Source organism: Chiloscyllium plagiosum, unplaced genomic scaffold (genome assembly GCF_037043375.1).
Source record: "Chiloscyllium plagiosum isolate Xiang-an unplaced genomic scaffold, Cpla_swu_hap1 HiC_scaffold_9, whole genome shotgun sequence".
Taxonomy (NCBI): Eukaryota; Metazoa; Chordata; class Chondrichthyes; order Orectolobiformes; family Hemiscylliidae; genus Chiloscyllium; species Chiloscyllium plagiosum.
Genome location: NW_028270147.1, coordinates 13093773 through 13382130, shown reverse-complemented (window position 1 = coordinate 13382130; position 288358 = coordinate 13093773). Strand labels below are relative to the sequence as shown.

At 43.4% G+C, this 288358-nt stretch overlaps 3 protein-coding genes across 5 annotated transcripts in view; 1 reads left to right on the top strand and 2 right to left on the bottom strand.

Annotated features, from left to right (window-relative positions):
• zzz3 (zinc finger, ZZ-type containing 3) overlaps positions 1–40839 on the bottom strand; it is a 129705-nt gene extending 88866 nt beyond the window's left edge. The window contains exons 1-2 of the mRNA XM_087990414.1: positions 40626–40839; positions 6267–7815 (exon numbers count right to left, since the gene is read on the bottom strand). Of these exons, the coding sequence (XP_087846540.1) occupies positions 6267–7753 (1487 nt within the window). The 5' untranslated portion in view covers positions 7754–7815; positions 40626–40839. The remainder of the gene's footprint in view (positions 1–6266; positions 7816–40625) is intronic.
• A 15717-nt stretch (positions 40840–56556) lies between these two features.
• usp33 (ubiquitin specific peptidase 33) lies at positions 56557–154012 on the bottom strand. Of its 3 annotated transcripts, none has more exons than XM_087990412.1 (24): positions 153962–154012; positions 134225–134368; positions 132241–132294; positions 132086–132148; positions 125260–125403; positions 123047–123137; positions 122748–122817; positions 117562–117675; positions 116513–116591; positions 114274–114694; positions 110055–110195; positions 106565–106677; positions 103073–103245; positions 102863–102933; positions 100752–100785; positions 94399–94444; positions 92847–93027; positions 90593–90719; positions 83694–83863; positions 82631–82712; positions 80002–80110; positions 69164–69266; positions 65499–65567; positions 56557–62309 (listed from the first exon to the last, which is right to left on the bottom strand). In XM_087990412.1, the coding sequence occupies exons 2-24, from the start codon at positions 134303–134305 to the stop codon at positions 62155–62157; spliced, it is 2691 nt and encodes an 896-aa protein (XP_087846538.1). In that variant the 5' UTR covers positions 134306–134368; positions 153962–154012; the 3' UTR covers positions 56557–62154. The 3 variants fall into 3 exon arrangements, 2 of the variants coding, with proteins under 2 accessions (XP_087846538.1, XP_087846539.1); XM_087990413.1 differs by having other exon boundaries at positions 134225–134344; positions 153962–153983; XR_015758103.1 differs by lacking the exons at positions 56557–62309; positions 80002–80110 and having other exon boundaries at positions 65538–65567.
• Positions 154013–168042: 14030 nt separating this feature from the next.
• On the top strand, positions 168043–286322 carry miga1 (mitoguardin 1). The gene is made up of 16 exons (XM_087990411.1): positions 168043–168196; positions 168524–168673; positions 175626–175821; positions 192763–192893; positions 200066–200195; positions 202740–202876; positions 207752–207875; positions 228345–228442; positions 248979–249100; positions 254570–254642; positions 256154–256240; positions 259271–259369; positions 266636–266770; positions 273708–273761; positions 279135–279251; positions 282522–286322. The coding sequence occupies exons 2-16, from the start codon at positions 168566–168568 to the stop codon at positions 282729–282731; spliced, it is 1821 nt and encodes a 606-aa protein (XP_087846537.1). The 5' UTR covers positions 168043–168196; positions 168524–168565; the 3' UTR covers positions 282732–286322.
• Positions 286323–288358: the final 2036 nt, after the last annotated feature.

Here is a 288358-nt window from a genome sequence, read left to right as displayed (position 1 = left end):
AAGTGATCTCATTGAGACATAGAGGATTTTTAGGGGCTTGACAGAGTAAATGCTGAGAGGGTGGTGAAGCAGGTGCAAGGGGCTGAAAGGCCAACTCCTATTCTTGTTTCTTATGGTCTTAATAAGTGCTCAACTGGTTGTTCAAGATCTTGGAATCCATTGTGAAGGATCAGATTTCTGAATACTTTCAAGTGTATGCTAAAAATAGGGCAAAGTCAACATGGCCTCATCAAGGGGAGGTCATGCCTGACAAAGGTGAGACAATTCTTTGAGGTGGAAACGAGCAAGTTAGACCAAGGAGAGACAATGGATGTTATCTACCTGGACTTCAAGAAATCCTTTGACATGGTGCCGCACAGGAGGCTACTGAGTAAGGTAACGGCACATGGTCTTAGAGACAAGGTGCTAGCATGAATAGAAGCTTGGTTGCCTGGCAGGAAGCAGAGAGTGGGGATAAAAGGGTCTTTTTGAGGATGGTAGCCAGTGACAAGTGATGTTCCGCAAAGCTCAGTGTTAGGACCATAACTTTTCACTTTTGTGATGCTGCTGCTCCTTTAACTAGATTCTGTTCTCCTTGCTTTTTTCCCCCAGAAGGGTCGTAAACGCACAGTCTGGGAGGTCCAGGTTTCAAGTGTTTGAATGGCATCATTAAATTGGGATAATCTGTTAGGTTAAGTTATTCTACATTCTGTTCTCTTTGTTTGGTAATCATTCAGTATCTTGCAAATAAATTCTGTTTTGTTTAAGATCAAGTTGTGCCAGCTGCATCACTCCTGGAATATCCACCTTACACCTGCCTAAAATAACTTGTAAGTTAAGGTCCAGGTTACATTCTTGAAATGTTTTGAGGAGGTTTGGTCCATAATACTTTATACATTAATGATCTAGATAAAGGAACAGAGGGCATTCTGAGTAAGTTTGCAGACAATACAAAGATACATAGAAGAACAGGTAGCATTGAGGAGGCAGGGAGGCTGCAGAAGGATTTGAGCAGGTTAGAGAGTGGGCAAAGAAGTGGCAGATAGAATATAACATGGGAAAGTGTGAGGTCATGCACTTTGGTAGGAAGAAGAGGGGCATGGAATATTTCCTAAATTGGGAGAAAAATTCAGAAGTTTGAAGTGCAAAGAGACTTGGGAATTCTAGCCCAGGATTCTCTCAAGATAAACTTGCAGGATAAGTCAGTTAGGAAGGGAAATGCAACAATGGCATTTATTTTGAGAGGACTTGAATATAAAAGCAGGGGTGTACTTCTGAGACTCAATAAGGCTCTGATCAGACCACACACAGAATAGTGCAGAGAGTTTTGGGCCCCATATCTCAGGAATGATGTACTAACCTTGAAGCGCGTTCAAAGGTGGTTCATGAGAATGGTCCTAGGAATGAAAAGCTTAATATTTGAGGAACATTTGAGGACTCTGCGTCTATACCCAATGGAGTTTTGAAGGATATGGGGGGGGGGGGGGAAATACAGAATACTGAATGACCTGGACAGAATTGATCTTTCCTTTGGTAGAAAAGACTTGGACCTGAGAGCACAGCCATAGAGATAAGGAGAAACTTCTTCAGCCAGAGAGTGGTGAATCTATGGAACTCATTGCCACAGAAGGCTGGGGAAGCCAAGTCATTGAGGTATATTTAAAATGGGTTTTTGAGTGTCAAGTGGATCAGGGATACGGGGAGAGAGTGGGGTCGAGAAACCGATCAGTCATGTTTGAATGGCAGAGCAGACTCAATGGGCTGAATGGCCTAATTTCTGCTCCTTTGTCTTAGTATCTTACAGTCATCCAAGGTTACAGAGCAAACATTGGAAAATGAAATTAGAGTAGCGAGATCTTGATGATACAATGGACCCAATATGCTTTCTGTGCTGTGAAACTCTCACTATTACAGAGTTACTACTAAGTCTGTATCCACAGCTTTTCAGGCAACGAACTGCAAATCATTCCAACAGATCAACATGTAAACAAACATTCTCATCTGCACCCCAGTACATCAGCCACAAACTTGTCCCCAAACCAAGTCTAAGTTGTTTAAGAAAATTTGTAAAACCCAAAGTAATGACCCTTGGGAACACCTTGCAAACCACCTCCCAGTCAGAAGACCATCCGTTCACTTCTTGTTACTAATTTAATTCCATTGCCCTCCAGCCACGTTCTCCTTAACCTCATTATCTTCCCATCTTCTTTATACGTCTCCTGTGCTAACTTCCAGAGTTTGAGTTTAATAAATCCACGCTGGCTCTCCTTTATTATCCCCTACCTTTCCAAAAAAAAGTTAATTTTACACCTGATAAAGTTCTCCAAACATTTTCAACTGGATATATACTATGAGAATTTCACACTCCCTTACGATGTTTTATCAAAAATGCCAGTGACAGTGCTGCACTGTCCAGCCAATCTTCAGTGTCCAAGCTTGGAAATATTTGCAGCCAACCCGACGTGCGTGCCAATTACTGCAGCCAATTCACATGCTTTTGCTAACATTTGGGGCTGTTCCTCTAGCAGTGAACTAATATTTGCAACCATTCGCACATTCTTATGTTTGGAACACACTGTATCCAGGGAAGTGATTGCAGTTACATGACTAACATGATAGAGTAATTTATTAAGAATTAGCATAAGAGGCAAGCCTTAGTGCAAATGACATTAATGACATAATGTTAAAGAATATTGTCTGCGTGGGTTTCCTCCGGGTGCTCCGGTTTCCTCCCACAGTCCAAAGATGTGCAGGGTCAGGTGAATTGGCCATACTAAATTGCCCGTAGTGTTAGGTAAGGGGCAAATGTAGGGGTATGGGTGGGTTTCGCTTTGGCGGGTCGGTGGGGACTTGTTGGGCCGAAGGGCCTGTTTCCACACTGTAATATAATCTAATCTAAGTGAAATGCTTTTTTCTTTAGTGCGTACACAGTACAAGCAAGTAAACAGAGTCAGAGTTTTACAACCAACACCTTAGGGAGGTTACTTGGTCGCTTACTCCATCTGTTGGAGTTTGCCTGCGTACAGGTTGACTGCCATGTTTCTTACAACAATGGGAACGACAGGTACAGTTCAAAATTACTTCAAAGCACCAAGCATTTTGTGATTTTCCCAAGGTACAAAAGGCAACATACAAATCTCCCATTTCACTTAACATTAATTTTCAACAACTTTCTGGCAGTCCTTCTCATGTCTCCTTGTCGAACTTGTAAAGCCACTTTATTATCTCACTTTTAGTTTCTTACCAACTAATTTGGTGACAAATGTTTAGTCTACACTCATCGGACTTTATAAATGCACTTACGCTGCATGCTCAGTATTTTACTTTAAAGCCTTCTAAGCAATCACCCTTTAAGTGTCAAGCAGAAAAACATTTTCTTTTGACCTGGAGTCAATTTCTTTTACAAGAATCTAGTCATATATGTACATTTCTGCTAGCAAATGGCAAGCGTACTCAAGGTGGCCTGAGAATGTACGAGGGGCACTTTAACTGAGGGTTAGGTAAATTTCACAGCTAGATATCAGAACCATGCGCTTCAGATTTTCTGAAATAAATGCTGTGTGGGAACCAACGGTGCTAGAGTTTGAGGTGCTGCAGCATTCTCTATTGGTGCCAATAAAGCTTGTAGTGGGAAGAACAGACAAAAACAATTTCAGTTAATACTTGTGTTGGAATTTCAAAGCTTTTTTTTAAAACTGAAACAGTAGCACACCACTTATATAAAAATGCAGCTGCAATAGGGGAGAGAATGGCAATGCATTGCCAGCGGTGCTGAGCTCATACAAAATGTCTGTAATATATTTGTAATGCCAACTTTCAAAACACTACATCTTACAGGGAATAAACCATCCTTTTGATTGCGTTCTCGGGTGTGATTTTATCAGTACCTAGACATTCATATCAAAATGACAAATTTGTAAACCTCAAAGCCATAGATTCATTGCACCACAGCAGGTGGTCATATGGTCCTCTGACACTCTGCAGTACAATACAATTATCTGATTCTCCTATTTTTTACCTGCAATCCTGCAAATTTAGGCTCCCTTAAGTATCCATTCAATTTATTTTGAAATCATTTGTCATCTCTGTTCCAAATGCATTCAATTCCATCTCTTTATCTGCCCCTTTTGTTAACCCATATCCTGTTACAACAAACTAATATCATGCACACTGTATGCCACATCTCCAAGTTCCACAAAGGAAAATTTTCAGATTTTATACTGTATTCCAAAAAGCAATAATCTTAGCTGAACCTTGAGTGAACACCACTGACTATTCTCCCCCAGTCTGAAACACACAATTGCCATGACTCACTATTTTCTGACCTTAAGCAATATTTTTATCATAACTGACAGACTGTCTGTGCTATGAGCCTGCATTTTGTTAACAGGCCTTTAATATAGTACTTTGTCAAATGTTTTTTTAACATCTGTACAGACTGCATCCTCCGCATTCCCCTCAATATTCCTGATGTCAGGGGTTAAGATTAGATTAGATTCCCTACAGATTCCATACAGTTTGGGAACAGGCCCTTCGGCCCAACAGGTCCTCCAAAGAGTAACCCACCCAGACTCTTGTTAATGCACTTAACACTGTGGGCAATTTAGCATGGCCAATTCACCTGACCTGCACATCTTTGGATTGTGGGAGGAAACAGAAGCACCCGGAGGAAAACCACACAGACACTGGGAGAATGTGCAAACTCCACACAGACAATCACATGAGGCTGGAATCGAACCTGAGTCCCTGGTTCTGTGAGGCAGCAGTGTTAACCACTGAGCCACCACGCTGCCCTTAACCTTATACTTAACCCTTAACTAACATCACTGATAGAGATGATCTAATCATTATCTCATTGTTGCTCATGGGAGCACTAATTAACTGCCATAACTGCTACACAACAATACTGACAATACTTCCAAAAGCCCTTTATAACTTACACAATGTTTTGGGATATGATTGGGATTATAAACATTCAAGTCCTTCCATTCTGAACAGCATCTATGTCACCATGGGTAGACCATAAGATATAGGAGCAGAAGGGGGCCAATTAGTCCACTGAGGCTGCACTGCCATTCGATGAGATCATGGCTGATCTGATAAATCCTCAAGCCCAATTTCCTGCCTTTACCCATGACCCTTGATTCTCTTCCCCATTAAAAATTTGTCTCTCTCAGCTTGGAACACACTTCTGTGATAAAGAATTCCATAGATTCATTACCCTCAGAAAGAAATTCTTCCTCAACTCTGCCTTCAACTGGTAACCCCTTATTGTGAGATTATGCCCTCTGGTCGTAGACTCTCCCATGAGAGGAAACAAAATTTCCACATCTATGGAGGTACTATGTGCATTGCTGGCTCATTCCAAAAAAGTGAAAACCTCTACCTTGGTCCATTGCCTACCAACTGGCTACCAAGGCAAGATCACTCAATATAAGAAAAACTCGCTTCAAGTTACATACCACTGAGGTGTTGGATTTTGTTTTAAAATATGATCAAAAATGCATTTTCATTATATTTACTCATTGCATCACTTTTCCACCAACACACATACAAATCTTGTAAACGAATTCTTTATTATGTAGCAGAACTTGGAGAACATAACTTGCCTCAAATATAAATAAAAGGAATAATTCTGGAACACCACTATGCACTTTGATTTCATACTAACTAGTTTGGGGCCTTCATTATTCCAGCCAAGAATGCACTGGTATAAAACAGTATTTGTCACATTAAAACCAAGAAAAACAGAGCTCATATTGTCTTTCAGTAATCTTCACATCCATAAACACATCCTGATCTTTTCAATAATAACCAATACAATCTCTCCTTTTAGTCACATTCCACAAGATGGACTCAGGGACAAGATACTTGCAGTAAATCATTATCAAAGCACATTCATTGCTTTTCAATGGTTCTGCAGCTTTTGGATTAATATGATGTTGCACTTTATTCTGCCGTCAACAGAGCAATTGCATGCCCCGCTATCTCTAGGAACTCAGCCTGCAGGTTATCCTGCATGCAGTGAGCAAATTGCTTTGGCACTGATATCCTGCCTGCAAACAGTAAGAACAATAAAATCTGTGACAAATGATTGCGAACACTTGTCAAGAATGCTTCAACCAAATTCCGTTCCTCCAAAACTTACTTGGAACCAGCACGGTTTAGAGGGACTGCGAAATGACAGGGAGAGGAGGCATGCATTGAGAGAACAGATAAAATGTGACATTTCTTTTTGTTCCTTTTGTGAAACAAACAGATGTTACGGTTACCATGGTTACACATACTCTTTGTTGTGTTTCAGTGCCACATGATCCGATTCAAAGTAGTACACATCAGGCTCTTCCTCCTCCTCCTCTCGAGATTGCTGGCTGCTGCTCTCCCTGCTCACGGACAAGCGTCCTCTGTCTGAGCCACGCTCTTGAGAAGGTGAGTCTGGCACACTGCCACTGAAACCTTCTCCAGGCCCGTCCTGGGGCAGCTCTCCTTTAGCCTGAGAGTTGCCCTCTTCCAATTTCACACAGTGCTCAATGTCTGCAGCCACTCCTGCCCCTCCAGTCTTTTCACATTCATGAAGACTGAGAGATTTGTCTTCTGCCTGCCCACTGTCCCTGGGGGGCGAACTTATCTTTTGAGAACTGCACTTGTTACCTGCAGCCCTTCTGGGTGAAGTTCTCAGTGCATATCTGTGTTCTTGAGGTTCAAGCAAGGGACCAGGTCCAGAGTCCAGCACTGCAGAAGGGTCAGGCACCCCTGAGATCTGTTCAACGTCCTGAGCAGCATCAATACTGCAACTGGCATTTTCAAAACACTGTTCCTTTGACTGGAACAAACTATATCCCACAACGTCAACCTCTTCCTCAGATTCCCTGATTTGCAATGGGTTTTCAGTTGCTAGGATTGTGGTAGATTGTTGCGACACAGAGTGGCAGTCACTTATCGTCCTGTCGTCTTCCCACTCCGAATCTGTAGAAGGCACATCAGGCTCTGAGCAGGTGGCCGCCTTACTGCCATTAAGCAGCAGCGAGTGGCCACCCAAATTGCGGTTTTCAGTTTCTGTTGGTAAAATCGACGCACACGTATCAACAACATCAACACATTTTGGTTTACTGTTCAAATCATGAGGTTCACACTCATTGCACTCCACAGCAACAGCAGCATCTTTCTCACTGATCCCATTGGCAGCCTGGTGAGCCGACACCTCCTTCAGCAGCGATGGGTCGTCACATCCGTCATCCAACTCGTTCGCCTTTTTGATCTCCCTTTTGTCACAATCATCCAGTAAAAGAAAGCGTCGAGCTCGTTTGAGCTGTGACAAGTCCCCATCATTGTTTGCAGCAGAGCCTTTTCGCTCAACTGAAGCCTTTTCATTTTTAACAAACGATGACGTATCATCTAGACCATCCGCGGATTCTGAGCGGGAGCATCGTTTTACCCGCTTGTAGACAGGCAGTATTGGGTCACAAATGTCCAAAGCTTTCTTCTCGTGGTTATCCTTCTCAGAGCACGACAGTCCCCTTTTTCTAGGACTCACCCAGGACTCACGAGTGTGGTGCTGTTTGCATTCAGTAACCTTACCACCATTTACACCCTTCTGTTGCGGTACAGCATCCTGTTTCTTTTTTGGAGATCGCGACCTCAACTGAGGGAAAGGGGAGGAGTCGTCAGGGTGAACTATACTCCGATTCCTCAAAGTTCGCCCACAGAAATTTTCATCCAAGCCATTTGAACCAACAGACGATCTTGTAACACGCTGGGATCGAAAAGCAGCCATACTATGGCAGATCCCTACAATATCACCATCATGCTTCCCTCATGAGCATCAGTGAAGACAACCTTGAGAATACAAGAGAGAAAAAATTAGGCCAGGTAGAAAAAAAAATCAAACAAATTAAGTGCAAATACCATCCAACTGCAAAATGACTTTCATCAAATAAGGTATAGTTTAAACTGGAATGTGGTGCTGGAAAAGCACAGCAGGTCAGACAGCACCCGAGGAGAAGAATCGACGTTTCGAGCATAAGAATTCCTGATGATGGGCTTAAGCCTGAAACATCGATTCTCCTGCTCCATGGATGCTGCCTGATTGGCTGTGCTTTTCCAGCAGCACACTCTAGACTCTGATCTCCAGCATCTGCAGTCCTCACTCTCTCAGTTTAAACTGGTTTTGGTTTCAGCTACTCATTATTTTCTCAGTTGAATCATAGCTATTGGGAAGGAGCTGCTGTTGCATAACCTGCTTTGTCTTCGTTACAGGAAGTAATCGTGACAGTAACTATTAAATTTTTCAAATAAAAGAGAAACATTTAAAGCCGAGAAGGAGCACAAGGCACAGGCAGGGGAATACAGCACAAAAATGTGATCTGGAGAAGAGCTGGCATAGTCACAACATGACAGGGTAAAAACCTATGGCACCGGCACAAAGTGATTTCTGAACGGTCAAATCAAGTTACAGCCAAAAACAATAAATGATTTGGCATTATAAATGACCAATAGTACAGATGGACAAATTGTCTAAATGTGAACAATGGGCCTTGAACAATGGTGAAAGAACAAGGAGCTCTAATTTTAGCAAGGCTTTCTTCCTGTCCAACTACCAGGTGCCTTTTAAAACGGCACAAACTGCAAAATAAAAAGACTACTTCTGATTCATGGACACATGATTGGGGCCTTTATTTTGGCGCAAGGAACATTTCTAAGATGGATACTGATAACAGAAGAAATAATTGGATGGTGGGGAATGACTGTTGACATTTGAAAGATTGACAGGATCACAGAAAGACTGGAAACCATAGAGAATGACAACTAACACCTTCTAGTTGGCCAGTTAAAGGAAGTGGAATAACGTGATTCCCACTTTCCCTTCCCAAACCTTCCCATTAACCCACAAAGTTAAAAACCACACAACACCAGGTTATAGTCCAACAGGTTTAGCTGGAAGCACTAGCTTTCGGAGTGCTGCTCCTTCACCTGATGAAGGAGCGTCGCTCCAAAAGCTAATGTGCTTCCAATTAAACCTGTTGGACTAAAATCTGGGGTTGTGTGATTTTTAACTTTGTACCACTCCAGTCCAACACCGGCATCTCCAAATCATTAACCAACAACACTTTCAGACCAGGCTGCATCCAGGGGAATGATTTCCTCGTCAGTGCCAAATGGAGCATTAGGCACGAAGCAATAAAGGAACTGTTGTAGACAATTCAGGCCATTGAGTTTGCTCTGATATTCATTCACATCATGCTCATCTATATCTCCTTACCTGCCTTCAATGCAAATCCATTTATATCTCAACCTAATGGCCGTATCTATTTCAATCTTACAAATTCAAATTGTCCCAGAAACCACAGGCTGCTGTGAGAGAGGTTAGCCAGCAGTTCCTCTCCCATTGGTCTCCTTCCAAAGGAGGTGACTTTACAGAAAAGCACAACCATCGTCAGCACCGCACTGCACAGGGACCACCTCATATGATTCTTTTCACCTCTCCCTGCAATTCTCATGACCACTGTAGGCACTGACATCTTTCTGCACAAGGATTGCCGACCTCATGAGGGTAGCCTTTATTCAAGTGAGGAGCTTGAAAATTTTCAGATGCATTGACCATGAGTTGTTCCATCTGAACCCACTTATAATCAATGTTCTAATCCAGGGAAATTCTATACAGTAGGCTTCAATAGACTGCACTTGGCTTTCTTTTTAAAGATGCACTTTCATATCAGAAGATTGTGCATTCAAATCCTAATCCATTGACACAAGCACAGAGGAATCGCAGCGCAGTCAGAGATGCTTTAATAATCAGAATCAGATGCAGAGACTCCATCTGCTCTCTCAGTTAAAACTTCTGGCCCTATTTTTAGGAAGATTTTGTGGTGTAATACTTCTAAACCAGGAGGCCTGGGGTGTGTCCAGAGGTGTGTCGTGACATCTTTGAAGAGGTTGATTAGAAAACATCTTGCCTTATTTTTAAAAATGTAGGAATGTCCTTTAGGAGGTATAGTCAAAATATATTCCCCAATTACTGCTTAAACACATTTGATTTATTTAATTTTTGTTTGTGGGAGATTATTCCATGAACATGACTGCTGTGTTTCATTTAAAAAACAGTAATGGTACTTCAAAAGGACATTAGCTGTGAAGTAAATAGTACAGGCCAAACAAGAAAACTTTAGGGCCCAAGAGTTCTCAATCTAATACGAGGTTTTCTGACAAAAGCACAACAAGGGTATGTTGCTATGTTCTTATGTAGCCCTGTGTGGCATTGTTATTTACTGGTTGCCAGTCAATACGGACAAGAACAGATCATAACAAACGGCCACAGTATTGAAATAAAATCTGTAAAAGGAATGAAAATAACACCAGTGCAGGAGCCACAAAGACCAAGCTCCTCAGTATTTTATCAATGATGTAAAAACACAGACAATCTGATGAACACCAAACTCCATGCATCAAACAGTAACCAATCAAAATCTTTGATCAAAGGCATGTTATTTGCACATCCAATACAAATATAGCAGCAATGAAAACATCCTTCTGATTACACAAAGGGAAACAGAATTCTTTCTGCTTTATTTATTGATTTAATTGCTGTAACTAAACATTCTTTACACAGCAAGTAATTCAATTTGCTTCAGTTTACGGATACAAATAGTAGTTATGGTTATCTAGCACTTTATTGACATGAGGCTTAAACAGCTCATTACTCAGCAGATGTAGTGCAACAGTAAACTTACTAATGTCCAGAAATAAACAATCCTGGGTTTATGAATGTTTCATGTACTAATTACATATTGCTGATACAATTTGCACATAAACATAGCACAGTGTAGAATGCACATCGATATAAACAGGAGCTCAGAGCCAAGGTTGCATCTCGAGCCGGAGTACCCTCAAGGTGAAGACCACATCAAGTAAATGGTTTGATTTGCACATCAGATGGAGTATAACTCCAGTTCATTGACAAGCAGGGATTGAACATTCACAGCCAGATGTTTCTCACACTTGGGGAAACTTGAAAAAGCAAAAGAAAATACTGGAAAATCAATCATTAACAGGTCTATCAATTGATAAAGAACGTTTGAGCTTTTTGATCTCTGACCAGTTTATGGTACTTTTACCATAACAAAATGTCCCAAGTTGTTGAGTAATCAAATAAAATCTTATCTTCAAATCATGTAAAGAGACATTATAGCAGGTGACCATAAGCTTAACTAAAGATATGCAAATGTAAATGGGCACAGAGTTGGAAGTCATGATCAATCAGCCATAATAATCTCATCAAATTGTAAAGCAGGCTCAGGGGCCGAATGGCCCACTCAGAGGGTTTGAGCAGGTTCTTAAATTAAGAGACAGGCAGAGAATGTTATGGAATTAATTCCAAAATTTAAAGTTCCACACACCGAAAAACTGCCAATAATAGGCCGAACAAAATTGGAAATGTGTAGTTGGCCAGAACTGGGGAACACAAAGATCTTAGAAAGTTGTTGGATGGAAGGAGGTAGCAGAGATAATAAGAAACATGGCCATGAAAGTGACCTGGAACACAAGACGGAGAAATTTTAAAAACTTTAATGGCAGAACAGTTGCCAACATTTCCTGTCTTTATTTCATAGATGTCTTATCAAAATAAGTATATAAAGCACTGCGTGATTGGTGAATGGTGTGTTGCATCTTTGTTAACACAATACACAGCCAGCAGTAGCGTTCTGATATATCAATCGTGCCTCATTTACGTGAACATAACAACACACTATAAGTAGTAATGTGGCACATGCTATAAAATCCTAAGAGTCATTTACAGATGCTTACACTATTATATGACATGCTGATTTTTTTAAATCAGCAATCATTCATTTCAATAAGCATAGTTTAAGGCAACTGCTTACTCTTTTCCTTGCAAAGTCACAACTGAATGTAGCAATAAAAATTAATAATGTAATAAAATCTATAAATTACAGCTCTGTAAATGCAGTGCATAACTATTTAAAAATAATCTGACAAATTACGTATTATTGCAAAAACTGGAACCATGACTGATATTGTCTTAAATGTGCTTAGTGCAGCAATAATATAAAGGCTACAATGTGCCAGTGGGACCATCCAGGGAGTTTTTGATGGGAATTATCCAAGAAGGATACATTTTCTCATGGGCCTTTACCTCAAGAGTATCCAAGTCATTCATGCCAAGTAAAAGCAAATTACTGCAGATGCCGGAATCTGAAACCAAAAGAGAAAATGCTGGAAAATCTCAGCAAGTCTGGCAGCATCTGTAAGGAGAGAAAAGAGCTGACGCTTCGAGTCTAACTGACCCTTTGTCAAAGCAGATTTGATGTTTGAGCTTATTCACCCTTCCTTCTACTCCATTTCCAGCGCAGTCTGGCAGCATCTGTAAGGAGAGAAAAGAGCTGACGCTTCGAGTCTAACTGACCCTTTGTCAAAGCAGATTTGATGTTTGAGCTTATTCACCCTTCCTTCTACTCCATTTCCAGCACATTCTTCAAGAACCAACATGAAGCTCGCTGCACATATGTTTGCAGTTAAAGATTGGTACAGTGTATTGTGGTGCTGCGCCTTGATTCACACTTGCCATGTTGCTTTGTTCTCTCCTTACAGATGTTGCCAGACCTGGTGAGATTTTCCAGCATTTTCTCTTTTGGTTTCATTCATGCCAAGAATGTTCCAAGTTTAGTCAATGGCATACAATAAATTAGCTGATTCCTGCTGGGGTCAAGCAGGGATCAAGTCATTTCGGACAGTTCAGGATGTCTGAGAATATGAAAAATAGTAGGTGAACAGGAGTCAAGTATAAATCAGCTATTTACATTCAATTAGTAAAAGAAAATCCCCAAAGCCAAGCAACAGCCCTCTCATCTGCTAAATACAAGATGATCAGTTTGTTTAGTCTGGAGAGGAGTAATTCCTCAGTAATGTGCAATATTGTTTATGTCGAGTGTTTTCCCCAGCTTCACTTCGAAAAACTGCCTAATACAGTCAGCCATGCTCACCGAAGAGTCAGATGATGATGGGTTAAACACACCACTCCAGAAATGTCAGTATATAATACAGGGCAAAAGTGAGGACTGCAGATGCTGGAAACCTGAAGGGTTTTTGCCCGAAACGTTGATTTTCCTGCTCTTCCAATGCTGCCTGACCTATTGTGCTTTTCCAGCACCACTCTGATCTAAACCCCAGTAAATAATACAGGTTGACACTTTATTGCACTGTGGGGTTTGCCATCTTCTGAATTAGATAAATACGAAGACATACCAATACATCCTAAAACATCCCTCAACCTATGTCAAAAAACACGTATGGAAACATAAAAGATTCTTAGGTGACATGGTAGGGCAGGTACGGAAAGGTCATAGTCCCTCGTGCAAGTGTCGGGGACCAGAAGGCATAATCACAAAATAAGGGTTTGCACATTCACTCCTGATCTCATTAAATGGCAGTGCAGCTGTTTTTATTACATGACTATGGGATCCTGCTTATCTCTTCTCTTGTTGCAATGGATTACACTTTAAAAAGTATTTGGCTGGTTGTGAAGTGCTTTGGAAGTTCAAAAACCTGAAAAGCATTATAGAACGCTCTTTCAAAACACATGATTAAATTAGATTCCCTACAATATAGAGACAGGCCATTCAGCCCAACAAGTCCACACCAACCCTCTGAAGAGTAACCCACCCAGCTCCACTCCCCTGACTAATGCACCTAACACAATGGGCAATTTAGCATGGCCAACTCACCTGACCAGCAAACTGTGGGAGGAAACCTGAGCACCTGAAGGAAACCCACACAGACACGGGGAGAATGTACAAACACCACACGGACAGTCACCCGAGGCTGGAATTGAACCTGGGTCCCTGGCACTGTGAGGCAGCAGTGCTCACCAATGAGCCACTGTGCCGCCCCATGGTCAATGAAAACTTCTCGCAACAACTGTTTGAAAAAAAATGCCAAGTGAACTGAACAACTAGCACAAATCTTTATCGAACAGTGAATTGCAGAAGATGTAAAATTTTCTTGCAATGATTCATCGTCAATAGAAGTGTTATTTTGGTTCTCTACTCTGCCATTCTATAGAATGCAGTCTCCTGTTCTCTATCAGATGAGCCCTCCTTGACTGGCTCTGCCTGTGTTCTCAAAGTCATGATTTGGAGATGCCGGTGTTGGACTGGGATGCACAAAGTTAAAAATCACACAACACCAGGTTATAGTCCAACAGGCTTAACTGGAAGCACTAGCTTTCGGAGCGCCGCTGTTGGACTATAACCTGGTGTTGTGTGATTTTTAACTGTGTTATAGTAGCCATTCCCTGATGCAACGTTTCCAAGGGAAAACACTGAAAAACCAATGATTTACTACTCCTCATTTACATATGGAAAACAAACTTCAAAACAACAGGGCAAAGTAGTTTGCGCACCTGGAACAATGCTGCCATTGTGCAAAAGTGCATTTTATAATTACATTCACTGGGAAATTTAAAAAAATATTTATGGCTTGTCGCTGTTACATCGCAAGTGACTGTGAACATGATTTGGAGGGGATCATTTAGCTCGTTCTAAAGGAATTAACACCACTTTGTTTAACATTTGACTGCAATTGATTATGAACAAAGCAACATGGCAAGTGTGAATCAAGGCGCAGCACCACAATACACTGTACCAATCTTTAACTGCAAACATATGTGCAGCGAGCTTCATGTTGGTTCTTGAAGAATGCGCTGGAAATGGAGTAGAAGGAAGGGTGAATAAGCTCAAACATCAAAGGGATTTCACCAGGAATTTTAAAAGCAGGTCACAGCGCTGAAAAGGAATTCCAGAATGAAGGCAAAAATCACAGCGAGACTGATGGAAAAAAATGCCAGTGTCGGAGAATACAGGCAGATGTATGGTTTGAGGTGAATAGAAATACAAACGGATCTAACAGAGAAAAAAAGTCTTTCATCTCAGCGGGTGTTCATTAAAAAAATTAGCAGTTACCTCATTTATACCGAAGACATCCAGTTCTACCTCAACAATATCACTCTCTTTGGAACATTTTGCAATATTCAAGGCCTACAATAAAGTTAATTTAACGGTAGTTTACTGTCAAACGATGTTTGAGTTTGTGCTTTAACACTGTGCAATATTCGGAAACTGCTCACCAGTGACAAGTCTAAAGCATCAGGTAGTTTCATTCAGAGTGTTTTAGATTAGATTACCTACAGTGTGGAAACAGGCCCTTCGACCCAACAAGTCCACACCGACGCGCCGAAGCGTATACCACCCAGACCCATACTCCTACATTTACCCCTTCACCGAACACTACGGGCAATTTAGCATGGCCAATTCACCTAACCTGCACATTTTTGGATTGTGGGAGGAAACCGGAGCACCCGGAGGAAACCCACGCAGACACGGGGAGAATGTGCAAACTCTACACAGAGAGTCGCCTGAGGCGGGAATTGAACCCGGGTCTCTGGCGCTGTGAGGCCGCAGTGCTAACCACTGTGCCACTATTTGAACATTTGGTGAGACAAACAAAGTCTGGACAGAAAATCTATAATTGTGCAAGTTAGAGGTTTTCAATTCAGGTGGACAAGTACAAAAACATTAGCTTATTACACTTCACTGAAATACAAATTACCTTGACAGCTCCCTGCAACAGCAGCTTAGATTCAAGAGTAGTCTCAATAGCATGTTTTCCAATTTTTGTCTGCCAAGTTTCTACTGACAATCCGCAGAACTCTCCATCAGTAATAGGTACACTCTAGAACACGTCAAATGCCGATTAGGAGATTCTCCTTAATTTTTGACAAACCACTAATGTCATTGCTTCTGAAAGGGTATTATTGGCTGCCAAATTAAACAGCTCTTCCACAGATTTTATTATACATAAACAGAAATAATTAATCTGTTCATAGATTTTATTAGACACCTCTGGAGCAGGTGTGACTTGAACCCAAGCCTCCTGGTGCAGGGGTCAGGACACTACCACTGCACCAAAAGAGGGCCCGACAATATGCAGCTTCTAAGAAGAAAGCAAATTACTGACGGCTGACCAAGAGGAGGGTCTGAAGAGATACAAGCGAATCATGCATCTCCTCAGCCCATTGTCTTTCTCTGCAGCAAAGATTGCCAATGCAGAGTGAGGCTCCAGAACTACACCACGCAAACTTTAACACACTTAACAACTATAAACGCAAAGTATCATTTCTACAAGATGGAAGGCTCCCATAAAAACAGGACAGGGTCAGTCAGTCTAGTTTTGGACGAACAATTTTGTTAGACTTTAATCTCCACTCCCAAATGTACATTTCTCATTTTCATTGAGTGTCTTCTCCTTCCGGTCTTCAAATAATTGATTACATTCGCTTGAATTTTTTTTTAAATCCACAAGTACAAAGCACATCACATGAAAACAGGCCCATAAATACCACCCACAGAACTTCAGTAATCCAGCTCAAGTTATCATCAATTCACATTCTGTAATGCCTGAGGTGAAATGAAACGTAAATGCTTTCTCTGAACACAAGTTCTGGCAGAGCCAAATCTATAATTATACAGCTGGATAGTTTCATTTCATGTGAACGAACAAAAACAACCTTAATTCATTCATTATACTTCACCCCAGGATCTCAATGTCTCCGTACCACCTCCACAAGTTGAAATGTCTGATCTTTAGGAAGTAAAACAAATTGTCAATGAAGTGTTTTAAAAATCTCAAACATTTCACCTAACCCTCTAGTCGAGGCTTTCAAACCACTGCTAACAAAGCCAAAAGAATTTCAAGTCTCAAATGGTGGACTGACACAAAACTGTTCACACTTTGGACACATGACCTTCTGAAGCTGATTTGCAAATTGACCTTCCTAACAGAGTTATAGCTGCACATAATCTGTATATAATATACTGCTATTCGCAGCCAGACTGAAGATGACTGGGTAATTCCATTGGTCATGACTAGAGACCAGACATGGATTGATTTTACTTACATTTCAACTAGAACCATTCATTGTATTTAAGATACACAATTAATTTGTGTATGCAACCATCCTGCACATGCTGCATTCCATCTGAGAAACAAATCTTACTTTTATCAGGAGAACTTGCTGAACTCTGTTTGCTGTAATTTGTAAAGGCTTTATAGACTTTGAAAACTGACTGCTGGCTTTGCTGCTTATGTAAAATAGACTGTTTGGAAGTCTTGCCAGAAGTCCCACTGTACCTTCCACTCACCAACTAATACTGCCAATATTCTGAACAACTTCCAAATCAGATTTAAGGTAATGGTTCAGGAGTCTTTAAGAAAAACTCTCACTGATGTACAACAGCAAGTAGAGCTCTATCCATAAATTCCCAAAACTGGAAATGTGACTTGGGGCCAGGCATAATTAGGGCTGAGTCCAATCTGAGCATAAGCAGCTCTGGTACAAATGTAGATGAGAAAAGAGGACAACCTATATCCTGCAAGCCCTGATAATCCAGGTCACTTCACTGGATACAGGCCTGTAGGTGAATTCAAGACCAAAACGCTGAGCTTTTTTATGACAGAGTTGTTGACTTGTTCACAATTCTCTTCATACTCCTCAATCCCAGCTCGCCCTGTTTTACGTTATTCTTGGACATCACTAAAATAAATTAAGTAATTAATACTCATCAACTGTTTGCCCTTTAACTTCAAGAACTTGACTTTAATACCTATCACCTGTTTTCTAAATGATTTTGAGGTTCACAGTCCTCACAGCTCAAAGCGTATTTAAATTCCTTATTTGTTCCTTTGTTCTGTCTGGATTGTCAGGGTCAGATGGTTTGTAAGATTCTGCTCTCTCATTGGTGAATATATCCTAAATGAGTAAGCCGAGACTGGTCAGTATCAGCTTGTTAAAATATATGCAAATATTAATTCATAAAGACAGGAGTAGGTCATTCAGCCCCACATCCCTAGCCATTCAACTGGGCTGTGACTAATTTGTATTGCAACTGCAGTTCTGTACTCTTTACCTAATGAACATCTATTAATCTCAGTTCTGAACTTCCTGCTGTCTGCTTCTCTTTTTTTATACCTATAATAGCATTAAAGGGTGAAAATGGCTTGCCCGAGACTCCTGTTAACATCATTCCATAACCTGAGGAAATGCGGTTCAATCTTTGCCTAAGTGTTACACATTTTAGTTTCCCTTAGGCAAGTGAAACTTGGTTTTTAAGACCTCATGCTTATATGACAAAGATCAATTTTGGAAAGTTTAGCATCAGAATCTTGAAGTCGAAGTAGTTGGCATCAGGTTTTAACATTTGAATTTTAGCTGCTGTCATTAAGACATAAACTTACCTCCCAGCTTTAACCCAAACCAGAGAATGAGTAGTTATTTTACGTGAGTCATCCTGCCTGATCAGACCTCTCTATATCAGTCTTGTGTGCAAACTTGCCATCACTTTTCCTTACATTACAACAATAATCAACTTAAAAATTGAAAACGGACTGCTGACTTTGCTGCTTATGTAAAATAGACTGTTTGGAAGTCTTGCCAGAAGTCCCACTGTACCTTCCACCTATCTACCTGCGACTCCACTTTCAAGGAGCTGGAAGGTGCAGAAGATGTTGCAAAAAAGGTGTGTGCTGCAGAGGAGGCGGTTAATACAGCAACAATGCAAAATGGGTGGTGCAGGCTCGAAGGGCAGAATGGCCTACTCCTGCACCTATTGTCTATTGTCTAAAAAGCACCCATCCTCAGGTCATGAGAGATAGCAAATAAATGTAAATTCTCTCTTTTCTACACAAGAGTTGTACAGTAGTTCACTCGTTATGCAAATATTTAGAGGGATAGGGTGCAACAAAGAAACTTCAAAAATGAGTGACGGTAATGACTTACTGCTTTGAGACACAGCAGTAGCAGGTACCTCACTCACTGTTGTGCTGATTAGTCAACATTGTTTCTTTTAAATTAAGAGATTTCAAAGTACATCCTCGTGATTAAATCAAAGTTTTTGTATATTAGACAATGTTGAACTCCAGAGTAGAAAAAGTGTGCCAGGGAGGTGTGGGGGCAGAGAGGTAGAGACAAACATGCTCTATAAAGAGGAAAGAAGACTTGCATTCACATGCATTTTCAGCCAGCTGCAAGCAGAGAAACACTACAATCTCGTAACAAAAGGCTCTAAGAATCTCTCCAAAGCTATCGAAGCTTACAATCAAATATACTTAGTGAAAGATTCAACAGAGAAACAGGCTCAGTGCCAGACAAATCAAAGTGGCCTAATTGGCCATGAGTCTAGTCCAATACACAACAGAGAGATCTGGGATAAACTGCATAATTTCTCTTCTTTGCCATCTTCCAGTGAAATCTCAGTTAGCCTTTAGCAGAATATTAGAAAAGGAGGTCACAAATAACGTTTTGCTGAGGAAGGAATTATCAGCAAAAGTAAAACCGGTTTGGAAACCGAAAATTGATTCCTGTATGAAAAACAATTATGCAAAAACAAAATGGATCTTTAAATGATTCATGAATCCAGGCACATGAAAGGGTATCAGTGCCATCAAAGAATGTTTCACTATGCATTCCGGGGCAGAAATGGACACCGGAATTTCAGTCATCTCCTATATAGGGCAGCATAAACACATCTCTCAGCCAAGTGAAACAGTATAACCCCAAGTAGCTATGTTGTGAATGGTGGGAATTATCCATTAAATCCATTCATAATACCCTCGAGACTGAAATGCAGAAGAGCCAGTCACAAGTTGAAAGACACTGTCCGCCAACTGAAGCAAAGGCGCAGCAGACAAGACACTGTTTGTCCATTGATATCTCAAAGTGCAAGCTGCAGCCTCTACAAAATGGAAGCACTTCTATTAAATTTTTAAAAACCCAGATGTGTCATCCACCAGCTGACTAGATTTGGTTGGAATATCTGGTCGGCATGGATGGGTTGGACTGAAGGGTCTGTTTCCATGCTGTACATCTCTATGACTGCACTTTTCAGGCTTTGGAATAAACAATCCCTCAAGCTCCCGAAAGGTTATACCAAACATTCTACACAAACAATTGCCTGGCCATTATAGTTGTCCCTTTTTTCACTCAATCGGTCCTAATTTATTTCAAACACCATTTCCTGTATTTTAGAGCGGCACGGTGGCAGTGGTTAGCACTGCTGCCTCACACACCAGGGTCCCAGGTTCGATTCCAGCCTCGGGCAACTGTCTGTGTAAAGCTTGCACATTCTCCCTGTGTCTGCGTGGGTTCCCTCCCACAGTCCAAAGATGTGCAGGTTAGGTGAATTGGCCATGGGAAATTGCCCATAGTGTTAGATGCATTAGTCACAGGGAAACAGGTCTGGGTGGGTTACTCTTCGGAGGGTCGGTGTGGACTGGTTGGGCCGAAGGACCTGTTTCCACACTGTAGGGAATCTAATCTAATCTTACATTTTCATTCTCTCTTTTGCCCTTCAGATTCAGTAAAGTTTAACTCTGCCTTAAGTACCATTCTTCTTGCTCAGATGATGTTGGTTTTAATATGTTGCCATTGTGATCTTGCATTTAACTCATCTCCTTCGCTCTTTCCTGGACCCTGCAAGTCACCCAGATCTTGTGCTGTCGTTTCCTCAAGACAAAAGTGAGACTGCTCCCATTTTACACTATTTTACATCGTTCGCCTGTAGCTAAATGAGTAGTGTAGTTATCTCCAAGTCAAAAGATATGGGTTCAAGGTCCAGTCCAGAGATGAGCAAAAGAATCTAGTCTGCCATTTCTGTCAAGAACATGAACAAACAGAACACCACACTGTTATCATCACAGATTGTAGCATCCTATTGGCACAGAAAGACACCATTTGACCCATGGTACCTCTCGGTACAATAATCCAGCCACTCATTCCCCTTTCTTCACATGTTTATTTCCCTTAAGCTGCTATCCAATTTCCTTTCGCAATCATCCACTGTCTCCCTTTCCAAAACCCTCAGATTATGGAGTGCCGGGTCATTGCCACTTTCTGCTTAACAATCATTCTTCTTCTTGTTCCCCTTCATATCTTGCCCAACACCTGAAATCAGTGCCCCTGATCCTTGAACCATCACCTAGTAAGAACAGCCTTTTTTCTGTCTAATTTAGCAAATGTTGCTGTGTTCTTATGTGTCTTTATCAAATCTGCCTTTAACTTTCTTTACTGAATGGGGAACAAGCCTAGTTTCTATTTAGAAGTTACAGGTTGCCATGGAGGTTGCATAAAATTAATAAAAGTAAAATACCTTAGATGCTGAGAATCTGAAATATAAACAGAGAGCTGGACATATAGTAACCATCCAGGAAGGTAGCATATGTGCAGAAAAAGACTCAGTTGGTGTTTCACACCTGAGAATTTCTGCTATATAGAAGACGTTCTGTTGTTTCTCTCATGCTGCTCAAAGTACAGAGTTGCCATTTTTAGTTTTTTCTGTTGCAATGCTGTTACATTCATAGGGATTCAATGCTGGAGCAAACCTGAATGCATCCATCTCCCAGAAACTGCACCAGGGACGTGGGATCAATTCCAGCCTCTGGCAACTCTGTGTGTGGAGTTTGCACATTCCCCATGTGTCTGTGTGGGTTTCTTCTGGGTACTCCGGTTCCCTCTCACAGCTCAAAGATATTCGGGTTAGGTGGATTGACCATGCTAAACTGCCCACAGTGCAGGCTAGGTGGGTTAGCCATGGGAAATGACGGGTGTTAGGGATGACTTGGGGGGGGGGGGGGGTGGAGGGAAGTCCTCTTCAGAGGTTCAGTGTAGAGTCAATGGGCCAAATGGCCTCTCCCCACACTTTAGGGATCCTATGATTCTATCAAGAATCCTGCTCTGCCCAACTCCTCTTCCTTCTCTCTTGTTGAACCATTCATTTACTCTTGTTGTGCATTGGGAGTGCTGACTTTACTGCAACCATTTTTAAAATGGAATTACCTCTTTAAAAAAGTCCCAAAGCAATTCATGTTCTGAATCTATTGTGGCCAAAGAGTGCTTGGAAGACAACCACATTGATGTATGTGACCTCCTGGCAAAGATGATCTTACATGGAGTGCAACATGGATCAAGAGGTTGAGACAGCTTGGCACTTGGGGATGTTGGACCTAGGGACAGGAGAAAACTAGGGAGAAGGCCGTCTACACACAGATTATTAATACATCGCCCTGCTTTGGGGATGGGCACATTGCACTGAATGAATTGATTTCCTATCTGCCCACTTTCTCTCCAATTCTCAGCATCACACATTCAAATTGATGATTTGCTCAGAAATCTTTAGCCACACGATTTTTGTGGACAAGTCTGCACTTCAACAAAGCTAGCAGAATACGGAGTGATCCAATTCTGTGCTCCAAATTATGTGAAATAGCAAAAGTTTGCCATCCACTCCCCTCACTACCTGCATCAGGTCTGATGCACAAGATTAGCAATGTTATATTTGCTACATGAAATCAATGCAGTCAGGTAGCACACAAAATTACAATGATCCAAAAAAGACAAGAAGAGTCAGTCTCACTTTTCATTTCCTTGTTTGCATTCAATCTCTTGCAGCACAACTCTCTGCAAAAGTTTTAGAAATCACAGGTATCGACATCAAAAACAATGTTCAGTTGAGTAAACAATCTGTAATGTTGTTGTCATACTTCAAAGCTGCTTCTTAGTCATAGCCCTAAACTTGCATTTTCTAAGCCCTGGGAAACAGCCAATATTTACATCTTCAGGAGACAATAATGCTGTACAACAGGCCATGTGACACAGAAGCAAGACATGACATCAACAGCAAGTACAAGTAAATAAAGGTAGCAGGACAGTATGTTGCAGACAGTTGTGATGCTCTGGCAGCCTGAAGACACATTGCCTCAATTCAAACCATTAAGGCACTGGAGGGCGCCAGTGGAAATCAATCCCAGCAAAGAACAAAAACATTTGGAAGGAGACAGGAGAGAGGAAAACAAAAGGAAAGGCAAAGGAAAGCCTTTTCTAAAAAAAAAATCCCTGTAGCTTCACAAGCAGTTTAATTTGTTATTAAAGAAAGTGACCCACCTAACAACTCCAAGGTATACCAGCAGAAACATAGGTGTGCCTGGATCCAAGATCCCAGGTTAATGGAAACACTTGTAAAATTCTACTTTCCTATCACACACAGCAAATAGGTCAGTCAACCTTTAAAGGCAGTTTTTGCCAACAAATATCAGCCCCTGTTCCTCCCTTCACCAACCCTTTGTACCTAACTTCACAGATACTTAGTCATATAGGATACTCAGGTTCGGAAGTACTGCTGTGGATTGCGGTTATTCTTGAAATGTAAAGATATTCAATTCCATTGATTCACTTTTCAAGAAAAAAGGTGTTGAATTATGTCAGCAACTTCAAGTCTCAGCCACTGCTCCCATTTCCTCTTGGACACCAGCTGCTGTTACTGAGACAAGGCTATACCAGAGAAATGGGAGTGCAGGACAGGTGGATTCTCGACAGTCAACGAGGTATGGAAGAGGAGCGTGGCGTAGTGGTAATGTTACTGGATCGATAATCCACAGGCCCAGGCTAAAGCTCTGGAAAGATCTGTTCAAATCCCACTGCAGAAGCTAGTGGAATTTAAACTCAATTAATAGATCTGGAATATAAAAGCTAGGGTAGCAATGATGACCCATGATAACAACTAGCACCAATTGTTGCAAAAAACCTACCTGGCTGACTAATGGCCCTTTAGGGAAGGAAATGTAAAGACATCCATTACCGGGTCTGGCTTACATGCGACTCCAGACTCACAGAGAAGTGGTTACTTCTAACTGCCACCTGCAATAACCTAGAAAGCTCTCAGCTCAAGGGCAATTAGGAACTGAGCAATACTTACTGGCCTTGCCAGCAATGCCTGCTTCCCATGAAATCAAAAATGCAAAAAAAAGTGAACACTCCTTGCGATTATCTACTTTTCACCCACAGAAGAACTCCCTACTGGTTCTCTCCCTCAGTGTAAACATTTACACCTTCGCTGGACCATTCCTTTCCGCCATACTTATCCCTGAACCACATGCTCTTAACTTGCATCCTTATTTTTATAATTCATCAGTCTGACTATCCACTTCACCACAAACCTTCCCCATTGTCCTTTCTCCCACCAACTTTCTGAGGGAGGCTCATCATATTCCAACATTAATCCACAGATATGGTGCTTTGTCTGATTTCACTCCAGATTCTGTCCAATTCAGTCATGATACACGAGCTGCTAAGCAAATAGACTCCACCATGCAGCAGATCTTTGAGGTTTACTGACTCCAGTGACATTTCTGAAATGCCAAACAACAGGACGAAGGTTGTGGACAAAAAAGTTGAGGGGCAAGAATGCTTTAACTTGCTGAAAATGATCGTGTTCATAGACAGTAAAAAGTTTCACTGAAAACAAGTTAATCTGTGGCTTAGTCCTCATTGTGTGCTAGTTACAGCCTCAGTTTTTAAATACTGTAACATGTATTTGGAAACAACGTTGCTATGAATTCAAAACCCTGTTCGTTGAAGTGTAACAATGTACTCAAGTGTTTTGCTCCAAGCTTTATTGATTTAAGTTTCCATGATGGTTTAGGTGGCAGAGGGATAGGATGTGATCATAGGATGTGGGAGGAGAATGAGGCGATTCAGCCCATTGAGTCAGTTCCGCCATTCCATCATGGCTGATGTGTTTCTCAACCCAATTCTCCTGCCTTCTCCCTTAACCTTTGATCCCTTTACTAATCAAGGGAGCTGGCGGGGAGAGATCTGACATAGGTGTGGGGCATAGTTCATTTAAAATTGAATCCAAGCTGCACACATTAAACCGGTGACAAGCTGCAGAGTTTTCTTTTAGTTATTTGTTCATGTCCAGTTGTCATGCTATAAAAACGTTAGAAATGCTGTTGCAAACGTAGAGCAGGCGCTTTAGTTCTCAAAACAGTAGCAATAGCAGAAAGATGAAATCCAAAACCTAATGCCAGCGATGAAAAAATATTCAAAGTTTGTGCGAAGATTTGTAGCTCGGGTGCTCGTTGTTGTGGTTCTGTTTGCCACAACAATGAAAAAATATTGTTCTGAACCAGATACAAATCCATGATGTTAACTCTTCTATGGTAGCATTTAACTGCATTGGGAGCCATCCGCCGTCTTTGGCTCTATTGTCTTGCGATTGTTCTGAGTTTTCGTCATTCATGAGGAAAGATTTCCACTGATACCTATTCTAAATTTAAGTTCACAATATACTATAGCTTCACTTTCCTGGCCTACTTTGAACTTCCACTTTATCTACAGCATGATTATCCATGAGTGGAGTGGGATGATCCAGTTCAAACCATTGCCTTCTTTCAGATAAGACATCAAAATGAGATCACAATTTCAAAGAAAAGGAAACTCATCCCAGCATCATAATACTCACTCCTTAACTAACTTCACAAAAAGCAGATTACAGAAGAATCAGGAACAGTGCTAGGTCAAGCCCCTGCTCCTCAGGGACACTCCTACATTCAACACGATCATGGCTGACCTTCTGTATTGATTTACGTTCCCATCCAATTTGTATATCCCTCAAATCCCCTAGTTTCCACCAACATCTGTCTTGGATACATTTAAAAAAATGAGCAGCCACAGCCCTCACTGGTAGAGAATTCTAAAAAATTTACAACCTCCTGAATGATGCCTCCTCATTTCAGGTCTAAATATCTCAACCTTTTCTTGAGACTCTGAGCCCAAAGTGTAAACTCACCAGGCAAGAAAAACAGGGTGAAAGCGAGGCCTGCAGATGCTGGAGATCAGAGTCAAGATTAGAGTGGGGCTGGAGAGGCACAGCAGGTCAGGCAGCATCCAAGGAGCAGGAAAATCAAAGTTTTGGGCAAAGCCCTTCCTCAGGAATGAGGCTGGGAGCAGAGAGATAAATGGAAGGGGGGTGGGGCTGGGGGAAAGTAGCTGAGAGTGCAATAGGTAGATGGAGGTGGGGGTAAAGGTGATAGGTTGGAGAGGAGGGTGGAGCGGATAGATGGGAAGGAAGATTGACAGGTGGGACAGGTCGTGAGGATGGTGCTGAGCTGGAAGGTTGGAACTGGGGTAAGGTGGCGGGAGGGGAAATGAGGAAGCTGATGAAGTCCACATTGATGCCACGGAGTTGGAGAGTTCCAAGGCGGAAGATGAGGCGTTCTTCCTCCAGGCATTGGGTGGTAAGGGAGTGGCGACGCAGGAGGCCCAGGACCTGCACGTCCTTGGCGGAGTGGGAGGGGGAATTGAAATGTTCAGCCACGGGGCGGTGGGGTTGATTGGTGCGGATGTCCCGGAGATGTTCTCTGAAGTGCTCTACAAGTAGGCGTCCATTCTCCCCAGTGTACAGGAGCAACGGATCCAGTAAATGACACGTGTGAAAGTGCAGGTGAAACTTTGATGGATGTAGAAGGTTCCAGTCTAGTTATTATCTAATTGTTGCTTGTGGGGTTTCATTGTGCAGAGATTGGCTGCAAGATTCCTGATGTTACAATAATCACTATGTATCAATAATATTCTATTCGTTGGTGACAGGGTTTGGAGCATCTGAGGTTGAGATTGGCAAAGCAAAATAAGTGCAAGCTATTTCTTCATGCCCAGAAAGTACACTCTAACTTAAAAGGAATGATTGGAGAAATGGGTATCTGTTCAGTTATCTCACGCTGTGGAGATGTGGAGTAATGATGTGGAGGTGTCAGTATTGGGAGAAAGTGAGGACTGCTCATTCCTGAAGAAGGGCTTATGCCCGAAACGTCTATTCTCCTGCTCCTCGGATGCTGCCTGGCCTGCTGCGCTTTTCCAGCTCCACACTTTTCAACTCAGGTGTCAGTATTGAACTGGGATGGACAGGGTCAGAGGTTACACAACACCAGGTTATATAGTCCAACAGGTTTATGTGGAATCACCTGAAGGAGCAGCATTCTCAATGCTTGTGATTTGAAATAAACCTGTTGAACCATAAGGTGATGTTGTGTGACTTCTGATCTTGCCCAAGAAAGAGATTTGGTTTGTTTGTTGGACAGTGTCAAACTCCAATGTTTGTTTACTTGATATGCTACTGTACAGAACCAAACTGCCTTAGTGACAATGTGTGTGTGTGTATAATCACACACACATACAGACATATATTTTATGAATAAAGTATATTTCTGAAATTAAAAATTTATTCCAAGGATCCCAATATCAGATGAGAGGCTTCCCAAATAAAGTGTCACTCTTTATAGAATTCCATGATAACCATTCAACTTCAATTCTGACAAAGAGAACAGTAAACTCCCCCTGACACCTAGGTTTCCGATTGATCCTAACACATGACGAAACAGTTTGTAAATTACAATGTCAGAATACAAATTAATGGCCAGATCAGAGTGGTAATACAATGGGACAAAGTTACTGAATTTAGAAACTGGACATATAAGCCACTTTTGGATGCTCAGTCTCTTCAGATTACAACCTTGCTAAAAGCAGGTTGTCTTTTGAGGTTAGAATGTACATTGAAGAGTTTTTGTTAACCACAAGGTCTCGATATTCTCACTTGACACTGACCAGAATGTCTCATGTGCCTTATTTAAGAACAGAATCTTTGATGAACTAATGCCATTTTCATTAACCATCCACAGAATTTTTTTTTAAATATAAAGAAACACAGCTAGCCATCTCACAACATAGAATCTCTAGAGTGTGGAAGTAGGACATTTGGCCCATCAAGTCCACACCAAAGAGCATCCCACCGCCTTAGACTATCCCTGTAAACCTGCATTTCCCATGGCCAATCAACCAAACGTGCAGAGCTTTGGACTGTGGGAGGAAACCCACGCAGAAACAGGGTAAAGTGTGCAAACTCCAGACAGACAGTTGCCCAAGGCTGGAATTGAACCCGGGTCCCTGGCACTGTGAGGCAGTGGTGCTAATCACTGAGTCTATAGTTGGTTTTCTTCCAAAGTTTTAAATTACTTCCTATTAATGAAAGCAATGTGGTCAACCCACCCAAGCATAAAAGTCATTCTTAAAATGTGAATTCACTCAGATTTGAAATGCCCCTTTTCCATGTTCAATAAGTTTCAACAATAAACAGAAGCAGTTACTAACAATCGTAAACCATATTGTGATATAAAACCACTGTTAGAGCTGAAGTTTAGCAATATTTCCACATTACATCAACCTAGTTATTACATTACAAACAAAAGCAAGTTGGAATATCGCCGCTTGCACACTCCAGGATACTGAAATGTACCACTCAATTTGGGACTGTGGCTTTCTATCTTCAAACGAGTTATAATCGAGAATCTTTTTCTGAAAGCCCAAAAGCTCCTTTAATCGTAACTAACATCAGCTAAACCAGCAATTTGGATATAGGACTCAAATCCCCACCACACCCAAACTGCTCCCAGAGACTGGTGAAAGAAAACAGATTAGGCAGAGTTCCCAATTATGATTGCAATGTGGTAACACTTGCTGGGAATCTCTGGATGGAAGTAGGGTGAAACCCTTCACTGATGCCTTACATTGCCAAGAGAGTGTTTTTTTTCCATCATAAACCAGCTTAAAGGCCTCTTATGGTGCAGTGGCAGTGTCCCCATCTCTGAGCCAGGAACTCCAGGTTCAAGTCCCACCTGCTCCAGAGGTCTGTAACAACATCTTTAAATAGATTGATGAGGAAATATCTTCAGGCATGAAGAACGCCCCCTTTAGCAAGGTGCTGGAAATGTGAAACAAACACACAGAATGCTGGAAAAACTCAGCCTGACTGGATTTGCCAAAACAAAAATCAGAGATAATGTTTTGAATCCAGTATGACTCTTCTTGAGATCTACAGAAATTGGTGAGGCCAATCAGAGTACTGTGTACAATTCTGATTGCCCTTCTGTAGGAAGGATGTGGCTTTCTCCCCCTGGAGAATCATAGGCTGAGGAGTGACCTTACAGAGGTTTACAAAATTACGAGGGGCATGGATAAGATGAATAGCTAAGGTATTTTCCCCAGGGTAGGGGAGTCCAAAACTGGAAGGCATAGATATTAGGTGAGGCGCAAAAAATTTAAAAGGGACCTACGGGGCAACTTTATCACACAGAGGGTGCTGCCTGCATGGAATGAGCTGCCAGAGGAAGTGGTGGAGGCTGGTACAATGCAACATTTAAAAAGCATCGGGATAGGCAAATGAATAGGAAGGCTTTAGAAGAAGATGGGCCAAATGTTGGCAAGTGGGACTAAGTCAAATTGGGATGGGTCAATGTGGACGATTTGGATCGAAGGATCTGTTTCCCTGCTGTATGACTCTATGACTCTAAATGTAACCAACATCACAGCCTTCAAGTGGTGGAAATCAGCACAAAGATGATTTTGAGTAGGATTGCTGACCCAACTCATATTTTCACCACTTGCACGAGTACAGTACCTTCAACCTAATAAAGTATCAAGGCATTTCAGACAGACACTGATCTAAGATCTAATCAAAGAGATTTTAGAGTAGTTGACCAAAGGACTACTCGAAGCATTAGATTTTAAGGAGCATCATAAAAGAAAGATAAAAAAAAAAGGGGTTAAGAAAGGGAAATCTAGAGCTATGAGTCAAGGCAGCCAAAAACATGGTGAGGGATGGGAAGTGTAGATTTCTCAAAAATCTGTAGGAAGGTAGAGATAGAGAGTGAGGAACACTGACATGTAAACATCCGATCAACAGGATCCAAATTTTACATTTGAGATGTTGTTAGCTCAGGAACTAGGGTACATCAGCAAGTGCGGGGATGAGAGTGATCAAGGCTTATTGCAAGTTGGGATGTGAGCAGTGGAGTTGTGGATGAATATTTCTGAAACTTAGAAGGTGAAAGTTAGTCATTCGAGTAGTTAAGCCTGGAGGTTACAGTAGTGCATTGCGCTGGCTGCACAGGCTTCCCCAAAGCAGAATTGCAGCATTGTCACCACAGGTCCCCAGGTTTCTGAACCTCATTCAGCTGCATAGCATTCAAGGCAAAAAACATTCTGAACAACAGCTGACTGCTCTAAAATTCTTCATTACAGATTTGAAATCAAGTGACCTGCCTTTCTTTTAAAGCATTACCATCTGCAAGAATTCCAGGCTCAATTTGAGATCTACACCAAATTACCTCAGTGTTGGCTGAAAATTGAAAAGCACAATAAACTGGACACACGGGTGGGCCAGCATGTTCTCAGAAGGAGAAATAAAACAGAGAGCTCCTATCCCTGCGAGAAAGAGTACGCATATAGTAAAGATATATCAATTGTTCAGGTGGAAATCCTTCAATTACTTAACAGCTACCCAAGTTACAGTCTATGTTCATATCATACTGTAGGAAATCTAATCTAATCTAATCAAGAATGACCATTTCTGGAAAGAACCAGATGGCACATGCAGGAATGTACCCCAACATAATGCAGATTCTTGGAACGTGGAGATGCCTACAGCTGAACAGCCTTCAAATCTTGTGGTATTACCTTGTGGTATTATCACTAAGCTATTAACCTACAGACCCAGGGTTTGAATCCCAGAATTGCAGAATATCTTGAATAAAATAAAAATCGGGAATTGAGTCCAATAATGACCGTGAAACTATTCGATTGTCAGAAAAACCCATCTGGTACACTGACACACTTCAGAGAAGCAAACTGCTGTCCTTACGTGGTCTGGCCTACATGTAACTCCAGACCACATAAAAACATGGTTGAATTTCAACTGCCCTCTGAGTAACAAATGCTGGTCTAGCCAGCAACGCCCACATTTTATGAATGAATTAAAAATAAATTCATCCTCAACGTGCTTTCCCCAATGCAGATGTCTTCAGAAGCATCAGCAGACAGAAACAAGCAAATCCAGACAGGTGGATCAAATCCAGACAGGTGGATCAAATCCAGACAGGTGGATCAAATCCAGACAGGTGGATCAAATCCAGACAGTAGCTACACATCAACTACGATCTGCGATTCTAATAAAGGGGTTGAATGGCCCACTCGCACATTCATAACACCATGTGGACATCACTATAAATTTCAGTGCCAACATCATTACATCCAAATGTTGCAAGCAAAGGTATATTATTAAGCAAATTTTCTTCAATTGCTCCTTCCTGTGCCCACGATCAGGCAAGAGTACAACAAAACTGCAGAACTACCATTTAATCAAAACACCCAGCAAATAAATCCTTTGCAGAGAATTGAAATCCCAAACTGTATACAGGTGCATGCATTTTCTCAAAATAGAACAATAAATATTTTCAGCACAGGATGTATGTGCAACAATCAAACATTAATTTCTCTTCCTGCTTTCTTCCCACAGTCTTGTTTCAAATACTGATATATTATTCTCTTGAAACATCCATTCATCACTAGGAAGAGTTAGGATAGGTGCACTTTTATGATTGAGAGAAAATTGCACTCAAAGCAAAAACTGGAATTCAATATGCATGGTGCTTGAAATTAAATTCATGTGTTCAATTCTCCCACCACACACACAAGTACCTCCAGAGCTCAGATATTAGGAGAGAGTTGACAGATATCAACCAGGGAACAGTCACTCGAGTCAGGAGGCTCTGGGTTCATGGCCCAAGATGGACATGCGCACAAAGCTCAAGGCAGCGCAGTGCTGCACTGTCAGAGGTGTTGTCTTACAGAGGAGACATTAAACTGAGGTCTTGTGCGCCTCTCAGGTAGGCAAGACCCCATGGCACCAAATTAAAGAGGAACGAGGGATTTTCTTCCTGGCATCCTAATTAATACTTAACCTTCAAACATCACAAAACAGATCATCTGGTTATTATCACACTGACATCTGAATTAGAATTAGGTTTCATTGTCACATGTATTCAAGTACATGGATGCAGTGAAAAATTTACAATGTCGCCATTCATAGTGCCATCTTCACAGGTAAAATAGTTACAAAATCTTAAGTAAACAAATAAGTTCAACATTTCAGTTCTTGTCAGTATAAAGTAGTAAATAAATAAAGTTTAAAAACTCCAACTTGTGGGAACTTGCTGTGTGAAAATTGGCTGCCAACATTTCCTACATCACAAAAGTGTCTCCGTTTCAAGTATTGCTTTGGTTGTAAAATGCTTTGGAACATCCAGTGGACATGACAGATGTAGTATAACTAATATCGTGTTTTATCAATAACTGAGTCACTGTAACCAGAACATTCTTGCCCTACAATTTAACAACAACTTCATGTCAACAAAATCACATCAGTTGCAAAATCCTTCAGGATGTTCCAAGATCAATAAAATTCGACACAAATTCTTCTTAAAGCTTTGCCTACCCTCTTACAAAAATGTACTATATTACCTAATCTCAGTCAGGTCCAGTGGCAGACTTGTTATAATCAGCCACAGTGCTTCTGGATTTGGTTGGGATAAAGGATTTTTAAAAATGCAGAAACTGCACAAATGATCACTAATCAACTGTCCTTGCTGGAAATGAATATAAACAGATAGTGCGGGAGAGGGTGTTTGGAATCAGTGGCTTTGCCTCTTCCCAAACACACACCCTCACTTAAGGTATTGACATTGTAAGGGGATGTTTCAGATTACACTAGCAACATAGAATCATAATCAGCCCAAGCCCACTACAAATCAGAAAAACACACAACTCAGTACATACGAGCACCTGCAGAAGCCCCAGGTGCACCCAAAGATTTATGCCATGTGACAGGTGAAGTATAATGCGGATAAATGTGTGGCTATCCATTTTGGTAGCAAAAACAGGAAGGCTTACTACCTGAATGACAGTAGATTGTGAATGCAGGAGTGGCAATGAAACCTGGGCATCCAAGTACACCAGTTGTTAAAAGCATGCAGATGCAACAAGCTGAGAAGGTGGCAAATTGTATGCTGCCCTTCACAGTGATAGAATTCGAGTACAGGAACAGGGATATCCTACTGCAATTGAACAGAGTCTTTGAGAGACCACACCTGGAGTACTGTGCATAGTTTTGATCTCACCTGAGGGAAAATGTTCTGGGTATGGAGGGAATGTAAAAAAAAAAGGTTTATCAACCTCAATCTGGGGTTGAGCACTGACTGATGAGGAAATACTGGATTGGTTAGGACTAAATTCACTGGAATTCAGAAGGATGAGGGATGATCTCTCAACCTATAAAAATTCTAGGATTAGACAATGTAAATGCAGGAAGGATGTTCCCGATGATTGGAGAAATCAGAACCGGGGTCACAGTCAAAGAGTAGGAAGTAGGCAATTTAGGACTGACACGAGAAGAGAGATGAGCCTGTGACATTTTCTGCCATAGAAAACAGCGGTTGAGGCCAAAACATTGAATGTTTTCAAGAACGAGACAAATATAGTTCATAAAACCATAGTATCCCCAGTGTAGAAATAGGCTATTCAGCCCAACACATCCACACTGACCCTCCAAAGAACATCCCACCCAGACCGATCCTACTTACCCTACATCCCTGTAACCCTGCATTTTCCTGTGGCTAATGCACCCAACCGATACATCCCTGAACACTATGGGGCAATTTACCATGGCCGATCCACCTAATCTATGGGCGGCACAGTGGCTCAGTGGTTAGCACTGCTGCCTCACAGTACCAGGGTCCAAGGTTCAATTCCAGCCTCGGGTGACTGTCTGTGTGGAGTATGCACATTCTCCCCGTGTCTGCGTGGGTTTCCTCCGGGTGCTCCGGTTTCCTCCCACAGTCCAAAGATGTGCAGACCAGGTGTATTCGCTATGCTAAATTGGCCATAGTGTTAGGTGCATTAGTCAGAGGGAAATGGGTCTGGGTGGGTTACTCTTCGGAGGATCGGTGTTGACTGGTTGGGCTGAAGGACCTGTTTCCACATTATAGGAAATCTCTAATCTCTAAAAACCTGCATGTTTGAACTGTGGGAGGAAACCTGGAGCACCCAGAAGAAACCCACGCAGACACTGGGAGAACGTGCAAACTCCATACAGACAGTTGCCTGAGGTTGGAATCAAACCCAGGTCCCTCGTGCTGTGAAGTAGCAGTGCTGACCACTGAGCCACCATGCCACCCCAGCTCTTAGGGCTGAAGGGATCAAAGGATATGAGGAGAAAGCAAGAACAGATTACTGAGTTGGATGGTCAGCCATGATGGTACTGAGTGGCACAATAGGCTTGAAGGGTCAAATAGCCTGCTCCTATTCCTACGTTCTATATTTCTAGAGATGCCCCCTTGGGAAAAGTGCCAGGGAGCAACTAGTGAAGCTCTAACCCAACAAGGGATTCAGGAGAGAATGGGAGAGAAGACTGGCAGGAAAAGGCAAACAGCTTGTGTGGAAACAATGAAGCTTCTGATGGTCCATTTTCATCTGGATTCCTGATAATCATTATAAAAATGTGAATACTTGCTCCAGATGGCACAATAATAGCCTACCCTCAAGTCCTAGCATTCCAAATAATAAAATGTAGGTAGCAAAAGTAAGTTTCACTAGCTTGGAAAGTTTAAGTCATAGAGTCACAGAGATGTACAGCATGGAAACAGACCCTTCGGTCCAACCCGTCCATGCTGACCAGATATCCTAACGCAATCTAGTCCCACCTGCCAGCACCCGGCCCATATCCCTGCAAACCCTTCCTATTCATATAGCCATCCAAATGCCTCTTAAATGTTGCAATTGTACCAGTCTCCACCACTTCCAAACTCGTACCACCCTGTGTGCGAAAAAGTTGCCCCTTAGGTCTCTTTTATATTTTTCCCCTCTCACCCGAAACCTATGCCCTCTAGTTCTGGACTCCCCCACCCTTGGGAAAAGACTTCGCCTATTTACCCTATCCATGCCCCTCATAATTTTGTAAACCTCTGTAAGGTCTCCCCTCAGCCTCCGATGCTCCAGGAAAAACAGCCCCAGCCTGTTCAGGCTCTCCCTGTAGCTCAAATCTTCCAACCCTAGCAACATCCTTGTAAATCCTTTCTGAACCCTTTCAAGTTTCACAACAACATCTTTCCGATAGAAAGGAGACCAGATCTGCATACAATATTCCAACAGTGGCCTAACCAATGTCCTGTATAGCTGCAACATGACCTCGCAACTCCAGTACTCAATGCACTGACCAATAAGAGGAAAGCATACTAAACACCTTCTTCACTATCCTATCTACCTGCAACTCCACTTTCAAGGAGCTTTGTTCAGCAACACTCCCTAGAACCTTACCATTAAATGAATAAGTCCTGTTAAGATTTGCTTTCCCAAAATGCAGCAACTCGCATTTATCTGAATTAAACTCCATCTGCCATTTCTCAGCCCATTGGCCCATCTGGTCAAGATCCTGTTGTTATCTGAGGTAACCTTCTTCGCTGTTCACTACACCTCCAATTTTGGTGTCATCTGCAAACTTACTAACTGTACCTCTTATGCGCGCATCCAAACCATTTATGTAAATGACGAAAAGTAGAGGACCCAGCACCGATCCCTGTGGCACTCCACTGGTCACAGGTCTCCAGTCTGAAAAACAACCGTCCACCACCACCCTGTCTTCTACCTTTGAGCCAGTTTTGTATCTTGCAGAATCTAAGAATCAAACCAAACAACAATCTCACTCAATCGTTTCAGAGATCTTGTTCAGCCCAACCTGATTTCAGTATTTCATGATAAAATTACTGATAGCCCAGTAGATAGAGGGGAGAAATTAGAATTACACAAAATAATCAGTTGCATTATATAAAATGTAAATAATTGGTTAATAATAAAGGAAACCAAAAAAAAATGTTACTTTTCCAAGCATCAGCTTGATCTTGTCATCGATATCCTATTCTAGTAAAGACGGATGAGTTTTTTTTGTGCAATAAAACCTTCATTGTGTCATGAACTATTTTGGGAAAGTACAAGATGGGTGGGGAAAAGCTAATACTGAGTTGTAGAAAAGCATACAGCAGGACAATTATACATTTGCTCTTCCAAGACTGGGCTGAAAAGAGAACATTGACCTTTTTTTCATTCTTCTGCGGGGTATGGCACTCACTGGCTAGATCTGCATCGATCCCAAATCAACCTCAAGGGCTTCTGAACCACTCTTTTTGAACTGTCACAAACTATCTGTTGTTATCTTGATTTGGAGATGCCAGTGTTGGACTGGGGTGCACAAGGTTAAAAATTACACAACACCAGGTTATAGTCCAACAGGTTTTAGTCCAACAGGTTTATTTGGAAGCACTAGCTTTTGGAGCTCTGCTCCTTGATCAGGTCCTTCATCAACCACCTATGAAGGAGCAGTGCTCCGAAAGCTAGTGCTTCCAAATACACCTGTTGGATTATAACCTGGTGTTGTGAGATTTTTAACTTTATCTGTTGTAGGTACAGCTACAGAGCTGTTTGGAAGGCAGCTCCAGTATTTTGACTCAATGATTGTGAATGAACAGCAATATGATTCCAAGTGAGGGCTGAATGACTTGGTTCCGAGCCTAGGTCAATGCCGGGTAGTCTCGTGAGGTTTAATTCCTTTTTGACTTTTATATAGTGGTTTGGTACAATTGAGAAGCTTGCTCAGCCATTTCAGGGGGCAGTTCAAGATGCGATCACATTGCTGAAAGTCTAGACTTACATGTCAGCTAAACCTGTAAAGGATGGAAGATTCCCTTTCCCAAAGGACATTCACACACCAGATTGGTTTTGATGACAATCAACGTTAGTTTCATGGTCACAACTACAGTGGCAGCTTTTAATTCCCAATGTATTCACTGAAGTTAATTGCACCAGCTACGAATTCCACAGTATGTCCCCACAGGGTTAGGCTAGGTCTCTGGAATTACTGATCCAATGACATTACTACCTCGTCACTGCTATCCCCCTCCTTATGCAAAATAAAGCTCTGGTGGTTTGCAGCTCTGTCAGTGGCACTGGGGATCAACTTGAGATCAGCAACAATGAGTGCTACATTTCAATAAAAGAAGGGTCACTGGACTTAAAATGTCAACTCTGTTTTCTCTCCACTGATGCTGCCAGAGCTGCTGAAATTCTCCAACAATTTCTGTTTCTATATCAAATAGCCTGGTTTAGTCTCACGTTCTCTCCCCATCCTCCTCTCCACAATTCAAGAAAGGCATCATCTTCTTACTGCTCGTGTCACCTTCTCCAATTCCATAATGAGATCTGTGCACTCCTCCAATGCTGGATTTTATTTCACTCCACCATTAGAATTCATGTCTTCCGCCGCCTAGATGCAAAGCTGTGGACTTTCCTCTTTAAACCAGTCTAACTCTCACCTTCTTTAAGAAGCTGTTTAAAAACCATCCTTTCAACCAAACGTTTGGTCGCCTGTCTGAAGTTGGATTGGTGTTAAATTTTGTTCAAGAACTGCACAAGATTACAAATTGTTGCTAATTACAGAACTAATAGTTTCAAAGTGCACTGTAAATATGTTAAGGTTTAAATACCGCCAACGTAAATAAAAGCACACTGCTCTCGAAGTTCACAGCATTGGAAATGAGAAGGTGAAAACTGAAAAGGAATTCATGTGTGAAATATGAATTTGCCTTTTTCAATTTTAGAAAATTACAAAGCAGCCTTTTTTTTTGCTTTTGCTATATGTTCCTCTTATAAGTTTAACTACGTTTGAACTTTAAAATAAAAGACATTCAAATTTAGTTACCACAACAACGACTTCACCACAAAGTTCTTTATGAGTTTTCTTGAAAATAAGAACAAACCCCAAAATCCTTGGTTGGAAATACACAATTAATACCTAGCCCAAAGATGTGCCTCTTAGACTGCACAGAAAAAAGTACTGAGAAACCCAGGAGTCATGTACACACCTTGAATCCACAATCCTATAAATTACTGTCTATGGATTACAAGATCTTGCTTCTAACAGATCCAGAACTTCTCGTTTAAAAAAATATTGGCTGACAAGGAAATAGTGTTAATAGTACTTTGCTCAAACTTCCAGTCACACAGAACGCCAAAACAACAGCCTTAATCAACTGACTGAGAGTTAGGCCAAGGCTTTAGTTTGGGTACTGAGACATTTATAATAGGAACAGAAGAACATTAAGCGAAGCAGCGGGAACAAAAAAAAAGATCAGTTACTCAGCTGGTTATCTGCGGCATTAATGTGGATACATAGTGTATCAGCACAAAAAAGATAAGTGAACAAGAGACAGTGTAGCTGAAGTACTGAAGGTGAAATTACAGTCAGAATTAAATCTATCCCAACCTTCACTCTCATAATACAAACAACAATAAAAAAAATCGTGATTTAATTGTCCTACTCGGCATTTTTTAAGACGTTAGTGAACACATGGCCCAGCCGAATGCCTCGTCCACACACGTGGAAACTTCCACCTGCCGCAGGAGACAAAAAAACGACTGTTTCAGAGACGTTTCCGATTCCAAACTGACCTCAAAATGACCAACCTCCCAAACATGTGCGAAAGAGGAGTGAGCCGAAGCCGTGTTCAGGGACAATCCAACCCCGCTCCACACACAGAAAGAGAAACAACAACAACAAAAAAAAACCATACAAAGTGACAGAGTTTTCTTTTTGAAAAAAAATAAATTCAAACACAGACGTAACCTTCGAGGGGAGTAGGAGCTGTATCTGCTGAACCTGCACTAAAGCACGCGTGTTCCGCATATTTATGACCAAATAAAAAACGGGTTACTTCACCATAAAGTGCACACAAAGCAGAGCAGCGAGACACACTGGTCACTCCATCTACTGCAAGGAAAATTAATGCAGCAGCTGGGTACTCCGAGTAAAAGGGAAGTTCCACACACATTTTACACACACTTCATTTACGCACACAGATCAGACACGAATGCAAGTGTATTTATCTATAATCTGACAGTATATCGTGTTATAATATACATCTCACAGATTACAGTATGAATACATTTGTATTTATAATCTGTCAGTATACTGTCTCGTGTCTCATTACAACATGAATGCATATATTTATAATCTAACTGCATCATGTTATCATATAGACATCACAGATTACAGCATAAGTGTATTAATTATCTGTCAGTATACTGTCTTATGTCTCATTACAGCATGAATGCATATATTTATAATCTAATTGCATTGTGTTATCGTATACGCATCACAGATTGCAGCATGAATAAGTGTATTTATAATCTGTCAGTATGCTGTCTCATTATAACATGTATGCGTATATATTTATAATCAAAGTATGGGTTGGGACATCTGGTCGGTATGGATGAGTTGGACAGAAGGGTCTGTTTCCGTGCTGTACATCTCTATGACTCTATTTTATAATACATATCGCAGATTACAGCATGACTATGTGTGTTTATAATCTCAGTACACTGTCTGGTTTAAGCCCGAAACGTCGATTCTCCTGCTCCTCGGATGCTGCCTGGCCTGCTGTGTTTTTCCAGCACCACACTTTTCAACCCACAGTACACTGTCTGTGTCTCATAACATGAATGCATGCATACATTTATAATTTAAGTATATTATGTTATAATACACATCACATTACAGCATGAGTACGTGTATTTATAATGTCAGTATACTGTCTGTTGTATATCTCATTACAATGAGTGCATGCATATTTACCTATAAATTGTCAGTATATTGTGTTATAATATGCACAGATTCAACATGAATGCCAGCATATTCATCTGACAATCAGTATATTGTCAGTTGTAATATAAATCATACACAGATTATAAACACATCAATTCAGACACATGCACATCTGTGCATGGAAACACATACATGTGAAATCAGTTGAAAGAGGGCTGGTACCTGAGACAAATGAGAACTGACATGCCACTGAGAGGGGAGATTTTAAATGTGCAAAAGCAAGTCTCAGCAAATAACAAAGGAACACGTTTCAGTATCTGGGGAACCTTTGTTTTAAACCCTAAAGGATGGGGGGGTGGGGAGAGAGAGAGAGAGAGAGAAAAGGGAAACCTGTTGGGGAAATGATGTTAAAAATGATCCCAGGACAAAGAAACTAAAAAGCCCACTTGGTCAGGGAGGAGAAAAAAAAGTTTAGTGAAAGGATTCAGTCTTGAGGAGGGGGAGATGGGAAATTGAAGATTGTTGGTCCCTTGTTCCAGTCAACACCATCTACACCTTGGAAAAAAAGGGAGGCGGGGTAGGCCTCACGGAGCCTTGAGGTGATCCCCGAGCTCGCCTACGAACGATAGCCGACCTCAGGCTTCACTCAGCCGGCCTCAGGAGGGGGTTTGGTGGGGGTGGGCAGGAATGAAAATCGCACACAACTGAGGGGAAAAACAGTCGATATCAGAAAAAAATATAAAAAAAACGAAGGGCGGGGGGGATTGTAGATTAATTAGCAACAATTTCAATTAATAACCATAAACATCAATCACTTTCGGCTCAGCTCGGAGCCAGCACCATGTTTCGACAGGGATGGGAGAGACAAACGCGAATATAAATTACTGTTTTGAAACGGGTGATCGAGTATTTATAATTTGTTTCATATTTCCATCCCCGTCCCAAAGCGGGCGGCGGCGGTTAAACAGATTTGACGGGGCTGTTTGTTTTTCGTTTCTTGACCGACCGTGCGGCTTTCCCACGCGGGCGGCGGCGAAACAAAATTCACGTGTTTTTTTTTCATCCCTGCTTTGTTATGTTTCCTGACCGATCGAGCGGCTTTTCCCGGCGCGGGCGGGCGGAGAATTAAAATAAAGGAGGAGGGGCCCTCCCGCGCACAACGCGGGCCGCTCTTGCTTCTCCCCCCCCTCCCCGAAAAGTGAGACTCACTCTCTTCCCCGCTACCGCCGCCTCGGGCTCTGTGGTTGCCGCCGCGGATTCCGCCACCATTTCCTCGGCTGGTTCGTCCACTCTCTCCTGCTTTGGATCCCATTTTTCGGTCTCACATGATCCCGCAGCCACTTCTTCGTCCCTTTCTCTCGGCTCTCTGCTGGTGGTGGTGGCGGCGGCCATGGAACGGGGGGGGAGGGTGAGGGGGAGGCCTTCCCAACCCCCATCTTCCACCCCCCCCTCCCCGATGTCCCTCCCCCACACTCTCACTTACCTCACTTCCGCAAGGACGCGCAGCGCCCTCGGACGCCATCTTTGTCCTGGCCACCGCCGGCCCTCCCAGAATCCACTGGGAGAACGTGGATGATGCGGCCAAGGGCCCAGCCCAAACAACACCGCACCCCCCCTGCGTTGCAATACACGCACTTGACACTTGTGGCGCTTTGACAGCGTCCCTGCTTCTGATCTAAAAGGTCTTAGGTTCGAATCTAGTCTAAGCGGAATGATTAAAGTTAAAAATCACACTACACCAGGTTATATCGCAGGGTGAAAACAATGACTGCAGATGCTGGGAGCCAGGTTCTGGATTAGTTCAGGCAGCATCTCCAACAGGTTTATTTGGAAGTACAAATTTTTGGAGCGTTGCTCCTTCCAGGTAGCTAGTGGGGCAGCATCATAGGACATATAATTGATAGTACAACTGCTATGATGTATTGAACATACCTAGATTGCTGTTGTCTTTAATCATTTAGAATGTGTTGCAGGTAACATCTCCATTGGGACAACGCATTAAAGGTGTGAGGTTACAGACCACCTGTTCTATTCCAGATGAAGGGCTCATGCCCAAAACGTCGATTATGGGCGGCACGGTGGCACAGTGGTTAGCACTGTTGCCTCACAGCGCCAGAGACCCGGGTTCAATTCCCGCCTCAGGCGACTGACTGTGTGGAGTTTGCACATTCTCCCCGTGTCTGCGTGGGTTTCCTCCGGGTGCTCCGGTTTCCTCCCACAGTCCAAAGATGTGCAGGTCAGGTGAATTGGCCATGCTAAATTGCCCGTAGTGTTAGGTAAGGGGTAAATGTAGGGGTATGAGTGGGTTGCGCTTCGTTGGGGCGGTGTGGACTTGTTGGGCCGAAGGGCCTGTTTCCACACTGTAATCTAATGTAATCTAATCTAATCCTGCTCCTTGGATGCTGCCTGACCTGCTGCGCTTTTCCAGCAACACATTTTCAGCTCTGATCTCCAGCGTCTGCAGTCCTCAGTTTCTCCTTGAGTCAGACAGGTTCCAAAGTTGGGATTTATAAAATGTTACATGGATTGACTAGTGGTGTGCCACAAGAACATAGAGCAAAGATGTGGAGTTGCTGGTGTTGGACTGGGGTGGTCAAAGTTAAAAATCAAGATTAGAGTGGTGCTGGAGAAGCACAGCAGGTCAGGCAGCATCCGAAGAGCAGGAAAATCGATGTTTCGGGCAAAAGCCCTTCATCAGGAAGTTTAAAAATCACACAATACCAGGTTACACTGCAGCTGAGCTTTTGGAGCTGCAAGCTCTGATTCTGATTTTATCGCTGACAGAGGAATAAAAAACCCTCAGAACTCTAGATGCATGAAATCAGACTTTCAAAAATTGAAATTGCTGGAAAAAGCCAATTCTGATGAAAGGTTGCTAGACTCAAATGATTAACTCTGCTTTCTCGCCATAGATGCTGTGAGACCTGCTGAGTTTTTTCCAGAAATCTCTTTTTTTTCTGGTAAACTTTAAATTTTAAGTTTCACAGTATCAATGGAGAGAAAGCAGAATTAATAATTTGAGTCTAGCAACCTTTCATCAGAATTGGCTTTTTCCAGCAATCTCCTTTGTTCCTAGTGAACTTCAAATTGAGAAATTGCTGGAAAAACTCAGCAGGTCTGGCAGCATTTGTGGAGACAAGGCAGAGTTAACATTTCAGGTCCAGACATGGGAGAAGAGTCCTTACCCCAAGCCCCTCACCCTAGGTCTTATCACTATATGGGCTGTTACCACAAACAACTCATTGATTTAATTTGATTTATTGTTATCACATGTACAATGGAAAGTTTTGTTTAGTGAGCAGTATAGGCAGATCATAGCATACAAGCACTGCTGCCTCACAGTACCAGGGACCCAGGTTTAATTCCATCCTTGGGTGACTGTATGGAGTTTGCACATTCTTCCTGTGTCTGCATGGTTTCCTCCGGGTGCTCTGGTTTCCTCCCACAGATGTACAGATTAGGTAGATTGGCCATTCTAAATTGCTCATAGTATTCAGGGATAAGTAGTTAGGTGCATTAATCAGGGGAAATGTAAAGTCATAGGGTAGGGGGATGGATCTGGTGGGATACTGTTTGGAGGATTGGTGCAGACTTGGGCCAAATGGCCTGTTTCCACATTGTAGGGATTCTATGATTCTTGACAAAGTGAGGCATACAAGTTTATGGCTGCACAGGAGGTGCACAAAGCAAGATCAACATTAGTTTTGAAATTACAGATGTCCATTCAGCAGTCTAATAACAGCAGAGAAGAAGCTGTTGCTGCACCTGTTGGTACATGTGTTTAAGCGTCTGCATCTTGTGCCTGATGGAAGAGGCTGGAAGAGATTAAAACCAGGGTGGGAGAGGTCTTTGATGATGTTGGCTGCCTTTCCACAGCAACAAGAAGTATAGATGGAGTCAATGGATAGAAGCTTGGCTTTCATAACGGTCTGGGCTGTGGATACAACTTTCTTTGGTTTCTTACGGTCCTGGGCAGAGCAGTGGCCATACCAGATCATTATGCACCCAGATCGAATGCTTTCTATGGTGCATCACATTTACATGGGAAGCCCAAGGCAGATTGTTGGTGATTGTCACACCCAGCAACTTGATGCTCTCGACCCTCTACGTCAGCTCTGTTGATGTAGATGGAGGCGTGTCCTCCTCCTTTCTTCCTGAAAGTATCAGGGTTTTTTTTGTTTCGCTGACATTGACAGAGAGATTGTTATCATTGCACCATCCCTACCGTATTTTGACTCATCATTGTTTGATATCCGGCCTACCACGGCGGTGCCATCAGCAAATGTGTAGATGGTGTTGGTATGAAATTTGGCCACACTGTCGTGAGTGTACAGGGAATACAGTAGGGGACAGAGTACACATCCTTCCAGCACACCGGTGCTGAGGATTTTTGTGGTGGAGGTTTGTTGCCTATCTTCACTGTGCGTCAGGAAGCTAAGGATCCAGGTGCAGAGGGCGGAGCCCAGGCTGAGATTAGTTTGGTTGGGATTAGAATGTTGAAGGGGGAGTTGTAATCCCAATTGATCACTATTGATTCTCTCAGGCTGACCTTTGTCTATTCCTTTGTCTCTCTATCCGGGCTCCATAACCACCTGTCATTTACCTTTTCTCCCCTCACCCAATCTTCCGCATGTACAAAACCTTCTTCCTACCTCCTATCAGGGCCACTGGACTTGAAACATCCCTCAGGTAAGGGAACCAAAATTGTATGCAGTAGTGTCGGTGTGGTTTCAATAATGCCTTGTTCAGTTGCAGCATTATTTCCCTCCTTTTATCCTCTATACCTTGAGCAAAAATGCCAAAATTCCATTCACTTCCTTATTATCTGCTGTATCCACATACTAGTTTTCTGCAATTCATGTAGGATGATACCCAGATTTCTTACATCCAAGTTATTAATGTAGGTTGTAAATAGTCGTGGCCCAAGGACTGAACCCCCTGTGACCACCCCATCAGTGACATCTTTTGTATGTTTCAATGGGGCTGTACTCACTGGGGTTTACATTGAAAATTGGAGCACGAATAGGCCATTTGGTGCTTTGAGACTGCTGTGCCATTCAACATGATCATAGCTGATCCTCTATCACAATGCCATTTTCCCCTTTTTATCCCAAAACTTAGATTACTTACAGCGTGGAAACAGGCCCTTCAGCCCAACAAGTCCACACTGACCCACCAAAGCATAGCCCACCCAGACCCATTCCCCTAACTCTACAGGCAACTTAGCATAGCCAATTCACCTAACCTTCTTACAAACCTGCACATCTTTGGACTGTGGGAGGAAGCCAGAGCACCCGGAAGAAACCCAAGCAGACACAGGGAGAATGTACAAACTCCACACAGACAGTTTCCTGAGGTGGAAATTGAACCCAGGTCTCTGGTGCTGTGAGCCAATAGTGCTGACCACTGTGCTACCCCTCCAGATGCTTTTAAAATCTCAAAAATCTATCTATCTTGAATATGTTCAGTGACTTGACCTCCAGGACATTCTGTCATACAGAATTTCACTGTTTCCCCAGTCTTTGAAAGAAGAAATCTTTATGTCCATCAGTAGGTCAGTGATTAGCACTGCTGCCTCACAGTGCCAGGGACCCAGGTTCGATTCCAGCCTTGATGACTATCTGTGTGGAGTCTGCACATTCTCCTCGTGTCTGCATGGGTTTCCTCCACATGCTCTGGCTTCCTCCCACACTCCAAAGCTGTGCAGGTTAGGGAGAATTGGCCATGCTAAATTACCCATAGTGTTAGGTGTATTAGTCAGAGGGAAAGGGGTCTGGGTGGTTTACACTTCGGGGGGTCGGTGTGGACTTGTTGGGCTGAGTAGCTGTTTCCACACTGTAGGGAATCGAATCTAATCTAATCATAAAAGATCTGCACCATTTCCTGAGACAGTGGAGGCTGGTTCTCAACTCCCCCAGCCCTCGCATTCTTCCAAACTCCAGTGAATACAGGTGTACTTCAGACCAGACGACATCATCTCAGAGTTAGGAGGCAATGGCCTAGTGGAATTATTTGCTGGACTGTTAAGCCAGAGAGGAGAAAGTGAGGACTGGAGATCAGAGTCATTGATTCTCCTGCTCCTCAGATGCTGCCTGACCTGACTGGCTGTGCTTTTCCAGCACCACACTCTTTGACTGTAAATCCAGAGACTCAGGTGATATTCTGGGGACCCACGTTCAAATCCTGCCATGGCAGATGGTGGAAAGTGAATCTAATAATTTTTTAAGTCTGGAATTAAGAGTCTAAAGACTCTGATTCACAACCTGCCATCCTTACCTGGTCTGGCCTATATGTGACTCCAGACCCACAGCAATGTGGTTGACTCTTAACTGCCCTCTGAGCAATTAGGGATGGGCACTAAATGCTGCCCTAGTGACACTCTCATCCCGTGTCTGAATTTAAAAAGTCAAACCAGAATAGTCTTTTTATCCCAAGTATCAGCCTAGTGAACCAAGAATAATAATAATTAGAAGAATGGGAGGCAACCTTGTTGAATCTTGTCAGATTCTGAGGGGGTTTGACAGGACAGAGGTCGTTTCCCCTCATGACGGAGTCTCAAACCTGGGGACACCATCTCAGATTAAGAACACAGAGCTGAAAACTTTCCTCTCTCAGTGGCTACTAAATCTGTAGGATTCTTTCCACAGAGGGTCACAGAGGCTGGGTTGTTAAGTATCTTCAAGACAAAGTTTAATCAGCAAGAGAATCAAGAGTTAAGGCATTGTAGTAGATTTGAGGATTACCAGATCAGCTGTGAATTCATTGAACGTTGCATTGAATCCGAGTTATGTGATAGTCTCTTGCCAGCCCTGAGGATAAACTTAATAGTCAGTATTCATGGCTGTTTAGCTACATAGAGCTGTTGACTGGTACTTAAAAACTGAATAGCTTCTCCCAGGCTATGCCCGTTATACCCTAATGGGTGGAGCTTATTAGACGATTACAGTTAACCCTTTCTAGTATTGACTGCTTGATACAAGTTATATTTTTCATGATCGTTTAACCAGAAATGTCTGATGTGCCACCATTGTACACCATCCCAGACAGTTGCTTAACAGCATTATCTCAGGAAGATAAAATTAGCCAGGTCGGGATGGCAGTGGAGTACTGAGGGAGTACTGTCATGTCAGAGGTGCAGTCTGTCATGTGGACCATCACCTGGTGTCTCCAGCAGAGATCAGAGACTTCACGGAAGCTATTCATAGAACAGCAGGGAAATTTGCCCACTGTCCTGGACAATGTTAATCAACGTTCTGACCGTTATTTAATTGATGTCTGTGGGATCTTGCTGTGCAGGGGTTTGCTGGCACCTTTTCTAGATCATGGATAATGCACGCATCGGGCCAGCCTGTTGTTATTGAGAGAATGCTGGCACAGAACAACCACTGCTTTCATACTCAATATGCTCACTTCACCTCATACCTAATCCACAGTGTGAAATATCAGCTATTCTGACACAATGAGGTGTTATATAAATGTAAGAATTGTTGCACTGTAATAGTTGATCATTGCGCGGCTCAGGATCTGCTACTTGATAATATAAATTATGCCAAATGAGAGGATGTAAATCTAATGAATAAGTACACACCAAATGCCAAATGTTTTAAGAATGGACGTGCTGGATCGAAGGGTCTGTTTCCATGCTGTGCATCTCTATGACTCTAATTGTTATCATATCTTGGAAGAATGAGACAACCAAACTGGGTATTTTAGCACATTCTGTGCCCGTCTCAGAAGGTGCCCCATTGTGTGCCACTCAGTGATTGGCTGAGGACAGTAAATGGGCAGAGAGAAGCTTGAGAATGTGTCACCTCTTTATCATATTGACCGGGTTAAAGCATGAGCTCTGGCATTGAAATGCGAGTGATCTGCATTTATATAGCACCGCTCAGCTAGTAACCACAGAATGGCTCGAAATATTTTCACAACAAGCAAAGTATTTCTGCAACATAGTCATTCTCATTGGGATTTGCGCACATACATGTTTTACAGATTGCAATGAAGGGTGTGAAAAAAGGAGGTATGGTTAGTAAGTTTGCAGATGACACCAAATTAATGCTGTCGTGTACAGTGAAGAAGGTTACCTCAAATTACAATTGGATCTTGATCAGATGGGCCAATGAGAAAAGGAGGGGCAGATAGAGTTTAATTTAGATAAATGTGAGGTGCTGCATTTTGGAAAGGTAAACCAGGCAGGACTTATACAGTTAATGGTGAGGTCCTGAAATGTGTTGCTGAACAAACAGACCTTGGAGTGCAGGTTCATAGTTCCATGAAAGTGGAGTTGCAGGTAGATAGGATAGTGAAGAAGGCATTTGGTATGCTATCCTTTATTGGTTAGTGGATTGAGGATAGGATTTGGGAGGTCATGTTGTGGCTGTACAGGACATTGATTAGGCCACTATTGAAATACTGCATTCAATTCTAGTCTCCCTGCTATAGGAAGGATGATGTGAAACTTGAAAGGGTTCAGAAAAGATTTACAAGGATGTTGCCAGGGTTGGAGGACTGAGCTATAGGGAAAGCCTGAATAGGCTGGGGCTGTTTTCCATGGAGCATCGGAGGCTGAGGGGTGACCTTATAAAGAGGTTTATAAAATCATGAGGGGCACGGACAGGGTGAATAGACAAAGTATTTTCCCCAGGGTAGTGGGAGTCTAAAACTAGAGGGCATAGGTTTAGGATGAGAGGGGAAAGATATAAAAAGGACATAAGGGGCATCTTTTTCATGCAGAGGGTGGTGTGTGTATGGAATGAGCTGCCAGAGGAAGTGGCGGAGGCTGGTACAATTACAACATTTAAAAGGCAGATGGATGGGTATATGAATAGGAAGGGTTTAGAGGGATATGGGCCAAATGCTGATAAATGGGACTACAGCAGTTTAGGATAGCTGGTCGGCATGGACAAATTGGACGGAAAAGTATTGTTTCCATGCTGTACGACTTTGAAAAATCCAATGGGTTTCATATTGAACGCACAGTGTGTTTCCATTCCTTGAATATAACCAAGGGATCATGACCGCCATCGGAATGTATGGAGCGGTCTTCCTCCTTCTGTCCATTCCTGGGGTAAAATATTGCAGCTGGTTAATTGATATTGTGTGACTCCCCTGAGTTCTAGTCACCAAGGCACAGGCAGGGAACCAGGCTTTGGTAACAGTTCCGTAAAAGAGCCATGGAACTTGTCCCTTGCTTCAGAGAATTGAATTCTGAGCAAGACTTGCAAAACCTCAGTTGCTTTCAGCTTCAAAATGAGGTGGGAACATTACAGAGTTCGATTCAAAACTTTGCTTCAACCTAAATTATGCCAGTATGTCAAGGTCAGAGGTCACGCAACACCAGGTTTTAGTTCAACAGGTTTATTTGAAATCACAAGCTTTTGGAGCGTGCACCGTGATTTCACATAAACCTGTTGGACTATAACCTGGTCGTGTGACTTCTGACTTTGTCCACCACAGTCCAACACCAGCATCTCCACAATATGTCAAGGATCATGGGATCAAATCATAGATTTGTTTTTGAACTGATGCCAGGATGTTCCAGACTCAAAGTTTGACAAAAAATATATTTGAACGCACCTTTAACTAGGTGCTTCATAGGGATGTCAGCAGATAAAATTTTACACTAAATCACGAGTTAATACTCAGTCAATTAATTAAAGGTTTGGTCAAAGACACCGATTTTAAAGAACATATTTAACAAAGTTAAAAATCACACAACACCAGGTTATAGTCCAACAGGTTTAATTGGAAGCACACTAGCTTTCGGAGCGACGCTCCTTCATCAGGTGATAGTGGAGGGCTACACAACACCGGCATCTCCAAATCATATTTAACAAAGGGAGTAGCAGCGAGGTTGAAGAAATGCTTAGAATCCAGAAAGAGAGAGATAAACAGGGATTATCCAGGAATATAACATTTCTGGGCTGTTACAGGGCTTGAGCAAGACTCAGAGATAGGGCAGGGTGAGGCCACTTAAGGGATTGTAACACCATGAAAGTTTTCAAATTGAAGTACTGTTATACTGGGACACAGTAGCACGGCTGACTGAACCTTGGGGTGAGTTACAACATCAGCAGGAAAAGTTCAGATGAAGCCAAATCTTTAGCCGATGCAAAACAATATTCCTTCTAGTTCTTTTTATGTGTGAATGTGTGTATTTCAACACATGGCACCTTTACCTTATTGTGTAGTTAGATTCAAAAAGTTTTTAACTGCTCTGAAAATGACTTTCAGCCCTTTGTTCTCACTGATTACCGAGCATCTGTCTATTTTAATTCCATTTCTCAACACTTCGCCCGTTAGCCTTTTATGTTGTGGCATTTCAAGTTCTCATCTAAACACTTAACTCTCTTGAGGGTTCTCACCTCCCCCACCAGTTTCTGACACTCTCCACCTTCTGGGTGAAAGAAAATTTCCTTAAAGCTCCTCCAAACCTCCTACTCCTGACCTTAAACTGTGTCCCTGGTTCTTCACCCCCTCTACAAAGGCAATCATTTCTCCCTATCTATACCCCTCAATTTTATACACTTTCATCAGGACCTGCCTGAGCCCTCTCAGCACAGAGGATGAGGGTCTCTTGCCTCTCCCTGGTCTTGGCAGAGAAGGTTTTTAGATTAGATTACATTACAGCGTGGAAACAGGCCCTTCGGCCCAACAAGTCCACACCGACCCGCCGAAGCGCAACCCACCCATACCCCTACATTTACCCCTTACCTAACACTACGGGCAATTTAGCATGGCCAATTCACCTGACCCTGCACATCTTTGTGACTGTGGGAGGAAACCGGAGCACCCGGAGGAAACCCACGCAGACACGGGGAGAACGTGCAAACTCCACACAGTCAGTCGCCTGAGGCGGGAATTGAACCCGGGTCTCTGGCGCTGTGAGGCAGCAGTGCTAACCACTATGCCACCGTGCTGCCCACACGAAGGTAAGACCATACGATGTCGGGGCAGAGGTAGGCCATTCAGCCCTTTGAGTCTGCTCCACCAATCAATGAAGGCGAATCCCAGAGTTGCGGGGAAGTGGTCCCTAAGTGGACACTAGCAATGGGAAGCAGTCCTGGAGAAAACTTACCTTGGAGCAACTGAGAGTTGGTGCAGAATGGACTGGAAGCTTGGAGCAGAGCTGTTGGACTGGGGGCTGGCACAGGCTGTCAGACCACGTAGGGAAGCCCCTGTTGCCCAGCTACTGCAATATAACGTGTATGTGTAATTTGTTTACCTGACTGTAATGTCAACCCTTTCAACAATGTCTTACTTCTGTCAGGTAATGCAATTACTTTTCTTTTTATTCCTCTTTTTGTATCTAAGATGTGTACCTCGGGACTTGTACCTCGGATGCCGCCATAAGACACAACATTGTAAATTTTTTCATGGTGCCTCTGTACTCCAGGACGTGACAATAAAGGATACAGTCAGTTTATAACACAATGACTGCATTCGTGTGCAACTCCGCATTATAGAAAAATCACACTTCAGAAACAGTGCTTAGTGTTGGAGATGTAATCGCATTACAGCTAACATGTTTTAAAAGTTCGGGCTTTAGAAACAGCATCCTCAATTCATCAATTGTGTTACAGCAAATTTGCATTAATGAAACGCCATTATGGCAGAACAATCTGTATTCTCATAACCTTAGATTTTTAATCAGTAAAGGAATCGATCTAACTCAGCTTGGAATATACTTAATAACCCAGCCTCGCCAGCCCTCTGTGATAAAGAATTCCACAGATTCCCTACCCTCAGAAAGAGGAAATTCCTCCCCATCTCAGTTATAAACGTGAGATCCATTATTCTGAGGGATTAAGCCTTTTGGTCCTCAACTGTCCCACAAGGGGAAACAACCTTTCCACATCTTACCGGGCTGTCAAGCCTCAAAAGAATCTTGTTAATTTCAGTATTGTCTCCTCCCATTCTAAATGCCAGGACCAACCTACTCACCCTCTCCACATAAGACAGCCCCTCCTCACCTGGGATCAGCCTAATGAACCATCTCTGAAAGACATTCTGGTGTTGGGGGCAGTCCAGAGCATCTGTCTACTGCACTGCAAGTGTTGGGGTGAGGATGGGTTTTTGGTTTGAGCTGGGCTGGCTCTGGCCACTGACCTCAGTGAAATCCCTGAGGCCTCTTAAATGGGACAGCTTGCAAGGATGATGGTGATGGTACCTTCTGGATTTGCTCTGCTTACGCACCTGACTCCATCCTATAGGGAACACTGCTGTATGTTAGGAGACAGGATTCAAATGACTGAGCTGGCAGAAAATAAAGCTATCGGTGAGCAATTTCAGCAGCAGATGAGCCGAGGCTGAGGTGGCAATGTTACGGAAATGGACTTGGGCACTTCTGCCAATGAGTTGATTATGGGGTCAGAAGTTCACACTGGGTCAAATAGGGTGCCAGTTGCAAGCCATGTGATTCAGCGTAAGGCAACAATGATAAGAGTTAGTGGCTACATAATGTAGTTTGTGATGGGGATAGATGGCATTGGCTTTAGTTATCTCAATGTTAAGTTGTTGGAAATTTCTGCTCATTCCAAATCTGAATGTCAGATTGTCAGTGGTGTGACAAATCAGAGGGAGTGGTGAGATGGAGGGAGATGTTAATGGTGCTGTAGAGGAGGCTATTGCCAGCACACATGGAAGCAGATATTGAGCTTTTTGTTGTCACAGAAGAGATAGAAAAGGTTGAAGACAGGGGCAAGAGTAGGTCATGTACATGTGGAATGGACTAAGGGTTGTGACTGTAGAACATAGAAAAGTACAGCACAGAACAGGCCCTTTGGCCCACGATGTTGTGCCGAGATTTAATCCTAATGTAAAATATAGTAACAACCTACGCACCCCTCAACTCACTGCTATCCATGTGCATGTCCAGAAGTCGCTTAAATGTCCCCAATGACTCTGCTTCCACCACCACAGTTGGCAACACATTCCATGCATTCACAACTCTCTGCGTAAAGTACCTACCTCTGATGTCTCCTTTATACCTTCCTCCTAATATCTTCAAACTATGACTTCACTTACCAGTCAATCCTGCCCTGGGGAAAAGTCTCTAGCTGTTGACTCTATCTATTCCTCTCATTATTTTGTACACCTCGATCAGGTCTCCTCTCTTCCTCCTTCTCTCCGGAGAGAAAAGTCCCAGCTTATTCAACCTTTCTTCATAAGGCAAGCCCTCTAGTCCAGGCAGCATCCTGGTAAACACCTTCTTTGCACCCTCTTCAAAGCCTCCGTATCTTTCCTATAGTAGGGCGACCAGAACTGGACACAATATTCCAAGTGTGGTCTCACCAGCGACTTGTAGAGCTGCAGCAAAACCTCACGGCTCTTAAACGCTATCCCCCTGTTGATGAAAGCCTAAACACCATATGCTTTCTTAACAACTCTATCCAACTGAGCCAACATTTGGTAAAATACCATCTAAAGATCATTACATGATTTTAGGTTTAATGGGATCTGGAATAATATATTAGCAAGAGTTAGGCATTGGCTAATTGACAGAAAATAAAGGATCAAATGAGCAGGTAATTTTTCCAATGCCGGAAATAAGTGAAGTGCTGGAAGGATCAGTGCAGGGAGGATTCAGTTCTTTACAGTCTCTCTCTCAATGACTTAGATGAGGGGATCAAGTACAGTGTACACATCTGGTGACCGTCTGGGCTGGCACTGCTACCTCACAGCACCAGGGATGGGGGTTCAATGGGGGTGACTATCTGTATGGGCTTTACATGTTGTCCCAGTGTCTGTGAGGGTCCCCTCTGAGTGCTTCGGTGTCCTCCCACAATCCAAAGATGTGCAGGTGAGATGGATTGGCCATGCTAAATTGCCTATAGTGTGCAGGCTCAGTGGGTTAGCTATGGGAAATGCAATGTTTCAAGGATAGGGTGGGTCTGGGTGGGATGCTCTTCAGAGGCTTGGTGTGAACTTGATGGCATGAATGACCTGCTTCCACATTGCAGGGAATCTGTGATTAAAGCTAGATGAGCAAAGTAAGCTGTGAGGGGGATGCAAGGAGTTTGGAAATTGATATAGCCTGGTTAAGTGATGAGGCAGGAAGTTGGCAGATGAACTATAATATGGCGAAACGTGAACTCTTCCACTTTGATGGAAAAGCAGAGATTTTAAAACTTAATGCTAGCTTACATTGGTTCCTTCAGTTAAGCAATACCCTTGTTCACCCTGGTTTTCGAATCCTTCCACGGTCTCACCCTTAGTTGTGCGAATCTCCTCAGCCTGCTGATCTGATGGGATATCTACATTCCAGGGATTCTAGCCTTGAGCATCCCCAATTTTTGTAACTCCACCATCAGTGGCCATGGCCTTTTGCTTCTTCTCTAAATGTTCCTGCTACCTTGCACACTTCACACTTAAACCCCATTTAACCAAGCTTTTGGTCATCTGTCTGAGTATCACCTTACATGGTTCAATGCTAGTTTGCTTTATAACATTCCTGAGAAGGGCCCTAGGATATTTTGCTTGCTAAAATCTGTAATGTAAATGCAAGTAGTCACTGCAATCAACTTCAATGATAATTCAATGGTCTCAGTGAAGCATATCCTGAGGGATGGTGTGGAGGAACCAGAGACTATATGGTATCATGAGGAACTTTGGTCTCTCAAAACTGACTCTAGATAAAACCTCCATTGGACTTCCGCCACCTCCAAACGGACCTCACCACCAGGGATATATTTCCCTCCCCACCCCTTTCCGCCTTCCGCAAAGACCGTTCCCTCCGTGACTACCTGGTCAGGTCCACGCTCCCCAACAACCCACCCTTCCATCCTGGCACCTTCCCCTACCACTGCAGGAATTGCAAAACCTGCGCCCACACCTCCTCCCTCACCTCCATCCAAGGCCCAAAGGAGCCTTCCACATCCATCAAAGTTTCACCTGCACATCCACTAATATCATTTATTGTATCCGTTGCTCCCGATTTGGTCTCCTCTACATTGGGGAGACTGGACGCCTCCTAGCAAAGTGCTTTAGGGAACATTCTGGGACACCCACACCAATCAACCACACCGCCCTGCGGCCCAACATTTCAACTCCCCCTCCCACACTGCTGAGGACATGGAGGTCCTGGGCCTCCTTCACCACCAGACACCTGGAGGAACAACGCCTCATCCTCCGCCTCGGAACACTTCAACCCCAGGGCATCAACGTGGACTTCATCAGTTTCCTAATTTCCCCTTCCCCCACCTCACCCCAATTCCAAACTTCCAGCTCAGCACTGTCTCCATGACTTGTCCGACCTGTCTATCTTCCTTTCCACTCTCCTCTCTGACCTATCACCTTCATCCCCACCCCCATTCACCTAGTGTATTCTTTGCTACCTTCCCCCACCCTACTCTCTGACCTATCACCTTCATCCCCACCCCCATTCACCTATTGTACTCTTTGCTACCTTCCCCCACCCTACTCTCTGACCTATCACCTCTATCCCCACCTCCATTCACCTATTGTATTCTATGCTACTTTCTCCCCACCCTCCTCTCATTTATCTCTCTACCCTGCAGGCACTCTGCCTTTATTCCTGATGAAGGGCTTTTACCCGAAATGTCGATTTTCCTGCTCCTCAGATGCTGCTTGAACTGCTGTGCTTTTCCAGCACCACTCTAATCTAGAATCTGGTTTCCAGCATCTGCAGTCCTTGTTTTTACCTTTACTGAAATCAGTTGGGCTTTCCCTAACTTCGGTCAGGACTTCATCTTATCAGTGGTTAAAGGAGGCAGTACTTAGTGGGCTGCAGCGTACAGTGGGCATTAAGAGCTGTTTTCGTAACACCACAGAAATGTATGGCTAAGGCAACAGATGAAATGTTCCCACATTAGGTAACTAAACAGAACAATCAGAATTGGTGGCTCAGTGATGGAAGACCAGGAAACATGAATGAGAAAACAAATGCACATTCTTAATTTCAATCGACAGTCACATTATTATTGTTGTAAAGTGAGTGCATATGAGAATGTTGGTGAGAATACAACTAATTAAAGCTGTATTGTCTGCTACTTGTGTGTCAACCAGGGCTCAGTTTGTAGCACATTTGCCTCTGCATCACAAAGTTTCAGGTTCAATTCCTACTCCAGCACTCAAGCAGAAATCGCATGGCTGAATCTTTAATGTAGTACTGAGGGTGTGTAATGCTATTGGGAATACCAGTTTTCAGGCAAGATGTTAAACCATGCCCAATCTATTTGGTCAGATATAAAAGATCCCAAGGCACCACATCTAAGAAGAGAAGGAGAGTTATCTCTGGTGCCGTCACCAATATTTATTCTGCGATCAATGTCCCAAAACGATTATCTGTCGTTACCTCCATTGCAGCACAGCTGAACATTCCTGTATAGAGCATTCCTCCGTCTGTGTGTCTTTTTCCCCAAATGACTGTGACCTAAGAATAGTTCTTCAGTAACCTTTGAACTGTTTGGAGTGTCCTGTTTAAAAACCTTTCATAAGCCCCGTCTCTATTGCGAGGTAGAGTTGAATTCAGCAACCCAAATACAAAACCATCTCTTTCCTTAAATGTTACAAAGTTCAACAAATGCTGGCTCATACAGCACTCACTGGATACACCAAAACTGAATTATCACACACAAATCTTTTTTTCCCTTAAAAGAAATTGCATCGAATGCACTCTGCTGAGGCTTCTACAGGTTGAGTGACAATTTGAATGAAATACTGGCAAGAATTACTTCAGGGAAAGGGACAAAAAGCACTGGTTACACAAAAGACACCTTTCTCATCAGCCTGTGCAGTATCACTGGAAGAGTTCATATCCATGACTGAGAGATTCAGGCCAGGATATGCAGCCACTGAGCCAAAGTTAACACCCTCTTTCTCCCTGCCTCCATTTGCTTTAAAGCTTTATATCTATCATCTTCCCACTCTGAATGAAGGTTATCAATTTGAAACGCTGGCTGTTCTGTTAACACCACAGATTTGCTTGATCTGCTGAGCATTTCCTGATGCTTTCTGTTTTTATTGCAAAATTTCTGCCGAAATGTAGGCTGAGTGTGGATAAACACAACCCCTGGGGGAAAAATAAAAGAGTATTGATTAAATGCCCTTAAACCTCAGGAAAGTAAGCTGGTCCTTGACATTATTAAAAATGAATGAAGGGGAAATAACTGCTGCTGAGTTCATGTTATTTCTTTTATTGAAGAAGAGAGGCAGTCTCTATTATTATACAGCATTAAAATGACTAACAGAACATCTTCCACTTATTATGCATTCCAACTTTACTTCCACAATTCTGTACTTCTGCGACAGTCCAGCACATTTTCACATCGATGATTCTAATGTTACAAACATAACATGCACAGGTGTATGAGAATGAGTACTTCATTCTAAGAGTTGAGGGAGCCCGATTCTGTTAACTGCAATCATTGTACATTTGTTAAGGTATTCTTGTACATTCCTTACACAAGTTTTTATTTTGTGGTTTTAAAAAGATGCAGTCAGTTAGAGTCATAATTCCTTCAAAGTGCAAGTTCAACTTAGATCAGCCACAGTTGCAGTTGAGATTTACATGCACATTTAAAAAATAAATTAACACAAAAAGAAAGCTCAAGGGAAAATCCTGTTAGGAACAGAAAAGTCACATTCTGGCTAATGCATGGTTTCAATTTTACGGAACATTCCTTCGAGGCACATGCTAAGGAGAATGGCTTCAAATGATCAATTCAATCAGACTGTGGTGCAAGAGCAATTAGTCAGTCCAACAAGCTGTGGACCAATTTTGCATTGTTTACATAACTTTTACCCTAGAGAATAATCAGCTGCACTTTTAGTGGAATACTTCCAAGAAGTTTGACAAGATTCACATTTATCAGTCCAAACCTAATAGGTAGAGGCTCCTTTTGTTGTGGATTGAAGTTTACACCGTTACTGTGATGAGAAATTTCTCTTTCGTATTGGTCCGTGCAATGGGAAGCCCATGGATTAATGACAATATCACATAAGTTTATTTCAAACCAATTGGCAATTGGGTTTTGAGTCATGATGCTCCGGCCATCATAGAGGACAGGGAAGGCTTATGGGACCAATCGGCCTTTTCACTATCTGTCACCTCTGTACGTTCAACCCCAGGGATGGTACTGAAAGATGGAGATAGGAGACTCTCTCACTTGTGGCATTTAGAAACAATGTTCAGAGAATCGGTGTGACAAGATTCCAGTTGCAACACAGGACTCAATATGTTGGAGAATATATCAAGAGAGATGTGTCAAACACACCAAAATGCTTTGCTTACAGTGAATTACTTTTGATGGGGAGTGGCTCAATGTGACTGAAGACAATTTTCACACAGCAAGAACCCAGAAAGATCAAATTGAATATTGATGAAAGTTTTAAAAACTGCAGATGCTGTAAATCAAAAACAAAAACAGAAATTGCTGGAAAAGCTCAGCAGGTCTGGCAGCACCTGTGCAGAGAAATCAGAGTTAACGTTTCGAGTCAAGCGACCTTTCTTCAGAACAGACTTCTCTCTACAGATGCTGCCAGACCTGCTGAGCTTTTCCAAAATTTCTACTTTTGTTTTAAATATTGATTAAACTGGTTAGGTCTGGATCCACTGAAAACTGACTTGATGAAATAATACTTTGAACTCTTGCCTACCTAGACTAAAAATATCCCAATTGAACATTCCATTTGTATCATATATTGACTGGATATAAAGTTGGCTGAGAGACAAGGGACCAATAGTAGTGATGGACAATAGTAATACTGCCTGAAGGAAGCTTTATAGTGGGTTTCCTAAAGATTTGTACTGCAATAACTGCTCATCTTGATCCCAATGAATGACTTGGGCTCAGTTGTATGGGGCACACTATCAAAAACTATAGATGAGACAAGGAAGGATTGTGAACAGTGAGGAGCACAGTGATAGTTTTGGAAGAGGACATAGGTTGTTGGAATAGAGACAGGGCACATCTGATGCAAAATAAAGTGACAAATTTTTGGTGATGATTCCTTTCTGGGGAGATAGTGAGGTAGTGGTAATCCAGAACCCCAGGCTGTTCTGGCGACATGTGTTCACATTCAACTTTGACAAAATTTAAATTCCATAAAAATCTGGAATGAAAAGACAGCCTTATCAAAGCCACATAGCTACTGCTGAGTGACATGCAAACACATCTAATTCACCAATGTCTTTTAGGGAAGGAAATCTGTCATCCTTATCTGGTCTGGACTGCATGTGAATCCAGGGATTGGTTGGATAGCTGGTGTGTGATGCAGCATGAGGCCAACAGCACGAGGGCAATTCTTGCACCAGCTGAGGTTATCACGAAGGAATCTCCTTCTCAAATTCACCTCTCACCAGCGACATGGTCACCCTCAGATTAAACCACACCAATTTTCTCTCTCTCTCTCCCAAGCAGCCCTATGGTCTGGTAAGACAATGGCAACCATATTTCAGGAACGATGCACTTAGAGCGTGTTCAGAGGTGGTTCACAAGAATAGTCCCAGGAATGAAAAACTTAACATATGAGGAATGTATGAGGACTCTGGGTCTGTACTCGATAGTGTTTAGAAGGATGGGGGGGATTCTAATTGAAACATACAGAATACTGAATGGCCTGGACAAAGATGTCGGAAAAATGTTTCCATTGGTAGGAGAGACTAGGACCCAAGGGCACAGCCTGACAGTACAGGGAAGATCTTTTAGAATGAAGATAAGGAGAAACTTCTTCAGCCAGAGTGGTGAATCTATGAAATTCATTGCCACAGATGACTGTGGAAGCCAGATCATTGAGTATATTTAAGACTGAGGTAGATAGGTTCTTGACCATCAAGGGTTACGAGGAGAAAGCAGGAGAATGAGGTTGAGACACTTAGCAACCATGACTGAATGACAGAGTAGACTCGATAGGCTGAATGGACTAATTTCTTCTAACTCTAACTTCATCTTTTACATGTGAATCCTGATCCACAGCAATGTGGTCAATTCTCAACTGCCCTCTGGGTATTTAGAGATGGGCAATAAATGCTGGCCTAGCCAATAATGCCCAAAATTCCACGAATGGATTAATGTAAAGAGGTTATATAAACTGAAGGATATGATTCAAAAAGCAATGTAGAAAGAGGCGCATCGGGTACACGTGCATGAATCACTGAAGAAGAACAGGTTTAAAAAATGGATTAAAAATGCTGGGCTTTAAAATCATGGCACAGAGTACAAAATCAACTAGGAGAAAGTGAGGACTGCAGATGCTGGAGATCAGAGCTTAAAGATGTGTTGCTGGAAAAGCGCAGCAAGTCAGGCAGCATCAAAGAAGCAGGAGAATAGACGTTTCGGGAAGGGCTTATGCCTGACCTGCTGCGCTTTTCCAGCAACACATTTTTAAGCACAGAGTACAAAAGCAAAGAACATCAATACAGTTACAGGTCAGGATGCTGTGCTACTTTGGAGGGAGCATTTCAGTTGTTAGTGTTCCTATGCATCTGCTATCTTTATTGTGAGGTGGCAGAGGTCACAGGTTTGGAAGGTGCTGAACGAGCCTTCTAGAGTTAGTGCCGTTAATCTTGGAGATGATACTCACTGCTGCTTATGGTGCACCATTCGCGTGTGTTTTAGTAGATCGAGTGGTGGCTTCTTTTTGAATGACATCTTTGTTCCGAGAGGTGACAAGCCTAAATGTTGTTGGAGTTGTACTTATCAAGATAACTGGAGAATATTTCAGTTCTGAAGGGTTACTGGACCCAATTTCTCCACAGATACTGCCAGACCTGCTGAGTTTTTCCAGCAATTTCTATTTATGTTGGAGAGTATTTCATCACTGTTCTGACTTGTACCTTTCAGATGGTAGACAGATGGGAGTCAGGAGTCAAATTGTTCACCATAGAATTCCCAACTGCTGACCTACTCCTGTAGCTACAGTATTTACATGGCTGGTCGAGTTCAGTTTCTGGTCAAGATATTGTACTGCCATTGAACGTCAAGGGGTGATAGTTAGATTCTCTTCTGTTGGAGATGAGCATTGCATTTTACAAATGTTACTTGCCACTTAACAGCCCAAAACTGAATGTTGTCCAGGCCTTGTGGCATGCATGCAGGCACTTACTGCGGTCAGTATTGGATGTCATAACCTTAGTGCACAGAAAGAGGCCTTTCGGCCCATTATATCTGCATTGGTCATTAAGCACCTGTCTACTCATTTTCCAGCATAGGGCCCATAGCCTGTGTGTTATGGCACTTCAAGTGACAGATGTTACAATATATACTGAACATCCAATCTTCTGAACTTATAATGGAGGAAAGGAAATTGATTAAGAAACTGAACATGGTTGGGCCGAGGACATGCATCCTGAGAAAACTCGCACTCGTGATCTGGGTCTGAGAGGGTCACTGCTCAATAACCACAACCATCATTCTTTGATGTCATACTTGGTCAAATAGTACCTTACTGTCAATGACATTTACTGTCGCCTATCATGTTCCCATTGGCAGAAGGGTCAAGAAACAGAGGACATGGTTTTATGGTGAATTGTAGATGAATGAAAGGCAGCACGCTGCGGGAGAAAATACTTCCAATGCTTTAAACAATGTTATGAAATTCATAAAGTAAGGTGAAGGTGGCAGATTTAATTGTGGTTTTCAATACAGAACTGGATGAGCATCTGTAAGGAGAAAAATAATTATATGTCAACAGGATAAGGAGGGGAAGTGGAACTGGAACTGGCTAAATTACTCAGTGTGCAAAAGGGGCTCAGCTGGGCAAACGGGCTCCTGTGCTGTAACCATTCTATTCAGTTGACAATACCTTAAAGTGCTCAGTTATACACTGGATAGCCAGCAGAGAACAGTGACAAAGAAGGAGCCTGATGGCACCTCCAACAATGCAGCAATTCAGTCAATCCCGGCCCTGATTAGGTGTTCACATCTGTAGATAGGGTTTGAACCCACAACCTACTGACTCAAGAGGTTGGAGTATTCCCAACTGAGGCGAATCAGCATATTTTCAGATAATTGCTAGAACAGAAGCTTTTCAATATTGTGAAAGCATAGTAAACGATGAAAGGTGATTTCTATTCGTTTTCAAATTTGTAAAGTGAGCACAGAATTCAGATTAGAGAAGAAATTTTCTCCAGAAAACAGGGAGTGTTTATTACAAGTGGCTACTGATGTAGCAATATTGAAAACAGAAAACAAACATTTTAAAAACGTAGTAAAATAAGAAGAGGATTAGAAATTAACTGATGTCAAACAGTTAGCGCTGGCACCCATGCAATGGCTTTCTCTATTGCTTCTAATATAGCTGAACACAATACTGCTGGTTAGCCTGTCCTCCTCATTGCATTTAGCTTCAATTTTTGCAAGCTCTCCTGAGAATATTCCTTTAACAGCTTACAGTAGCATGGTCAACAGTTGTGAAATCTTTGAATTTTCATCTACAGTACAGTGCAAACAAAAAGATATCAGTGCTTTCCTGAGTCAACTTAATATTAGCAACCCATTTCACACTAGTACACTTTTAGTGTGTGGGCCTATCACAGATCAAAGCTACATCACATACCACGAGAAAACACCTCCAACCTTTCAGGACAGTTTGTCAGACAAACCAAAAACCTATGTCAAACAATTTTACATAACAGGGTTTGATTGTCCCTAAAACACAAATCATTAATGCCACTGCAGAAATTGTTTTTCAAAAAAAAAATATATCACACCCTGGAATGCTTAGAATCCAGCATAATTCATCACAGTTGTAGTACTTTAAAATATTTCCTTTGACATTATTGCACCGGACGGATTTCGACCTCTACTTTCTCTTCAACACACGATGTATCAGGATGGCTTACATTCTGCCGCAGGGTGATCTCTGGGCCCCCTCCATAAATTGTGCAAAAGTAGTACCAGGTCTCTTCTGAGATCTGGCCGGAATCAGCTCCTGGATAAGAAATTAATGAAACATGACTTAGTATCAGAACACAAGATTCCCTTTAACACCACACAGGACTGCTAATCTAGTAAAAGGCACCCACCCAAATAAAATAACCCAAAATGTTTTCAAGATTCCTAGTGTTCACTAGGACAGGATGAGACTGGACAATCAAATCCTTCACATGGCCTAGTTGGTCGGTCCACTGTTCTGGACTCACTGCAGATAATTTGCCTGGGTACTGCACTAGAATAGTGAGGTGGTTGTTTTTGATTGGCACAGACTTGATGAGCCAAAGGGCCTTTTTTTCCTGGACTGCAGACCTCTGACTCTCTGAGGCTCATATCACAGATATTCAGATAAATAAAGACTCCTTGAGAGGCTTACTTCTTAAATAACTTCCATATTTGCAATGCATGTGCAAACCTCATACCATATAATGACGATGCTTTAAGCATGGCATTGGTTGCAAAATGTTTCAACGGAGATTACAAAAAAGAAACACTATGTAAATACAAGCTTGTTTTTCTTGACTGCCTTGGACTTTAGACAAATATGAAGTACCACCACAAGCTTGCTGACTGTCATATTGTGTATTCAAAGTCACTTAATATTAACTCTCAGAACAGTATCAGCACTATTTTGTGTCCCCTCCCTATAACACTAAATGGATTTATTTAACAGTTGGCTCAGAGTTAAAAGAGCAAGGTTTGGATATTTTATAATATGCTGAATACATACATATAACTCACGGCCATGACTTCAGGTCTTTTTTTTTTAAATTCACTTTATAGGATGTGGGCATCTCTGGCTGCCGGCCTTTTATTGCCTGGTTTGCCCTTGAGAAGGTGGTGGCGAGCTGCCTTCTTGAACCGCTGCAGTGCATGTATGTGCTGTATATAAATCCACAATGCCATTAGGGAGTGAATTCCAGGGTTGTGACCCAGAGACACAGCAGGAATGGCAATATATTTCCCTGCTAGAAAGGTGAGGGGAACTTATCAATCATGGTACCTGTTGCACTATCTAGATGGAAGTGGTCATGGTATGGAAAGTGCTAAGGAATTTTGATAAATTTGTACAGTACAGGGCAACCGCCATATCTGCGGGTCTGGTTACCGCGGCCTGAATATATTACATGGAACATTCCAGAACCAGGGGGCTGCTGAACGGGTCCGCTACCATCATCTACGGTAGGTCTTGGAACGTATCCCCGCGGATACAGGGGACTTCTTGGAGATAGTACAGTGCTGCTAACTGAACATCAGTGCAGGGAGGGAGCAGATGTTTAAAGATGTGGCACTAGTCGAGCAGGCTGCTTTGTTCTGGATGCTGTAAAGCTGCTTGGAGCTGCACTCCTGACGGACAGGCTTTGGAGTCCGAGCGGTGAGAATATTAACTGCAGGATTCCTAAACTGATCCTGTAACCACTGTATTTATATGGCTAGGAGAAAATGAGGACTGCAGATGCTGGAGACCAGAGTGGAGAGTGTGGCGCTGGAAAAGCGCAGGTCAGGCAGCATCAGAGTAGCAGGAGAATCAACGTTTCGGAAAAAAGCCCTTCATCAGGAATGAGGCTTGTGGGCCAAGCGAGCTGAGAGATAAATGGGGGGGAGGGGGGGAAGGTAGCTGGAAATGTGATAGGTAGATGAAGGTGGGGGAGGGAAGGTAATAGGTCGGAGAGGAAAGTAAAGCAGATAGTTGGGAAGGAAAATGGGCAGGTCAAGAGGGCGGTGCAGAGTTGGGACTGAGATAAAGTTTGGGGGGGGGGGGGGGGGGGGGGGGGAAGGGGGAGAGAAGGGGGGGTGGGATGAGGAATTGGTGAAATCTACATTGATTCCATGTGGTTGGATGGTCCCAAGGCAGAAGAGGAGGTGTTCTTCATCCAAGCGTCGAGTGGTTTGGTGATTGAGGGTCCCAGGACCTGCATGTCCTTGGTGAAGGCTAGTCCAGTTCAGTTTCTGGCCAATGGTAACTCCCAGGATTTGATGGTAGGAGATTCAGTGATAGTAACACAATTGAATGGCAAAGGACAATGGCTAGATTCTTTGTTAGAAATGGTCATTGCCTGCCATTTGATGGGGGACAAATGTTACTTGCCACTTTTCAGCCCAAGCCTGGATATTATAGAGATTTGGACATCAACAGCTTCAGTACAAGAAGTTGCGAATGGTGTGGAAAATTATACAATCACTGACCTTACGATGGAAGTAAGGTTGATGAAGCAGCTGAAGGTAGTTGGGCCTAGGACACTACCCTGAGGGACTCCCAGAGATGTCCTAGAACTCATGACAAATTTCCAACAACGCACCATCTTCTTTTGTACCATGTAAGGCTATAAACAGTATTCCCCAATTACGTCAACTCCAGTTTTGCTGAGGCTCCTTAATCCCACACAGAGTAAAATAAGGCATAGATGTCAATGGCAGTCACTGTCACCTGACCAACTCTTTTCCCAAGACTTTTTTCCAAGTTTGAACCAAGATTTTATTGAGGTCAAGAGCTGACTGCCCCGGTTAAACCCACACTGGGCATCACTGAGCAAATGCTGCTTGACAGCACTGTTGATGACACCTTCCGTCATTGTACTAATGATTAAGAGTAGATATTGCATTTGATCCCAATAATGCCTCCAAGATTCTTCAAATATGAAACTGCAGTTGAAGATATGTGTGGAGATCGTCAGACGAAACTTCAGGTCTGGAATAATTTTCCTTGATAATCAATTCAGGAAAGCTACCCATATAGAATTTACAATACTGAAATAGGTCTCTTAGCCCATCTCCTTTGAGTGCTCAATTTAATCATTTTCAGGGTCAACCTTCACTTATCCGCGAGTCTAAAACCCTCCTTCCTTCTACCTCTTTCTCCATTATGTATTTATAGCTTCCAGTTTTGGACTACCACAACCTGGACACATTTTCTTCATATCTAATCCAGTAAACACCATTATGTTTAAGGCCTTTATTATTAGGTCACCACTCAACTTTCCCTTTTCTCGGGATAACAACCTCAAATCTTTCAACATTTCCAAAGCTTTGTACTTTCTCTAATCCCTTTTTATTCATTTCTTAACAGAGACCAAACCTACACACACTACCTCACATATGTCAAAGGTCAACACAAAGTAGAAATAACATCGATCACTTTTAGTTTTATTAAGAACAATCTGTGCAAAATAAAAAAAACGAGTCCTACCTTGTTTTAAAGACATGTGGTTGCTTTTGCCAATAGCTATCTTGGCATTATCAATTGGACCAGGAGGCTCTAAAGACATGAAAATAATAAAAGTGTATTAAATCAGAGAAGACCCTTTGAAGTTATGCATAATCACTTATTAACTGGCCATTTATAGAAATGGTGCAAGACAGGTTTATCTACCACTATAAATGTATTTTGTAAACAACACGTTGCTTTTTCTCATATGAAGTGAGATAATAATTTTTGTCTTGAAATAGAAAACCACAAAAGGACTAGCCTCCACTAGATCTATGATGCCCAACTATGATTCAAAACAAGTCTGGTTAGAATTAAATGAAACCTGAAACTGCAAATACCTAAATTTTTGAAAAAAAATCATACTTGTAGTAACTCACAAAATTGGTAAATTTACACTTCATGACATATCACAAATCAATCTGGTTTAATTTATAAAGCAGTTATGTTACTTTTAGCTTACATGATTTCACAATTCCAAATAATACTTCAAAACATTTGCTCCACATGAACTTATAAAACACATCTTCTGTTAGAAGAACTGCAAGGCACTAAACTCAGGATAACAAACAACTTCCTTGTGTTTAGTACGTTAGTTTGAGAGATAGTATTTCTGCCAGGAAATACTTCGGTAGTAAATTGAGAAACTGCAGTCCAAAGTCTGAGGAGCAGGTTGAAAGTAAACAGAGATGAGATAAAACAGCAAAGGGGACATTAAGTATTTTTTCAAAAATCAAAAGTTGTACTGTGCAGAGAAGCCAGATGCAATAAGTGGCAAAGTTGAGCCCTTGAGAATAAACATATTGAGTGTGTGAATGCTGCGGCAAGTCTGGCTTTCAACACAGGTCAGGAAATAAACACCGACAACATGAAAATATTTAAAAGGAAATTTCTGGAGCATATAGACATTTAGAACACAGGCTTACCAATTAACATGATTATTTCAACTTGCAACTATCGTTGCTCTGCATTATAGCCCTTGAATGAAATCTCTCATTAATCCAATTTGGTACAGATTGGATACAATATAGCCTAGCCTATGTTTTATAGAAAGAATGTAGAGAGGGAGTGCAGAAGATGCAAGAGAGATTTCCGAAACATGATAACAGAACTAAGGGGAAATACCATTCTGTAAAGGTTAAACAGGGTCTAGGAAACGGAGGACTGAGGAGTGGCCTAATAAGAGGATTTGAAGATTTATGAAAGAGGTTGGTAGAATATACGCAGGGCAGATGGTTACACTTGCAGGGGATTCTCCAGAACTAGGGGGTTATAAATGTAAGGCAGTCATTAATAAATCCAGCAGGGAATTCAGGAAAACCCTGAAGTGATGAGAATGCAGAATTCATTATCACAAGGAGTAGCTCAGGTCAATATCACAGATGCATTATGGAGAAGTTAGATAACAGCGAGGAAGAAAGGAACACACAGATACATTAATAAAGTTAAAACAAGAGAGATGGGAGTGGTTACTGTACAGTATAAACACTGGCATTGACCATTTCTGCACTGAAAACTTTGCAAAATGCTTGGATTGCAACTTCAACACATGATAGCCCTGTCAGACCAGATACATAAATCCATCAAGGGTAAAATCCTGGCCAGTCTCCTGTCTGGATGCTGAATTTTACCCAGAAACCCAGCATACCTTCCGGCCATCCTGGAGAACTGTAGACATGGGTCTTCACGGCGACGCAAATCCAAGAAAAACATTGCGAGCAAAATCTAGAATTGTTCCTCACCTTGACTGCCCTGACTGAAGCACTTTATGTTTTCTATATCATGAAGGCCTAGAATTTGCCTCCTGCCTTAGGATGGTGATGAACTTCAACAGCCAACTAGAGATGTTTGCATGACAACATGACTGCTGCTATCCTGAATGGAGGATCAGAAACTGACACCTTTTACATCCAGACCAGGTTCAAAAGAAGGTTACATAAATAGCTCCCATCTTATTTTATTGAGTGTTTTAATTCACCTCATCCGAGGTGACCACTCAGCCTCAGCGTCAGCATCCAAAGTTTCCAAATGGGAAGCTCTTCAACTTCTGGTCACTTCCAGGCAGAAACAGGACGCCTGTCCACCATGGACATGTGCAACCTTCAGTTTACAGATATTGGAGCATGATGACTCACTTCACACAGGACCTGCCAAGTTTGCTCAAACTTTTCAACACCTTGCACATGATACCTGGCCTGCCCTTCAACATAGCTAAAAAGGTCCTCCATTAAGCTCTCCAAGGCCAGGAGAGAATCACTTACACCACCTTAGCTGGGCCCTGGAGTAGGTGAAACATTTCCCGATCTCAACAGCTACTTCTCCGAAAGGGACCGCTACCATTGAAGAAATCCAAGACCAGGTCAACTGTGCCAGCACTACCTTGAGTTTGTGGCAAGCATTTGACAACAGGGATCTTTGGAGGTCAAAGGCCCTGGGCCATAAGACCATGCTCTAGATAGAAGTTTGCTCACTGAGCTGGAAGGTTCGTTTTCGGACGTTTCATCACCATACTAGGTAACATCATCAGTGAGCCTCCGGTGAAGCACTGGTGGTATGTCCCACTTCTTATTTATGTGTTTAGGTTTCCTTGGGTTGGTGATGTTATTTCCTGTTCTTTTTCTCAGGGGGTGGTAAATGGGATCCAAGTCAATGTGTTTGTTGATAGAGACCTGGTTGGAGTGCCATGCTTTTAGGAATTCTCGTGTGTGTCTCTCTTTGGCTTGTCCGAGGACAATGTGTTGTCCCAGTCGAAGTAGTGTCCTTCCTAATGAGAGGGGGGTCATGTCGTTTTGTGGCTAGTTGATGTTCGTGTATCCTGGTGCCTAGTCTTTTGCCTGTTTGTCACAGTTCTTGCAAGGCAGTTTGTAATCCTCCCTGAAGGTATGGTCTAGCAGATTTAAACCCTGCTCTTAAAAAAAACAGTTCCGATGGATGGACCATTGCTAACAGATGCGTGAAAACTGCCTTCCTTGGCAGGTTCTCTTCTTCCAGCTCTTCACAGGTCAACACTCAACACTCATTATCCAAAGGAAAAGATACAAGGATAGGCTTCAAGTTGCCCTAAAGAGATAGGACTGATTGAGAGGAAAAAGCCGCTGACTGCTCAGCGCAACTTGTCTTCATCCATCGAGGCTTTAAGCCATGAAAACGCTCAGTGACTTGACTGTGGAATGGCAGCAAAGAGACAGAGATTGGCGAAGGAAGCCAACCTGGGACTGCAAATTTCATTTCCCTACTTTCAAAAAACAAATTGTGGATCCAAAACTGGGCTCCTCTCTAATCTGAGGTCACATCTTGCCTGAGAGATGTCATCCTCAATTCTGAGGAACCACTGATGGAGATGGTCTGAACATTAAACCTGAACCAAACTAAAGTCTCTGAAGAATGGATAGATCAAATATTTAACTGCATCAATATATCTAAAATGGATGCTAAAAACGAGCTGCGTTAGAGCCCAGGCCAGAGGAGATATTTTTGTTTCCGCTCCTGTATTTATATATTCTAATGCCAAGTTATTCTCAAAGCATCATCTACTTGGAAAGCAAACAGGAGTTTAAAAAAACATTTCTGGATTACAAATTAAGACAACTGCCAAAATAACCAATGTTAGTCAATATTACATGCTTACTATATTATAGTTTACATACCATTTTCCTTGCCTTTGACAAATCCTTCCCATTCTCTAAACCAATGCATGCTAATACAGTAGATAACAGAAGGTGATTCTTCTTCCTGGAAGGCTTTGTTTAGCTTTATTAAAAGAAACAAAGTTTCAATTACTTTATCTGTCGCACTTCACAAACTTGCCAAATGCAAATAATGCAATAACAATGTGAATGAAATAAGCGTTAATTTATTAAAAAGATAGAACAGTTTCATTTATGACTTGAGGATGTCCTAATCGATAGCCAATTAAATATTTTTATAAATACCTGTTGTCATTTAACTAATGTAGGAAAATCTGTAGTCAATTTGCACACAGCAAGGCCCCACAAAGAGTAATATAATCTGATCAGTTAAATGGCTTTGAATTATGTTGAATGAGGGGTAATTGTTGGCCAGAATGGAGAATACCTCTCTTGTGAAATAATTCCATGTGATCCTAGTTTACCCGACAGCAGAAAACATGACATCTCATGTGCACATGCTCTGCTGTGTTCACTTCGAATACGCACTCAGTTCCCTGGAACAAGAAGTGAATCAACTGCCTTCTGACTAAGATATAGACAGCTCTGCCTCCAGCTGTCTATGTACATGTGTGCAAGTAGCATGTAAAATGCCACATCGTATTTCTTATGCTTGCCTGCCTGAATTACTTCCTAGAAATGGAGAACAGAGAAACAAGAGGATAATAAGTCGAAATGACGCAACTCACTGTGGCACAGTGTATTATGGAGCAAAGTGAAAAACAAGAATGGAGGGGAGAAAAGACAAATTAAACAGATATTTTGGGGGAGAATTCAGATTCGGAGGATGCAGCAATAAACAAAAAGTCAAGTGTGCATTGGAATCAAGTGACAGATCAGAGTGCAGGATGCAAAGCTGGGGAGAGTTGTTTAGACACAATAGTGGAGAGGCTACAGAAGAAATTCAAAATGATAATGTTAAAATTGGATTGTTGGATAGAGTGAGGTAATATAACCCAAGGTGGATAGAAGTTACTGTTAAAATGGGGAAAATCAAAAATAAACAAACAGTGGCTAGCTCGTGTAAAAAATGAAGATTGTCGAGAAGAGAAACAAGTTGCTGAAGGTTTTGTTCTGAACCCATCGAGACGAATGGAAAAATGCCAAACTCCCAGAATTTATATCACAACAGAAAAAAGGCTCTGAAGGGTTGCCAAATTGACTCTGATTGGCATAGGCGTTGCTTTGGAGAAACCAAGCGGCTCACCTTGCAAACTGAAAAAAAATGTTCAAGATTGGAATACATTATTTTTGTTGCAGAGAGCAGGCCCTGCATATGAATGCATGTTGCTTCCAGAGTGTGTAAACGAGTGGCATTACTGATTATCTTAAACAGCTATTAGTGTGCTCAGGATTGCTGAAATTTGGCAATCTTGAGTTGGTCCTACTGAGTGCAAGACAAAAAAGCTTTGACATCAAGACAAAAAGTTTCAGCAAAATCAAAAATATCAAATCTACACTTCAGTTTAACAGACAAGTATGCTACAGTTTTATGGCAACATATCTTATTCTAATGCTTCAGCAATTTCAAGACTTTAAAAATATCATGCTCTGTGGACACCTCCGGCAAAGTCAGGATTCATTACCCATTACTAATTGTTCTGTGAAAAATGTTGAATAACCTTTTTGAACCACTCTATTTACTGATCAGTTCACCCACAATGCGTTCAGCAGCATTTTCCCTCACGCAAAAGATTCCCAACCGTCACAAATTTTGATTTGCCCAAAACCCAGCAGACCAATTTCCCACAAATAAATGCAAAATACTGTGGATGCTGAAAACCCGAAATGAAAAGTAGTGCCGGAACAAGTCAGTAACTCAACAAGTCCAAAAGCCCATTAGACACAGCAGGAGAAGTAGGCCATTCAGCCGAATGAGTCTGCTCCATCATTCAATGAGATGACAACTGATGATAGTCTTCAACTCCACTTTCCTATTTCCCATAACCCTTGATTTCCTTACTGATCAAAAATCTTGAATATACTCAACACGCTGACTTTAACAGATGCCCATAGGAAAAAAATAATGCATAGATTCACTACTCGCAGAAAAGAAATTCTTCATCTGTTTGAAAATGTATGACCCTTTATTCTGAGATTACGCCCACTTGGCCTTCCCCTCTTCCAAAAGGGGAAACAATCGCTCTGCATTTACCCTGTCAACTCCCTTAAGAAGCCTGAATGTCTTAATAAGGTCATCTCTCATTCCCTAAATTTCAATGAGTATAGGCCCAAACTACTCAACATTCCCTCTAAAAACCACTGTTTCTTTTATCAGCCCAATGAACCTTCTCTAGATTCCTCCAACGCTAATGTTTCCTTAGATTAAAGGGGCCCATGACTGATCACAGTATTCCAGTTGTCACTGACAACTGTAAAATTTCTCTGCTTTTATATTCTATTCCCTTTGAAATAAAAGCCACATTTTATTTGCCCCCACCCCCCCCATTACCCATTAAATTTAAATGCTCGCTGTGATTCATTCACAAGGACAAATCTCTCTGTTTAGTAGCTTTCTGCAGTCTTCTCCATTTAAATAATATTTAGCTCCTCTGATCTTCCTCCCAAAATGCACAATCTCACATTTTCACACATTATAATTCCATCTGCTAAATTTCTTCCCTACTTGCTTAACCTGTTTCAATCCCTTTGCAGACTCTGTCACACTCACCATTTGCCTTCCTACGTATTTGTGTAACCAGGAGCATGGGTGGAGAGAGAAACAGTCAATCTTTCAAGTCCTGCATAATTCCTCTTCAGAACTGTAGATTCCAAAAAAGTGTCACAACGGACTCGAAACAAGTTAATGTTTCTCTCTCTCCACAGATGCTGTCAGATCTGAAGTTTTACAATATTGTTTTTATTTTAGCCAGATTCCTCATTGAATTGAATTTATTGTCACGTGTACTGAGGCACAGTGAAAAGCTTTGTCTTGTGAGCAACACAGACAGGTCACAGAGTTAAGTAGCAAAGATAAGTAAATAATAGGTAAACAGCGGCAAAAACAAAAACACAGGTACAGGCGAATGTTAAGAGTTTGACAGTCCATTCAGTATTCTAACAACAGTAGGGTAGAAACTGTTGTGAAACCGGCTGGTGTGTGTGTTCAGGCTTCTGTACCTTCTCCCCGATGGTAGAGGTTGTGGAAAAATATGGCCAGGGTGGGATGGATCTTTCAGAATGCTGGCGGCCTTTCCTTGACAGTGGGTCTGTAGGTAGATTCTATAGATGGGAGGTTGGCCTTTGTGATTGCCCGGGCCAAGTTCACCACTCTCTGTAACCGTGTCCGACCTTGAATGGTACAGTTGCCATACCAGGTAGTGATACATCCAGACAGAATGCTCCTGATGGCTCACCTATAAAAATTGGCAAGGGTATTCGCCATCATGCCAAATTTCCTCAGCTGCCTGAGGAAGAAGAGATGTTGTTTGGCCTTTGTAACAAGTGCGTCCACATGAAGAGTCCAAGAAAGATGGTTGTGATTGACCACACACAGGAGCTTGACACTCTCCACTCGTCCCACCTCTGTGTTGTTAATGCGTAGGGGGGAATATGTAACATCCCGCCGAAAGTCAATAATGAATTTCTTGGTTTTGCCGGCATTGAGAGCTAGGTTGTTCTCCATGCATCATTTTTCCAGGTCTTCCCCACCTGCCATCTGTAGTCTGTTTTGTCGCCATCAGAGATTTGAACGACTAGGATGGCGTCATCAGCGAACTTGTAAATGGCATTAGTCTAGTATTTGATGTCACAGTCATGGGTAAACAGTGAGTACAGTAAAGGGCTGTGTACGCACCCCTGGGGGACTCCAGTGTTAAGTGTTAGTATTGAGGGCAATAAAATATTGCCCTCAATCTTCAATGATTGTGGCCTGTGGGTCAGCGAACTGAGGATCCAGTTGCAGAGAGTGTGGCTTAGTCTGAGATCACTAAGTTTAGTAATCAGTCTTGAGGGGATAATAGTGTTGAAGGCTGAACTGTAGTCCACGTATGGAGTCAGCTATTACAAGGGGGCATAGCTTTAAATTAAGGGGGGTAGGTATAGGACAGATGTTAGGGGTAGGTTCTTTACTCAGCGAGTCGTGAGTTCTTGGAATGCCCTGCCAGTAGCAGTGGTGGACTCCCCCTCATTATGGGCATTTAAGCGGGCATTGGATAGGCATATGGAGGATAGTGGGCTAGTGTAGGTTAGGTGGGCTTGGATCGGCGCAACATCGAGGGCCGAAGGGCCTGTACTGCGCTGTATTCTTCTATGTTCTATGATAGGATTCTTATGTAGCTGTTCTTGGTGTCAAGATGTTCTAGGGAGGAGTGAAGGGCAAGTGATATGGCATTTGACGTGGATCTGTTGGTCTGATAGATAAATTGGAGTGGGTCAAGAGTAGTGGGGAGGCTGCAGTTGATTAATGCCATGACTAGCCTTTCAAAGCACTTCATGACCACCTAAGTTAGGGCCACTGGACGGTAGTCATTGAGACATGTTGCATGAGCCTTCTTAGGCACAGGGATGATGTTGGCCTCTTGAAACAGGCAGGGACAGTGGCCTGCTGCAGGGAGAGGTTGAAGATGTCCAAGAAGACGTTTGCCAGTTGATCTGCGCATGCTCTGAGTGTATGGCCTGGTACTCTGTTCTTGTGGCATAGTTTTCCTTGGATTCACACAAAGGAGAACTGATCTGACCTCTGATGCAGTGACTGTTGGGATAGGTTCGGCAGGACTTGTTGGAACAGGTGTTACCTGTCCACCACAATTCTGCTCAAAATGAGCGTAGAAGGCATTGAGACAATAAAGGAGGGATGTGTCATCATCTGCTATCTTGCACTGTCTCTTTTTAGACCCTGTGATGTCATTCAGTCCTTGCCATAGTCGCCGGGTATCTGTTTGGGTCTCTAGTTTGGCTCAGTATTGGTCCTTGGCTGTCTTGATCGCTCTGCGAAGGTCATGCTTGGATTCCTTATATTTGAATGGGCTTCCTGAGCTGAAGGCCTCATGCCTTTAGCAGATTCTGTTTGGCCTGATTCATCCAAGGTTTCCTGTTGGGGAACATGGTGGGGGTGTTGGGGCGGCACGGTGGCTCAATGGTTAGCAGTGCTGCCTAACAGCGCTAGGGACCCAGGTTCGACTCTAGCCGTGGGCAACTGTCTGTGTGGAGGTTGCACATTCTCACTGTGTCTGTATGGGTTTCCTCTGGGTGCTCCAGTTTCCACCCACAGTCCAAAGATATGCATGTCAGGTGTATTCGTCATGCTAAATTGCCCATAGTGTCATGTGCATCAGTCAGAGGGTGGGTTACTCTTCGGAGGGATGGTGTGGATTTGAAGGGCCTGTTTCCGCACTGTAGGGGAATCTAATCTAAAAAAACACCCGGATTGACTTCCTTGGTATGCAGTCCTCCACACACTTGCTGATAAAGTCTGTGACGGTGGTGGTGTACTCATCCAAGGTACCTGCAGACTGTTTGAACACAGCTTAATCAGCTGATTCCAGACAGCACCGGAGTTGATCCTCTGCCTCCTCCGACCAGCACTGGACCTGTATTCACGAGGAGTGGGGGGGGGGGGGTCTCCTGCTTACGTTTTTGCCTGTAAGCCAGGAGAAGAAACACGGCATTGTGGTCGGAGTTCCTGAAATGACGGCGGGGGATGGAGCAGTCTGCATCTTTCACAGTGGTGTAGCAGTGGTCTAAAATGTTAGAGCCCTTGGTGGGGCAGGTAATGTTCTGGTGATACTTGGGCAACACCTTCCTTAGATTGGCTTGATTGAATTCGCCAGTTACAATAAACAGAGCCTCAGGGTGTTCCGTCTCCTTGGGTGTTAGTGGTGGAGTACAACACATCCAGAGCTTCCTCAACCTTTTCTTGTAGTGGTTTGTACACAGCAGTTAGTATAGCAGCGGTAAATTCCTGTGGCAGATAGAAGGGGTGGCATTTTATGGTGAGGAGTTCAAGGTTTGGGGAGCAATGGCTACCCAGGGTTGCAATGTCCGTGCACCACAATTTACTGATTAAAAAGCAAACCCCTCTACCCTCTGTCTTACCCGAGGACGCTGTATGGTCCATACAATGGATAGAAAAACCATCAGCCTGAAATGCACAGTCAGGAATGGATGGATTGAGCCAGGTTTCTGTGAAGCAGAGTGCGCAGTAGTCCCACAGTTCACGCTGGAAGCTGAACTGTGATCCAAATTCGTCCAGCTTGTGCTCCAGAGATTGTACATTTGCTTGGAGTAAGCTAGGAATGGGGGTCTTGAAACTGCTTCCAGTTAAGTGATACTTCCCAGGATCCTGTGGAGCAGGTAGGTTGCAGTTTAGTGTATTTTTGCAGAGGGTCTGCTTCGGATCCAGTGTAGCAGGTAATCTACAGAAGAGCAGGTGCTCTTCTACATTCAACACCTCCATTGTCACACAACTCTATTAGCTCCCTAAAACACTGCCATAACAATTTCATCATATACAAATCCCTTAGTCTTGGACTGCTGTTTGAAATGTCAAAATCTCAGATACTGCTTTTTCTTGATTGAAGTTATTGGTAGATCCACAGATTTTCTTACATGAGGAGAATTATGCATTACTGTTAGATACAATTCAATGAGAATAAGTTATCCAGTTAAATGGAAACCAAATTGCACTAGAAACCAAGAGGCAGAATCATCTGTTCTGTAGAGTTTAACCATACCAGATTGTTGAGGAAGCAATATGACTAAAACAAAATAGAAACAAACACGAGTTTTTCAATTTCAATGAAAGACAGAAGTAACTTTTTATACCCAACCCTGAAAATGATTTAAGCCTATTTCATGACAGAGCTGCAAATGGTATTTTTAACGAACTAAGCAAGTTCATGCATGTCACTGCTAAAAGATTATTTTTGCGAATGAGCACATTTATTTTCGGATTCCTGTAATTAATTATTTTTTAAAACGTATAAAATACTACGGTACAATTGAGAACAGACATGCTATTAATAGCTAGTTCAGGAGGGGGAGTGAAAACCTTTCTTCAGAAAAAAAACATATCTGAAATATTAATACAAATCATTATCTTGCTTTTTACTGTTCCCAATACAAACAAATGACATGACAGGAGAGGGCAATTTTATTAAAATTACTGGTAAGATCCTTAATCTATTTTTGCCCAGGTTAACTGTGAACCATTAGTCATGTGTACTTAAGTACACAAATGATGCACAAACATGAAATCTAATAAAACAGAAACCAATCAACTTCATACATTGTGCACAAAAAGTAACATGGGTGGGAATTTCCAAGTGAGGTGGGAAACAAAAACGGCCATAACCAAAAATTGGAAATAAAAGCTGAGGGTCTGAGAAACACAAATTGTATTCATAGCACAGCACTCATAGCATCCCTCCAGTGCAAATAGAGAGGCCATTCAGCCCATCAAGTCTGCACCGACCGTCCAAAAGAGCATCCCTACCAGACCCAACCCTCCACCTTATCCCTATAACCCCTCATTTCCCCAGGCTAATCCAATTAGACTGCACAACCCTGGTCACTATGGGGCAATTAAGCTTGGCCAATCCACCTAATCTTTGGACTGTTGGAGAAAACTGGAGAACTCGGCAGAAACCCACACAGACACAGGGAGAACATGCAAACTCCACAGCCAGACAGTCAGCCAAGGCTGGAATCATACCCAGGCCCCTGGGGTTGAGAGGCAGCAGTGCTGACAACCAAGGCACCGTGCTGCCCTATAGTCAGTTAGCACTGACTACACATTTGATTCAATTCAATTTATTATTGTCACATGTACCTAGGTACAGTGAAAAGTTTTGCTTTGGAGCAGTACAGGCTGATCATACCATTCAAAGTGCATTAAGGTAATAAAACAGAATGAGAAATGACTGTAGAGAAGGTGCGCACAGAGAGATCAATATTAAATTTAAAAATTGAGAGGGCAATTAAGAAGTCGAATAATTGCGGGGAAGAAGCTGTTTGACCAATTTAGACTGGATTTCTGACTTCAAGGCTGTTCATGCAAATTGGAAGCCATCAGGGTTCCATGGCTGAGGCACTTGATACTTGTTCCACCACAACATTCAGTTATTTTATTACCCTTTTACAAAGCTTTGCTATTGGGTTCTTTGTTTATAAGTTCAAATAGACATCTGGACAACATCTCAATGTGGAACCATACAGCTGGTCCTTTATTGCTGAGGCAAAATCCTCGAACTCCATTCCAAAACAGCTCTGTAGGTGTACACATATCAGATTGCTCTGCAGCATTTCAAGAAAGGGGTTCATCATCGTATGCTCATGAGGCAATGAACAACAAGTGCTGGACTTGCCAATAATACTTGTAGCTGAAAATGTGTTGCTGGAGAAGCGCAGCAGGGTCAGGCAGCATCCAGGGAACAGGAGAATCGATGTTTCGGGCATAAGCCCTTCTTCAGGAATGAGGAAAGTTTGTCCAGCAGGCTAAGATAAAAGGTAGGGAGGAGGGACTTGGGGGAGGGGCGTCGGAAATGTGATAGGTGGAAAGAGGTCAAGGTGAGGGTGATAGGTCAGACTGGGGTGGGGGCGGAGAGGTCAGGAAGAAGATTGCAGGTTAGGAAGGCGGTGCTGAATTCGATGGATTTGACTGAGACAAGGTGGGGGGAGGGGAAATGAGGAAACTGGTGAAATCCGAGTTCATCCCTTGTGGTTGGAGGGTTCCTAGGCGGGAGATGAGGCGCTCTTCCTCCAACTGTCGTGTTGTTGTGGTCTGGCGATGGAGGAGTCCAAAGACCTGCATATCCTTGGTGGAGTGGGAGGGGGAGTTGAAATGTTGAGCCACAGGGTGGTTGGGTTGGTTGGTCCGGGTGTCCCAGAGGTGTTCTCTGAAACGCTCCGCAAGTAGGCGGCCTGTCTCCCCAATATAGAGGAGGCCACATCGGGTGCAGAGGATGCAATAGTTGATGTGTGTGGAGGTGCAGGTGAATCTGTGGCGGATATGGAAGTTTCCTTTGGGGCCTTGGAGGGAGGTGAGGGGGGAGGTGTGGGTGCAAGTCTTGCACCTCCTGCGGTTGCAGGGGAAGGTGCCAGGAGTGGAGGTTGGGTTGGTGGGGGGTGTGGATCTGACGAGGGAGTCACGGAGGGAGTGGTCTTTACGGAATGCTGATAGGGGAGGGGAGGGAAATATATCCTTGGTGGTGGGGTCCGTTTAGAGGTGGTGGAAATGACGGCGGATGATGTGCTGTACATGGAGATTGGTGGGGTGGTAGGTGAGGACCAGTGGGGTTCTGTCCTGGTGGTGGTTGGAGGGGCGGGGCTCAAGGGCGGAGGAGCGGGAAGTGTAATAATACTTGTATCCCATGGAAGAACTAGAAAAGTTTTTTTAAAAAGTTTACAATGCAAGAGTTCCCATTTATCTACAGTGGCTGACCTCTCGGATCATCACTTCCAAAATGTCTCAATTTGAATACTGCATTTTTAGTTCCAGGGAAGTTGATCTCTTGTTTTTTTTTTACTTGTGTAACTTGACCTTTTCTTTGAAAAAATTATGATATGGTTTGATGTGATATGGTTTATTTACTCACTTAGAGGTTAGGACAGGATGCAATCCAAATGCTTTCCAGTATAAAGTAATTCCATAAAAAGGAGAGTTGGATAAGCACCTAAAGAGTAACAAAATTGCAGACTGGGGGGAAAGAGCAGGGGAGTGGGGCGAGTTCATCTGGTCTTATGGAGAACCAACACAGATACAGGCTTCCTGAGTTCTTGTGACCATTATGATGCCATGAAAATGATTCATTACTAATTCTGCAACAAATTAACCCATTTAATTTTTCATAGTTTGAGTAAGGCATGTAGTTTGGGATGGAAACTCCATCATTTTCAATGACAAAGGAAAGTCTACAGCTTAATCAAACCTCACCACCTCAACTTTTGACATGTGGATTGCAGGCAGCTTTAAGCAAGATAGGCAGATACATGCAGAGAGTAAACAAGCTGAGATTGTGAATTTCACAGTATAGAAGGCTAAGGGGAGAGGCGCTCAAAAGTGTGCATAGATTCGACAGATTAAGTAAGGAGAAATGTTTTCCACTCTCAAGGAGGTTGGTAATCAGAAGACACAATTTTACAATGACTGGCAAAAGAGTTAATGCAAAATCTTGCAGAGATATGGGAACAGCGTAGGAGTGAGGCAAACTGGATAGCTTTGACAAAGCCTCCATAATGGATTGAATGGGCTCCTTCTGTGTTGAAATGATTCTGCGTTAGGTATTCGGGTTAGTTAATGATACCTGATAGCTGACTTTGAAAAGTTTAATATCATTGTTCCTATATAACAACATCACTGAAACGACATGACATCTCAATGCTATTTCTGTTTTTTCCTTCCGGAGACTACACTTCCCAAACAGCCAAAGTATCGCCACTACCTCACACTAACAACTCTTAACTATCAATTCTGCAGAAGCCCAAATGACCTCACTTATCTTCAGAAACCATGCTAAGGACTTAACTTGATTTTGTTCTAATACTGTTTGAATAAAATGGAAGCCAAGATGTTTTAGTGCAACCAAATAATCAGCCACAACAAAAATTTCCAAAACATTGAATGTTTTCAAGAACAAATTAGATATCGTTCTTAGGGCTAAAAGGGATCAAAGGCTATTGGGAAAAAGGCAGAAATAGGATACTGAGTTGGATTATCAGCCACGATGGTGCTGACTGGTCCACTCCTCCTCCTATTTTTGATTTTTCTATGTTACAGGTTTCAATATTTGGGTGAACTCATTTCAGAAAAAATGTAGCACAAAACCTTAAGATGCTGAACAAGACATTTGTTTCCTTACTCGTAAGAACATTTCCAGTTCCACCTTCCTTCTCTTTTCTAATTTTTCAATCTCGATCTGACAGGTTTGGCAGGTGTAGAGATGATTGACTGCTGGCCCCCCTCCATACCTGTCGGGACAGCAAAGCAGAAATTCTAATTTCCATAAAACCTGTATGCTACAAGTCAAGTCAAGAAAGAAGAACCAACTTCAATATAAATGGAACTTCAGAACAAGCCTAAAGTATTTTATAGCCAATGAAATACTTTTGAAGTGTTGCAATCCAGGGAAATAAGAAAACACAAGAAGCTCCTATAAACATCAAGTTAGTTGTCAAGTTAACTTTTAAAAAATGAACGTAGGTTTATAAAATACTCGGAGGTGCTACACAGAAGGATTAAAATCTAACACTGAGCCAAAGTGATACTAGTGAAGATGCCAAGAGTTTGGTCAAGGAGGTAAGTTTTAGGGAAAAAGACAGGTTGTGGTGCAAAAGGGTTAGGGAGAGCTAGAGGGGTAGCTAGCTGAAGGCACAATCAGCAAGGTGGAGCAATTAAAAAAATCAACAATGCTCAAGAGATCAGAATTCGATGATCCTCAGTGGGCACAGGCTAGAACAGAGCAAGACAACATGCACAGGCTAAAGGGTGGGTGAGTGGAAATGGGTAAATAAGACTTGGCACAAGTGACAATGAGATTTGCTTTGGATGACCATATTTAAGGAGAGTAGAATGTGAGACCCCAGCTCGAAGTCGGTTGAAATTGTAAAGTTTTGAGCTAACATAGGTGGGGATGAGGGGAATCAGCAGATCCGAGGCAAGGGTGGGGGGGGGGGGGGGGGGGGGCGGAAATTAGGCAATCATGGGTGGCTTCAAGGAAATGTTACAAATGCACAATAATACATGTTTGCCCATTTGACTTTGAAGTAATTTATTTTAAATTGCAGTTGCAGGTTATCGTCCAACATTTTAACTGACTGCAGCCAATTTACTTAGCAGCTGGATTAACTTCAATTATTCAAATGCCTACAGTTACCATTACTTAACAGGAAAAAAATCCATCTGCTTCAGAAATCAAACCAAGGTCTTTAACATTCCAAACAATAGTGATCCAAAATGAATTACAATTTTGCCTTCCATTAATTTATCATGTTCTTTTTTGAACAGTTATTTGAAATAGATTCCAAACTTCGTTTGTGATAGAGAAAAGCTGTCTTATAACCAACTTTATTTTTGTTGAAACAGACCAATTTAGTGAGTCATGATGCAGCATATTTAAATAGAAAAGATGGTCCCAGGTGTTTCACGGTAGCATAACTGTACGAAAATTAACACCAAGACAAAAAAGTAAAATAACTGGGGATACAGAAAATCTGAAATCTAAAATGAAAATGCTGGAAATACTCAGGCAGGTCTGGCAGCATTTGTGGAGAAAGAATTGGAGTTAACATTTCAACTTGGATATGACTTTTACTTTAGAATGAAAAGTGGAATTTTAAGGATTTTATGCAATGAAAGGGCATGGGGGAAAAGAAAGATCTTAGATAGGGTAAAGGGTGGAGAGAGATTAAAAGATAAAGCTGTCATGGAACAAAAGGCAAAGGGAGAGGTAGTAGTTTTTGTAATGAAACAGAGTACTGTATTGCTTTACAGTTGCTTACCATACAAAGTGCCAGGAAATCAAATATAATTGGAGATGTCCTCTCCAGAACTTAGTGACCCACTTGGAACTAAAGAAATAACATTGACCAAGGCCAGGAGAATCAAAGTAGGAGTGTGTTCGTTATTTATATTTTATAGTCTCTTTCTTTTGAGAATGACCAAACTGTCAATAGCATCAAATCTGCAGTTCTGAAGAAAAATCATATTCAACTTGAAATGTTTATGCAGTATCTCTGAAAAAAAAAAGGAAATTTTGGGAGGCGAGTCCAAGAAGTTGATTTAAGGAGTGTTTGAATAGGAAGAAATACAAAGTGCAAATGGTGAATGAGGAGTTAGCAAACATTTGGATTGGATTCAAAGTGCAACTAGCTTGACTGGCTCTCAGTGCATTTTGCTCCATTGGTGGAGACCCACTCTTAATAAAAACATTGATGCATACAACTTGGGTGGGGCCAGTCAATAATCTGAACAAAAGAACCAAGATCATTGATGCACCAGATAAATGTTGCCTCAGCTCAAAAGACACATTTATACATATCAGCTACCAGACAGGTCTCACCACAGAGTGCAGGAATTTGAAAGAAGGAACAAGTTCAAACGTGAGACTATAAAATTGTGCCCTGGTTATGGAGGACTTCAGATAATGAGCTTTGTACTCTGTGTCAACCTTTTACAAGTTCTTTTAAGATAGAATGTTAGGCATTTGCAAAAATGGAAAAATCAATTCCTTACATACACCGCATAATTAGATTTGTGTATCAAATTCCACTTCAGCAGTTCTGATACTGAATGTTTACAAGATGGTCTTGCGTAACTCTTTCCAGGATCAAGTGTCATGATTCCATTTGCTTTCCTTTTGCAAGTATGTGTTTATCATGAAAAGCAGGGGCCTTGTGAAGTACAAGTCTGAGCTGACAACCTGAACACATATTATTTGGGGAAAGATTGCCTCCCACAGAAGGAAAAGGACAAGGTGCCACATTACTCACCTGCTGTACAGATAGTCCCAGACATTCTGAGGCAACATCACAACAAGGTCTTCAATGTAACTGGCCTTCTGAGGTGGAACACCTGTAACAGATACATTTCAGTCATTAGGATGTGTGTTGAATTTCCAGGACGGCCTATTTCTATGTTTCTTTAATGAGAAATATGAAACAGGAAAACTGCAAAGCTGCTTATAGCAGCAATTTATGTTTTAGGGATTTCCTTCCCTCCTCTTGAAGACATTGACTCTGCTGGAGTGAAGTACGACAAACAGGCAGCACCATTTAGTTTAAAAAAAGAAAGCTGAAGAGCTGCGGATGCTGGAAATCAGAAAAAATTGTTGGAAAAACTCAGCAGGTCCGGCAGCATCTATGGAGAGAAAGCAGAGTTAATGTTTTGGGTCCAGTGACCCTTCTTCAGAATGCACCATTTGGTACTTTGCAGAGCCCAACCTAGTGTCATTTGACATCTGAATTTCCTTCAAAAAATCACAAATAGATAACTATTGGGAACATAGAATAGAACCCCTATTGGGTGGCAGCAGGCCATTTGGCCCATCGAGTCCACACCAAACCTCAAGCAGCAGCCCACCCAGACACAGCCCCCTATGCTATAACCCTGCATTTCCCATGACTAATCCACCAAGACAGCACATCTTTGGACTGCGGGAGGAAACCGGAGGACCCGGAGCAAACCCAGGCAGACACAGGGGAAAACATGCAAACACCACATCGACAGTCACCTGACGCTGGAATCAAACTCTGGTCCCTGGTGCTGTGAAGCAGCAGCGCTAACCACTGAGCCATCGTGCTGCTCTGCAATTTGCCCTGTGTTACACCTGGCAATGCAGAGATTTATTTTAAGAGAAGCTCTAACTGCCACCCAAGAGATCGGTTATCGCTACATAAAGCGGGTAATAAGCCTGGGATCTGTTACACCAAGCTTGACTCCTCTCCCCCCCACCCCACCACCATCCCCAACCCATATCCTTTCAAAAACACTCAAATCATCCATCCATCCATCCATCAGTTGCTTACAGTTGGCAGGGCTAAAGCATCACTTTACCTCCATGAGCACAAAGAAACTCATTGTTGATAATAGGACCTGGCTCAGCAAAAGTCTTGAATTTGTTCAACCATTGGCGCGATATGTAGAACTGAAGTAGACTAGGTTCCATCATATTCAGTAGGTGAGCTACTCTCTGCCTTTCCTTCTGCATCTCCTCACTGCTTTTCCTGTGAAATAGAAATGACAACACAATTCGGCATTGAAAATTTGGAGTAGCTGAGATTCCTGCTGCACATCCATTTCATTGTCTCCCTGGACTATTAGCACTAATATTGATGGCTTCTGCAACGAAACACTTTGAAAGAATAATTCAGTTCAAATTACTCTATGCTGAGCAATCCACTATCAGAGGTCATCATCATAACAGAAATCTCTCCCGAAAGAGGATTTGTAACTATAGCAAAGTTCAAATGGACCATACAGAATGGATTAAGGCCAGTTGACTTATCATGCTTGTGCCAGCTTTGGGAAAGAACTATTCAATTCTTTCCACCCCTCTGTCTTTCACTACTACACCACAGAAACATTTCCTCTTCGACTTTCCCACTTGAAAATTATTATTGAATTTGCTTCCATCCACCTTTCAGGAAGTCAATTTTAAATCATAAATAACTACAGTAAGAAATACGCTTCTTTGCATCCTTTCTGGTCTCCTCTATACCCTTCCTTGCAATGCCCTTTTCCCTGTGACATCCCAAATGTCAAATCCCAGTGACATCCCAAATGGTCATAATGGAAAAATAAAAGGAAGGTTATAAATCTCCTATTAATAGATTTCCATTAGCACTACACCTAAAGACATTCTTCCTCGTGAGCGAAATATTCAGACTACTTTTCTGTCAGACAGGAATAAATTATATTCAGAAGCAAAGAGTAGTTGTTAGTTTGTTACGATCCCTATGAAGATTCACTGAATGATCCTGCCGTGAAGAAATTACCAGCAAAGTTTACTAAGTACGAGATTTTGCAATTTTTTTTTGATAGGAATCAAAATGACCACAGTAATTGCAGTCTTAACTGATTAAAATGATCCCTTGAAAACATTTGAAGACGAGCAGGTACATTTTCCGAGGTTCCTGATCAACATGGATTGCTCAGCCAGAAATTATTTAATCAATTATCTTATTGCTGCTTGTGGGAGCATGTTGTGCACAGACTGGCTGCTACAATACCTAAATTTAAGCAGCAACGACATTTCAAATTATTGCACACTGGTTCTTACGTACATTGGGAGGTCCTGGTGAAAGACACTGCACAAGTGCAAGTTCTTTCTATCAAAGTTATGTTAAAGTCCAAGTTACAATTTCAAGGCACTCTAACGCTGTCTAATTTTCTTAACCATTACACCAGCAATAAAGAATGGGAGCACATGCATAATATACATTACTTCATACACAATCAGTTACTTTTGAAGTGCAGTGTCTTCCATATAGGCAGACCATTTTGCATAACAGATGATCAATCTTACAGCTTTTGTGGTCTCTGATCAAAGGAGCAGTGTTTTCTAGTAGATGAGGATTCAACCCAGCCATCTTCAAACTTAAAATTTAACCAGTGGCTTGTTCATATTTTTAAAGCTTATTGCCAGAAAACCACTCCAAACTGGAGTAGTGGTATTTCATATGAACTGTGTCACAGCTAAACTGCTTGACCTAGAGGCTCTATTTTCCAGTTACAAAAAGATCACCTTGATCCTGCTGTGGTATGATATATTGGCCAAGTGTTCACTTTGCTTTTCCATGATATTGGAGTATCATTAAAAAAAAATGACCTTAACAGAAATGATTCATTTTTGTCAAGATCTCCTAAATTAAGTCTTGAATTTTGTCAGACCACTTTGCCAGTCAATAGACTTAACAGCCCCTTTGTTATACTATTCTATATAGGAGAAAATGTTCTCTCTTCTCCTGTAGTGCAATTCAGTCAGTGGCTGTTATTAAGGTGGTGCCCCAAGGGAAAAATTCTATTCAAACACAAACATCATGTGTCATTTGTTCGAATGTATTTTTGATTAGAATCTTTTTTTGTTGATTTAACTTTTCCAATTAACTTATTTTGCAGTTTATTCTAAACCTCCTTCCCAACTGAAGTCCAAATCAAGTGTAATTATTTTAGCAGCATTATTCTACAGTCTTCATGACTAATACGTGCAGGCGCATGATAAAATCATTAGTTGGAGGAAATGGGAAGTGTTTTGTTCCCTGCATATGTTGCAAATTTAAAAAGATATCCTGCCAAGTGAAAACATTGACACTGGGATCACCTGAAAAGTGGTTTCAAGCAAACAGAAATATTGAGAGAGTGTGTATAAATATCCAGCACAAAACTGCATCTTTGGAAAGAGTAATTACTTATCGTCAGCTCAAATTAGCTTTGTACTTTAAACAATAGATGTTAAAATTAGATGATTTTTCAGGGATTTGACAGAGAAATACTGAAAGGCAACCTTATCAGCTTTACACTTTAAAAATCCAAATGGCATTAAAATACAGCATTTATCAGTTTCATACCATCCCTACAGTGTGGAAGCAGGCCATTCAGCCCATCAGGTCTGCACTAACCTTCCGAAGAGCATCCCATCTTCTTACCCTATCCCTACAACCTGGCATTTCCCATGGCTAATCCATCTAGCCTGCACATTCCTGAACACTATGGGCAATTTAGCACAGTTAATCCACCTAACCTTCACATCTCTGGACTGTGTGAGGAAACCTACACAGACACAGGGAGAATGTCGAAAAGCGTGGTGCTGGAAAAGCACAGCAGGTCACGCAGCATCCGAGGAGCAGGAGAGTCGATGTTTTAAGCATAAGCTCTTCATCAAGAATGAGGGAGGGGGCCCAAGGGGGCTGAGAAATTGGAGGAGGCGGGGGCTGAGGGGAAGATAGCTGGCAATGTGATTGGTAGATGAAAGTGGGGAGTGATGGTGATAGGTCAGAGAGGAGGGTGGAGCAGATAGGTGGGAAGGGAGATGGACAGGTAGGACAGTTCAAGAGGGCAGTGTCGAGTCAGAGGGTTGGATCTGGGATGAGGTGGCGGGAGGGGAAATGAGGAAACTGGTGAAATCAACATTGATCCCGTGTGGTTGGAGGATCCCAAGGCAGAAGATAAGGCGTTCTTCCTCCAGATGTCGGGTGGCTAGAGTTTGGCTCTGCATGTCCTTGGCAGAGTAGAAAGGGAGTTGAAGTATTCAGCCTCAGGGCTATGAGGTTGATTGGTGCGTGTGTCCCAGCAATGGTTCTCTGAAACATTCCACAAGTTGGCGTCCTGTCTCCCCAATGTGGGGGAGACCACAGAGAGCAGCGGACACAGTAGATGACATGGGTGGAACTACAGGTAAATCTCTGTCAGATGTGGAGGTTCCTTTGTAGCCTTGGACGGAGGTGAGGGGGGAGGCGTGGGTGTAGGTTTTGCGCTTCTTGCAGTGGCGAGGAAAGGTGCTGGGCGGGGAGGGTAGGTTGGTCAGGGGCGGCGTGAACCTAACAAGGGAATCATGGACGGACTGGTCTCTGCAGAATGCAGATAGGGGTGGGGAAGGAAAGATATACCTGGTGGTGGGGTCTGTTTGTATGTGGTGGAAATGGGGGAGGATAATGCATTGTATCTGGAGATTGGTGGGTGGGTGGGTGCGGGGGGGGGGGAGGGGGGGGGGGGGGGGGGTGAGGACCAAAGGGGATCCGTCCTTGTTGCGATTGGAGGGGTGGGTTTCAAGGGCAGGGGTGTGGAGATGTTATGGAGGGTATCGTTGATCACGTGGGAGAGGAAATTATGTCCCTGAAGGAGGAGGCCATCTACAATGCTTTATGGTGGAATTAGTTCTCCTGGGAGCAGATGCGGCAGAGGTGGAGGAATTCGGAAAAAGGAGGCAGGGGAGGAGGAGGTGTAGTCCAGGTAGTTGTGGGAGTCTGTTTGTTTGAAATTTATGTCCATGTTGAGTCCGTCGCCAGAAATAGAGTTAGAAAGGTCCAGGCAGGGCCTCTGCTGCATGTTCTCCCAGGAGGACCAATTCCTCCACAGAACATCCCAGACAGCCTTCTCCTTCTCCCTACTGGGAGAATGTGCAGATTCCACACAATCTATCCAAGGCTGGAATCAAACCAGTGTCCCTGGTGCTGGGAGGTAGCTGTGCTAACCACTGAGCTACTGTGCCACCCATCATTGTTACAGATAGCAGCAAAAGGAAGATGTTGACTATTATTTTTATAATTACCTATAATGTATAGCGTTGATTTTACTCCAAACTAAAATTTGGAAATAAATTACTTTGGAAGTAATGTTAATTATTCACATCCCCACAAGGCATTCAGATTCACTGCAGCTGCAAATGAATTGGATCAGTTTTTACTGCAGAACTACGTGGCAGATTCAAATGAATTTGCATTGTAACATTTGAATTGCTGCCAGGTGAGCTGACTTCACAATTACCTTCTTTCTGCAGCACCAATTCATAGTTGTAAATTTAATTAGTTGGACTTTATGCAGAAAATTCATAGCTTTTTGACTTTCAAATGTTTATTCAAGACCATTTTGTAAGATGCAATAAACTGATTTTAACACAATGTCTGGGAGCCCTGCATGATATGCATAACAAAGTCAGGTTGCTGCCAAAGCTTTATCACGATGAGAGAATTATTATAGTGCTTTAACATACGCTGAAGAGCACAGTGACTTTATAGAGGCATACAAAAATGAGAAAGGTGCAAATTCAGAACCCTATTTTAAAGGTAAGCAATGACATCAAGACAAGTTCCAACTAACAAAAAGCCAAGTTAAATCCAATAGGAGATATATTGAATGACAGAGCTAAAAATGAATGTAATTGACCAGAGTAGTGTAGTTAAAACAAAATTCTAGAATCATTTCGGTAGCAGCTTTTTTTCCCAGAGGTAGCCTGAACTCGAATAGCTCGACAACACACGGACAGCATGTAGAATTTATCACTTTGTAGAATCAACCCATTTATGGCAGCTTGTCTGGATCAATAGTCAACATCTTTACAATCAATGTTGCACCAGTAATTTATGCATCATCTTACAATATAATGTCACCATCTAGTGATTAACATTCCCAAATGCTCCAATTGATACATCTAAGTATTCTTCAAAATCTATCAATATCCTTTAACTAAAACAACCATGCGAGACTCCACAATAACTGCTGATGCTCAAAACAAGTTAAAGCTCAAAATAACCACACCAGTCTAAAATACATACTTGAAGTTACCAACTAAATTTTCTTTGCTTCTTATTGTTACTTATCAATTTACTTATAACTTCTGTCAATAATACAGGCACCATGGTACTGCAACTGATAACACTTTTTATTGTATTTTTCTTGTACAAGTATAACAATAAATTCTAAGTTCTACGCCACTTTAAAACCGAGCTATGTCTGACTAAAACTTTTTACCACACAGTATTTTCACATTTATTATCCCAAGTTTACATACCTTGAGTCATAAAACAACTATAAAACCACAAACCCATGAACTGACATTTTTGCTGGAAGCATGGCTATTTTTCCTGACAATTAATCCCAATTAAACCTGACTAAGCAATGGAGAAATTAAATATCAAAATTATTAAATATTAAAAATAAATCAAACTATATTGAAAGGGGAGAGTGACAGCTGGATTGTCCTAATTGGAACAGTTCTGAAGAACCAATCATCGTTCCTTACTCGTACCCACTACCTATGCAAATCACTGGTTAGATATTACCTGTATTTCAGTCTCCAACCACTGGGGATTTGCATAAATAGTACATGTACTCTATAAACACAATCTTTTTAGATTTAAGAACTTTAGGGTCAGAAAAATTCAATGTAAGAATAGAAACTGTGGAATGAATACATATATATTTTGTTCAGACAATGCAGACCAATTTAACTTGTATGTTGAACAAGATGGGCTGCAAAGAAGGGAGAATGAAGACAACTTCAGAGAGGTTTTGATCGTGATGTAACTTGACCACATCATAAAGACCAAAAATAATTAATGCCAAAGCACTGCACTAAAGAGGGCCCCAAATAATAAATTAAACAAGAAATAAGGCAAAGAATTAGGAACTGTCCAGTCAATGAATTATTTCAGGTGAGCGGACAAATATTATTAGTCGGTTAAGTATGGGATCAGGCACAGCAAGCTCCCACAAGCACCGCCATAATGACTTGATAATTTGTTTTAGGGACGTTGATTAAGATGGTGATTGCATCAGAACTAGAACTTTCTTCCCACAGTTGCAGCCAGACCCACTGAAATTCTCCAGTGATTTCTGTCTTTTCACCAGGAGAACTCCTTTGATCTTTCAAAACTGATGAGGTATATATGGTCCCTGTTTAAAATCCATTGTAAAGATGGGAGATTTGGCCTGGACTTTGTGCTCAAGTGATACTGTATCTCTCAAACGTCTGACCAAAGTGCAGATATTACTATAATTACAACCAGGCCCGTTAGGTTTCCTCATCCAAACAGATCTTTTCATGACTTACATGCCTCAAATGCAGATATAACATTTAAAGTCATGAACTGGCAGCATTACTGGTTTGCCAGGTTTGGGATAAATCAAAATCTGTTTGAATACAGGACTACTATTCTACATGCCTTTCTACAGAAAACAAAGGAGAAAGTGAGGACTGCAGATGCTGGAGATCAGAGCTGAAAATGTGTTGCTGGAAAAGCGCAGCAGGTCAGGCAGCATTCAAGGAGCAGGAGAATCGACGTTTCGGGCATGAGCCCGAAGAAGGCCCGAGTAAGGCCCGAAGAAGCCATTCCTGAAGAAGGGCTCATGCCCGAAACGTTTGATTCTCCTGCTCCTTGGATGCCGCCTGACCTGCTGCGCTTTTCCAGCGACACATTTCCAGTACAGAAAACAAAGCACCAGCCATCAAGAGTTACCTGTAGAAGAGCACATAAGCTTCTGCATTCTGCACAGTTGATTCAGACACTTCCATCACATTCTGGTCATCAAATTCAAACCATCGATTATTCAGATCATTTAGGCAATAAGCTGTATAATGACCACCTAGAGTTAGAATAATACAAACATCTGTAAATTGTATGTGGAGGAACTGAAAAATCACAGATTATAAATTATGACCATTGGCTTAGTGACAGAAAAGCTTGACAGTGTTGTTGAACTGAGGATCTTAAATAACATTTTTGAAGTCCTGAAACCAACAGTCTTCAACAATACTACTTCACCACAAATGCAGTGAAGCAGGCATAGGCATATCTTCCCTCTTTCTCTCCTCTGGGCAAACTATAAAGAAGTGAGCAGTTTCCAAAGTCATAACCTATGAGATCAAGAACTTGATTAACTTCACCTTCAAGACTTGGCAACATATCCCATACGAGGTCCAGTATCTTCAGGCCCCTTATCAAAGGAACATATACTGGCCTTTGCAGCAGTCCAGTAAAGGTTCACTAAGTTGATATTAAGTATGGAGGGACTATCTTAGTAGGAGAGGTTGAGTAGCTTGGGCCTGTAGTCAATGAAATTTAGAAGAATCAGAGGCGATCTTATCGAAACATTCAAGATTCTTAAGACACTCGACAGGATAAATGAGGAAAGATAGTCTCTCTTGTGGGAGAGTCTGGGACCACAGGGTATAATCTCAGATCAAGGGGTCGCACATTTAAGATGGAGATGAGAAGGAGTTTCTACTTCAGATGGCTGTAAATCTGTAGAACTCTTTACTCTCGAGGGCTGTCGAAGCTGAGTTGTTAAGTACGTTCAGGGCTGAGATAGACAGATTTTTAATCAGTGCGGAGATGAAGGGTTATAGGGATATGGCAGGAAAATGGAGTTGAGATCATCCAGGATATAATTTCGTGGTGAAGCAGATTTGATGGGCTGAATGACATATTTTTGCTCCTATATCTTATGATCACCCAATTCATCCTCTTCCAGCAATTGATTTCAATTGTTTCCAGTGGGCTGATACAATACCAACTTCAACCAACCTCTCCGGCAATTCACTCTATAAGCAGATGAAAGCAGGGTCACCCAAGATTTAATGCTCTCCTAATCCTTCTTTTACCCCAACACCCATCTTTTCTTTTATCTGTTGGACAGCACTGCAGTGAATGATTACAGTTCTTAAATAATAACTTGGGTAAAGTTGAAAAGCACCACGAAATAAAGGAATTTGGGACTTCTGGCTTTACATAAAAGAGATACTGAATATAATACGCAGGTGGTTAAAGTGAATTTATATAAAGCATTGATTAGGTTCATTAAACTACAGCACGCTTTATACAAGGGCAGAGTTCAGGAAAACAGCAAAGTTTAAATAGCTATGTAGAGAGATATAAAATATTCAGGGCTTTTTTCACTAGAAACAAGAGGAGATTAAATCAATGAAAAGCTTAGAGTGGTTAAGAAGCAACAGAACATTTCCACTGATCAGCAAACTCTAAAGTCGAATGGTCATTAGAAGATGTTCAAGGGAGAAGTTGGAAGAGGCATCAAATGAATGTATAATTATTTACCAATATTGGGACCAGTGCTACAACATTGAAAATTGAGGGTATCACAGACAAAATGAGCAAAACCACTTCTGGAATTTCTACAGATCTATGAAACATATTTTACTATATAGCAACAAAAATGACTTGCAGACGTAAACCACATGACCATATGACATTCAAAAGCTCTCAGAAGCATAGTTACTGTCGAAATGTAGGAAACATGAGAGCCAATTTGCCGAGACCTTGCTGAATAGTGAAATAATCACTAATAATCATCATTCGGGAGGTAAATAATGGAAACAAAAGATTGTTTGTTAGTCTAAGCAAATTGTAATCAGGTGAAGAAAACCTGCAGAACAGCAAAATGTAACAGATTAAACCAAAAAAAAGCATTTTAATGCAGCATGAAAGGTAGCGATAATCAATCTTTAAGTGATTGGGTCAAATTATTAGCCATACAACACGAGAACTCTTTACTCTTCCAATACTGAAATGGGACTCAAGATCCCAACTCAATTACTAGAATACGCAGATGGGTCCTCAGATTTGGACTCCACCTGAAGCAAATTACACTGCCTTTAATTAAAAAAAACTTGCAATACCTTTCACAACAAAGCAACAGTTTGAGCACTATTAAAAGCACTACAATATTACAAGGCGACATATTGGTGATACTCACAACTGGCAGTGCCATGATGACAGATTACTGATAAGAGATTATAAGTTGTGATTTGAGGCGAGCTGTCTTTAGCAAGGAAAGGTTGAAGATCAAGACTTTCTAAAGGGAATGACACATGGCTGTTGATTTTGGTGGAAAACATGAGCTCATGTCTGAATCGCTTCAAGTGAATGCACAAAATCTACAATAAAATAAATCAATTACAACAACACTATTAGATCTCTGATGCGCTTGACATATAAACAATTAGTTTAAAATGAAGTGATTTATATCAGCAAACATGGCAGACATTCTGTGCAAAACAAGATTCCACAGATAGCAATAAGATAAATGGCCTCAGCTTATATGTTCAAGTACTGGAATGGGGTTTGAATACACAACGTCTGACTCAGGAAGAATGCTACCACAAAATAAAATGGACATATGGCACGCAGGTTCACCAGTGGGAAACCCACCAGCTCAACCATTATGATAGGAATCTTCCACAAACAAAATGTTGTGGAAACGGATTGATTGGTAGTTGTGCTCCCTCATGTGTCAGAGTTGAAAAGTGTGGTGCCGGAAAAGCATAGCAGGTCAGGTAGCATCCGAGGAGCAGAACAGTCGACGTTTCGGGCATGAGCCCTTTGTCAGGAATGTGGAGGGAGAAGGGGGATGACAGATTAATATAGGGATGGGTGGGGCTGGAGGGAAGGTAAGTGAGATGGTGACAGGTGAATGCAGGTGGTGGGGGGGGGGGGCGTAATTGTGATAGGTCGGTAGGGAGGGTACAATGGATAGGTGGGAAGGAAGATGCACAGATAGGACAGGCCAAGAGGGTGATGCCAAGATAGAGGGTTGGATCTGGGATGATATGGGGGGAGGGAAGAGGAGATTTGGAAACTAGTGAAGTCAATGTTGATGCCGTTGGAGGGTCCCAAGGTAGAAGATGAGGCGTTCTTCCTCCAGTTGGTGGGCAGCTTTGATTTGGCAGAGGATGAGGCCCAGGATGTGCATGCACTTGGGGGATGCGTGAGGGGAAATGGGAGTAGTTAGCCACAGGATGGTGGAGTCGTTTGGTGTGTGCAGATCAGAGATGTTCCTGAACCGCTCCACAAGACGGCATCCCGTCTCCTCGATGTAGTCTCCTCTACATTGGGAGCAACGGATGCGGTAGATGAGGTAGGTGAATGTGCAGGAAACTCTCTGCCAGATTTGAAATTACCCTTTAGGGCCTTGAGAGGGGGGAGGGGTGACAAAAATCAATTTTACTGCCTGACTTGAAAATTATCTGGGATTCATGATAGAACCTTGAATTTTCTGATCATTAGAACAATACTGAGTGCTACCTCCATCCTGTACATCAACAGGACAATGCTTACTGTGTTCCCTTTAACTCTGATACATCCCTGCAATTATATAATTGGCAAAGAAATCACAGATTAGTCTATTGTTTAGGGATGAAAGAGAAACAACAGCTCGGGATTCTCCATTTTGTACTGAAATCCCAAAGATTGCTGAGCTAAATTTTAAAAATGGAAACATAGGATTTAAAGTGATTAAAAATATTTACCTCCGGTAACTTCTGCACTTTGCAGAATTTAACACCATTTCGCAATCTGGAAGAGGAAAAATAGTGAAATAAGAAAGCTCAGAAAATACAATGGGTCACCTTGCACAGACCATGCACAATTTAGGGATAGATTCAATTGACTGTCAGCTTTCCACCAAAAGATTCGAACAAAACACAACATTAATTCATCCAAACAACTCAAATGTTCAACAATGGTGCGAATCTTTCTTCACAAATATATCCTTTACACTACTGCTCCATGGACAGCTTGGTCACACAACTCTATGCCTGCCCCATCACTTCCAATACACCTTTGCACCATTCCCAGTGCTGTGAAGAATAACTGCTTTTGGTGAAAGCCTGCTGACAAGATAGCAATGGATAAGAAAGGCGATTTGGCATGTCCTCTCTCATCCATTAATTAAGTGACCACCTCACTTGCAGCAGAGTATTAAACGTCTTAGCTGCACGTGTTTTTGAGTAGTGTATGAAATTCTTCCTGACATTTCTCACCCCTCATGGCAGGCGAATCCACTATTCTCTTGTTTTGGTACAACTAACTAGAGGTAGTATTTAATATATACAGACCATTTAAAAGATATTTGTGCAAATGTAATCATTTTGGACATATACATAATATAGAAGCAAGGTGTAAGCCAGGGAATCTAGGACCAGGGGGTCACAGCCCAAGGATATGGGATAGGTTATTTAGGGCCGAGTTGAGAGATTTCATTACCCAGACAGTGCTGAACCTGCACAATCCTCTGTCACAGAAAGCAGCTAAGACCAAAACATTTTTTTTTCCCCAAGGAGTTAGATATAGTTCCAGAGCTAAGAGTACAGGGTGAAAGCAAGAACAGGTACTGAACTGGATGATCAGCTTTGATTATAAGGGCTTCGATGGAGGAATCTATTAAGTCTGTACAAGAAAACGTTCTTATTCAGTATGTGGATGCACCTACTTGAGGAGGAGCAATACTTGACCTTCTGCCGTGCAATAAGTCAGGGCTAGTCATTGAGGTGTCAGTCAGGGAATACTTTGGGGCAAGTGATTATAATTCGATCAGATTTAAATTATGATGTGGAGGAGCCGGTATTGGACTGGGGTGGACAAAGTTAAAAATCACACAGCACCAGGTTATGGTCCAACAGGTTTATTCGGAAGTACAAGCTTTCGGAAGCACTGCTCTTTCGTCAGGTAGATAGTGGGGCAGGATCATAGGAATTAGAATTTATCGTATAAGATCAAAGTGTCATACAACTGATGCAATGTATTCAGCAAACCTAGATTGCTGTTAAGTCTTTAATAACTTGGAATGTGTAGCAGGTGATTTCTCAGCTCAGACAATGCATTAAAGGTGTGAGGTTCGAGCCTGTCTGTATTCCAATCTTGAGTCAGACTGGTTCTATTTCCAAAGTAGGAATTTATAAGATATCAGACAGACTGACTGCCTACAGATTGTGCACTGTTTGAACAAGACAGAGAGACAGAGAGACAGACAGACAGAGAGACAGACAGACAGAGAGACAGACAGACAGAGAGACAGACAGACAGAGAGACAGACAGAGAGAGAGACAGACAGAGAGAGAGACAGACAGAGAGAGAGACAGACAGAGAGAGAGAGAGACAGAGAGAGAGACAGACAGAGAGAGAGAGAGACAGACAGACAGAGAGACAGACAGACAGAGAGAGAGACAGACAGAGAGAGAGACAGACAGAGAGAGAGACAGACAGAGAGAGAGACAGACAGAGAGAGAGACAGACAGAGACAGACAGAGAGAGAGACAGAGAGAGAGAGACAGAGAGAGAGAGACAGAGAGAGAGACAGAGAGAGAGCACGCATCAGAGTGTGTGCGAGTGTGACGCCGCATATGCCTGTTAGAGGGTGTGCGTGAGTATGAACGTGGGGGTGTCTGTGTGTCTGAGATAGAGTGTGTGCATGAGACAGAGTCTGTGTGACTGTGTTCGTGCGTGTGAGAGAGAGAGAGATCAGGTTGATGAGAAGTTAGCTTGCTGAGCTTCAAGGTTTGTTTTCAGATGTTTCGTCACCATACTGGTGAACATCATCAGTGAGAGTCTCCAGTGAAGTGCTGGTGGTATGTCCCACCTCTCTATTTATAGGTCTTGGTTTGTTAAGGTGGGTGATGTCATTTCCAGTTTTTTTTAAGGGAAGGTAGATAGGGTCTAAATCGATGTGTTTATTGATGGAGTTCTGGTTAGAATGCCATGCCTTTAAGTATTCTCGTGGATGTCTTTGTTTCGCCTGTCCTAGGATGAGTGTGTTGTCCCAGTCAAAGTGGCGTCCCTCTTTGTCTGTATGTACAAAAACTAGTGATAGTGGGTTGTGTCTTTTGGTGGTCACTTGGTGTTCATGTATCCCGATGGCAAGTTTCCTGCTAGTTTGTCCGATGTCGTGTTTTCTTTTTACAGTTCTTGCACGATATCTTGTTAGTTTTGCTGGTGTTATCTATTGGATCCTTGCGGAGTGTGTGTGTACGTGCGTGTGTAGTGGGGTCATCTGTAGTGTGACACAAATCCAAGATTCCAATTGAGGCCATCCTCATGAGTACCAAACCTGGCTATCAGCTTCTGCTCAGTGACTCTGCCTTGGTGTTTGAGCTGAGAGGTCAATTTTTCTTTTGTAAAACCTTAAATTATCTCAGGATTGTGACTTGAAAGAAGTTCTGGGATTTACATATTAATGAATCAAAACCTGCAACCCATTCTAAGTGATTAAAGACTTTTATTGCATCAGTTGTATGACACTTTGGTCTTTTACTACAAACTCTGTGTCCTATGATGCTACCCCAGTAACTATCTGATGAAGGAGCAGCGCTCCAAAAGCTTGTACTTCCAAGTAAACTTTTTGGACTATAACCTGGTGTTGTGATTTTTAACTAGCTTTAAAAGAGTTATTGGAACAGATAGAATTGATCAAAAGTTAAAGTTCTAAATTAGCGTAAGGCCAATTATGACAGTATTAGACAGGAACTTTCTAAAAAGAACGGGGGAGGCGATCCACAGGTAAAGGGATGTGGGAAGCCTTTAAGAATGAGGTAACGAGAGCTCACTAACAGTTATGCTCCTGTTAGTGTAAGCAGCAAGGCCGATTAGATGTAGGGAATGCTGGATGACATTCCCTACACCTATCACTTACAGCATAAGGACTTTAGGAGTATACTTAAGAGGGAAGCCAGGAGGGCAAAAAGGGGACATGCGATAGCATTGGCAAATAGAGTTGAGAATTCAACATGATTTTGTAAGTACATTAAAGTACATTAGGAGACAATAGGGCACTTAACAATCAGTGGGGTGGTCTATGTGAAGCCGGAGATGAGTGAGCTAATAAACGAATATTTCACGTTAGTATTTACTGTAGAGAAGAACATGGAAGCTAGGGAAATAAATAGTCTTGTCTTGAAAAGAGTTCCTATTACAGAAGAGGAGGTGCTGAATGCCTTCAAACACAAAGGAGAGAACCTCCCAGGACCCGATTAGGTCTTTCCCAGAGCTTTGTGGGAAGGTAGGGAAGAGACTGCTGGGCCACTTGCTGAGGTATTTATATCGACAGGCATGGGTGATGTGCTGGGAGACTGGAGGTTGGCTGACGTGGTACCATTTTTAAAGAAAATTCCCTGTCGTTTCCTTCAGCCTATAAACTGGTCAACCTTACAATCACTGATGGGCAAGTTGTTGGAGGGGATTCTAAGGGACAGGTTTTACATGCACTTGGAAAGACAAGGACTGATTAGGGAGAGTCAACATGTGTGAGGGAAGTCATGTCTCATCAATTTGACTGAATATTTTGAAAATGTGACAAAGATGATTGACAAAGGCAGAGCGGTAGACTTTGTCTATATGGACTGAATTAAAGCATTCAACAAAGGTAGACTAGTTAGTATGGTGAGATTGCACGGTAGACTAGTTAGTATGGTGAGATTGCATGGGATCCATTAGACACAAAATTGGCTTCAAGGCAGGAGACTGAAGTGATGGTAGAGGGTTGCTTTTGGAGGTCTGTGACCAGGGGTATGCCACAAGGATCAGAGCTAAGTCCACTGCTTTTCATCATTTATATAAATGATTTAAGATGTGAATATAGTAGGTGTGGTTAGTAAGTTTGTAGATGACACCAAAATATTTAATGCAGTGGACACTGAAGATGATTACCGAAGAGTTCAAAGGGACCTTGATCAGTTTAAAAGAACAATCCCTTCAAAGGTTTAATCATGCATATCACTTAAAATTATGCAGCATGCACAGGGAGTTAGAGTTCTGTGAGGCCTAGCAACTTATATGGCTAATTACTTCAGAATTTTATTATTCATTACTAATGCTGAATTTAATAACACTGCAACATTACATCAGTTCTACAACTTGGCCAACACCCAGCAAATTAAATTGGAGGTTGGTAAGCATTTTAAAAATAGAAATAAATATCATTAAACCAAATTGAGGACTACCATCCATGCAATGAGGAAATGACTTGAAGTCAGCAGATAAAATGCATAATAACTTGGAAGCACAGAATTCCAACTGGGCTAAATAGCCTCCATCTGTACATCGAGTCTGCACCAATCCTCTGAAGAGCATCCCACCCCCTCCAGCCTCTCACCACAGCTTCACATTTTCCACTGCTACCCCTGGATACCAAGGGGCAATTTTTCATGGATGTTGCCATGTACTGAGGTTTTGAAAAAAATAGGCCGATAGGCTGGGACCTTTTTTCACTGGAGCATGGGAGGTTGAGGGTTGACCTTACAGATGTTTACAAAAACATGAAGTACATAGACAAGGTGAATATCATGGGTCTTTTCCCTAGGGTGGGGGAGTTCAAACCTAGGGGGCATATTTTTTAGGTGAGAGGAGAAAGTTTTAAGAAGTACGAGGGGCAACATGTACTCCTACTCGCTCTTTTTTGTTATGTTTGTACACAAGTGGGAAGACTTAACAGTTTTAAAATGTTAATATTGTAATGCAATATTAATGATGCTGAAATGGATTAAAGATGACAGAAGGCAGCACAATCAACTGTTGAAAAACTGATTGAACAACATACCACAAGTGGCTATTATGCTGAATACCTAGAATTTGAATTGCTTTCATGTGTCAGGTACACTTTGCTTTTACCATGTATATATCCAAAATTATTCAAGTTTAAAAATTAGACAAGTATATGAACACTCTAATTATCAAACTGTTTACTGTATGCACATAAATATAGTTTCTACACTCAGTTGTTTCTCTTGACATTCGAAGTTGGCCTAGTCCCGAGTTTCACTGCAAACTCCCAATGCTGAATAACAATATTTTCTCAGAGTCTCATATCATGGCAGTTCATTCTTAACTGCTCTCTTCTCATTTGTGTCAAGCCTGCTAACAGTGAGACAGTGGCACACAACCACCTTCTCCAGATATGGAATTTAGTATCAAGACTTTGACAGCTGAAGGCACTGGATGTTACTTGCTGACAAGGTTAAGTTTTGAAATTCCCTCAAGCTCCCTGCCTCTTTCCTTCTCTTCTCTCCTCTAAGATGACCTTTAGAACATTCCCCCTTTGACTCGATGTTTGGCTAATTACCCCACTAGCAACTTATGTAGTTCAGCATTGAATTTTGCTCCTGTACAGTGCCTTGAGATGTAAATGGAAACTGTAATTATGTGGAATAAATACATTTTACAAGAGATGACCCTGGTGTACTCCCAGTGTGCCCTGCTGTATTTCAGACCCTCTATTTTTGCCACTTTTCCTTATCATTTTACTTCTGCATTTCCTTTGGGGATGTCAGCCTTCAAGTTGCTGTTCTTTGTTCTGATTTGTTTCCTCTTCCTGATCATTGTTTATATCTTCATTTCGAATGAAGATTTACACTACCAATATTTTTATTCTCAGCTCCGAATTGACAAACTGTGGTTACTAGATCATTCTGTTTTATTTTCAAATTTGTTTAGATTTTTCCTCTTAGCACTGTCCTGATGCTACTCGACATACTTCTGGCCAACATACCCCCAGTGGTGTGGGAAACGCATGAGTAACCCAAGTGAAAATTGTGGAACTCCCTACCGAATAGCACCATGGTTGCACCTTAGTGAGCAAGTACAAGAAGACAGCCCATTACCAACACTTCAATGGCAACTAGGGATGGTCAATAGTTTGACTATTCTAGTAATGTTCATATCCCCAGAATCAATTCTAAAAGCTTCAGATATTCAACGCAAGGTGGTTTGATAGTTATTCGTGAGCAAAGTTCAGAATGACAAACATTGCTGAATGGAAGCACAAAAATCTGTTTAACAGAAATCAAATAATTCAAGCCAGATCATTGACCTTAGAAACATGCATTGTACTTACTTTTTACATTTTTCACAGCTGTACATGTTATCACCTGCAATATTATAAAATTGTTTTATAAAGTATATAAAACAAAGCAGATTTTAAAAGCTTTAGATACTCAATGAAAGATGGTTTGATATTTATTCATGAGCAAAGCTCAGAATGACAAACATTGATGAATAGATGCACAAAAAAACTGTTTAATAGAGATCAAATGCTTCAAGTTGGATAGTTGGAATTTAGAAGAATGAGGGGATATCAAATTGAGGTATTCATGACGATAAAAGGTGTGGATAAAATAGATGTGGAGCGGATGTTTCCTCTTGTGGGGCATTCTAGGACAAGAGGTCGTAGTCTGAGGATAAGGGATAGCACATTTAAAACAGAATGGAGGGAAACTACTCCGCCCAAAGGGCTGTGAATCTGTGGAATTCACTACCCCAAAGTGTGGTGGATGCTGCGATAGTGAGTAAATTCAAGGAGGAGTTAGACAAATGTTTAATTGATAATGGGTTGAAGGGATACAGAGAGAAGGCAGGAAAATGGGGGTGAGGGGCATATCAGCCATGATTGAATGACAGTGCAGACACGATGGGCTGAATGGCCTAATTCTGCTCCTATATCTGATGAACTTATAAAACTTCCATCTGTTTGCCATTTGTGAACAACCACATCCTCGTTTTGCAAACGGTCAAATTTTACCATCCAACTGCTGGATTTAAAACAGTGATTGACACTAGATTTTGTGGAAAATTCAGAATACAGCAGGCTATTATTCAACTACAGTATATCAATCTATAACATTTCCTCCCGTGGACACATTTGTTGTAATCTATTGGAATGGTAAAAACCAAAAGAACGGAGGAAGGGTCGCTTGATCCAAATCATTAACTCTGATCTCTCTCTGCAGATGTTGCCATACCTGCTGGGCTTTTCCAGCAATTTCTGTTTTTGTTTCTGTTTGAATGGTGTCTGAAACTACATCAAATTCTGCCTTCGCTACAAGGATGTAAGTTGAGAGCTTGAATTCAGCTTGATATGATGCACTGCACAGATGCTGGTACTGACACAAATGGTCTCCAGCTGTACTGTAAAATTAAATGATTCCATTAGATTATATAATTCAGATTACCATGAAACTACTGGATTGTTTGAAAAATCTATTCAATTGGTTAATACCTTTTAGGGAAGGAAATCTACCACTCTCACTTGTTCTGACTTATATGTGAATCTGGACCAACAGCAATAAGATGAGGGCATAGATAGGGTAAATAGACAAAGTCTTTTCCCTGGGGTAAGGGAGTCCAGAACTAGAGGGATTAAGTTTAGGATTAGAGGGGAAAGATATATAAGGGACCTAAGGGACAACATTTTCACACAGATGATGGACCATGTATGGATGAGCTGCCAGAGGAAGTGGTGGAGACTGGTACAATTACAATATTTAAAAGGCATCTGGAGGAGTTTAGAGGGATATGGGCTGAGTGCTGGCAAATGGGACTAGATTAAGTTAGCATATCTGGTCTGCATGGACAAGTTGGACCGAAGGGTCTGTTTCCGTGCTGTACATTTCTATGATTCTATGACTGATTAGCAAATGCCCTCTGAAATGGCTCAACAAGCCATTTGGTCATATTCAAAATGACAGCTCACTAATGTCTCTACAAGGAGGATTGAAGATGTACAATAAAGATGCTGACCTCACTAGCAAAGCTCACATCCAGTGAATGAAAGTGTCTCTGGACAACAAGTAGGAAATAAAAAAGATAGACTTTTTTAATCTCCCTCCTTCAGCCCAGTGATACACAAGCCATTTGTATCTTTCAGGGTTCCTCTTCAATCCTTCAACACTCGAGCTTGAAGTGTACAAATTCTACCCTAGACTGTGCCTTAATACTCGACTTTGGCCAATGTAGACACATTATGCTAGCAAATTACAACATATGCTTTCAAATAGTCTTTGACATAGAACACATCTGTCAACATAATTGATTCAGAAAGACAGCTCAAGAGTGAGCAATGTTATTGAAATTCACTTTTATGGCAGCGTACAGATGTCATTATATCCACCACATCATTCTTCCAACAACTATAAAAATATTTTAAGTGTATACAAAATCCTTACTCACCTTTGAGCTCGTCTCTGGCGAAGAAGGCAGCCAGACAATCCTGCAAGGATACCACAGGACCCCAGAACCAACTAAGAACACAAAAAATAATAAACACAAAGGTATTAAATTCAAAAAGCTTGCAACTGCTTCACTCCCATAGACAGAGCAGTTTTAAAATAATTTTAGTTACATTTTTATTCCCTTCCTCTTCCAAAGTACAACACACACCTTTTAATGTATTCCATGACATATGCTATCCAACCTTGTGGCGTATATGCTTCACCACATGACCCTGCCTTCACTAAGGACATCTGGTGACTTGACGAATGCAACTTGGCCAGGTCTTCTTTCCCTGGGATAGGCAGAGAGAGATCCTGAAAGGTCTCCAAGGTGGTGGATACCTGCAGGCAAAAAGCAGAGATTGAAAAGATGAGAAATTTAAAAAAAAGCAAAACCAATTAGGATTTTTAGTCTCCAAGAGAAATGCAAGGGTCACATTCCAATTATAGACCATACGTCAGTACTGACAACTCAAGGGAAGCAATCAACACGAAAAAAGAGTGGCAGAGGAGTGGGCATGGTGGTGAAGAATAGTGACAGGCTATCAGAGAAATATGCTCAATACTAGTGCAAACAGGAAATGCTACTTGATAGCATTCGTGGTTCTACTAAGCCTTATAATTTAATTAGATTCTAATCACACCCCCACATATTGCATACACCATTTTGCAACCCTAATATCTGCACACATATACCTGGATTTTTTTAACAATACAAAAAGGTGCATCATAAACTAGGCATGATCTAACTGACAAAAATAATTCACTGATTTTTGTGATAAATGAAAGAATGACTCTGCTTAGCAATCAAATGCAAGTGGTGTCAGCAGTGATTAGCAATGCCAAGGGTGAATGACTTCTACCAGTTTAGAAACAAGCGATTTCACGAGCTGTGATTACATTGTATTTGCAAAACTTCAGCAGCAGATAGCTGTACATGGTAACTGTATACAACATGAATCAAGTCTCTTGCTCCCAATTTATAATATAGGCAGTCCACAGCTGTCCCTGGATCACCATTCAGATCTCAAGCCCAATTTCATGGCCATTGCCATACCAATACAATATCTCAAGTTCCACTTCAACCACCTGCCTATATTATGGGTGACCGCCATTGTTTAAATGTAAAGAATGGTTTAAACTAAGGGGCCTCCTGCGTCATGTTAGTTTCTCTACCTCTAGATGACGAGGCCTGGGTTTAAGTCCCATCTGTTTCACATGGGTGTCATAACAACTCTGAACAGATTGATTTAAAGAAAAAAGGTTTAGCCCAGCAGAATCCAGATTATTTACCAATACAAGAATGGCTCAATTGATAGAAAATATCTAAATCTGTCTGTCAGCTAAGTATTTAGATTTTAACTCCTCCTTGTCTGGTCAGGGTCAAGAATTGATTTGATAAAATAAATTCAGTTTATTTTGTTGAAATGCCATTTTATATTGCGAGTCAGTGGGTTTTCTACTCTAACATCAATAGGATCGTGGTTTAGGCTGGTGTTCACTTTTTAGTACTCAGAAATTACTGATTCCTAATTATTCTTTAATGGAGTGGACCCAATCAGATGGCAAGCCGGAGGGCAGAGTGTCTCTGTGGTTAAGTGCAGAATTACTCTGGGAATGACCAATTTTGATTAGATAGTTCTGTTTTGAGATAGGTGGGCAGCAATTCTGACAATTAGAAGCGAGTTTACAAAGCTGAATAAAAATAAAATACATTGTGTTCCTATTGATATAACCTAGGGTCACCATGAACAAAACTGAAGAAGCAATGCCAAACCAATGAAAATCACTGGTTGGATTAAGTAAAAGTTCCATACTGCAAGATCCCTGCATTAAGGTTGGGTACTCTAACAGCATAGGCCATTCAGCACCTCATTCCTGGTTCACAGCTCATCAATATATCAACTCCACTTACACACCTTAGATTTCCGTGGGGCAAAGTTTCTCAGGGATATTGATCAACCAATCCATCTCAAGTGACTGTAGCAGGGCGTGTTTGGAACAGGAAGAAAATTCCAGATCTGCATTACTTAGCGTGTTTTGAGAAGGTTTGTAACTCAGGTTGAGGTTCTGGATGTAGGTTTGCTCGCTGAGCTGGAAGGTTCATTTCCAGAGGTTTTGTCACCCTACTAGATAACATCTTCAGTGGGCCTCAGGCGAAGCACTGCTGATAAATCATGCTTTCTATTTATATGTTTGGGTTCCTTTGCTTTGATGTTGTCAATTCTTGTGGTGATGTCACTTCACCACATGAAATGACATCACCAACCCAAAGAAACTCAAACATATAAATAGAAAGCAGGACTTATCAGCAGTGCTTTGCCTGAGACCCACTGAAGATGTTACCTAGTAGGGTGACAAAACATCTGGAAATGGACCTTCCAGTTCAGCGAGCAAAAATCCATTCAGAATCTGCATTACTCTTTGCAAAAATGTCTTCTTGGTTCATTCAAACAGATGAACTAGAGTTTGAAGATCGTATTCTGATTCCATTTTTGCAGGAATTACACTTTCTGTATCTACTCCATCAAAACCTTTAGTCTTTTTAAAGCAGCACAACAGGACTATCTTTCAACCATTTAAACTCAATGATATACAAGTCAGGTTTATATAATGTTATTCAAATTGGCCTTTTAAAGCGTTGGTAACATTCAGTTGCACTGAAGCACCTCCAAGGTCAACTGTCTGAGAGGCAGTGTGCAAATGTAGAATGTGATACTCAAGATGGTATGTGAGTATAGTTTGCTACAACTGAAAGGAAAGATGGTAAGGCCATGAGAGGTATACAGAAGTGAATCATTACAAAGCCACATAAAAAGGTATGGTTAGGAGACACTGGATGAACTCAGATCTTTGCATTAAAACAGAAAAAGGCCAAATGAGATGAAAGCACTTTTTAGAAGTCAAAAGACATATGATGCAATAAGTTGAAAAGGACGTTATATCCACTGATCAGTATAAGATTTTCAGCAAATCAAGTTATTTTGCATTAAGACACAAGATGACCCACCAGACCTAGTGGTGAAAACACAGTTCATTATAGAACTTAAAGTAGATAACATTTAAAGAAAAAACTGAGAGTACATGAAGGAAAATCAGATTGGAAGGTGGTAAGTACTATACATTAGCTCTATGGACTTCATAAAATAGTAGCAGGTCAGGCAGCATCCAGGGAACAGGAGAATCGACGTTTCGGGCATAAGCCCTTCTTCAGGAATCCATTCCTGAAGAAGGGCTTATGCCCGAAACGTCGATTCTCCTGTTCCCTGGATGCTGCCTGACCTGCTGCGCTTTTCCAGCAACACATTTCCAGCTCTGATCTCCAGCATCTGCAGACCTCACTTTCTCCTTCATAAAATAGTATTTTAAATATAGAAAGATAAACCTTCAACTGTAGCAAACAATGGACACACATACAACATGTCCATTTTACAGTCATTGACATGCAGGAGCATAACACTGCTCTCTTTTTAAAGGCAGACTGATGTGGGATAGGTTAAAAGCTGGCAACCTTATACTTATAACTGTCAGTACAAAAGCAATAAAAGAAAAAGGATGAAAAGCACATGAGCCATTTGTGGTTTGAGGTCTCTACAAGCTTTAAATATTGTTAAGTATAGGCCATATATCATATTGGAATTGCCATGAGTTGCACACTTACCCGATCACAGGTCAAACATTGCACCGAGCTTACAATCGTGCCATCAAAGACATCAGAAACAACACTTCTGTACTTCACCTGCTTTCTCTTTTTAAAAGGTGTGAAAGAGGCAACTAGAAATAGGAAAAAAAAAGGAATTCCATATTAAAACAATTTTATAAATTGTGCATTTTAATAAAAGCATCACGATCTTTACTCCAATTGCTTTGGTTGGATAACAGAAGAAAACAGTGGCAGAGAGGTTTCTCAGTTCACTGGAACTGCTTGGGATTAAATCAAGCAGACAGGTAGGAAGCAAGTCAGTCATGTGAAGAGAGATTGACCAGTCACACTCCAGATCCACAGAATGAGCTCCCAGTGAAAAAAAACTGCCCTAATTTAGTAATTTTGCCCAGGATGCCAATGGGAATTAAAAATTGCAGCAAGTGATGGTGGTGGGGTGCACTTCTGTTAACTACAAGCTAAAGCTGAGCAGAGTACAGTCCTCTCATCTGCAGCAAAAGCATGGAGCACTTGAGTGCTCAAGCAGGAAAGTGGTCCATTTGTAATGAGCATAAGGTTTCATAAACAAAACACCAATAGTTACATTCTCCCCCAAAAGTAAACAGAACTTGTTTGTTGGTCACTATCTAAACATTCCTGGCAACAGCATTTACTTGTGGAATTTCATTCTCTTCCCCTTTCATCAAAATTGTTTGACACCACAGAATAATAATCAATGCTGCAGTTTTTATCTCTTTCATATTACTTATTCTGAAATGTAGGTATTAAATCCAAACACATTCTGATTTTAGTATCAAAACGACAGATTACCTCTCTTCCTCTCCTAAAGATAAAAATGTCAAACTTAACAGTTCAAAAATGCTGACATTTCTCTTGTACATCCTCAAAATAGCCATTCTTCATTCATGAAAGAAGTGTCAACATCCAAACTGGCCATTTACTACACCAATCTACATCACTTGACCAATGATCAAAAGTTAAAGTGTCAACTGTGCTATCCAGAACCACTTCACCAATGATCAACTTATCAATGCTAACTTTGCATTTTGCAATAGCTAATCAGCTCCTGGCCTTATTTCAGCTTTGGTCCAAACATGGTCAAAGCATGTACTTTGCAGAGGTCTGACTACTACCCTTGACTTGAAGGAAGCATTTAACAAAGTTGGCATCAAGGAGCACAAGCAAAACTGGTAACAACAAGAATCGATGAAAAACTGATTGAAGTCATTCCCATCACAAAGGAAAATGGTCACGTTTGTTGGAACCCAACCAGTTCCATCCCAAGACCATCACGGCAAGAGATTCTCATGGGAATCAGGAATGGATAATAAATCTTGGTCTAGCCAAAGATGCCCACATCGAGGGGAGAAGAGAAAAGAGAAGAGAAAAGAGAAAAGAGAAAAGAGAAAAGAGAAAAGAGAAAAGAGAAAAGAGAAAAGAGAAAAGAGAGAGAAGAGAAGAGAGAGAAGAGAAGAGAGAGAAGAGAAGAGAAGAAAGAGAAGAGAAGAAAGAGAAGAGAAGAAAGAGAAGAGAAGAAAAGAAAGAGAAGAGAAGAAAAGAAAGAGAAGAGAAGAAAAGAAAGAGAAGAGAAGAAAAGAAAGAGAAGAGAAGAAAAGAAAGAGAAGAGAAGAAAAGAAAGAGAAGAGAAGAGAAGAGAAGAGAAGAGAAGAGAAGAGAAGAGAAGAAAGAGAAGAGAAGAAAGAGAAGAGAAGAAAGAGAAGAGAAGAAAGAGAAGAGAAGAAAGAGAAGAGAAGAAAGAGAAGAGAAGAAAGAGAAGAGAAGAAAGAGAAGAGAAGAAAGAGAAGAGAAGAGAAGAGAAGAGAAGAGAAGAGAAGAGAAGAGAAGAGAAGAGAAGAGAAGAGAAGAGAAGAGAAGAGAAGAGAAGAGAAGAGAAGAAAGAGAAGGAAGAAAGAGAAGGAAGAAAGAGAAGGAAGAAAGAGAAGGAAGAAAGAGAAGGAAGAAAGAGAAGGAAGAAAGAGAAGGAAGAAAGAGAAGGAAGAGAGGGAAGGAAGAGAGGGAAGGAAGAGAGGGAAGGAAGAGAGGGAAGGAAGAGAGGGAAGGAAGAGAGGGAAGGAAGAGAGGGAAGGAAGAGAGGGAAGGAAGAGAGGGAAGGAAGAGAGGGAAGGAAGAGAGGGAAGGAAGAGAGGGAAGGAAGAGAGGGAAGGAAGAGAGGGAAGGAAGAGAGGGAAGGAAGAGAGGGAAGGAAGAGAGGGAAGGAAGAGAGGGAAGGAAGAGAGGGAAGGAAGAGAGGGAAGGAAGAGAGGGAAGGAAGAGAAGAGAGGGAAGAAAGAGATAAGAAAGAAAGGGAAGAGAGGGAAGAAAGAGATAAGAAAGAAAGGGAAGAGAGGGAAGAGAGGGAAGAGAGGGAAGAGAGGGAAGAGAGGGAAGAGAGGGAAGAGAGGGAAGAGAGGGAAGAGAGGGAAGAGAGGGAAGAGAGGGAAGAGAGGGAAGAGAGGGAAGAGAGGGAGATAAGAAAGAAAGGGAAGAAAGGGAAGAAAGAGAATAAAGGGAAGAAAGAGAATAAAGGGAATAGAGGGAATAGAGGGAATAGAGGGAATAGAGGGAATAGAGGGAATAGAGGGAATAGAGGGAATAGAGGGAATAGAGGGAATAGAGGGAATAGAGGGAAGAAAGGGAAGAAAGGGAAGAAAGGGAAGAAAGGGAAGAAAGGGAAGAAAGGGAAGAAAGGGAAGAAAGAAAGAGAAGGAAGAAAGAGAAGGAAGGAAGGAATAAATAAATAAATAAATGTCTTAGGCTCAACATTCTTCAGGTGAAAGTGAGGACTGCAGATGCTGGAGATCAGAATCTAGATTAGAGTGGTGCTGGAAAAGCACAGCAGGTCAGGTAGCATCTGAGGAGCAGGAAAATCGACTGCCCCGATGAAGAGCTTTTGCCTGAAACGTTGATTTTCCTGCTCCTCGGATGCTGCCTGACCTGCTGTGCTTTTCCAGCACCGCTCTGATCTAGATTTTGATCTCCAGCATCTGCAGTCCTCAATTTCACCTGGATGATTTTATCCTTACTGCAAATCCTCTTGCAAGGATGCCTACCTTGAAGTTCTCCTCTCTCTACAAGAATCTCAGTGAGTCGCTCTCTCACTGCAACCCCCCAGTCATCTCCTCTGCCCTGAAGCTCTTCAACCATGTCCTGAAACAGACTCGCTACCATACCTGAACATTTTTCAGCTGCTTTGTTGATCACATTCCATCTATCCATTCATCACAAGTAGAAGGGTTTATCAGAGATTGCACAGTACTCAGAAAAGCGCAGCTTAGAGGGAAATTGATGATAAATGGCAATAATACGTGCAACACAGATGCCAGGCAAAAACCATCTTGAACAACAAAGAATGGAACCACCTCCCCTTGACAGTCAAGTGAGTTCCATATGAGTATAGGGTTCTGCAAGTCTGTACAGTTCAGTAAGCTGTTGATTCCACACACTGGGAATAATATCTTTCCATGCAAACGTTCAAATGAGTGTGCACCTTTTCTGTGTGAGGAAACAAGCCCCCCCCACAATGAAGTGGATCGGGGTGGACTGCTGGACAGCCTTGCATTTGTTGCATCGTTAGACGTAGAACTGTGTGGCCTTGAAGGACTGCGCATAGACACATCACAAGCAACGTCTAAAAAGGAACGAAAGCAAAAATTAGCTGTCTTGTAAAAAAAAAAGTAATTTTATTATATCTTGTAGTACCCACAAACATGATTTATTCTTGATGAATGACGTGGGCATGAGAGTAGAAGTATTTTGACCCAAAGAAATGGCAATACATACCCAAACTTGGTTAGTACTGGCAGCAGTGCCTTCAAATACTAAGGCCCTCAGCCTCTGGAATTCCTTCCATAAATTTCTCCAGTCTCTATTCCCCTTTAAGACACTTCCCAAAACCTTCTTCTGACAAAGCCTTCGGTCATTTATCTCAACATTTCTTTACAGAGCTTGGTCAGATAACCAGTGAAGCACCTTCAGATATTTAACTACAAATCGTACTTGATTAGAGACTTGAAGCTGTACCCATACACCTGCTTCCTTATTGTCCAAGGTAGCTCAAGTGTCTGTTCAGCTCAAGTGCTTAAAAGTGATGCACATGTGGATATTTCAGGGTGACAGGTCTAATGGGATTTTGACTCTATACCAGAAGATTGGCAGAACAAGGTACACTCCATAAACTTCTACAAGGGAAGCTGCAAAATTAGAATAGACAACACAAAGTATTTCACCCAGACAGAGATTCAGACATGACCAGGAGTTTAGTTCTCAATTTTAAGAAACTGGCTATGAATTCCAAATAACAAACACCCTGTGTGGTATTGCGATCTTTTGCATCAAGCAGGAAATTCTAGCTAATGGTGTGCTCAAAGTTGGGGCTGAACTGGGGCAAGAGTGCAAAATATATCAAAAAAAACAAATTCTTGCCTACTAACCATTCAAAACTTCAGTTCAGCCCCAACTTTGAACACACCATTAGCTAGAATTAGCTAGAATTTCCTGCTTGATGGAAAAGACAGCAATACCACACAGGGTAATGTACACCCACGAATGAATGCTGGGATCCTTTCCGCATTTATTTCCTCAAGTTACTGTTTTCATAGGCCCAATAGTCCTGCTTCGTCCAGCAGCAAGAATGTACAACAGAATCCTATGCCTAGAAGCTATGTGATCTTCCTTCATTTAACTCCAACAATACACCAATGCATTATTTGTGATCCCAAAACAAAATTAGTTCAAGTGCTTTGTCTCCCTCTTGAGAAAACAAGTATCTAGCATATCAAGAAAATAGGTACATTTGTGAATTTCCTAGAAGGAAGCTTTGGAAATCCTCATGAATACATTTCCCAACTTCTACATTCCCATTTGATACCCACCTCCCTCACAAAAAATGCACAAACCTACAAAGTTTATTTTGTGGAAGAACTCAAATTCCACAACAACTTTCTACCACATTAAATTCTGTACCATGGGGAACATTCATCAACAAGTATAATTAATTAAATCTTCAGTGAGGTGATTCATATTGGTAGAAAGAATATGGAGACAACGTAAAATAAGGGTACTACGCTAAAGAAAATGCATGAGCAGAGAGACCTTGGTGTTTATGTGCACAACTTATGCAAAAGGTGACAGGACAGTGGAGAGTATGATTTAAAAAAAAAAAAACCATATAGTATCCTATGCGTTATTAAAATTGGCCTAGAGTATAGCAACAGGGAACTTAGGCTGAATCTGCACAAGTGGGCGGCACGGTGGCACAGTGGTTAGCACTGCTGCCTCACAGCACCAGAGACCCGTGTTCAATTCCCGCCTCAGGCGACTGACTGTGTGGAGTTTGCATGTTCTCCCTGTGTCTGCGTGGGATTCCTCCGGGTGCTCCGGTTTCCTCCCACAGTCCAAAGAGGTGCAGTTCAGGTGAACTGGCCATGCTAAATTGCCCGTAGTGTTAGGTAAGGAGATAAATGTAGGGGTATGGGTGGGTTGCGCTTCGGCAGGGCGGTGTGGACTTGTTGGGCCGAAGGGCCTGTTTCCACACAGGAAGTAATCAAATCTAATCTAAGACGTTAGGGAGATCTCACAAGTACTCTGTACAGTCCTAGGCACCACACTTTAGAAAGATTGTGAATGCTTTGGAGGGGATGCAAAGAGGTTTATAACATTGAAGTGTCTTATCCTTGGAACCAATTAAGAGGATCGATTGGAGAAGCTGGGTCTGTTCTCCTTGGAGAAAGGAAATGCTGAGAGGAGATTTGAATGAAGTTTTCAAAATCATGAAAAGACAGGACAGAGCTGCTCTTGCTTGTAAATGGATCAAAACAAGAGGGCAGAGGGGCATGGATAAGGTAAATAGCCAAGGTCTTTTCCTTGGGGTGTGGGAGTCCAAACTAGAGGGCATAGGTTTAAGGTGAGAGGGCAAAGATTTAAAAAGTACCTAAGGGGCAACTTTTTCACACAGAGGGTGATCCACGTATGGAATGAACTGCCAGAGGAAGTGGTGAAGACTGGTATAATTACAATATTTAAAGGCATTTGGATGGGTATACAACTAAGAAAGGTTTATACTGGCAAATGGGACTAGATTTATTTAGGATACCTGGTCAGTGTGAATGTCTTGGACCAAAGAGTCTGCTTCCGTAATGTATGGCTATAAAAAAAAAGAGAATGGAGTCACAGACTTAGTGAGGTCATTCCATCATGTATGAAGGCCACCAATAATGGACTGATTAAGTTCAGAAGTGCTGAAGAGGAGCTCAGCAATTGGGGGGTTTTAAGGCTGGAGAAAATTAGAGATGTGGATAGGATGACACACTAATTTGCGAAGAAAAGAATTTTAAAATTCAATTGTGGCAAGACTGGGACTCAGTGCAGATCAACAAACACAGGTGGGTTCACAGGCAGATTTTGAATGACTTCAGCATTTGAGGGTAGAACATGGGAGGCCAGCAAGGGATGCGTCAGAACAGTCAAGTCGCAAAGGTCTGGCTCGGGGTTTTGGCAGCAGACAAGCCAAGGCTGTTGACGCTATCAAGATGGAGAAAGATAGCGTACACTTTTGCACAAATGCATGATATGTTGCTCATCACAGTGTCAAAGTCATTTTTCATTGCAGGTTCAATCTTATTAAAAACACTCACCATTTGTTCACTATTGAGGAATGAACATTTATAGCGTGGTAGTGGTTATTTAAGTTGTACAGATTCTGCTGCCTTGTTCTCATCTCAGACTTGTCTGTTCACCTTTCAAATTTTAACCATATATTGCTTACAGATTGCACTACTCTTGCCCCAAATACTTCCCTGACAAAAAAAAATCCTCTAGACGGCCTGACTGAAAGAAAGTGCTACACACTTTCAACAATTTAAGTTGATGATCCTCCTCATCACCAACTCTTCAAGAGGAAGAAATCTTTCCTCGTTCTTTATTAAAACTTCTGAAAATTTTATTAATTCGCATTTCAATCTTCTCCAATAGAAAAACAAAGTCTCAGTTTCCCAACAGTCCCAGTATCTCAAGCTTCTCATGATTGGTTTCCCATTTCATACATAATTTTGGTAATTCTGTATGGTCTGTAAACACATTGTGGTTAGAACTGACATTTTTACAAAGAACAAGTAATACTTTGTGGCCTAAACCAAAGGTTTCATATGCATTTAATGTTATTTGTTTTTAAATATTTTTTATATTTCTGTTTATAAGAGCAATTGTAATTAGCTTTTGTTATGACTTTACCTGTCCATATACTCTCTTCTAGAATATTAGATGTTTAAATCCCCAACCCCATTTGCACATTTTCACTACTTACCTTTGGAAAGCATGCCCCTTTGTCTGGTTTTCACCTCAAAGTACCAGTACACTCAGTTGTCATAAACTGCATCCACCACCTGCCTGGTTATTCAAATTACCAGTGTGTGTCTTTCTCAAGCTTGCTATTCTTCCTTGCTATTTGTGACATCTCTTCTGTTAGTACATTAAGCACAATATATTTTAACAAGTAAAAAGTTGCGTTATAAGTAAAAGGCTCAAATTGGGTAAGTAGAATACACATCAAGTTAGAAATCGGAAACTCTAGTCATCTGTCTCACTTTTAATCAATTATTTGAGTTATTCATACCAGAAATATCCAATTTGAAAAGAAATACTTGGATTGTTTTATGGAAGCAGCAGAACAGGATTAAATCCACACAATGTAAATAAGAATGCCTATTTACCTGGCAACCTGCTTTGGATCTGCACTTTGACTGTCCCATCACGGTCTACTATTTGATCAGCACCTGTTGAAGTATCCATGTCTTTATCCAATTCATCTCTAGAGTTGGGCCTATAAAGCTTATGCAGCAGATTTCGCTCCCGTTGCCATCCTTTAGCTGATGCACAATTCTTCATTTCTTCATGTACTAGCATCTCTGCTTCCATGCAGTCTTCTGCCGAGATCTTAGAGTTTGTCTCAGGGTCAGCCTTGTCACTGCCAGAGCATGAATCACAAGACTGAAATTCATTGTCAGACAAGTTTTCTTCTTCCATTTGATCTTCCATAGTTGCAGATACAGCGTCCTCAATCTGCTCGACAATTTGTTCCTTCAATTCTTCGTGAAGTTGATCCATTAAGCAACGCAGAAATTCTTGGGCATCCTGAAAAAGAGTGAAATAAGAGTAGCTTAACATAGCTAGCATTTGGGGAATCAGAACCACTGCTTAAGTTTACAAGATAGCAACTTGCAATGGCTTTTGACGTCCATTAAAAATTATGATTGAAGATCTGTAATATGAAAAGTTACACTCTCCCCTGAACTAGAGTATTTTTCGCATTTTGTCCATATTTTGAAGTTCCTACATTCACAAGAATTTACATCTGGACAGAAGTGACTGGTTCTATATTTTCCAAATACATAATTTAAAATGTTAACCTGTAATTGAATAAATCATTAAATTAGTCACTTTATGGTTCAATTACTTGTTTAAAGAAAAAACAAATTGCCCCTAAACCACCTTATGATGACGACAGGGGAAAATTAAGCTCAGTGCCAGAGACTGTTTCATGTAGGAAGAGTAACAGGGTGAGAATATTTATCTACTTGAACCTGATCCATCAATTAGATCAGTAGTGATCATAGAGATTATTACAGATCTTTCAGGCAGTGGATTCAAGATCAGTGAGTACTATGTTAAGATATTCTTGTTTCCGCTCTCTTGCTGTCTCAAGTGGTCTCTCTGACATTCCAGCCCACCCTTCAGGTACTCAACCTCCAATTAACACCAGCATAAAATTCTTACAGAATGCGGTACAGTGACACAGTGGTTAGCACTGCTGCCTCACAGTGCCAGGGACCCGGCATCAATTCCCACCTCGGGCGACTGTCTGTGTGGAATTTAAACATTCTCACATCTGCTGGGTTTCCTCCGGATGCTCGGGTTTCCTTCCACAATCCAAAGATGCGCAGGTTAGATAGATTGGCCATGCTAAATTGCTCATAGTGTTAAGTGCATTAGTTAGGGGTAAATGTTGGGAATAGGTCTGGATGGGTTACTCTGCAGAGGGTTGGTGTGGACTTGTTGGACTGAATAGCATGTTTCCATACTGCAGGGAATCTAATCTAGTCAAAAGAAATCTAATCAAAGTCAATAATGAAATCCAAGCCTCATTACAGACAGCTTCTTTTCGAGAATATTCTTTCCACAGCACCCCCATAATAAAAATGACTTTATATCTACACAAGTCAGGTACTGCTATACATTGTTTGTTTGTCTTGGAATGGAATAGTGTAGAAGAAAAAAAGGCTTCAGATTGGTTCCACAGGTTGGCGCAACATCAAGAGCAGAAGGCTGCTCTTACTGCGCTGTAATCTTCTATGTCCTTCAGCACGTCAACTCCATTTTCCCCACTTTTGATCCAGACCTTGAAAACCATAACCTAATAAAAAGCTCCTGATCTCAGTTGCAAGAGCTCCAAATGTCTCAGCATCCACAGCCTTTTGTGATAAATGTTCAAGATTGCCACTGCTTTTTGTAGGAAGCTGTCCTTTCTTATTTCCCCACTTAATGTGGGAGAATGCAGGAGAATGGCACAAGGTAACGATTCTCGTTTGAACAGCTAGTGCAGGCATGATGGGCTGAATAGCCCCATACTGCGCCAGAACAATTGTGAAAAAAATAATTAAATTCTCGAGAACATCTTTGAACAAATGTAGAAATTGGGATCATTTCAGGTGACAAAGCAATGAACTGAAACTGGATCGAGCTGATCATTTGATCATCTGATTGAGACCAGCTAACATTATTCAGAATCAGAAATTTCTATCCTGATCTCTATGGCTCAGCTGCATGGAGATTTATTTTTGCATTCAAATACATTACAAACACCATGGGTTCATAAATGAACGTTGTTGGGTAGAAAATTTATAATCACAAAAAAAATTCAATGAAAATATTCCTCAGTGATAAAGTTCTCACCTGTTGGGAATACCCCCGAAACATTGGATTCACTGTTTTAATCCCCTGGAACAGGCTTGTAGGCACAACGTAGCTGGGACTGGAGAAACACAGTCATGTGAATGAAAAGGAATAACATTGCTTGATTTAAACCATATCTTATACGCATATGCCTCAACACTAATGACTCCTGAGCTCACATAAATGCAGTTTTCCCATTATATACATTGACTGACAGGAATAATGTTATTCCACATTAGTACTGATAGTTCCACGAATGACCTACTTGCTGAAGGACTCTTCACTGAAAGGCCTCAAGTTTCAGTGTACCAGTCTCATCCTGGTAATCAGAAGTAAACGAAGTTTCCATCATTCTGAACCAAGCCATGAGCAAGACCCAGGGAGAAGGAACACACACAACTCTTTTTCCACAAATGAAGGTATTAAAATATAGTTGCTGGGATTATTGGGCGTGAACTGTTACGTTAAACATAAATTTCAACAAATTTACATTAGTTTTTCACTTCACCTCAACAAAAATACAAGAATGATTATAGAAACCAGCTGATTCTGTGCCAATTTTGAACTCGTCATTAATGAAGCTAGAGAGCAAACACCACCATTCCCAAATAAATGGAGTGTTAAGAAACAATACTAGGCCATAACCACTTTGAAACTGAATTTAATGCAATGTTGATTTTTGGAGAATAGAAGCAGTTGCACATTTTGGATTTGGATGGATAAATGGTGGAAACAATATTTACAGGTGCAGCCAAAAACTTACTAGTGCTTATGTAGTTCTTCCAGGACTTACTGTCCTGATTTGCTCCAACCAGATAGCCCATCCCACATTACAGTTCATTCCCACTCATTTGGTTCCATTAGGGGTAATATTCAAACTACTTTGAAACCATTTCTGCTTTATATTTCTCTTGCTTCCTTCAAGACACTTTAAAAGAAAAATCTCTCTCTCTAAATGTGCCTTTTCCAGTATGCCCAGTGTCTTCCTCTTCCTATTATCCGGCGCATCATTAACTGTGGAACGTGGTATAAAATGTTGTGTGGCTTACCGATTCTTGTGCCATATTTCTGCCATCAACTTTTGGTAACTTTTCGAAAGAGCTGGTTTTTTAACTGTCTGCACCAAGCCTCCACATTCAAGGAAAAATAAAGTCAAGGGAGGGCTGGGGAAGAAAGAGATAAAATGATCTTCACCAGGAAAGTTCCAGTTTGCATCAACTCAGCAATGCTGCCCAATCCCATGATCTCCACCACAATGAAAGAGAACACTAGCTATAACACAAGGAACAGCACCTCTAATTTCTCCTCCAAGTCACATATCATCTAAACCTTGACATGTATTGCAATCTCTTTCCTGTCACTGGGTTAACATTGCTGTCTCTCCATACTAAGTCTATTGTGGGAACACCGTCATCACAAGGACTCCTGCCGTGCAAGGAGATGGCTGAACATCTCAGAGCAACAAATAATAATCAACCAACCCGCTGGTCTGCGTGAACAAGGAGTACCCGATAAGCGCAGTCCACCGATTCCTACACAACAGACCTAAACAAGACGACACAACATGCCCAGAAACTCCAACCACCTGTCATACGTTAAAGACATCTTGAAGATGACAATCAGACTACTCTGACCCCTAGGCATCATGGTAGCCCACAAACTGACAACCACAATGAAACAGCTCCTGATTAAATTAAAGGACCCTGTATGAACAACCAGCAGAACAAACGTCATATACAAAATACCCTGCAAGGACTGCAATAAATATTACATTGGACAGATGGGCAGGAAACGAGCCATCAGGATACATGACCACCTTTGAGACACCAAAAGACATGACCAACGATCACTAGTATCCTTACACAGACGAAGAGGGACACCATTTTGACTGGGACAGTACATCTATCTTGGGACAGGCTAAACAAAGACACGCATGGGACTTCCGAGAGGCCTGGCATTCAAACTGGAACTCCATTAACAAACATATCGAATTGGACCCCATTTACTAACCTCTCAGAAAAAGAACTGGAAGTGATATCACCCACCACAACAGACCAAGATGCATAACTAGCAAGCAGGACAGAATACCAGCGCTTCATTGGAGGCTCACTGATGATGCTATCTAGCATGGTGATGACATGAAACGCCCGAGAACAAACCTACCAGCTCAGCAAGCAAATTTACAACCTGCTTCTAACATAATTATACAATTTTTAGATAAGGAGATTAAAGTTATACATAGTACTTAGATGCTGTCTCACCAATGCTCAATACAGCTTGTTAAAACTTTCGTACTTTTATATTTCATCCTTAAGAACTAGAAAAGACAGATTTAAAATCTTTTTCAAAGTAAAAAAATACAAGGTGAGAAAAAGCTGTGGCACGCAACGTGTGGTCCAGGCTTGGAATGCACTGCCTGAAGTCTCGTGGAGGCAAGTTCAATTGAAGCATTCGAGAGTATTGGATGATTACTCAATTAGAAACAGTATGCCGGGCTATTGGAAAAAGGCAGAAGTTTGGCACAAAGTCAAAATGCCAGAAAAACAGTGGGCTGCATGATATCCTTCTACACAGGAACAAATCTATGATCCAGATTCTCTGTAGGAAACTATTTCTCTCTGTACTGCAGAGTTTTGCAAACACTCTCCATTTAAATAACATACTTCACTCAAACTGAAGATATCGCACATTACATCATTTGCCAATTTTGTCCACTTACAACCTATGTCTGTTTGCAGACTCTCTACTACCTCTTGACAGCTGATGATTTTGCTGCTCCTTGGATGCTGCCTGAACTGCTGTGCTCTTCCAGCACCACTGATCCAAAAGCTGATGATCCAGTCAGTTTTGGTGACATGAGCAAATTTAAGTACCATTCAGCATCTTCGTCCAAGTTATTGATATAGATGAAAAAATCCCTGTGGCACTCTGCAAGTTGGCTTGCCAACATGAGAAAGACCTATGTTATGTCTCCTCCTTGCAGCCTATGAGCTAACCAATCCTTTATCCATGCTAATGTCTCTTCCACAACACACACACAGAAGAAATTCCCCCTCATCTCAAATTAGTGCTCCTTAATTCTGAGACTATGCCCTCTGGTTCGAGACTCTCTCACAAGAGGAAATTTCCTCTCAGCATTTACCCTGTAAGCTCATTAACAACTGTACATGTTTCAACGAGATCACCTCTCATTCTTCTAACCTTAACTCATGAGATGATCCCTTCATATCAGGGATCATCCCAGTGAACCTTCTCTGAACTGCCTCCAATTAAACAATATATTTACTTAAATAAGGGGACCAAAGCTGTTTACACTACTTTAGATATAGTCTCACAACTTAAACTCATTGTAGCAAGACTTCCCTATTGTTATACTTTGAAATAAGGACTAACATTCATTAGCCTTCCTGATAATCGACTGTACAGGTGTGCTCGCTTTCTGTTTTGAACGCAAATACTCCCAAATCCCTTTGCTACAATTTTTCTCCACTTAAATAAATAGTTTTTTGTTCTCCTTTCCAAATAAACAATATTACATTTCTCACATTATATTCTATTTGCCAATTTTTTGCCTATATACTCAACCTATCAATATCTCTCTGTAAACTGTTTGTATCCCTCTCTCAACCTGCCTTTCCACCTACTCCTGTGTCATCAAAAATTTGGCTGAAGTACATTTGCTTCCTTCCAACAAGTTGTCGATATAAAGTAAATCCTCTTTATCCACAAAAACACAAAATCTCCTATTCTTGCCAAAAAATAACAAAAATTAATATATGCCAGCAAAAATTGCGTTTTCGGGATTTTTAAACAAGCTTCTCACTCACGAATTTCATCATTCGCAGGGGTTCTTAGGAACTGAACCCTCCCGGCTATCAAGGAATTGCTTTTATCTTTGCATTCACTTTAATGTGGTACCTTATGAAATGCCGATATTTATCAAACACAATTATTTTTCAGCTCAAAATGGAACTCGATTAATAGTTTGGATCACATTTTAAAGGGACAATGGAATTGAATCTTCCATCTCTCAAGGGTGAAATTCTTGTGCAGTTCCATTATGGTTATCCTCACGCAACACATCAAAGTTGTTCTTTTGGAGATGACCACAGACAACAGGTTTGACCGATTGGAAAATTACACACTGAACCCGACCACACTCCTATCAGATGTCCACACACTGTCTCAGCCATATTGATCAAGGACTGCGATCCCAATTGACTTTCTTTTACACAGGTCAGTAACATTGCTTGTAGTGCCTCTAATTGACAAAAACAGTTGTATACCACAGGCTACAATTGAAGCTATGATCAGCCAGTTCTTAATGACTCAGCTAGTCATTGATCTTTAGCAACGCAGAGAAGAAGTGAAGACTGAAGATGCTGGAGATCAGAGTTGCTGATCTCCAGTCACCGGAGATCAGTGTGGCGCTGGAAAAGCACAGCACATTAGACAGCATCCGAGCAGTAGGACAGTCAACGTCTCGGGCATAAGTCCTTCCTCCCACTTGTAGCGTGTCTTGTCTGAACAGGATTTTATATGTTTCTATGAGAACCCCGCTTATTCTTCTAAATTCCAGTGAATACAAGCCCAGTCAATCCAGTCTTACCTCATATCTCAGTCCTGCCATCCCAGAAATCAGTCTGGGGAACCCTTTGCTGGACTCCCTCAATAGCAAGAATGCCCTTCCTCAGACTAGGAGACCAAAACTTCACAGAATCCTCAAGGTGTGGTCTCACCAAGGCCCTGTATAACTGCACCAAGACATCCTTACTCCGATACTCCTATTCTCTTGCTATGAAGGCCAACATGCCATTAGCTTTCCTCACCGCCTGCTGCACCTACATGCCAACCTTCAGTGACTGTTCCACCATGACACCCAGGTCTTGTTGCACCTCACCTTTTCTTAAACTGCCACCATTCAGATAATAATCTGCTTTCCTGCTTTTGCCACCAAAGTGGATAACCTCACATTTATCCACATTATACTGCATTTGCCAAGTATGTGCCCACTCAGCCAGTCTGTCCAAGTTACCTTGCAGCCTTTTAGCATCCTCCTCACAGCAGACACTGCCACCCAGCTTAGTGTCATGTGCAAATTCCTTCATCCAAATCATTAAGGTATATTGGGAACAGCTGGGGTCCTAGCACAACCCTGCAACACCCCACTCGTCACTGCCTACCACTCTGAAAAGGATGCATTTATTTCAACTCTCTGCTTCCTGTCTGCCAACCAGTTCTCTATTCATGTCAATACATTACCTCTGATACCATGAGCTTTGGGTTTCCTTGCTAAGCTCTTGTATGGAACCTTGTCAAAGCCTTTTGAGAGTCCAGATACATATCTACTGATTCACCCGTGTCCACTCTACTGATCACATTCTCAAAAAATTTCAGAAGAATTGTCAAGCGTGATTCCCCTTTAGTAATCCATGCTAACCTGGACTGATTCTGTCACCACTTTGCCCAGTTACTACATTCTTAATAATTGACTCCAGCATTTTCCCCACTACTGGTGTCAAGCTAACCAGCCAGTAATTCCCCATTTTCTTCTTCCTCCTATTTTAAAGAATGGGGTTACATTAGCTACCCTCCAGTCCATTAGAACTCTTCCAGAGTCTACAGAATGCTGGAAAATGATCACCAGTGCGTCCGCTATTTCAAGGGCCACTTCCTTAAGTAATCTGGGATTCAGAACATCAGGCCCTGAGGTCTTATTGGGTTTTAATCCCATCAATTTCCTCATCACCATTTCTAGAAATAAGGATTTCCTTCGGTTCCTCCTTCATGCTTGACCCTCTGTGCCCTAGCATTTCCTGAAGGTTACTTGTGTCCTCGTTAGGGGAGGCAGATTCAAAATATTTGTTCAACTGGTCTGCCATCTCTTTGTTGTGCACTATAAATTCACCTGAATCTAACTGCAAGGGACCTATATTTGTCTTCACCAGTCTTTTTCTCTTCACATATCTAAAGAAGCTTTTGCAGTCAGTTTTTGTGTTTTCCGCAAGCTTACTTTCACATTCTAATTTCCCTTGCTGAAGTAAACCCTTTATCCTCCTCTGCTGAATTTTAAATTTCTCCAAGTCCTCAGGTTTGCTGCTTTTTCTGGCCAATTTAAAACATACAACAAGAAAGTTTAGCACTCCTGAGTACAGGGAAGAAACTTTCAGCTGGATTCTCAACAAGTGAATGCATTCTAAGGGTTCTCAGAAAGCTTGTCAGAAGTTCATCTTACCAGTTAGAAAGAGCTTGAAGAGCTGCATTCATATAACAAGTATTTCCAATGTTTTTCAATCCAGTGAGACCTGGAAGGACAACATACGCAGGTTTGAAAAAAATCCAACTTTTTACAAGGCAATTTTGTGTTCAGAATGTTACTTATAAAGCAGTACATGTACTTTCACTGCTCATTTCTTTTAAAAAGACTGCCCCAAATCAAGGACTTTTTCAGGGAGGAAATAAAACAAAAGTGGGAATAAAAAGTAGCAGAGGTCCACAGAGGGAACTTAAAGCAGCAACTCTGAATGACCAAACCTCTTGTCTTCATGTCATCATATTCTGCATCTAGGTCATGTCCCACTAGAGTAATAGGAGCTTTCAACATCTGTTCACAGGGAGAGGAATCCTAGAATAAAACACACAAGGGCATATATGTAAAGACAAGAACAACTTGATACATAAGACAGCAAAAGACCAGTTAATTATAATCAGGAACAGCACAGAATTAGAGAAAGTAATTCTAAGTGTCAAGTCAACCTTTACCATCACATTCTCAGAGTGACAAAGGGTATAGCCTCAATGTCCCCTTTACTAAGAACAAATATAATTCTGCAATAATACCCCAAGTACAATCAGCAGACTTTGCATCTTAATCTTTCTGCATTCTAGTGGAGAAGCTACTTTAGTGAATGCATGAGTAGTAGTCATTCAAACATAACAGAAGTGGTTTTAACACTCTCAAATTTAAGTCTGACTGATAAGTTTGTGTGCATACATTTCATCTCCTCTGACCCACCCCAAGAAGTGATTTAGATTCATTGTTTCAGTGAGATAAATAGTTCAAAACATGAATTGTACCTGAAGTCAATATCCCTGTTGTAATACTTAAAAACAGTACCTGACATTCATGCACTTAGAGTCAGAGAGATGTACACCATGGAAACAAACCCTTCGGTCCAACCCGTCCATGCCGACCAGATATCCCAACCCAATCTCGTCCCACCTGCCAGCACCCGATCCATATATCCCTCCAAACCCTTCCTATTCATATACCCATCCAAATACCTCTTAAATGTTGCAATTGTACCAGCCTCCACCACATCATCTGGCAGCTCATTCCATACACGTACCACCCTCTGTGTGAAAAAGTTGCCCCTTAGGTCTCTTTTATACCTTTCCCCTCTCACCCTAAGCCTATGCCCTCTAGTTCTGGACTCCCCGACCTCAGGGAAAAGACTTTGCCTATTTACCCTATCCATGCCTCTCATAATTTTATAAACCTCTATAAGGTCACCCCTCAGCCTCCGATCCTCCAGGGAAAACAGCCACAGCCTGTTCTGCCTCTCCCTGTAGCTCAGATCCTCCAACCCTGGCAACATCCTTGTAAATCTTTTCTGAACCCTTTCAAGTTTACAACATCCTTTCAATAGGAAGGAGACCAGAATTGCATGCAATATTCCAACAGTGGCCTAACCAATGTCCTGTACAGCCGCAACATGACCTCCCAACTCCTGTACTCAATACTCTGACCAAGGAAAGCATACCAAATGCTTTCTTCACTATCCTATCTACCTGCGACTCCACTTTTAAGGAGCTATGAACCTGCGCTCCAAGGTCTCTTTGTTCAGCAACACTCCTTAGGATCTTACCATTAAGTGTATAAATCCTGCTAAGATTTGCTTTCCCAAAATGCAGCACCTTGCATTTATCTGAATTAAACTCCATCTGCCACTTCTCAGCCCATTGGCCCATCTGGTCCAGATTCTGTTGTAATCTGAGGTAACCCTCTTCACTGTCCACTACACCTCCAATTCTGGTGTCATCTGCAAACTTACTAACTGTACCTCTTATGCTCGCATCCAAATCATTTATGTAAATGACAAAAAGTAGATGGCCCAGCACCGATCCTTATGGCACTCCACTGGTCACAGGCCTCCAGTCTGAAAAACAACCCTCCACCACCACCCTCTGTCTTCTACCTTTGAGTCAGTTCTGTATCCAAATGGCTAGTTCTCTCTGTATTCCATGAGATCTAACCTTGCTAATCAGTATCCCATGGGGAACCTTGTCGAATGCCTTACAGTAGTCCATATAGATCACATCTACTGCTCTGCCCTCATCAATCTTCTTTGTTACTTCTTCAAAAAACTCAATCAAGTTTGTGAGACATGATTTCCCACGCACAAAGCCATGTTGACTATCCCGAATCAGTCCTCGCCTTTCCAAATACATGTACATCCTGTCCCTCAGGATTCCTTCCAACAACTTGCCCACCACCGAGGTCAGGCTCACCAGTCTATAGTTCCCTGGCTTGTCTTTACCGCCCTTCTTAAACAGTGGCACCACATTTGCCAACCTCCAGTCTTCCGGCACCTCGCCTGTGTCGAAGAGTCTAGTGTTGGAAAAGCACAGCTGGTCAGGCAGCATCCGAGAAGCAGGAGAGTCAACGCTTCGGGCATAAACCTTGTACTAAAATCAGCAATGTCTGGCTCTTTCACATCCTTGGTATTATTTGAATGAAGCCTTACCTGGTGTTCGCACATCTGTGGTGATGTCCCATGTTGCACTGTTGGTGGAGGTCCAAGTTTTCGCTCCAGAAATACCTCTTTTCCGCATGCATAACACCAGACTCTCAAGGTGGTAAGGTTAACAGTGAGATTGTGCCTGGTTTCCTGAAAAACGATGTATAATTCACAAGAAATATCAGATTCTATATAAACATGCCAAGACTTAACACTTGCATTTCATGTCCTCTCACTAATCAAAAATTCATTGTACAGGTTTTGCCAAATACTAGTGTGGACATGAACTCTCTGTACAATAAATCTCGACATATAAAAACAGGAGCTCTTCCCTAGTTAGTGTCAGAACTCACTACCATCAACTATTTCTGGGCTAGAACTTCTACTAACTTTTATTTCCTATTGTAGCAGGAACACTTATCTCCCACAAGGTGGCATATGCTTTCTAGAAACTGGATTATATTTTATTTTACTCACCCCAAACAAGTTCCACAGAGACATTTACTTCTGCACAGTGCATTTCTCCACGTATCACAGAAAGAGGAGGCCTGCACTGACATCACTCAGTTACAGTCAGCTTAATTTGCACACAAGCATCAATTATATACATCCTCGAGTTTGAAAACCACATGTCAGTGACTTACACAAAGCTGGACAAATAGGGTGCTGGAAAAGTGCAGCAGGTCAGGCAGCATCAAAGGAGAAGGAGAATCGACGTTTCGGGCATAAGCCCTTCTTCAGGAATCTTCTTTGTTACTTCTTCAAAAAACTCAATCAAGTTTGTGAGACATGATTTCCCACGCACAAAGGTATGTTGACTATCCCGAATCAGTCCTGAAGAAGGGCTTATGCCCGAAACGTCGATTCTCCTTCTCCTTTGATGCTGCCTGACCTGCTGCGCTTTTCCAGCAACACATTTTTAATCTCTGATCTCCAGTCCTCACTTTCTCCTGGACAAATAAGGTCACAGGATACAGTAGGAAATGGGAGGGAAGGAGAAGGAATCTACAGACAAGTTGCACTGGAAAAAGATTTGGTCAGATAGTTCCTATTTCCTCTCAGTGTGCCTGGTTTAAACAGCAAAAATTACTGTTAAGCTGCAATGTTACAGACAAAAGGGAACTTTTCTCAAGGCAGAAAAAAAATAGTGAGCGACACTACAGTGAAGGAAATAGAGAAGGTAGGAGAATCTTTCAAAAAGCAAACTACAGCCAACATGAAAAAAAATTACTAAGTCCCCACATCTGAAGACTATCCACTGACTCCTGCTGAAAAATTAGGCAAATATCAGGGTTGGGCTCAGTTGTGTCTGACCCTTCCAGCAACTATGAGCCTGCCATCAACAGCTTTTATAATACTCTACTCTACTTGCAATGCCACTTGTAAGAAAACATGGAAGAATCACTGAAAATAACTGTCGCATTCACAAATTATATCCAGTCGGAAAAGACTTCACCACCACGAACCAGCAGCTCTTACTGGAGGGCAAAACATTCTATCTTCACTATATTGTTATTATTTGTCTTTTCGATTCCACACAACCTCCTCCAAAACACAAGATAAAACAAAATCGCAACCCTGTAAATATATGAAATTTGATTTTAGGAGATAATCAGACAAGTATCGCTACTTTCGGATGAAGATGCCAATTCGGCTCCCACAAACCACCCAAACTTGTCCTCCCATTACCACTTGCACTCCTCCCTACCTTCCCCCACCCACTTTAAATGATCAACTTGCCAGTTGGATGAGATAATAGGAAATCAGTAGCAACTGTGGACTTACAAACCAGTGTCAACCACTGTCTTGAGGCAGGTAAGGGAAAAAGTCAGTGATTCACTTGTATCATCACAGTTTGATAGGAATCAGTTTTAGTATTATTCTAACTGACAGAATAGGTTTTTGCATCAATGATGAATGAGATGACCTTTTAGCCTGCCATTTGCAGCATCCAGAAAATAAATTATGGATTTCTAAAGCTTTGAAGAAATAGTAATCATCAAGCTTTGGCAACCCGCGACTGAATACAAATATATCTCTCCTCTTGCTGCTCCCAAAGTTGGAAGACACATTGCCACATAATAGTAGAGATAAAATGTAATGTGGAAAGCATGATAGAAAGTTCAATAGTCTGCATTTTGTCCTGATAATACACCTGAAGAATTCATGCAATGTTTTACGTTAATTGACATTTATGTTAATTTTAGTTGCTCAAAATGTATTTTGAAGAGTAGGCATCAAATTAGCATTTAGATCAGAGTGGTGCTGGAAAAGCACAGCAGGTCAGGCAGCATCTGAGGAGCAGGAAAATCGGCATTTTGGGCAAAAGCCCTTCATCAGGTCGATTTTCCTCTGATCTAAGCTCTGGTTTCCAGCATCTGCAGTTCTCACTTTTGCGTATCAAATCAGCATGACAAGAAAGAAGAAGAATTGAAAATGGACAATAAAAGCAGTAACAACTTTACTGTATTGCATGTATAATGTAATAAATCATCAAGCTACTTTACAATACCTTCATAAAACTAAAGTACGACAGAGAGATATCTCACCAACATTTGGTCATCAGGCCTAAGAGGTAGGATTAATAAAAAAAGGTGCCTCAAAAAGGAAGAAAGCAAGGTAAAGAGGCAGAGAAGTTTATGGAGGGTGCTAAACAGTTGGGGATAGGTAGTTGAAGACACAACCACCAATGGTCGAGAATTAAAATTGGGCATACACCAATTAGACCAGCGCAGATATTTGAGAGGATTGAGACCCTGAGAGTGATGAGAGAGTTAGGGAGGGCACTGAGACCATGGAAATATTTGAAAAATAAGGATGAGAATTTTAAACTCAAAATGTTGTTTGACTGGTTGCCAAACGCAAATGAAACAATGTTCTCGAGTGAACAAACACCATGATTAATGCAAAATACCAGTGGTGGTGGAGAAGTGGGGTGAACAGAGACAAGAACAATGAATATGCAGGAGAGAAAGCCGTAAACAGCATAGAGACATTTGTAAGCAAGGACTTTTGAAACCCAAGGACTGGGTACTTTTAAGAGAGCTATTTTTTCAAGCAGTCTGTTTACATACTGGGCTTGGCATTTCTCATCTCAATTATTCAATTTTCCTTGGTCTTATATCCCCAAAGCATCGGATTGGGTCACTGGCTTTTAAGACTCTCAACATACTCAATTCAAATCAGATTGGAGTTTGATATTTTTCGGGGTATAATTTTTAAACTGGTTGGCCAAATTCGAATTTGTGCTTTTGTCTCATAGCAACGCAGCGAGTGGTGGTTGTTCTGAATCAAATGTTACTTTGTAAATTCTCCAGCATTCTGTGTACTTGCCAAGTCCTTCACTCTCAAATGTACACCCATATCTTCATAACAAAATCAACTGAATTATAAACATAGCATTTAAAGGGGGTATTGACAACTGTCTTGTCAAGTTCAAATGAACTTTGCAAATCAGTGGTTAGACCTCAGCTAGGGCACTGCACTTCAGGAAAGATGTAAAGGCTTTAAAGATTATATGACAGGTTTATCAGAATGTTACTGAAAATGAGGGGTATGGTTTCAAGGACAGGTTGATATGGTGATCTCAGAGCTTTCTGACATTGAGGTTCACAGTAGATAAAGAAACATTATTTCCTTTTCCAATAAAGAGAGGTCACAATTTTAAATCTGTTTATAAAAAAAATTTAAAATCTTTTCAAGGAAATTCCTTGTCTATACTTCCCTTCTGCATCAGGAAAGCAACCAACATAATCAGATACCTCCTACACTGGTTATACCCTTCTCTACCCTCTTCCATGGGGCAGAAGATATAAGAGTTTGCATACACGTATGAACTGCTTCAAGAACAGCTTCTTCCCCACTTTTATCAGACTTTTGAATGGACCTCTTTAATGTTAATGTTGATCTTTCTCTGCACCTTCGCAGCAGCTGTTTTATTGTGTTCTGCACTCTGTTCTATTACCCTGTTGCACTTGTATAGTACGATCTGCCTGTAAAGCAGGTAAAACATCACTTTTCACTGTACCTCAGTACATGTGACAGTAATAAATCAAATCAAATCAAATCACCCGCTCCCTCTTCACCAAACACAAAACAACGTTGTCAGGATCTGGAACCCTGTACTAATGAATGAAACATATTAAATATTAAAAAGATGGATAGAGTCATGAATGAAGAAGTTGAAGGATAACAAACAAGCAGGAAAATGGAGCCAAGCCTGACAGCTTTCAATGAGCCAGTGCAAGAAAGACAAACCAAATGACCTCTTTCTGCAAATAAGCTTCTATGATTATGCGAATGTGGCACAGAATATTACCATGAAGCTGAGAGTCACAGTTATAGTCAGAGTCATACAATGCAGGGAAGGCCCTTCGGCCCATCGAGTCTGCACTGACCTAACTACCACTAAAGAGACAGACAGAACTGAAGGCTGCAGGTGCTGGAGATTAGAGTCGAGAGTGTGGTGCTGGAAAAGCACAGCAGGTCAGGCAGCATCTGACGAGCAGGAGAGTCGACGTTTGGGCAAAAGCCCTTCATCAGGTCCTACTAAAGACATGCTAATCCCAATTTCCTGCACTTGTCTCATGCCCTTGAATATTATGATATTTCAAGTGTTCATCCAATTTTTTTTTGAAAAGGTTTAAGGTTTCCAACTTCCACTATCTTCTCAGGTAATGTATTCCAGATTCCCACCATCCCTGCGTGAAAAAGCTTTTTCTTAAGCCCCTTACCCTAAAACTAGAGAATTATTGAATCCCACTGTAAGCTCTCGAGTCCACACCAACCCTCCAAAAAGCAAACTCTACCCTATCCCTGTAGCCCTGCATTTTCCAGGACTAATTCACCTAGGCTGCATGTCCTATGGACAATTTAGCATGGCTGATTCACCTAACCTTCTCTTAGAGTCAGAGTCATAGAGATGTACAGCATGGAAACAGATCTTTCGGTTCAAGCGGTCCATGCCAACCATATGTCACTCGATGGAAACCCGCACAGACAGGGGGAGAATGTGCAAACTCCTAAGGGTGGAATCAAACCCAGGTCCCTTGCACTGTGATGGAGCAGTGCAAACCACTGAGCCACCATGCTGCCCATATGTCCCCTCATGATTGACCCCTCAACCAAGGAGAACAGCTGTTCTCCAAACGCCTCATAATCTTATACACCTCAATCATGTCCCCCTCCTCAATTTCTCTGCTCTGAGGAAAACAATCCAAGCCTATCTAGTCTCTTCTTATAGCTCTCTCTCTATCCCAGGCAACCCATCCTGGTAAATCGGCTTTGTACCCCTCCCAGTGCTATCACATCCTTTCTATAGTGAGGTGATCAAGACTGCGCAACCATCTCCTTCACTACTAACCATTCTAGCAATCTTGCTATTGTTAGCAAACTTGCTTAACATTCCTCCCACATTTTTATCTCTACCATTTATGTATATAACAAACAATAAGAGGCCCACTACTGATCCTGTGGTACACTGCTGGACACTGGCCTCCAGTCACTTGAGCAGCCTTCTGTGATTACCCTTTGAGTCCTAGTACCATAGCAGTGTTTGATTCATCTCGCCAAGTTTCCTCAATTCCATGTGCTTTAACTTTCTCCAGTCTCCCATGTGGGACCTTATCAAAAGCTTTGCTAAAATCCATACAAAGTGCATCAACTGAACTCCCCCCCCACCTCCCCCATACAATTCATCATAATTTCATAAAGTTCTCACAAGGTTGTTTGGCATTACCTCCCTCTGACAAAGCCATGCTGACCATCCCTAATTAACCCCTGCCTTTCCAAGTGGATATTAATTTGCTCCTTCAGAATTTTCTCCAATAGTTTCCCTACTACTGACATGAGACTCAGCAGTCTGTAATTATCTAGTTCATTTCTACCATTCTTCTTGAAAAGTACAAACACATTAGCTGTCCTCTAGTCCTCTGGCATATCCCCGTGGCCAGAGAGGAATTAAAAGTTTGTCGGAGCCCCTGTAATTCCCTACCTCATCTCCAACAGCAGCCTGGGATTCAATTCATCTGGGCCAGGAATTTGTCTGGGATACCTCTGTTTCCTATATCAAACAAGCTATACGTAAGCTCCTCATTGTCCCTTTACCTGAATTCCACAACTCTTTGTTCTTTTCCAGAGTCAAGACTGAGGAGATGTATTCATTTAAAACCCTTCCAACATCCTGAGGCTTTACACACAGGTTGCCTATTGGTCCCTAATGGGACCTACCGTTTCCCTGGTTAACCTCTTCCCTTTAATGTAGTTATAAAACATCTTAGGATTCTCCTTGATCCTGTTCACAAGCCCTTTCTCATGTTAGCATCACTGCTTTGGCGAAGTTATTGCCTGTTCTTAACTGCTCTGGAGAAAGCAGCTGTGAGCCATCTTGACCTCCACTGCATGTGGTGTAGGTCAAACTGCAATGTCAATATTATACAGTCATGACCAAAGGTGGCTTAAAAATATTTGGTAAAAGTACTATCAATATATAACTTGGAATGATACCATACACTGGTGGCGCCTTTCAAAAACTGATGACCTATTTACATTTTGCTTCATCTGTCCCCTCTTGGACGAACATAAAATATCCCATGGCACTCTTCTGAAAAATAACCAAGGCGTTTTATGGCTTCTTAGTCAATATTTACATTAACCGGTCATTTGTTAAGTCATTATGGGAGGGAGTTCGTTTGTGCACCAAGTACCTGCAACATTTATATCATAACAGTGACCACATTTTAACAAGTGGCCAGGATTGTTTGAAGGTTTTGAAATACACTATAGAAATGATTGTCTTTCTTATTTACTCATAAAAGCAAAACTCCATGTCTACCTGCGAATGAATGGTGCTGTGATCAGAGTGGGATTCTCCACAACCAACGTAGGAACAGCCATTCTGTTAACAAAGGAAAGGAGCACAGAATGAAAATGAACAACTTTCAACACCACTCTGAATACACTGTAACCGCAGACTGCGTATAATCTTACCTCCAAACATGCCCATAAGTTCGGCCCTCCAACTTTACAGTCTTGACAAGTACCCTACACAGAGACAAAAAAAAAAGAGAATGTAGATACTATTGTAGGAAGATAGGGATATAAAAGTGCTCAAGTTAGAAGTAAGGTTTCACATACAATGGAACATACCAAGTGTAATTTAGGAAAGCTCAACCAAACCTTCACATGCTCTTTTAATTCAACCCACATTCCCTATAATACAAAAATTGGTGGTCCTAATTCCTTCTCTTCCTACAATCTCCAGGATTTTAATTGACAAGTTTGGGATCCTTACTCTATATTCTCTGTGGTGATCCATATAACCCTGAACCAGAACATGGCTTATTCAATTCGTTCTTTTACATAGTGATCCCTGAATTGTTTTTTTTGGAGGTAGACAATATGAAGGTGCCTCTATGCAGATCTTGCTTCATTCAAACCCACTGTACTGGCCAGCTTGAAGGTTTTAAGAACTGGATAAGCACATAGCGAATTCATGGTCTCAACTGTTCCAGGAACTAAATGTAAGGGATTCATCATCTCAGACATTCTGTTGCCAGACAGAAATTGCTAATTATTCAATCTCCTTTCTATTAGCACTGGACTCAAATAATATTCAGATGTCAGTTCTGGTTCAATCATTGAAGACATGTCGGAGACAAAATTGCACTGTGTACAAAATCTACAATAGGAATCAACGCAGTACTGGGGAGTGCTACATTGTCTGGCATGCTGTCTTTTAGAGGAACCAAACTTAAACCCTTCTAATGGGTATACATGATAGCAATGGTTACATTCAAACAAAATGATTTCTCTCCAACATTTATCCCTCTTCTTGCACTATACAGATTATTTGATCATTGTTATATTGCTGTTAACAGGGGCTTGGTATGCAAATTCCCAACTGTTTCCCCTACATTATAGGAATAACTATATTTGGAGAGGGTTCAGAGGGGGTTTACCAGGATGCTGCCTAGAATGGAGGGCTTATCATACGAAGTGAGGTTGACTGAGCTCGGACTTTTTTCATTGGAAGAAAGAAGGAAGAGAGGGGACCTAATTGAGGTATACAAGATAATGAGAGGCATAGATAGAGTTGATAGCCAGAGACTTTTTCCCAGGGCAGAAATTGTTAACATGAGGGGTCATAGTTTTAAGCTGTTTGGCGGAAAGTATAAAGGGGATGTCAGAGGCGGGTTCTATATGCAGAGAGTTGTGAGAGCATGGAATGCGTTGCCAGCAGCAGTTGTGGAAGCGAGGTCATTTGGGGATATTTAACAGACTGCTGGACATGCATATGGTCACAGAAATTTGAGGGTTCGTACATTAGGTTTACCTTACATGAGGATCAATGGTCGGCACAACATCATGGGCTGAAGGGCCTGTTCTGTTCTGTGCTGTACTGTTCTATGTTCGAATAGTATTTCACTGCTATAAAGCAGTTTGCAATATTCTGAGGTTTCAAACAATGCTTTCTTCATCCTAGTTGTATCATACCAAAAAGTGTTTAGAGCTGGTTAGATCTGTGAACTTACTCTGTAAAAGGAGATGCCTTTTTAAAATGCAGAACGGTACTTTTTTTTTAAAACATTAGATTCTCATTCAATATAAAGCCAATTGCTGCTCTGATGTTATAAAACAAGTCACCATTTGTCGATTGCTGGTGGCTCAGTGCATTTTTGCATTGATATTGCTGGGACAGTGGTGATAGGATTTCATGAGTGAATCCCAGAGTGCACATGGGCATCAGTCAGAGTGAAGACCATACTCTGTTGAAGTGGTACTGCTCATTGTCCTCCACACAATACAGTGGAGCAGTTTGCTTGGTAACAAGGAGTCCACATCTTCCCAAGGATAACACAAATGAATCGACAAACGAAAAATAAATTTACTAGGTGTTGGAGGATGTGTAGGGTGTAAAGGTCGGTGAAGAAATCAAGATTTGTTCCCAACAATGGTGATTTAAGCAACTTACATGAGATTTCTCAATTAGTTCGTCTTTTGTCACTTCGCCCACTGATTCCAAGTGTATACAGTCACCAGCTAGATGCGACATCTTCACAGCAACACCTTCCTGCAGGCTCCAGATTCAGGACTACCCACACGACAGGAAAAATAACTACAATTAAAAAGATGGCGCTATTTTGAGAAGAATACAGCTGCTTGTTAAAAAGCAAAGATTTCAGAAAAACACAATACCTTAAGGTTGTAATATTAGTACTCCGCTAACTGCAAGCCACCTAGCAGGGAGTCTGCCACATCCTGCATTTTATAAAAAGATCAAAAGGATGGCTCCGTAAATGATCTTACACCATACAGATACTGCACCAACTTTTAACCAATGAATATTGTGAATGGGTTTATTTTTCTAAAATAAAAATTTAAGCTGTTGAAGCTAGTGTATGTCACTCTAGGACGTCAGCATCAACATGAAGCTCTATTTTTAGGTGTTCATATTCTGCTTTGCTCCGCAAACAAATCACATCCAGCCACTGGATTCAAATGAGAAATTCTGCAGCAGTAAAGAACCAATTCCAAAAGTATTTGTGTAAATGTACAAAGAGGAGACAGTAGCACAGTGCTAACTCCATGGGACTAGTAATTGAGAGGCCCAGGTTAATTCTCTGGGGTCATGGATTCAAATCTAACCATGGCAGTTAGTGGAATTTAAATTCAGTTGATACATAGAATCCCTATAGTGCAGACAGAGGCCAATCGGCCCATCACGTTTGCACCATACAGCATCCTACCCTATCCCCATAACATTTAGCTTGGTTAACCACCTAGCCTACACATCCCTAGACACTATGGGAAATTCAGCATGGCCAATCCAATCAAGCGGCGTATCTTTGGATTGTGGGAGAAATTGGAGCACCCAGAGGAAACCCACACAAAAAAAAGGAAGACTTTCCGTGTAGTGTTTGCACAGTCAATGGTCAGTACAAAAGTAACAAAAAGAAAGAAAGGGCAAAAAAAAGTCCAAGATCCATTTGTGGTATGAGACCTCTCCAAGCTTTGAAAAGGAACATGCTGGAATGGAACTTATCAAATTAAATGTTGTTAAATGTAGATCACAAATCGAATTGGAATCGAAAGTTATGATGAGCATGGCAGGTATTGTGTGGCAGTATCAGTTGTTGTAAAATCCATTCAGTTCAGTAATATCCTTTCAGGGAGAAAATCTGGCATCCTTTCTCAGTCTGGGCTACACGTGATTCTAGACCCAAGGCAATAGGGCTGACCCTTGACTACCCTGTGAATTGGCCTAGCAAGCTAATGGCAATTAGGGATTGTCAACAAATACTATCCTTGCCAGAAAGGCTGACATCTCCTGAAAGGATTTTAAAAGCTGATAGATCTCATATTGCTATCGGTACCATCTGCTACTAGGGTTGAACAAGAACCTTCAACATGCCCCACATTACTTCCAAGGGATATAGGAGTCAGTGGAGTATATAAAGTCCTGAAATAGTGAGTGTTCAGTTCCAGACAGGAAGAGAAAACAAGCCGCAGTAATGTCAGTAATTTATGGAGGGTAGAGAGCAGCAAAGGAAGAGTTGAAAAATGCAGGCTTAAAATAATAAAAAGTACAGATTAATAAGCAAGCAATGAGTGTGCAGACATGCTAGCCTTGTCACTGTGAAAGCTGTGGACACTGTCGTCATCTCCACAAAAGGAACTGGCTCAAGGGATTGAACTGTCTATTCTTCTTCTCATTAATGTTTGTGAATCACACACACCACAGAGGACTCCCAGCGAGTACTTTGCCTGACACGAACAAGATCAACATAATAGTTAGAGAAGCTTTGAGAAGGTAAACAGAGAAAAAAAACAGCTGGTCAGAGTCAAAGACTACCTAATGTAAATAACAGATGGGCCGATGAGTGGCAGATGGAGTCTAATTCAGATAAATGTGAGGTGCAGCATTTTGGAAAGGCAAATCAGGGTAGGACTGATATACTTAATGGTAAGGTCCTGGGGAGTGTTGCTGAACAAACAGACCTTGGAGTGCAGGTTCATAGTTCCTTCAAAGTGGAGACTCAGGTAGATAGGATAGTGAAGATGATGTTTGGTATGCTTTCTTTATTGGTCAGAGTACCGAGTACACGAGTTGGGGAGGTCATGTTACAGCTGTACAGGACATTAGTTAGGTCACTTTTGGAATATTATGTGCAATTCTGGTCTCCCTCCTATCGAAACGATGTTGTAAAATTTGAAAGGGCTCAGAAAAGATCTACAAGGATGTTGCTAGAGTTAGAAAGTTTCAGTTATAGGGAGAGGCTGAATAGGCTGGGGCTGGATCGCAGAGGCTGAGGGATGGCCTTTTAGAGGTTTATAACATCATAAGAGGCATGGATAGGGTAAATAGACAAGGTCTTTTCCCTGGGGTGGGGGAGTCCATAACTAGAAGGCATAGATTTAGGTTGAGAGGGAAAACATTTCAAAGGGACCTAAGGGGGCAACGTTTTCATAGAGAGTGGCGAGTGTATGGAATGAGTTGCCAGAGGCAGTGGAGGAGGCTGGTACAATTACAACATTTAAAAGGCAAGGGTACTTGAATACAAAGGGTTTAGAGGGATATGGGTCAAGTGCTGACAAATGGGACTAGATTAGTTTAGGATATCTGGTCAGCATGGATGAGTTGGACAGAAGGGTCTGTTTCTGTGCTGTACATCTCAATGACTCTAATTCACTAAGGGAGAGTAGAAGATACAGACAGTGGTTTCGATGTGGAATGTCCTATTGGAAATAATGGTAAAAACAAATTGCTGCAGCATCTAAGATTGGGGATAAAGTTTGAAAAATAAATTGGAAACAAAAAAAAATCAGCTGGCTGCAGAATGAGATTAAACTGGATAATTCTTCCAGAGAAATAAAACTAGTGAGATTTGCTGAATGAATATTGAATCAATGCAACATGGGGGAATTACTGCCCAACGTGTTAGGCTAGGATGTTGAGGGTTACAAGCAGACAGCAAACTAGGTTACAGACCAACCATGACCTCCAGACGACAGCCACATGATTTAATTGAATGGCAGAATAAGCTTTTAGGGTTGCATAGATTTCTAGTTACTGCTGACATCCAATGATAAAGAGGCAACACAGGAATATGGTATTAAAGTCATTGATCAGCCATGACCAAGAATGGTGGAGCAGACTGGAGAATTGAATGGCTATTCCTTTTTCTGTGACCCTATAGCCATTGCCAGTTCCTTGAAACATAGATATGGCTTAACAGAATGGATAAAAAAACCTGAAGAATGGAAATCCATTTTAAAATAAGAGAAAATTGAAGGAGGCATTTGATGCCATTCCAATATTTGATTGAATTAACTGGTTCATTCTTGCATCTGAATCAGAAGGTCTGTGGTCCTTGAGCTCTAAATTACTGGAACATGCAATCTAGGATGGCAATCCAAAACATTACCATATTATCAGGAGCAAACATCTCTGATGTTAATCTTTCTGCTTGGGCAAGTGGAAAGCTAAAACTACAATGATAAGGCTTATATTAAATCCAGAAAATGTTCATAAACTGGCCTTTCCTCGTCAATTTAGACGGTTTCCAGACTACCATGCTGTTAGGACCCTTTTCATATCCAGTTGTTTCAACAGGGTGTACAAATCATCATGAGGTTACAAATAAACTCCATTTAATCCTCAACAAACATTAGCTAGGCAATTAACGAACTTGGTGTTCTTGGGACCTTATGTACAAAACAGTTGCCTGACAGCCACTATTTTGTTGGCAATAATAATTCAACAGCAGCAATAGACGTATTTCTGTGTCGAGAGTATGGTGCTGGAAAAGCACAGCAGGTCAGGCAGCATCCGAGGAGCAGGAGAATCGACGTTGCGGGCATAAGCCCTTCATCAGGAAAGATGTTTCCTGATGAAGGGCTTATGCCCGAAACATCAATTCACCTGCTCCTCAGCTGCTGCCTGACCTGCTGTGCTTTTCCAGCACCACACTCTCGACTCTGATCTCCAGTATCTGCAGTCCTCACTTTCTACTAGGTATATTTACCTGGCCTGCTAAATGTGATGAAACATCCAGAGGTGTTTCACTGGACCGTTATGAAGCAAAACTGAACATTGAGAACAAATGGCCAATGGTTTGCCAAGGCAGATTTTAAGACGCTTTTTCAAAGAAGGAGCGTTTTTAGTAAGGGAATTCCAGAGTTTAGGCACTGAAGGCAGAGCCAACACAGGTATTCACAAGGTCAGAATTAATGCAGATATTTTAGAGGATTGAGAGGTTCGAAGAGACTAGAGATAGGTAAAAGCGAGAACATTAGGATTTGAAAACAAGGTTTGGAATAAAAAATCCAAGTGTTGCTTAACTGGAAGTCAGTGTAAGTCAATGAACACAGGGGTGGCTTTTGCCCGAAACGTCGATTTTACTGCTCCTCCGATGCTGCCTGAACTGCTGTGCTCTTCCAGCACCACTAATCCAGAATCTGGTTTCCAGCATCTGCAGTCATTGTTTTTAGCTGAAAATGTGTTGCTGGAAAAGCGCAGCAGCAACACATTTTCAGCTCTGATCTCCAGCATCTGCAGTCCTCACTTTCTCCTCGAAGTTTTCAATCATTGCTTTTACTCAATGAATACAGGGGTCATGGGTGAAAGAGAGGTCCTGTAAGAAAGATGCTGCACAACTGGGTTTAAAATAACCTCAAATTTATGAGGGGCAGAATATGGAAGATTGATCATTAGTGCATTGGAATGGTTAATCTAAAAGCAGTAAAAGACACAAATGAGACTTTCAGCAATTAATTAATTGAAGCAATGTCAGAATCTAGGGGTGTAATGAAGGTTGAAGTAGATGATCTTAATGGTGCTGTGAATATGGGGTGGGTCAGAAGTTCATCTCAACTTCAAGATACGACACTAAGCCTGCAAACAGACTGGTTCAGCGTCCAGATGATTGATAGGAAGAGGAGCTTGCTGCAGAGATTAAACACAATGGCTGCAACATATTTACATTCGACCAGTTGTGACTTAGGAAGTCGAGACAAGAATACCTAATCATAATTGGAAGCAGGAACTCAAGACTGCAATTTAAATGACCTCCATTCAACACTCAAAAATTGGCATCCATAAGCAGCAGGGCCTGGTCGGCAGGACACAGTTAGTGCTTGAGCGTGTGATCTACTTTGATGAGAGACTATTACTATAGTATGCCATTTTGACCAGTATTAAAATGAACAAATAGGACATAAGTGGAATATTTTAAACGAGAAAATGAGAACAAACAAACAAACAAACAAACAAACAAACAGTCTGTTGCACAAAAGGTTTGAGAGCATGTGGACGGCACTGGGTCAAAGGGCCAATCAGAAATCAATGTTGGTTTAAATGGGAGATCACTTGGAGAAGACAGACAAAAACTAGGATTAAGCCAAGAAAAGCTGCTGCTGTGGTCCAACAGCTTTAATATGACAACATACCAGCTTTAATATGACAACAGGCTCATCAGAGCCTGTTCGCTCAAGGCTAGTGGCATCGTTTTCTCAATGTACTTTTCATCTTTTTTCTCTCTCTTCTTTATCTCTTCAAGACTGGGGCAGTGGTGGTGAAGCCCAGAGCAAGGACTCCTGGCGGTGGCGGTACCCGGAACGAGGTCTTCTGGCCATACTAGGCCCCGAGTCTGGACTCTTGATGGCGTCAGCAGTACAGCCAGGGTGCCCGGGGGCATGGGCACCATTGTTGCTGTTCCTGGAGTGGGACTCCTTGAGGACCGGAACACCTTGCAGAGATCTCACAGAAGCTGTGCTCGAGGCCCAGTTTGAACAGAAGGTGAACTCTTAAGTAATTTCTTTTTATCCTTATTATAACTCAAAATGGTGGCTGATTGTGGTGACAAATCAGTTTGCACAGTATCTTCAAATAGATTTAGATTAGATTACTTACAGTGTGGAAACAGGTCCTTCGGCCCAACAAGTCCACACCGCCCTGCCGAAGCGCAACCCACCCATACCCCCACATTTTTACCCCTTACCTAACACTATGGGCAATTTAGCATGGCCAATTCACCTGACCTGCACATCTTTGGACTGTGGGAGGAAACCGGAGCACCCGGAGGAAACCCACGCAGACACGGGGAGAACGTGCAAACTCCACACAGTCAGTCGCCTGAGGTGGGAATTGAACCCGGGTCTCTGGCGCTGTGAGGCAGCAGTGCTAACCACTGTGCCACCGTGCCACCCACAAGATATATGTGATAATGAATCATTCACTCATACAACTGCCTACTCATCGATGAAGACTGATTGAACTCGCTGATAGAAAACCAATCAAGTTTATGTCACAGTTATTTCAAACAAATAGAAATGGGGAGATTTAATAATTTTAAGGCAAAGTTAATTCAACACCCTTGTTGGTCACAAATCTAAAATTATTAGGTGAAGCAGAAATATGCATTAAAGCATGATCTTGTTAAATGGTAGAGCAGGCTAAAAAGGCTTAATGCCCTACACCTACTCCTAATGGGTTCTTGCAAGATTATTTTAATGCATTCATGAGATCTAGGTGTCACTGGCTGGGCCAGCATTTATTGACCAAGCAGGTTGTCATTGAGAAAATGGTGAACTGCATTCTTGAACCACTGCAGTCCATTTGGTTTAGACAGACTCACAATGCCATTAATGATTTGGAGATGCCGGTGTTGGACTGGGGTGTACAAAGTTAAAAATCACACAACACCAGGTTATAGTCCAACAGGTTTAATTGGAAGCACACTAGCTTTCGGAGCAACGCTCCTTCATCAGGTGATTGTCCTGATCACCTGATGTCCTGACAATCACCTGATGAAGGAGCGTCGCTCCGAAAGCTAGTGTGCTTCCAATTAAACCTGTTGGACTATAACCTGGTGTTGTGTGATTTTTAACCTAATGCCATTAATGATTGAATCCTACAGTCCTCCCTTGGCTGATGAGTCAGTATTCTTCCATGTTGAACAACACTTGGAGGAAGCACGGAGGGTCACAATGGCGCAGAATGTACTCTGGGTGAGGGATTTCAACATCCACCAAGAGTGGCTCGGCAGCAGCACTATTGATCAAGTTGGTCGTGTCTGACAGGACTGAATTGCGAGACTGGGTCTGCGGCAGGTGGCGAGGAAACTAACATAGAACAATACAGCGCAGAACAGGCTCTTTGGCCCTCGATGTTGCACCGAGCTGTGAACTACTCTCAGCTCGTCCCCCTACACTATCCCAAAATCATCCATGTGCTTATCAAAAGACTGTTTAAATCTCCCTAATGTGGCTGAGTTGACTATAGTAGCAGGTAGGGCATTCCACACCCTGACCACACACTGCGTAAAGAACCTGCCTCTGACATCTGTCTTAAATCTATCACCCTTCAATTTGTAGTTATGCTCCCTCATACATGCTGACGTCATCATCCGAGGAAAAAGACTTTCACTGTCTACCCTATCTAATCCTCTGATCATCTTGTGTATCTCTATCAAATCCCCTCTTAGCCTTCTTCTTGCCAATGAGAACAGGTTCAAGTCTCTCAGCCTTTCCTCATAAGACCTTCCATCCAGACCAGGCAACCTCCTGGTAAATCTCCTCTGCACCTTTCCAATGCTTCCACATCCTTCCCAAAATATGGGGACCAGAACTGTACACAATATTCCAAGTGTGGCCGCACCAGCATTTTGTATAGTTGCAGCATGATATTCCGGCTCTGGAACTCAATCCCTCTACGAATGAAACCTAACACACCATATGCCTTCTTAACAGCACTATCCACCTGGGTAGCAACTTTCAGGGATCTATGTACATGGACTTCAAGATCCCTCTGCACACCCACACTACTAAGAATCTTTCCATCGACCCAATACTCTACCTTCCTGTTATTCTTCCCAAAGTGCATCACCTCACATTTAGCTGCACTGAACTACATTTGCCACCCCTCAGCCCAATTCTGCAGTTTATCCAAGTCCCCCGCAATCTGTAACATTCTTCCACACTGTCCACTACTCCACCGACCTTAGTGTCGTCTGCAAATTTATTAATCCATCCACCTATGCCTGCATCTAAGTCATTTATAAAAATGACAATCAGCAGTGGTCCCAAAATAGATTCTTGTGGAACACCACTAGTAACCAGACTCCAGGCTGAATATTTTCCATCAACCACCACTCACTGCCTTCTTTCAGAAAGCCAGTTTCCAATCCAAACTGCTAAATCATGCTTGATTCCATGCCTCTGCATTTTCTCCAACAGCCTAACAATAAAAGGAAAAAACATACTTGACCTCATCCTGAGCAATCTGCAGACTGCAAATACATCTGTCCATGACAATATCAGTAAGAGTAACCATCACGGAGTCCTTGTGGAGAGAAGTTCCGAATTCACATGACGAATACCCTCCATTATGCTTGTGGCACTATCACTGTGCTAAATGGGGTAGATAGCCAGTTTGCTATTTAACCATTTAGCAAACTGGTCCAGTAACTCAAGACCGGGCATCCACGAGGTGCTGTGGCCATCAAAAACAGCAATGTTGTACTCCTGCAGTACCTGCAACCCTCATAGCCTGACAGACCCCCCAACTCAACCATTACAATCAAGCCAAGGGATCAACCCTGGTTAAATGGAGAGTGCATGACGGCCTGCCAGGAGCATCACCGGGCAAACCTGAAAATGAGGTGTCAGTCTGGTGAAGCTACCAAACAGGACTACTTGCATGCCAAACAGCATAAGCAGCAAGTGATAGACACAGCTAAACGATCATACAACCAATGGTGCAGATCTAAGCTCTGTAGGCCTGCCACATCCAGTCGTGAATGGTGGAGGAGGCAGCTCCACAAATATCCCCATCCTCAATGATGGGGTAGCCTAACACAGTGTAAACGATAGCTCTCATGAAGAGTCATCTAGACTCAAAATGTTACCTTACTCTCTCTCCATGGAAGCTGCCTGACCCGCTGGGACTTCTAGCATTTTCTGTTTTCAAAGCTAAGGCTGAAGCATTCAGACAGAACTGCTGAGTCTTTGATGCATCTCAGCCTTCTCCAGTGGTCCCCAGCATCACAGATATCAGTCTTCAGCCAATTCTAGTCACTCCAGGTGATATCAAGAAATGGGTAAAAACACTGGATACTTTTTATTGTTTTTAACTTATTCATGGGATGAAGACACTTCTGGCTAGGCCAACATTTATGGACCATCCCTATTTGCCTAGAGGGCAGTTCAGAGTCAACCACATTGCTGTCGATCTGGAGTCACATGTACACCAGACCAGGTAAGGATAACAATTTCCTTGCCTAAAAGGACACAATAGTGAACCAGATGGGTTTTTCCTGACAACAAAGGTTTCATGGTCATCATTAGTGCCTTTATTCAAGATTTTAACTGTATTTAAATTCCACCCTTAGCTGTGGTGGGATTCTGCGTGCCCAGAAATACCTGCGTCTCAGGGTTAGTAGTCCACAATAAGGCCATTAGGCCACCACCTCTCCTATGATACTGCGAAGGCTATGGGTTCTGACAACATTCCGGTAATAGTACTTCAGAACATGGCACTCCCCTAGCCAAGCTGTTCCAGTACAAATATAACTCTGGCATCTACCTGACAAAGTTGAAAATTTCCCATTCGCACACACTGTACATAAAAAGCAGGAGAAATCCAACCTGGCCAGTTATCACCCCATCAGTCTACTCTTGATCATTGGTAAAGTGATGGAGGGTGTCATCAACAGTGCTATCGAGCAACATCTGCTCAGTGATGTCCAGTTTGGTTTCCACAAGGGCCACTCAACTCCTGACTTCAATACAGCCTTGGTTCAAACATGGACAAAAGAGTTGAATACCAAAGGTGAGGCAAGAGTGACAGTCCTGACATCATCGGCACATTAGATCGAGCATGGCATAATGGAGCCCTAGCAAAATTGGAATCAATGGTTATCAGTGGCAAATTGTCTGCTGGTTGGAGTCATACCTAGCACATAGGAAAATGGTTGTGGATTTTGGAGGTCCATCATCTCTTCTGCAGAACATCTCTGCAGGAGGTCCTCAGGGTAGTATCTTAGACTCAAACATCTTCAGGTGCTTCCTTAAATGACCTTTCCTCCAACATAGGGTCAGAAGTGAGGATGTTTGCTGACAATTGCACAAAGTTCAACAACATTCACTTCTGCTCAGATACCAAACCAGTCCATGTTCAAATGCAGCAAGATCTGGACAATATCCAAGCTTGGGCTGAGAAGTGGCAAGTAACATTCACACAAATGCCAGATAATGACTCTCACCAATAAGAGACAATTGAATCACTATCCCTTGACATTCAATGGTGTTGCCATCACTAAATCCCCCGCGATGAAAATCCTGCAGGCCACCATTGGTCAGAAACTCAACTGGACTCACCACATAAACACAGTGGCTACAAAAGCAGATTAGAGGCTATGAATACTGCAGCAAGTAACACGCTTGCTGACTCTCCAAAGTCTGTCCACCACCTACAAGGCATAAATCATGAATGTGATGGAATACTTCCCACTTACCTGGATTGGTACAGCTCCAACAACACTCAAGAAGCTTGACACCATCCAGGACAAAGCAGCCCAATTGCTTAGCACCACATCCACAAAACTCCACTCCCTCCAGCACGGATGCGGATTCGCAGCAGTATGTACAACCGACAAGATGCACTGCAGAAGTTCATCAAAGATCCTTAGACAGCACCTTTCAAATCCGTGACCAGGGGCACAGATACATAGGAACATCATCACCTTCAAGTTCCCCTCCAAGCCACTCATCATCCCGAGTTGGAAATATATCACTGTTCCTTCTCAGTCGCTAGGGAGGGAATTCCAGAATTCGGACTCAATGCCATTGTGGGTCAGCCCACAGCAGGTGTACTGCAGGAATTCGAGAAAGCAGCTCACCACCACCTTCTTAATAGCAACTAGAGATGGGCAATAAATGCTGGTCAGCCAATACACCCACATCTGACAAAACAAAATTATTTTGCCAGCCACAACATCAGGTTGGCAAGTGGTTTGGAGGGAAACTTGCACATGTGTTTATGGCATTCCTATGCACCTGCCTCTCTTGTCTAAATCAAAACAGTCATGGGTTTGGAAGGTGCTTGTGAAGGAGGCTTGGTTAATTTTTGCAGATCAGCAGCTGTAGATCACAACAGATTTGACATAACATGCATCCAGAAATGGAAATTGGAAATCACATTCTATCTTCAATAATCCAGCTCTCAGGACAAATAATGGCACCTGTTCCTAATGTCAAGACTTAACTGGGAAAAGTGCACTGATAACAGAGCCCCACTGTTCCACAAACCATCACAAAATATGGAAAATACCAATGAGACCACAGCAATGATTAATTTACTTGACTGATTGCTATTTAGGATAAAACAATTCACACCAGGATTCATCATTAACCTAAAATGACTACTTATTGGAAGCACATTTTATTTTAACAAATAGGAAAAAAAAGGATTGATAATCTCTACTATGCAACTCAAAATATACCCATTAAAGACCCCAAATACACACACATTAATTCACAATTACGGACAGTTTGAGATATTATGGGTGTAAAAAATATAGACAGGGAATAAACCTTCGTACATCACAAGTCCAGGTCAGAAGAGTAGTAAATTGTGTCTCAGTTAGTTTTGATGACACACTGTTGACTATAAAGTGATTGTTCTTCTTCATTTCAATAACCGATTGGGTGGATTCAGGTCTTATCTTGTTAGAATTCTTTTGGGCTTCCCTGGTTTTCTCACTCACATGAAGCAAGATGTTTTCAATTCACAGGCTCTGGATGTCTCTGGCTTTTCTGAACTTAGAGTTTAGCAAATTGCTGCTGAACCAATCTGAGGGCAGTCTTCGGGCAGTCCTTCACGAACTGAAAGATTCTTGGTGCCTTTGACCCAATTAAATATCAATCTTGCTGGAAGAGCAACAATTCCTTGCACAACTAAAAATGGCCACTACGTGACTTCTCCAAGTTGCAAAACACTTCTGGTATTTTAGTTATATGTCAATCCAACTTCTATTCCAGTTTATAGTTGAAAGAGGAAAATATTTGCTCCTTAATATTGCAATTGTACCTCTTAGCTTGGAACATCTAAATGTTTGGAGATAGTGAAGGGAATAGTGTCTACACTTCCAAAATATTGACTGGGAAGTGAACAAAAGTGCCCAGAAAAGAAAAGTGATCCCTGTCAATTTTTAAAAATACAATATCTACCTTACATTTTTTTTCCATATTCCATGTTCAGAAAACATCTCAAAGTGCTTCACAGGAACAAATCCAAGAAAAATAAACACAGTCAAAGAGAAAAATATTAGGACAGCTGATTAAAAGCTTGGTCAACAGTATAAGTTTTTAATAACATCTTAGAAGAGAGAAAGGCGGAGCTTTTAGGGAGGGAATTTCAGAAGTTAAAGCCAAGACAGTGAAAAGCATGACACCAAGAGGAGGGACAAAAGTGATTGAAGCTGCACAAGAGGCCAGAGTTGGAGGAATGCAGCATTCTGACAGATTGGGAAGGGCAAAGCAATTATACACTAAAGGGATAAATCAAAGTAGTGAGTAGCAGTGATGCTATGGAGGGGTATCACATTTCAGCTAGTCAGATTGTGAAGTAGACTGCATGATGAGAGTTTGGAACCCCTCAACATTGACGCTTATACAGAAGTGGAGAAAGTGAGGACCGCAGATGCTGGAGATCAGAGCTGAAAATGTGTTGCTGGAAAAGCGCAGCAGGTCAGGCAGCATCCAAGGAACAGGAGAATCGACGTTTCGGGCATAAGCCCTTCTTCAGGAATGAGGAAAGTGTGTCCAGCAGGCTGAGATAAAAGGTAGGGAGGAGGGACTTGGGGGATGGACGTTGGAATTGCGATAGGTGAAGGGAGGTCAAGGTGAGGGTGATAAGCCGGAGTGGGGTGGGGGCCGAGAGGTCAGGAAGAAGATTGCAGGTTAGGAAGGCGGTGCTGAGTTCGAGGGATTTGACTGAGACAAGGTGGGGGGAGGGGAAATGAGGAAACTGGAGAAATCTGAGTTCATCCCTTGTGGTTGGAGGGTTCCCAGGCAGAAGATGAGGCGCTCTTCCTCCAACCGTCATGTTGCCATGGTCTGGCGATAGAGGAGTCCAAGGACCTGCATGTCCTTGGTGGAGTGGGAGGGGGAGTTAAAGTGTTGGGCTATGGAGTGGTTGGGTTGGTTGGTCCGGGTGTCCCAGAGGTGTTCTCTGAAACGTTCTGCAAGTAGGCGGCCTGTCTCCCCAATATAGAGGAGTCCACATCGGGTGCAGCGGATGCAATAGATGATGTGTGCGGAGGTGCAGGTGAATTTGTGGCGGATATGGAAGTGTCCCTTGGGGCCTTGGAGGGAAGTGAGGGAGTGGGGGGGGGAGGTGTGGGCGCAAGTTTTGCACTTCTTGCGGTTGCAGGGGAAGGTGCCGGGAGTGGAGGTTGGGTTGGTGGGGGGTGTGGACCTGACGAGGGAGTCACGGAGGGAGTGGTCTTTTTGGAACGCTGATAGGGGAGGGGAGGGAAATATATCCCTGGTGGTGGGGTCCGTTTGGAGGTGGCGGAAATTACGGTGGATGATAGGTTTTACAACTCCCACCCTGCCCCGTGTACAGCTACCTAGACTACACCTCCTCCCACCCTGCCCCCTGTACAGCTACCTAGACTACACCTCGTCCCACCCTGCCCCCTGTAAAAATGCCATCCCATATTCCCAATACCTTAGTCTCCGCCGCATCTGCTCCCAGGAGGACCAGTTCCAAAACCGTACAATCTAGATGGCCTCCGTCTTCAAAGACCGCAATTTCCCACCATAGTCGACGATGCCCTCCACCGCATCTCTTCCACTTCCCGCTCCTCCGCCCTTGAGCCCCGCCCCTCCAACCGCCACCAGGACAGAACCCCATTGGTCCTCACCTACCACCCCACCAACCTCCATGTACAGCGTATCATCCGCCGTCATTTCCGCCACCTCCAAACGGACCCCACCACCAGGGATATATTTCCCTCCCCTCCCCTATCAGCGTTCCAAAAAGACCATTCCCTCCGTGACTCCCTCGTCAGGTCCACATCCCCCACCAACCCAACCTCCACTCCCGGCACCTTCCCCTGCAACCACAAGAAATGCAAAACTTGCGCCCACATCTCCCCCCTCACATCCCTCCAAGGCCCCAAGGGACACTTCCACATCCACCACAAATTCACCTGCACCTCCACACACATCATCTATTGCATCCGCTGCACCCGATGTGGCCTCCTCTATATTGGGGAGACAGGCCGCCTACTTGCGGAACGTTTCAGAGAACACCTCTGGGACACCCGGACCAACCAACCCAACCACTCTGTAGCCCAACACTTTAACTCCCCCTCCCACTCCACCAAGGACATGCAGGTCCTTGGACTCCTCCATCGCCAGACCATGGCAACACGACGGTTGGAGGAAGAGCGCCTCATCTTCTGCCTGGGAACCCTCCAACCACAAGGGATGAACTCAGATTTCTCCAGTTTCCTCATTTCCCCTCCCCCCACCTTGTCTCAGTCAAATCCCTCGAACTCAGCACCGCCTTCCTAACCTGCAATCTTCTTCCTGACCTCTCCGCCCCCACCCCACTCCGGCCTATCACCCTCACCTTGACCTTCTTCCACCTATCGCCTTTCCAACGCCCCTCCCCCAAGTCCCTCCTCCCTATCTTTTATCTTAGCCTGCTAGACACACTTTCCTCATTCCTGAAGAAGGGCTTATGCCCGAAACGTCGATTCTTCTGTTCCTTGGATGCTGCCTGACCTGCTGCGCTTTTCCAGCAACACAATTTCAGCTTATACAGAAGTGTAAGTCTACCCTTTGCTCACGAAATTAAGCTGAAAAAAAGTGCAGTATCCTGTGAATGTTCACCATCATTAATGTTTTACAAAGTTTAGATTCCTCAGCACCTCTCATTTCAGGAGTCAGAACAAGATTATAACTGAATTGACCTCCCTAAGTACCAAACATTAAGCATTGAATCTGCAACTGTCCGTAGTGTTAGGTAAGGGGTAAATGTAGGGGTATGGGTGGGTTGCGCTTCGGCGGGTCGGTGTGGACTTGTTGGGCCGAAGGGCCTGTTTCCACACTGTAATCTAATCTAATCTAATATCGACTTCTGAAAAATCTACTGTTTATAATGCCAGTGACACATTGTAAATATACAAGCTTCCTCCCAGAGCTGACTAGGTGAAACACCTGCATGTTACTCAGTTATACCTAGATTCGCGTTCTGATCTATGCTGAGGACAGATGCAATGACAATATTAGAACCCCCATTTGTGGAATTATCTTCCCCAGTTATCTTATTGATTGACAGAGCAAGCTTGAGGGCTCAAGCAACTCATGTCCCATTTTCCCACAATTTCTAATCTTCTTTTCTATCAAGCAATCCACTATTGACCGACACTCTCTCTCTGCAGCCAAGTGAACGAAGTGCTAGAGATCTGCTGACACCCCATAGATGTGTACCTCAAAATGAATCAGCATATCTAACTGAGATGGGTGGAGCAGAAATAATTAGGAAATGTACAATAATCTAATAATAACCGCAGCAGCATCTGCTTATGAATAACATCCTCTGTGAGATCTGTAGAATATTTCTTCCTTGTTGCTATTAAACACTATCAATTTTGGACATTCAATCTCCACCTCTGTTCATTTCCAATACTTCACAGCTCACACATAGACCAGGTACTGAGCCTACCATTCCTCACACAAACACTTAGACTTTTAACACCCAGACTTGTCACTAAGTCACCTCTGAAACTCTCAATTGCCACTACTGTATGTAGAAGGACAGCAGAGACGCAGGAAAACCATCATAGGATTAGACAGGATGTAAGACATAGAAACAGACCAATTAGCCCAACCAACCCATGCCAATGTTTAAGTATTGAGTCCTCATCCCTCTTTCCACAGTTAAGATTGTAACCCTTCTTCCTCATTTGTCTAGTTTCCCCCTAAATGCAGCCACATTTTCAACTGCTCCCTATGCTGATAGTTTCCACTTTCTTCACCACATGCTCAAAGTCATCACCACACTCCATCTTGGAAACACTGTCACTGGATCAAAATTCTGGAGCTCCCTGCCTGATAGAACTGTAGGAGTGCTTTTGCCATATAGCAGACTGCAGCTATTCAAGAAAGCATCAATTCAGCCTCCATACATTGAGGTTTAAAAGAATGAAAGAAGATCTAATTTAAACATGTAGAATTCTAATTGGGCTAGACAGACAATGCAGGGAGAATGTTTCCCTTGGTTAGAGAGTCTAGAAGAAAGTGAGGACTGCAGATGCTGGAGATCAGAGCTGAAAATGTGTTGCTGGAAAAGCGCAGCAGGTCAGGCAGCATCCAAGGAGCAGAAGAATCGACGTTTCGGGCATGAGCCCTTCTTCAGGAATGAGGAGAGTGTGCCAAGCAGGCTAAGATAAAAGGTAGGGAGGAGGGACATGGGGGAGGGGCGTTGGAAATGTGATAGGTGGAAGGAGGTTAAGGTGAGGGTGATAAGCCAGAGTGAGGGTGGGGGCGGAGAGGTCAGGAAGGTGGTGCTGAGTTCGAGGGTTGGGACTGAGACAAGGTGGGGGGAGGGGAAATGAGGAAACTGGAGAAATCTGAGTTCATCCCTTGTGGTTGGAGGGTTCCTAGGTGAAAGATGAGGCGCTCTTCCTCCAGCCGTCGTGTTGCTATGGTCTGGCGATGGAGGAGTTCAAGGACCTGCATGTCATTGGTGGAGTGGGAGGGGGAGTTGAAGTGTTGAGCCACGGGGTGGTTGGGTTGGTTGGTCCGGGTGTCCCAGAGGTGTTCTCTGAAACATTCTGCAAGTAGGCGGCCTGTCTCCCCAATATAGAGGAGGCCACATCGGGTGCAGCGGATGTAGTAAATGATGTGTGTGGAGGAGCAGGTGAATTTGTGGCAGATATGGAAAGATGCCTTGGGGCCTTGGAGGGAAGTAAGGGGGGAGGTGTGGGCGCAAGTTTTGCATTTCTTGTGGTTGCAGGGGAAGGTGCCGAGAGTGGAGGTTGGGTTGGTGGGGGGTGTGGACCTGACAAGGGAGTCACGGAGGGAGTGGTCTTTTCGGAACGCTGATAGGGGAGGGGAGGGGAGGGGAGGGAAATATATCCCTTGGTGGTGGGGTCCGTTTGGAGATGGCGGAAATGACGACGGATGATATGATGTATATGGAGGTTGGTGGGGTGGTAGGTGAGGTCCAGTGGGGTTCTGTCCTGGTGGCGATTGGAGGGACGGGGCTCAAGGGTGGAGGAGCGGGAAGTGGAGGAGATGCGGTGGAGGGCATCGTTGATCACGTCTGAGGGGAAATTGCGGTCTTTGAAGAAAGAGGCCATCTGGGTTGTTTGATATTGGAACTGGTCCTCCTGGGAGCAGATGCGGCAGCGATGAAGGAATTGGGAATATGGGATGGCGTTTTTACAGGGGGCAGGGTGGGAGGAGGAGTAGTCTAGGTAGCTGTGGAAGTCGGTCGGTTTATAGTAAAGTTTATAGTCGGTTTACTATAAACCGACCGAGTCCCACAGCTACCTAGACTACACCTCCTCCCACCCTGCCCCCTGTAAAAACGCCATCCCACCCCCACTCCGGCCTATCACCCTTACCTTAACCTCCTTCCACATATCACTTTTCCAACGCCCCTCCCCCAAGTCCCTCCTCCCTACCTTTTATCTTAGCCTGCTTGGCACACTCTCCTCATTCCTGAAGAAGGGCTCATGCCCGAAACGTCGATTCTCCTGCTCCTTGGATGCTGCCTGACCTGCTGCGCTTTTCCAGCAACACATTTTCAGCTTAGAGAGTCTAGAACCAGGGTCACAGTCTCAAGGTAGATTATGAGTTGATAAAATGTGGAGCTGGAGAAAGTGAGGTCTGCAGATGCTGGAGATCAAAGTTGAAACTTTATTGCTGGAACAGCACAGCAGGTCAGGCAGCATCCAGGGAACAGGAGATTCGACGTTTCGGGCACAGGCCGACGTTTCGGGCACATTCCTGAAGAAGGGCCTGTGCCCGAAACGTCGAATCTCCTGTTCCCTGGATGCTGCCTGACCTGCTGTGCTGTTCCAGCAATAAAGTTTCAAAAATGTGGAGCTGGAAAAGACACAGCAGGTCAAGCAGCATCAGAAGAGTCGACATTTCGGTCAGGATTCTTCACCCTGATTAAGGATGCTGTGATGCTCTGACGCTGCTTGACCTGCTCTGCCTTTTCCAGTTCCACATTTTATTGACTCTGACTTTCCAGCATCTGCAGTTCTCACTATCTGCAAGGTAGATCATTCATGACTAAGATGTGCAAACATTTCTTCACACAGAGTCAGCTTGTGGAATTCTCTGGGCCAGGTGTTGGCAGGTGGGATCAGATTCGGTTGGGCTGTCTGGTCGGCACGGGCAAGTTAGACCGAAAGGTCTGTTTCCGTGCTGTACATCTCTATGACTCTAAAAGGCTGTGGAGGCAAGTCTCTGAGTGTATCGATTATTGAGATTGATTAATGTTTAGATATTAAAAGCATTAAGGGTAATGCAGGGAAAACAGGAATATAGGGTTGAGATAGAGGATCAGATGAATAACAGAGCAGAGTCAAAGGGCCAAATGGCTTGGTTCAGCTCCTGTTTTGTGTTTTCTATATTTCACTCAAGAGCAACTGGTGCCGGGGGGGGGGGGGGGGAAGAAGCAAACCACACAAGAGGAAAACCACTCACTTTGCCAGGGTGCCTACAGACCGTGGTGGGCAGCACAGTGGCACAGGTGGGCAACACTGCTGCCTCACAGCGCCAGAGACCTGGGTTCAATTCCCACCTCAGGTGACTGACTGTGTGGAGTTTGCACGTTCTCCCCGTGTCTGCGTGGGTTTCCTCCGGGTGCTCCGGTTTCCTCCCACAGTCCAAAGATGTGCAGGGTCAGGTGAATTGGCCATGCTAAATTGCCCGTAGTGTTAGGTAAGGGATAAATGTAGGGGAATGGGTGGGTTTCGCTTCGGCGGGTCGGTGTGGACTTGTTGGGCCAAAGGGCCTGTTTCCACACTGTAATGTAATGTAATCTAATCTAAACACCTACAACCAACCAATAATTAATACCTCCCAATTTATTATGTCTACTCAGCCTTGCAGGGGCAACCTGCATTCTAGCCCATGTCAACCTGTTGAAATGACAACCGCAAAACGATAGGGTGGGAGAGAAGAGCCTGATGACAAGGGTGAGGATTTGATGGCCAGAGTAAGAGGAGGGGGGGGGGGGGGGGGAGTAAGAGGAGGAGGAGGGGGGGGGGGGAGTAAGAGGAGGAGGGGGGGGGGGGGAGTAAGAGGAGGAGGGGGGGTAGGATGAGGAAGGTTGATGAAGGGAGAGGGTGGAAGTTGATGACCAGGAGGGAGGGAGGGAGGGGATGACATGGGACGGGTGGAGATCGAGGGTTTGGGCACAAGGGGCTAGGGTTTGTAGGTAACCAGAGGGTGGGGACAGTCGGTTTTTGAGGTATCCCGCGGGGCCCCGACTCCCGGCTTGAGCCGCACCCACAGCGGGGCCTAGACAAGGCGGGCACTGCCGCCCCCTATCCCCGGGCCTACACCGAGACTCCAGAGCCGCCGGCCCGACGCCTCAGGACGGGGACACACACGAGAAACAGGCCTGCTCCACGCAAGGGCAGTCTGCACACCAGCTCCGGTTCTCACTTACCACCCCCGTTCCCCGGTGCTCGATCCCCGATCTCACTCAACTCGCCATCCGCCACTGACTCACACCCGCCCCCCAGCCGAGCGGCTCCTGTCAATCAGCAAACTCCGCCCCCCAGCCGAGCGGCTCCTGTCAATCAGCGAACCCCGCCCCCCAGCCGAGCGGCTGCTGTCAATCAGCAAACCCCGCCCCCCAGCCGAGCGGCTCCTGTCAATCAGCTAACCCCGCCCCCAGCCGAGCGGCTGCTGTCAATCAGCAAACCCCGCCCCCAAACGTGAGTCTCCTGCCAATCAGCAAATCCCGCCCCCCAAACGTGCGGCTGCTGTCAATCAGCAAACCCCGCCCCCAAACGTGAGTCCCCTGCCAATCAGCAAACCCCGCCCCCAAACGTGCGGCTCCTGTCAATCAGCAAACCCCGCCCCCAAACGTGCGGATTCTGTCAATCAGCAAACCCCGCACCCCAGCCGAGCGGGTCCTGTCAATCAGCAAACCGGGCCCCCAAACGTGCGACTCATGTCAATCAGCAAACCCCGCCTCAAACGTGCGGCTCCTGTCAATCAGCAAACCCCGCCTCAAACGTGCGGCTCCTGTCAATCAGCTAACCCCGCCCCCAGCCGAGCGGTTCATGTCAATCAGCACACCCCGCCCCCAGCCGTGCGGCTCCTGTCAATCAGCACACCCCGCCCCCAGCCGTGCGGCTCCTGTCAATCAGCACACCCCGCCCCCAGCCGAGCGGTTCATGTCAATCAGCACACCCCGCCCCCAAACGTGCGGCTCCTGTCAATCAGCAAAACCCGCCTCAAACGTGCGGCTCCTGCCAATCAGCAAACCCCGCCCCCAAACCTGCGGCACCTGCCAATCACCAGGCCCCGCCCCAAGCCGCGCGGCCCCCGTCAAGCCAACCGAGCGACGACTGTCGAACACCAAACCCCGCCCCCAGCCGATCGGCTTCCCTCATTCACCAAAGCCCGCCTCCCAACCGGGCGTCCCCTGTCAATCACCAGACCCCGCCCCGCGCCTGTCAATCTCCAGGCCCGCCCCTCTGGACCCCAAATGTCTATCACTGAGATAAGAAGCTGCAATAAAGTCAAAATACTGTGGGTGCTGTTACAAACGTAGAGAATGCTGGAGAAAGTCAGCAGTCAATCACTATGATTCTCAACTCGAAACGTTAACTGTTTTTCTCTCTCCACAGATGCTCAGTATCTCCAGGATGTTTTTATTAACTTTCCTACTGCAATGCAGACTGGGCATGGTGCTTTTATTCCTGATGAAGGGCTTTTGCCCGAAACGTCGATTTTGCTGAAGCTCCTCGGATGCTGCCTGAACTGCTGTGCTCTTCCAGCACCATTGATCCAGAATCTGGTTTCCAGCATCTGCAGTCATTGTTTTAACCATGATCCAAAGTAAGACCATGAGATGTAGGTGCAGAAAGTAGACGAGTCTGCTCCGCCACTCAATGAGATTGTGACTGATCCGATAATCCTCAACCCTACTTTCCTGCTTTTTCCCCATAACTCTTGACTCCCTTACTGATTTAAAAATCTGTTTATCTCAGCTTTCAATACACTTTAGCAGATCTAGCCTCTACAGTCCTCTGCGGTAAAAATAATCCACAGGTTCACTGAGCTCTGAGCGAAAAATATATTCAGGTATTCAAGTTTTTGGCCCAATTGGAATCTTTTCTGGGATTGAAAAGACCTGTTCGAAGTGGATGCATTTAACTTGAACTGGAACGGCACCAATATCTTAACAGAGATTTCCTAGTTAAGGGGGACTTCAGATTGCTGGGAGTGGTGGGTGGAAGGAATTCTAAGTAGTAGTGTCTGTAGAAAGATTGATGAAAAAGTTTCTGAAAGTGAAAAAGAACAGGTCAATTACAAAAGAAAGACAAGAGCAAATCAGAGACTGTAGTAACTGTGAAGAACAAAATTGCAAATAATTCAATGCAAGGGTCTTACAGTAAAGCTGATGAACTCAGCATGTTTAGGAACATAGGTTTGAGATGTCATATTACAGAAACTTGGCTAAGGGCTGGCAGCTTAATATTCTGGATTTTAGATGCTTTGGGAAGGATAGGAAGGGAGGCAAGAGTGGTATTTTTGGTTAAAGAATACGTAATTGCTGTAACTTAGAGAAGCTATTTCTGAAAATTGTTAAGTGAAAATATATGGGTAGAAATTAAAATAAGAAAGGAAAGATCACCTTGATAGGATTGTACTAATGCACCCCCTCCCCCACCCTCCAATAGTCATAAGGAAATTGAAAAACAAACATGTAGATGGCCAGATTTTTTGCAAAGAGCTGTGTTTTCATTTTGGGGAGCTCTGGAGAAGTTTTTTTTATCTGAGGAATTTATTGAAGATGTGTCATTTTAATTCAGTTAATCAGTTAAGTGGTTGATGTTATTTAAGATTTATATACTTGTTACTTTTTTTTGCTTTGTAAGTTTACTTTCTATAGGTGCTGAAATAGAGTTTATTTTATATATAAGGTGTTACTGAAAGTTGCTTTTTTTAAGCTTTATGTTATTGAGGGCATATAAGCAGGAACAGAGTCTGATGGCCAGTAGATTTTGAAGGGTGATTGCACAGCAGGATCAGTCAGAGAGATGTTGACTGTCATGAAAAGTAATAACTTAGTTCAATAGTCTCTGGTGATTATTCCTCAAAGAGTCATAGAGATATACAGCATGGAAATGGACCCTTTGGTCCACCTCATCCATGCCGACCAGATATCCCAACCCAATCTAGTTCCACATGCCAGTACCTGGCCCATATCCCTCCAAACCCTTCCTATTCATATAGCCATCCATATGCCTTTTAAATGTTGCAATTGTACTAGCCTCCACTAGTTCCTCTGGGCAGCTCATTCCATACACGTACCACCCTCTGCATGAAAAAGTTGCTCCTCAGGTCTCTTTTATATCTTTCCACTCTCACTCTAAACCTGTGCCATCTAGTTCTAGACTCCCCCACCCCAGGGAAGAGACTTTGTCTATTTATCCTATTCATGCCCCTCATGATTTTATAAATCTCTTTAAAGGTCACCCCTCAGCCTCCGATGCTCCAGGGAAAACAGTCCTAGCCTATTCAACCCCTCTCTATAGGTCAAATCCTCCAACCCTGGCAACATCCTTGTAAATCTTTTCTGAACCCTTTCAAGTTTCCCAACATCTTTCCAATAGGAAGGAGACCAGAATTGCATGCAATATTCCAAAAGTGGCCTAACCAATGTCCTGTACAGCCGCAGCATGACCTCCCAACTCCTGTACTCAATACTCTGACCAATAAAGGAAAGCATACCAAATGCCTTCTTCACTATCCTATCTACCTGCGACTCCACTTAATCAATATAAAGAATGTAGAGGCATTCTTAAGAAGGAAATAAGAAAAGCAAAGAGGGGATATGAGATAGTATTGACAGATAATATTAGGGATAATCCTAAGAGATTCTACAAGAACATAAAATGTATGAGGATAATTATAGCGAGAGTAGGGCTTCTTAAAGATCAAGGAGGTCATCTTTGTATTGAACCCCAAGAGATGGGAGAGATACTAAATGAATATTTTGCATCAGTTTTTACTGTGGATAAAGAAATGGAGGTTAGAGAGCACAGGGAAATAAATACTGGTTTTTAAAACAGTTCACATTACAGAAGAGGAGGTTCGGGAGGCCTCAGAGAATATGAGGTGGATAAGTCTCCAGGACCTGATCTAATGTGTCCCAGAACATTGTGAGAAGTAAGGGAGGAAATTATGAGACTCCTTCCAGAAATATTTGCATTATCTACAACTACAGGTGAGGTGCCTGATAACTGGAGGGTGACTAATGTTGTACTTTTAATTAAGATAGGGAAACTATAAACTGTGAATCTGTCTTTGGTTGTGGGTAAGTAATTGGAAGTGATTTTAGGACGGGGTATTTCAAGACTAAGGGACACATTTTTAAGGTGAAAGGAGAGAGATTTAAAAAAGACATGAGAAGCAAATCATTTACACAGAGGGTGGTTCGTGTACGGAATGAACTTCCTGTGGAAGTGGTGGATGTGGGTACAATTACAACAAAGACATTTGGATAAGGACATCAATAGGAATGGTTTGGAAGGATATGGGCCAGGAGCAGACAGGTAGGACTAGCTTAGTTTGGGATTAGGTTTGGCATGGACTGGTTGGACTAAAGGGTCTGTTACCGTGCTGTCTAACTCTATGACTCAAAGGAATTCCTTCTCATGTGCGTCTCAAATGGGCAGGCCGTTTTTCTGAGATTGTACCCTCTGGTCCGAGATTCTCCCACAAGTGAAAAAAACCTCTCTGCATTAACCCTGTAAGATGAAATAGATTGCCTTTCATTCTTCTAACTACTCAATCACTCCTCATAAGACAGTCCATCCATACCTGGTACCAGCCTAACTAACTTTCTCTGGACTTCCTCCAATTCGATCTTTCTTTCAATAAAGGGATCTAATCTGTTTACAATATTCTAGCTGTGTTGAGAGGGGGATGCTGGAAAAGTACAGCAGGTCAGGCAGCATCCGAGGAACAGGAAAATCGATGTTTCGGGCATAAGCCCTTCATCAGGAATGAGGCTTGCCGGCTAGGGGGGGCCGAGAGATAAATGGGAGGGGAGTGGGGTTGGGGGCAAAGTAGCTGAGAATGCAACTGGTGGATGAAGGTGAGGGAGAAGGTGAGGGGTCAGACAAGTGGGTGGAGCAGATAGATGGGAAAGGTAATGGACAGGTCTGGAGGGCGGTGCCGAGTTGGAGGCTTGGGACTGGGATAATGTGGGTGGAGGAGAATTGAGGAAACTTGAAATCCACATTGCTCCCGTGTGGTTGCAGGATCCCAAGGCGGAATATGAGGCGTTCCTCCAGGCGTTGGGTAGTAAGGGATTGGTGATGGAAGAGACCCAGGACCTGCATGTCCTTGACGGAGAGGGAGGGCAGTTGAAATGTTCAGCCATGGGGCGATGGGGTTGGTTGGTGCAGGTGTCCCAGAGATGTTCTCTGAAACAATCCGCAAGTAGGCGTCCTGTCTCCCTGATGTCGAGGAGACCACATCGGGTGCAACAGATCCAATAGATACATTGGTGGAAGTACAGGTAAATTTCTGTCAGATGTGGAAGGATCCTTTGGGGCCTTGAATTGAGGTGAGGGGAGTGGTGTGGGTGCAGGTATTGCACTTTCGCCGGTGGCAGGGGAAGGTGTCAGGAGTATGGTGTGGGCTGTGGGGGATGTGGACCTGACGAGGAAGTTGCGGAGGACATGGTCTCTCCAGAATGCTGTGAGGGGTGGGGAGGGAAAAATGCATCTGGTCCACATCCAACAGAAATTTACCTGTACCTCCACCAATGTCATCTACTGTATCAGTTGCACCCGATGTGGTCTCCTCTACATCAGGGAGACAGCACTGATCCTTGTGGTACACCACGAGTTATTTACCTGGGATCTTGATCCAGTAACAGTGAAGGAACAGTGATATAGTTCCAAGACAGTATGATGTGTAGCTTTGACGATGTTGTTTCAAGGTTTGAAATGGTTAATTCTGAGAGTGATTTAAGTAATGAGCAGTGTGATGATCTCATACAGACATGGTGGAAGAACAGCTTCTGGTCTCAAAAGACTTTGCCCTCTCATCTAGGTCCTCCTCATAGTCATGTTTGCCCTGGTTGGAGAATCTAGAAACAGACAGCACTATTTAAAAATAAAGGGGATGCCACTTAGGTTGAGTTTTGGATAATTTTGTTATACTAAGAGATCGTGAACCCTTGGAGTTGTCTACCACTGAGGAACAAGAAATGCAATCTTTGAATATATCGCCCCTCCAACCGCCACCAGGACAGAACCCCATTGGTCCTCACCTACCACCCCACCAACCTCCATGTATAGCGTATCATCTGCCGTCATTTCCGCCACCTCCAAACAGACCCCACCACCAGGGATATATTTCCCTCCCCTCCCCTATCAGCGTTCCAAAAAGACCACTCCCTCCATGACTCCCTCGTCAGGTCCACACCCCCCACCAACCCAACTTCCACTCCCGGCACCTTCCCCTGCAACCGCAAGAAATGCAAAACTTGCGCCCACACCTCCCCCCTTACTTCCCTCCAAGGCCCCAAGGGATACTTCCATATCCACCACAAATTCACCTGCACCTCCACACACATCATCTATTGCATCCACTGCACCCGATGTGGCCTCCTTTATATTGGGGAGACAGGCCGCCTACTTGCGGAACGTTTCAGAGAACACCTCTGGGACACCCGGACCAACCAACCCAACCACCCCATGGCTCAACACTTCAACTCCCCCTCCCACTCCACCAAGGACATGCAGGTCCTTGGACTCCTCCATCGCCAGACCATAGCAACACGACAGTTGGAGGAAGAGCGCCTCATCTTCCGCCTAGGAACCCTCCAACCACAAGGGATGAACTCAGATTTCTCCAGTTTCCTCATTTCTCCTCCCCCCACCTTGTCTCAGTCAAATCCCTCGAACTCAGCACCGCCTTCCTAACCTGCAATCTTCTTCCTGACCTCTCCGCCCCCACCCCACTCCGGCCTATCACCCTCACCTTGACCTCCTTCCACCTATCGTCTTTCCAACGCCCCTCCCCCAAGTCCCTCCTCCCTACCTTTTATCTTAGCCTGCTGGACACACTTTCCTCATTCCTGAAGAAGGGCTTATGCCCGAAACATCGATTCTCCTGTTCCTTGGATGCTGCCTGACCTGCTGCCCTTTTCCAGCAACACATTTTCAGCTCTAAAGTAAAAGTAAGGTCACATCACCATAGTTTTACCAGACCAGTGTTTAAGGTAGACATTGATAAATGTGTGAACTTCAATGGCATACAGAGTTATATGGATGGGTAGGTAGAAGGCTTCGTCAGCCATAATTATATTGAACGGTGGGGCAGACTTGCAAGCTGAAAGACCTATCCCTGTTCCTAAGTTCCGATATCACTCTAACAACTCTGGCATATCATTATAACTTGTACACTCAAGGAAATACATCTTGTTTATGAGAAGAACCTCCACTTATTCAACCAGCAAATGGTTTTCCTCTATTGCACCAGATAAAATGAGTCCTGTGGACCCCTAACCTAAAAGATAATGGTGGAGCGTACAGTTCTGGTCACCATATTACCCGTAGTATGTGGATGCTTTGGAGAGTGTACAGAAAAGGTTTACCAGGACGTTGCCTGTTATGGGGATTTTAGCAATGTTATGGGGATTTTAGCAATGAGGGAAGGTGGGGTCTGTTTTCACTGGAATGCAGGAGGTTGCGGGGTGACCTGACAGAAGTTTATAAGATAGTGAATGGCATCAATGGGATGGAAAATATGAGACTTTTTGTCAGGGTGGAGTGGTCAATCACTTGGGGACACAGGTTCAAGGTGTGGCGGGGATGTTTAAAAGAGATGTGCAAAGCAAGGTTTTCACTCAAAGGGTGGTGGGTGTCTGGAATGCGTTGCTAGAGGAGGTGGTGGAAGCAGAGACAATGGCAAGAAACACCCATTTGGGTCTGGGAGTAAGATATCCATAGAGGAAAAGATCCCTTTTAATTCATCTTGTTGTGGCCAATAGAGAGGACAGATGAATAAAGAAGGAAAACCAATTTATCCCTCCTCACTTGGAAGCTTGCCAATTTAGGGTACTCATCCGGAAAATAATAAATTGGTGAAACTTACTTGGGGATGGGTGTTAACTGTCATTAATAAAAGATTGACTAACAAGTGGTGGGAAGCGGTGTTCCATCAGGAGTTGTGTTGGAACCACAGTTGTTCGTTGTTTATAACAATGATTTTGACTGAGCAAGTGGAAATACATTTCAAAATTTGTTATACAAATGGGGAAATGTAATTAATACAGAGAGAAAAGTGACAACAAAATACAGGATATGGTAAATATACATGCAGAACAAGTGTGTAACTGGTAAATTAGTATTAAGGTAAATAAATGCTATGGTATATTTTTGTAGGAAAATATAATGCTTGCGGAAAACAATACTCTTGGAGTTGCCATTAATCAAGTCAAATGGACATTCAACTAAGTACTGTGGTACTAGGACAGGCAAGAGACAGGCAACTCTATGGCAAGAAAGTCATCTCCTGATTTCTCAAATCCTGTCCACCACGTAGAAAGAACAAGTCAAGAGTGTGACGGAGAACTCTCCACATCTAACACAGCTAACTGCATGAATTACACTCCATCCATCATCTTCCATATCTTATGAAGAACAAATAAAGCAATTAGGTCTGCATCCATTGGAGTTTAGGGGAATAAGAGGTGAGCTTATTGAAATGTAGAAGATTGTGAGGGCCTGGACAAGATGGGTACCCAGATGATGTTTTCTGTAAGGGATATTAAAACTGGAGGATGTAATTTTATTTTCTTTATTCGCTCGTGGAATGTAGTGTCACTGGCTGGTCAGCCTTTATTGCCAGTTCCCAGTTGCCCCTTGAGAAGGTGGTGGTGAGCTTCCTTCTTGAACTGCTGCAGTCCACCTGCTGTGGGTAGACCCACAATGCCATTCGAGAGGAAATTTTGACCCAGCAACAGTGAAGGAATGGCAATATATTTCCAAGTCTGGATGGTGAGTGACTTGGAGGGGAGTTTGCAAGTGGTGGTATTCCCATGTATCTTCTATCCCTTTCCTTCTAGGTAAAGTAGTTGTGGGTTTGGAAGGTACTCTCTCAGGATGTTCTGAATTTCCGCAATACAATTAAAGATGATACACACTGCTGCTACCGAGCGACAGTGGTGGAGGGAGTCGATGCTTGTGGATGTAATGACAATTTAGCAAGGTTGCTTTGTCCTGAATGGTGTCACGCTTCTTTTGTGTTTTTAGAGCTACACCCATCCAGGCAAGTAGTGAGTCACCCATCCCACTTGTGTCAAAACATGTGGTGCTGGAAAAGCACAGCCAATCAGGCAGCATCTGAGGAGCAGGAGAATTGACATTTTGAGCATAAGCTCTTCACCAGGAATGAGGGTGTAGCCCATGGGGGCTGAGAGATAAATGGGAGGGAGAGTGGGGCAGGGGGGAGGTTGGCTGAAAATGCAATAGGTAGATGGAGGTGGGGGGGTGATAGTGATAGGTCAGAAAGGAGGGTGGAGCGGATAGATGGGAAGGAAGACAGACAGTTCATGAGGATGATGCCGAATTGGAAGGTTGGATCCGGGATAAAGTGGGGGCTTGTGACCCAAGCTGGGCGTCACTGAACAGGTTATTGCTGAGCAGGTGCTGTTTGATAGCACTGTTGTTACCACTTTCCATCACTTTACTGATAATAAAGAGTAGACTGAGGAGGCAGTAATAAGCCAGGTTGGATTTGTCCTGCTTTTTATGTACAGGACATACCTGGTCAATTTTCCACATTTTTGAGTCGATACCAGTGTTGTAGCTGCACAGGAACAGCTTGGCTAGGGGAGCAGCAAGTTCTGGAACACAAGTCTTCAGTAGTATTGCCGAATTTTGTGAAGGCTCATAGCCTTTGTTGTATCCAATGTCTCCAACCATTTCTTGATATCACACGGAGGAAATTGAATTGGCTGAAGACTGGTATCTGTGATTCTGGGAACCATTGATGGAACCAAGATGGATCATCCACTCAGCGCTCTGGCTTGAAGACTGCAGTGAATGTTTCAGCCTTATCCATTGTGTTGTGCTCCTCCATCATTGAGGATGGGGACATTTGTGGACCCTCCTCCTCCAGTGAGTTATTAATATGTCCACCAGCATTCCAATTGGATGTGGCAGGACTGCAGAACTTGTATCTGATCTGTCAATTGTGGGATCGCTGTTAATGGCCCACAGTGCCTCATGGATGACCAATCTTGAGTTACTAGATCTGAGATGGACTGTTTATTTTTAATCCGTAAAAGAATCAAGAGTTATGGGGAAAAGGCAGGAAACTGAAGATGAAGATTATCAGATCAGCCATGATCTCATTGAATGATGGAGCCGACTTAATGGGCTGAATAACCTACTTCAGCTCCTATATCATATGGTCTTATGTGGCTTAATAGCCCTAACATTACCTCCTTACTTTTGAATGCAATGCCTCAGTTTATAAAGGCAAGCATTCCATATGCCTCACTATGATTGTACAATGTGATTGGTCATTTTCATAGAATCCCCACAGTATAGAAGCAGGCCATTCAGCTCATTGACACCAGTCAGATGATCATTTTTGCTGATGCCAGGTTTCTAATACAGTATATGGGTGGCACAGTGGTTAGCATTGCTGCCTTATGACACCAGGGACGTGGTGGTCCTTGGGTGACTGTCTGTGTGGAGTTTGCACATTCTCCCTGTGTCTGCATGGGTTTCCTCCCACAGTCCAAGAATGTGCAGGTTAGGTGGATTGGCCATAGGAAATACAGGTTACAGGGGCAAGATAAAGGTAGGATGCTCTTTGGAGGGGTGGTGTGGACTTAATGGGCTGACTGGCCTGCTTCTACACTGTAGGGATCCTATAGCCAATTTTAATATTATAAGTGGAAAATTCTTGCCTACGCTAATCAACTAGTTCCTTCAGCAGGCAGAGGTCAAAGCGTAAGTTGCATCAAGCTATGACATCAGATGCCGATCAGACTAAGACCAATGTGGCACAATAACATGGGTTTGCTAACTATCATTCAGATATCACTCGTCAGTTGTAGTGTGACTACGCCTTAAAATCATAAAAGTAGGGATGTCTTACTGTACTGTACTGAGCATGATGAATCCACACCTGAAGGACTGGGCATCTTACTTAAGAAGCGACCTATTTGAATTGGAGGTGGCTCAGAGGCGATTCACTTGGCTGTTCCTGAGAATGAAAGATTTTTCTTCTGAGGAAAGGTTGGGCTTGTACTGATTAATGTTTAGAAAATGACAACTGATTTTATTGAAACGTCCTAAGAGCGAGTTTTGAGAAGATTTGTAGCTCAGGTTGAGGTTCTAGATGAAGGTTTACTCGCTGAGCTGGAAGGTTCAGTTTCAGATGTTTTGTCACCATACTAGGTAACATCTTCAGTGAGCCTCTGGTGGTGTGGAGGACTGCTGGTGTTTCCTGCTTTTTATTTATATGTTTGGGTTTCCTTGGGTGAAACATCTGAAAATGAACCTTCTAGCTCAGCGAGCAAATTTACATCCACATCCTAAGATCCTATGTGGTAAACCATTTGTCTTTAATCTGTTTTTCTTATATATTTGTGGATTTAGAAGGGGTATAATAAGTTATATCGTTATAAATTAGACTTTCTTTTGCTCTTGCTAAATTTAAGCATGTAAATAGAGTTAAGTTACAGTTACTGACAAAACCTGGTGTTAATTATTTTTGTTCTGAATAGCAATCAATCAGGTAACTTTGTTATTTTGGTCATCTTACTTTATCAATACACAGTTTGTAATGGCTTGTGGAACAGTGGGGCACAATTATCAGTTCCCAATTAAATCATGGCTCTATCCTTTTAAGACAACATGCTCATTCCAAATATGATTGCAGTGATACTTCTTCGAACTGCTTTGAACAGATTTGTATCCTTCCTTAAACAGGGAAAACAGAATTGTAAATGATGTGGATGCTGAAAGGATGTTTCCTCTCCTGGGGTAGTCTAGAAGTCGTGGACACAGTTTCCAAAGGTTCATTAATGCTTGGAATGTTCTCCTTCAGAGACCAGTAGAGGCTGAGTTATTAAATACCTGTATATTTAAAGCTGAGTTTTGTAGATTTTTGAGAGACAAGGAAATTAATGGCTATGAGGGACAGGCATGAAAGTGGAGTTAAGGGCATTGTAGATCAGCCAGGTTCTGATTGAAAAGTGGAGCTTGCTCGAGAGGCTGAATATCCTATCCCTGCTCCTATTTTTCATGATCAGATGATTTAAAGATTTGATTGTGAGATTTCACATTCTATTTGTATTTCTTGAGTATAGGATCCTTACTGCTGACATTTTTAGTCACCATTTCTGTGTCAATTGTGACCCAGTTGGTTGCACTCTCACCTCGGAATCAGAAAGTTCGAGTTTAACAGTCAGGGGAGACACACCAGTGCAGTCCTGAAGGAGGCGCTGTCTTTTGGTTGAGGTGTAAAACTGGGCTCTGCCTGCCCTTTCAGGTGGAGCGAAAGGATTCCGGGCCATGTCATCATGAAAAAGAATGTCCTGGTCACACTTCATTCTCCAATCAACATCACAGAAACTGGCGATCCAATCACTGGGAGCTTGCCAGGTGCAAATTAGCTTTCCTTTTTAACCACCTTTGGGATGTGGGCATCATTGGCTGGGCCAGTGTTTATTGCCCATTCCTAGTTGCCCCTTGAGAAGGTGGTGGTGAGCTGCCTTCTTAACCGCTGCAGTCCACCTGCTGTGGTTTGACCCACAATGACCTTAGGGAGTGAATTACTGGGTTTTGACCCAGTGAAGGAATGGCAATATATTTCCAAGTCAGTATGGTGACTGGCTTGGGGAACTTGCAAGTGCTGGTGAGGGACGTGCTGAAGCTTGGGGCAGCTGCCCCCAAGGTGCGGTGGGGAAAGACCACCATGTAACATCTGCCTGCCTAAGAAGAACAGGGGGCCCACCCAGTCATTTGGGCTCTGCTGATACCTCAGCAGAAGAGCTGGATAGTAAATGTACAGACTTGTATATAGGAAAAATAAATTTCGATGTCTGTATGTAAAGCAATGTAATGTGTGCATATGAATGGCATGGCGGAAATGTATAGAGATCCAAATAATTTTATGAATAAAGTATATTTTTGAAATAAAAAAAAGTGCTGGTGCTCCTATGTATCTGCTGCCCTTGCCCTTCTAGATGGAAGTGGTTGTGGGTTTGGAAGGTGCGGTCTCAGGATCTTTGGTACATTTCGACAGTGCATCTTGTTGATGGTACACACTGCTACGATTGAGTGTCATGGTGGAGGGAGTGGTGCTTGTAGATATGGTGCCAATCAAATGAACTGCTTTGGCCTGGATGGTGTCAAGCTTCTTGAGTGTTATTGGAGTGCATCCATCCAGGCAAGTGAGGAGTATTCCATCTCACTCCTGGCTTGTGTCTTGCAGATGATGGATGGGCTTTAGGGATTCTGGAGACGAGTTACTCACCTCAGTATTCCTATCCCTGGCCTGCTCTTGTAGCCACTGTTTCTATAGCCAGTCCAGTTGAGTTTCTGGTTAATGGTAACTCCCTCAGGATGTTGATAGTCCAGAATTCAGTGATGATAACACCATTAAATGTCAAGGGGCAGGGGATCGATTGTCTCTTCGAGTCATAGATTCATAGAGATGTACAGCTTGGAAACAGAACCGTCAAGGTAAAAACAATGACTGCAGATGCTGGAAACCAGATTCTAGATCAGAATGGTGCTGGAAAAGCACAGCAGGTCAGGCAGCATCCAAGGAGCAGGAAAATCGACGTTTCGGGCATTGCCCTGATGAAGGGCTTTTGCTCGAAATGTTGATTTTCCTGCTCCTCGGATGCTGCCTGAACTGCTGTGCTTTTCCAGCACCACTCTAATCGAGAAACAGAACCTTCAAGTCCAACCCATCCATGCCAACCGGATAGCCTTACCTAATCTAGTTCCATTTGCCAACACTTGCCTAAACCCTTAACTATTCACTTACCCATCCAGATGCCTTTTAAATGCTGTAACTGTACCAGCCTCCACCACTTCCTCTGGCAGCTCAATCCATACATGCACCACCCTTCGCATGAAAAAGTTGTCCCTTATGTACCTTTCCCCTCTCACCCTAAACCTATGTCTTCTAGTTATGGACTCCTCCACCCCAGGGAAAAGTCTCTTATTGCAGACAGTCATTATCTGGCATTTGTGTGGCACAAATGTTACTGTGGCTGTCCCACTTCCTGCCTCACCAGAGTGAGCTCATGTCAAAAAGTTCTTTCAGGGACTGCATGGAATACATCAGGCGGGTCATGGCTGGAGCTACACGAATGCACGTTTCCGTTGTGATGAAGAGCAGGGTGATTTGTGGCGAAGGTTTGGGAGCCCGGAAGTGGTGCGCGTTGGTATGTTGTCATTCCCATCAGGGAGCTGAGGGAGGAAAGCATTGGTTGCCGGAGCACGGGGCTGTGCTGGATGTTAGCGAGCAAGTCACAGGGAAGGCTGCATCCTCCCACCCAGGGACAGTCAGTACTGAATCCTCTCTCTCACCCTCCCACCCAGGAACAAGGTGCAGAAGACCGGGAACCTCCCCACCTCCATCCTCGGTCAATCCATCCCAGCTTGTGAAGGTGGGTCAGTGCGTTAATGCGTCGGAGAACCAGACTGTAATTCTAATGCAATTTGCAAACCTTCCCCAGCAGATATTTTCAACAACCCCTTTGCATTTCTCTCTCTCTCTCTCTCTCTGTGCTCCCTGAAGCTTAACTGCTGACTGTACCAGTTGTGGGGTAGGCTGACAGATGCGCCAATTCTTGATTTTAATTTGTCTCTTGTCCGGACATTGTCAATAATTCAGTTTCATGCGGGAAAAAAAAGAATTGGCGGGCTGTTTAATATTCGATGTTGATTTTTGTTGCATCTGGTTGAATAACGCCCTGTGTTTTGCATTTGGCAAGTTGCACCTGATCGGATCGGCTGGAGGGGGATGGAAAAGAGAAATGAGCGATCTCGCTGAGGAATCCATGAGCGATCCCACCGGTCACTTCCAGACGCTGGCGCTCCGAGCTGTCGATCTCCCGGTGTCTCTCTATCGCTCCCTGCCCGAGGTCAGGTCACATCACCGCTCCCACATCCCACACAGCCGACACAACCCGAACTCCGCTATTAGAGGGCTCTGGTGGCGCAGTGGTAGTGTCCCTCCTGCTGAGCCAGGAGGCCCGGGTTCAAGTCCCACCTGCTCCAGAGTCGAGTCATAAAATCCCTGAACAGGAGCCTTGGCTTAAGTATCTGACTGGGCTTTAGGGGCGAGGTGTGCGTTTCCCAGTGTTAACACATGCTGCTTGTTTAGCTCCCTGGACTGCTATTCCCACCCTGGGAGCGTGTCAGTATTTACAGGGGTATCCCTGGGAGTGTACCAGTATTTACAGGGGTGTCTCTGGGAGTGTGTCAGTATTTACAGGGGTATCCCTGGGAGTGTGTCAGTATTTACAGGGGTATCCCTGGGAGTGTGTCCGTATTTACAGGGGGGTCCCTGGGAGTGTGTCAGTATTTACAGGGGGGTCTCTGGGAGTGTGTCAGTATTTACAGGGGGGTCCCTGGGAGTGTGTCAGTATTTACAGGGGGGTCCCTGGGAGTGTGTCAGTATTTACAGGGGGGTCTCTGGAAGTGTGTCAGTATTTACAGGGGGGTCTCTGGAAGTATGTCAGTATTTACAGGGGTATCCCTGGGAGTGTGCCAGTATTTACAGGGGGGTCCCTGAGAGTGTGTCAGTATTTACAGGGGGGACTCTGGGAGTATGTCAGTATTTACAGGGGGGTCTCTGGGAGTGTGTCAGCATTTGCAGGGGGGGTCTCTGAGAGTGTGTCAGCATTTGCAGGGGGGGTTCCCTGGGAGTGTGTCAGTCTGTTCAAGGCATCTTGAGATTTATTTCCAAAGAGTCCCTGGAATTGACAGTATTTGCAGAGTTTGTCAACATAGAAATGTATTATAATTACTGGTCTTATGTGAATTTCTAACCGGGATTTTCCATAAATCACTTTGGGTGTGAGTTTAAAACATTGAATTGTAAAGTTTTTGATGTGTTTGTGTAGTGTGGGTGACATTGCCTGTTTACTTGCCTATTCTTAATTACCCTGAGAATCTGATGGAAAAATTATTGTCTTTCTATGATGGTCCATCAACAATGATATTAGGTTAGAGGGCTCTGGTGGCGCAGTGGTAGTGTCCCTCCTGCTGAGCCAGGAGGCCCGGGTTCAAGTCCCACCTGCTCCAGAGTCGAGTCATAAAATCCCTGAACAGGAGCCTTGGCTTAAGTATCTGACTGGGCTTTAGGGGCGAGGTGTGCGTTTCCAGTGTTAACACATGCTGCTTGTTTAGCTCCCTGGACTGCTATTCCCACCCTGGGAGCGTGTCAGTATTTACAGGGGTATCCCTGGGAGTGTGCCAGGGATTTCCAATGATCTAAGGATAGTGTTGTAATACCATAACTGGATGGCATGTGAGGCGGTGGTGATGGTATTTCCACAATATTGCTTCTCGTTGTCACAATGGTATTCAGGGGTCACAGCAGCAGGAAATGCTGTTGATGTTACTATAACAAAAAAATGCTGTGAACGCTGGAAAATCTGGAGGGAAAACAAGCAGGTGCTACAACTTGCAGGTTAGTTGGTATCAGTGGAGAGACAATCAGTTCATTGTTCAGGCCAAGGAGATTTCATTTGAATTGAAAAAATGTTACAGACATGACAAGTTTAAGCGAGTACTAGAAAGGAGATCATTAACTCTAGTGACGAGACAGCTAATACCAACAGGAGTAGAGTGGTGCTGGAAAAGCACAGCAGTTCAGGAAGCATCCGAGAAGCAGTAAAATCGACGTTTTGGGCAAAAGCCCTTCATCAGGAATGCAGGCAGAGTGCCTGAAGGGTGGAGAGATAAATGAGAGGAGGGTGGGGAGAAAGTAGCATAGAGTACAATACCAACAGCCAAGGAGATCGATACCTGTTGCAGCTGGAGCCTGTCTCTTCACCCTACTCTTTAGTAGAAATATAGCAAAAGTTATGAAACAAGTGCAGAAATTTCTGGAAAAGCTCAGCAGGTCTGGAAGCATCTGTGGAGAGAAATTGGAGTTAACGTTTCAGGTTGAGTGACCCTTCCTCTTACTGCAACTGTACAAGGTGCCTGTGGGACCACATCTAGAGCACTGTGAGCAGTTTCAGTGTTTCAGGAATTATATTATTTTATTGAAGGCATTTCAGAGAAGGTTCACTCGGGGATGATCCCTGATATAGAGGGGCTCTCTTATGAGCAAAGGCTAAACAGGTTGGGATTCTGTTCACTGGCGTGTAAAAGAATGAGAAGTGATCTCATTGAAACATATAGGTTTCTTAAGGGTGGAACGGTCAACTGCAAGGGGACACAGATTCGAGGTGAGAGGGCAGAGTTTAGGGTAGAAGAACGGGGAAGTCTTTCACACGAGGGTGGTGGGTGCCTGGAACACACTGCCAGTGGAGGTGGTGGAAGCAGGCACATTAGCAATGTTTAAGGTGTATCTTGATAGACACGGGAGGGGAACAGAGGGATCGAAAACATGTATGGGCATTAAGTAGCGGGTCTAAATAAGAGTTAGGAATTGGTGTATGTGGGCCAAAGGGCCTTTCCCTGTGCTGTATTGTATTGTATCATTGTATTAATAGGTTTGACAGGGTAAATGCTGAGAGAATGTTTCCCTTCATGAGAGAGGCTAGAACCAGAAGGCACCATCTTAGAATAAAAGGGCACCAATTTCGGACTGAGATGAGGATGAATTTCTTCTCTCAGAGAGTTGCGAGTGTTTGGAACTCCTTGCCACGGAACACTATCAGGGGGCAGAATCCTTGTGTACATTTTAAGGTTGAGATAGATAGATCAGTCAGGGAATCAAGGGGTGCAGGGAAAGGACAGGAAAGTGAATGTGAGGAATGTTGGGTCAGCCATGATCCCATTGAATGAGGAACAGGCTTGAGGGGCCGAACAGTCTACTCTTGTTCTTATTTCGGCTTTTAAACTTTCAAGTTACTCCCAGACCAAACACTTTGCAAGGTCAGAACTGCCGATCTGCGCTGTCCTTTGCATGAAGGATTTACTGGCTGACATCAACAGCCTCACTCTAGTTATAAGGTTCGACTTCTTTGGTCTGGAGTATCTGAATCATTGACTGAGTTATGCAGTTGTATAAAGCTGTGCTTAAACTCCTTTGGGAGTACTCTGTAATGTCCCAGGCACTGCACCTCAGGAAGGATATGTTGGCTTTGGACAGAAACAGCACATATTCATCAGAATGAGTTAAATTATGAGGATTTAAATTAGCTGATACGAAGCTTGTGTTTTGTAAGCCTGAAGGAGGAAGGGTAGACTTGCGGAGTTGGGAATGAATTTTCTCACTCATTATGTGTTTTGAAATTTTTGAAAATAGAGTTAGAGCGTGTGTGGGTATAATGGAACTCTAGGACGTAGGGAGCAGCCTGGAATTGTTGCTTTGTGCACTTGTCGAATGTTAGCATTGTTGGCTGGGCCAGTATTTATTGCCTATCGCTAACTGCCCTGGAGAACTGCATTCATGAAGCAGTACAGCCCAGGGGTGTGAAGGTGCCCACTGTGCTGTTAGGGACGAAATGATTTTGAGCCAGAGCGTCAAGTTCCAAGTCAGATTGGTGTGTCACTTGGAGGGCAATTGGCAAGCCATGGTGTTCCCATGTATTTGCTGCCCCTGTCCTTCCAGTGGGATGGGACACAGACTTGGACAGTGCTGTTGAAAGGGCCTTAGCAATTTGCTGAAATGCGTCTTGTCAGTGTGTTAGTGGTACTCTGGTTAAATGTTTGGAGGTGGTGGATGGACTGCATTGTCAAGTGAGCTACTTCATCTTGTTGCTTTGGAAGAAGTTATGGGACTTTTGTGGAGCAGAGACCAAAGCAATATCAACCTAATAGAAGGAGGGAGAAGATTTGCTCCTCCCAGTTCCTGTTATAAGTTGAATGTTCAATAACTCCAATCAACAAGAATTAATTTAACATTCGAAAGTGCCTTGTAACAAATGAGTAAATTTTATGAATAAGTGTGGTAAATGTTTGGAATTTTCTTCTGAGCTACTGACGCTCCATCAGTTATTGATTTCAGAACTGAGACTGAAGGCTTTTTGTTACCAAAGATGTTCAGGAATATAGGACAAATCCCCCGGAGAATCGGAGGCTGAGGGGTGACGTTATAGAGGTTTATAAAATCATGAGGGGCATGGATAGGATAAATAGACAAAGTCTTTTCCCTGGGGTGGGGGAGCACAGAACTGGAGGGCATAGGTTTAGGGTGAGAGGGGAAAGATATAAAAGAGACCTAAGGGGCAACTTTTATCACGCAGAGGGTGGTACGTGTATGGAATGAGCTGCCAGAGGAAGTGGTGGAGGCTGGTACATTACATTACATTACATTACAGTGTGGAAACAGGCCCTTCGGCCCAACAAGTCCACACCGACCCGCCGAATCGCAACCCACCCATACCCCTACATTTTTACCCCTTACCTAACACTACGGGCAATTTAGCATGGCCAATTCACCTGACCTGCACATCTTTGGACTGTGGGAGGAAACCGGAGCACCCGGAGGAAACCCACGCAGACACGGGGAGAACGTGCAAACTCCACACAGGCAGTTGCCTGAGGCGGTACAATTCCAACATTTGAAAGGCATCTGGATGGGTATATGAATAGGAAGGGTTTGGAGGAATATGGGCCGGGTGCTGGCAAGTGGGACTAGATTGGGTTGGGATATCTGGTCAGCATGGACATGTTGGACCGAAGGGTCTGTTTCTGTGTTGTACATCACTCTGACTCTGTGACTCTAAATGAAGTCAGGTCACCGATCAGCTATGATCTCATTGAATGGTGTACCAGGCTCAAGGGGGACTCAAGTTCCTATGTTCCTCAGTTGTTGTTGCCTCTCAGAGACAGCATCTCCTTTGATTGAACTGTTGCTCTGCCTGGCTGCACAGTGTGTCATTGAGCAATATAGATCAGTAAAGTTATTGATTGAAAGGTGAGTAAAGCCAGTGTGACGGATCTGTTTCTTTAACAAGGTTAGGTTGTCCTTTTTCTTCAGAGAGGTTACAAATGACACAGGTTCCGGAAAGTCTGAGGATGGATGGATTTTAGGGCCAATTTGTCTACAGCTAACAGATACTACCTCAGGCAGAAGGCTTTCAAGTTTTAAGAAAAAAACTTTATAATGAAAGGGGAGTGGCCAGTTCTAGCAGCTCAGCTATCCTTTGGTTTGGTTTGAATGTAGCAGTGGGTATGTGAAGAGAGGCTACTGGACTCTCTCTTTCTGACTTCTGTCGTTTTCCTTTTGTGCCAACAGGTGTTTATGGGGATTGTTGCAAGTATTTTGGAACAGCATCATTAAGTTGGGATAGTCTTTTGGGTTTTTGGATAAGACAAGTTATTCGGTGTTCTGTTTTCTGTTCTTTGTGCTTCATTCAGTAATCTTGTAAATAAATTCTGTTTTCTTTGAAACTAAGTAGTCTGACCAGTTGATTCTCTCCTGGAATATCCACTGTACACTTGCTTAAAACAAATGCAAAATTAGGGTCTAGAATATCTTCTTGAAATGTTTTGAGGGGTCTTGCCTGGTCTATAACACCAGGAAGATGTTGGTATGGCACCATTTGTTTCATCAGCTTCACTGCCATTTTAATCACCGTCACCTTTGCCGACATGAATCGTATCGTAAGATCTTACGGAATAGAATGAGGCTCTTTGGTCCATCATAACTGTACTAGCTCTTCTATAATTTTTAGGCTGACTCCCTTATTCCACGTAGCTGTTCAACTTTCTCCCCTTCAAGCTGTTTTTCCAATTCTCTCTTGATAAGTTTTTGTTCAATTAATTCCACCACATCTGAAGCAACACTTTCCATGTCAAAACAACCTTACACCTTTGGCCTGTGCAATCAATTTTTCTTTATGCCCTCAATCAAAACCTTCCAAAGGTCTACATTCAGATAGCAATTTTATTCCATGCAATCTGTCCTGAGGTGTTTGAGGGAGGCAAAAGCAGACAAAGGTCAATACTGAGCCAAACAAAGAGAACAGAACAAAAAGCCTGGTCACACAAGTGGGTCTTTGAGCAGGTGAGGTGTGAGGGTTTAGAGAAGAACATTCAAAGCTTTTGGCCAAAGGACCTGCTGTTGTTGTCCCTGGACTATGACAATCAATGTTCTTGGAAATTTGAGGTTTTTTAAAAAAACTATTAGTGCTCTGCACTTAGAGGAAATAAAAAAAAGGATCTGATAGAGGTCCAGGTAGGGACTTTGACCTATCGATGCACATGTGGATTTATAAGTTGCATTCCCAACACAGGTGGGACCTGAGAAGAACCAGCTCAGGAAATAATCCATTTCTGGATTGGATTGTTGTTAAGACGTTAAGATTTTCTAAAAGGAGGAGATGATGGAGAGGGAATTTCTGACAGTGAGGCTTCAATGACTGATTTCTAATTAAAGACATGGCGGTGGAAGTATGATGGTGCATAGGGAATGTCTATATGATTCACAAAGCTCTTCCCTCCAGGGAAGGTGATGGCCTAGTGGTATTATTGTTGGGCTGTTAGCCTACAGATCCAGATAATATTCTGGGCACCTGGTTCAAATCCTATGATGATAGATGGTGGAATTAGAATTCAATAAGAAAAAGCTAGAATTAAGAGTCTAATATTGACCATGAATCCATTGATCGGGAAAACCCAATCTGGTTCACTAATGTCCTTGAGGGAAGGAAACTGCCATCCTTAACTCCATATGACTCAAGACCTATCGCAATGTGGTTGACTCTTAACTGTCCTCAGGGCAATTAGGGATGGGCAATAAATGCTGGCCTAGCCAGTGATGTCCTCATTCTGTGAATGAACAAAGAAAAAAATACTGCATTGCAATGTTGTAGGAAAGGCTGTGCTGACAGCCTGCATGATCATTGTTTTGAATCTTGCAGTTATTAAAGAATAAATTTGTAAATAAATATTTTTTGCCTGCCTTAGGTAAAGCTCCCTCCTCTTGTGAGGAAACTCTTGCTGATCTCCGTCGTGGGGGCTGCTTCACTCGCTATTTTGACTCACCAGTTAAAACGAAAGCGTGGGAAGAAAAAGCAGGAAGAGGAGACGGAGAAAGAGCAGTCGCCATGGGAACAGGAGCTTTTCATACCTGAATTTTCCAGGACAGCAGCATCAGAGAAAGGTTAATGTAGACGCTTTTATTTTATATCTTTACTTTTATTTAACATTTCCTTCCATAAAGAACATTTGTGAACAGTTTGGATTTTTATGACAATGCACTGATTTCATTTGTGGCAATTCACTGGTTTCCATTACGAATACTGACATTTTATTCCAGATTGATTGAATTGTCTAATTTTAAATTCCACACTGAAAGTGTATCTCTCAATCATTAATCAACTCTGCTCCTTTTACCTTTTACATTTTTGCTGCTGCTGCTTCTTAAGATGACACACCCATTCCAGTCTTCGTGTTTTCTGCTTGAGTTGTGTTAAAGGTTATAAATAATTTCCTATTGTCTTCTCTCCCTGGAATGTTTTCTTGTGATGTGCTGAGGGATAGGAACAGTTTAAGGCCATTCAACTTCTTGAACCGTTTTTGCCATTTTAGTTCGATCGCAGCTAATTACTGCTTCAATTCCAACTCTTCTTAATTAATTCCAAGGGAAACGAGCTGCTGTATAAGAGAGTGAGGATCTGAAAGGGTCAATGCCTCAGGTATTGTCCGCTGAAATGCTGACAAAGGAACTTAGTGAGGGAAATCTTGAAGGAGTGAAGCCTGGCATCTGGGTCCTTCTCACAGCCTTTGTGACGAGGGGGCCAGAACTTTCCCAGTTACAGGTCGTTCCGCTATAATGTGCGTTTAGTTAATACAAATTTGCCATAACACAATTGATGAATTGGGGACAGAGTTTTGAAAGCACAAAGTTTTAACTTGTGTATTGGTTATAACTCGATTCTGGCCCTATTAGTTTAAATGGCGCCGCTATTACACGATTTTCTTATAACACGGGATTGCACAAGAACAGAACTAGCGCGTTATAGCGGAACTGACTGTACTGAACAGCAAGGGCATTGGTGAGAAAGTTGGGAGAATCATGTGAGATCAGCTGTGAGGAGGTTATTGATGTCAAGAGCAAAAACGCCCATTTTCCCACCTAGTATTGAACGCCGAGATATATTCTTGCCAGTGAGCGGTGCTTGCAAGTATCAGTATGTACAAAAATTTGATTATTACTGTTCTAAAGAAGGGCCAAAAATGTTAACTCTGCTTTCTCTCCACAAGTGTTGCCAGACCTGCTGAGTTTTTCCAGCAAGTTCTCTTTTTGTTTTTGATTTCCGTCATCCACAGTTCTTTGGTTCCTTTATTATTACAAAGTCTCACGTCATTTTGTATGAAGTATCCTATTCTCCCACTAGATGGCGACAATTTGTCTGAAAGTCAGAGGGTTACCCAGCAACTCTAGCTTGCTTCTTTCTCCTGTGGACTTCCATCCTGGACATCGGATCAGATCAGCTTTGATCCCATTGAATGGTGGAGTAGGCCCGAGGAGCCAAGCGGCCTACTTCTCTTCCTGTTTAGAGTCATACAGCATGGAAACAGACCCTTCGGTCCAACCAATTCATTCCGGCCATGTTCCCAAACACTAAACTAGTCCCACCTACTGGTGCTTGGCCCTTCTCCCTCCTATTCATATTTATCTAAGTGTCTTTTAAACATTATAACTGTACCTGCATCCACCACTCTCTCTGGAAGTTCATTCCACACACAAAACACCCTCCCTGTTTAAAAAAAAGTTGCCCCATGTCCTTTTTAAATCTCTCTCCTCTCAGCTTAAAAATATGCCCTCTATCCTTGAAATCCCTCACCCTAGGGGTGAAATTCACCATATATATGCCCCTCATGATTTTATACATCTCTATAAGGTCACCCCTCAATCTCTAACGCTCCAGTAAAAGATGTCCCTTATAACTCCAACCCTCCATTCCGTGCAACATCCTGGTAAATCTCTTCTGAACCCTCTCCAGCTTAATAATATCCTTCCTATAACAGGGCGACCAGAACTGGCCACAGTATTCCAGAAGATACCTCACCATTGTCCTATATAAGCTCAACTTGTCTTCCCAAATCCGACACTTAAAGGTCTAAGCAATGAAGGCAAGCATGCTAAACATCTTTTGGAGTAACGTCTAGAGGCATGAGCAGAGCCCGCAAGCACACCTGAGAACCAGGACCTCCAGGTCCCTATTGGCGAAGTAGGTGCCAATTTCCCTCTGTCTTACATTTTGTGGCAATTGACAGGCTCCAATTGTTCAACTGGGTGCATGCTGGGCTTCAAAGATGGCGCCAGTGCCAGGAATCCTGGGAGGTCCTGGCAGTGGCCAGTACTTCCACCTGTGAAAGGTACCACAGGGAAGATACAATGAGCAGAGTGTCGTAGAATTGTGGTGCAAAGGTAATGAGATGCGTTTGGGAAGATAATGTGAAAAAATGTGCTTGGGCTTATGGAGAGAAACCTTCCATGAAGCTTGCCAAAATTGTCACTCAGCCAATATCTAGTAAAATTTAGCCCAAAGTCTAATACGTCAGTGTAACTAGTAGCTAGTTACTGTCAGCGTCTTGTTTAAGTCAAGTGCTCCTTCTCTTTGACTGCTAAGTAGATTTATTCTGTCACTTTAGGCTCAAGCAGACCCTGCATATCCCTACCCTGAACGAGGATGGTTGCAGCAAGTCTGTCAGGTAACTCATTTAGCAGGGTGGTGAGGATTGGTCTTAGACGTTTGTCAGCCATCCTTAGTAGCCCGTGAGAAGGTGGCATGAAAATACCTTCTATGCTACTAAGCCCAAAGAGTTGCTGGGCCATTTCAGAGGGCAGTTACATAACCACATTGCTTTGGGTCTGGAGTCACATGTAGGCCAGACCAGGTACGCGTGGCAGATTTCCTTCCATAAAGAACATTTGTGAACAATTTGGACTTTTATGATAATGCATTGGTTTCATTTGTGGCAATTCACTAGTCTCAATTACTAATACTGACTTTTTATTCTAGATTTATTTAATTGTCTAATTTTAAACTCCACAGCTGAACGTAAATCTCTGGATCTTGAGACAACTCTGATCCTTTTACCGGATTTAAACATTTTTGCTCCATATCCCTTCTCCATAAGACAACATACCCATTCCAGTCTGGTAAACCTTCTCTGAATTGTTTCCAGTGCATTTACATCGTAAGAAACCTGTCGACATTAAAAATAGAAGCAGGAGAAGGTTGTTTCAAAGCTGCTCCATTATTCAATAAGATTATGGCTAACCCCAAATCCCTATTTCTGCCCACTCCTGATCACCTTTCACCCCCTTGCTTACGAAGAATCGATCTACCTTTACCTTGAAAATAATTCACGTACTCTCTGCCTGAAATGATAGTCAAAATCATAAGTCAGAATTGGAATTCTGCACCTGTGCACTTCCCTCCAATTCACCTGATGAAGGCACAGTGCTCCGAAAGCTTGTGATTTTAAATAAACCTGTTGGACCATGACCCGGTGTTGTGTGACTTCTGACTTTGTCCGACCCTGTCCAACACCGGCACCTCCACACCATGAAAAGGCGGTAGAAGCAGAGTTCCAAATTCTCAAAACCTAGAAAAAAAATTCACCTCATCCCAGTCTTAAATGGGGTGGCCCAGGTTTTCAAACAGCGACCTCTAGTTCTAGATTGTTCCCTCAAATGAAACGTCCTTTCCTCGTCTCCCCAGTCAAGGCCCTTCAGACATGTTCGGTCAAGTTGTCTCTTACATTTTTACACTCCAGCAGATATAAACCTAGTCTCATAAGATAACCAGGACTTGGTCTGGTAAACCTTCTCTGAACTGCTTCCAAGTCCTTTTAATTGTTACTTAAATAAGGAGACCAGTATTGTACACTGTATTCCAGATGTGATCTCATCAGTGCTCTGTATAACTAAAGCATAACCTTGCTATTTTTGTATTCAGTTCCCCTTGCAATAAATGATAACTTTCTTAGTTATTTGCTGCACCTTGCTTCACCAAGTCTCTACAGGCAGCACTGTCCAAATGCAGAAGCACAAGGACAACAGATTCATGGGGACACCACCCCCTGCAAGTTCCTGTCGAAACACTCACTATCCTGACTTGGAAATATATTGCCCTTCCTTCATTGTCACTGGGACAAAAATCCTGGAATTTGCTGCCTCCTATCTTTGTGGCGTTACCTACACTATATGGACTGCAATGGTTCAAGAAGCATTTCACCACCACTTTCTCCACAGTAATTGGAAATGGGCAATAAATTCTGGTCCAGCCAGTGACACCCACATTCTGTGAATTAATTCCAGAATCCTACAAACTAACGTTTTATCATTCATGCACTCGGACACCCAGATCCCTCTATCTCAGAAACAAAAAAAGCCAGACATTGCTGGAAAAGCTCAGCAGGTCCGGCAGGATCTGTAGAGAGAAACCAGAGTTAACGTTTCATGTCCGGTGACCCTTCCACAGAACATCCTATGTTTCAGACCTCTGCAATTTCTATCCAGTTAGATAAAACAGTTTATTTTCATTCTTTTAATGAAACCGGAAAACTTCAGATTTTTTTGCATTATACTCTATTTGCCAGATCTCTCTCCCATTCACTTAGCCTTTTTGCAATCTGTGTATGTCCTCTTAACAACTTATTTCCTCCCTATCTTTGTATCATCTGCAAATTTGGCAATCCCTCACTCCAAGTCATTTACGTATACAGCAACTGTTGAGGTCCCAGTGTGGCTGATGAAGGGCTTTTGCCCAAAATGTCGATTTTCCTGCTCCTCGGATGCTGCCTGACCTGCTGTGCTTTTCCAGCACCATTCTAATCTAGACTGTTGAAGTCCCAGCACAGATCGCTATTACACATCCCTCATCACATCTTGCCAACCTGAAAAAGACTCATTTATATCTATTCTGTGCTTCCTAACAGCCAGTTAATCTTCTCTTTAAGCAACACGCACCTACATACTCCGCAATAACATTTGATGTGACACTTTATTAATTCTGGAAATTCAAGTAAAGCTTAAAGTAAAACTCTTTGAACCTCAGATTTGAAGATTTTAATCAACCCAGCATCCATAGTATTCAGATGGAGGATTCCAGATTTATACTAATTTTTAAAAATTCTTAATTTCATTGATTTTAAGATTATGTCCTCCAGTTTTAGGTTCCTCCAACACCACTCACCCACCAAGGAATGAGTTTTTGTGTGTTAACCTGAGTGAACACCTTTATGATTTCAAGCAGTCTAATAACTCAACCTTCCAAACTTGAAGAAAAATAAATTTAGGGCCTGGCCCTACTGTCTAGGAGTGGGAAATAGAGGTCAGCATTGTTTCTGAATGCTGAACCTGGCTCTGGAAGTGAAGTCAAGAGTATGCTGGAAAAGCAGAGCAAAATATTTCCAAATATTTTGGAAAAGAATTGGCATATCAGTGATGGGCAACATGGTTTTGTGTGGAGTAGATAGTGCCTTACCAACTTAATAGAGTTCTTTGAGGAAGTGACCAAATTGGTAGATGAAGGAAGGACTGTAGATGTCATACACGTGGACTTTAGTAAGGCATTTGATAAGGTTCCCCATGGTAAACTAATGGAGAAAGTGAAGTCACATGATGTGCAGGGTGTTCTAGCTAGGTGGATAAAGAACTGGTTGAACAACAGGAGACAGAGAGTAGTAGTTGAAGGGAGTTTCTCGAAATGGAGAAAGGTGGCCAGTGGTGTTCCACAGGGGTCAGTGCTGGGGCCACTGTTGTTTGTGATATACATAAATGATCTGGAAGAGGGCACTGTTGGTCTGATCAGTAAGTTTGCAGATGACAAGAAGATTGGTGGAGTAGCAGAAAGCATAAGGGACTGTCAAAGAATACAGGAGAATACAGATAGACTGGAGAGTTGGGCGGAGAAGTGGCAGGTGGAGTTCAATCCAGGCAAATGTGAGGTGATGCATTTTGGGAAGTCTAATTCTAGAGCGAACTATACTGTAAAGAGAAGAAGTTGATGAGCAGAGAGATCTGGGAGTGCAGGTCCATTGTACCCTGAAGGTGGCTGCACAGGTGGATAGAGTGGTCAAGATGGCATGTAGTATATTGCCTTCATCAGACGGGGTATTGAGTCTAAAAGCTGGCAGGTCATGTTAAAATTGTACAAGGCTTTGGTTCGACCGCATTTAGAATACTGTGTACAGTTTTGGTCGCCACATTACCAAAGGATTGTGGATGCTTTGGAGAAGGTGCAGAGAAGGTTTACGAGGATGTTGCCTGGTATGGAAGGTGCTAGCTATGAAGAAAGGTTGAGTAGGTTAGGATTGTTTTCATTAGAAAAAAGGAGATTGAGGGGGGACCTGATTGAGGTTTACAAAATCATGAAGGGTATAGACAGGATGGATAGAGATAAGCTTTTTCCCAGGGTGAGTGATTCAATAACGAGAGATCACATGTTAAAGGTGAGAGGTGAAAAGTTTATGGGGGATATACGCAACAAGTACTTTACACAGAGGGTGGTGGGCATCTGGAATGTGTTGCCAGCAGAGGTGGTAGAGGCAGGCATGGTAGATTCATTTAAGATGCGTCTGGACAGATGTATGAGTAGGTGGGGAGCAGAGGGATACAAATGTTTAGAAACAGCTTTAGATTAGATTAGATGCCCTACAGTGTGGAAACAGGCCCTTCGGCCCAACAAGTCCACACCGACTCTCCGAAGAGTATACCACCCAGACCCATTTCCCTCTGACTAATACACCTAACATTATGGACAATTTAGCATGGCCAATCCACCTGACCTGCACATCTTTAGACTGTGGGAGGAAACCGAAGCACCCGGAGGAAACTCACGTAGACACCGGGAGAATGTGCAAATTCCATGCAGACAGTCGCCCGAGGCTGGAATCAAACCTGGGATCCTAGCGCTGTGAGGCAGCAGTGCTAACCACTGAGCTACCATGTCGCCTGGTTTAGACAGTGGATTTGGATCGGCTCAGGCTTGGAGAGCCGAAGGGCCTGTTCCTGGGCTGTAAATTTTCTTTGTTCTTTGTCAGGCAGCTTCTGAGGAGCTGGAGAATCAATGTTTCAGACATAAGCCCTTCATCAGGAAATGTCAATCATTGAGATTTGTGCTGGGATGCCCCTTGATTGGGTAGAAGGAGTTGTGTGGTGCCTCAGTGGTTAGCACTGCAGCGTTGCAGCACCAGGGACTCCCATTCAATCCCACCTTGGGCGACTTTCTGTGCAGAGTTTGTATATTCTTCATGTGACTGCGTGGGTTTCCCCCGAGTGCGCCCGTTTCCTCCCACAGTCCAAAGATGTGCAGGTTAGTGGATTGGCCATGTGAAATTGCTCCATAGTGTCCAGGGATGCACAGGCTAGATGAATTAGACGTGGATAAGGTAGGGGCATGGATCTGGGTGGGATGCTGTTTGGAGGGGTGGTGTGGACTCAATGGGCTGAATGGCCTGCTTCCACACTGTAGGGATTCTAAGACACATTCTATGTCCCCTGAAGGAATGTCAATGTTGGAGTGAAAATCAGAACCCTTTCCAACATGGAAGGTAAATGGGAGAGAGGCTTCTTCAACATGACAGTGCCCTGTGTTTGACATTTTAAATTAAAATGTTGTGTTCGCACCATGTCCCACGGTGTGGGCAGATGTGTGTGGGTTTGAGGGGAATTGGTGTTGGAGGAACATCCCTGCAAGGTAGCCTGTGGCTGCTCCAACTCCCAGGAAGGAAGGCCCTCTGTATCTGCCTAGAGTGCTGCCTCTGGGCCTGTCACTGCTGGGAACCTGGAGTCCGGTTTTAATTGTCCTCAGTTCAGTCTTGATGAGGAGAAAGTGAGGACTGCAGATGCTGGAGATAAGAGTCGAGAGTGGGGTGCTGGAAAAGCACAACAGGTCAGGCATGATCCGAGGAGCAGGAGAATCGACATTTCGGGCAAGAGTCCTTCATCAGGAATGGTTTTCGCGGATGCTGACTGACCTGCTGTGTTTTTCCAGCACCCCACTCTCTACTCAGCTCTTGATGAACCTGTTTGACCCATCTACCAAGTGCTGACCAGTTGCCCTACCAGCTCCCCGTTCCAGCCTTGGAACCATGTGATCTGTTTTCAAGATTTGGCTCTACTTTGGCTCCCAGTATCATTGCGGTGAATCTGTGCTGCACACCCCAAGGGACGTTGATGGCCTGGTGGTATTATCACTGGCCTGTTAATTCAGAGACCCAGGTTATATTCTGGAGTTCAAATCCTGTCACAGCAGATGGTGGAATTTGAATTCAGTTAAAATCTGAAATGAAGAGTCTAATGATGATCACAAATTGATTGCCAGGAAAACCCATCTGCTTCACTAATGTCCTTTAGGGAAGGAAACTGCCGTCTTTACCTGGTCTGGCTTAACATGGGATTCCAGACCCACAGTAGTTGACTCTCAACTGCCTGATGGGTAATAAGTGCTGACCTAAACAGCAATTTCGTAATTCCCATGAGTGCATCAAATAACCCATATACCTTCATTGAGGTACAGTGTCCAAAACTGAATGCAGAATGCCAGCTGGGTTTGGCTGAGTTCACATGAAGTCAAAGCATGATTCCTCACATTTGAATTCCCCTCCCCATGTACCAACAACATCATTCAAACTTGCTCCTTCACTTTTGTTTTGGGCAAATACTGCAAATTTACTAGGAGCTGAACTATTTCCGTCTTTCAGTCTGCCTGAATGAAATTTCAGCTGCGTCCCAGAAAGACAGGAATCTAACCGCAATAACAGTATTCCACTCTCTCTCAGACGTTCAATTATTAATGCTTAGACTGCACTGGCTGAACTACTCAAATCCTTCAACTAATTGCAAGTAGAAAGACCATAAGATGTAGGAGCTGAAGTAGGCCATTCAGCCCATCCTATCTGCTCTGCCATTCATTGAGATTGTGCCTGATCTGATAATCCTCAACTCCACTTTCCTGCCTTTTCCCCATAACCCTTGATTCCCTTACTGATTAAAAATACATCCATCTCAGTCTTTAATATACATAATGACCCAGCCTTTGAGAAGCCTGTGCAGTAAAGAATTTTGCAAATCGTTATCCCCTGAGAGAAAAAAATCCTCCTCGTCTCTTTTTTTTTAAATGTGTGGACAATTAATCTGAGATTATGCCCTCTGCTCTTAGACAGTCCCTCAAGGGAAAACAATCTTCCTGCAGTTACCCTGTCAAGTTCCCTAAGAATCTTATAAGTTTTAATAAGGTTCCTCTCATTCCCCTATATTCCAATGAGTACAGACCCAATCTACTCGACCTTCTCATAAGACAGTCCCTCCCTTCCTGGGATCAGTTTAGTGAACCTTCTCTGATCTACCACTAATATCTTTCCTTAGATAAAGGGCCCAAAATTGTTCATAGTATTCCAGCTATGGTCTCACAAGTACCTTGTTCAGTTTTAACAAACTCACAACTTATAAACTCTGTTCCCTTTGAATGAAAGACCAATCTTCCATTTACCTTCTCTATTGCTCATTCACCTTGGGTGCTAGCTTTTGGTGGTTCATGGACAAAGCCTCCCAAATCTCTCTGCTCTGTAGCTTTCTGCAATCCTTCTCAATTTAATCAATATTCAGCTCCTCTATTCTCCTGGCCAAATCGTATAACCTAACAGGTTTTTCCAGAGGAAAAGCTTGCATTTATATCATGCTTTTCCAAACTGCAAGATGTCCTAATATAAAATATTTCTGATGTATACTCTCTGTTGCAACATGAAACAAGCTAGCAGCATGTGTGACTACAGCAAGCTCCTATGAAAAGCAATGAAGTATGTAAGACAATCTGTTACAGGGATGCTGGCTGAAGAATAGATATCAGCCAGGGCACTTCTCTGCTCTTCCTAATAGTGCTGTGGAATTGTGAAAGGGGATGCCTGGCTTTTTTCAAAGTCACGTGAGAAAGCCAGCACCTCCAGCAGTGCTGCACTCTAACTGTCACTCAGATTGAACCAATAGCCCAAAGGGCATTAAGAGTTGCTGAGGATATCATCCTGGAACTTCATTGGAGCAAAAATCATGGAGAAATCAGATGCGGATATGAAGGGAGAAAGAATTGAGGGGGATGGTGAATGGATGCAATTGGAGATTGATCTGTGAAAATCAAACAACCCTGTTTGAGACTAATGGCCTCTTTCTTTAAAAAGACATTAGAATCATAGAGATGTACAGCACAGAAACAGACCCTTTGGTCCAACTTGTCCATGCAGACCAGATATCCTAAACTAATCTAGTCCCATTTGCCACCATTTGGCCCATATCCCTCTAAACCCTTCCTATTCATGAACTCATCCAGATGCCTTTTAAATGTAATTGTACCAGCCTCCACCACTTCCTCTGGTAGCTAATTCCATACACACACTACCCTCTGTGTGAAAACGTTGCCCCTTAGATCCCTTTTAAATCTTTCCCCTCACCCTAAACCTATGCCCTCGAGTTCTGGACTCCCCCACTCCAGAGAAATTGCTGGAAAAGCTCAGCAGGCCTGGCAGCATCTATGGAGAGAAACCAAACTCCTCGGTTCTAAAGAAGTGTCACTGAAATAGATTAGATTCCCTAGTGTGTGGGAACAGACCCTTCAGCCCAACCAGTCCACACCGACCCTCCAAAGAGTAACCCACCCAGACCCATTTCCCTCTGACTAATGCACCTAACACTATGGGCAAATTTTAGCATGGCCAATTCACCTGACCTGCGCATCTTTGGACTGTGGGAGGAAACCCACACAGACAGGGGAGAATGTGCAAACTCCACACAGACAGTCACCCGAGGTTGGAATTGAATCTGGGACCTTGGTGCTGTGAGGCAGCAGTGCTAACCACTGTGCCTCCCCAAGTTTTTGAGACTTGATCCCTAAATGCTATATTTCTCTGTCACAACAATGTCTGGAATTCACAAACACCTCATTGGCTGTGATTTGCTTTGATTCCCGGAGTCATGACGGGCTCTTGTATAAAATGTGAATCTCCTCACAGCTTCATTTTGATAGTTGATGTTTTTATTTTATGGCCGTATCTGATTCACTGTATGTTGAGAAAGGCTTAAAGGCTACTGATAGTAGTCATGATTTGGAGATGCCGGTGTTGGACTGGGGTGTACAAAGTTAAAAATCACACAACACTAGATTATAGTCCAACAGGTTTAATTGGAAGCACATTAGCTTTCAGAGCGACGCTCTCCTACACTCACCTGTTGAAGTGAAGGAGCGTCGCTCCGAAAGCTAATGTGCTTCCAATTAAACCTGTTGGACTATAACCTGGTGTTGTGTGATTTTTAACTTTAAAGGCTACCATCCTTCATGGAACTGGGCTGCATAGATTTACGTAGGATAAATGACACAGGTATAGGCCAGTCTGTCCATTCCATTCTATATCCACTCCCTCCAACATCGACACTCAGTAACGGCAATGTATACTGTCTACAAGATGCATTGCAGACATTCACAAACGCTTCTTCAGCAGCCCCTTCCAAACCAATGACCACTTCCTTCTAGAACGAATGGGGCCACAGATACATGGGAGCATACCCACCTGCAAGTTGCCCTCCAAGCCCCTCACCATCCTGACTTGGAAATACATCGCCGTTCCTTCACTGTCACGAGGTCAAAAGCTTGGAACTCCTTCTGCAGCTGCATTATCCACCCATATACCAAATGGACTGCAGTGGTTCCAAGGAGGTGGCTCACCACTATTCATCACCCGGGAAAGTAAAGCTAGGCGTTAAATGCTGACCTGCCTAACAATGCCCCCAACAACTAACATGGGCATATAAACATAAAACATTGGTGTGGGCCATTCAGCCCTTTGAGCCCGTTCTGCCATTTAATACGATCATGGCTGACCATCCAACTAAGTCTCCTATTCACACTTTCACCCCTTACCCTTTGAAACCTTTAGCCATTAGAACTGTATCTAACTCCTTCTTGAATATATTCAATGTTTTGGACTGTGACTCCTGGTTTTGGTCTCCCCTGTCATCAAGAACATCTTTCCAGTATTTACCCATGCAGCTTTCTGACCTCTCCCAAGCCAATAGTGAGGAAAGGTGAGCAGTGACATTGGGAGAAGAGCTATGAAATCCCTGGAAAATAGCATGAAAAATGGAGAAAAACCATGGACCTTTGTGGAGCACCACCCTTAATCACTAAATCTCGGTTATATAAAGGGACAGCACGGTGGCTCAGTGGTTAGCACTGCTGCCTCACAGCACCAGGGACCCAGGTTTGATTCCTTGGGTGACTGCCTGTGTGGAGTTTGCATGTTCTCTCTGCATAAGTTTAACAAAGCTTTTCATTATCCTTCAGTACACATGACAATAAATCAATCAATCAATTGCTCTGGGTGCTCTGGTTTCATTCCACAGTCCAAAGATGTGCAGGTTAGGTGGACTGGCCATGTTAAATTGCCCATAGTGTCCAGGGATGTGCAGTTTAGATGGGTTTGCCATAGGAAATACAGGATTGGGCGGGTGGGTCTGGGTGGGATGCTCTTCGGAGGGTGGGTGTGGACTCGATGGGCCGAATGGCGTGCTTCCGCACTGTCAGGATTCTATGATGAAATATAACCTGATCAAGTGTTTGAATTATTAGCCCAATTAATTGCAAGCTGTCCATTCATTCTAACAAAAAAATGAGGCACACAGACAACCAATATAAATGATTTTCACTATGACAGCAATGTCAGCTTGGTAAGGAAACATCGGCGCTAGGTTTGCAGATGACCCAAAGATAGGTGGAGGAATGGGTAGTGTTGAGGAAGCAGGGGCTGCAGACAGACTTGGGTTGTCTAGGAGAGTGGGCAAAGAGGTGGCAAAGTGTGACGTTATACACTTTGGTAAAAGAATAGAGGCACAGACTATTTTCTAAATGGGAAAAGGCTTCAGAAATCTGAAGCATATAGGAACTTGGGAGTCTTAGTTCAGAATTCTGTTAAGGTTAACATGTAAATTCACTCAGTGGTTAGGAAGATGAAATGCAGTGTTAGCATTTGTTTTGTTGGGGGGGGGGCTAGAAAAGAATGGTAGAAACGTACTGCTGAGACTATATAAGGATCTGGTCAGATCGCATTTGGAATATCGTGAGCAGTTTTGAGACCCGTATCTAAGAAGGATGTACAGGGTTTGCAAGAATGATCCCAGAATGAAGGGCTTGTCATATGAGGGGAATGGTTGAGGACTCTGTGTTTATCTTTGATGGAGTTTAGAAGGACGAAGGTGGGGTCTGATTGAAACTTACAGAATACTGAGAGGCCTGGATAGAGTGGATGTGGAGAAGATGTTTCCACTGTTAAGAGAGACCAGGATCCGAGGGCACATCCTCAGAGTGAAGGGATGACCCTTTAGAACTGAGATGAGGAGGACGTTGTTCAGCCAGAAGGTGGTGAATCAGTGGAACTCATTGTCTGCAGAGGGTTGTGGAGGCCAAGTCATTGAATGTATTCAACCAGAGATGGTTGGGTTCTTCATTAGTAAGGGGATCCAGGGTTGCAGCCAGAAGGCAGGAGAATCAGGTTTGCAAAACCTATCAGCCAAGATTGAATGGTGGAACAGACTTGATGGGCAGAATGGTCTAATTCTGCTCCGATATCTTACTGTCTAAGATCTAAGGAGTACCATGGTGCTCTACCTCACATCCCTTGTCAGGATTTATAAGTTGGCTGGTGAAATATAATTGTGTTTGACACTCAGACAGCAGTAATGGGAATTTAACATGTAACTGTGTCTGTTCTGATTGAAGAGTCTCTTTTCATAAGCTGACCACACGAGTGCAACACTTAAACATTGCATCAGCACTTTCCCGCTTCAGCTTCTGTGTGAAATCAATAGAAGAGGAATTTCCTTCATGTACTCATCCAACCAAGTGATAATTATCACTGCTGGAGATCAGAATATCTGGTATTTTGTTTCTTGGTGTTGTGTAGTACATCTTGTAAGTGTTAAAAGTGCTTTATATAACAGTAATCTTGGAACCATTTGCCAACAGCATGCTTTGCTCTCTATTGGAAAAATATTTTAAAAAAGCAGGAGCCTACATTTATATAAATGATTTGGACGTGAACATCAGAGGTATAGTTGGTAAGTTTGCAGATGTTACCAAACTTAAAGGTGTAGTGGACAGCGAAGAAGGTTACCTCAGATTACAACAGGACCTTGACCAGATGGGCCAATGGGCTGAGGAGTGGCAGATGGAATTTAATACAGATAAATGCGAGGTGCTGCATTTTGGAAAAGCAAATCAGAGTAGGACTTACACACTTAATGGTAAGGTCCTGGGGAGTGTTGCTGAACAAAGAGACCTTGGTGTGCAGGTTCATAGTTCCTTGAAAATGGAGTCACAGGTAGATAGGATAGTGAAGAAGGCGTTTGGTATGCTTTCCTTTATTGGTCAGAGTACTGAGTACAGGAGTTGGAAGGCCATGTTATCGCTGTACAGAACATTGGTTAGGCCATTGTTGGAATATTGTATGCAATTCTGGTCTCCTTCCTATCGGAAAGATGCTGTGAAACTTGAAAGGGTTCAGAAAAGATTTACAGGGATGTTGCCAGGGTTGGAGGATCTGAGCTACAGGGAGAGGTTGAAGAGGCTGAAGAGGCTTTTTCCCTGGAGCGTTGGAACCTGAGGGGTGACCTTACAGAGGTTTAGAAAATCATGAGTGACATAGATAGGATAAATAGTCAAGGTCTTTTCCTTGGGGTTGGGGAGTCCAGGACTAAAGGGCATAGATTTAGGGTGAGAGGGAAAGATATATAAGGGACCTAAGGGGCAAACTTTTCACACAGAGGGTGGTGAATGTATGGAATAAGCTGCTAGGGAAAGTGGTGGAGGCTAGTACAATGCTGAAAAATGTGTTGCTGGAAAAGCGCAGCAGGTCAGGCAGCATGTAAGGAGCAGGAGAATTGATGTTTCCGGGATAAGGTTCCTGAAGAAGGGCTTATGCCCGAAACGTCGATTCTCCTGCTCCTTTGATGCTGCCTGACCTGCTGCGCTTTTCCAGCAACACATTTTTCAGCTCTGATCTCCAGCATCTGCAGAGCTCACTTTCTCCTAGAGGCTAGTACAATTACAGCATTTAAAAGGCATCTGGATGGGTATATGAATAGGAAGGGTTTGGAGGGATATGGGCCAGGTGCTGGCAGGTGCGACTAGATTGGGTTGGGATATCTGGTCGGCATGGACGGGTCAGACAGAAGGGTCTGTTTCCATGCTGTACATCTCTAAGAGTCTGTGGCTGTATTTATATAGCTCCTTTCCTCATGTTGTCTCAAAGCAACTTGCAATAAATAACATTGTTTTGAAGTGCAGTCAGTATTGAAGTATTGGAAATGCAGGAATCAATTTGCTTAAAGCAAGCTATGTCCTTTTGTCATATTGATTGAGAAATAAATATTAACCAGCACACAGGGAGGATTTCCCTGGTCTCTTTCCAAAAGCATTGTGGGATCTTTTGTGTCTCTAGTTTAACGTCTCATCTGAAAGACAGCACTCCTGGCTGTGCAACCTTCCCGCAGATCTGCTTGGGAGCGTCAGTTGAGAATTTGCACTTGAAGCTGCAATCATGAGAGGCATAGATGAGCTTTACCCAATGGTGAGGAAGTCTAAAACTAGAGTGCGTAGGTTTAAGGTGAGAGGGGAGAGATACAAAAGGGTCCAGAGGGGCAGTTTTCACCCACAGAGGGTGATGAGTGTCTGGAAGGGGCTGCTAGAGATAGTGGTGGAGACAAGTACAGTTTTGTCATTTAAGAAACATTTGGACAGGTACATGGATGTGATAGGTATGGAGGGATATGGACCAAACACAGGCAAATGGGACTAGATTAATTGTGAAAACTGGGCAGCATGGACAAGTCGGGCTGAAGGGCCTTTTTTCATGCTGTAAACCTCTATGACTCCAAGCTGTTGAATGGAATTTGAACCCAAGGCTGTTCCAGTTGTAGGAATGTAACTGCTGAGCCGTGGCTGTCACAAGACATGACAGATTGTGCTGTAAGTGTGTAGGACAAGTTAGCTGTGATTATCAGTTGTCCATGTTTACCTCCTGTTGGACAGGGTTGCAGTCAATATTATTCATGTACTGGGCAATTGTATTTTTATATATAAGTTTTAAATTATGAGGACAAACTGCATAAACTTTGCTTTAGGAAGTCGAGGTGTGTTCTAACTGAGATCTTCAAAATGACTGAACAATATGTTAAAGGAAAAGTCAACTATGGCTTTGCAAATCTAAATCTGTATCAGTCTCTCAGTTTAGTTACTGCTTTAACAAGATTCCAGCCTCGGGCAACTGTCTGTGTGGAGTTAGCACATTCTCACTGTCTCTGCGTGGATTTCCTCTGGGTGCTCTGGTTTCCTCCCACAATTCAAAGATGTGCAGCTTAGGTGGATTGGCTAAGCTAAATTGCCCATCGTGTTGAGGGATGTGTAAGTTAGGTGCATTAGTCAGAGTTAAATGTAGAGCAATAGGGTAGGGAAATGAGTCTGGGTGGGATACTCTTCCGAGGGTCAGTGTGGACTTGTTGGGACGGACAGTCTGTTTCCACACGAGGGATTCTTGGAAGAGGCTTTCAAAAGAGGTTACTGCTTTTCACAAGATGTGAAAAGATTTGTGTCTGAGTGTATTGTAATAATGGGTCAGCCTGGGTTCAACTGGTGCTATTCTCACCCCTGAGAGAGAAGATTGGGGTCAAAGCTCTGAGTGTATAAAGCAGGCTGAGGAAGCCGTGTGCTGTGGGAACTGTCATTTAAAGGTACCATGCCAGAACGGCATTCAAACTGCTTTGTTGGATGGAGATTAGCAAAATAGTAGGGGATCTCTCCCTTGCATTCTGGTCAATGCTCCTCAATGAATTTGACCCAAAATCATTTTTATCTTTTTCCTTTGCTCTGCTCAAAATTGAGCTGCAACTTTTCCTGCATCACTGCAACAACAACCCTTCGAGCGTCTTGCATTCAATATTGTGCTGAAAGACGCTATATAAATACAAATTCTTTCTGTCTTTCAGCCTGTACAAAGGATGCATTTGCGACAATGTAATTTCCCTCTCTGTGACCTCCATCCACAGGTTCGAGTTGTGCCAGCAGTCGGCAGAACCTGAGCCTCTCCCTGCAGTCAAAGGGATCACAATCGCTCAACACTTACGCATCTGTGGGACTCCTCAGCAAGTACTCTGGCTCAGTGCAGAGCCTGGCCTCAGTAAGTAGCTGATGAACAGTCACTCAAATCCTTGGATGAAGGAACTGAGAGCATTGTACTACGTTTTTGCAGGTGACACAAAGCTAGGTGGAGGGGCAGGTATTGTTGAAGAAGTGAGGAGGCTACAGAGAACTTGGACAGGGTAGGAGAATGGGCAAGCAAGTGGCAGATTGAATAGAGTCAGAAAGTGTGAGACACGTTGGCATGAAGAGTAAAGTGTAAACTGTTTTCTAAATGGGGAAAGACTTCGGAAATCTGAATCATAAAGGGTCTTGGGAGCCCTATTTCAGCACTCTTTTAAGATTAACATGTCGATCCAGTTGGCAATTAGAAAGGCAATTAGACCTATCACCTTCATCCCCACCCCCACTCACCTATTGTACTCTATGCTACTTTCTCCCCACCCCCACCCTCCTCTCATTTATCTCTCCACCCTCTGCCTGTATTCCTAATGAAGGGCTTTTGCTGCTCCCCGGATGCTGCCTGAACTGCTGTGCTTTTCCAGCACCACTCTAATCTAGAATTAGAAAGGCAAATGCAATGTTAACATTCAGTTTGAGAGGGCTAGAATACAAGTGCAGAGATGTCATGCTGAGCCTGTAAAAAGCTCCGGTCAGAACACATTTAGAATATTGTGAGCAGTTTTGGGCCCAATATCTAAGGAAGGATGTGCTGGCCTTGGAGGGGGTCAGAAGAAATTTACAGAATTATCGGAAATTACAGAAAACTGAAAGGCCTGGATAGGGTGGATGGAGAGAAAATGTTTCCATGAGTGGGAGAAACCAGGCTCTGAGCGCACAGCCTCAGAGTGAAAGGATGACCTTTTGAAAACTGAGACGAGGAGGAATTTCTTTCAGCCAGAGGGTGGTGAATGAAAGAACAAAGAAAAGGAACAGGCCCTTTGGCCCACCAAGACTGCGCCGACACATTGTCTTTCTAAACTAAAAACCTTTTTGCCTCTATGTGGTCTGTATCCCTCCCTTCTCTGCTTATCCATATATCTAGGAGGAAGTGAGGACTGCAGATGCTGGAAATCAGAGCTGAAAAATGTGTTGCTGGAAAAGCGCAGCAGGTCAGGCAGAATCAAAGGAGCAGGAGAATCGACGTTTCGGGCATAAGCCCTTCTTCAGGAAAGAAGGGCTTATGCCCGAAACGTCGATTCTCCTGCTTCTTTGATGCTGCCTGACCTGCTGCGCTTTTCCAGCAACACACATCCATATATCTGTCAAGATGCCCCCTAAATGTTGCTATTGTATTCACCACCTCCTATGGCTGCTCATCCCAGGCACGTACCACCCGCTGTCTAAAAAGTCTTGCCTTTCACATCCTTTAAACTTACTTTTACCTTAAATCTGTGTCTTCCGGTAATTGGCATTTCTACTCCTGGAACAGAAGTCTAACCTGGGGAATTCATTGCTGCAGAAGGATGTGAAGACCTAGTCATTAAGTGTTTTTGAGACAGTGATAGGTAGGTTCTTGATTGTCATGGGGATCAAAGGTTACAGGGAGAAGGCAAGAGATTGAGGCTGAGGAACATGTCAGCCAGGATTGAACAGGCATGATGGGCTGAGTAGCGTAATTCTGTTTCAATATCTTATGGTGTCATGGAGGTTTGTTCAAGCCAACAGTGAAAGCTGAGGTGCATTTTTCACTTTGGAACCTCCAAGTCAAACCCATGACTCTCTAAAAAACATTTCTCATTTCCACTTCAGTTCAGATCAACCTTATGAATATATCATTATAATGGAGATAACATTCAGAGCTGAAAATAAAGCAACTGTGAGAGACGAGAGAGAATAATATAGGAATAAGGAGTTGCCCAGTTAAGACAGAGATGTGGAATGTCTTCTCTCAGAGAGTAGTGAATCCTTGGAATTCTTTACCTGTCAAGGCTGGAGAATTAAGTGATGCTGAGATGAAAAAAAATTTTTAAACAGTAAGGGAACCATGGGTAGTCGAGAAAAGGTAGGAAAATATAGCTAATGATTATCAGATCAACTGTGATCTCATTGAAGGACAGAGCAATGGGCTGAATGGCCTCCTTCTGCTCCTATGTCTTATGGTCTTGACTTCAAAAGAATTGAAACTGGTGATTTAGGTGAACCTTCCATTATCTATGTTTCCAACCTCTGACCTGCTCATAGGTCTACACACTTAATGCCTGGACATGTGGTATCCTTCGAGATGGTTATTGGGCAAGTCTGGAGGTCTGCAACAGAGAAGACTAAAAAGCAGTCAGTCTTATGAACAAATTAGTGAAGCCCTCCTCCTCATAATTTAATGCTAAATCCCCTCCCACAATTTTCATCAGCCCTCACCTCTCTCACACACACACGCACACCCACACACAAAATCTCTCTCTCACACACACGTACACGCACACAGTTGCGCGCTCACAGTCACACATACACACATACACGCTTCATCCATCAACAAAGTAAACAAGAAAAAATGAGTAATCACAGAATATTGGAGAAACTCAGCAGGTCAGACAAGAATTGTGGGGAAAGAGTTCAGTATGACTCCTTCAAAACTGTCAAAGTGCCGAAGTGAGTTGCTCCAGGGTGTTCCAGTGGTCCAGGTAGCAGTCAGTTTGAGGGAGGTTGATGGGGAATACCAGGCATGATTTCCTGGAAAAGGGGCAATTGAAAAGAAGGGTAAGTGTCACCACTTACAACATATCGAATCATACAACAGAGAAAAGGGCCCTGCGATCTGTTGAGTCTGTACTAATCAAGAATAAGAGCCTAACTATTCTAATCCCACTTTCCAGCAAATGGCCCATAGCCTTGCGTGCCTTTGCACTGCAAGTGCACATCTAAGTACATCTTCAATGTTATGAGGGTTTCTGCCTCTGCAACCCTTACAGGCAGGGAGTTCCAGATTCCTGCTACGTTCTGGATAAAAACAGTATGAGGGCAACTCATTTAAGCGTGTCAGTCTTTTAAATGATTGCATGGTCAGGAGATGTATTGTGTGTGGAAGCCTTTGGCCTGCAATAAACCATGCTGTTTATGTCAAATGTTGCCTTTAAGCCTCGTGATTGAGAGGCACAGTTGGCCCTCGTTTCACGAGAACCAATGTTCAAAAAGTCCAGAATTTTCAAAAAGAGAACTGTCCATTCCATTGCATTTTTCACATCCTGAGGGTAACATGGAACTATTTGTCTCAACGGATTGACATATTTTCTTGAAGCTTTTCATATTGTACTCATCAGGACAATTCGCAGATTTGGGAGTTTAATCTTGTCAGATGTGGGAGTTTAAAGAGAGTTTAAGGATTACTGCGGATTATATCTGCCATAAATGCTGTTGGATGCGAAGCTTATCAGATCGAGTGGATCGGTTAGAGAGACAGATAGAAGCAATGAAGAATTTGCAACAGCAACAGTATGTGATGGATGGCAGTTATAGGAAGGGGGGAAAGTCTCAGATACAGTCACATAGATGGGTTAACTCCAGGAAGGGTGAGAGAGGTCCGCACCTAGGGCAGGAGTCTTTTGTGGATATACCCATTTCAAACAGGTATGCTGTTTTGGAAAATGTAGGGGGTGATGGATTTTCAGGGGAACGTAGCATGAACAGCCAAGTTTCTGGTATTGAGACTGGCTCTAATGCAAAGAGGGGTACGTCGGCATCCAAGAGATCAATTGTGTTAGGGGATTCTGTAGTCAGAGGTACAGACAGACGTTTCTGTGGCCAGCAGAGAAAAAGCAGAATGGTGTGTTGTTTCCCTGGTGCCAGGATCAAGGATGTCTCGGAGAGGGTGGAGAATGTTCTCACGGAGGAGAGGGGCCAGCAGGAGGTCATTGTCCACATTGGAACCAACAACATAGGAAGGGAAAAGGTTGAGACTCTGAAGGGAGATTACAGGGAGTTAGGCAGAAATTTAAAAAGGAGGTCCTCAAGGGTAGTAATATCTGGATTACTCCCAGTGCTATGAGCTAGTGAGGGCAGGAATAGGAGGATAGAGCAGATGAATGCATGGCTGATGAGCTGGTGTATGGGAGAAGGATTCACATTTTTGGATCATTGGAATCTCTTTTGGGGTAGAAGTGACCTGTACAAGAAGGATGGATTGCACCTAAATTGGAAGGGGACTAATATACTGGTAGGGAAATTTGCTAGAACTGCATGGGGGGGGGTGGGACCCAGGGAGATAGTGAGGAAAGAGATTGATCTGAGACGGTTACAGCTGACAACAGAAGTGATTCAAGCAGGCAGGGATAAGGTAGGACGAGGTTTAGATGGAGAGGAATTTCTTAAGTGTGTACAAGACAATTTTCTGAATCAGTTTGTGGATGTACCTACTAGAGAAGATGCAAAACTTGACCTACTCTTGGGAAATAAGGCAGGGCAGGTGACTGAGGTGTCAGTGGGGGAGCACTCTGGGCCAGCGACCATAATTCTATTCGTTTTAAAATAGTGATGGAAAAGGATAGACCAGATCTAAAAGTGGAAGTTCTAAATTGGAAAAAGGCCAATTTTGAAGATTTTAGGCAAGAACTTTTAAAAGCTGATTGGAGGCAGATGTTTGCAGGTAAAGGGATGGCTGGGAAATGGGAAGCCTTCAGAAATTAGATAACAAGAATCCAGAGAAAGTATATTCCTGTCAGGGTGAAAGGGAAGGCTGGTAGGTATAGGGAATGCTTGATGACTAAAGAAATTGAGGTTTTGGTTAAGAAAAAGAAGGAAGCATATGTCAGGTACAGACAGGATAGATCGAGTGAATCCTTAGAAGAGCATAAAGAAAGTAGGAGTATACTGAAGATGGAAATCAGGAGGGCAAAAAGGGGACATGAGGTAGCTTTGGCAAATAGAATTAAGGAGAATCCAAAGGTTTTTTACAAGTATATTAAGGACAAAAGGGTAACTAGGGAGAGAATAGGGCCCCTCAAAGATCAGCAAGGCGGCCTTTGTGTGGAGCCACAGAAAATGGGGGAGATACTAAATGAATATTTTGCATCAGTATTTGCTGTGGAAAAGGATATGGAAGATATAGACTATAGATGGTGACATCTTGCAAATGTCCAGATTACGGAGGAGGAAGTGCTGGATGTCTTGAAACAGTTAAAAGTGGATAAATCCCCAGGACCTGATCAGGTGTACCCGAGAACTCTGTGGGAGGCTAGAGAAGTGATTGCTGGGCCTCTTGCTGAGATATTTGTATTATCGATAGTCACAGGTAAGGTGCTGGAAGACTGGAGGTTGGCAAACGTGGTGTTTAAGAAGGGCGGTAAAGACAAGCCAGGGAGCTATAGACCAGTGAGCCTGACCTCGGTGGTGGGCAAATTGTTGAAGGGAATCCTGAGGGACAGGATGCACATGTATTTGGAAAGGCAAGGACTGATTCGGGATAGTCAACATGGCTTTGTGCGTGGGAAATCGTGTCTCACAAACTTGATTGAGTTTTTTGAAGAAATAACAAAAAAGATTGATGAGGGCAGAGCAGTAGATGTGATCTATATGGACTTCAGTAAGGCGTTCGACAAGGTTCCCCATGGGAGACTGATTAGCAAGGTTAGATCTCATGGAATACAGGGAGAACTAGCCATTTGGATACAGAACTGTCTCAAAGGTAGAAGACAGAGGGTTTTGGTGGAGGGTTGTTTTTCAGACTGGAGGCCTGTGACCAGTGGAGTGCCACAAGGATCGGTGCTGGGCCCTCTACTTTTTGTCATTTACATAAATGATTTGGATGCGAACATAAGAGGTACAGTTAGTAAGTTTGCAGATGACACCAGAATTGGAGGTGTAGTGGACAGTGAAGAGGGTTACCTCAGATTACAACAGGATCTGGACCAGATGGGCCAATGGGCTGAGAAGTGGCAGATGGAGTTTAATTCAGATAAATGGAAGGTGCTGCATTTTGGGAAAGCAAATCTTAGCAGGACTTATACACTTAATGGTAAGGTCCTAGAGAGTGTTGCTGAACAAAGAAACTTTGGGGTGCAGGTTCACAGCTCCTTGAAAGTGGTGTAGCAGGTGGATAGGATAGTGAAGAAGGCATTTGGTATGCTTTCCTTTATTGGTCAGAGTATTGAGTACAGGAGTTGGGAGGTCATGTTGCGGCTGTACAGGACATTGGTTAGGCCACTGTTGAAATATTGCGTGCAATTCTGGTCTCCTTCCTATCAGAAAGGTGTTGTGAAACTTGAAAGGGTTCAGAAAAGATTTACAAGGATGTTGCCAGGGTTGGAAGATTTGAGCTATCAGAGGCTGAAGAGGCTGGGGCTGTTTTCCCTGGAGCATCGGAGGCTGAGGGGTGACCTTATAGAGGTTTACAAAATTATGAGGGCATGAATAAGGTAAAGAGACAAAGTCTTTTCCTGGGGTTGGGGAGTCCAGAATTGGAGGGCATAGGTTTAGGGTGAGAGGGGAAAAATATAAAAGAGACCGAAGGGGCAACTTTTTCACACAGAGGGTGGTACGTGTATGGAACGAGCTGCCAGAGGATGTGGTGGAGGCTGGTACAATTGCAACATTTAAGAGGCATCTGGATGGGTATATGAATAGGAAGGGTTTGGAGGGATATGGGCCGGGTGCTAGCAGGTGGGACTAGATTGGGTTGGGATATCCGGTCGGCATAGACGGGTTGGACCGAAGGGTCTGTTTCCATGCTGTACATCTCTATGACTCTATTACTCTAAGTGCCGATTTAGGGTGGCACGGTGACTCAGTAGTCACCACTGCTGCCTCACAGCGCGTGGACCCAGGTTCGATTGCAACCTCTGGAGTCTGGCGTTTGCATATTCTCCCCTTGTCTGCGTGGGTGTGCTCTGGTTTCCTCCCACAACCCAAAGATAGAGTCCTAAGGCATGGAGACAGGCCCTTTGGCCCAAACTGGTCCATGCTGACTGAAATGTCCAGGCTAGTTGGATTAGCCATGAGAAATGCAGAATTACAGGGAGTAAGATTAGGCGGGGAGAATTGTGTCTGGGTGGGATGTTCTTTGGAGAGTCGGTGTGACCCGATGGGCCAAATGGTCTGCTTCTGCACTGTGGAGATTCTAAGAATTTGCAAGAGTCCCAATTTGAAGGTGCATCAAACAGCAATGAGTAGAATGGCTTTTGGGGGCGTTTTCTTGCTAACTCGGAGAGGTAGTTTCTTGTTTTCGGTGCATACAGAGCTGGAAAGTGGTTTAACCCATTGTGTGCTTGTTTCTGTACCCAGGCTCGGAGTGCCAACTCCTCCCACAGCTGTGTGTGTGCTGCCACTAACCTGTGGGATAAGGTTGCTGAAGAAAGTGAAGTTAACCTGGTCAGTGTGCCAGTGACTACCCCTGAGAACCTGTACCTGATGGGTATGTGATGAGAGAACAAAGTGGAGAATTGTAACTGCTCTGAAAGGGAAGGCTAAGTGAGGTAAACAAAGGAAATAAAAGGCATAGGAGTTAGGAGCCATTTATTGAGTCAGCTAGTCAGCCAACTCCCACACTCGATGTGATTGTGGCTGTTAGTCTATCTCTGCCTCACTTTCCTACCTTATCCTGTAATTTCCCCAAGAGAGCAACAATCTGTCAGCACTGGTCTCAACTGTGTTTGGTAAAGGATCACCTACAGCCCTCTGGGCCTGAGAATTCCGAAAGGTTCATCACCCATTCGATGGAGGTGTGCCTCCTCATCTCAATCTGAAATGACTGCCCCCTTGTCCTGAGATTGTGTCCCAGATTTCCCATCTGGGGGGCACAGTTTCCCAGGATAGACAGTTTCATCCGTCGTCATTTCCGCCACCTCCAAACGGACCCCACCACCAGGGATATATTTCCCTCCCCTCCCCTATCAGCGTTCCGAAAAGACCACTCCCTCCGTGACTCCCTCGTCAGGTCCACACCCCCCACCAACCCAACCTCCACTCCCGGCACCTTCCCCTGCAACCGCAAGAAATGCAAAACTTGCGCCCACACCTCCCCCCTTACTTCCCTCCAAGGCCCCAAGGGATCCTTCCATATCCACTACAAATTCACCTGCACCTCCACACACATCATTTATTGCATCCGCTGCACCCGATGTGGCCTCCTCTATATTGAGGAGACAGGCCGCCTACTTGCGGAACATTTCAGAGAACACCTCTGGGACACCCGGATCAACCAACCTAACCACCCCGTGGCTCAATACTTCAACTCCCCCTCCCACTCCACCAAGGACATGCAGGTCCTTGGACTCCTCCATCGCCAGACCATAGCAACACGACGGCTGGAGGAAGAGCGTCTCATCTTTCGCCTAGGAACCTTCCAACCACAAGGGATGAACTCAGATTTCTCCAGTTTCCTCATTTTCCCTCCCCCCACCTTGTCTCAGTCCCAACCCTCGAACTCAGCACCACCTTCCTAACCTGCAATCTTCTTCCTGACCTCTCCGCCCCCACCCCCACTCCGGCCTATCACCCTCACCTTAACCTCCTTCCACCTATCGCATTTCCAACGCCCCTCCCCCAAGTCCCTCCTTCCTACCTTTTATCTTAGTCTGCTTGGTACACGTTTCTCATTCCTGAAGAAGGGCTCATGCCCGAAACGTCGATTCTCCTGCTCCTTGGATGCTGCCTGACCTGCTGCGCTTTTCCAGCAACACATTTTCAGCAGTATCAAACCCAGTCAAACATTTTCAATTCTATCACTCTTTTGTTCTTCTGCAGGGCCAATAGAGTCACAGAGATGTACAGCACGGAAACAGACCCTTCAGTCCAACTCGTCCATGCCGACCAGCTATCCAAAATTAATCTAGTCCCATTTGCCAGCATTTGTCCCATATCCCTGTAAACCCTTCCTATTCCTGTACCCATCCAGATGCCTTTTAAATGTTGTAACTATACCAGCCTCCACCACTTCCTCCGGCAGCTCATTCCATACACGCACCACCCTCTGTGTGAAAACGTTGCCCGTTTGGTCCTTTTTAAATCTTTCCCTTCTTACATTAAACCTATGCCCTCTTGTTTTGGATTCCCTCACCCCAGGGGAAAGACCTTGCCTATTTATCCTATCCATGCCCCTCATAATTTTGTAAACATCTATAAGGTTACCCCATAGCCTCCGACGCTCCAGGGAAAACAGCCCCAGCCAGTTCACCCTCTCCCTATAGCTCAAACCTTCCGACCCTGGCAACATCCTTGTGAATATTTTGTGAACCCTTTCAAGTTTCACAACGTCTTTCCCATAGGAGAGAGACCAGAATTGAACGCAGTATTACAAAAGTGGCCTAACGTACTGAGCTTCTCATCCCAGGTATCACCTGGCTAAGACTGCCAATGAGGAGGCACTCTACACAACATGCGGAATGTCCTCACAGCCAATGAAGTGCCCTCACAGTTGCACCCTAGGTCAGAGTCGGTTTGTGCACAGCAAGATCCCACCAATAAACAAGCAGACTGTTGCGAATGCAGGAAAACTGAAACAGACAGAGGGAAAGCTGGAGGAACTCAGCTGGTCTGGCACCATCCATAGAGAGAGAATCCGTTTCGAGGCCAGTGTGAGTCTTCAGAACACAGTCCAGCAACGTTCAGTTCTGAAAGAGAGTCATATTGGAACTCGAAACATGACCTCTGTTTCTTTCTCCACAGATGCTGCCAGAACCTGCTGACCTTCTAACAGCGGCAGCTTGCCAGCAACTGCAGTCATCTACTGTTAGTTTGAGGAATAGAAATAGTCTAGGAGACCAAGGAGATTATCTTCATGTCCCGCTTTGGGGTCTTTTACTGAGAGAGCAGTCATTTGTAATTTCAATGGATGTGTTCTCTCCTCGGTCGCTGTGGCTGTTTTAAAAATGTGAAGTCTCTCCACGATTTGTGCTGGTAACCAAGGTCTTGCTGTTCCCTCTGACTGTCACACCCGCCCCTCCCCCTCCCAATGCAGGGATGGAGCTGTTTGAGGAAGCTCTTCAGCGTTGGGAGCAGGCTTTGTCTTTCCGTAGCAGACAGGTGGAGGATGAGGCGAACTGCACCGCTGTCAAACTGGGGGCTGGAGACGCAATAGCAGAAGAAACAGTGGAGGTAAGGCCCAGCAAAGAGAGGACAACACCAAACATGAGCTGCAGCATTGTGCACTCCAGAGTTTCAGCATATGGAGGTTCAAATCCTGCCCTGGCAAATGGTGAAATTTGAATTCAATAAAAAGATCTGGAATTAAGAGTCTAGTAATGACCATGAATCCATTATCGATTATTGGGAAAAACCCACCTGGTTTCACTAATGTCCTTTAGGAAGGAAAACTGTCATCCTCACCTAGTCTGGCCTACATGTGACTTCAGACCCATAGCAATATGATTGACTCTTAACTGCCTCTGGGCAATAAATGCTGGCCTGTCCAGAGATGCCCACATCCCCTGAGTGAATAAACAAAGCAGTATTTTTCAGTTACTCTTGAAATGCAGCAAAGTAATCGGGCACAGCAAGCTCCCACAAACAGAAGCGATTCACTAGAATAGTTCCAGCTATGAGAACCTTCAGCAACGAGGACAGATTGAAGAATTTCTGACTGATCTCCTTAGAGAGAAGGCTGAAAGGGATTCGATACAACTTTCCAAAACCATGGACAGGCTGGACAGAGTGGATTGGGTGAAGCTGTTCCGCTTCTAAAAGAACGGCGAAGCTGAGGGCGCAGCTTTAGAGATGTGCAAATGAAGCAAAGGCGATGTGAGACGAATCTTTTTCATAGAGTGAGTAGTTAGGGTGTGGAATGCATTGCCTGGAAATGTGGTGGTGGAGGCAGATTCGATTGAGGCATTCAAGAGGAGCATTGAATGTCTTTAAGACTATAAGACATAGGAGAGGAAATTAGGCCATTCAGCCCATCATGTCTGCTCTGCCATTCAATCATGGCTGATACGTTTCTCAACACCATTCTCCCACCTTCTCCTTGTAACCCTTGATCCCCTTGATAATTAAAAACCTATCTATCGCCATCTTAAATACACTCAATGAGTTAGCCTCCATTGCCTTCTGTGGCAGTGAGTTCCATAGATTCACCACTCTCTGGCTGAAGAATGTTCTCCTTATCACCTTTCTAAAAGGCCTTCCCGTTACTCTAAGGTTGTGCCCTCTCAATGGAAACATCTTCCCAACATCCACTGTGTCCAGACCATCCAGTATTCTGTAAGTTTCAATTAGATTCCCCCTCAGCCTTCTAATCTCCATTGAGTATTGACTGAGGAAAGTACATTGAGGATAGTAATGGTGTGCAAGGATATGGGGATAAAGGCAGGAGATTGGCACTTAGGTAATAAAGCTGGACTAGACAATAGAGACAGTGCAGACATGATGGGCTGATTGGTCTCCTTCTGTGTCATAACAAGTCTACGATTCTGTGAAGCAAGAATGTGATAATGACAAGATAATCTGTATTTTTGTGATTTTCATTATGGGATCACTATTGTGTGGGAACCTGGGGAGAGTTGTCTTGCTCTTGGGATCTTTACAATCCATTCGATTTAACATCTTTTCTGAAAGATGGCAACCTTTGACAGTGTAGCACTCTCTCAGTACTGCAGTGGAGAGGCAACCTAGATTTGGTGCTCAGGTTTCTAGAATGGTATATTTAAGTAGAGTTATCAAGTCATAGTGTCATATAGCATGACCCTTCAGTCCAACACATACAGGCTGACCAGATATCCTGAATTAATCTAGTCCCATTTGCCAGCATTTGGCCCATATCCCTGTAAACCCTTCCTATTCATATACCCATCCAGATGCCTTTTAGATGTAATTCTACCAGCCTCCACCATTTCCTCTGGCAGCTCATTCCAAACACGCACCACCCTCTGCATGGAAAAATTGCCCCTCAGGTCCCTTTTATATCTTTTTCCCTTCTCACCTTGAACCTATTACCTCTAATTTTGGACTCCCATACCCTGGGATCTAAAATCTGACATCTGAACTCAGTGGTGGGAGTGCTATTAACTGAGAGATGGTGGACACTGGCGTTAGATTTGCTTTAGACAGGTTGACATGCATTGGAGTGTGATCTGGATTAAATACTCAAGCCTCTGAGTCGCACGTGAACCGTGTGATCCGTAACCTTCAATCAAAGACAAGCGTGTTATCAACTGAGCTAAAGCATGCATTGTTGAAAGTGGAAGCTAATGACAAATTGTAGCATAGGATTCTTAAGGGGCTTGTCAGGGTAAATGTTGAGAGGATGTTTCCCTCATGGGAGTGTTGAGGGCCAGAGGGAATAGTCTCAGAATAAAGGGGCACCGATTTAAGACTGAGATGAGGAGGAATTTCTTCTCTTTGAAGGTTTGCAGTCTTTGGACTCCTCCCCAAAGAGAGCTGTGGGGGCAGAGTCCTTGTGTATATTTAAGGCTGAGATAGATAGATAGATTCTTGATCAGGAGGGGAATCAAGGGTTATGGGGAAAAGGCAGAAAAGTGGATGTGAGGAATGTTGGATCCTGTTGAATGGTGGAGCATGCTTGAGGGGGTAAATGACCTCCTCCTGTTCCTATTTCTTGTGGTTTTATGGTCTTAAATAGACTCTTTCTCAATCATGAACTTATGCAGTTCTACAGGAGTGTGTTTTCAAACATCCTTTGGATTACCTTAGATCAGAAACTGAACTGAACAAGTCATATAAATACTGTGGCGAAACAAAAACAGGTCAAAGGCTAGGATTGCAGCAGTGAATACCTTACCTCTGGCTCCCCAGACTCTGTCTGCCATCTACAAGGCACAAGTCAGGAGTGTAATGGGATGCTCCCCATTTGCCTGGATGGTTGCAGCTCCAACAACACTCAAGAAGCTCGACACCATCCAGAACAAAGCAGGCCACTAGATTGACGCCATATTCATCACTGTAAACATTCATGCTCACCACTACATCTATGAAATGCACAGTAGTCACTCACCAAATTTTCTTCAGTAGCACCTTCCAAACCTATTACTTTAACTAGAAGGACAAGAACAGCAGATGCATACAAATGCTACAACATCCAAGTTCCCCCTCCAAGTTAAATTTATCTGACCTGGAACTTGTCGCTTCATCATTGTTGCTGGGTCAAAATCCTCGAACTCTCTTCTGAGGTGTACCAGCACCGCGTGGACTGTAGTATTTAAGAAGACAGCTCACCACCACCTTACCTGGGGCTATTAGGGATGAGCAATAAATGCTGACTTACCAAGTGACATTCACATCCCATGAACTAATACATTTTAACACAATATCTCATGTTTGCACTTTCCATAAATAATTGAGCATAGGACTTCAATGTTAGCATATTTACTTCTGACTTGAAGCTGTATGGAGAGTTAATGGATTTTAATGTGGATAAATGAAAGGCAGTGCTTGTCTGGAACAGGAAGAATGAGATATATACAGAATGCATGGAACCCATTAGCAATGGTAGGAGAGAGCACTCAGATACAATTACCGGTTCTTCTTTGAATCAGTTGTCAATTTGGCTGATCAGGGCTTATATTTACATATCAGAATAAATAATGTTAACTCTGAACGAAGATTATATCTCAACTATGCATTACATTCACCTCTCAAGGGCCATGGACTTATGGAAGAGGAGCAAGGGGCACTTTCATAAAGGATAAAGAAAAGTCTTTGCATTTGTAGAGCACTTGGCACAGTGGCTTTGGAGCAGCACAGTGGCTCAGTGGTTAGCACTGCTCCCTCACAGCGCCAGGCATTCAGGTTCGATTCCAGCCTCAGGCAACTGTCTGTGTGGAGTTTGCACATTCTCCCTATGTCTGCGTGGGTCTCCTCTGGGTGCTCCGATTTCCTCCCAGAGAGCAAAGATGTGTAGGTTAGGTGAACTGGCCATGCTGAATTGCCCATAGTGTTCATGAATATATAAGTTAGGTGCATGAGACAGGGGAAATGTAAACTAATAGGATATGGGAATGGGTCTGGGTGGGATACTCTTTGGAGGGTCGCTGTGGACTTGTTGGACCAATTGGCATGTTTCCACACTGTAGGAATTCTTTGATTCACTTCTTGTGATCTTCTGTCATCTCCATTGCTTTAGAGCCAATTAAATACTTCTAAAATGTTATGAACGTTATAATGCACGAGATAAGGGTAATAGTGTTGGCCTCGTAATCTAGAATGCCCGAACCTCCTGCTAATTTTAAGAGACATGGGTTGAAATCCCAGCAGGGCAGATGGTGAAATGTGTATTTTATAAAAATCTGAATTAAAAGCTTATCTATTGGTAACTATGTGACCACTACCAATAGCTGTAAAAACCTGTCTGCTCCACTACTGTCCTTCAGGGGAGAAAATGTGACATCCCTACCTGGACTGGCCTATATGTGACTCCAGGCCCATCCACAGTAATGCATTTGACTCTGAACTGGTGAGAAAGTCGATCGTTTTGCTTCAGATGGTTACATCTGATTAAACTGAATCTAAAGCAATCATGCACCACATCTCAGGAAGAGTTTAACTGCACTTGGAAGAGATGTGACTAACTGGTGCAAGATGGACTAAAGACGTTGGATTGTATAGAATGTGGATTAGCTAATTGGATGTTTAAGATGATAAAGGATTGATGGAGTAGAAATTATTTCCTTGTTGAAGGGAGTTCATAACAATGAGTCATAAGTTTAAAATTACAGCTGGTCTATTTGCAGTGATGTTGGAAAATGCTTCCGTGGTTTTATCTCCTGATTTGAATGAACAAATATTAAACAGGACACTGGGGAGAACTCCATTGCTGTTCTTCAGAGTAGTGCTGTGGGATCTCCTGTGTCCTTCCAACTTCCAACAGTTCAGGGTTTCTGCAACACTGTCAGCTTGGACTATGAGTTCAAGATTCTGGAGTGGGCATTGAATCCTCAACTGAGCGACGGTAAATTATCTGACTAACATTCAGGAGGCCTGTACTAACTGATGTTCCCCATCTCTTTTTGCCTCCAATAGGACATAATTAGTGCAGAATTCATACACAAATTGGAGTCTTTACTCCAGCGGGCTTATCGTCTGCAGGAGGAGTTTGAAGCCACTCTGGGTACACCTGACCCAATTTCTCTTGTGAACGATATCGGTGAGTCTGTGCTTGTGTCATTTATTTGCGTGGTCGGTTGCTTGTCTGTGTAACTCAGAGTACTAAAGCCCTATCCCAATACATTTCTGACGAGTCTCACATCTCCAATCCACTAAATTAACCCAAAGCAGCACATGTTGATCTTAAAATGTTCATTCCTTGTTTTCAAATGTTTCCATGTCTCCACTGCCCTCAGGATCTCTTTAGTCTCCTTTAATCCTTTAACTGTCCAGGAATTCTGCTGTCCCCCAACTCTGGCCTCTTGTTCATCCCTAACAATCCTTCAATTCTCCATAATGTTCCATCGCTCCACTGTAAGTGGTCAGTTTGTACTGTGGGAGGAAACCGGAGCACTTGGAGGAAACCCGCACAGACACAGGAAGAATGTGCAAACTCCACTGTTTTTGTCCTCAAGTTTTGGAATTCCTTCCCTAATACTCTCGGCCTCCCTGCCTACCACACACTCCCTTGTGCTTCAAGTCACTCCAACGTTTTGACCAAGCTTTTGATCAGTTGTCCTTACATGGTTCGGTAGCAAACTGATCATACTCCTGTGAGGTGCTTTGATGTGTTTCACTGCATCCAAGCTGCTACATAAATCTATGTTGTTTTTGATACTGTAGACAGCACGTTGTGAAAACATGTTCAAAACTTTAACCCTGTGACCTGTCTAAGAGGTAAGGTCTAATCTTTCTCACTGGGCTTCTCCCCCTTAGGATAATCAGCAATGCCAATTGATTACCTTTCTCCATCTCCTCTGGTCAGGTGCCATTCCTTTTCCAATCCAACTATGTTTGAATATCTTGTAGTGATTGTAATGAGGTTAACCAGGTGGACCTCATAGAATATGAGTTCCCTGATTGGGGCTGTTAACCTAGTTCAATCAGGGAGCCCTGGCTGACAGATATAAACAGAAGTATCAGAGGTTCTGTTCACTCTGAGACCTGGCTCTGGGGGAGCTGGACCAGTGTCAAGTACAATAAAAGGTGACTTGGTGACAGGATACCAGCCTTGCTGGAGATGTTTCATCTCTCCCCACTGTTTTTTCCACCTTTCTTTCACCTTTCCTCCACCTTTCCTCTTCTCCTTCCTCCTGGCTGTCTCACCTCCATCACTCACCTTACCACATTTCCTCATTGTGGCATATGCAACAGCAACATCATTTACCACCTCCTGGTTTATTGGAAATTGAGTGCACCTGCTCACTCCTTCCCGTTATCCAGGGCTGGTGAGAGACCAGCTTTTTGCCTTGTCCTTCCACCTCTTTCAAAGGTAATGGTTCAGACTGGAGTACAGTCCCTCTCTTACCCCACACTTATTGTCAGCCTTTAGTGCTGTACTGAAGATGTGCTGCACTGTCCGTATATAACATAGAACATTGAACTATACAAGACAGGAATGGGCCCTTTGGCCCACAGTGTTGTGCCGAGCATGAGGTCGAATTAAATTAATCCCTTCTGCCTGCCTATGGTCCATATCCTTCCATTCCTTGCTTATTTGTCTGCTTATCTAAAAGTCCCTTGAAGCCCACCCCCCCCCCCCCCATTGTATCTTACTCCACCACCACCTTGGCAGCACGTTCCAGACTCCTACCACTCTCTAGGTAAAAAAAACTTTACCCCTCACATCTCCTTTGAACCTTTCCCCCTCTCTCCTGAAATGCATGCCCCCGAGTATTAGACATTTCAACTCTGGAAAAAAGATTCCGACTGTCAACCCGATCAATGCATCCCATAATTTTATAGACTTGCATCAAGTCTCCCCTCAGCTTCCGCCACTCCAGAGAAAGTAACCTGAATTCTTCTAGCTCTCCAATCCAAGTGGCATCCTGGTAAATCTCTTCTGCACCCTCTCCAAAGCCTCCACGGTGCTGTCTTTCTGGTGAGATACTAAACCGAGCGCCTGTTTAACTTAGAATTCTGGTTTATTCCTTAACTAACACCAGCAAAAAGAGATGAAGGCAAAGTCTGCAAGGGCTGTGAATCAAGGTTAACAGAAAATGTTGGTCTTCCATTAGAGATCAGAAAGTGCCTGTGCAGCGAGGAAAGGAAAGTGTATGATTTGTTGACAACCTTTCATTAAGTCAGAAGACATGGTCATTTATTCGTAGCTTTGTGTGGGATCTTGCTGTGTGCAAATTGGCTGTCCGGGGAGCAGAGGCAGACCATGCAGCTACTTCAGCCGCTCACTTGGATTGTGGCTGATTTGTCCCAGGTAAGTCCCATTTACCTGTGCCTGCCCCATGTCCCTCAATAGGGGAGGTGATGGCCTAGTGGTGTTAGCGCTGGTCTACTAATCCTGAGACCTAAGTAAAGTTCTGGGGACCTGGGTTTGAATCCCACCATGGCAGATAGTCAGATTTGAATTCAATAAAAGCCTAGAATTGAGAGTCTAATGATGAATGTGAATCACTGGTGTGGAAAAACCCATTTGGCACATGAACGCCCTTCAGGGAAGGAAACTACCATGCCTAACTGGTCTGGCCTACATGTGACTCCAATGTGGTTGACTCTTAATTGCCTTCCTAGCAAATAGGGATGGGCAATAAATGGACAGGACAAGCAGCAATATCCGCATGCTGCAAATGAATAATATAAAAGTCTCGTTCTCAGTTTTGAGGTTTTTTATTTGCTCCCAGCCTCCATTGTTTGTTGCAGGAGAGAGTCTCAGATTTTCAACAGTACCCAAGAGTCAAAAGTATTCACCAAGAGCATGTCCTTGAGGTCACAGAAGGTGCTACGTGAATGCATGTCTTACTGTCCTTGCCATATACTTTTCAGTTTATTAAGAGCAAAGGCAGCTACAGCTCACTAGGGGGCAGCAGTTCCACCAGTTGTGGCTGAGTATCCAGGGGAATGGATTGGGGGTGGGGAGAGAAGGAGGATTCAGGGGGTGAGGGTGGGATGGTGACAGAGCCAAATTTAGCTGTTGGCTGCCTGTTTGGCATTCCTCCCTGTCACCTGCTGTTTGAGTTCGGCTGGCCCTGTTGAAGGTTGTGAACCCATTTGTCCTGCTGTGCAAGGGCCCGGACTCTGACTCAGGTTTATTGCTGGCGAGCTGTGATGAGAAGTCCAGCTGCTGTCTTGTCAGCTTCCCCTCGCCTCTTTCCCAGTCCTCTTCCCTTTCCCCAGCCCAGCGGAACCTGTAACTGAGCACCAATAGAAAGAAAGAGAAACTTGCATTTGTGTAGCACCTTCATGCCCTTCCAGGATGCCGTAAGATGCTTTATGGCCAAACTTTTTGGAGTGCAGTTACTTTGTCAAAAATGCCATGGCCAGTTTGTGTCCTGAAAGATTCCAGGATCATAATCACATCTCAATATTGCTCTAGGTCATGGGGAGAAGTTTTCTGCACTTTGAGTTAGCACTGTGGGATCATTTATGTCCCCGAGAGCATCAGGTTACAGGCTGGAATCTGTATTTGATAATATTTTTCAAACGGATCTCCAAAAACCTGAATTAAACCATCGGCAATGCAGCATGACTGATGTGTAAACTGGGAAGCAAAGCTGGTCTCATCCAGAGTCTTGCCAATTGACCCAGATGCCTCTCCCCACCACTCCGGCATACCCATGACCTAACTACCTCCGTTCAAACATCCCCAGTTGCAACCTACCCTGCTAACCCATGCTCCATGATCCAAACGGAATCACCCTGACCCACTCTACTCCCTTAGTCATTCCAACCCCTGTCCACGACTCACTGACTATGATAGGAGAAAGTGAGGACTGCAGATGCTGGAGATCAGAGCTGAAAATGTGTTGCTGGAAAAGCGCAGCAAGTCAGGCAGCATCCAAGGAACAGGAGAATCGATGTTTCGGGCATTAGCCCTTCTTCAGGAATCTGATTCCTGAAGAAGGGCTAATGCCCGAAACATCGATTCTCCTGTTCCTTGGATGCTGCCTGACCTGCTGCGCTTTTCCAGCAACACATTTTCAGCTCGTCACTGACTACCCAACAACTTAATGCCGCAACCAGTCAAGAATTCTACCTTCTCACCCATCCAACTCCTAGTTTATTCACTAAGAACCCTACCCAAACCCTCACCTAGGAACCTATCTGCTCATACACTTGGGCTATCCAACCCTCCACTCCACCCACTTCACCCTTCATCCATTCAACTACCATCCACCACCCTCTTTCACCACTTGGTACCTTAATGCCTCACCTACCTGGACTGTACCCTTTCGGCTACCTAATGACATGATGGCTGGGTCAGCATTTATTGCCGGCTCCCCAGTTGCCCTTTGAGAATGTGGTGGTGAGCTGCCTTCTTGAACCATTGCAGTCCACGTGGTATAAGTTGACCCATGATGCCCTTAAGGAGGGATTTCCAGGATTTTGATCCAGGAACAGCGATATATTTCCATGTCAGGATGGTGAGTGGCTTGGAGGGGAACCTGCAAGTGGTGGTGTTCCCGTGTACCTGCTGCCCTTGTCCTTCTCGATGGAAGTGGTTGTGGGTTTTGAAGGTGTTGTGAATTTCTGAAGTAGATGGTACGCATTGCTGCTACTCAACGTCAGTGGTGCACGGAGTGGATGCTTGTGGATGTGGAGTCAATCAAGTGGACTGCTTTGTCCTGGATGGTGTCAAGTTTCTTGTGTGGGGGACGTATTCCATCACACTCCTGACTTGTGCCTTGTAGATGGTAGGAGAAAGTGAGGACTGCAGATGCTGAAGATCAGAGCTGAAAATGTGTTGCTGGAAAAGCGCAGCAGGTCAGGCAGCATCCAAGGAGCAGGAGAATCGACGTTTCGGGCATGAGCCCTTCTCCTGAAGAAGGGCTCATGCCCGAAACGTTGATTCTCCTGCTCCTTGGATGCTGCCTTGTAGATGGTGGACAGGCTTTGGGAGTCAGGCAGTGAGTTACTCACAGCAATATTCCTCACCTCTGACCTACCTCTGCAGCCTCTGTTTATGTATGATGAGTCCAGTTCAGTGTCTGGTCAATGGTAACCCCCCCCGCCAGGATATTGATAGTGGAAACTAAATGGAAGATCCCTGTTTTGAAACTCTCTAGTTCTAGATTCCCCTAACAAAAGGAAACAGCTTCTCAGGATCACCCACCCTGCCAAGGCCCCTCAGAATTGTTAAACGTTTCAATAGAATTGCCTCTCATTCTTTTGAACTCCAATGAATTTGGGCCCAACCTGCTCAACCTTGCCTCCAAAGACATCTCCGTCATTCCAAGGAATGGCCAAGTTAAGTTATCTGAACTGCTCCAGTACAAGGATGTCCCTCCCTCTGTTAAGTGACCAAAATTTCATGCAGGATCTAAGATGTGGTTGAAGTAGCAAGTCTTTTTTAATTGTCTTCTTTATCCATGTCTAATAAAGACCAACATTTGGTTAGCCTCCTTGATTACTTTCTGTGTCTGTATACTGACTTTTTGTGTGACTCATGTAAGATGTGGACATTGCAAACTGGCGTATGATTTTTGAACCAATGTAATACCGGAAAAATGGCAGCCAATTTGCACACAGTCCCTCAAATGGGTCAATGTCCACATGATTTATTTGGGTGATGTGCAGGTGTTGGTTGAGGGATAAATATTAGCCAGGGCTCCATGGAACGTTCAAATGCTCTGCTTTGATTTGCGCCAGATTCTTTCACACGTATCAAAGAGACCTCAGATTACTGTCTCTTTCTGTAAGGCTCTCCTGTTAAGATTCACCGATGGTTTATCCTATATCACTGATAACTGAATAGGCCCTCAGATTCCATGTAGAAAGCAGATTGGCCTTTTGTGACAGGGTTGGGTACCACAGGCAAGTCCTGCATCATCACACTTGGCAACATTAGTTTGATAAGTTTCCGATGTAAGTTTGATTTTTTTTGTTACAGTATGCTATCAGGGTCTGTTTAAAGCATTATTATTTATTTAAAAGAATAGTAAAGAGTACTGGTGGCAACACTATACCCCCACCAGAAATCACCAGACCTGACATCCAGAGTCCAGACTTAATTTGATTTATTATTGTTGCATGTACCTAAGTACAGTGAAAAGTTTTGTTTTGCCTGCAGTACAGACAGATCATAACATACAAAGACAGAAGGATCAGAGGGTGATCGAGCAGAGCAAGGAATACAGCTGCAAAGGTGCACAAAAAGCAGATCAACATTAAATTTGCAATTTGAGAGGTCCATTCAGAAATCTAATAACAGCGGGGAAGAAGCTGTTCTTGAACCTGTTGCTACATGTGTTTAAGCTTTTATATCTTCTGCCTGATGGATGGGATTACAACCAGTGTGGGAAGAGTCTTTGATGATGGTTGTCTTTCTGAGGCATCAAGCGGTGTAAATGGAGTCAATGATTGGTGAAGACCAAAATCATGTCAACATTTCATATTCAAATAGTTATTTGGTAATATCGAACTTGAGTATTGCTTTACAACTACACATATAGCAAACGTTTTTCATTTTGCTCACATCAGGATACAAGAATACAAATTCAAGGAGAAAATCAGCTGTATAAAGTTCAGGATGACAGTCCATTTTAATCACCTTTTTTTCTTGTGAGTAATTCCTTCCATGCTGTTCTGATAGGGCAGCAGTACTTCCTTCAAACTTTGACCCAAAGAGTAATATCTTTTATGCTGTTGCCCCTCCCCCACTTAAATTTACATTCTTTTGAAGCGTCCAAATGGTGCAAGATGAAAACCTTCAACAAAATGTATTTATTAAGCAATATTCAGATTCACTTAAAGGGCTATTGTGGCACAGTGGTAGTGCCCTCAACTTTGGACCTGAAATCAAGGTTCACGTTCCTCCTGCCCCAAAGGTATGTCTGATTAAAAATAATTTTCTTTTCAATATTTGATGAGAAAGGTGGATGAATCATAGCCAGTAAATATAATTTTGAATCAGTACTGAACCCTGTCAGGATAATATGGAAGGGACTACTCAAGGAAGAGATGATTAAAGAAAGAGCTAACATTTATCTAGCCTCTTTTACAACCTCTGGGCAACTCAAAGCACTTAACAATCATTGAAGTACTGTTGAAGTGTAGACGCTGTTACAATGTAGGAAATATAGTAAGCAATATGTACACAGCAAGCAGCCACGAGCAGAAATTCCATATCCGTGATTTTGGTCAAGGGGTATGAAACCAGCGGGATTTAAAAGCTGAAGATTTCATAGAATCATAGAAACTGCAGTATGGAATCAGGCCATTTGACCCATCGCGTCCACACCACCCCTCCGAAGAGCAGCCCACCCACACCCACCCCATCCTTGTAACCCAGAATTTCCTATGGCTATTCCACCCACTCTGCACATCCCTGAACATTTGAGCAATTTAGCGTGGCCAATCCACCTAACCTGCACATCTTCGGACTGTGGGAGGAAACTGGAGCAAACCCACGCAGGCACAGAAAGAATTTGCAAGCGCCACATAGACAGTCGCCCAGAAGTAGGATTGAACCCGGGTTCCTGGTGCTGTGAGGTAACAGTGCTAAGCACTGAACGACCATTCCACCCTTTCAGGAGGGCACAGTGATGGAGGCCAGGCAGAAATTCTGTCATGTGGAGAGACTCTCACCAAGCAAGAGGTCAGAGGTCACACGACACCAGGTTATTGTCCAACAGGTTTATTTGAAACCACAAGCATTGCTTCGCCTGACGAAGGGGCTACACTCCGAAAGCCTATGATTTAAATAAACCTGTTGGACTATAACCTGGTGTCATGTGACTTCTGACCTTGTCCACCCCAGTCCAACACCGGCACCTCCACAGGAAGAAGTCAGTAATAAAAGACACAGATTGATTCCGTCAAACACTCGTTGCTTTGCTGAGAGAGGGGTGAAGATGCTGTTATAAAAGGCAACATAGCTCATTGCAAGAAAGTTCCAGAAAATTCTGGCGTCAGGAAGAGAGGTGCATCAATGAAGGTCAAGATGACTTCCTGAAGGAAATATTTTCACCACAACTGTCTCTGAATATGGGTAGATAACACTGGATTCATTAGCCGCCACACTCTGCTTGATAGCAAGGCAGAGAGGGGGGGGGTGGGGTGTACAGGAGCTGATGAGCACGGAGACTGGTTTGGCATTCGGCCTGGTGCTTTTCTATAAAGGGAAAGTTATTCTTTTCAAAAACAGGCAGCAGCAGTGGCTGATAGAGACTGTTGAAAGTTGTCAAGTGGTGTGAAGGGAAACAGAGACGCTTGGTAACCAGAGCTGGGTGCCCAGCAGAGGGACTTTGAGAAGTGGATCTCTGGACAGTTATGAGTGAACTGAGGGTAATGCTTCCTTTTGCTATTAATGCATAGGAACAGCATCTCGGTGAATCCTGGCTTAAGGGTGGATAAAAAAATTCGGAGTTTTTTTTTGAAAACGCGCTGGAAATAATTTTCTCTTTTTGTTGTGGGGTGGGGAGAGGGGAGTAGGGAAAGTGGGAATAGAGTGACCCCGCCTCCACTTTCAAGATGTGAAGGGAGATGATTGGAACAGCGCCAGGGTCCCAGGTTCGATTCCAGCCTCGGGCAACTGTCTGTAGTTTGCACATCCTCCCCATGTCTGCGTGGGTTTCCACCGGGTGCTCTGGTTTCCTCCCACAGTCCAAAGATGTGCAGGTTAGCTGAATTGCCCATAATGTTAGGTGCATTAGTCAGAAGGAAATGGATCTGGGTGGGTTACTCTTCAGAGGGTCGGTGTGGACTGGTTGGGCCGAAGGGCCTGTTTCCATACTGTAGGGAATCTAATCTAATCTAAAAATCAACAGAAATAAAACTGAATTGGGAACAAAATGCCTCAGGGTTTTTACAGGGCTTCATGTTGCAACATGTCAAAATGTGGTTGAAAGCCCCACAAATATCATAGAGGTTAGGAGCAGGATTAGGCCATTTAGCCCTACCTCCCCTTATGGACCCTGAACCTCCACATTCCTCCCCACCCCAGCCCCCCCTAATCTTCAAGCCTCCATTCAACATGGTTGTGACTGGTCTTTTATTTTGACTCTATTTTCTTTTCCACTGGCATGACTTTGATTCTCTTCATGCCCAACAATTTATTGATTTCAATCCCAGTCCAGAATGAAGAGTCTCATTTTGTAAATACAAGTGCTTGACTAGAGACCATTCATCAAAGAACACTGTGCCAACCTGTGACTGCCACGCCTGTGATTTTGTGTTTATAAAATCTTCTGTGTAGTCATCAGACTCTGCATAAATTTGATGATAGATCTTTATTCTTAATGCCATATTTTTCCTTTCTTCATTCTTACTGAGAAACAATTCTTTGGATATCACTGCAAAAAAAAAAGCTTTTGTTTTTATGTACGTTTGATTGTGGACTGGAATGGTAAATGGGCTGATGAAGAAATTGCTGTTCTTCAAATAATAGATTACTGAAACTCACTGTGAGTTGTGTTACACTGCTGCCTTGCATGCAGCGGGGCCGTGTGAGATAAGACAGCATGGCACCGAGCAATTTTGGGCAGTATCAGGTTTGGCTGGCAACAGACTGCTGATTGGTTTGTACAGTTGTAGCCACTTGTACATTTCAGGGGTTATCACCCTGGTGACAGCTCTCTGATTGGATCATGGGCAGCTGAACAGCTGGTGTGTGTGAATGACACAAGGGAGGAAGGTTTCCAGACTGGAAGAAGCAGAGTCTGTCTGTCTGTATGTGCAGCAAAGTAACTCAAGTCTGAAGACAGTTCTTTATTCTCTCCCTCAGTTTGCTGTTGCTGTAACCAGTAACTGTGAAACTGTAGGACAGTGTAAACAACAGAGTGACTCTTCAACAAGTGAGATTAAAGAGCCCCTTTGAGATATTGGCAGGGTTTTGCCAGGGTTAGAGGGTTTGAACTATAGGGAGAGTCTGAATAGGCTGGAGCTATTTTCCCTGGAGCGTCAGAGGCTGAGGGATGACCTTATAGCGGTTTATAAAATTATGAGGGGCATGGATAGGGTTAACAGACAAGATCCAGAATGAGAGGGCATAGGTTTAGGGTGAGAGGGGAATGATTTAAAAGGGACCTAAGGGACGTTTTCTCTCAAAGGGTGGTACGTGTATGAAATGAGCTGCCATAGGAAGTGGTGGAGACTGGTACAATTGTAATATTTAAAAGGCATCTGGATGGGTACATGAATAGGAAGGGTTTAGAAGGATATGGGCCAAGTGCTGGGAAATGGGACTGGATTAATTTAGGATATCTGGCCAGCATGGATAAATTGGACTGAAGGGTTTGTTTCCATGCTGTACATCTCTATGAGTCTATATGCAAGGCTGAATTCTTCTGTAGGAGCAAATTACTGCAGCTGCTGGAATCTGTACTGGAAGCAACAAATGCTGGAGATCACAGCGGATGAGGCAGCATCCATGGAGAGAGAGAGCAAGCCAATGTTTTGAGTCTAGATGACTCTTCTTCAGAGCTGAATTGGTATAGAGGGGACGGCAATTACGATTCTGGTGAGGCCGCGATCCTGATGTTGGACTCAATTCCAGGTCAGTTATCTGGATGCGGCCCTGTGGGACATTGGTCACAACCTTCCTGATGGTGGCCACTTAAGCTGCCTCAGGCTCAGAGGAAGGCTCATTGTGATGTCTGTCCTGTTGGGAAACGTGAGTGCTGCTATGGCAGGAGGTTGTAACAGTGTCTCAAAATGGAGATGATCTCTACAACTCAGGAGATTAAATTTTGTGCATGACCCAGCAGGTGGTCCATCATTGTGCAGGGTGACCTCTGTAGACGTTATCTTGTGGCCAGCTGATGTCAGCGCATCCCAATGTATCTATATTCAAGTGGAGGTATTCATGGGCTTTAAACCAGGAAGTATGAAAGTAGATTTAAATTGGGCTGAAGGGCCTGTTTCCACACTGTAAGTAATCTAAAAAAGAGCCTGCCCATGACAAAGCTGTGTTGACTGTCAAATATTATCTTCTTTTTCTGAGTGTATATGTACCATATCCCATATTATGGTCTCGTCAGTTTTCCCTCTATTGATGTCAAACTGACCGGAGTGTAGTTTCCTGGATTATCCTTTGTCCCTTTCTTAAACAGCGGTGTCACATGTGCAATCCTCCACTGCCCTGGGATTAATCCTGTGCTCTGAGAGGTCTGGAAAATTTCTGTCAATGGTTCTGTAAATTACAGCCTTCCCGCTCTCAGCAATCTAGGATGTATCCCATCCGGGCCTGGAAACATCTCTAGCTGGAGTGCTGCCAGCCTTTTTAGCACCTCTTCTTTATCTCTCACTATCCTGCCCAGTTGCTCAACACCCACATTTTTAACTGGGCCATTATCACCATTTTCTAACTTGGTAAAATCAGAAGCAAATTATTCATTTAGTACAACTGCCACACCCTTTGGTTTATTGAGCAGTTTACCCTGCTTATTCCCTATGGGCCCCACTCTAGCCTTTGCTAACATTTTGTTGTTAATATGTTTGAAGGACAGTTTACTGTTTGTTTTAGTATCATATGCTATCTTTCCTCATACTTCCTCTTAACCTTCCCTCTTCCAGTCTTAGCCTCTCTCCTGCATTTAAGATATTCTGCTTGATTTCTGTTCCTATTAATAATCAAATATGCATCATTGCCTCCTTTTCTACTTCCTTATTTACTCATCAGTGTCCTTTGCCATCCAGGGCACTCTAGCTTTGGATACCCCGTATATATTTCTCATGGGTATGTACCTCACTTAGACTCCATTCATCTCTTGTTTGAAATTCTCTCACTTTCATCCACTGCTTTATTTACCAAATTTCCAAACAACCTGCTCCTGTTTAACTTTTGGACACCGAAAATCAGCCCTTTTCCAGTCTGGGATCTTAATCATTGACTGATTTTTATCTTTTTCAAACTTAATATTGAACCTTATTGCATTATGATCGCTATTCCTTAAGTATTCACCCACTCTAGTATTCTTTTCATTTCCTGGCACCAGGTCCAGCACAGTTCCCTCCCTGGTCAGACTGGAACTGCACTGTTCCAGAACATTTTCCTGTACACATGATAGGAATTTCTCCCCTTCTGTGCTCCACACTCTACCTTTGTCCCCAGTCTACTTGAGGGTAATTGAAATCACCAATTTGTTCTGCAGATTTCCATAATTTTTTAAAAATGCAACCATAGGTCATGGATGCTGCTAACTGGCCAGCATTTACTGCCTGTCCTAATTGTCCAGAGGGAGTTAAGAGTCAACCACATTACTGTGGGTCTGGAATCACATTAGGCCAAGCCAGGTAGGGGTGGCAGTTTGGTTTGCTAAAGGATTTAGTGAACCAGATGGATTTTCATGACAATCGACAATGATTTCATGGACATCATTAGACTCTTAATTCCAGATTTTTTTTTGTAACTGAATTCAAATTCCACCATCTGCCACAATGAGATCCATCAGCCATGATTGAATGGCGGAGTGGATCAATGGGCCGAATGGCCTTACTTCTACTCCTATCACCCTCACCTATCAAGCAGAATATCTTAAATGCAGGAGAGAGGCTAAGACTGGAAGAGGGAAGGTTAAGAGGAAGTATGAGGAAAGATAGCATATGATACTAAAACAAACAGTAAACTGTTCTTCAAACATATTAACAACAAAATATTAGCAAAGGATAGAGTGGGGCCCATAGAGAATAAGCAGGGTAAACTGCTCAATAAACCAAAGGGTGTGGCAGTTGTACTAAATGAATAATTTAGTACAACTTGGATCCCCAGTGCATCACCTGGGTCTCTGGATTAGTAGTCTAGTAATAATACCACTAGGCCTTCAGTTCCCCCAGGCAATCTGCCTACAAATGCTTGCTTCTGCTTTTACTTCTGTGACAGACTGAAACGTCACACGTCTAGTAAAATTAAAAAGTTAGTCTAATAGAGGTTGTGTTTTAATAATTACACATTTGAATATCCAATCTTGTCAGCAAGGTCTTGTAATGGCATAGTTTGAGGAGCAGAGATAATGGTTAGGAGTTTCCAGATTTGGAAACTGCCAACTAACTAATTCCATAAAGCAATGAACATTACTAACCTCATTGTAATTCAAAATGCAAAACTTGCGTCTTGCTTTTAATCTTGCTTTTTGTGCACCTTCTTCCATATGCGTACCATTGTATTCCTCTCTCAGTTCTATTACCCTAATGCACTTGGTAGGGTCTGTCCCCCCAGACGTGATCGACGATGCCCTCCACCGCATCTCCTCCACTTCCCGCTCCTCCGCCCTTGAGCCCCGCCCCTCCAACCGCCACCAGGACAGAACCCCACTGGTCCTCACCTACCATCCCACCAACCTCCATATACAGCGTATCATCTGCCGTCATTTCCGCCACCTCAAAACGGACCCCACCACCAGGGATATATTTCCCTCCCCTCCTCTATCATCGTTCCGAAAAGACCACTCCCTCCATGACTCCATCGTCAAGTCCACACCCCCCACCAACCCAACCTCCACTCCCGGCACCTTCCCCTGCAACCGCAAAAAATGCAAAACTTGCGCCCACACCTCCCCCCTTACTTCCCTCCAAGCCCCCAAGGGATCCTTCCATATCCGCCACAAATTCACCTGCACCTCCACACACATCATTTATTGCATCCGCTGCACCCAATGTGGCCTCCTCTATATTGGGGAGACAGGCCGCCTACTTGCGGAACGTTTCGGAGAACACCTGTGGGACACCCGGACCAACCAACCCAACCACCCTGTGGCTCAACACTTCAACTCCCCCTCCCACTCCACCAAGGATATGCAGGTCTTTGGACTCCTCCATCGCCAGACCATAGCAACACGACGGGGGAAGAGCGCCTCATCTTCCGCCTAGGAACCCTCCAACCACAAGGGATGAACTCAGATTTCTCCAGTTTCCTCATTTCCCCTCCCCCCACCTTGTCTCAGTCAAATCCCTCGAACTCAGCACCGCCTTCCTAACCTGCCATCTTCTTCCTGACCTCTCCGCCCCCACACCCACTCCGGCCTATCACCCTCACCTTGACCTCCTTCCACCTATCGCATTTCTAACACCCTTCCCCCAAGTCCCTCCTCCCTACCTTTTATCTTAGCCTGCTGGACACACTTTCCTCATTCCTGAAGAAGGGCTCATGCCCAAAACGTCGATTCTCCTGCTCCTTGGATGCTGCCTGACCTGCTGCACTTTTCCAGCAACTAATTTTCAGCTCTGTACTGCCCGCAAAACAAAACGTCTCACTGTTCCTATGGACATGTGACAGTGTTAATGTTCATCAGTGTGTCCTTTTAGAGTCATAGAGTCATAGAGATGTACAGCATAGAAACAGACCCTTCGGTCCAACTCGTCCATGCTGACCTGATATCCCAACCCAATCTAGTCCCACCTGCCAGCACCTGGTTCATATCCCTCCAAACCCTTCCTATCCATATCCCATCCAAATGCCTTTAAATGTTGCAATTGTACCAGCCTCCACCACATCATCTGGCAGCTCATTCCATACACGTACCACCCTCTGCGTGAAAAAGTTGCCCCTTAGGTTTCTTTTATATCTTTCCCCTCTCACCCTAAATCTATGCCCTCTAGTTTTGGACTCCCCCACCCCAGTGAAAAGACTTTGTCTATTTATCCTCCCCATGCCCCTTGTGATTTTGTTGAGTTTAAGCCTGCCCAATAGTTGTTCCTCAACAAAGTGACTGAAAGAACGTGATCATTATATGGTCATTGTCACATTGCTATTTGTGGGAGCTTGCTGTGCACAATTTAGATGCTATGCATCCTACATTGGGACAAGGTCTGAACAGCCTGGGATTTTCAAAGCTGCTAATGAATGGCAAGCTGTCTTTATATTGTAAATATGAACTCTGGTTGGATATAGTCCTACTTAACCTTTGAGTCATCGCAAAGATGTGTCGAATGGAAAAATGTTGATGAGACATTAATTTTTTTTACGTGCTGGTGAGATTGCAGTAGAATTTGCCACAATTTGCATTTTGGGAAGTGGGAGAGGGTCCAACTGCAGCTGGTCTTGGAGTTGATGTAACTGCTGAAGAATGGCAAATTTTGCCAAGGGATACAATTGACGTCTATTTCTACTCACTGATCATTCGGCTGCCGTTTCAACACCGAGTGAAGCCCAAAGACAACAACTCGTGTTCAAGCTCCACCATTAAATGGGGAATCATTACAAAATTCCGCTCGAGTCTGAGTGACAGGTAGATGTGGGACTGAGACTGAGACTGAGACAGTTCAATGTTGCTCCCTCTCTAACAGCCTTGTAGATGTCCCTACACATCATAACTGCAGAGGGTCCACCAACACCTTCTCAAGGGCGGTAAGGGATGAGAAATAAATGCTGGCCTAGTCAGTAACACACATGAAGGAATGAAGAAAAAAATTAAAATCTGCCTTATGTTGGTTTAGGGATATAAATAGACCATGCTCTGGGGAATAACAGAATTTAGATCGGAGTGGCGCTGGAAAAGCACAGCAGGTCAGGCAGCATCCAAGGAGCAAGAAAATCAACTTGCATGGAGGGCTTTTGCCCGAAACGCTGATTGTCCTGCTCCTCAGATGCTGCCTGACCTGCTGTGCTTTTCCAGCACCACTCTGATCTAAACTCTGCATCTGCAGTCCGCACTTTTGCCCTGTGGGGAATAATAATGCTGTTCTCCACAATAATGCTACTGTATCATCTGCGTCCAGATGAGAGGTCAGATGGGCCCTTGATTTAACACCCATTGAAAGGTTAGCACCACTGACAATGCAGCACTCCTTCAGCACTGTGTTAGCTTGTTGGCTGAGATTATTCTGCCAAGGCCCAAAGTGAGACTTGAACCGATGAGCGTCTGAGTCCAAGAGCTGGAGCCCACTGGAGCAGTTCACTTAGCAGGAGGCCAGGTATCGGATTGCCACTGACAGGCCCGTGAGTGGTGAAGTTAGTGGTAGCAGAACTGGACAGCCGCCCACTGTAGCAGCAGGAAGCTCAGTGATGTGCTTTATTGTCCACTTGGATATAATGTAAATGCATCTCCGATATGATTTAATCCTGCCTCCCTGATGTTGTGAAATGCATTCAAGTGACCTGCACAGTGAAAGTTACAGTTTAACTGAGGCTTCCTTCACTCAGTGTGAGGGTCCTTTTCACTTCCAGGAGTGTGAGCAGGTAGTGCTGGCTCCAAAGTCTAAAGGGGCAGTGCACGATAGAGGTGCAATTGGACCATCCCTAACAGCAGCTTCACAAAATGGAGCATAACCTCACTGAGTCATAGAGATGTACAACACGGAAACGGGACCTTCAGTCCAACTCGTCCATGCTGACCAGATATCCTAAATTAATCTAGTCCCACTTGCCAGCACTTGGCCTATATCCCTTTAAACCCTTCCTATTCATGTACCCATCCAGATGTACAATTGTACCAGCCTCCACCACATCCTCTGGCAGCTTGTTCCATACACGCACCACCCTCGGCATGAAAAAGGTTCCTCCTTAGGTCTCTCTTAAATCTTTCCCCTCTCACCCTAGAACTATCCCCTCTAGTTCTGGACAACCCTACCCTGCGGAAATTTCTATTTACCCTATCCATGCCCCTCATGATTTTATAAACTTCTATAAGGTCATCCCTCAGCCTCTGAATCCCTTGTTTCTGTTTCTTTGCTTGTCTTGGCTTCGCTCTTATTTTTGCTTTCAGGCAGCAGCACACCTGCTCTAGGCACAACATTGTCTCTTATTTTCTTGCCCATTTTCCCAGTGACCCTGGGCGAATAGCACTTCTGTCATTTAATGTGTCTTGTCTTTCACCCAAACACAGATGGTTCCTTTAATCCTCATCCTTTCTGTCCCTTGCCCAGAACCAGTTGCACCTCCATCTTTCCCCTGTTCTGATGAAAAGTCAGAGACCTGGAGGATTGGGTGTAATGTTTGGTGTTGTCCCGACAATGCGGAAAGAGGCCATTTAGCCCATTGAGTCTGCCCTGACCCTCTGAAGAGCATCCCACCTAGTCTCTACCCCTTACCCTATGCCTGTAGCCCTGCATTTCCTATGACTAATCCACCTAGCCTGCACATCCCAGAGGCAATTTAACATGGCCAATACGCCCAATCTGCGTATCTCTGAACTGTGGGGTGGGGGGGAACCGTAGCACCCAAAGGAAGCCCATGCAGACACAGGGTGAATGTACAAACTCCACACAGTCACCCAAGATTGGAATCGAACCTGGGTCCCTGCTACCTGCTGAGTTGCCATACCATCCAAGTCAACATTAATGTTCCTTCCAAGAGTCAGTGCGGTATTCCTCCAAGGAGTCAATGTGGGTCTGAGACACCCAGAAAACTCAGACCATCCTCCCGCTAACTCTGTTCTGCTTTCCAGAGATAATGTTGCATCCTGCATTTCCAGCATTTTCTGCTTTCATTGCAGATTTTCCGGCCTCTGCAGTATTTGATTTTTCCTGCAATTGCCCTCGAGATGTGATGGTTTTGATTAATCATCTTTTTTTAAATCCTCTAATTTTGAATGTTTTATCTGATGGCTGTGGTTAGAATGGTAGCTCACTGTCCTCACATGGTTCTGGGTTCCCATGCAAGTCCAGGGGTTTTGGAAATTGGTGCCTTTCAGATAAAATGTTAACAGTTTGCTCAGTTAGATTACCTACAGTGTAGAAACAGACCCTCCGGCCCAACAAGCCCACACTGACCCTCCGAAGAGTACACACCCAGACCCATTTCACTCTGACTAATGCACCTAACACTAGGGGCAATTTAGCATGGCCAATTCACCTGACCTGCACATCTTTGGACTGTGGGAGGAAACCGGAGCACCTAGAGGAAACCCACGCAGACACAGGGAGAATGTGCAAACTCCACACAGACAGTCACCCAAGGCTGGAATTGAACCTCGTGTCTTGGTGCTCTTGAGGCAGCAGTGCTAACCACTGAGCCACTGTGCCACCCCTGGTGTTAGCTCAAAGAAGAGTCATGGTTGGGTAGTTTTCCCACAGTAATCTGGCCAATATTTATCCCTTTATTAATGTCACAAATAATAGATTATATGGTTGTTGTGATATTGTTAGTGTATGATATAGTTGAGCGTAATGATTAGCTGCTGCATTTCACTGGTGACTACACTTAAAAACAAAATGACCTCATGGCATGTAAATTGGAAGGTGCTATGTAAATATAGAAACATAGGAAGTAGGAAAATATCGAAAATTAACTATTCAGCCCTTCAAGCCTGCTCCATCATTCAATATGGTCATGGCTGATCATCCAACTCATACCCTGTCCCCACTGTCACCCACGCCCTTTGATTTCTTTAGAACTAAGAATGAAATCTGACTCCTTCTTGAAAACATTCAGTGTTTTGACCTCTGCAGTTTCCTGTCACTCTCTGGGTGAAGAAATTTCAAAACAAAAAACAACTGAAAGAACTGCGGATGCTGGAGATCAGAAACAAAAACAGAAACTCAGCAGGACTGGCAGCATCTGTGGAGAGAAAGCAGAGTTAACGTTTCGGGTCCAGTGGCCCTTCCTCAGAAATTTCTCCTCATCTCAGCCCGAAATGGCTCCCCTATATCTTTGGACTGTGACCCCTGATGCTGATCTCCCCAGTCAATGGGAATGAATATCTTTCCAGCATTAATCCTCTCAGAATTTTATGGGTTTCTATGAGACCCCTGTCCTGCGTGTATTCTGTAAACACCAATGAATAATGCAAGTCTTCCTTTCTCTTATTGAAAAGAGTACAAGGTCACTGCATCCCCAGCCTCTGACAATATCAAATAAGACTAGTTTACAACGTATTTATTTCTTGGGATGAAGGCTAGAAGTTTTTGCTCCCATCTGGTTTATGTGCATTGGCAGTTTGATTTGACTGGAAGAATTGCTCAGTTGGTTCAAAGGCGAGTTAAGTATTGCCCTTTGAAATCCATTTCAACCGCCATAATTTCTTTGATTAAACCTTCTCTCAACTGTGCGCCTCACATTTACCAATTCGCTATTCGGACTCCTCTGAGAAACAACCTGTACTTTGATTGGCCTGGAGTCTCCAATCATGATGGATAAATCTCTGTGAACATTTGCCAGGTAGAAAACATCATGCAGACAGTTTTGAATCGATGAAATCTTTTATTTATTAGTTATAACAATCTTGCAACTGGAGAAAAAGCTGCAATGCAAAGGCAGTTGGGGAGACTTGTGCATGACACACAGAAAGCTAGCACACTGGTGCAGCAGGTAAGTAGGAAGGAAGGGTTTACGCCCGAAATGTTGACTCTCCTGCTCCTCAGATGCTGCCTGACTTGCTGTGCCTTTTCCAGCGTCACGTTTTTCGACTCTAACTCTCCAGCAACTCTCTGAAAGGAATGTTGACCCTTATTTCAAGGGGGTTGGAGTATAGAATAGGGAACTCTTACTGCAATTGTACAAGATGCTGGTGAGAACACATCTGGAGCACTGTGAGCAGTTTTGGTCCCATTATTTAAGGAAAAATGTCATTTCATTGGAGGCAGTTCAGAGAAGATTCACTCGGATGATCCTTGGGATGGAGGTATTGTCTTATGAGCAAAGCTTAAACAGATTAGGACTCCACTCATTTGAATGTAGAAGAATGAAAGGTGATTTTGTTGAAACATTTGGCATTCTTAATGGCATTGACAGGACAAATGCTGAGAGGATGTTTCCCCTCATGGGAGAATCTAGGACTAAAGGCCATGGTCTCTTAGGGATGTCAATTTAAGACAGAGATGAGGAGAAATTTCTTCTCTCAAAGGGTTATGAGTCTTTGGATCTCCTTGTGAGAAGGGGCAGACATAGATAGATTCTTGACCAGTCAGGGAATGAAGAGTAATGGGGAAAGGGCAGGAAATTGGATTGAGCCATGATCCTATTGAATGGCCTATCAGGCCTGATGGGTCAAATGGCCTATTCCTGTTCTTATTTCTTATGATCATACGGTCCTTTGGCTGATAAAGAATATTTGACTGGGTAGGGTGACTGGTTTGACATGATGCAGCGATACTCAAGGTCCAATTTGAGTAGACAGCTTTACATTGCCTGGTCTTTATTTGATGTTGAAGTCTTGACATTAACACAAGTTTAGGGAAGCAGATCAGACATGAATTAATTGATTGGCAGGGCAAGTTCAAAAGTGTGTTGCTGGAAAAGCACAGCAGGTCAGGCAGCATCCAAGGAGCAGGAATTCCTGATGAGGGGCTTCGGCCCGAAACATTGATTTTCCTGTTCCTCGAATGCTACCTGACTTGCTGTGCTTTTCCAGCAACACACTCTAGACTCTGATCTCCAGCATCTGCAAACCTCACTTTCTCCTAGGACAAGTTCAAAGGTTGAATGGCCATAAATATAACAAATGGATTACAGTGGTTCAAGCAGGCAGCTCATCACCACTTTCTCCAGGGCGACTGGGGATGGATAATAAACACTGGACCTGTCAGTGACATTCATATCCTGGTCAATAAAAGTAAACTGAAGAGTTGTATTGTAGTCTGCATCACTGCAGCTCGCTTGTGTAAATGCTCAGATCCAATCTGATTGTTCCTGTTTATACAGACAGGGAAACTGACATCACAGTCAGAGACACCGAAGACTTCTGTCTGAGAGACACCACCAGCATCGCATCGACAGACTCTTTTGTCTCAGCAGCTGAAGTGAGTACGTTCCGAATGCATGCAGCACCCCTCTCTACAATTCGACTGACTTTATCTCCCAACATTAAAAGAAGGTCCCTGAGTGTCCCTCGGTGTTTCCCTTAGTGTCTCCCAGTGTGTCTCTATCTCTATCTCTCTGTGTGTCTCTCTCTCTCTATCTCTCTGTGTCTCCCTGTGTCTCTCTGTCTGTCTCCCTCTGTGTCCCTGTCTCTGTCTCTCTGTCTCTCCCTCTATCTCCCTGTGTCTCTCCCTCTATCTCCCTGTGTCTCTCTGTCTCTCTCTCTCTGTGTCTCTCCCTCTATCTCTCTGTGTCTCTCCCTCTATCTCCCTGTCTGTCACTCTCTGCCTCCCTCTGTCTCCCTGTGTCTCCCTGTGTGTCACTCTGTGTTCCTGTGTGTCTTCCTCTATCTCCCTGTGTCTCCCTATCTCTCCCTCTCTGCTCCCTGTGCCTCCCTTTGTCTCTCTGTCTCTCCCTGTGTCACTCTGTGTTTCTGTTTATCTCCCTGTGTCTCCCTATGTCTCTCTCTCTCTCTCTCTCTGCTCCCTGTGCCTCCCTCTGTCTCTCTGTCTCTCCCTGTGTCACTCTGTGTTTCTATGTGTCTCCCTATGTCTCTCTCTCTCTCTCTGCTCCCTGTGTCTCTCTCTGTCTCTCCCTGTGTCATTGTGTTTCTGTTTGTCTTCCTGTGTCTCCCTGTGTCTCTCAGTCTCTCTGCCTCCCTCTGTCTCTCTGTCTCTCCCTGTGTCACTCTGTGTTTCTGTGTGTCTCTCTGTGCCTCCCTTCACTTTCCATATTTGCAGCAACTATTGGGATGTTTCTTGTAACCTCTCCAGTGAAACCTGATGAAAAATGCTTGTTCATTTCATCCATAAATCTTTGTGTTTGACGAATTAATAATGGAAAATGACTTTCTGTAGGACTAATGCTTGCTTTGTTAACTTTTCTTAATGTTTAGAAACACTGCTTGCTTTTATATTTTTCTACTTTTCACACAGGCTTTAATTTTTCCCTCTTCTAAGTTATTATTTACTATCCAGTATAGTGTCCAGTCTTTTGACCTGTCACCCATCTTCGTGCAATTATAGGCTTTTTCTTTAAGTTTGATGTGATTTTAACTTGTTTGTTTGACCTTGGATAGTGGGTTCTCCCTTGGAATTTTTCTTTCTTTTTGAAATGTAACTATTCTGTATATTCTGAAATATCCCATTAAATGTCTGCTGTTGTATCTCTGTTGACCTACCTGGTAACCTAATTTGCTAATTCACTTTAGCTAGGTCTAATTGCATCCTTCATAATTGCCCTTTAAAAGTTTAAAAGGCCTAGTCTTAGCCCCATTCTTCTCTCCCTCAAACTGAATATAAAATTCAGTCTGTTGACGGTCACATTTATTTGCCATAAAATCAGTAATTAAATCTTTCTCATTGCAAGATACTATATTTAGTATAGCCTGCCTTCTGTTTGGCTCAGAAACTAACCTGAAAATATTCTATAAACTCCTCATTCAAGCTACCTCTGCCTATTTGATTTCCTACTCTATATGTAGGTTAAAAGCCTTCATGATCATTACCGTATCTTTCTAAGAAGCTTATTATATCTTCTAATGTTCTCCAACCATGCTGTACATCTCACTGACTCTATCCTACCATGTGGTTACTTTGAGGGGGTCAGTGCACCTCTCCTACAAGTGACTTCTTATCTTCAGCATTTCTCATCTCTACGCAAGATACTTTTACTTTATTTCTTGAAATTTAGACATCTCCCGCTATTGTGCTAAGATAGCATTAATTAATAGGACCTCCACTCTATCTTTTCCTAGCTGCCAATCCTTCCTAAATGTCAAGTGCCCTTCAATATTCAAGTCCCAATCTTCTTCATCCTCCAGCCATGTCTCTGTAATGGCTGTCAGGTTATACTTACTTATTTTGATTTGTGCTATCCGTTTTGTTTGGAATGCCATGTGCAATCAGATACAGAGCCTTAAGGTTGGTCCTTTCATTATTTCTGTAATCCCAAGCCTTATCTGTTTATTTATTGTTAAATTTGCACTTTCTATCCTTTTCTGGTAAAATCTGTTGTGATTTCTTGTATTTATATCTTGTCTCTTACCTTGCCTCTACTCTTTAGTTTACCATATTTTCCCAAATTTGGTTCCATGCCCAACAATATAAGTTAAGAATCTCTACTTCCCTCATAATGGGGCTCCTCAAACAGTGGCCTAATGGTCACCACTCTCAATTGTCATAAAACAAAACATCTGGTTCACTATTGTCCTTTAATCATACAATCCTTACAGTGCAGATAGAGGCCATTCGGCCCTTCACATCTGCACCAGCTCTCCGAAGAGCAAACCACCCAGACTCAGCCCTCCAGCCTCTCCCTGTAACTTCCCATTTCCCATGGCTAATCCACCCAGCCTGCATATCCCTGGATACTATGAGTAATTTAGCATGGCCAGTCCACCTAGCCTGCACATCTTTGGACTGTGGGAGGAATCCAGAGCACCTGGAGGAAACCCACGCAGACACATGGAGAAGTGCAAGCTGCAAATACACAGTCACCCACTTCCCTGGCGCTGTGAGGCAGCAGTGCTAACCATGTTAGGGAAGGAAATCTGTCATCCTTTTCTGGTCTGGCCTACATATGACTTGAGACCCACAGCAATGTGGTTGACTCTTAACTGCCCCAGGCCAATTAGAGATGGGCAATACATTTGAATTTGAATTGAATTTATTGTCATGTGTACTGAGGTAAAGTGAAAAGCTTTCTCTTTCGAGCAATACAGGCAGATCACAGAGTTAAGTAGCATAGATAGTAAATAATAGGTAAACAGGCAAAAACAAAGACACAGGTACAGGCGAATGTTAAGAGTTTGTGAGTCCATTCAGTATTCTAACAACAGTTGGGGAGAAACTGTTTCAAAACCGGCTGGTGCATGTGTTTAGGCTTCTATACTGTCCCCTTGATGGTAGAGGTTGTAGAAAAACATTTCCGAGGGTGGGATGGATCTTTGAGAATGCTGGCGGCCTTTCCTTGACAGTGGGCCTGGTAGATAATACTGGCCACATCCCATGAACGAATGAAAAAGATGGAAATCATCCCAATAGTACAGCCCCAATTTCCCCATTACTGGCGCCTCATGAACCAGAACCCTTTTCTCCTGCCTCTGTCCCTGAGTCAGTCTAATCTTATTTTCCCTTTGCCAATTTGCACATGGACCAGGTAATAATCCATGGATTATTAACTTGCCTGACTCCTCATATTGAACATGGAGAACCTCTTTCCTCATCCTGCCAATGTCTTTGGTACCTATATGGACCATGATGACTGGATCCTACACCTGCCCTGAGCAGATATCCTGATATCTGCCATCGAGCACGCAACACAGCCTTCTAGAGGATTCCTCTTGCATGCAGAGAACAGTGCCAATCCCAAAAACAAAGACCTACAGGCACTGGAAATCTGAAACAAGTGCAGATATTGATGGTAAAACTCAGCATCATTGGAGAGAAAGCAGGGTTACTGTTCTGGCCCTTAACTCCAGTCTCCCAGTTTCTCCGTTTCGATCGGCTCTGTTTTGATAATGCCACCTTCTGCGGGGAAGGGGGGTCTCATAAATATCCATCTTATTCCTCAACAGGGATTTACCATCAGTGTGGTTAACAGAGCCCAGAGCATGTCAGACAAATGCGCCGCACTTCGGCCCTCACCCCTTACCTTCTCTTCCAGGACACCGATAGGTCCTCCTCGTCCTCACCTATATCCCACCAGCCTCCACATCCAAAAGGGTCAAAAGTTGCCATTTCTGCCACCTCCGGTGAGATGCCACCACCAGACACAATTCTCCTCCCCTCCTTTTGTCAGCCTTTCATAAGGACCATCCCCTCTGGGACACCCTGGTCCACTCCCCTTCCCGTTTATTTCCTCCCTCCTCCGATCCGACACCCCAGACACAGCTTGCAGGTGAAGCAGTGCAATGCTTGCACTTCAATTAATTTTGTCTACTATACTCGCTGCTCACAATGTGCTCTTCTCTGCACCAGGGAGACAAAGCATAGTCTGCTTTGCAGAACACCTATGTTCAGTCTGCAAAAATGACCCTGAGCTTCAAGTTGCCTGCCATCCTGAAGAAGGGCTTATGCCCGAAACATCGATTCTCCTATTCCTTTGATGCTGCCTGACCTGCTGCACTTTTCCAGCAACACATTTTCAGCTCTGATCTCCAGCATATGCAGTCCTCACTTTCTCCTCGAAGATTTTAACATGCCACCCTGTTCTGGCCAACATCTCTATCTGAGGCTTGCTGCACTACTCCAGCGAAGCTCAACTCAAGCTGGAAGAACAACACCTCATTTTCTGTTGCAGTCACTGTAACCTTCTGGACTTAATCTTGAGTTCAATAACTTTTAAGCTTGAGTGCCTTCTCCCATGTCCTTCCCCACACCAACACACCAGGCCCTGTCATCACATGGTTTGCTTTCATCACAACCAAGCCACTTTCACCCACCAGTAGTTTCTATTATCACTCTTTCTTCCTCCCTGGCTCCCTATAATCCATCTCTTTGCCTGCCCACCTGCTGTTCTCTTTCTGTCTCTTTCCCTCTCCCTCTCTCCCTGGGCCCCACCTCCATCCATCATTACTCCTTTACCTTTACTACTTGAAAGTCTATAGGCCTCTGAAAAGAGACACATTATTTTTCATCTTGCACACATTAGGACAAGCAGAAGAGTGCCAGATTGCAAGCAATCACAAGAACTTGTATGACAGGAGCAAATGATGCTGAAAAGTACAGAGAACCATAGAATTCCTACAGTGTGGAAACAGGCCATTTGGCCCAACAAGTTCACACTGACCCTCCGAAGAGTAACCCACCCAGACCCATTCCTGTACATTTACCACCAACTAATGCACCTAACTTACACACCCGTGAACACTATGGGGAAATTAGCATGGGCAATTCACCAAACCTGCACATCTTTGGACTGTGGGAGGAAACCCACACAGATATGCGGAGAATGTGCAAACTCCACACAGAGAGTCACCTGAGGCTGGAATCAAACCCAGGTCCCTGGTGCTGTGAGGCCACTGTGCATTCCCAACAAGGACATAGGTTTGCCAAGTACCCAGACTTTTTGTTCTAATATGCAATATTTGAATGTATTCCTATACCTCTCTGTTGCTTTCTTCATGACAACAGCTCATCCACAAGACTAGGAGCAGAATTGGGCCATTTGGCCCATTGAGTCTGCTCTATCATTCCATCATGGCTGATATGTTTCTTAACCTCCATTCTCCTGCCTTCTCCCTGTAACCCTTGATCCCCTTACTAATCAAGAACCTATCAATGTCTTAAAAACATTCAAAGACTTTGCCACAGAGGGCAGCGGAGGCCATGAGTCCTAGGGATTCACCATCCTCTTGCAGAAGAAATTTCTCCTCACCTCAGTTCTGAAGGGTCATCCCTTCACTCTGAGGCTGTGCCCTTGGGTCCTAGTCTCTCTGACTAGTGGAAGCATCTTCTCCACATTCATTCTATCCAGGCCTTTCAGTATTCTTTAAGTTTCAATCAGATTTCCCCCTCATCCAGAATCTTCAAACCCTTCATCCCGGGATCATTCTTGTCAATTTCTTCTGGACCCCCTCCAAGGCCAGCCACTCTTTCCTTAGATATGGGGCCCACCCTATTCCAAAAATGGTTGAACCTAAGCTTTATACAGCCTCAATACCACATGCCTACTCTTGTATTCTGGAAATGAATGCTAACACTGTATTTGCCTTCCAGACTGCCAACTGAGCGTGCAAGTTAACCCTTAAAAGCATCCTAAGTCCCTTTGTGCATCAGATTTCTGAACCCTTTCCCTATTTAGAAAATAGTTTATGCCTCAGTTCTTCTAACCAAAGTGCACAATCTCACACTTGCCCACATTACATTCCATCTGCCATCTCTTTGCTAAACATTGACTGCTACCCACCCCCTTCTCATAGCCATCCCCTTATCTGCTGAGCCTGTAGATAGATTCCTGACCTCTTCCACACTGTCTGCCCTATTACTTGTTCTGGAAACTTTAATAACCTCTGCTGAGCCTTCTCCCCCAACCCCCCTTTAAGTCGTTCAAAATCCTTGTGACTTTGATTTAGCTCGATTTGCACTATCAGTTTATCTCCCTTGTAGAGTCATGGAGTCATACATGGAAGCAGTCCAACCAGTCCATGCTGACCACAATCCCAAACTAAACTCGTCCCACCTGCCTGCGCTTGGCACATATCCCTCCACCCATTTTGTATTCATGTATTTATTTAAATGTCTTTTAAAGGTCATAACTGTACCTGCATCCACCACTTCCTCTGGGCATTAATTTCACACACGAACTACTCTCTTTGTAAAAAGGAATTGTCCCTCATGTTGTCTTTAAATCTATCTCCTCTCACCTTAAAATTTGCCCCCGAGCCTTGAAACACCTACCTATGGAAAAGACACTTGCCATTCATCTTATCTATACACGTTATGATTTTATAAACCTCTATAAAGTCACCCCACAATGGCCTGTGCTCCAGTGAAAAAAGTCCCAGCCTCTCATTATAACTCAAGCCCTCCGTCCCTGGCAACATCCTGGTAAATTGTTTCTAAACCCTCTCCAGCTTAATAATATCCTTTCTATAACAGAGCAACCATAACTGGACACTGTATTCCAGAAGCAGCCTCACTAACATCTGTCCAGTATAACCTCAATGTAACATCCCAACTCCGATACTCAAAAGTCTGAGCAATGAAGGCAAGCATGCTAAATGCCTTCCTCACCACCCTATCTCTATGTTATGCAAACTTCAAACAATTATGTACCTGAAACCCATGGATTTTCTGTTCTACAACACCACCCAAGGTTCTAATTTTAACTGTATAAGTCTTAACCTTGTTTGTTTTACCAAAATGCGATACCTCGCATTTATCCAAATTAAACTCCATCTGTCACTCTTCAGTCCATTGACCCAACTGATCAAAAATAATTCATTCTGAATGCTTAATTCAATAAGATACAAAGCCTCTAAGTTTGTTCAGTTATTGAGTTGCCCTGCAATTTTATGCTTCCTTAGTACAATCTGACATTAACACATTCTGTTCCTTCCTTTATTTTCTGGTAACAATCAAGCCCTTCACTAACCAGCAATCCTACAATCTCTGTTTCTTTTGATTTTATCATTTTTCATGTAAATGAAACCCCCCCACCGTTTAGGGCCAAAGTTAACTCACCAAACAGTTGTTGAAACTGTGCAAGATGGAGAAACTCAGAAACAAGTCATTTTTTTTCCAATAGTAATTAAGCTCACTCCTACGTTAGATAGGTCAGGTCAGTTGGCTTGGATGGCTGGTTTGCAATACGATGTGATGTTATTAGAGTGAGTTCACTTTCTGCACTGGCTGAGGTTATCATAAAAGATTCTCATTCCCAGTCTCTCCCCCTCACCTGAGGCATAGTGACCCTCAGGTTAAACCACCACCTAATGTGTTTGCTCTAATGTGAGAGTAGTCTAATAGTCTGGTAGGACTCTGACTTTACCTTTTGGTTTGCCATATTTACACAGCCATTAAATACAATGAAACATAGCTTGAACTTCATTATGCCAAAGGTCTGAGCCACATTAAAATTTTCATTCTCCTCTGTCACTGCCTCATCTGGCAACTTCCAATAAGCAGTGGTTTGCGTTGACCAGTTAGTTGGAATTTTAAGGTAGCCTAACTGTACCTAATATAACCAAAAGTCGAAACAAAAATGTTCCAAAGTACTTATTATACAGTGAGTGTTGTGATTATGTGACTGAGCTAATAACCCAAACACAGAACTGACTTCTGAGGAATACTTAGAATTTTTGCAAGGTTTGTGAAGGTTTGTAGCTCAGGTTGAGGTTTAGGGTGTAGGTTTGCTCGCTGAGCTGTAGGTTTGATATCCAGATGTTTCATTACCTGGCTAGGTAACATCATCAGTGGTGACCTCCAAGTGAAGTGAAGCTGTTGCCTCCTGCTTTCTATTTATATGTTTGTCCTGGATGGGGTTCCGGGGGTTTGTGGTGATGTCATTTCCTGTTCGTTTTCTGAGAGGTTGATAGGTGGTATCTAGATCTATGTGTTTGTTTATGGCGTTGTGGTTGGAGTGCCAGGCCTCTAGGAATTCTCTGGCATGTCTTTGCTTAGCCTGTCCCAGGATAGATGTGTTGTCCCAGTCGAAATGGTGGTTTTTTTCATCCGTGTGTAGGGCTACGAGGGAGAGAGGGTCGTGTCTTTTTGTGTATCCTGGTCGTGTCTTCTGGTGTTTGTGTATCCTGGTGGCTCACTTTCTTCCTGTTTGCGCTACGTAATGTTTGTGGCAGTCCTTGCATGGAATTTTGTAGATGACGTTGGTTTTGTCCATGGGTTGTACTGGTTCCTAGAGGCCTGGCAATCCAACCACAACGCCATAAACAAACACATAGATCTAGATACCATCTATCAACCCCTCAGAAAACAAACAGGAAATGACATCATCACAAACACCAGGAACCCCATCCAGGACAAACATATAAATAGAAAGCAGGAGACAACAGCTTCACTTCACTTGGAGGTCGCCACTGATGATGTTATCTGGCCAGGTAATGAAACGTCTGGATATCAAACCTACAGCTCAGCGAGTAAACCTACACCCTGAAGACTTAGAATGTTAACTCTGTTTCTCTCTCCACAGATGCTGCCAGACCTGCTGAGTTTTTTCCAGCGTTTTCTGATTCAGATTTCCAACATCCGCAGTATAATTTGTATAATAATCCATGGAAGCATAAATGACAGGTTGAGAATTAGAAGTCAGTTTTTAAAACCTGGTCTCAGAAATTAAAAGTTGCTCTCAGTAAAAGTGGCTACATTAGCCCTTCTGTTGTAAAACCTGAAGTAATACTCTCCAGAAAGGATGTTATGGACCAGGCCAGACCCCCTCAAAACATTTCAAGTAAGTAGGCCAGACCATAACTTTTCAAGTTGTTTTAAGCAGGTGTAAAGTGGACATTCCAGGAGTGATTTGGTGGCCCAAACACTTAGTTTTAAACAAAGCAATCTCTTTGCAAGATTACCAAATAAAACACAAACACAAGAGAACAGAATATAGAATAACTTAACTACTTAAAAACCCACCAGACTATCCCAACTTAATGATGCTATCTCAGATACTTGCAACATCCCCATAAACACTGTGTTGGCAAAAAAGGTACAACACAGGGTCTTACAGGAGAGAGAGCGAGAGAGAGAGACAGAGAGAGAGAGATTCAGCATGGAACACCCTCTTCCATGTAGCTGTTTCTTTGACCAGCAGCCTCAAAAACTGACTGGCGGCTCTGAACAGCAAGACTGCTAAAATCCAAAACCAGAGAACAGCTGAACTGGGAGAACTGGCCACTCCCCTTTCAATATACAAGTATTTTGTTTAAACCTTAAAACCTTTTGCCTGAGGCAGTACCTGTTAGCTAGAATCAAACTGGCCTAAAGCCCACCCAAACCAGACCTCCCGGAAAATCTGTGTTTATGACCCCTCTGAAAAATACGCAAGGACAACATAAGCTTGTTCAGGGAGAAGCATCATCACAAGAGAAGCTAGCCACCAGTATCCATAAGTAACTCCAGTAATAGAAAAAACAAAATTGGCTCAATGCTGCGAGGCAGTAGTGGCTAAGTGAGCCTCTCAGTTGTAGATATTTTCCTAATCAAGTTGTTTAGAGATTTTATAACACATTTCTGGCACAGGTGGAGCTCGAACCTCGAGGTGTGGATAGTATCTCTGCACCACACGATCCCTTAGCCTCTCGGTTGTAAGTAGGTAGCCAGGGACAGGCAATAAACGCTAGTGCTGCCAGCATTGCCTGCAAATTAAAAGCTAATTTTTAACAAGCAAGAATCAAGTAACAAAAGCAGGAAAGGCATTCTGAGTCTATTTAAGAAACTGGACATGGTGCCCAGGAATCCCTGCTATCTGCTAACAGATGGCTGCTGGCAGCTTGCTAAATTTATAATTGCAGCCCAGAGGTAATCAGAGAGGCTGTATTGACTGTCTAGTCTGAACGTTCTGACTATTTCTCTATACTGTTAATTTGGGGTGGGAGGGGTCATGCTCCTAATTTTTCTGTACTGGTCCTCAATGACATCTTGTGTTTTTAACACAATAGAACATCATGCAAGCCTAACCCAGACAGAAATTGCTGCCAAGTCACATAAGGTGGTAGTAGAAGGGGTGACCTAAAGTTAGATTTTAAGGTGCACAGGAAAGGGAGGTAGAGATGTCTAGGGAGAGAGAATTCCGGAGCATCGGATTGGAGGCCCAGCCACAGATTAAAACCAGGGAAGTGCAAGTGGAGGAGGGCAGAGACCTCACAGGGTCGTAGGGCTGGAGGAGATGTCGGAAATAGGGGGGGGTTGAGGCGGTGGAGGGAGTGAAAAAGAAAGCAGCGAATGTTTTAATAAGAGGTTTGCTGGACTGAGTGCCTGTGTTGGTCAGCAAGCACAAGGGGCACTGGCTGAACAGGATCTGGTTGTGGGTTAAAGTATGTCCAGTCGCATTCTGGATGGGCTGAAGCTCATGGAGGGTGACAGGTGGGAAGCTGGCCAGGAGACGTTTGGAATGCTTCAGTCTAGAGACGATGGCCACTGGTACCATGTGTCCCCTGTGAGGTGGGCAAAGCACCTCCACTCCTTTGACAGCAAAAAGGCATTTGTTTGGCAGAGGTAAACTGATAATTTGGGCTCTAGTCCCGAGGTTTTCATCGCTTTGAGGAACCCTTGTACATATTGACACATTCTTAGAAATACCCCAATCAAAATATCAACACCTTCCCATGAACTCCTCAAAAATATCAACACACACCCTGAAGGAGGCCTTGCAAATGCAGTCTTGGAGACTCACTTGGAAACACAACCCTAGGCAATCCTTGTAAATATTAACACATGCCTGGGAATCTCTACACATATCAACACATTGATATATGCATATCAAGGAGTGACCTCCTCGATATGCGCAGTTGAGAACTCACTGTTCCTTAAACACATTCGGAGGACCCCCTGTAAAAAGTAGCAGCCTGCCCCGTGAATATGAACTGAAAAATGTGTTGCTGGAAAAGCGCAGCAGGGTCAGGCAGCATCCAAGGAGCAGGAGAATCGACGTTTCGGGCATAAGTCCTTCTGAAGAAGGGCTTATGCCCAAAATGTCGATTCTCCTGCTCCTTGGATGTTGCCTGACCTGCTGCACTTTTCCAGCAACACATTTTTCAGCTCTGATCTCCAGCATCTGCAGTCCTCACTTTCTCCCCGTGAATATGAACGTTTTCCCGGGGAAGTTCCATTTATGAGCTGAATTCACTAAGGTGCACAGTCTTGATAAAGGTATTAACTCTTTGGCTGTGCTCAGGTTTAGTGAGCACTCCAGCAAATGTAACAGCTCCACCGAGAGCAGCAGATTTGCTTGAGTGTCAGTTTTGTTTCAGATACTGTTTCCTGGTTAAACAACACATTAACCAGGAACAGGTGATATGATGTCAAGTTCAATTGAAAACTGACCTGTGCCATTTTTATACTGAGGCTGAATGTAGAAAATCTGTCCAGATTTCAGAAGCTTGACTAACACCGTGTATTTAAAAACCTGGACTAATGTAAGTGAGGCCTGAGGGAAATGTACGCAAACTGTACCCAGTTTAAAATCACACAGCACCAGGTTATAGTCCAACAGGTTTATTTGGAAGTACTAGCTTTCAGAGCGCTGCTCCTTCATCAGGATATCATGTACCTAGCTTGAAATCCAAAGGCCTTGTCTATTTGAAAGGAGACATTAAAATGATAATATGATTCGATTCCCTAGAGTGTGGAAACAGGCCCTTGGGCCCAACAAGTCCACACCGACCCTCTGAAGAGTAACCCACCCAGACCCATTTCCCTCTGACCAATGCACCTAACACTATGGGCAATTTAGAATGGCCAAGTCATCTGACCTGCACATCTTTGGACTGTGGGGGGAAGCCCACACAGATACGGGGAGAATGTGCAAATTTCACACAGAAGGTTGCCCGAGGCTGGAATCGATCCTGGGTCCTTGGCACTGTGAGGCAGTAGTGCTAACCACTGTGCCGCCCTTATGCATCAAAATGCTTGTGTTCACTTACAATTAACGATCTTAATTCCAGGCACGAACAAGTGCCACAGCTAACGCAGCCCCTGAAGCCCCAGCTGAAAACAAAAAGTGTTGGAAATCACAACAAGTCAGGCAGCATCGCGGAGAGAGAGCAGGCTAATGTTTCAAGTCTAGAGAACTCTTCATTATAGCTGGTGTAAAAGGGGCAGCATTTATACAGTAGGGCAGAGTGCTGGGGGAAAAAGAATGTTGGTAGTTCAGATTAAGTGATCAGAATGGGAGAATGGTAGAACAATGGTGTGTCTAACTACCAGACTGGAAAGAACAGACAGTCCCATTGGAGTGGGGGGAAGGAAGAGAGGATATTGTAACATAGAGTAAAGGGAAGACCTTTTAGAACTGAGATAGGCATAAACTTCTTCAGCTAGAGACTGGTGCATCTATGGAATTCATTCAAGGCTGTGGAGGCCAGGTCATTGAGTATTTGAGAATGAGATAGATAGGTTCTTGATTGTCAAGGGGATCAAGGGTTATGGGGAGAAAGTGGGAGAATGGGGTTGAGAAACTTATCAGAGCTTAAAAATGTGTTGCTGGAAAAGCGCAGCAGCTCTGGCAGCATCCAAGGAGCAGGAGAATCGATGTTTTGGGCATAAGCCCTTCTTCAGGAATGAGGAGGGTGTGCCAAGCAGGCTAAGATAAAAGGTAGGGAGGAGGGACTTGGGGGAGGGGTGTTGGGAATGCGAAAAGGTGGGGGGAGGGGAAATGAGGAAGCTGGAGAAATCCGCATTCATCCCCTGTGGCTGGAGGGTTCCTAGGCAGAAGATGAGTCGCTCTTCCTCCAGGCGTCGTGTTGCCATGGTCTGGCGATGGAGGAGGCCAAGGACCTGCATGTCCTTGGCAGAGTGGGAGGGGGGAGTTAAAGTGACCTGCATCCTTCTTCCCGACCTCTCCGCCCCCACCCCCTCTATGGCCTATCACCCTCACCTTAACCTCCTTCCACCTAGAGCATTCCCAACGTCCCTCCCCCAAGTCCCTCCTCCCTACCTTTTATCTTAGCCTGCTTGGCACACCCTCCTCATTCCTGAAGAAGGGCTTATGCCCGAAACGTCGATTCTCCTTCTCCTTTGATGCTGCCTGACCTGCTGCACTTTTTCAGCAACACATTTTTAAGCTCTGATCTCCAGCATCTGCAGTCCTCACTTTCTCCTAGTTGAGAAACCTATCAGCCATGATTTAATGGTGGAGCAGACTTGATGGGCTGAAAGGCCAAATTTCTGCTCTTATGCTTTATAGTAGCAAGTAAAGCTAAAAGAAAGGGAAGGAATGGGAGTAGATTCACAATTTGAAGGTGTTGAACTCATTATTGAGCCCAGAAGATTGTAAGTTCGTGTGAAAATGAGATGTTGTTCCTCCAGTTCATGCTGTGATTCACAGGAGCAGTGCAGCAAGCTGAGGCCAGACAAGTGGGCATGTGAGCAGGATGCTGTGTGAAAGTGACTGGCTATGGGAAGGTCAGGGTCACGCTTGTGCACAGACCAGAGGTGTTCCACAAAGTGGTCACCCAGTCTGCATCTGGTTTCTCCAATGTAGAGTAGGCCACAATGGGTGCAACGAATACAACACACAAGACTTGAGCCTCAAACTAGACTCAGTCTCCGTGGAGAGGAACGCAATCCTGGTGTTAGCTGCCCTCTTTGTCTCAACATTATTCGTGAGCAACAGATTGAAAGGGGGTCATTGCAGAAACCATCCCTTCATTGGTATGTTGCTGCAATGGGCGAGCTGCTGGTGTAGTGGTATTCTCATTCTCAGAAGGCCAGGTGATGCTTTAGGATCCTAAGTTCAGACCTGATGGCAGAATCTGGAGTAGAGGCTGGATCATTGAAGGCTGAGATAGGCAGCTTTTTAATCAGTAAGGGAGTCAAGAGTTATGGAGAAAAGGCAGGAAAGTGGAGTTAAGGATCATCAAATCAGATCAGCCGTGATTTCATTAAATGGTGGAGCAGGCTTGATGGGCTGAATGGCCTACTTCTGTTGCTAAAAAGAGGCAATAAGTCAACAAATACAAAGATCGATTAGGGGTGGTGGGGGACAGACAGTGCATCGGTTTCCTGTGATCTCCCCTTTGCCAATGCTTGAGGGTTCAGGAATCACATTTGAAAGATCTCATTGAGTTTGGAGCGTTAGTGAAATGAGTACGATGCATGTTGTCATCTCAGCGCCGCTATTCTGTCTTCACCGTGTCGAGAGGGAAATCAAACAGGGCGCATATTTCCTGTGGCGTTTACTTACATTAGTCAAGGTTTTGAAATACACTGTGCTTTGTTTAGCTTCTGAAATTTGACTGGATATGTCTACATTTAGCAGTGGGTCAGTTTTCAATTGAATTTGACGTCCCATCACCTGTTTCTGGTTACTGTGTTGTACAACTAGGAAAGAGTATCTGAAACAATCCACCAGTCAAGGAATTTCTCCTGCTCTCCGTGGAACAATTATATTCGCTTCTTGAAAACCCACAAAGTAGCCCCAAGGAAGGAAGAGAACTTGCGCTGATAAAGCACTTTCCACCATGCTCTCGATTTTCCAAAATGGTTTTCAACCAGCGAAATACTCTTCAACCTATAATCACTGTTGGGATGGTGCCTATGCTGCAGCCAGTTCGACACAGCAAGATCCCACATGCAGCAACATGATAATGACAGGTCATCACATTTATCCACGTTATGCTTCATCCGCCCAGCATTTACCAACTCGTTCAACATATCCATGTCACCAAAGCATCTCTGCACCTGCTTACAGTTCGTCCTCCCACCCAGCTTTGTGGCAAAACAGTATGGCTGCCTTTCCCAGGAGGAGGTCTCACAGGACACCTTACAGCTTTCCATCTTGTAACTGAATCTCTCATGACCTTAATTAAATTCCTCCTGACCTGTTATTGTTGATCTTGGCTACATGAATATTGCAATCCTGTGTCCCGGGAATCCTCCTTCTCCGAGGAGAAAGTGAGGACTGCAGATGCTGGAGATCAGAGCTGAAAAATGTGTTGCTGGAAAAGTGCAGCAGATCCTGCTCTTTGGCTGCTGCCTGACCTGCTGCGCTTTTCCAGCAACACATTTTTCAGCATTCTCCTTCTCCTTTCAATTAGTCTTTCACGTCCAACTTGAGCTGATGAATGGACACTTGGCTTGAGATCTCATCCAAAAAGGAGGTGAGTTGGGACTTCTGAAGGGTTACCATGGGAATTATGAGCCTCCTTCTGTGCTGTAAGTTTCAACAAGTCTTAAGGAGAGATTGGATAAGCTTGGATTTCCGCAAGGATCAGTGGTAGGTCCACTGCTTTTCGTCATTTCTACCAAGCACCTTCTTCATTATCCTACCTGTCTGAAACTTCACTTTCAAGGAACTATCAACCTGTACGCCAAGGTGTCTTTGTTCAGCAAAGCTCCCCAGGACCTTAACAATAAGTGGAAAAGTCCTCCTCTGATTTGCTTTTCCAAAATGCAGCACCTCGCATTTATCTAAATTAAACTCCATCTGCCACTCCTCAGCCCATTGGCCCATCTGATCAAGATCCCGTTAACCTTCATTGCTGTCCACTACGCCTCCAATCTTGATGTCATCTGCAAACTTACTAATTATACCTCCTATGTTCACATCCAAATCATTTATAGAAATGATGAAAAGCAGCTAAACCTTGTGGCACTCCACGACCTCTAATCTGAAAAGCAACCATGCACCACCACCCTCTGTCTTCTACCTTCAAGCCAGTGAGGCAGAGTGATGCAGTCCTGCAAAGAGAATTCAGAGCATTAGGTAGGAAGTTGAAAATCAGCATTTTAGGTTGTGATCTCAGGATTAATTCCTATGCCACGTGCAAGGCAGGCGAGAAGTAGGATAATTATATAGTTGAATGCGAGGTGAAGGAGTTAGTGGAGGAGGAAGAGATTCACTTATCTGGATCTTTGGTATCTCTTCCAGGTCAGAGGGACCTGTGCAAGAAAATCAGGTCATACTTAAACTGGTGGGGCACCAATATCCTGGCAGGGAGGTTTGCTCGTGCCACTAGAGAAGGTTTAAATTAGCATGGTAGGGGAAACCAAAACAGTAGGTCAGCATGTCGAGTGTTTGATGAGATTGGCCAAATCATGTAAGCCTAGAAGGAAGAACAGGTGAAAGTGAGGACTGCAGATGCTGGAAATCAGAGTTGAGAGTGCGGTGCTGGAAAAGCACAGCAGGTCAGGCAGCAGCTGAGGAGCAGGAGAATCAACGTTTCGGCCATAAGCCCTTCATCAGCCCTTCTTCTGTAGGAAGGACAGGCAGAGCCAGGTTAATGAACTTTGCGGAACTAAAAGTCTATTTTAATGCAAGGCGAAAAATAACAGATAAGGCAGATGATCTCAGAGCTTGGATTATGATGTGGTAGCCAGGACAGAAACTTGGTTGAGAGAAGGCCTGGACTGGCAGCTGTGTGTTCCAGGATTTAGATGTTTCAGGTATGATAGGAAGGAACGTAAACGGGGTGGAAAGAGTTACATTAATGATGAAGGAGAATGTCACAGTTGTACGAAGAGAGGACATCTTAGAGAGCTCATCCGGCAATGCAATATTGCTAGAATTTAGGAATAAGAAAGATGCAAGAACTATATATGATGGGGTTATACTATATGTCTCTCAGGAGATAGGGTGGCTCAGTGGTTAGCACTGCTGCCTCACAGTGCCAGGGACTGGTGTTCAATTCCCACCTCGGGCAACTGTCTGCGTGGAGTTTGCTCATTCTCCCCGTGTCTGCGTGGGTTTCCTCCGGGTACTCCGGTTTCCTCCCACAGTCCAAAGATGTGCAGGTCAGGTGAATTGCCATGATAACTTGCCTGTAATATTAGGTGCATTAGTCAGGGGTAAATGTAGGGGAATGGGTCTGGGTGGGTTGCTCTTGGGAGGGTCGGTATGGACTTGTTGGGCCACAGTGTAGGAAATCTAATCTAATCTAATCATATGTAAACAGATTATGGAAGCCGTAAAAACTACAGGGTTTTAGTAGTGGATCATTTTAATTTACTCAGTCGGGATCACCGCTGGAACCATTATTGTTTGTAATATTTTTAATGATTTGGATGGAAATGTCAATGGTTTGATTAGTAAGTTTGCAGATGAAATGGAATTGTGGAGAGTGAGGAGGATGTCAGTGGATACAGTGAAGAAGGTTTACGGCATGCTTGCCCTCATTGGCTGCAACACTGAGAATAACAATTCACAGGTCATGTTGTAGCTGTATAAAACTTTTGGTTAGGCCACTTTTGTGTGCAGTCCCGGTCTCCAGACTGTAGGAAGGACGTGGAGAGGGTACAAAAGAGTTTTACCAGGAGTTGCCTGAATTGGAGTGAATTAGCTATAAGGAGATGTTGGACAAACGTGGATTGTTTTCACTAGAGTGTCAGAGGCTGAGGGGTGACCTGGTAGAAATATATAAAATTATGAGAGGCATGGATAGGGTGGATAATCAAGGTCTTTTTCCTAGGGTGGCAATGTCAAATATTCGAGGGCGTAGATTTAAGGTGAGAGGGGAAGAGTTTAAAAGAGATTTAAAGAGGTGGCTCAGTGGTTAGCACAGCTGCCTCACAGCACCACAGACCTGCGTTCAATTCCACCCTTAGGTGTCTGTAGAGTTTGCCTGTGTTTTCGTCAGTTTTCTCTGGGTGCTCTGGTTTCCTCCCACATCCAAAGATGTGCAGATTAGGTGGATTGGCCATGGGAAATTGCCCATAGTGTGCAGGTTGGTGCATCAGCCATGGGAAATGCAGCATAACAGGGCTAGCGTAGAGGGTTGGTACAGGGTGAGATGCTCTTTAGAGGGTTGGTGTGGAATTGATGGACTGAATGGCCTGATTCCACACTGGAGGGATTTTATGAGATATGTGAGGCCAAGTTTTTAGACAGACAGTGGTAGTTGTCTGGAATGTGCTGCCAGGGGAGGTGGCGGAAACGGATATGGTAACAATGATTAAGACAGACACATGAACAGGCAGAAAATAGAGGGTTATGGAACATGTGCAAGCAGAATGGGATTAGTTTAGAAGAGCATCATGGAAAGCATAGACATGTGGGCTGAAGGGCCTGTTCCTCTGCTGTACTGTTCTGCATTCTTTTTTTTATTCCTGTGCTGAAAACCCCTTGAGTTAAAGTTCAACAGACTAATTCTTTGTTAAAAGTGCAAACACATGACCCATGTTACCAATAAGAAGACAGGCAGGAGGCTGAAAGAACACAGCAAGCCAGGCAGCATCAGGCGGTTCCGAAGTTGACGTTTCAGGTGTAACCCTTACCAATAAGCTTACATTTGTAACATAGCGTTAATGCCGGGAAAACAGCTTCACACAAAGGTTTTCAAACAAGTTTCTCAGTGAGATAAAGACATATTGCAGCAAAATGACCAAACACTTAAACCATAGCAAAATCAGAGAGAGGGAGAGAAACAGGGTGGTTTAAGGTGAGCTTTCCAGAGCCGAGGATCTAGGAAGTTAAAGGCCTAGGCATCATTGATGGAACAATTAAAATCACGCCCTAGTTAAAAGAGTGAATCTGGCTCGTTGATAAACAGGGAAGAGGTCAGATATACAACCCTGCACATTCCAGCTGTCACACTTAACTCTAGCCTCGGTTGCTCCTGGTGTCTGACTGGTAGCAGAGAGAGAAAATAGTGCTTTAACTTTGAGTTAAATATAAACATTCACTGCTCTTTCAAAACGATAGGCTGTTCCTGACAGCTGGCAGCTCCCACATTTTATGCTCAATTAAAAAAAATTAATTACCGTCAGCCGGAATTTCTTTTCGCAATTAGATTTATGCGAGTGAAACTGTTGGAAAGCTGAGAGATGAAAGTTGCGTAATCACAAATTGAAGTTTAAATAGACCAGTTGGTTGTTACTTCCAATTAATCAGTGACACTGACAGAGCTTTCAAATTGTTCCTGTTACTGTAGAAATAAATCATAAAAAAGCAACCAAGACGATCTATCCCGACAATGCATTAATAAATAAGTTTCCACTATTGTTATGGTCTGGAATGCATTGTCTGAAAGGATAACGGAAGTGAATTCAATAGTGCCTTTCACAAAGGGATGAGAGAAAGTTCTTGCAACGGAAATATTGCAGGGCTGTGGGCAAAGAACAGGTGTGTGGTATGAAATGAATGACTTTATTGAAGGCAAAATATGATATTACGTTCCCCCCCCAAAAAGAGACAGAACCAGGTACAGGTCTGTTAGTGTGTGGAAACTCTGGGTGCATCCAGAGAGGTTAGCTGGAATGCTGGACTCACATGTTTCAGTCTGCCGTGAATTCTCCAAGGCACTTAGAGTCATAGAGATATACAGCATGGAAACAGACCCTTCGGTCCAACCTGTCCATGCCGACCAGATAACCCAACCACTGCATTTGCCTGAAACAAAGACTTGCATTATAGTCTTTCATCATCTTACGATATCCCAAAGCACTTTACAGTCAATAAAGTCAAGTTGTTGTTGTAATGTATAGCCTACAGGAGCTAACACAGCAAGCTCCTACTAACTGCAACGTAATATTACGTTTAGAGATTTATAGAATAGAATCTCTGCTGTGCAGGAAGAGGCCATTGGGCCCATCAAATCTGCATCGACCTTTCAAAGAGCATCTCACCCAGAACCAACTCCTACTACTCTAGCCCCATATTTCCCAAGGCTAATCTACCCAGACTGCAGATCCCTGGATACTACGCATCATTTAAGCATGGCCAATCTACCTAACCTATCCATCTTTGGACTGTGGGAGGAAACCAGAGCACCTGGTGGAAACCAAAACAGACACGGGGAGAATGTGCAAACTCCACACAGACAGTCACCTGAGGCTGAAACCAAGCCTAGGGCCCTGGCGCTGTGAGGCAGCAGTGCTAACCACAGAGCCATCGTGTTATCCTGAAACATTAGCTGTGTTGCTGTCTCCACAGATGGTGCCAGATCCACTGAATTTCTCAAGCATTTTCTGTTTTTTATTTCAGATCTCCAGCATCACATTGTTTTTAATTTTTTATGCTTTTATTGATGTTGGTTGAGGGAGAAAGTATTGACCAAAACTTTTCTATCATTTTCAAGTGTGATCTTTTGCATCTCTTGAGGGGACAGACGTGGCCCTGCTTTAATATCTTGTCTGACTAAGTAGCACTCTGTCAGTATTGCAGAGAGGTGACAGTCTGGATTTTTATACTCTAAGTCTCGGTCGTGGGATTGTGAGCCCAGCATTATTCAGTTTCCAACTGAACATGGGCTGACATTAAGCTCAAATCCTCTGAATTTGGAACATTGGTTTGTTCTTGGGAAATAGAATTCAAGCTGAATTGAATCCAATGGAGTGTTTTTTATTATCCCTGTGATCCCAACAGCTAACAGAGCATCGAGACAATCGAGGCAGCACCTACGGTCTGGGCTCATGGTGTCACCTGCCGATCTATGAAGAAGCGATGCACTTGGCAGAAGATGGAAGAGTATTTTGCCGGGTGTTAAGGTAAGCTAATCTCTACCATTACAATTGACTGATTAATCCACAGAGATAATGGCTAGTGTGGTGGCTCGGTGGTTAGCACTGCTGCCTTACAGCGCCAGGGATCCGGGTTCAATTCCAGCCTCGGGTGACTGTCTGTGTGGAGCTTGCACATTCTCCCCGTGTCTGGGAGGATTCCCTCCGGGGGCTTTGGTTTCTTACCACAGTCCAAAGATGAGTGGTGACTTGGCCATGTAAATTGTCCAAAGTGTCCAGGGATGTGCAAGCTAGGTGGATTAGCCATGGGAAATGTAGGATTAAGGGATGAGGTGGGATGCTCTTCAGAGGGTTGGTGCTGACTTGATGGGCTGAATAAGGTAAAAACAATGACTGCAGATGCTGGAAACCAGATTCTGGATCAGTGGTGCTGGAAGAGCTGACCTCCGTCTGCAGTGTTGTGAATTCTATAAAAGGTGCTAAATTGGATAAACACCAATGGAAGGATGCTGTGAAACTTGAAAGGGTTCAGAAAAGATTTACAAGGATGTTGCCAGGGTTGGAGGGTTTGAGCTATGGAGAGTGGTTGAATAGGCTGGGGCTGTTTTCCCTAGAGATTCGGGGGTTGAGGGCTGATCTTATAGAGGTTTATAAAGTCATGAGGGACTTGGATAGGATAAATAGACAAAGTCTTTTCACTGGAGTGTGGGAGTCCAGAACTAGAGGTTTAGGGGGAGAGGGGAAAGATACAAAAGGGACCTAAGGGGCAAATGTTTCACGCAGAGGGTGATGCGCGTACGGAATGAGCTGCCAGAGGATGTGGTGGAGGCTGGTACAATTGCAACATTTAAAAGGCATTTGGATGGGTATATGAATAGGAAGGGTTTAGAGGGAAAGTGGAATTAGTGGAATTAGCTGGCAAATGGAACTAGATTGGGTTGGGATGTCTGGTCAGTGTGGACGAGTTTGACTGAAGGATCTGTTTCTGTGCTGTACATCGCTATGACACGATGACAGGTCCCTGGGCCATGATGCTTATTTTACCAATGCCCATTGACAGAAGTGCAGGCAGCATACCCTCTGCTTGCACTGCAGAGTCTGTGGCTGTAGAATCAACAAGGAGGAGAAGTGGGTAGCGAAGGTTCCAGTGGCACATCAAGGGAGCCTGCACCTCTTAAAAGGCACATTTGTTAGGGCTGAAGCAGACACAAGGAAAAAGTGAGATCTGCAGGTGTTGGAGATCAGAGTGAAAAACTGTAGTGCTGGAAAAATGCAGCAGGTCAGGCAGCAGGTAGTTGTACAGGAAGTGAATATGATCTGGGAACCCACAAAAAAAAGGACAACATTGAGAGGGCAGCTTCGGTGGTAGATGTGGAAAGTAGGGGCAATATCCAATATCCATAGGGGACCAGGAGGCTTTCCAGACCCACACTTGCAAGGCATGTGAGCAGACAGCTGGCAGTCTACCCTGTGACCTGGATGCAGTGCATAAAACTTGCAGTGACCTCACATACACAGTCAAGCTCAGGTGGGGACATAGGCCAGGGGTAGCACTGGCCCGTGATTTCTGTCCCACTCCCTGTGGGCTGCAAAATCCAACTTGAGGTAAGAAAGGGAATTAATTGCGAAAGTAGAATAAAATCTTGTGCAGGTTAAGAATGAGTTCGCACTGGTGGTAATGGGAGCTAAAAATCACACAACATCAGGTTACAGTCCAACAGGTTTGTTTGGAGGCACGAGCTTTCAAAGTGCTGCTTCTTCATCAGGTGGTTGATGAAGCCGTGCTCTGAAAGCTCATGCCTCCAAATAAACTTGTTGGACTGTAACCTGGTGTTGTGTGATTTTTAACTTTGTCCATCCCAGTCTAGCACCAGCTCCTCCACATCAGGGGTAATCGGAGTGTTTATTGCCAATTTGTAGTGCCCTTGAGAAGCTGGTGGTGAACTTTCCTTTGAACCAGTGAAATCTGTATGCTTTAGGTTGATCTACGATGTTATAGAGTCATAGAGATGTACAGCACAGACACAGGCCTTTCAGTCCAACTCATTTATGCTGACCAGATAGTCCAATTTGCCAGCATTTGTCCCTATCCATTTATATCCTTTCTATTCATATACCCATCCAAATGCCTTCTAAATATTGTAATTGTACCAGCCTCCTCCACATCCTCTGGCAGCTCATTCCATACGCGTTCCACCCTCAGTGAAAAAATGTTACCCCTTAGGTCCCTCTTAAATCTTTCCCCTCTCACCTTAACTTATGTCCTCTATTTCTGGGTTCCCCCAACCCAGGGAAAAGACCTTGTGTATTTACCCTATCCATCCCCCTTATGAAACCTCTGTAAGGTTACCCCTCAGCCTCTGACATTCCAGGAAAAACAGCCCTAGTCTATTCAGCCTCTCCCTGTAGCTCAGATCCTCCAACCCTGGCAATATCCTTGTAAATCTTTTCTGAACCCTTTCAAGCTTCACAGCATCCTTCCGATAGGAAGGAGACCAGAATTGTACACAATATTCCAAGACGGACATCTAGGATTCTGACTCAGCGACAGTGAAGCAACAGCAATATATTTCAAGTCAAGTTTAGATCAAGTAGATTGGATGGGGCGGTGTTTGTGCAGTGTGTACAGGAAGCTTTTCTAACTCAGTATGTATATTGCCCGACCAGAGGGGAGGCCATATTGGATTTGGTACTTGGTAACGAACCGGGACAAGTGATGGGTTTGTTAGTGGGTGAACATTTAGGTGATGGTGACCACAATTCTGTGACTTTCACCTTGGTTATGGAGAGAGATAGGTGCGTGCAACAGGGTGGGTTTTACAATTGGGGGAAGGGTAAATACGATGCTGTAAGACAGGATCTGAGGAGCATAAGTTGGGAGCATAGGCTGTCAGGGAAGGATGTCGTGGAAATGTGGAACTTTTTCAAGGAACAGATACGACGTGTCCTTGATATGTATGTACCTGTCAGGCAGGAAAGAGATGGTCGTGTGAGGAAATCTTGGTTGATGAGGGAGGTTGAATGTCTTGTAAAGAGGAAGAAGGGGGCTTACATAAGGTTGAGGAAACAAGGTTCAGACAGAGTATTGGAGGGATACAGGATTGCCAGAAGGGAGCTGAAGAAAGGGATTAGGAGAGCTAAGAGAGGGCATGAAAAATCTTTGGCGGATAGGATCAAGGATAACCCCAAGGCATTTTATGCGTATGTGAGAAACATGAGAATGACGAGAACGAGGGTAGGTCCGATCAAGGACAGTAGTGGGAGACTGTGTATTGAGTCGGAACAGATAAGTGAGGTCTTGAATGAGTACGTTTCTTCAGTATTTACAAACGAGAGGGACCGTATTGTTGAAGAGGAGAGTGTGAAATGGACTGGTAAGCTCGAGGAGATACTTGTTAGGAAGGAAGATGTGTTGGACATTTTGAATAACTTGAGGATAGACAAGTCCCCCGGGCCTGACGGGATTTATCCTAGGATTATGTGGGAAGCAAGAGAGGAAATTGCAGAGCCGTTGGCAATGATCTTTTCGTCTTCACTGTCAACAGGGGTGGTACCAGGGAACTGGAGAGTGGCGAATGTTGTGCCCCTGTTCAAAAAAGAGAATAGGGATAACCCCGGGAATTACAGGCCAGTTAGTCTTACTTCGATGGTAGGCAAAGTAATGGAAAGGGTACTGAGAGATAGGATTTATGAGTATCTGGAAAGACACTGCTTGATTAGGGACAGCCAGCACGGATTTGTGAAGGGTACGTCTTGCCTTACAAGTCTTATTGAATTCTTTGAGGAGGTAACCAAGCATGTGGATGAGGGTAGAGCAGTAGGTGTAGTATACATGGATTTTAGTAAGGCATTTGATAAGGTTCCCCATGGTAGGCTTATGCAGAAAGTCAGGAGGCATGGGATAGAGGAAAATTTGGCCAGTTGGATAGAAAACTGGCTAACCGGTCGAAGTCAGAGAGTAGTGGTAGATGGTAAATATTCAGCCTGGAGCCCAGTTACAAGTGGAGTTTCGCAGGGATCAGTTCTGGGTCGTCTGCTGTTTGTAATTTTTATTAATGACTTGGAAGAGGGAGCCGAAGGGTGGGTCAGTAAATTTGCAGATGATACGAAGATTGGTGGAGTTGTGGATAGTAAGGAGGGCTGTTGTTGGCTGCAAAGAGACTTAGATATGATGCAGAGCTAGGCTGAGGAGTGGCAGATGGAGTTCAACCCTGCCAAGTGTGAGGTTGTCCATTTTGGAAGGACAAATAAGAATGTGGAATACAGGGTTAACGGTAGGGTTCTTAGTAAGGTGGAGGAGCAGAGGGATCTTGGGGTCTATGTTCATAGATCTTTGAAAGTTGCCACTCAGGTGGATAGAGCTTGTAAGAAGGCCTATGGTATATTAGCGTTCATTAGCAGAGGGATTGAATTCAAGAGTCGTGAAGTGATGTTACAGCTGTACAGGACCTTGGTTAGGCCACATTTGGAGTACTGTGTGCAGTTCTGGTCGCCTCACTTTAGGAAAGATGTGGAAGCTTTGGAGAGGATGCAGAGAAGATTTACCAGGATGTTGCCTGGAATGGAGAATAGGTCATACGAGGATAGGTTGAGAGTGCTCGGCCTTTTCTCGTTGGAACGGAGAAGGATGAGGGGTGACTTGATAGAGGTGTATAAGATGATCAGGGGAATAGATAGAGTAGACAATCAGAAACTTTTTCCCTGGGTACAACAGAGTGTTACAAGGGGACATAAATTTAAGGTGAAGGGTGGAAGGTATAGGGGAGATGTCAGGGGTAGGTTCTTTACCCAGAGAGCGGTGGGGGCATGGAATGCGCTGCCTGTGGGAGTGGCAGAGTCAGAATCATTGGCGAACATTAAGTGCCAATTGGATAGGTACATGGATGGGTGCTTAAGCTAGGACAAATGTTCGGCACAACATCGTGGGCCGAAGGGCCTGTTCTGTGCTGTATTGTTCTATGTTCTATGTTAAGATGGCGATTGGCTTGCAGAGCAAATTGCAGGTTTTAGTGTTGCCCTGTATCTGCTGCACCTCAAGAACCTGTTCCTGCGCTGTACTGCTCTATGTTCTATCTTTTCTTTATTCCTGTCCTGAAAATCCCTTGAATTAAAGGCCAACAGATCAACTCTTTGTTAAAATAGCTAACTCATTGCCATGTTACCAAAGAGAAGACAGCAGTTTACATTTGTGAAATGGCTTTAATAATGGGAAAGCAGCCTCACGGAAGAGTTTTCAAACCAATTCGGCACTAAGATAAAGAAATATTGGGTCAAATGACCAAAGTTTTAGGTTTTAGACCCCAGCAAAATCAGCGAGAGAGATGGATTGCAAAGTCCAGTCTAAGGAGCCTTCATGAATTTCTGTAGTACCAATGTCCAGTCGTTAACATATTGCCTCAAACTGAAAGCTGTTCTACAATCCAGGTCTGTTCATGAGGATTTTTAACAAAACAATGAGTCTTAATCTTTGTTTTCACCTTATGTTTTGTCTAAAAGGACCGAGTTGCTGGAATGTGTTGGGGACATTGATTTTCTTGCCAAGGTGCACTGTGTGCGTCAAGCTTTCCAGGTAATATTTTCAGAACTCAGTTGTTGATTCACACATGAGCATGAATATGTCTGAGCCATGGATTATAAATTACTGGTTAGGCCTCAGTTTGAGAGTTATGGCCAATTCTGGACTCTATACTTTGGGATGATTACCAAGACCCTGAAGAGGCTGCAGGCAAGGTACCAATGCAGCATGGTACCAGTAATGAGCGACTGCAGTTATATAGAGTGACAAAAGAACTTGGGGATTGTTCTGTTCTAGGTAGAGAAGTAGAAACTAGAGATGTTCAAAATTCTGAGGAATTGTGAAAAAGCGACTGGTGAGAAACTCTTTGGCTACCCATAGGGTTGGTAACTAAATGACATAGATTTAAATGGGACCAGAGCAGAATTTTTAATGATCTCCTGCTGGACTTTGTGCTGTACGATTTTTTAACAGGGATTTTGTGAGGTTCCAGGGAGCGTACCAGGAGGTGGGTAGGGGTTTGGAGTAAAACCGAGTGGGATGGCAGAGGATGGATTGCTTTCCTGTTGTCACTGGTTGTCACTGCCACCAGCTCTGGTGAAGGTGGCACTTAACCTGCCCAACCTTAGACCAAATGTGACCTTTATTTGGTCAATTTAGGGCCGATGAAGGCTTCTTCCTGCTGGCATTGGAGAGATTGGCAAGTAGAGCCCTACTCAGAGTCTGCCAAGGTATATCTGCCAATTCAGAGACAAAATTAGTGTCATCAAGTCAAGACTGACACATGTCAACCAATTCACTATATTGAAGTGGACTGGCTGTTATTACATAAGCAAATACAGAAACCTATTTCTACACTTCAGATATCCCATCAAAAGAATATGGATCACTTTTATTTCAAGATGTGGGCATGTCTGTTTCTTGAAGGGGAAAGGAAGTCAGGACTCTGTTTTAACTTGTGCCATGGAATTAATATTTAACAGCATCGTGATTCGGTGGTTAGCACTGCTGCCTCACAGCGTGAGGGACCTGGATTCGATTCCAGCCTCAGGCAACTGTCTTTATGGAGTTTGCACATTCTCCCCATGTCTGCATGGGTTTTCTCTATGTGCTGCAGTTTCCTCCCATAGTCCAAGGATGTGCAGGTTGGGTAAATTGGCCAAACTAAATTGCTCATTGTGTGTAGGTTAAGTGCATTAGTCAGGGGAAATGTAGAGTAATAGGGTAGGGGAGTGGTTTGGGTGGGTTGCTCTTCAGAGGGCGGTGTGGACCTGTTGGGCCGAATGGCCTTGTTTCCACACTGTAGGTATTCTACGAACTATCTCTGACAATACATCACTTCCTCAATGCAACTAGGGACTGGGCTGAAAGGATTGTTGCAGTCTTAAGTAGACTATCTGAATTGGTGGTGAAAGCAGATTCAAGTGGATTCAAATCCTGGAGTGATTTTGAGGATGCAGTGTTAAGGCTGAGCTGAGCTCAAAGAGAACAGATAGCCTAAACTATCAGCAACACCCTAGCTAAGTTTGAAGCATAATTTCACACTAATTTCTCCACCTTTGCAGATAATTCTTTCCGATGTAATTAATAGAAGGTTTTTCGCAGAAGTGGGAAAGAAGGTTCTGTCCGCGATTATGACAAAAGCACATAAGGTATGGGAGTTCTGAGCTGTGTAGCTTTTGCTGGTTAGGCCATAAGACATAGGAGGAGCAGTAGGCCATTCAGCCCATCAAGTCTGCTCCGCCATTCGGCGAGATCATGGCTGATCCGATTATTTTCATCACCATTTTCCTGCCTTTTCCTTGATTTTGTTCCTTCATCATCCTCTATTTTTGTCGCTTGTCTTATTAAAATGAACAGTAATGGGCCCTGTTTATAAGATAATGACAAATTAATGGGAGAGTGATTTTTGTGAGAGGTTTTGGTACATGGTATAATTATAATTCAGAATAATTATTCAAAGTACAATTATTTATGTTCACGTTTTGCATATTTTGCCATTATCCTTTTTTTCCCATCTTTTGGAATACATTATACAAGCTCCTAATTTTCACATCTTTCTATCATTAGCAATCCGACTATCTATGCAAATCCAGCATAGCAATTCTATTATATTGACAGACCATCATCCACACTCCCATTATCTGTGCTCCCAGTATCCACACTGACAACACCACTATCCTCTCTATTGCATTATCCACACACTCGCTTTAACCATTCACAATCCCTTTATTGTCACTCTCATTTTCCCTGCTCCAAATCTTCACAGTTCTCTTATCAGCTTTCTTATGATTGTTATGATCCTAGCTGATGAAAGTTCTGGACACCAGATCCACAAACATCCACTCCCTCCAACATCAGTGCTCAGTAGCATGTACCATCTACAAAACAGTGCAGAAATTCTCAAAAGATTCTTAGACACACAACCATCTAGAAGGACAAGGGGAGCAGATACTTGGGAACATCACCATCGCAAATTCCCCTCCAAGATGATTAGGGGTTTAGATAGGGTTGACCATGAGAACCTTTTTCCACGTATGGAGTCAGCTATTACAAGGGGGCATAGCTTTAAATTAAGGGGTGGTAGGTATAGGACAGATGTTAGGGGTAGATTCTTTACTCAGCGAGTCGTGAGTTCATAGAATGCCCTGCCAGTAGCAGTGGTGGACTCTCCCTCTTTATGGGCATTTAAACGGGCATTGGATAGGTATATGGAGGATAGTGGGCTAGTGTAGGTTATGTGGGCTTGGATTGGCGCAACATCGAGGGCAAAGGGCCTGTACTGCGCTGTATTTTTCTATGTTCTATGTTCTATGCACCATCCTGATTTGGAAATATATTGCAGTGCATGGACAGCAGCAGGTTAAGAAGGCAGGTCACCACCATCTTCTCAAGGGGCAACTAGGGACAAGCAATAAATGTCCAGCTGACGGCACCCACATCCCATGAGTGAATTAAAAAAGCCTAATCCCAGAGTGAAACGTGATAGATCATCAGGGATATTTTTGTAATTTGTTTACTGTGATGTTCAAGTTACAAGAAGCTGCAAATGCATTTTAAACAAAAGAACATCAAAGTTTATATACACGAAAGGAAAATAGAAGTAACTATGATACAGTGCACAAGAGCTAATTATAAGAAATAAAAACTCAACCTTTTATCTTTCAGCAACAAATCTTACACATACAGAACCCTCAGCGAAGGGTCACCCAGTTTCCTCTTTAAAGTTTGTTGTCCAGTGGAGGTAATTGGTTAGTTTTCAGCAAAACTCTGCATTCATTCAACAAACTTTTTGTTTTCAATTAATATCTCTTTCTGAAACCCATAAGCAAATTGCTAACACTTTGTTTTCTAACTTGGTTTCTTAAAGTGCTCTCCCAAAGCTTTCTGCTGCTAGTGCTTTTCTCTTACTGCCATTAAGCCAATCAGGACTTCATTGTTGTAATGTCATTTCAGGAAGGAAATCTGCTATCCTTACCTGATCGGGCTGACATGTGACTTCATATCTACGTCAGTTGACTCTTAATTGCCTTCTGAAATGTAATGTAGGTGCCACATAAATGCCAGGCAATAACCAGCTCTGATAACTGACAATCTAACTGTCACACCTTGAATTTCAGTTCCCATCACTGAATGCCCCACTATCATAAGGTCACCATTGACCATAAACTGAACTAGTCGTACAGTCATGGTAGTTACAAGGGCAGATCAACGGCTCGGAATCCTGCATTAAATAACTCATCTACTAACTCCCCAAAGCCTCTATTAGATGCAAGTCAGGAGTGTGATGGAATGTGATCCATTTGTGTGGATGAGTGTAGCTTTAACAACACTCAAGAAGTTGACACCATTCAGGATAAAGCAATTCACTTAACTGGCACCACATCCACAAACATCCACTCCCTCCACCTCCGATGCTCAGTAGCAGCAGTGTGTAGATGCACTGCAGAAATTCACCAAAGATCCTCTGGCAGCACCTTTCAAACCCATGACCACAAGGGCAGCAGATACATGGGAACATCACTCCCTTGCAAATTCCCCTCCAAGCCATGCACCATCCCGACTTAGGAATATATTGCTGTGTCACTGAGTCAAAAGCCTGGAATTCCCTCCCTACAGGCCTCTGGGTCTGCCTACAGCACACGGGTTGAATTGGTTCAAGAAGGCAGCTCCCCCCCCCCCTCCCCCCCCTCCCCACCTTCTGAAGGGCAGCTATGGATGGATAATAAATGCTGGTCCAGCCAGCAACACCCATGTCCATGACTGAATAAGAAAAAAAGGCCAAACAAGTCACCCAGTTCAAGGGCATTTCGAGATGGGCAATAAGCATTGGCACAACCAGCAACCGCCAAATCTCAAGAAATAACATTAACTTTCCTTTTTCTTTCTGGCTGGCCCACTGGAGAGTTGTCCTGGTAGAGGGCAATCAGTTGTGTAATAAGCTGAATAGTCTCATTCTGTACTGTAACCATCCTGTGCTTCTGTGAGGTCAATTCAGCAGTTTGCTATTGACGGTTTTACATTATCGCACAAAGTCAAGATTGACCTCTGGGTGTCCTGGCCTAGCTTTGGAAATTTTCAGGGGGGGTCAGGATAATTGTGGCCCCCACAAAAGATGGAAAAATATTGTACAAATTCAAAATGGTGAGGATTGACATAAGTGCTTTTCCTGACTTCTCTAGAATCCAAAAAGGTTTGAGGCCGTCTATGAAGATATGATGTATTTTCTGCAGCAAACTGATCACTGGGAGATGACTCAGCGAGAGCTAGCAGCTCGAGGGGTGAGTCTGTCAAGTACCTGAAAAGGCTGGGCTGGTGGGTGCAGTGTGAAAAAATACTAAAGAGTGAACATCCAACCTGTATGGTCAAAGTCCTCCAGCTGAAATTAAGCCATGTGCACAGTCATCATTTGTTTGGCAAAAAATGGGGTTTGAACAGAATTTCATGTATTTCATGTTGAGAAGGGTACCATCAATAGAATTGTCACAAAGCCTACAACCCTTTTCATAAATACTGCCACTAGTTAAAATAGAAAACAACATATTTCCCTCTCTAATTTGTGCATGACGTTATTCATGGTCAATTATTAATTCAAACGTGTTACCATCAAGAGTTTTGAGAAACTTCAGTAGCTCACCCCACAAGGCCATCTAGTGACTAGAGCCTGCAACTGCACCGTGACTGTTGACATAACAAAGCTAAATTGTTGCTGGCTTCAGATATTCACACGTACACTTCCTACCCCTTTAGACGAATAGTGGGGGAAACATTAACAGCTAGTTATTAGTCTGTTGAACCATATCATGAATGCTTCTTGCATCATAAAAAGGCCCGGTGTAGGACTAGCTAAAATGAACTGATAAATTAGATTAAGGGATTAGATTTAGTAGATACAATATTTCAGAATACATTGAATAAATGTATTCTAAGCAGAAAGAAAAAATTCAAAAGGAGGACCATGATTAATTAAACAAGTTAAAGATAGAAGTTAAAAATAAATAGCAAATAATTGTGCAAAGATGGCTGAAAGGTCAGATGATTAGGCAGAATATCAAAACAGTAAAGAATGACGATAAGGTTAATAAGCAAGGCAAGATTAGAGTATGAGAGAAAGCAAGCTAGAAATATCAAAACAGATAGTAAATGTTTCTGTACACATTTTAAAAATATAGTTATTCAGGTGAATGTTGTCCTGAAAAAAAAGTGAGCCTGAGGAATTAATAATTGAAAATCAGAAGATTTGCAGATGAATTGAGCAGGTATTTTGGGTTGGATTTTGCAGTGGAGGATCCAAGAAACATCCTAGAAAGAGCTTTAAACCGGGAGATGGAAGGAAGCGAGGATCTCAAGAAAACTACACAGGGAATTGGTCCTGAGTAAATTGTTGGAGCTGTGGGCTAAAAAATCCCCAGGTTCTGATGAACAGGTGCAGAAAGTAATCAGAAAGGCTAACGGAATATTGGCCTTTATATCAAGAGCATTGGAGTATAAGAATGAAGAGGTTATGCTGCCTCTATATAAAACCTTGGTTAGACCCCACTTGGAGAACTGTGAATAGATGTAGGCACCATACCTTATGGAAGTTTTATCCACCTTGGAGAGAGTACAATGTAAGTTTGCAAGAATGATACCTGGACTCAGAGATTAAGTTATGAAGAGAGAATGTGGCACGATGGCTCAGTGGTTAGCACTGCTGCCTCACAGTGCCAGGGACCTGGGTTCACTTCTACCCTCAGGCGGCTGTCTGCGTGGGTTTCCTCCTGATGATCCGGTTTCCTCCCACAATCACAAAGTGTGCAGTTTAGGTGAATTGGCCATGCTAGATTGCCTATAGCGTTCAGTGGCGTGTAGGTTAAGTGTATTAGTCAGGGATAAATGTAGAGTGGTAGGGGAATGGGTCTGGTGGGTTACTCTTCGAAGGGTTAGTGTGGACTTGTTGGGCCAAATGGCCTGTTTCCACACTGCAGGGATTCTATGAAATTTTGCCCGTTTTATTTACAATTCAGAAGATTCAGGGGTGAATTGATTGAAGTCTTCACGATATTACAAGGAAAAGAGAGGGTAGATAAAGATAAATTATTTCCACTGGTCGTGGATTCTAGAACTAGAGGCATAGTTGGAAACATAGGGCCAGGCTATTCAGGAGAGATGTTCGGGGGCACTTTTACGCACAAAGTGGGTAGATGTTTGGAACTCTATTCCACAAATGGCAGCAGTTAATTTTAAAATGAGATACTTAAATTTTTGTTAAGCAAAGATATTGAGGGACATAAGCCAAAGGGGAAAGTGAGGACTGCAGATGCTAGAGATTAGAGTTGAGAGTGTCATGCTGGAAAAGCACAGTCGGTCAGGCAGCATCCAAGGAGCAGGAGAATTGACATTTCAGGCATAACTCCTTCATCAGGAATATAAGCAAGAGGCAGGTTTATGGAGACCATATTCTTATTGAATGGTGGATAAAGCTCAATGGGCTGAATGGCCTACTCCTGTTCCTATTTTAAAATTTGTGGCTAGTCAGTTATTTGATGCATTGGCTCTAATTTTCCGAAAATTCCCTTGATTCAGGTTAGGTTCCATCAGATAGAAAAATAATCCATCAATGAAAAGAAGCAGAAAATAGGATCTTTCAGGCCTGGTAGCTTGCTATTTGTCAAAGGGAAAATGTTAGAAGCTATTATTAAAGTTATAGCTGGGCACTCAGTAAACTTCTACATAACCTGGCAGGATCAGCATGATTTTGTTGAAAAGGAGATTGTGTTTAAACAATATATTGGATTTTGCCAATGTCTGCTGTGGATAAAGGGGAAGGTATGGTGGGTGGCTTGCAATCAGGAGTGGGCAAAAATCTGTCTTTTCTGATCGTCAAGAAGTAATGAGTGGTTTGTCTCAGGGATCAGGGCTGGAGCCTCAACCTTTGTCACTTTATACAAATTACCTGGATGAAGGGACCAAAGGTATGGTTGATAAATTTGTTGATGACACAAAGATAGGTAGAAAAATAAGTTATGAAATGGACATGAGGAGGTTAGAAAGGGATGGAGCGAGGTTGATTTGAGTTTTGATTTGACTTAGTCTTGTCACATGTACCGAGGTACAGTGAAAAGTTTTGTTTTGCATGCAGTACAGGCCGATCATGCCATGCAAAGATAAAGGGTAATAGAACAGAGCGAGGAATACAATGTTATGGCTGCAGAGAAGATGCACAAAGAGCGAGATCAGCATCAAGTTTAAAATTTCAGAAGTCCATTCAAGAAGTCTAGTGAGTAAGTAGAGATTTGGCAAATGGAGTTTGATGTGGGAAACTGTTCCCATTCCCCCAGTTCCTCAGAATCCAGCCCGTTGCTTCATTGCCTGCTCTGTTTGTGCAGAGCACATTGCCCCAGGGTGTTCAGGCTATACTGCAGTAATTCACTAACCAATAACTGACTGTTGCCTACTCCCTGTACATAATCCCTGACCATGGTTGGCCCGAGCAAACCGTGGCCAAGCCCCTAGACTGTACCCATGCGTGACAGTACTGGGACAGCTCCTGACCTACAAACCCCGGTTCCAGCTGGACTGGACAAAGGACTAGCCTCCAACCAGATTCCAACATGGTCACTTGGTTGAATGGACGTGCCATGTGTTTACCGCACGAGCAGTTGGCACGTGCTGCGGTGTTAGATTGAGATCTTGGTGTTCCCCTCCACTCCCCCTAACTCTGGAGAGATCCCTACGGACTAGACAGTCTGTCTATGTTTCAGCACAAAAGAGCTGAAGTGTCAATGAGCCAACATGCCTGGCATGAGAAGGCAGGGCAAGTTGATGATGCTATGAGCACCCAGGTAGGCACTAAGTGAGCAAGCACTAAGACAGTAAGCAAGCAGCCCTGAGATGCAGCCTGGTCCAAAGTGTGAGTTGAGTCCCTGACCCTGTGTGTCCTTGCAGTAGCCTTGCAGTTGTAATGCAAATCTGGGCTTCCCAAGTTCATTGGAGAGGTGCCAAGAGGATGTCTGTCAGCAAAGAGTGAGTACCGCTGGTATCACTAGATCGTGCCCTGAGTTGCCATGTAACACATAGGCTGGTCACAGCCAGCAGTGAGCTGACACCGCCAGGATTCCCCACCGCGCCCCCCCAGACTTCTCTGTCGAGAATTCTGTGCGAATAGTCAACTCGTGGCAAACATTAGGGTGGGAGGCTGCATATTGATGAGATTAGATATGCAGTAAATAAGATCATAAACATGCAATAACCCCACCCTGAATAGACAAACCAGCACTTCCCAGCAAGTATCTCGCCTTGGAACTTATCTAAAAGATGCAGCAAGTCGCTCCTGACATTAACATACGCCTCACATGATTCTGTCACATGCCACGCCTGAGCCTACATCGTTCAGATCCCTGTGAAATTCTGCCCATGTTCATGACACTGGAGTGTGGGCTAATCTTTAGCTGATGACCACGTGTGTGCGCGCAACCAACAGGGTAATTTTGGCTAGAAATCCAGAAAAAGGCCCAAGTTCACTTTCTGTCCTGGGGATACTGAGACCAATTGCCACACCTCGACTGCAGTCTAGCGATGATTAGCTGAATGAGCCTCTTGACTACGCGGTCAGCTATGCACTGTCTTCACTTGCTGAGACATCTGGGAAACTCATTCGAGTGTGGATGTATTGAGTTATCCAAATTTCTGTCATGGAAGCTCTGTCTTGGCTAGGAATAGAAGAGCTCAGAAGGAAATATTCTAGAACAAGACAGCAACATACGTCTGTCCTGTCATATTTAGTTGACCTAACTTTGCTACTTTTAAACCATGGTGTAAGCAGAAACTTTTTTTTTAATTCACTCATCATGACAGGCCAGCCTTTATTGCCCCTGCCAAATTATCCTTTGGACTGGGTGGCTTGCTAGGGCCATTTCAGAGGGCAGTTTAGAGTCAACCACCTTGCAGTGGGTTGGAAGTCACATGTAGCTGTATATCTTATCTAAAGGGCATTACTGAACCAGATGGGTGTTTTTAACACTTGGCAATGGATGTAGTCATCCAGATTTTTATTGAATTCTAATTTAATCAGCTATCCTGGTGAGGTTTGAGTCTGCACCCCGAGTATTCAGCTGGTGTTTTGAGTTAATTGCACCATCTATGCTCCACTGACTGAACATGCTGTTCATTAGGAATTGTCTCCCTGTTGACATGGATGTCTTTAGCTTTGATGGGCAGACTGTAGAAGTCCTGTTCAGGAAGGGACAGGCTCAAGATTGTCCAAAGTCATTTAAACCTATCTTGTGATTATTTGAATGGAGCTGAAAAATGTGTTGCTGGAAAAGCGCAGCAGGTCAGGCAGCATCCAAGGAGCAGGAGAATCGACGTTTCGGGCATAAGCCCTTCTTCAGGAATGAGGAGGGTGTGTCAAGCAGGCTAAGATAAAAGGTAGGGAGGAGGGACTTGGGGGAGGGGCATTGGGAATGCGATAGGTGGAAGGAGGTTAAGGTGAGGGTGATAGGCCGGAGAGGGGGTGGGGGCGGAGAAGTCGGAAAGAAGATTGCAGACCAAGAAAGTGGTGCTGAGTCCAAGGGTTGAGACTGAGATAAGGTGGGGGGAGGGGAAATGAGAAAGCTGGAGAAATCTGCATTCATCCCTTGTCCTTGTAGAGGGAGGAAGAGAGCTTCATTATTTGAATGGAAGCAGGAAGTGCCAGAGAAACTCAGCAAGTCTAGCAGCATCTGCGCGTGGAGAGAAAAACAATTAACATTTCAAGACCGATCTAAGTCAACTCCTTTGGAATATGGCCATGTTGGATCAGCTCCAGATTGGAATGGGAGTGATAGGAGGTACAGTTAGTACATTTGTAAATGACACCAAAATTGGTTGTGTAGTGAACAATGAAGAAGGTCATCTCAGTTTACAATGGGACCTTGATCAGATGGGCCAAGGAGTGGCAGGTGGTGTTTAATTTAGATAAATGTGAGGTGTTGTATTTTGGTAAGGCAAATCAGGGCAGGGCAGGGCAGGGCTTCTGGATATGTTTTCTGTGTTGGGTTATGTAAAAAACGGGATGGTATTCATCACACCAACTTTCCACCAAAGTTCAGCTGACCACCATAATACAGGGCTGAAATCATGAATAATGAAACACCAACTGGGCTGGTTGAAAGCTCAGTTTACCTCAATGCTATGCTGTCCACACCATAAAGTCTTGCTTTGTCAGCAGTGGGCGACTTATGTTTTTTAAATGGCACAAAGGAAAGGTTCTATGGGTGCATGCCCTTCGCATTGAGATGATTACACCCTAGAAGATGGTACTCCCTTCCTTCCTGTATGTAATTTAAAATCTATCCCTGTCATTACCTCTTTCCCCCACTCCCTCACCTTAAGGTGCCCAAAGCCATCCCACACCTGAATTACTTCAGGATTTCATCAGGCCACCTGGCTGCAGTCCCGGCAATGGCCACTGTGGGGCTCTGGCACTGTTGGGACTGCTAGAAAGCTGTACAGTATCTGCCCCATTGAGGGGGCAGAAGAACAACTCTGCTTTAGTTGAACCCACTCACAGGGCTTCATGGCTGCAGGGTAGACCTGTTGTTGGTCTGCATCAGCTCACTGCTGACCTTTCTTCTGGAGAGCTGTGCTGTTTCCAAGTCACATCCCCTGTAACTTACTGCCAGTATCTTATTTTTGAATTGATCATAGAGCGATATCAATGAGCTTGATACTTGAGGTTAGGGCACTTAAGAGAAATCTGTTCTCACATGATCCTATGTCAATGTGATGGCTAGAACAATACAAACTGGACTGTACAATATGCATTTAGACATAGTTTGTACTTTATCATTATCCCGGCTGATTGTACTATTGGTCAAGTCAGATCCTATAATTAAATCTGGCTTAATAGATTGTATATTTGCTTGTTTTGGTTTAGTCAGTTACTGAAAGAAGTCACACAAAGCTGCAGAGTTTAACAGCAGACTAAAGTTTATTATCCAAAAACTGACATTAAAAAAGCTTTCTAAATATAGATGACAGTTAGAAACATCTTAAAACGCACAGCATAACACAGTTTTGATACCTGAAACTATACATGAGAATGATTGAAATCCAGAGAAATTGCCATCACCAGAGACCAGGGTTTACACCCTTGGATGACTGTCCGGGTGGAGTTTGCACATTCTCCCCCTGTCTGCGTGGGTTTCCTCCGGGTGCTCCAGTTATCTCCCACAGTCCAAAGCCATGCAGGTTAGGTGGATTGGCATTGCTAAATTGAATGTAATGTACAGGCTAGGTGAATTAGCCATGGCAAATGTGGGGTTATGAAGATAAGGTTGGGGGACTAGGTCTGGGTAGGATAGTCTTTGGTGGGTGCTGGGAGGGGGTATGGGTGAGGTTGGGGGGGGAGGGTTGATGCAGATGCGATGGGCCGAATAACCACTTTTTGCACTGTCAGGATTCTATGAATTTCATTGGGCAGGGTGGTGACTGGGTATTCCTTGGGTACTGCAGCTGAAGATTTATCTCCACATTGTTGATCTTTGATACACAAATTTATAGAACTGCATTTTTATCCCAAACAGGTTAAATACATTAATTTTTATGATGTTGTCCTGGACTTCATCCTGATGGATTCCTTCGAAGATCTGGACAATCCGCCTACTTCGATATTGAATGTGGTCAATAATCGTTGGCTCAACAATTCCTTCAAGGAGACTGTAAGCAGGGAGTTATATTGCGATAAGTTCTCGATATATACATATATATATATATATATATATATATACCATCGTTCCTTCACTGTTGCTGGGTCAAAAATCTGGAACTCCCTCCCCAAAAACATGATGTACTTGCATGAATGGACTGCAAAGAGACAGCTCACCACCACCCTCTCTGGGGCATTTATAGAATAGAATCCCTACAGTGGGGGAGCAGGCAATTAGGCCCATCAAGTTCACACTGGCCCTCCAAAGACCACCCAACCCCCTAACCTGCACACTTGAGCATGGCCAATCCACCTAACCTGTACATCTTTGGACTGTCGGAGGAGACCAGAAGCAACACATGCTGACACGGGGAGAATGTGCAAACTCCATACAGACAATCAACAGAGGTTGAAATTGAACCCAGTTTCCTAGCACTGTAAGGGTGCAGTGCTAACCACTGAGCCACCCCATTTATGGATGGACAATGAATATTGGCTTGGCCAGTAGCACCCCTATACTGTGAAACAATTCTGTGAATATTCTTCGAAGGAGTTCTCAGAATTACATTATGCATTACTTCAGTGATGCAAAATATACTGGGATATAGAATGTTTGATGTCGGTCAAGTCCACTCTCCCTTTAGTGAGACAACCGATGGTGGTTTAACCTGAGGGTCGCTGTACCTCAGCTGAGGGAAAGGTCTGGGAAAGAGAATCCTTTGTGTCAACCTCAGCTGGTGTAAAAATTGCACCCACATTATTGGCATGATATTGCCTTGCAAACCAGCTGTCCAGCCAACTGAGCTAACTAACCCCTTTAATTTTGGGGTAGCAATTTGCCTTCACAAGTTTATGTGAAGTTTAATCGTTTTCTAATATACTAACTTGTTTAACTTGTTTAAAGTTAACAACTTAACTTGTTTAAAATTCATCCACCAGCATGTTCTATTTATACAGCGGCTTTACGATAATAAAATACCCCAAGACACTACATAGAAGCATTACCAAACAGAATCCAACATCAAATCATATACAGAGACATGAGGAGAGGTGAACGAAGCTTGGTCAAAGCTTGGTTTTAAGCAGTTTCATTAAGGAGCAGACAGCCAGAGAGCTGAACATGTTTATGGAGAGAATTCACAAGAGTTTAGGGCCTAGTGAAAACATGCAAAACAGTCCCTCATCACAATAGCAAGTTTGTGGAACTATGCACTTTTGGCTCTCTGTATTTACTTCCATAGCAACAGTGCTCTGTGTGAGTGACACAGACTTTCAGTGTGTGTTCAGCATCTTCTACATTCCTCTCAAGTTTCCAGGTAGGGCTTTCCATTTGATTCCGTGGTAACTTCTCAGCTTTCACCAGCCCCAGAAGTTGCAAATCAGCTGCCTGTTCCTGAAACGTTTCAGTCTATTGAAGGAAATGGAAATTGGGCTGTTTCTATAGCTGCCTGGGATAGCAAATTGAACATGCACCTCTGACCTTCCACAGGTTAGTTATTCAGTGCTAGAAGAAGGCTTTGCGGGCACACGTATTTTACCTCCATAGACAGAAACAGGGGTCTTAAGATTTTTGTAATACTTTTGCAAAGGTTTGTTACTCATCCCTAATTGCCCTCAAACTGAGTGGCTTGCTCAGCCATCTCAGGAGGCAGTTAAGAATCAGCTACGTTGCAGTGAGTGCAGAGCTGGATGTAAGCCAGGCCAGGTAAGGATGACAGATTTCCATTAGTGAACAAAATGGGATTTCACAGCAGGGATAGTCAGCATGGATTTGTTAGAGGGCGATCCTATCTGACTAATTCACACAGCAGTCACCCTTACTGAAGTAGCTTTCGATTTCAGATCTATTAACAGAATTTATATGTCAACATCTTTTCAAATGTAGAATGCTAACTATCTTATATTAAGAGTAAGTGGATAACCAGAGAAAGAGTGGGACCTATTAAAGACCAAAGGGGCAATCTGTGTGCAGAGCCAGTTGATGTAGGTGAGGTGTTCAATGAATATTTCTCATCTGTATTCGCAGAAGAGAAAGACATTGTAGCTGGGGATATCAATTGGGATGGTGAGGTTCGAGAACAAGTTAAGGTTAATAAGGAAGGGGTATTAGTCATTTTACTGGGTGGGCTAATGTATAGGTCCCCAGGGCCTGACGAGATATATCCCAGGCTGCTTTGGGAGTTAAGGGAGGAGATTGGGGCGGCACGGTGGCACAGTGGTTAGCACTGCTGTCTTACAGCGCCTGAGACCCGGGTTCAATTCCCGCCTCAGGCGACTGACTATGTGGAGTTTGCACGTTCTCCCCATGTCTGCGTGGGTTTCCTCCTGGTGCTCCGGTTTCCTCCCACAGTCCAAAGAGGTGCAGGTCAGGTGAATTGGCCATGCTAAATTGCCCGTAGTGTTAGGTAAGGGGTAAATGTAGGGGTATGGGTGGGTTGCGCTTCGGCGGGTCAGTGTGAACTTGTTGGGCCGAAGGGCCTGTTTCCACGCTGTAATGTAATCTAATCTAATCTAAAAAAAAATGTAATCTAATTGCTGGGGCCCTGGCGGTGATATTTAATACTTTTCCAGCTACAGGTGAAGTGCTAGATGACTGGAGGATAGCTAATGGGGTTCCTTTGTTCAAGAAGGCCAGCAGGGATAGTCCAGGTAATCCCAGAAACATTAATCAGTGGTAGGGAAATTATTGGAACATATTCTGAAAGACAGGATTTATCAATACTTGGAAATGCAAGACTGATCAGGGATAGTCAGCATGGATTTGTTAGAGGGAGATCCTACCTGACTAATTTAATTGAGCTTTTTGAAAAGGTGACTAAATATATTGATGAGGGTAGTGCAGTTGATGAGGTTTACAAGGATTTCAGTAAGATCTTTGAGAAGGTCTCACATGGAAGACAGATCCAAAAAGGAAGATCCGGTGGGATCCAAGGCACATTGTCAAACTGAATCCAAAATTGGCTTACAAATAGGAGGCAAAGGGTGTAGTTGGAAGCCTGTGACCAGTGGTGTACCATGGGTTTCAGTGCTAGTATATTATTGTAATGACTTTGATGTGAAGATAGAAGATACAATGAGGACGTTTGTAGATGACTTGAAAATAGTAGCTACTGCCACCAACGTAAGACAGTGAACATCCCCCAGTATAAAAAAGTAGCCATTTCTCCAGTGTAAAAATTAACTATCTCCTTCAGTTTAAACAGTAACCATCTCCCCCATTGTAAGACAGTAATCCCCCACCCCCACCCGAGTGTAAGGCAGTAACCAATATATCTAAATGGGACTTCAGGAGAAACTCCTTTATGCAGAGAATAGTGAGAATGTAGAACTCCAGGAGGAATTAATAAGAATAATGCAGCTGTATTGGAGGGGAATTTAGATAAACGAATGGGACAAAGGAAACGCTGATTATATTTGATGGTGAAGGCTGGGATGGGGTCTTTATAAAGCAGAAATGGTGACATAGAGCAGATGGGACAAATGACCAGTTTACGCTGTAAACATTAGTTTTCACTGACCACTGTCTGAGGTGTATTTCAAGACTCTCATTATTCATGGTGGGTTAATGCCTTATAAGGACATACTGCATTCCTGTAACCTAACCATCCAAAATATGCTAGTTTTAAAAAAATTCAGTTTCTTCAACCAGCTCACATACCTCAACTGCATGGTTTTGGTTAAAGTAATCTGAAGTATTCTGAGATATATTGCTAAGAACTTGGCAACGGAGTTGCTTTCTTTGGCCTCTGCTCTGGCTTTGTGTCTGAAAAGAATAAGTGTTTCCTTACTGTGGTATGCAGCTTAGAAAGAAAATGTCAGCTTCTGAAATAAGAATGCTGAATTATAACAGAGAAACACATCTCACTGAGCAAACATGTCTGGAGGGTTTAAGTCATCATTTGTTTATGTCTCCAGTGTCGAAAAAAATAGATTCGTTCTGGTGAAGGAACCGGGGGCAGGTCCCAGTTGAACTGTGAAGTAGTCCTGGTCATCAGGAGAGAACTGGCCTGGCAAATAAGACAAAATAAATTTAAGTGAAACGAGAAGAAAAATAACACAGGGATCAAATTACTCTGTGTGTGTGTGTGTGAGAGGGGAAACATTCTGTCGGGGAAATTTGTTGCAAAAACATTATTTTTGGAAATGACAATTGTTTGAGAAGCCTAGAATTGTTATTTCTTTGGAAGGTGGACAGCATTAGCCAGATTACAGGTATTACACTTCAACCCCAGGGCATCAATGTGGGCTTCGCCAGTTTCCTCATTTCCCCTCCCCCCCAATTTACCCCAGTTCCAAACTTCAAGCTCAGCACCATCCTCATGATCTGTCCCACCTGCCAATCTCCCTTCCCACCTATCCACTCCACCCTCCCCTCTGACCTATCACCTCCATCCCCATTCACCCATTGTACTCTTTGCTACATTCACCCCACCCCCCGCTTCCCCCCGCCCCCCCCCCCCCCCCCCCCATTTATCTCTCCACCTTGGAGGTTCCCTGCCTCCATTCCTTTTGCCCGAAACGTCGATTTTCCTGCTCCTCGGATGCTGCCTGACCTGCTGTGCTGTGCTTTTCCAGCACCACTCTAATCTAGATTACAGGTATTGCCAATTCCAGTTACCCTGGGAAGTGGTGGGGGTAATCGCCTTTAGCAGCATTGTATATACAATTGAATATAAAGACTCAGTTATAGGGACTATTTCAACTTATTGTTTAAAAAAAAACACATTCCAGTTCACTCATAGATTTTCGGGAAGGAAATCTGTTGTCCTTTCCTGGTCTGGTCTGCATGTGACTCCAGACTGACAGCAACATGCATTGACTCTTAAAAAACGAAAGAACTGTGGATGTTGTAAATCAGAAACAAAAAACAGCAGTTACTGGAAAAGCTGTGCACGTCTGGGGAGAGAAATCATACAGACCAGACCAGGAAAGGACAACAGATTTCCTTCCCGAAAATCTATGAGTGAACTGGAATGTGTTTTTTTTAAACAATAAGTTGGAATAGTCCCTATAACTGAGACTTTATATTCAATTGTATATACAATGCTGCTAAAGGCGATTACCTCCACCACCTTCCCAGGGTAACTGGAATTGGCAATACCTGTCAATTTTTCAGGTCGAGTGCCCTTCCTCAGAACTCAGATTTCTCTTTTCCAGCAATTTCTGTATTGACTCTTAACTGCCCTCTGAAACAGCCTAGAAAGCCATTCAAGAGCAAATTGGAATGGGCAACAAATGCTGGAAAGTAGGAGCAGGAATAGGCCATTCGGCCCTTCAAGCCTTCTCCACTATTCAATATGATGATGCCTGGACATCCTCAGTATCCCATTCCTGCTTTTTCCCCACTGCCTTTGATTACTTTTGCCCTAAGAACAATATTTAACTTGACATATATACATTTTGAAGGGAGGCAATGGTATTATGACAACTTTATCACTAGATTATTAATTCAGGTACGAGAGTGTGGTGCTGGAAAAGCCTAGGTTCCAGGCTTCAGGCAGCATCCGAGGAACAGGAGAATCGACAGGACCCTGGTAATGTTCTGGGTTCGAATCCCACCATGGCAGATGGAATTTGAATTAAATAAAAATCTGGAATTAAGAATCTAAAGATGACCATCCAATGACAGTTGTCGGGAAAAACCCCATCTGATTCACTAATGTCCTTTAGGGAAGGAAACTGCCGTCCCTACCTGATCTGGCCCATATGTGACTCCAGACCGACCGTGAGGTTAATACTTAACTGCCCTCTGGGCCATTACTTTGGAAAATAAATGCTGACCTCGCCAATGGTGCCCACACCCCATGAATGATTTTTAAAAATTTAAAAACACTTTCGTGAAAACAAATCATGTTTTGGCCTCAACTGTTTTCTGTGACAGAGAATTCCACAGACTCACAACTCTCTGGGTGAAGACATTTCTCCTCATCTCAGTCCTGAATGAGTCCTTAAGCTATATTCTTAGTCTGTGACCCTAGCTCTGGATTCCCTGATCATCGGTAACTTTGATAGAAATGCAAAACTCTGCCAGAAGTTTAAGAGGTGAGCTCACCTCATTTCATACCAGCTTTTGAGCCAAAGTGTGGTTTGTAAAAAAATCAGAAAAAACCTGCATAGCTTGTCAAATGTTGCGCAGCATCCCACGTAATTAGTTACACTCAATTGTTTACTTGAGTGAAGCAGCCATGTGGTAAGTGCTTGAAAATAAAGTTGTCTGAAAGTGCTACCAACTTTACTAAGTCAGACCTTCTGTGGTAGCGATTCCTCACACACTCTGGGGAGACTGAACCCCCTCCCCCCCCCCCCCCCCCAACCCAGTTTCCTCAGGGACTCGGGTAGGTGCTACAGAATTCATTACCTCCTGTGGTAAAAGTTGCACAGTTGTGAACATGCGCTCTGCCCTGGGAATCAGTTAGCCATGGGTATCAGCCCACTGCAGAGACCTGAGCACGTAACCTAGGCTGACATTTTAGCAGAGTACCTGAAGGAAAGCTGCTTTGCTGAGGAGGCCGACTTTTAGGTTTTGACCTAAGCTGAAGACCCCTCTTCCACCTCATGTGCTTGTGACAATCCATGCCCTATTTTGAATGAAATTAAGGAATTTCTCCCCGGTGAGCTTGGGCAATACTCATATCCCGATTAACATCACTGGTAACATCATCTCTGGTCACTATTTGTGGAATTTTTAAAACTTCACTCATGGGACATTGGCATCAGCCATATTGCCCATTGCCCTTGGGAAGGCGATGTTGAGCTGGTTTTGCACCCTGTAGGTTTACCCACAATGCCCTTAGAGAGAGAATCCCTACTTTTTTGGTCTCCCAGTGCAAACCATGTCGAAACATTCCACGTGACATTTCAGCCATGATATGTTCTTTAACCTCAGGAGGTTGTCTTTGTGTCTGAGTTACAAAGTCTTCAGTCATTTCCAACTGTCTATTTTCTTTCAGGCTGTGGCTTCAAGTTGTTGGTCTGTCCTGAAAAGCAAGAGACAGCAGATGAAGGTGGGTATGAGGGGAAAAGTAATCATCCAAATCTCTTGGGAATTATAAGCTGTATTGAGGTGTACAGCATGGAAACAAACCCTTCGGTCCAACTCATCCATGCTGACCAGGTACCCTCGATAAATCTAGTCCCACCCATTTACCAGTGTTTGGCCCGTATCCCTCTAAACCCTTCCTATTCATATATCCATCCAGATGTCTTTTAAATGTTGAAATTGTACCAGCTACCTCCACTTCCTCTGGCATCTCATTCCATTCATTCACCACTCTCTGTGTGAAAAACATTGCCCCTTAGGTCCCTTTAAATGTGTCCCCTATCACCCTAAATCTATGCCCGTGAGTTGTGGACTCCCCCACCCCAGGGAAAAGACCTTGTCTGTTTACCCTATCCATGCCCCTCATGATTTTATAAACGTCTGTAAGGTCACTCCTCAGCCTCCGATACTCCAGGGAAAACAGTATTCAGCCTTTCCCTTTAGCTCAAACCTTCCAATCCTGGCATCTTGATCATCTTTTCTGAGCACTTTCAAGTTTCATAACATCCTTCTGATAGCAAGGAGACCAGAATTGTACACAGTACTCTAAAATGGGCCCAATCAATGCAAAATCCCAGTGTATTAGTATTCTAGTTTGCTGGTTTTCTCAATTGATGAAATCTACTTCGTGGGAGCCTCCATAGTTCTCAAAGTTCACTGTGTAGATCACAGTCCTTCATCCTTGTCTTTTTGAGGCAATTGGTGAGCATGTGTATGATTCTAACTGGACAGGAGCAGAGTGTGTTGCAGGCTGAGTGTGTACAAACTGGGTAATCAATAGGATTGTATACCAGATGACTGATCATTAATGGTGACTGCGTAATCATTTTTGTAAATATCCAACTTCCTTTAGGGAAGGAAATTTGCTGTCATTACTGATTTGGCATCTATGTGACTCCAGTCCCGCAGCAACACGTTAGACTCTTAACAGCCCTCTGAAATGGCCAAATGAGCCACTCATCTCAAGGAGAATTTAGATTAGATTAGAATCCCTATAGTATGGAAACAAGCCCTTCGGCCCAACAAGTCCACACCAACTCTCCGAAGAGTAACCCACCCAGACCCATTCCCCTACCCTATATTTACCCCTGACTAATGCACCTTACATGATGGGCAATTAATGATGACTGTGGGAGGAAACTGGAGCATCCAGAGGAAACCCACATAGACATAAGGAGAATGTGCAAACTCCACGCAGACAGTTGCCTGAAGCAGGAATCGAACCTGGGTCACTGGCGCTGTGAGGCAGCAGTGCTAACCCCTGAGCCACCATGCTGCCCCATATCGAGGATATAACCTTGGGCAATAACCTCTGGCCCAATCAATATGCCCATATTCCATGAATGAATTTCTTTTTTTAAATCGCATTTAAGCTAAACAAGTGGCAGACAGTCGCAATGATGGATGTCTTCTCCATTATTTGAAGAGCTGACCATCGAGACCTCTGCACCTTTCATAGGGAAGACCCACTCCCACCAAGTGTTGCTCAGGCACTTGACAGGACAGCTGAGGTCCATCCCTGGAATCAAGGACCCCCAAGGGCAGACGACTTGTCTGGTAAGAGCTGGGTGGGTGTTGGCTGGCATTGGTACCACATCCACTGAGGTCTATGGTTGATGCTGGATACCAGGCCACACAAGTGAATGATGACTAAAGGAGGTTAGCAGGGTACAGAGAAGTTGGGGGGCGGGGGCGGAGGGTGGGGGTGGCTAGTAACTGGAGTCAGCTGTGAAAGCAAAGGAATGGCTCTCAGTTGCCCCTGCCCCCTTCATCCTGAACCTCTACCAATGAGAGACTCCTACCCCCACCCCGCCACGTACCCACCACCTGCATTCTCCCTGAGTGGTAAGTCTATTGCTCAGCACTGGGTTAGAACCTGACATAGCTGGCTGCGACACTAATTGGGTATTGATTTATAAGACCATAAGACATAGGAGCGGAACTAAGGCCATTCGGCCCATCGAGTCCACTCCGCCATTCAATCATGGCTGATGGGCATTTCAACTCCACTGACCCACATTCTCCCCGTAGCCCTTAATTCCTTTTGACATCAAGAATTTATCAATTTCTGCCTTGAAGACATTTAGAGTCCCAGCCTCCACTGCACTCTGTGGCAATGAATTCCACAGGCCCACCACTCTCTGGCTGAAGAAATGTCTCCGCATTTCTATTCTGAATTTACCCTCTCTAATTCTAAGGCTGTGTCCACGGGTCCTAGTCTCCTCGCCTAACGGAAACAATTTCCTAGCATCCACCCTCTCCAAGCCATGTATTATCTTGTAAGTTTCTATTAGATCTCCCCTTAATCTTCTAAACTCCAATGAATACAATCCCAGGATCCTCAGCCATTCCTCATATGTTAGACCTACCATTCCAGGGATCATCCATTTGAATCTCGCTGGACACGCTCCAGTGCCAGTATGTCCTTCCTGAGGTGTGGGGACCAAAACTGGACACAGTACTCCAAATGGGGCCTAACCAGAGCTTTATAAAGTCTTAGTAGTACATCTCTGCTTTTATATTCCAACCCTCTTGAGATAATTGACAACATTGCATTCGCTTTCTTAATCACGGACTCAACCTGCATGTTTACCTTTAGAGAATCCTCAACTAGCACTCCCAGATCCCTCTGTACTTTGGCTTTATGAATTTTCTCACCGTTTAGAAAGTAATCCATGCTTCTATTCTTTTTTCCAAAGTGCAAGACCTCGCATTTGCTCACATTGAATTCCATCAGCCATTTCCTGGACCACTCCTCCAAACTGTCTAGATCCTTCTGCAGCCTCCCCACTTCCTCAGTACTACCTGCCTGTCCACCTAACTTCGTATCATCGGCAAACTTCGCTAGAATGCCCCCAGTCCCTTCATCCAGATCATTAATATATAATGTGAACAGCTGCGGCCCCAACACTGAACCCTGCGGGACACCACTTGTCACCGGCTGCCATTCCGAAAAAGAACCTTTTATCCCAACTCTCTGCCTTCTGTCAGACAGCCAATCCTCAATCCATACCAGTAGCTCACCTCGAACACCATGGGCCCTCACCTTGCTCAGCAGCCTCCTGTGTGGCACCTTATCAAAGACCTTTTGGAAGTCTAGGTAGACCACATCCACTGGGTTTCCCCGGTCTAACCTACTTGTCATCTCTTCAAAGAACTCCAACAGGTTTGTCAGGCACGACCTCCCCTTACTAAATCCATGTTGACTTGTTCTAATCCGACCCTGCTCTTCCAAGAATTTAGAAACTTCATCCTTAATGATGGATTCTAGAATTTTACCAACAACCGAGGTTAGGCGAATTGGCCTATAATTTTCCATCTTTTGCCTTGATCCTTTCTTGAACAAAGGGGTTACAACAGCAATTTTCCAATCATCCAGGACTTTCCCTGACTCCAGTGACTTTTGAAAGATCTCAACCAACGCCTCCGCTATTTCCTCAGCCACCTCCCTCAGAACTCTAGGATGTAACCCATCAGGGCCAGGAGATTTATCAATTTTAAGACCTTTTAGCTTTTCTAGCACTTTCTCTTTTGTAATGGCAACCATACTCAACTCATCCCCCTGACTCCCTTTAATTGTTGGGATATTACTCATGTCTTCCACTGTGAAGACTGACGCAAAGTACTTATTAAGTTCTCCTGCTATTTCCTTATCTCCCATCACTAGGCTTCCAGCATCAGTTTGAAGTGGCCCAATGTCTACTCTTGCCTGTCGTTTGTTTCTTATGTATTGAAAGAAACTTTTACTATCATTTCTAATATTACTGGCTAGCCTACCTTCATATTTGATCCTCTCCTTCCTTATTTCTCTCTTTGTTATCCTCTGTTTGTTTTTGTAGCCTTCCCAATCTTCTGATTTCCCAGTGCTCTTGGGCACTTTATAGGCTCTCTCTTTTACTTTGATAGATTTCCTGACTTCCTTTGTCAGCCATGGCTGTCTAATCCCTCCCCGGATAATCTTTCTCTTCTTGGGGATGAACCCCTGTACAGTGTCCTCAATTTTACCCACAAACTCCTGCCATTTTTGCTCTACTGTCTTCCCTGCTAGGCTCTGCTTCCAGTCTATTTTCGTTAGTTCCTCTCTCATGCCCTCATAATTACCTTTATTTAACTGTAACACCATTACATCCAATTTTGCCTTCTCTCTTTCAAACTGCAGACTGAACTCTACCATATTATGATCGCTGCTTCCTAAGTGTTCCCTTACTTTAAGATCTTTTATAAAGTCTGGTTCATTACATAGCACTAGGTCCAGAATAGCCTGCTCCCTTGTGGGCTCCATGACAAGCTGTTCCGAAAAGCCATCGTGTAAGCATTCCATGAATTCCCTTTCTTTGGATCCACTGGCAACATTATTTACCCAGTCCACCTGCATATTGAAGTCTCCCATGATTACCGTGACCTTGCCTTTCTGACATGCCTTCTCTATTTCCCGGTACATGTTGCGCCCCTGGTCCTGACCACTGTTAGGAGGTCTGTACATAACTCCCACTATGGTTTTTTTGCCTTTGTGGTTCCTCAATTCCACCCACACAGACTCCACATCATCCGACCCTATGTCATTCAGTGCCATAGATTTAATTTTGTTCTTAACTAACAAGGCAACCCCGCCCCCTCTGCCCACCTCCCTGTCTTTTCAATAAGTTGAAAACCCTTGGATGTTTAACTGCCAGAAATGTACAATGTTATGGGTGATTTTGACAGAGTCAATTCCATAGATACGGGATTGGATGCAGGACTGGTATCCAGAAGTCATAGTTTTACGATAATTGGCAAAAGAACTAGGTGATGGATGAGGGAAATATTTATGATGCAGCAAGTTGTTGTGATCTGGAATACGCTGCCTGAAAGGGTAGTGAAGGCAGATTCAATGTTAACTTGCAGTGGGGTACTAGACAGAAAAGCAGAGCCACAAATAGAGTGGAGTGGAATTGAACCAAATAGAAAGCTCATTTAAAGAGCTGGCACATATATGATGGGCTGAATGGATTCATTCTTTTCTAAGATTCTTGGAAATGAAGAAAACAAGTTGGACCTTCTCAACTGAACAGCCCCTCATTTAGTATCAAATTGCAGTGTGATGGATACAGTACTTCACCCTTCAGTCTTCAATTTTCAGTCCTGCCAAGAGTAACAAACATTTCCTCTGTCAACTGCACGTGTGAAATGAGTTAGATAGACTCTATTCTGTGCAACGTTGAGAGGAAGCCTTCAGTTCGTGTCTGACAGGTGCTAATCTTGTCAAAGTTGGGAAAGTCAATTACTCCTGGGCTCCAGGTCTTTCCAGTGAACCAGTTGTACGTTTCTGTTTCTCATTTGTGCTTGTTGACTTTGACAGGTACCCAACGGCTTCATTGCTCATTTCTACGCTGTCTGTGAGCACATCAGTCCGATATTGGCCTGGGGCTTCTTAGGGCCCAGAGACTCCCTCTACGATTTGTGCTGCTTCTTCAAGGTACCATGATCTTTCTCTTTCTGTGTGAACGTTCTGCCCCTTCTCTCTGAAAGCATTTGCTGCAGATCTTCTTGGATGTACGGTGGGAGTTGGGGAGATGCCAGGGTATTGAGGAAAAAGCAGGAGGATGGCATGAAGTGGCACCGATAAGATGGCCTTTCTCCATGTTGTAAAAACTCTATGATTCTAAATCATGGTGCTCAGTTGGAGTGCTAGTGCATACACAATGGACCGAATGTCCTTATTCTGTGCTGTAACACCTCTGTGATTTTTGTGTGTGTCAAGGTAAGTGATAGAGGGGGCTGGGTGACAAAGAGAGTCATGTAAATAACCATCTTGCGTCAGGGTGTGATTTTCCAGCTTTCTTTTTAAAGTGAGGGTTGAGCATGTTAGGTGACAACTAGTACACAGCCGTAGACCATAAGAAATAGGAACATGGGTAGGCAGTTCAGCTCTCAAGCCTGCTGTGCATTCATAGAACTATGGCTGATCTGACATTCCTTTCCCTGCAACCCTCGATTCCCTAACTTCTCAAGAATCTATCTTTCTCAGTCTTAAATGTACACAAGGACTCTGCTCTCACAGCTCTCTGTGGCAATGAGTTCCAAGATCTCTCAACCCTCTAAGCCTTGCCCCTTTCAGAAGCTACACACCTCCATCCATACCTTCAGTGGTCCCCAGACTCAGGTATTTGGAGGCCATTCCTCCTCCTTTAATTGGCCACTTAAGGACCTTAATTGTTGACACGTAAAGAAAGCAGCCAATGGACATTCTCGCCTGGCACTTAATTGCTGAGATGGCAGGAAAGGGGGTGAACTTTCCCTCCAGGTCAAACTCACCCCATTGAGTTTCTTTCTCATGGTTTCCAGGGTAATGGGAAAATTGCATCCACATTTGTTCTGTTGATTAAAGGAAGAATGTTAGCCAATACATCAGGAGAAGTCCTCATTCAGAATAGGGCTGTGGAATGCTATTGGGAGAAGGTAAAGTCGCATTAGACCATAGGGTTACTCTCTGATTAGAGAGAGAGATAGACGGCTGGTGGTGGTTTAACCTGAGGGTCACCACTCCTCAGACAAGGGGAAAGGTTGAGAAGGCAGCACCTTCGAGGTAACCTCAGCCTGTGCAGGAATTGAACCCACGCTTTTGGTGTCACTCTATGTGGCAAACCAGCTATGCAACTAACTGGGCTAAAAATGTGTTGCTGGAAAAGCGCAGCAGGTCAGGCAGCATCCAAGGAGCAGGAGAATCGACGTTTTGGGCATGAGCCCTTCTTCAGGAATGAGGAAAGTGTGTCCAGTAGGCTAAGATAAAAGGTAGGGAGGAGGGACTTGGGGGAGGGGAGTTGGAAATGCGATAGGTGGAAAGAGGTTAAGGTGAGGGTGATAGGCCGGAGTAAGGGTGGGGGCGGAGAGGTCAGGAAGAAGATTGCAGGTTAGGAAGGCGGTGCTGAGTTCGAGGGATTTGACTGAGACAAGGTCGGGGGAGGGGAAATGAGGAAACTGGAGAAGTCTGAGTTCATCCCTTGTGGTTGGAGGGTTCCTAGGCGGAAGATGAGGCGTTCTTCCTCCAACCGTCGTGTTGCTATGGTCTGGCGATGGAGGAGTCCAAGGACCTGCAAATTCTTGGTGGAGTGGGAGAGGGAGTTAAAGTGTTGGGCCATGGGGTGGTTGGGTTGGTTGGTCCGCGTGTCCCAGAGGTATTCTCTGAAACGTTCCGCAAGTAGGCGGCCTGTCTCCCCAATATAGAGGAGGCCACATCGGGTGCAGCGGATGCAATAAATGATGTGTGTGTGAAGGTGCAGGTGAATTTGTGGCGGATATGGAAGGGTTCCTTGGGGCTTTGGAGGGAAGTAAGGGGGGAGATGTGGGCGCAAGTTTTGCATTTCTTGCAGTTGCAGGGGAAGGTGCCGGGAGTGGAGGTTGGGTTGGTGGGGGGTGTGGACCTGACAAAGGAGTCATGGAGGGTGTGGTCTTTTCGGAACGCTGGTAAGGGAGGGGAGGGAAATATATCCCTTGGTGGTGGGGTCCATTTGGAGGTGGCTGAAATGACGGCGGATGATACGCTGTATATGGAGGTTGGTGGGGTGGTAGGTGAGGACCAGTGGGGTTCTGTCCTGGTGGCGGTTGGAGGGGCGGGGCTCAAGAGCGTAGGAGCGGGAAGTGGAGGAGATGTGGTGGAGGGCATCGTCGATCACGTCTGAGGGGAAATTGCGGTCTTTGAAGAAGGAGGCCATCTGGGTTGTACGGTATTGGAACTGGTCCTCCTGGGAGCAGATGCGGTGGAGACGAAGGAATTGGGAATATGGGATGGCATTTTTATAGGGGGCAGGGTGGGAGGTGGTGTAGTCTAGGTAGCTGTGGGAGTCGGTCGGTTTATAGTAAATGTCCGTGTTGATTCGGTCGCCCGAGATAGAAATGGAATGGTCTAGGAAGGGGAGGGAGGAGTCTGAGATGGTCCAGGTGAATTTGAGGTCGATGTGGAAGGTGTTGGTGAAGTGGATGAACTGTTCAACCTCCTCGTGGGAGCACGAGGCAGCGCTGATACAGTCATCAATGTAGCGGAGGAAAAGGTGGGGGTGGTGCCAGTGTAGCTGCGGAAGATGGACTGTTCCACATACCCTACGAAGGGGCAGGCATAGCTGGAGCCCATGCGGGTGCCCATGGCTACTCCTTTGGTTTGGAGGAAGTGGGAGGATTGGAAAGAGAAGTTGTTCAGGGTGAGGACCAGTTCAGTCAGTCGAAGGAGGGTGACAGTGGAAGGGTACTGGTTGGTACGCCGGGAAAGGAAGAAGCGGAGGGCTTTGAGTCCTTTGTGATGGGGGATGGAGGTGTACAGGGACTGGATGTCCATGGTGAAGATAAGGCGTTGGGGACCGGGAAAGCAAAGCAAAAATCATGGAGGAGGTGGAGGGCGTGGGTGGTGTCCCGAACGTAGGTGGGGAGTTGTTGGACTAAGGGGGACAGGACCGTGTCGAGGTCCTGAAGAAGGGCTCATGCCCGAAACATCGATTCTCCTGCTCCTTGGATGCTGCCTGACCTGCTGCACTTTTCCAGCAACACATTTTCAGCTCTGATCTTCAGCATCTGCAGTCCTCACTTTCTCCTCGAAGAACTAACTGGGCTAGCCAACCTTGCGGGATCTAACCCACCTTAGCTACCAGTTCAGGTAGAAAGGATAACTAATGGCACATTTGACACAACTAGCAATGCTGTTTGGTGAAGTGTAACAATGGATAAGCTAACAGTTATTGGGTAATGTCTTTCCTAGGAACAAGTTCTTTTCTTCTTGAAGGACATCTTTGACTTTGAGAAGGTGAGGTACACCAGCACTGAGTGTCTTGCTGAGGACATCTTACACTTGATACAGCGTCGCACTGAGCTCCTGATGGCTTATCTCGGAACAGACAGCCTGAGGCATCTGAATGGATATATTGGACTGCCCCTGCCTAATGGATGCTTGGAAGCACAAGCACCATAAATCAGCTCTGTGTGAGGGTTATCATGAGAACACTTCATGTAAGGGTGTCTGTAAAACCTTGCAGACCCCCTAAACCAACCCATTATATTTCTTCGTCACGACATTTTGTCTCCATTTGAACTTTGTCAGTCCTTACATTTGCAAAAGGGTGTCCTGTTGATCCATTGCAGAGGCATGGGCACTAGCTGTGGGCTATTATTACAGTGCAGTACTGAAGGAGTGCTGCATTGTTAGTGGTATTGTCTTTTGAATGGAGGATTAAATTGGCACAACAAAATTTGAAAGAAGGACAAGGGAATTCTCTCCAGTGTCCTGCCAAATATTTATCCAATGCCACTAAATGAGTGTTTCCCGCTTACACTTCCAAACTACTTCATTGGCTGTAATTGATTTGCAATGTCCTGGGAGTGTAAAAGGAGCTATATAAATGCAAGATCTTACTTCCCTTTGCTCGATTACTGCTGAATCACAATTCAGTATCAGGATTGTGAGTGTTTGCTCTTAATTTAGATTATGGGAATCACAAGGCTCTGTACAACCATCAAGGATAGAAATCTGTATATAACAACAGATATTGGAACATTGCATATGTTCACTTGGTAGCCCTCGCACACCAGTGGTTCAAAGTACAAGACAGCACTGGGACCTGGTTCCACCTCCCAATGGGAACCAGACAGAGTATAGTGAAGCAAATTTGTTCTCATCGTGTGACAGGGGCAAGCCTTGCAGAAGCACCTATCCTGGGACAGCGATGACAGAACATGTTGTAAGGTGCCTATAATTAATGATAGACTCAGGGAGGTTTCCAGATGAAAGTATCCAGGATTTTCATTTCCATGTTGCTTTGAAAAACAGACTGGTTGTCCAGTTGAAGATTCCACTTGCAATTATGAATATTTGGCAGAGGGCCACTCCAATAACTGTATTACCTGCAATATACTTTGTGAAACTTTGGGTTGTCTGCTAAGTTGTTATTCCTTTCTGGTTTTGAGCTTGACCAGTAGGAATACAGTCCAGGGTTGCCACCTTTAATCAAACTTAACACCAGACAAAGCACAACTGCAGGGTGTGTATTGGTATGGGACAGGGGGAGAATAGAGGATGGTATAGATTTAGGCCAAGGGGATGGCATACGATCAGGGCAGAAAGTATCTTAAGGTTGGAGCAGGATGTTGGCTAATAAAGGAACCACACTTGAGATAGGATCAGAGCTGGGGATGATGCGATAAGGTTGGAGCAGTGTGACCTGAGGGGGGAGGAGGGGGGAGGAGGGGGAATCGGAATTATTCTGAGAAAGGGATAGGATAGATCAAAGGAATGGTGCAGATCAGACAATGGATTGATGGGTTTGGGGTCGGTTATTACATTGAAGCAAATATCTTAGAAATGAGGGAAGAATGGAACAATATCAGCCAGATGAGGCAGGGTAATTTTATTTATCCCTTCACAGAATGTGGGTGTTACTGGGCATTGATTGTCCATCCCTAATTACCCAGAGAGCAGTTAAGTATCAACCACAGTACTGTGGGTCTGGAGTCACGTGTAGGTCAGACCAGGTAAGGACAGTCTTCCCCAAAGGATGGGCTTTTTTCCAGCAATCAGAATAGTTTCATGGCCATCATTAGACTCTTAATTCCAAATATTTATTGAATTGATATTCCACCAACTGTCATGGCAGGATGTCACCCAAAGTCCCAGAACTTTACCAAGCTTAATAGTCTAGTGAATATACCATTAGGTCATCACCTTCCTTGGTAATATTGAGGGGAGGACAGGGCAGAGAAAGGTGCATGGGGGGAAGGGATAATATTGAGGTGTGGATTTGGCAGTAGCAGTGATGGAATCATGTCTTTAATTCTGATATTTGCTGATGTCTCCCAGTCGGTAAGGAAATAAGTGAGCAATGTGGGGTGGTTTCCTCCTTACATACACTAGGTAATATAGTCTGTACAATTCCTCTATGTGCTGTTAGCAATCAGGTTAACCCATTTAGACTAAACATATAAAGATGCATTGAAAGGGAAGCTCGCTAAGCATGTGAAGGAGAAAGGAATAGAAAATTAACAGTGATAAATGAAATAAGATGAGAGGAGCCTTCTTTGGAATGCTGTCACTAACATAGACTGAATGGCCTGTTGCTGCACTATGCATTCTGTGGATGTTAGTAAGCTCACCATTATCCCATTATCTCATTAAAGAGATTATCCTGAGGGTCACCACACCTCTGGTGAGGGGAGAGATTGAGAAGGAGAGCCCTTCATTTGGTTTGATTTGATTTGATTTATTATTGTCACATGTACCTAGGTAGAGTGAAATGTTTTGATTTGTGTGTAGTACAGGCAGATTATAATACGCAAAGATCATGGGGTGATTGAACAGAGTGAGGAATATAATGTTATGGCTGAAACAAAGGGTGTATGAAAAGAAAGAGATCAACATAAGGTTTGAAATTTGAGAGGTTCATTCAGCAGTCTAATAACAGCAGGGAAGAAGCTGTTCTTGAATCTGTTTGTACGTGAGTTTAAGCTTTTGTATCTTCTGCCTGATGGAAGAGTTTGAAAGAGATATAATCAGGGTGGAAGAGATCTTTGATGATGTTATTCCTCTCCGAAGCATTGAGAAGTGTAGATGGTTGCAATGGCTGGGAGGTCAGCTTGCTTGATCATCTGGGCTATGTTCAAAACTTCCTGGAGTTTCTCATGGTAACTTCAGCCAGTGCAGGAATCAAACCCATGCTGTTTCGTGTTGCTCTGAATCAAAATCAGCTGGACAGACAACTGAGCTAACCAACCCCCCGCCAGTGTGTAGTTATTGACAAAGTTTAAATAGCAGAGACTGGAATTCACAAAGATCATGTTAACTGCTTGGTCATGTATCAGTGGCAAATGCGTGCAATTGACTCCAACCACTCAATTCTGATGGAATGTATAAAACAGAGGGGTTTATTATCACCTCTTTCTGGGCTGGTTGGTTCTTTGACACAGCAGATTGTAAAACATGTCAGACTTCCGTTGCATGGATTACAACATAGTGGAAATCAGGCATCTCCGAGTGCAGGAAGACAATCCTCTATATCAGGGTGTCATGTTCCGGTGGCTAGCCCCTCTCTAACCATATTGGTGGCAACCCTAGACAACTCACTTATTTTATTGAATAACTGCTTATCTGCTAAGTGTTGTCTGCTTTTCTATGGTCCATAATGTGACTGTGTACAATATCTGTACCTATACCTCACTATGTATAATTATATACTCAGACTGTTCAGCAGCACGTCATCACATTTCCCTACTGAGCACTAAAAGCACACACACTACATATTTACTTTTAAAATGTTTACTTGAATTTTCCATTTTCCAGTGTTAAGCCCTCCATTGAAGTATTGCTGTGAATGTATTGCGATAGCTCCTTAAAAATACATATGCCTGGCATTTTAAGGCACTAAAACAGTTTATGCAAGTTGCCTTATACTTTGTTGGTCAGTAACAGAGTCTCACAAAATGTCTGTATTGTTGTCTGTTTGATTTGGAGATGCCGGTTTTGGACTGGGATGTACAAAGTTAAAAATCACACAACACCAGGTTATAGTCCAACAGGTTTAATTTGAAGCACTAGCTTTCGGAGCGACGCTCCTTCATCAGGTGGTTGGCACAACCACCTGATGAAGGAGCGTCGCTCCGAAAGCTAGTGTGCTTCCAATTAAACCTGTTGCACTATAACTTGGTGTTGTGTGATTTTTAACATTGTCTGTTTGGTTTTTGATACTCGGTAACTTAACATAACACCAACTTAAGTTCTTTGCTGTTTTGTTGTTTTGTTGAAGAATAATACACATTGACGAATGTCTTCAGCAAGTAAAGCACTTCAAAAACAGACTGTTGCATGTATCTTTATTGATTTCAATCTGCAGACATTTATTTGTGATTTAAAATGCACCAGTAATGTGTATTTGGACAGGGGCTTGCACTTTGAGCCCTTTGCGAGAAAGGACAGTACGACTGTTGACTTTGGAGCAGGGAAAACTTATGGAGAAGATTTATTGGTGGAGGTTTATCATTATGATGAAGGTTTTGGATAGGGAGAAACCATTCCAGAGGCAGAAAGACCAAAACTTTAACTTAATCAGTCAAAGAACCAGATTGAAGGTGATGACATAATCTGGAGGGTCGGAGGCTGAGGGGTGATCTTATAGAGGTTCACAAAATTATGAGGGACATGGATAGGGTAAATAAGCAAAGTCTTTTCCCTGGGGTCGGGGAGTCCAGAACTAGAGGACATAGGTTTAGGGTGAGAGGGGAAAGATATAAAAGAGACCTAAGGGCAACTTTTTTACGCAGAGGGTGGTACGTGTATGGAATGAGCTGCCAGAGGAAGTGGTGGAGGCTGGTACAATTGCAACATTTAAGAGGCATTTGGATGGGTATATGAATAGGAAGGGTTTGGAGGGAAAAAGGGCCGGGTGCTGGCAGGTGGGACTAGATTGGGTTGGAATATCTGGTTGGCATGGACGGGTTGGATCAAAGGATCTGTTTCCATGCTGTACATCTCTATGACTCTATGAATTGTCTGTAACAGAGTTGAAAGGACATTCAATGGTAATTTTCAAAAATCAGTTGGATATGTACTTGAAAAATAAAACTTTGTAGGGCTGAGAGGAAAGAGAAAGATGAATAAAAATTAATGGACTAATTCTTTCAATGAGCTGGCACATACCCAATGCGGTCTCTTTCCGCACTGTGGGGATTCAATATTCTATCACAATGAACAGAGATATAAGGTTGGGGAATGGCAGACGGTTAAGTTGTGACTGTCATGTGAATGAGGTTTTATACTTGTTTAGATGGAACAGAGAGAAAGAGAAAAGCAAAATGGTCGATAGAGAGAGTCACAAAGTGCAGTGGCATAGTAGTTGATAGATGAGGGTGTGGAAAATGTAGGGACAAGCATGGACTTAAGTGTGGTAGATTAGACTCCCTACAGTACGGAAACGGCCCTTCGGCTCAACAAGGCCACACCAACCCACTGAAGAGTGACCCAACCAGACCCATTCCCCTACATCTACCCCTGACTTATGCACCTATCACTATGGGCAATTTAGCATGGTCAATTCACCTGATCTGCACATCTTTGGATTGTGGGAGGAAACCAGAGCAAACCCGGGGAGAATCTGCAAACTCCACACAGACAGTCACCTGAGGCTGGAATTGAACCTGGGTCCTTGGTGCTGTGAGGCAGCAGTGCTAACCACTGAGCCACCATGCCACCCAGACAGTCGCCCAAAGCGGGAATTGAACCCGGGTTCCTGGCACTGTGAGGTAGTTGGAACATAACTTTGGAGGTGATTGTTAAAGAGCGGTGAAACTGTGGGAAGACCAGTTCAGGTCCACACCCCCCAACAACCCAACCTCCACTCCCGGCAGCTTCCCTGCAACCGCAAGAAATGCAAAACTTGTGCCCACACCTCCCCCCTTACTTCCCTCCAAGGCCCCAAGGGACACTTTCATATCCACCACAAATTCACCTGCACCTCCACACACATCATCTATTGCATCCGCTGCACCCGATGTGGCCTCCTCTATATTGGGGAGACAGGCCGCCTACTTGCGGAACGTTTCAGAGAACACCTCTGG

Coding starts and splice junctions, on each gene's coding strand:
- usp33 (XM_087990412.1), bottom strand. CDS start 134,305: ATGTCGCATCTAGCTGGTGACTGTATACACTTGGAATCAGTGGGCGAA. Junction 122,818..123,046: donor TGATGACATGAAGACAAGAG/GTTTGGTCATTC, acceptor TTGTCCTTCCAG/GTCTCACTGGATTGAAAAAC. Junction 82,713..83,693: donor GTTTCTTTGTGCTCATGGAG/GTAAAGTGATGC, acceptor TATCTGTTACAG/GTGTTCCACCTCAGAAGGCC.
- miga1 (XM_087990411.1), top strand. CDS start 168,566: ATGAGCGATCTCGCTGAGGAATCCATGAGCGATCCCACCGGTCACTTC. Junction 202,877..207,751: donor TAGCAGAAGAAACAGTGGAG/GTAAGGCCCAGC, acceptor TGCCTCCAATAG/GACATAATTAGTGCAGAATT. Junction 273,762..279,134: donor GCAAGAGACAGCAGATGAAG/GTGGGTATGAGG, acceptor TGACTTTGACAG/GTACCCAACGGCTTCATTGC.